This window comes from Lithobates pipiens, unplaced genomic scaffold (genome assembly GCF_037356315.1).
Source record: "Lithobates pipiens isolate NorthernLeopardFrog02 unplaced genomic scaffold, aLitPip1_a1.2 Scaffold_16, whole genome shotgun sequence".
NCBI classification, from domain to species: domain Eukaryota; kingdom Metazoa; phylum Chordata; class Amphibia; order Anura; family Ranidae; genus Lithobates; species Lithobates pipiens.
The window spans coordinates 70,766,688-71,055,045 of NW_027507748.1; the positions used below are offsets into that span (position 1 = coordinate 70,766,688).

Sequence of the window (288,358 nt, forward strand, 5' to 3'; positions counted from 1 at the left end):
TTTTTTTTTTAGCTAAACTTTAGAGTTTAACACAATAATTCAATTTATTTTTAAAACAAATTTTCAATCTTTTAAAATCTGCTGCTTTTATTAAAATAGTTACTGGTGATAATGTTATATATGTTCTGTATCAACACACTATTCCTGTCTCCCATTTGTGCTTCTGCATTGTCACCCTATCACTTGCTCTCCCAATCAGGGCCATCGTTCATATTGATTGGACCCTGGGCAAACATTTTCTTGGGCCTCCTAAATCCATTTATCAACTATTTGCGGGCAGTGTGGGCTCAAGGTTAAAATGCCTTGGGCCCCATAACAATGACTGGGCCCGGGCAGCTGCTCCTTTTGCCCTGTGTTAAAGACAGCCCTGCTCCTAAGGGAGGCAATGGGGTTGATTTACTTAAGGCAAATAAGCTGTACTTTTCAAGTGCAGTTGCGTACAGTAAGGGAATTTGGCCCCTGAGCTTTGTAAATGAGGGGAAGCTCTGCTGACACCCATCTTTCAATCAGGAGCAAGCAAAAATTGTTTTTTTTTTATTTACTTTGCATGTGATTGGGTATTCTTTGCAAAGCAAAGCTTCATCTCATTAACAAAGCTCTGGAGCAAATGCTCTTGCAGATTTCAACTGCGCTTGCAAAGTGCACAGTCTATTTCACTTTAGTAAATCAACTCCAATGAGTGCCTAAGCCAATGCACATTGCACAGGCATTGTCCACTGTTGTCACCATCAGGAAACCTTCCCTGAGAAACGATGTTCAGCGGTTGCTAGAGTGTGTGCGTTTGTTGGCTTGAAGAGGCATGAAGAGGTTGCAACAAGACTGCAGGAGATCAATGCAGCAAAAGTACAAAAGGATAAAATAGTATTACATTTAAAAATGTAAAAATGTGGCAATTGTTTATAATACAGAAACTAAAAATAATATAGATAGGGTAAGTGTCTTCAGTGTGTTTAGTAGCCCTATTCTGTTTTTTTTTTCCAAACAAGATTTAATAAGAAAAATTTTTTCAAACATACAGTACAAAAAGTAAAATATGTCAAGCATATTGTTATACAATCCACATGCTGCGACAAACAGTTGGATAAATGTAACATGTACAAACAGTTAGCCTGCCTACGGGCTATTAGTGCCCAACATCAAGGAAGGCTGCAAGTATCAGTCAAATGATAATGAACTTTAGATAATTGCGTTAAACCAAAACCAGTAAGTAATAAAGAGGGTATTTGAAGGACAGAAGAAAAAAAAAAGAAGAAGGGGAAAATCCACGGGGAGGAGGAAAGGGCGTTCTGAAATAAACATAACATGTATTTGGTTGGGTTAGAAGGGTTGGTTGAGGGAATAAAATGCAAATAGGATACATTTATACAATGGCCAATGAAACACTCCTAACTAGGGTTAAATCTGTAAGGGATGTACGGGGTAGGTGACACTCTAGGTTAATAGATATCAATGTAACAGGAGGGAGAAGATGAGGGGTGGAGGACATGTTTAAGGTAGAGAGAAGATGTGTAGTCTGTGGCGAGATCTCTCCGCGGGGAGAGCGGAAGTTGTTCATATCTTTTTTCCCTTTTAGATGAATGTTGTGTATGGGGCAAACCAATCGCTCGCCCATTCGCTGGTTAGACCTGGGGGTTGACCAGGCTTTTGTATTGATCAGTGATGTGATAGTGAAACCAATGGACCCAAATGGCTGTGAATTTGGATGGGGAATCGTTTTCTTGTTCTGTTCTATGAAAACAACTTTGTTTCCTCAAGTTTGTATCAACTCAGGAAATAGTGTCCTTACACATCCACAGCACAAATAGGCATCAGAAAACCTCTATATAATGGCAACGCTGAATATTAATTGCATTTACTGTAAAAAAATAAACCCTAACATATTAGTTAAGGGAAAATATACTGAAGATGATGTCATAATATGATCTGTATAAGATGAGTAGCCAAGACAAATGACTTCATAGTTCTGCAATGTATTATTTTGTGGTATATTGTGCTGTCCATATTACTAGTGAAATATCCTATTCATTCTCTCTTCTGCTGTGTGGTGTGAACTCACCCCAGGCCACACAGGAAGCACTGTAATCTCAGGCCTCCAAGTTCACTGACTATCTCAGAGGAAAATATCCGTAGAGAGCACCATTCCTGTGTCATTGGGTGTTAACAAAACAATTACAGTGAGGTCAATTTACTACTGCAGAAATAAGAATGGTATTAAGACTTTAATGCACTGTAAAACCCAATTACGCACATGTCTGTTAATGAAAAGCAGAAAAATGTGAAGAATGCTGAAAGTAGAAGCTACGAGACAATGGCTGTCTACTCCTTTTCCAGTTTACTGAATATTACTTCTCTTGTCACAAGTGAATGAGCTCAGCTTCTATGCGAAAATCGCTCCTTTACCTTATTGTGCAGTGCAGAACAGAGTTAATCAGCTTACTGGTATAGCAAGGAAAATTACAAGGAGGATGTAACATGCTGGGCTTCCACAGTATGTGTAGTGAGTACCTAACTTACGATGTCCCATATAGCCATTGATGTTCTTCAAAGAAACATCACTTCACTCATTTAGGAGTAAGCAGCTCCCAGCTGCCACTTGCCATTGTACTATGCAGTTGTGACTTCATAGTAAACCGGGGACAACTCAAAAAGGTGAAGAATCTGATCTGTTCCAGATTCTCATTGCAGTTTCCGAGAGCTGTTCTCCTTGTGTACACTGGTGGGTTCTAGACCATGTTTCTTACATTCCCTGTTCTGTGCACGTCTCCTAGTGCCCAGCGCTCACTCTAGTGCAGTGATTCTCAACCAGGGTTCCGTGGAACCCTAGGGTTCCTCCAGAGGTTGCTAGGGGTTCCTTCAGCATTGGCCAATTTCTGCCTCTCAGATAAGTTCCCACTCACATCATTGATCTTTTTAACTAACTGTAAGGAGGTAATACTTCCCAATGACCACAAGTGGAAGGACCATTCTTCCCACCGACCATCACATCCTTGAGCAGTGGCTGAACCACCTTTTTGATGTTGCCCACAGAGTTCAAGGTTCAGCATCACTTAGCAAAGCCAGCAGCATGACACCATATATCTTTTTAGCTGTCTTTAAGGGTGGCATTCTGAGCAACATTCTTCCTAATGGCCACCAGTATAAGGGGCATTGTTCTATTGACCCTTGATAAATTGTTTTAGGAAGGGTTCTTCGAGACTTGAAAATTATTTTTGGGGTTCCTCTAGGGTTAAAAGGTTGAGAAAGCCTGCCTTATAAGGTCACTACATGCTCTAGCATCCACACATTTCACCCTGCTGGTCAGACATTCATTTTGGCACACTTTCCCAGACAGTGAACAGTCTCTTGCTTGTTTTTGTTGTTTTTATTAGAGGATTAAACTTGGATGAGGAGAAGTGACATGGAATGCCCAGATAATGAATCTTTAGTAATGGAAATAAATGTAGTTTGAATCCAAATCTGACAGTCTCTTCCTCTGCACATCTCCTCCAGCACATTACTTGAGATCAACTGTGTCACTTCACTGTCCAAATCTAGATTTCCTGTCACAGTTAGCACATGGCTAGGCCTCACTCTGAATAAGTCCTAACGTTTTCCTGATAGCTCATCACAGGCATTGGTTTTCAGTCCCTTATGTAGTAGCAACTATTTTGAGGAGAATCCTGCCAACCCTCCTGGCTGCAGCGACCCAATGCTGAAGGAACCCCTAGCAACCTCTGGAGGAACCCCAGGGTTCCACGGAACCCTGGTTGAGAATGGCTGCTATAAGGGAGCCGCTACATACCATTGGGTGGAATTAAAATGTAACTAAATGCAAAACTTTTTTTTTTTTCCGTTTTGGATAAAGGGGAGAGGGATTCGAACACCTGACAGGTTTTTAATGCTGTCTGTGCCCCGTTAGGGAGATTCACCCTCTCTATTTTTTGTCATGTTTACCACATTTATCATCAAAAGTGAAAGTAAAAGAAAATCCCAAATTTTGGGTTGCCGTCAAAACACTAATAGAAGAGAAATCTTCCAATAGGGAGACTTGTTCCGATGACATAAAGGGATTCTCTCACTTCATGTTTTTGCTATGCAACAGGAAGTAAAGGGACACAGATGACAAAACAAAACAGGTGGACCTAATTGAACAGCTGTGTAAAACAAGCCTTATGCCCCGTACACATGATCAGAAATTCCCCCAGCAAAAGTCCAATGTGAGCTTTTGGTCAGAAATGCTAAATGTGTGTATGCTCCATTAGACTTTTGCTGGCGGAATTCCCGCCAGCAAAAGATTGAGAGCAGGTTCTCTATTTTTCGGTCGGAAATAGTTACGATCATCTGTACAAATTCCGACACGCAAAATCCCTACACATGCTCGGAAACAATTCGACGCCTGCTCGGAAGCATTGAACTTAATTTTCTTGGCTCGTCACAGTGTTGTACGTCACCGCATTCTTGACGGTCAAAAGTTCAGAGAACCTTTGTGTGACTGTGTGTATGCAAGGCAAGCTTGAGCGGAATTCCGTCGGAAAAACCATCCAAGTTTTTTCCGACTGAAAATCCGCTCGTGTGTACGGGGCATTTTTTAATTTTTTTTTAGGATAGAGTTGGAGTGTTGAAGAAAGGGATAGGTATTGCTGGATCCCTGAAACTTTTCTGAAAACTTTAAATTTTATATTTAACACTTTAACAATATATTATGTCAATAATTCAATTGATCAATTAAAAATATCCTTCTTAAAGATAATAACTGGCTCCAAGTTTAAACTGGAGGAAATAAAAATCTAACATATCTATCAATTATGCCTTTTTAGAATACATGAACAACATTTAAAACCCCAAAACATAACATAAAATGCCAAAGATGAGTTTTATAAATCTAATAGAGATAAAATTACACAGATTTCCAAACTGCATCAATATTAAAATGAAAATTAATTATAGACATATTATAAATAGATCCCTTACATGGCTTTCTGTAATCATGGTATGGATTGCTCCACACAGGACGTTATACACCTTCTCAGAAATGAGTGGCTTCTGGGAAAATGTGTGAATTCCTGTATCAACCCTTATAAATAGACCCCCTATATCTACTGGAAACATAGTATAATGTAATAGTGGTATGGATTGCTCCGCACATTACAAAACATAACTTTAGTCACACAACTCATTATACAGTAGCCATCTTCCATCACTCAGACTTCAGCAAACATCCTATTTTGAAGACAGCAATAGAGATATCTGTTACACATATAGTGCTAAACCAGCAGGAGCCACTTGCTAATCCGGGTTCTCTGTTCTGCGTCTCGAGCCCAAGAACAACCTCAGCCCCTCTGACCCCCCAGGTTGAATGAAAGTTACTGCAAACACTTATAAGAACACGAGTATAGATACCATTAACTCTGCTGGGAATTAGTACCAGGAAATAGGCACAAGACCATTTTGTGGTAAATTTACTCAATATATTGTTATGAGTTAGAATAAATGGTGATTTAAGCATAAATGAACACACAGAAGGTAGGCTCATACACAGTCAACTAGACAAAATAATCACTAAGCCAAGGTAACTTAAAATAGAGTTCTGTACCACTAGACTGAGCTTAACTCACAAATCAGCAAATTCAGAAATAAACAGTGCAAATAAGCATTAACTGCAATGTGAATAATAATACTATAACTAGTCTTGAGGGCACTCCAGGTGACTGGCTAGGATACTGTGCAATGTCCCCTGAGAGGTACCTCTTAGCTTAAGCAATAAGTGAATGTCTCTGTGTAGTAGTTGTAAAAGGACATTATTTAGTCCTAACTCTTCAGCCGGCTAGCTTTGGGGCCAGTTGTACTGTCGGTGCACATAAGAATAGACACAGTCAAGACTGCAGGTAGCAATATGGCTACTAGATGGCTGTATGGTCAGTTTCCAAAGGGCTCAGTCTTTCTAGCAGCAGATATTAAATCCCCACAGCAGCAGCTTACCAGTCCCAGCGATAATGCAACTCACCGTCCGACTAAACAAAGCGTTTAGTCAACTCTGTGCTCTGCACCCAGGTGACTCTGTCTGTCAGCACATCTGCACTTAGCACTCCAGATCCTGCTTAGGCTGCCATTATGCAGCAGTGAGGGTGCACACTGGGCTGTGATGAACTATATGGCAAAAACGCTGCTTAAACAGCCCAATTCTAAGGAAGATATGTGGCCTCAGCCAGCGCTTCTCCAGCCACGCCCCCTGACATGTTTTCACCCCACCCACCAGAATCTCATTTCCCACATTCCTCTATGGCCAGCATTGAAGTCTACAGAACTCCTTGACTTCCCGGCTCCCCCTGCTGGCCGAAGGCAGACATTGAGATGAAGCAGCATATCAGTTCAATGATAGTGTAAACAGCCGTTGCAGGCTGTCATAACCTGTTCATCATAGCCATGTACCTGGCCACACACACGTTGCTTTACAAGAGTCAAGGCTTACCTGGCCACTGTTAGGAGTATGAGGGACACCAATGCCAGGGGTGTGCAGCTTAGTAAGGACGGAATACCTTGCCTCCAACAAAGTTGAAGAATAATAAATTCAGAGAAAGGATTACCACACTCCAATCTTAAGCAAACATCCTTATTTGAAAATGGCAGCAGAAATAAAACTCTTAAGTGTTTTTATGCTACAACAGCATTTTCTCAAGAGAAGTGCCTCCTGCTTTGATAGATTAAGTTGGGCTGAAAACTGTTCACAAGCTGTTGAAGACAAGCTGTGCCTTTCAAATTTGTGCATGCGTGGCCAGATTTGGAGACTAAGGGACACCATAAAAACTTGTTTTATTCTTGAATATACCCATCATAGTTCTTTCCCAAGACTATAATGTGGTTTAGTGGCCATTTTGGATTCAAATAAATTATTTAAAACAGTCTCACTCAACCTTTCTTACTCAGAGGAACCCTCAAAACAATTTTTCAGGTCTTAGGGAATTCTTGCTAAAAATGTATGTATCTGCAGCACATGGTTCATTAGTATGATCAGTAAGTCATAGATGGTTTTAAAGAAAATAATAAAATTTGAGGAGTACCTAGAGTATTTAACTCACAGACAAATCAACTTACAGCACTTCTCTGCTTTATACAACAATAAAAATAATGTAAATGAAAAAATTATAATAATGGGCACAAGAGAAACACAGAGAATGAAAATTGGGGAAATAAGGGTCCCCTTACACCAGTGGTTAAAGAAAAAGGGCCCCCTTACATTTGTGGTCAGTGGGAAAGCATCCCCTTACATTAATGATCAGTAGTGATTAGCTAAATGGTCAATATTCTCTTTGCCCCAAATTCATCAAAACATTTTCCAAACGTGAACTTTTAATGTGAATGTGAATTGCACTAAAGTCAAAGTGAGGTGTGAATTTTGAGGGCTCCTAGGCAAGCTATTGTCACCAAAATACCATGATAAACTGGATACAGAAGGGGGGGGGGGGGGGTGTCCCTGTGCCAATGCATAAACTAAAAAGAAAAAATAGAGCGCAGTATAGTAGGGGCCGGGGCATGCATTGGAAAATACACATACACTTTGTGATATGGGGATGTTTAGCTCAACGGTTGATTCTTTGTTTAGTGAAGTCCATGTCAGATAGAACTGCACGGCAGCACACTTTTATTAAATTAAGTTAACGCAAAGTTTACATATGTGGATTTCCCACACAGGGGTTATTCTCCAGCAAATACAAATAATGAAGATGCAGAGCCATCTGGCTCTCCTCTCAGTAGCACCACTACTCACTCCGGTCTCCCAGACCACAGGCTCCTCTGGCTCACCTAGCCTATGCTTACAGCGGCTCACTGCACAGGCCCCAGTCCTGGCTTCTGGATCGGTTTCTCCCAGCACCCTGGGATCTCCCACATCTCAGGAACACAGCCCTCTCTGTGGATTCGCTAGTCTCATCAGCTTTCTCAGTCTCTTCAGACCGTGTAGTTGTCATGATTTTCCCTGTCCTATGCACAAGAAAGTTCCACCAATGTAAGGTCTAGTCTCCTGATAACGTTACTCCTTGCGACTGGAGCACACCATGTCTAAATGGCAGCAACTGCCTTGAGCTATGCTCATATCTGGCTTATAATGATCCTGTGCACTCACACTGACTGCAGGCAACAAGCTAAATCTGGACACAGGACTGAAGGTTTCATCCCACCTAAGATGCTCAAGCTCCAGGTACCGATCCAGAACTACCAAATCCAAAGAAAACTTAGACTAGAACTATGGGCAAAACATTTTTTTTCATTTTGGATATAGTAAGGGAGGGTTAGGTTTATTTCTTCATTCCATTGGGGAGAGCTACCATCACTTCCTGTCATATGGCCAAAACAGGAAGTGAGAGGAATTCCCTGCAACTTAATGGAATGTCTTGGGGACCCCCAGGTCATCAGAACTAGCGCCCTCTTTGGAAAATTTTCCCTCTTTTACTTTTCTGGGGACAACCCAAAATGTGGGATTTTCTTTTACTTTCACTTTCAATGATAATGGTAAACAGGACAAATAGGGAGGGTTAATCATCCTAATGTGGACACAGACAACAATAAAAACCTGACAGGTGTTCTAATCCCTCTCCCCTCTAACCAAAAAAAACAACAAAAACAACAAAAAAGTTTTGCCTTTAGTAATACTTTAAGACAAAATTTTCTCTGCTCACAAACCACCTACTGGACCTTCTCAAACTGGATCTTTGAGCATCATGTCTATACCAACTTTCTAAACTCTTATGTGGCAGGACCTTGCACTGCCACACCTTCTGTGACAAGTTCGAACATCTGACAGCCCATGGACAAATGCCCCTATCTATTTGTGGCCAATAGAAAAATCTGCTGCCCTCTCCTCTTAAGGAATCCCTAACAAGTTATGGAGTAACCATAGAGAGAACCTCGTTGGGAAAGCTTACTTTAAAGCCCACCTTCAGTCAAGAATGAATCCATCTCCCACCTCAATCTTACTGAGTCAGGCCCATTTCTAACCTTCTGAAGCAGTGATGTACTCACCATTCACGTCCCTTGCTGGTGCTGTGGAATGGTCATCCAGTGCAGCAGATGTGCTTGCACTGGCCAGCCCCCAGTCCCCTTTTTCTGAGGTCATCCTCTTCTTGCATTTCGAAGGGCCAGTAGGAGAGACCCCCACCTCTTGACGTGACCAACGATTTAAGTGAGTAAAGGGGGCATTTGAGTAATATTTTTTTATGGGAGTGATTACTTAGAGGGATATAAGGGAAGGAGTTGTGTGTCCGTTGGGGCAGACCAGAGAGCATAGCATTAAAATGAACACATTTTTGTCTATGCAGGGCAAAACAATTTAGCTCTCCTGATACTGCAGTTACCATATACTCAAAGCTTACACAAGCCTAAGGACTCTTTTTCTGTTCCCATGGGACAGCTGGTGCTCAAGCATTCAGTTGTCAAGCACCAGAGAAGCAGGGGAGAGTATGTGCTGTTGGCGGAGTTGCCATTAAAGTGAACCTTTTGCTTTGTCCTTCAGGGACAGGAGTCGTACAGGTTGACTTGAATAAAAATATATAATACAGTACATAACTTTCTTGAAGGTTATAACCTGTGCTAGACAACCCACGCCGCATAGACAATTGTACTAAGAGTTATCAGAAAGAATGGAGGAGGAATGCTAGTTTCTGCAGCAAAACTTAATTCATTGTGTCTTTTCAATGGTGCTCAAGTCATGTACGACTCTTCATCTAGCTCCTGAAGAGTATTTTGATGGCTTCAGAGCTTTGTGTTCCAGCCAGCAACACTCCACTGAAATAATCAAATAACCTGGAAAGGAAATGAGCTTCTACCTGTGGAACTGTCACTTTTCGAGAAGCCATAATGCTGCAAGAAAGAAGTTCATGCTTTTCTTTTGTCATATTTAGGATTAATGCATTTTAGAAGTGTGAAGTTTATAGGAGAAATCCAGACAAATGTAAACACTTCCTTTAAATCACAGACCAAGTACATTAAATTTAGAATTGGTTATATCATATCCAGTGCTATCAAATCCAAAAGCACACCTTAATTATAACGCAGCTTAGGATTTCTTAGATGTGATGGACACATTCATTTATTTTTTTATTTTTTTTATTTTCATCTGGTGAACCAGCAGTAAGTCTATTTTTTTTTCAAAAGAATATGCTCTCCAGCAGAATGTATCAGTTACAGAGATGAGACAAACCATTTAACCCTAGCAGGGGTGCGTACAAAGGTCATCTTTCATTTATTTATGTAGAACCTTTAGGCTGCGTTGTTTTTGGGAAACTTTTATGCAGGTTTTTGCCATTTTTTTTTATTAGCCAATAGAGAAAACTATCATCTGCTGCATCATTTGTTGCTAGTTTTTTCAGCTTTTCTATGAGCTTTTATTTATTTTATTTTTTTATTGTTATTATTCACTTATTATTTTTTTTGTTAAGGTAAGGGCTTAGAGTTAAAGTTAGGTTAGGGCTAGGATAAAGTGTTGGGGTTAGCATTAGAGGTTAAGGTTTGGGTTAGGGGTTAATATTTGAATTATTGTCTTCATGTTATTTTTTTTTTTTCTTTCACAATTTTTCATTTGAGCAGAAAAGCGTGCAAAAACGTACGACAAAATGTTCACATGCACACAAAACATGCAAATGTGCTGTTTCCATTCATTTCTATGGAAATAAAAACATGCCCAATTTGAGTTACAAAAAAAGCTCCAGAACTTTTGTGAACTTCAGGCGTTTAGCTTCAGGAGACTTGGAGTGGAGATGTGAACCATCTCCATAGAGAATAATTGATTTTTTTTCCCCTCCAGATTTTTGGAGCTTCTATAACAGCACTGCGATAGTGCAGCAGACAATAAGACACTAACTGGAATGGAGGGGGGGGGACACTAACTGCCACTGACATCTCCAGTGATATTAATACAGTGATCAGTGCTAGATAATATGCACTGTCTCTGTACTAATGACACTGGGTAGGAAAGGGTTACCATCTAGGGCGATCAAAGGGTTAAATGTGTGCCTAATTATGTGTAATGTGTATAATATGTGCGCTTTTACTAAGGATCTAGTTGTTTGTTTTTCTTCCCCCTTATCAGTGAACAGAGCTCTGCCTTGTTTACAATCACACAGCTCTGTTCCATGAATCACTGAGCCGAGTATGACTGAGTTGTCATAGCCATTGGCCATTTGGAAGTCTGAGGCTGGGTTCACACCATCGCCACATGCGGCTCCCAGCAGGGGTCTAGTGCGCTCTGGTTCACCGTTTCAGGTCCAATTTCAGCCCAAATTTGGTTGACTTGAAATGGACCAAAAGATGCACAGGGCTCCTGTGCCAATTCACACTGGAGCCGCAGTGGAGATATGTGAAAAAGGCTCCATAGAGAGCCGGTCAAAATCTCCTGCTATTGTGAATTGGATGCGGAAAAACCCAGCCTGGCGGAAAGAAACTCTCAGTTAAGAATCCCCACATCCTGTTTTGTTGCTAGGACATGAAACTGTTGGTTTTCACTCTGGTAATGCTGGAGAGTCTAATGGTGTTCATGTTATAGCAACATGGTAGAATGTGGACATTGTTAACTGTAAGTTTTTTAGCCATAATGGCCTACTGGTATGGCAAAAAAATAAATAAAAAATAACAATAATGAAGATATTACAAAGCTGCACAATTTCTAATATCTACTGGGGTCCCTTGACTGCGTAGGCTTTTTTCTGGAAAACATAAATTTGGCCTTTAAACCTGAACTCCAGTTTGATTTAAAAATGACCTTTGCAGCAACACGGCTCCTCTGTTCTACAAGGGTTAAATGCTCCCTTTGTCTAGGGGGGACATAACAGTTCCTATAGTTATAGTTCCTCTGACAGTGCTTTCCCCTGCTCTTCTATGCCCCGGGATACGGGGGGGGGGACTCACCATCCTCAAGTACAATGCAGAGCTAATGATGATACTGGAGAGCCTGCGACTGTCGGAGAAGCAAAGAGAAGATGTTTCGCAAGGGTTTCGCTTTCCGGAGTCCGGTGTAAAGTACACCTATTAATACCCTAAGGGCACTTAAAGTATAACTGCATTTTCAGAAAACAGTATACATTTTACTTGTTTCTGCAGCCTATACAAATGATGATGTGCTTGGTTTCTTTTGCTAGTGAATAATCTTTTTTTTCCAAAATTCAGCCTGGACCCTTGCAGTTAAGAAGTTGATACTACCCATGCAGGTAAAAATTTCCCAGTGCATTCTCATGCACGGGAAGCTGCACACATCACATGCAGCCGACCATACAAGTGAATGGACAGTGTTTTTGGCAATGCAGACATGCATGCAAGTACAAGGTTTTGAACATGAGGGTTTTGTGGTTAGAAAACACGTTAAATGGCTTGGAGCTTCACTCTAAGCATCAAGATCCCTTCTCTGCTAATCCACAATTAGTGTGGGTGTCGGCGTCTGGAATACTCATCCAAAAGTCACATTTGTCAGTTTGGTTTGGAGACGCTGCACTACGAGTAGCCTGAGATATGGTAAGAGTGAAGAGCGCCTCAGCCTTGGCTGCTCCAAGGGCCATGGTACTCACACGTTTCATAGTCATGGTCCATGGTGACTAAGCCACGAGGGCAAAATGTGTCACAGGGCATGGCCTGGGAGCCAAGAATATGGCCGCTATTCTCTTACCATAGATTGGGTTACCCGGAGTGCAGTGTCCCTAATTTACCTATACAACATGTCAAACTTGCATGCAGAGGTAAACACCAATGCAAAGAAGCCTCTGCATTTACAAGATTACCCCCATGTACAACTATTCGCTTGTATGTCAGGTTGTACACAGCTGTACCAGTCAGCCGTTTAATATGTGTACCCCGTCATTCAGTACGAAATTCTAAAACTGCAGACAATCAAGGAAGAGCTGGCACTGTCACATTAGTAGTATTAGAACATCCTGATTGGCTACAATTTCTAAACTTCTGAATGGTTACAAGTTATGTCGCATACACACGACCAGACATTCCGTCAGAATAGACTGTGACGGTCTTTTCTATGGAGTTCCGACAGAGTTCCGACCGAACGGACTTGCCTACACACGATCACACCAAAGTCCGTTCGTTTCGAACACGATGAACTTACGACAGGACTAGAAAAGGAAGTTCAATAGCCAGTAGCCAATAGCTGCCCTTGCATCGTATTTGGTCCGTCAGAACAGCATACAGACGAATGGTTTTCCCGATAGGAATTGATTCCGTCGGAAAGATTTAAAACATGTTCTATTTCTAGGTCCGTCAGAATTTTTGAAGAAAAAATTCAGATGACACATGATCAGAATATCCGATGAAATTATTCCGTCTGACCTTTTCTGACGGAAAGTCCGACCGTGTGTACGCGGCATTAGAAGGACAGTGTACAATTACTAAATGGCTGACTGGTGCTGAGTAATTGATGTCACCTGGCTATACATGTGCAATTCCTTGTAAATGGATGAATTTTTGGTTATTCTTAGGTTTGGATGTATCGGAATCTTAGAATAAAAAATAGTAACACATTTCATAATTTTATTTTTCTTTTATTCGTTTTCTAAACGATTCAAATTTTTGGGAACGATTCAAATTCGTATTGGTTGAAAAATGATTGACCGATTCGAATTCCGTGTGAAGAATAGCCACTTCAGCCCCAGAAGAATTTACCTACTTCCTGACCAGGCCATTTTTTGATGCGTCGCTTTAACTGACAATTGTGCGGTCATGCGCCGTTGTACACAAACAAAATGTATGTCTTTTTTTCCCAACAAATAAAGCTTTCTTTTGGTGGTATTTGATCACCTCTTCAGTTTTTATTTTTTTGCGCTATAAACAAAAAAAAGGCCAATTTTGAAGAAAAAAATATATTTTTTACTTTTTGCTATAATAAATATCCAAAAAAGAAACACACACACACAAAAAAAAAAAAATCTTCATCAGTTTAGGACAACATGTATTCTTCTACATATTTTTGGTAAAAAAAATTACAAAAAGCGTATATAGATTGGTTTGTACAAAAGTTATAGCATCTACTACACTCCGGTAAGCCTTCACACAACGGGTGGTGGTTTTATTGTCCTTTTTTCATCTTTTCATTGCAATACTGACGGCATGTGGAATACCTTTTCCTTCTATTGAGTTTTTTTCACTGTTCATCTATGGCAGTGGTTCTCAACCTTACTAGTGCCGTGGCCCCTTGATAAAATTTCCCAAGTTGTGGGGACCCCTAACAGTAAAATTTTTCATAGCGTGGGTTGTCAGCACCCAAGGCAAGACAAGTAATTTGCGCCCCTAACCCATGGACAATTAGTGCTCCTTGAGCCCCTTCCACTCGTACAGTATTAAAACCCCTTATAGTTCATTTAAGTATGTACTACTCTCTTTGTTCTCCCTTATTTCCCTTGTATCTCTCTCTATCATAATTTCTTCTTTTTTTCCCCATCCCTCTCTCTAGCCGGTTTTCTTGTTCTTTCTCTTATTCTTTCTTTGTTATTCCTTCTCTTAGGCCGCGTTCACACGCGGGGACTGTTCGCTCAACTTTGTCCGTCAAACAGTTTCAGCGGACAGTCCGCTCAAAATTAGCATGGACGGACTTGCCCACACACGACGAACGAACAGTCCGCTGAAACCGTGCGCGATGACATGAACGGCACGTACGACGGGACGAAAAATACGACGTCCTATACACTGCAATGCAAACTTCGGCGTGTAAATCCTTTCTGAGCATGCGCGGAACTTAGTTTGACGAACAAGCCTACACACGAGGGGACTGTTCGCTGAAACAGAGTTTCAGCGGACAGTTTTTCGGAATTTCCGAAAAACTTTGTTCAGCAGACTGTCCGCTGAAACTGTCCGCTGAAAGCCCACACACGAGCGGACTGTCCGCCGAAACACTGTTCAGCGGACAAAGTTGAGCGAACAGTCCCCGCGTGTGTACGCGGCCTAACTCCTTGGTGGGGGGTAGGAGGAATGGGATGAGTAGCAGTGCTGGTGGGGAGTTGGGATGAGTGGCAGTGATCCTGAGCGTATGCCTATTTGAGTCCCTACACTCCGGTAATCTTTCACACAACCAGTGATGGTTTTGTCCTTTTTTCATCTTTTCATTTCAACACTGATGGCACGTGGAATACCTTTTCCGGCTATTGAGTTTTTTTCACTGTTTATCTATGGACTGTTGTTTTCACGTTTTATTAACCTCTATATGACAACATATGGACTATGGATATAGATTGTGTGTGATTTTCAAAACACTTTTCACCATTTTTTGGATTATTTATTCTTTTTATTGTTGTGGTTATTTCGCATTATAAATTGAATTTGTAGTAATACAAATTTCTATAAGCGCTGCACATAATTTTACCTTTATATTTACCGTTTGTACCACCACCCCTCCCTTTAGAATGTAAGCTCTACGAGCAGGGCCCTCCTGTACCTTTTGTATTGTACTGTAATTGTGTTGCCCCCCCTATACATTGTAAAGCGCTGCATAAACTGTTGGCGCTATATAAATCGTGAATAATAATAATAATAATAATAATATTTTTATTGACACTCGTTCTAGTGTTGTGCTGGCTGATCTTGGATACACTTTTGGGTGTCAGCGCGATTTACACAATTTTTTATGATTATAGGAAAGGGTTAAAACCTCAATCAGTTTTTTTACTGTCTGTGCTTCATTAGGAATACTTCTCACCTGTCCTAAAGACACAACAGGAAGTGAGAAGAAATCTCTCCAAACAGCAAAAAATTCTCATTTTAGAGAATTGGCACCATTGGAGGATTCTCCCTTACGTTTTGCTCTGGTGACAATCAATAACATTTGGGGTCTCCCCTCACTTTCTATCTTAGTGACAATGGTCTCCAAGACATATAGAGAGAGTGAATCCCCCCAGCAGGGACACAGACAGCAGGAGGCAAGGAAGATGTCCAGGATGTTCCATGGAACTCCAGGGTTCTTCCAGAGGTTAGTAGAGGTTCCTTGAGCTGTGGCTGGTTGATTTACCATTTGATGGTTCCAGGGTCGGCCCGTCCATAGAGGCTGCTGCAACTTGGTGGGACACATGCTGCTGCAACTTGGTGGGACTCATGCTGCTGCAACTTGGTGGGACGCATGCTGCTGCAATTTGGTGGTGACACATGCTGATGCAAATTTGGTGGGACACATGCTGCTGCAACTTGGTGGGACGCATGCTGCTGCAATTTGGTGGTGACACATGCTGCTGCAACTTGGTGGGACGCATGCTGCTGCAATTGATGGTGACACATGCTGCTGCAATTTGGTGGGACACATGCTGCTGCAATTTGGTGGGACGCATGCTGCTGCAATTTGGAGGTGACCCATGCTGCTGCAATTTGGTGGGATGCATGCTGCTGCAATTTGGGATGCATGCTGCTGCAATTTGGTGGGACACATGCTCCTGCAATTGATGGTGACACATGCTGTTGCAATTGATGGTGACACAGGCTGCTGCAATTGGTGGGACACAGGCTGCATTTGGTGGGACACAGGCTGCATGTAAGGATGGATTCTGCTGGGGGTACCTGATGTAAGGATGGACTCCGCTGGGGACACCTGATGGCATCTGATTGTAGGCGACGTGGCTAGTGACATGCTCAGGGCTCCCACTGATTCTGCATCATGGTGAGTTGAATGATTTCATTTTATATTACAATGTTATAATAGAAATAATGTGCTTCAATCATCCTGGCACCATAACAACCATGGTGCCGGGATGGTTGAATTGCTAACACCAGGTGTTTGAAATATCTTTATCTGCTGATTGTTAAACTTTCTAGAATACACATATTTCTATTGTTGTGTAGGATCTGGGCCTGCTATCCCTCCATCCCTCCATCCCTCTCTCCCTCTCCCTCCGTCCCACGTTCATCTCAGACACTAACCACACCACCTTAGAGACACACCCACTATTTCGCTGTAACCATGCACATTTCACCAAGTGGGAGGGGTCAAAAAAGGACGGGTCTGGCGCCCCCCCATCCTAAAACTTCACCAGCCGCCACTGGATGGTTCCTGCATGGTCCTGGAGCCAACGCCACAAGGCAGAGCCAAGAACAATGTTTTTAGTTGTTTGTAGAGTAGCCTATTGACCACCACTGTTGGGGGGGATTCTTTCCCATGACCACCAATGTAAGGGGTATTTTTCCATCAACCCCTAATGAATTGGTTTTGGCATGGGTTCCCCAAGACCTAAACATTGTTTTAAGGGTCCCTCTGGGTTAAGAAAGCTGATCTAGCTCCCCCCAGCCTTACTGTGCCTATATGGGTCCTTGCATTCATTGAGTTTTTGTTCTTTCAATCAAGGAAATTCAGCATCACATGTGGTCGTTACCTAGGGCGGTCTGCTTGCAAATATGGTCTGCCACTTCTCCCCGACTGAACCCCACCCACCACTACTTTTATGTTTGCATAATCCCAAAAGCCCCGCTGACTGCTTACATTGAGGCAAAATATTCTTTAGAAGAACTACAGAGCCCCCACCCTTAAGCCATGATCTACTCAATTTTCACAGAGAAGCACAGAGACCCAGCAATGGCCTCACTGGGTCTAAAATAAGGTAAGTAATAAAAACTAAAAATGTTATTTAGAAATGTCATTAGCATGTTAATGAAGAGGTGAGGGAAAGAAAAATTAAAAGCAGTTTAACTGCTTGCCAACTGAGCTATAGCCAAATGATGGCTACAGCGCGGACAGACAGTTCTGGGAGGGTGTCATATGACATATCCTTAGGACACAGCTGATCACAGATCAGGATAAAGGGCCAATCACAGTGGCCCTTTACCACATGAACAGCTGTGTCCAATCATAGCTGATCATGATGTAAACACAAGCTGGTTATCGGCATTCCATTTCTCACACTGACAGCGTGAGGAGAGCTGATAACTGGCTTGTGTGAAAGGGTTATCTATACTGATTATCAGTGCAGTCCCAACAGTGCCCACCAGTTAGGGTTGCCACATCATCCCTTTGCGATGCGAAAACCCTGCGAATCAACTGTGGGTTCCCGCATCTCATTCGACACGCACAGCAGTTCACACTGCCATATGCAAACTGCTGGGGAGTGTCATTATATGTTAACGACACATTTCAGCCCGCATATCGCACTGCGAACTGACAGTTCGGACATGAATCGGATCGCATATGTGTGAACACACATGCGATCCGATTCTGGTCCGAACAGAAAAAAGGGTCCTGTGCGTGTTTGGACTGAATGCGGTGCGATATCAGCCATACCATCTGTATGGCTGACATCGCACCCGCACAGACATCGCATGTAATGTGAACAGCAGTGCGCTGCGAATTACATGTAATGTCTGGCATCGCACTAGTGTGAACCGGCACTGAATCCAGGACACATATTAATTACTCCAAGTGAGTTTAATTACCACCTTAATCAGCCACAGAACCTGTGTAATTAATGTGTGTCCTGGATTAAAGGGATGAATTGGCAACCCTACCACCAGTGCTGCCAATCAGTGCACACCAGTGCTGTCCACCAGTGCCGCCAATCAGTGCCCGTCAGTACCACCTATCAGTGCCTCCGCGTCAGTACAGCCTCACCAGCGCACATCAATGAAGAAGAAAAATTACCTATTTGCTAAATTTTTTAACTATGAAAAATGATTTTTTTTTTCAAAATGTTTGGTCTTTTTTCCTTTATTTAGCAAAAAATAAAACAAAAAATAAAAACCCCAGTGGTGATTAAATACCACCAAAACAAAGTTCTATTTGTGTGAAAAAAATGATAAAAATGTCATATGGGTACAGTGCTGCACAACCGCGCAATTGTCATTCAAAGAGTGACAGCTCTGAAAGCTGAAAATTGGCCTGGGCAGGAAGGGGGTAAAAGTGGCCAGTAGGCAAGTGGTCAAACTTTACCCCTAAAATAAAGACAAAATACATATGAAAACTATAAGAACTGATTACAACGACTGCTTGTGTAAATAATCATATTGTAATCTTTACTTTAAATATAAAAATGTACAAAAAATCTATTATAGAATCACAAATCAGCTTTGCACTGCAAAAAATAAAAGAAGGTTTGGATCAGCGAGGGTCCTAAACAAAAAATAAAAGGCAATTTTCATTTAAATCTAGCATATCCCAGCTTCCCTACAACTTATCGGCAGCTGTGACAGATTGGGAGAGATTTTCCAGAGCCGATGGGTCACTGAAGGACTCGGCATTGAATTTCTTGTGCATTAATCTCTCATATGTTTAAAAAGGAGTGTGAAAGAGATAAATTACTAACCAAAACTCCACTTATTAGCCAGAAGGATGGCTCTGCTAACTGCCATAATAGGAAAATAAGAGAGGAGCATATGCTGAGCAGAATGAGAAGCCTAAAGATGAACATTAGCCATACTTTCAATCTTGCACGGTTGTACAGGCTCCTCTCCTGTACTGAAATAACTTACTCCAGCTTCACTGCACACTGCAAGCTTTTTACAGTGTGCATTAGAAGCTGCACCATGTCAGATAGAGACTGCCATATTTCATTGCTGGAGACTGTCCAGCATCTTGATGCCCTTTCTTCATGTAGTGCCTTGGGGTTTAGTCAAGTAGCTCCTCGCTAAGACCTTTGTCAGGAATAGCTACTGGAGATAATTTCTAGGGATCCTTTAATTTCTCCCTAAGTTTGGCCTGGTTGTACTTTCCTCTTCTACCCAGGGCTGGACTGGGAATAAAAACCAGCCCTGGAAAAAAAAATTCATACCAGTCCCACAGCATTATTATACCAGCCCAACAGCATAACGTCAGTATTTTCTTGTTCATGAAAGGGAAAACCATACATTTTAAAGCAGATTTGATGAAGAGTGTATTATATATATAGATATGAAATCACATAGGTATATATATATATATATATATATATATATATATATATATATATATATATATATATATATATGCAAATTCCAGTTTAAAAGTGGTAAGTGGTCAATCATCAAGGGGGACCCCAGGAACTCAGAACGTGGGGGGGCACCTTCCGCAGAAAGAATACACTAAGGTAAGGGGGGGTGGGTTACTAATATAAGGGGGAAACCCTTTATATCAGTGCCCCTTACATTATCGTATTCTCTCCCCCCCTTACATCAGTGCCCCCCCCCCCCCCCCTGACTGGCCTGGTGGTGCTGTCATTGACCTTCTCTCAGGTGCACTGTGCAGTCAGTTGGCTCCAACTCTGTGGCTCTGGTTTTATCCTATAGTCTCCTCTCCACAGTCCACACAAGTCTGACTTCTCCCATGACACCCATCCCGGCAGCGCTCCCACTCTTGACTCCTCTCCAGACTCCCTCAGAGACTGCAGACATGATACAGGAGATGGTTAGAGACTGCAGACTTGATGCAAGAGCTTAATGCAGCCTCACCAGTGCCCATCAAATGCAGCTGCACTGTCCCCATCAATGTAGCCTCACTGTGCCCACCAAATGCATCTTTACTCTGCCCACGAATGCAGCCTCGCTGTGCCCACCAATGCAGCCTCACTGTGCCCACCATTACAGCCTCACTGTGCCCATCAATGCAGCCTCACTGTGCCCACCAAATGCAGCTTTACTCTGCCCTTGAATGCAGCTTCACTGTGCCCACCATTGCAGCCTCACTGTGCCCACCATTGCAGCCTCACTCTGCCCACCAAATGCAGCTTTACTGTGCCGTGAATGCAGTCTCACTGTGCCCATGAATGTAGCCTCACTGTGCCCATCATTGCAGCCCCTCCTATGCCCCATGTCCCAGTCTGCAGTCCCTGTCTGTGGGAAGGTGTGTTGTTGATGCTTGGTACAATACCTTGCATGCCAGCAGGATATCCATGCTGGCCAGCAGCAGGCAGAGTCTGTCCTCGTTTTGGACGGGGACGGTGGGTGCTCCTTCCAGAGGATCTGTTTGCTGTGAGATGAAGTGAACCCTGGCCAAGTGCACCTTCAGCCGTCCTCATTTTCCGGCCCCAGTCAGCCTGTCCTCTGGTCCTGGGGAAGTGGAGAGCACTGGGTGGGAGCTGGAGAGAAGGGGGAGCAGAGAGTACTGGTGGGGTTGGAGAACACATGGCTGGGGCAAAGAGCAGTGGGGAGTGGATATCACAGGGGTGGGGAGCGAGAGCGCACGGGGAGGAACTTGAGAGCAACGGGGGGGGGGGGCAAAAAGAACAGGGGTGGAGAGCGCGGTAGGCTGAGAGTACTGGGGGGGCTAAGAGTGTGGGGTGGTGAAGAGCACTGGGAGGGCAGAAAAACAGGGGTGGAGAGCACCGGGGCTGGAGAGTGCCGGGGGGTACAAAGAGTAGGGGGGAGTGGAGAGCAATGAGGGGGAGCTTGAGAGCACCAGTGGGGCCAGAAAGAACAGGGGTAGAAAGCACGGGGGACTGGAGAGCACTATGTGGGGTGGAGAGCACTGGCAGGGTTGGAGAGCATATGGGTGGGGGCAAAATGCAGGGGGAGTGGAGAGTACAGGGTGGGGAGTGGAGAGTGCTGGGGCAGAGCCAAAAATAACTGGGGTGGAGAGCAGGGGGGGGGGGGGGTTGGAGAGCACATGGGTGGGGAAAAATGCAGGGGGGAGTGGAGAGTACAGGGGGTGGGGAGTGGAGAGTGCTGGGGCAGAGCCAAAAAGAACAGGGGTGAAGAGCACGGGGGGGGGGGGGTGGAGAGCACTGGGGGGGCTGGAGAGTGATGGGCTGAGCTTGAGAGCACCAGGGGGCCAGAAAGAAAAGGGGAGGGGAGAACGGGGGGCTGGAGAGCACTGGGGTGGGGGTTGGAGAGTGATGGAGAGAGCTGCAGAGCACTGGGGTGGGGGAGAACAGGGGGGGAGAGAGCAAGGGGGAGTGGAGATCACTGGGAGGGAACAGGGGGGAGAGCACGAGGGGAGTGGAGATTACTGGGGGAGGGAGAACATGGGGGAGAGCACGGGGGAATAGAGAGAACTGGGGGGAGCACTGTGGGGGGAAGAACATGGGGGGAGTGGAGAGCACTGTGGGGGGAAGAACATGGGGGGGCATGGGGGGAGTGGAGAGCACGGGGGGGAAGAGCACGGGGGGAGTGGAGAGCACTGGGGGGGAAGAACATGGGGGGAGAGCACGGGGGGTTTGAGAGCACTGGGGGGATGAACATGGGGGGGAGAGCACGGGGGAGTGGAGAGCACTGGGGGGGAGAACATGGGGGGAGAGCACGGGGAGAGGGGAGAGTGGAGAGCACTGGGGGGAGAGCACGGGGGAGTGGAGAGCACTGGGGGGGGAGAGCACTGGGGGGGGAGAACGGGGGAGAGCATGGGGGGAGTGGAGAGCACTGGGGGGAGTGGAGAGCACTGGGGGGAGAGCACGGGGGAGCGGAGAGCACTGGGGGGGAGAAAGGGGGAGCACAGGGATAGTGGCTAGAGAAGGATGGGGGGAGCTGGAGAGGGGGGGCAGACAGAACAGGGGAGGAGAGAACTGTGGGGGAGGGCAGGAGAGTGTGGTGGGGGAGGAGAGCACTGGGGGGGGTCAGGGAGCACAAGGTGAACAGGGGGGGCAGTAAAATAAGTTGGATAGGAGAATCGGCGGGGGGGCTGCATATAGAGGAGATGAGCCTTCTGTATTCCTCCATACAGCCACTGAATGCGTCATTCTCCTCCTCTCCCTCCTGCAAGCATTCATAGCTGCATGGAGGAATACAGAAGGCTAATTTCCTCTATATGCTACCGCCCCCATGGATTCTTCTATCCAGGCACACAGGGCGGGCTGTACGGACGGGCATCTCATCCTATGGATCACAGCGCTGTCTGGCTCTGTGTTTGGCAGCCGCTCTGTAACACGGTGCTGTCCTTCCAGACCGGCTCGTGTGATAGGCGGAAAAGTCTCTCTACTATCACATGAGCCGGTCTGAGGGGGCAGGACTGTGTTACAGAGTGGCCGCTGAACACAGAGCCAGCCAGCGCTGTGATCCATAGGAGGAGAGAGCAGAGCAATGCAGCCGCTACTAAAAGCGGGCCCAGGGCAGGCGGCCTACCGGGAAATCTTCCGGTATCCCAGGAGGCCAGTCCAGCCCTGCTTCTACCACTAGGTGTCCAGGCACTTGGAGGCATTAGATTGAGAAGGACAACTCAAGGTCAGGTTATGGGTATGTGGGGTATATCAGCCAATGGGCAGGGATTTTGTTGAATCTCTTGGCCTGCTGGGAGAGCCTATATATTCAGGGGAAGGTCAGGTGATCCTGGTGTGTCGTACGCCCCGGCTCCTAGGCTGGAGATTGGGCCTATCCTGGGGGCAACAGGCTGTGTGAGGGCCTATCCAGAAGTAAGAGGGCAGCGCAGGGTTGGGACTGCAGCTTGCAGTCCAACCAGAAGTGATGGTTCTGCCGGCCGGAGAACCTGTCATTGGTCGGAAGTCGAAGGGACGTTTTTGCCATGAAGGGACCAATTGCCTTTACCAAGGACTACAGTAAGTAACTAAAGCAAGTACCGGAACAGTGTTCTCACTGAATGGGCACAGTGGAGAATCTGGAAACTTCAGGCGGTGATGAAGTCAGGGGCCCAACCAGCGGAGTGATGCTTGCAGAGCAGCCTTGTGTGCCAAGCTAGGGACCGAGACGGTCAGCAGGGGTGAAGCTTAAAGGTATCCGAAATGCCAAGCTAGGGACCCAGCAGGGACACGTGGGTGACACTTGAGGTAGATGCCACCGCAAAAGCCTTGAGGAGCTCACGGGATTCAGAGTTAGTGAATTAGAGGGTCCAGTGAGAGACCAGGAGCTCAAGGGGCTGAAGAACTACAAGGAGAAGTTGTAGTACAGGTGAGAGAACTGTTACTTTGAGTTAGGAACTGTTTAAGTACTGTTACCATAGGAGACAGCAATCTTGCACATGCAGAAGTGGCACCTTGCTGGGGCCTTTTCCTATATGACTGTTCTCCTATTGAAGTCTCGGTGTCTGCCATTTGAAATTGCAACTACATTAGGGTTTCCTGGCCATAACTCTCTTTTCCCTACAAAATATTAAAAGGACTGTCAAAGAAATAAAACCTCTTTTACATCCAAGAAGTGTCTGGCGCCCAATTACTTTTACCACCTTTGCACTCACTATGCCTCACAACCTACCACATATCGAAGGATGTCAGTTATCTTTGGCCCTGAAGGTTCTCATTGGACTGGCAGAGGCAAGAGATTCTGCTACTTTCGTAGCCTTACATCCACCCGCTCACTCCTTTTTATTCATTGGATTTCTGTTCTTTCAACCATGGAGGTTCAGCATTACTGTACATGTGAAAGGGTTGCACCATGTTAGATCCAGATTCAGAGAACATTGACTCGCCATAGAACAAGGCAGTACTGACTATAGTATGCCTAGACACTTCAAAGAGATCCACAGGCAATCCAGCCAAGGTCTGTGTTTGTGGGTTATTCAAAACATACTGTCCAACTGTACTAAGGCCGAACGTTTTAAGAAGTTATGTGAACGTAAGATGTTCTGGATTTTCTCCTTAAATACCTTAAGTCCTCATGGTTTCAAGGAGGAGATATAATTATAGAATTAATAGAGTCAGATTCATTTATTTTTATTATTATTATTATTTATTATTATTAATTTCCATATCACATATGTATTTGTTTCTATTTATTATTTCCAGTCAGCCTGTTTATTTATAATTTTTATTAGTTAGTAATCCATTTATTATTCCCCAAATGCCATATACAAAAATCCACAAGTCATCACCAAGATATTTGTATTTGTTTTGTAGAATGTTACCATTGCTTTTTTTCCACCTTGGTTCATTATTTTTTATTTTTACTTATTTTTTCATTATTTTATCCTTTATTTTTTTTCTTTACTTAAAAGGGGAAGCTCTGCTTATTTGACCCTCCCCCTTCCTCTGCTACATTTGCCACTTTTTGAAGGGAAACGGGTACCTGGTTTTGACAGGTACCCACTCCCACTTCTGGATCAGATAGCTGCAGCGGTCTGAACCGGAAGTCCCCCCCCCCCACAGTCTTCGGGGACACATCACAGGTCCCAGAAGACTACGGGACCATTCACAAGGCACAGCATGGCTCAAGCATGCGCAGTAGGAAAGGGGCTGTGAAGTTGCATGATTTCACTCTTTCTGGTTCCCTTACTTGCTATGCCAGAACCTGCACCTGAAGTCCATTAAATAATCGGTTTGGGTGAGGACATTGCTGGATCCCTGGACAGGTAAGTGTCCTTATATTAAAAGTCAGCAGCTACAGTATTTGAAGGGGAGCCTGGAGCTCTTCTTTAATCTGACTTTCATATTTATTGCTTATAGTCCATTATTTTGCCCCCTTGAAGCTCTCCAAAGTTTTTTTGTCCAACCATAGTCACTATTGATCCCAGTGGTCAGTAATAGAGCGACATTCATTTTGTGGGCGTCTGTTGTTATTCCCACTCACTACCGATTTAAATAGGCTTCACTGTCGACCTAACCTTTCCCTTGGCTTGATAAAGGAGTAGTCTGATGGATGCCTCAAAACGCGTAGCTTTCCCCATAGATGTGCTGGTGTAATTACCGAAGGGAGCCTAAGTATACCCAGGTTAGTTGATCCCAGCTGGTGCCAGTTGATACAACCCAGAAGCCACCAATCCCTGGAAATGCTTGCATTTCAGCCCAGCTCTCTCCTCCACCAGCAGCTTTCCCAGAGTAGCTCTGCAGTGTCCAGTTGCTTTTCCTGCCGATCTCTGCAATACATGGTCGCCCCATAGATGACTTCCCTTGGAGATTATGATACACTCATCTTCTTTCTTTTTAATCCTTTCCTTTATTAAAAAATCTACACTTAGATGGTGGCGCTCTCTTGTGTTTGTATTATTATATGTGTATTAGGTTTCTAGGACCTGATCTAGGAGGAGCAGCAACCATCCACCAGCAGTGATTATAATATTGGTTATCCACCTGGATTTTCACCTCTCCTATATTGAAGGGTCCATCAGCGCAGTCGTTTTTATTTGTTACAGCTTCCTGTTTTCAGCACCCTGTTGCCTCCTCCCACCAACCATGATGTGCCCGCATTGCATAAAGAAGCACAGAGACCCAGCGATAATGTCACTGGGTATATCATTATGTAAGTCATAAAAAAGGAAGTGTTTTATTTAATAATTTTCAACTTTAACCACTTGAGCTCTGGAAGATTGTATCCCCTTCATGACCAGGCCATATTTTGCTATTCAACACTGTGCTACTTTAACTGACAATTGCGCGGTCATGCAACTCTGTACCCAAATAAAATGTGTATTATTTTTTTCACACAAATAGAGCTTTTTTTTGGTGGTATTTGACCACCATTGGGTTTTTATTTTTTATTATATCAACGAAAAAAGACTAAAGATTTAGAAAAAACCCCAATATCAACTTTCATCATAAATTTAGGCCAGAATGTATTCTGCTATATGTCTTTGGTAACAAACAAAAAAATCACAATAAGTGTATATTGATTGGTTGAAAGTTGAAGCATCTACAAACTATGGCATAAATACTGAATTTATATATTTTTTTTTTATATTAGTAATGGTGGCGATCGCCAACTTATAGTGGGACTGTGATAGTACAGCAGACAATCTGACGCTAACTGACACTTTGTGGGAATGGACTAACTGCCACTGACATCACCAGTGACTCTAGTACCATGATCATTGACAATACTATACAGCAGGGGTCGGGAACCTATGGCTCGCGAGCCAGATGTGGCTCTTTTGATGGCTATATCTGTCTCTCGCCTCTCAATCCGCAGATCGCGTGGTATGCCGATTGAGCCCATAGGAAAGGCCGCGGCTTCAGCCTAGCTTCAGAGCCGCGGCCAACTTGGTACACCTGGCGGCGGCCTAGGTGAGCGGCGCGCTGATGTCATCATCACTGCCCGCCTCATCTGATCCTGGATCTGCATATTACAGTGGGACCGGGGGAGATGTGCATATTACAGTGGGGGAGATGTGCATATTACAGTGGGGGAGACGTGGATATTACAGTGGGAGAGACGTGGATATTACAGTGGGGGAGACGTGGATATTATAGTGGGGGGAGATTTGGGGATTACAGTGGGAGAGACGTGGATATTACAGTGGGGGTAGATTTGGGGATTACAGTGGGAGAGACGTGGATATTACAGTGGGGGAGATGTGGATATTACAGTGGGGGAGATGACGTGGATATTACAGTGGGGGGAGACGTGGATATTACAGTGGGGGTAGATTTGGGTATTACAGTGGGAGAGACGTGGATATTACAGTGAGGGAGACGTGGATATTACAGTGGGGGATATGATGTGGATATTACAGTGGGGGGAGATGAGGATATTAAAGTGGGGGGAGACGTGGATATTACAGTGGGGGGTACGTGGATATTACAGTGGGGGAGATGACGTGGATATTACAGTGGGGGGAGACGAGGATATTAAAGTGGGGGGAGACATGGATATTACAGTGGGGGGACATGTGGATATTACAGTGGGGGAGATGACGGGGATATAACAGTGGGGGAGATGATGTGGATATTACAGTGGGGGGGTTGTGAATATTACAGTGGGGGAGATGTGGATATTACAGTGGGGGGAGATGTGGATATTACAGTGGGGGAGATGACAACATTACAGTTATAATTAATCAAAGTTAGTCGATTAATCGATTAAAAAAAAGAACATTAAGACCAACCTACGATCACGTTTAACGGATGGAAGTCTCAACGCCTGCATGAAGCTTAACCGCACCACGTATCAACCAGACTACAAAGCCATCAGCAAAACCATGCAGCACCAGAAGTCACATTAACGGTAAGAAGTGCTTTATTCATCATTGGTTAGCAACAGCATAACAACGTTATTAAAAATAATTCAGAGGTCATGTCATGTTCTGCAACTTTGCCGTATTTCTTTGTTCTGTGATTTATCTCTTAAAAGAACACCTGATTGTTTAATTCAGAGACTTATTGTATTTTAAAAGTGTTGGTCTTATATAAAACGCACACATTTACTTGTATTTAGTTTTAAACATATTGTATGGCTCTCATGAAATTACATTTTAAAATATGTGGCGTTCATGGCTCTCTCAGCCAAAAAGGTTCCCTACCCCTGCTATACAGGGTCACTGTACTAATGACACTGGCTGGGAATAGGTTAACATCTAGGGGCAATCAAGGGGTTAATTTTGTGCCTAACAAGTGTCAATGTGTGTACTGTGTGCTGTTTTTTGTTTTTTTTGTCTTTTTGATCAAATTAATTACATATCTACAATGTATTATCTGCTGTATTTTTGATATGCAATATTCTCTTGTACCACCATATTTTTCTAAATAAAAAAGTTTGTAAACGAAAAAAAAAAAAAAAGAATCTGTACTTTATACTTCCGCAAACACAAATAAAATAACCGCAGCTTATCAAATTCGTACATTCACATTAAAAATAAAATTGCATATGTTTTTATTGGCTGATAATCGCAGATGAAAATAATACGTCACTCAATTCCATCTATGTTCCGAGGGTACCATAAACATTAATATTTATTAAACTAATGCCCCATACACACGATCGGAATTTTGGTCGGAGAAAGCTCTGATGGTTTTCCTGACAGAATTCCAATGGGATTTCGCTCAAGCTGTCTTGCATACACACAGTCACACCAAATTGCGACCGTCAAGAACGTGGTGACGTACAACACATACGACGGGACTAGAAAAAGGAAGTTCAATAGCCAGTAGCCAATCCGTCTCGTAGTTGAATCTGAGCATGCAGGAGTTTATGTGTGTCGCAATTGCATGCACACTTATCAGAATTTCCGATTTCCGCAAACTTTTTCAGTCTAAAAAATTGAGAACCTGCTCTCAATCTTTTGCTGGTGGAAATTCGGCCAGCAATATTCTGATGGAGCATACACAAGATCGCATTTCCCGACGAAAAGCTCTCATCGGTCTTTTGCTGGCCGAAATTCCGACCCTGTGTACGTGGCATAAGTCAATAACAGGTGCACCTAGTGTAAAGGAAAAAAAAAGGGGGGGGGGGTTTGGAATCCTCAAATGTGGCCTAAAACAAAAATAGGCAAAAACATCGCCAGACCTTCCTTCCGTGCATATCTGCAGTATCTGCTGCATCAATTAGAATTATGTGTGCTGCTTTTTACTACACATCGATATGTTTCTTTTCCCTCCAGGGAAACAAAATAATGTGATTATTCCCTCTGTATAGAACCCTGTGTTGTTTGTCAACACATGGCTCTAGGCTGTGATTGAACACAGCCAATCAGCAGGGTCGGCCATGAATCATTGGCCCGGATTCAGTTGATGTACTCCCACTATGTCAATTCACAGGGGTGTAGGCGGGCGGGCGCACACCCAAAACCCGGAAACGGGCTGTGCTGTGCTAGTACATCCCTGTGCCTATAACTGCTGGCCCGCTGCAGTATATGTACTGTCCCGGATTGGCAAGTAGTTAAAGAGGAGTTTCCCTTAAAAAAAAAAAATTTATAGTCAGCAGCTACAAATACTGCAGCTGCTGACTTTTAATAATCGGACACTTCCCTGTACCAGGGTCCAGCGATGCGGGGGAACGAAGTCCCGCTTGTCCCCTCTCCTCTCGGCGGTGCCAGCATTGCAACTGTGGGCACCCGGCTGTGGCTTCACAGACGGGCACCCACTGCGCATGCGTGAGTGGCGCCGTGTGCCGTGATTGGCCGTGCAGTCATCTGGGACCTGTCACGTGTCCCAGATGACTGACAGGAGGGAGGGGGCAGAGCTGAGCCCTTCCTGCGCCGAAGGGAGGTGACATCAGGAGCCTAGGCACTGAAGGAGGCCGACTACGAAGGACCCCCTAGCAACAGGCATTTAGAGGTAAGTTACATTTTTTTTTTTTTTTATGTTTTATTTCTTTTTAGGAATTTTAAGCATTTTTTTTTTTTGTGTGTGGAACATCACTTTAACCTCCCTGGCGGTACGATTATTTTGGATTTTAGGTGCTAAAAGCGGTACCATTATTTTGCATGAAAATTTGGCGTTTTATATTGTAGTCCTGCAATTCTTAGGCCTCTTTCACACTGACGTCCCGTTCAGGCCCGCCTGTCAGTTTTTCAGGCGGACCTGAACGGGTGCTCCATAGAGCTCTATGGAGCGTCGGATGTCAGCGGTGACATGTCCGCTGACATCCGACCCGCTCCGATCCGAAAAAGTGTAACGGAGGAAAAAGCTATTTTTCCATCTGTCTGCGGATCGGATCGGGTGACGACGGGCACTGCGGTCCGTCGTCATCCGATCTCCCATAGGGGAGAGCGGCGCTGTGACAGATCCGTCCCTGCGCAGTGTGCAGAGACGTACCTGTCATCTCCCTGCTCAGCGGGGATCGGCGGAGTGATCCCCGCTGAGCAAACGGATATCCACGGGGCGGATCAGAACTGATCCGCCCCGTGTGAAAGGACCCTTAGGAATAACTCTCTTAAATCTGTCCAAACCAGAGTCTAGCAGACATCCCGGGTATAATAAAGTTTGAAAAATGAAATCATAAATTATAATATAATAAATAATTATAAATAATTGTACCAAATAATAATATAAAAATAATAAAAATTATTCAATAATGTAATCAAATCAAAAACACTGAAATTTGCTCAGTTGCAGAATTGTCACTGTCATTACTTTTCAGTATTTGATGACGGATCTCCCCACAAATCGCTATCGCTCAATTCTGCGAGTGATTCCAATTTATTATCGCTGTTTTCTAGCTGGTCTAAAACCACATTTGATGTAAAGGGACAGTTTTGGTTGCTATGGACAATCTCCAGTTTCCAGGCATAAAGAACAGTTTTTATTATATAAAAGTGCATGCAGGACACTGGACAGACCACTAGGGACAACGGGGATGTGAAATATTTACATACAGCAATGTAATCTGTAAGATTACATTATATTGTATGTTTACTGTTTGTTTCACTTTTTGAATTTGGCGTCGATCTCCGTCCCCGTGCGTCGCAACGCTCGCAGGGCACGGAGATCGGCGATGTGATGCATCGAGCGAGACACGGCTCGCTCGTACAGCGGGGAGACAACGCTGGATCCGAGGGAGAAGGTAAGTAAACCTCCTCCTGGATCCAGCGATGCGGTCCCGAGTCTGGCTCGGGGTTACCGCTTTTGGTATGAAAATTCCACCCCGAGCCAGACTCGGGAATAACGTCAGGGGGGTTAAAGTCCAACTCCAGCCAAACTTTATATTTTCTAGTCTGAGCTTCCTACACCAAAGATGGTGGCACCGGGGACTCGAAGACCCGGGTGAACAAAGTGCTGGATTCCTGGACAGGTGAGTCTCTGTTTATTAAAAGTCAACAGCTACAAAAAGATGCTCCTTTTTCAATGCACATACAGTATATTCTTATGGGAATATATTCTGTTGAAATGAGAGGTCTGTTGACAGTCTTTAAGGCGAGGTCTTCAAGAACAAGAACAAGTTCTTTCTCCTTCCTGCTGTCAGAACACGTGGGAAGGTTGTGTCACATTGAGCCTGAGTCGGACGCTTGTTCGCACATCTTGAAATCTGAGCAATTACCGGAGTACAGTAGATAACACTTTAATAACTTATTGAGCTGTGCATCTGTAATATGAAACATTCAACGCTCCTGTACTATTCCCCAATGACATTGTCATATTGGAAAACGCTATCACATTTGTTCCATTTGACACACATCTGATGGCAGAGCTTCACACCAATCTGGACTGCTAATGTCACCGAACGAGAGAAGGGGAAAAGGGTGAAATACTGTAAGTGGCTGGCCGCAGAGAGAATTGCAATCGCCTTCATTTTTTTTATTCCAAGTGCGAAACGCGCGCCCTTCTTTTTGCTGCATCGGAGGATGGTATTGATTTTTGTTTTGCTTTTGATGAAGAGACTTTAAAGCCTCAAAAGTCCTGCTAGGTGGTATAGGAACATCTGTATATTTTTTCACATTAAACCACAAACCTACATTCTAAATGTCAGCCTGCTGCGTCTTCCTATTTCATTATTCGTAGTTTACACTCATATGTTGTCACTGACACAAGAGAGGAAAGCTACAGCCAGCATAAAAATCAGCTGAAGCTTTTCCTATTAGTAAGCCAGTGCTAAGACTATGTAAACCACACTAACCCGAAGCAATCAGATTTCTGTAGCCAGCGCTTGATTGGTTGCGATGAGTTGCTGTACTTTGTCGTATGCCTGAAGAAATTTGCCCAGGAATCGCAGGTTATGTGCACCTGGAACATTTTGTTTAACCCATTACTGCTGTCTACTGCTGACCCTTTAAGTGTTGGTAACGTTGGAGGCGCTACATGGGCTTTCTGATCAATGGCACTCAGAAAGATCACATGATCAGGAGCAAGTCCTACCGGCTTCTATGTGTTACTGTGTGACTGGGGGCTGTCGGTGACAGTGCAGTTACAGTGCTGGAGGCGAGCAACTGAACATGCTCCAAGCACAAATCATAGATGCACATTTGTGGCAGAATGGAATAAAGCCCACCTCTTTACATTTTGTTTAACCCCTTCCCACTTTCCTACTGGCTACCGCCGGCCCCTTAGGAGTTTGTAAAGCTGTAGGCAATACATGGGCTTCCTAATTAGTGGCTGTCACAGTAATCACATGATTGGAAGGCAGTCCTACTGGCTTCTGTGTGACCGGGAACTGTTGGTTACAGTGCAGTCACGGTGCTAGAGGTGAACAATTAAATGTGCTCCCAGATCATGGATGCACATCTCTTACCTCCTCCCATTGCGCCCCTCTCTGTCCTCCTCCCGCTGCGCCCCTCTCTGTCCTCCCGCTGAGCCCCTCTCTGTCCTCTTCCCGCTGTGCCCCTCTCTGTCCTCCTCACGCTCTGCCCATCTCTGTCCTCCTCCCGCTGTGTCCCTCTCTGTCCTTCTCCCGCTGCGCCCCTCTCTGTCCTCCTCTTGCTGGTCCCCTCTCTGTCCTCCTCCCACAGCGTCCCTCTCTGTCCTCTTCCCACTGCGTCCCTCTCCAACCTCCTCCCACGGTGTCCCTCTATGTCCTCCTCCTGCTGTGCCCCTCTCTGTCTTCCTCCCACTGTGTCCCTCTCTGTCCTCCTCCCACTGTGTCCCTCTCTGTCCTCCTCCCGCTGTGTCCCTCTCTGTCCTCCTCCAGCGGTGTCCCTCTCTGTCCTCCTTCTGCGGCATCCCTCTGCAACGTCCTACCACTGCATCTCTCTCTGCTCTCCTCCCACAGTGTGCCTCTCTGCCCTGCTCCCGCAGCGTCCCTCTCTGTCCCGCTCCCGTGGCCTCCCTCTCTGTCCTCCCACGGCGTCCCTTTCTAACCTCCTACAGCAGTGTCCCACTCCAATCTCCTCCCATGGCGTCCCTCTCTGTCCTCCTCGCACCACTTTCTCTGTCCTCCTCCTGCTCTGTCCTCCTCCTGCGGCATCCCTCTGCCTTCTTCCCATGGCGTCCCACTTTCCTTCTCCCACGGTGTCCCTCTGTCTTCCTCCCATGAAGATGACAGGGCAGGCCTTAAAAAGGAAGGGGTGTGGCCTTGACAGGAAGGGGTGGGTCATATTTAAATCAGGGGTGCACAAGTTTAGTCAGGCCAAGGGCAGCACAAAACCTAAATACTGCATATGTGGCTGCATGGAATAAAGCCCACTTCTGTGCATTTTGTTTAACCATTTACCACTGGCTACTGCCAGCCCCCTAATGCCGCGTACACACGATCGGACTATCCGGCGGACCAGAGTCCGCCGGACAATTTGACCGTGTGTGGGCTCCAGCAGACTTTTTCTTCCCAAAAGTCCAGCGGACTTAGAAAAAAGACTTGCTTCAAAATTGTCCGCCGGACTCGGCTTTCTAGCGGACAATCCGCTCGTCTGTGTGCTAGTCCGCCAGACTTTCCAAATGAATGGACTTGCCCACACACAGACTAAAGTCCGTTCATTTTGAACGTGACTTCAGGTACGACGGGACTAGAGAAGGAAGTCAATGTCGCCGTTTTCATCGGCGAGATTGACACCTTGCGAGCCCCGTCGCCTGGTATGGGTTTGAAGGGTAACCCCCTACACCAAAAAAAAATGGTGTGGGGGTCCATACCAGACCCTTATCTGAGCACGGGGTGGGGATGAGCGAGCGCCCCCCCCCCCCCCCCCCGAACCGTACCAGGCTGCATGCCCTCAACATTGGGGGGTGGGTGCTTTGGGGAAGGCACCCCACCCCATAGCACCTTGTCCCCATGTTGATGAAGACAAGGGCCTCTTCCCAACAACCTGGGCGTTGGTTGTCGGGGTCTGCGGGCGGGGGCTTATCGGAATCCAGGAGCCCCTTTAATAAGGGGGCCCCCAGATCCTGGCCCCCCACCCTATGTGAATGAGTATGGGGTACACCGTACCCCTACTCATTCACCTGAGGAAAAAGTGTCAATAAAAAAACACACTAGACAGATTTTTAAAGTAGTTTATTAGGAAGCTCCGGGGGTCTTCTTCCAACTTCGGGGGTCTTCTTCCGACTTCTCTGTGCTTTCCCATTCTTCTCGCCAGGCTCCTCTGTTATCTTCTGCTATTTTGCCGATCTTTTGCTAGCGGAAGAGCCCGGCTTTCTCCTTCGTCGTCGTTAGAAATTGTCTTCTCTCGGCATGGGGGGGGGGGGGGTGGGGAAAGCAGTTCCCTGCCAGGAAAAGACAGTGATTATTGCTAGCAGCTATAGCAGCCACTAGTCATAATCGCAAGATATTCTATCAGGCTAGTTGTACCCAAGTTGATCGATAGATCGGCTTGGTACAATCAGCCTGTCCATTAATGGTTTGAATCTCGGCCCTTTCCTGCTGAACCGGCCGAGATTTGAACAGTGTATGGCTGGCCTTAGTTATGGTTGGACACAACCAAAGACAGTGAGACAAGCTGGCTCGCAGTTTGGTCAGTGGATAAAGGCACTGTAGATGGTTTGTTTCCATGTGGAACAAAGTTAAAGAATATATTCTCTGGAGAATTTTAATTTGCATTTTACTACATATTTTGTTGACAATTGCATGTCTGGTTTTGTTATATCACTTCTAGAACTGATAAGGTTAGGTTAACATGTTAAAGCTTTTATGAGATTTTGGGCTTAGGTGACACTGATGGTGTCTGTAAAAATTGGATCCATGTTTTTACCGGCCCGCCAACCATACACCTTGAAATTTACATGGTGGCCAGAGGGAAGAGATCACATTGCTATGGCAGTGGTGCTTTGCGGTTCAGCAATTTTAACTCAGCGTATCAAGTTTGACAGGTGTCGCCATCTGTCAAACTTGCCTATTAAAGTCAATGGGGCTGTGCCACAACCATGTGCCAAACACAGTATGGTCATTCAATATAAAATCCCCAGTGGGATAGAAAAAAAAATATGTGGTGCTCAAAACAAAAACAATAGGCTGAGACGAAGTCTCAATAGGTTGTCAATAGATTGTCCAGCTATCCCAGTTGTGAAGTATAGTATTGCCACCTGTGTTTCTTGGAAGTCTCCTGAACATACAGTGCCTTGAAAAGGTTAATTTTTCAAATTTTTTCATGTTACAACCAAAAACGTAAATGTATTTTATTGGGATTTTATGTGATAGACCAACACAAAGTGACACATAATTGTGAAGTGGAAGGAAAATGATAAATGGCTTTCAAAATGTTTTACAAATAAATATCTGAAAAAGTGTGGCGTACATTTGTATTCAGCCCTCTTTACTCTGATACCCTTAACTAAAATCTAGTGGAACCAATTGCCTTCAGATGTCACCTAATTAGTAAATAGAGTCCACCTGTGTGTAATTTAATCTCAGCATAAATCTAGCTGTTCTGTGAAGCCCTCAGAGGTTTGTTAGAGAACCTTAGTGAACAAACAGCATCATGAAGGCCAAAGAACACACCAGACAGGTCAGGAATAAAGTTGCGGAGATGTTTAAAGCAGGGTTAAGTTATAAAAAATATCCCAAGCTTTGAACATCCCACGGAGCCCTGTTCAATCCATCATCCGAAAATAATGAGTGTATGGCACAACTTCTGCACCTACCAAGACATGGCCCCACCTAAACTGACAGGTCGGGCAAGGAGAACATTAATCAGAGAAGCAGCCAAGAGGCCCATGCTAACTCTGGAGGAGCTGCAGAGATCTACAGCTCAGGTGGGAGAATCTGTCCACAGGACAACTATTAGCCCTTATAGACACAGTCGGACATTCTGACAACCAAATCCGTTGGATTTTGTCCGACGGATTTTGTCCAACGGATTTTGTCCGAAACTGTTGCATACACACGGTCGTACAAAGTTGTCGTAAAATCCGATTGTACATAACGTGATGACGTTATTTCGTTACGATGGGACTACGTTCAGGCTAGTAGCCAATAGCTTTGGTCTAGGAATTTGATCTGAGCATGCGTGGCACTTTGTTCTTCGGAGTAGGCTACACATGATCGGAGTATGTCCGATCGGAGCATTTTGTAGGAAAATTTTACGGACAAGTTGGAAAACTTGGTCCGTCGGATACTCTGATGGAAACAGTCCGATGGAGACCACACACAGTCAGATAGGACACATTCGGTCGGAATCTCCGACCGTGTGTACAAGGGCTTAGTCGTGTACTCCACAAATCTGCCCTTTATGGAAGAGTGGTAAGTAGAAAGCCATTGTTGAAAGAAAGCCATAAGAAGTCTTGTTTGCAGTTTGCGAGAAGCCATATGGGGGACACAGCAAACATGTGGAAGAAGGTGCTCTCGTCAGATGAGACCAAAATTTTACTTTTTGGCCTAAAAGCAAAACGCTATGTGTGGAGGAAAACTAACACTGCACATCACCCTGAACACACCATCCCCACCGTGAAACATGGTGGTGGCAGCATCAGGTTGTGGGGATTTTTTTCTTCAGGGACAGGAAAGCTGGTCAGAGTTGATTGGAAGATGGATGGAGCCAAATAAAGGGCAATCATAGAAGAAAACCTGTTAGAGTCAGCAAAAGACTTGAGACTGGGGTGGAGGTTCACCTTCCAGCAGGACAACGACCCTAAACATACAGCCAGAGCTACAATGGAATGGTTTAGATCAAAACATATTCATGTGTCCAGACCTGAATCCAATTGAGAATCTGAGGCAAAACATGAAATTTGCTTTTCCAGATGCTCTCCATCCAAACTGACAGAGCTTGAGCTATTTTGCAAAGAAGAATGGGCAAAAACTTCACTCTCTACATGTGCAAAGCTGGTAGAGACATCCCCAACAAGACTTGCATCTGTAATTACAGTGAAAGGTGGTTCTACAAATTATTGACTTGGGTGGGCTGAATACAAATGCATGCCACACTTTTCACATACTGTATTTATCGGCATATAACGTGCACTTTTTTCCCCTTAAAATCAGGGGAAAATCGTGGGTGCATATTATACGCCGATCCCTGCCGATCCCCCGCTGATTGTGAGATATGATATAGATATGTATAGATATCGGCGGCTAGTTTTGCTCACAGTAACTCCCAGTCCCGCCCTATGATGGACATAACACAGGGACTGGGCGTGACTGTGAGCGGAGCTATCCGAGCCTAGCCGAGTACACTCGGCTATGTATGTATATGGGCGGCGCTCAGCTCCACTCACAGTCACACCCAGTCCCGCCATTGAACCTGTGTTATGTCCATCATAGGGTGGGACTGGGCAGGACTACGAGAGGAGCCGGGAAGAGCTGAGATACACAGGACCGGCTCTGTGTATCTCGGCGGCACCATTTTCAAACTGCAGTGACACTGACATGTCGCTGCAGTTAAACTGAGAAGGCTGCAAGGCTACAAAGGACACTGACAATCATGCAGATGGACGCTGTGCAAGGCTGCAGATGGACACTGATAAGGCTGCATTGATGGGCATTTAAATGTAAGATTTTTTTCCTTAAAATTCCCTCTTAAACTTGGGGTGTGTGTTATATGCCGCAACATGTTATACGCCAATAAATATTTATTTGTAAAAAATGTTGAAAACCATTTATCATTTTCCTTCCACTTCACAATGATGTGCCACTTTGTGTTGGTTTATCACATAAAATCCCAATAAATTACATTTACGTCTTTGGTTGTAATGACAAAATGTGTAAAACTTCAATGGGTATAAATACTTTTTCAAAGCACTGTATGTAATCCTGTTATCAACTGCACATTCAAAAGCAATCAATCGAAAATTGCTATTCAGAGAGCAGAAAACTCTGCAGCCCATGTGAAAGCAGACTTTGGAATGTATTTCCAAAAAAAAAATGCTTAGAAATTCACCCACTGAAAGTGCGTTCTGTATGAATGGGGCAAACAACAAATGCTAATACAGACATACCCCACTTTTAAGTACACAATGGGGTTTATTTACTAAAGCTGAAAAGTGCAAAATCAGGCTCACTTCTGCATAGAAACCAATGAGCTTCCAGGTTTTATTAAAAAAAAAAGCTTAATTGAACAAGCTGGGGTTAGAAGCTCTTTTGTTTCTATGCAGAAGTGAGCCTGATTTTGCACTTCCCAGCTTTAGTAAATAAACCCCATTGTGTACTTAAAAGTGGGGTATGCCTATATACTATTTCCTGTGCTGGTCTAATATTTTTCATTGATTTAAAACAGAAAATACTGCTTTTGGCCACTAGGTGGCCAAGAGTATCATGAGAAATAGCACCATCTAGTGGCCAAATGATGTATTTTCCATTTTAAATCAATGCAAAACAGCACAGGAAATACTCTAGCAACATTTACTCTTAATTTTTATTATTATAAAGGATTTTTATAGCACCAACAGTTTGTGCAGTGCTTTACAACATGAGATGGGACAGTACAGTTACAATACAATTCAATACAGGAGGGATCAGATATTCTCACAGAATGAATGTACATGCACTTTCACTGGTATAATTGCTATATGACTGTTATACATATATAATGATTACTTAATTAAAGTGCAATTATTCTTTCTACAGATAGGAATTTGCTTCTCGCGAATCCCTTTGCACCCATATTGTGCCATGCCATCGTCACTTTACATTTCCAGTTAGATGTGCTCTGTTGCACTGAACCAAGATTTTTCTTTTTTTTTCTTTTTCATAATCTGAATATTTGTCTTAGTTCCCAAAACCGCTGCCATTGTCCGGCCTGAACTGAAAGGTGAATCTCATCTTTTGGAGGAAATCTGGTGAAACGAATCTCTTCAGAGCTTTTTAATTAACAATATGAGGAGTCTGAGAACTTGAAAGAGTGACCGTAATCAGCTAATCCACTTGTCTGCTGCAATTTCATTCCCCGGGAAAGTACGGCTCGCTAAATAGGAATCGCTCAAAGAATTTCCTATTCATTTATCATAGTACTTTCCATGCTGATCCATTTCTGGGTGACCTACCTTAAGGTTATATAATCAGCTCTTAAAAATGAAAGACAGATGAAGTCTTCTCAAGACAAATGGTCGGCTTGTGTTTATTCAGCTGCAATAGAAAGCGTTGCAGGATGCCAGGGGCACAGCTTGCCAAGGCACCGAGACCCTTCTAAGTAAACATTTCCCATCAGTACAAACAACTAAGTGACACCTTATCTATCACCTGACAGCTTGTGTTACTCTAGACAGGAAAAACACATTAAATGCACACCAACCGCTGCTACAAATTGGAGAGGACGTAAAAGTGCGTCTCTTCAAATTCTCCCAGCAGCTCGTTCTCACCCACCGTACCATCAGATCTGCCTAGAGGTTTAGGTGGACCTGATCAGAAGCTCCATGTAAGGGTGGCCATACACATACTGTACCTCCCAACGTTTTGTGATGGGAATGAGGGACACCTACTAGCAAACGTATGTAGGCATAGGATACGCCCCCTGCAACACCCCCTTAAAGGGGAAATAACCCCAAAAAGGTTAATTAAATCCACAAGTGCTTTTTTTTACCACTATTATTCATTTATATTGGCTTTTAAAATTTAAAAATGCAGCCATTTAGAATTGGGATGAAAGGTTTTGCAGGAAACACTTTTTGAATGATAAAAAGTGCATTTTATATACAACTATATAGATCAGACCAAAATGAGGGACAAATGAGGAGGAAAGAGGGACAGAGGGACATTGCTCCAAATCAGGGTCAGTCCCTCAAAATCAGGACAGTTGGGAACTACTGTATGCATACACGCTGCGATTTACGTTCAATTTATTTTCTAATCAGTGTCTTCTGATCTATAGTTGGCAACCCATTTGAAGGATATGGCACGTGTGGGGAAGTGGATTCCAATCAATTCATGTGTTTTCATAAAAATGGGCGGTCTAAATAGAAGTTAATGGGAAAGCAACAAAAACTGCAGGTAAACCGCAGATACAATCGCACTGCGCCCAAACCACAGTGCACCGGTCTAAACCCACTCTAAAGCCTTGTACACACGGTCGGAGAAACCGTCGGAATGCGTCTTATCGGACCGTGTCGTTGGATAATCCGACTGTGTGTGGTATGCATCGGACTGATTCCGTCTGAATCTCCGTCGGACCCAATTTTCCAACATGTTGGAAATATTTTCCGACCAACTGGGCTGATCGGACATACTCCGATCATGTGTAGAGAATTTTGATAGGACCAAGTGCCACGCATGCTCAGATCAAATTCCTACATCAAAGCTATTGGCTACTAGTCCCATCGTAACGAAATTACGTCATCACGTTCTGAATGATCGAATTTTTCGACAACTTAGTCCGACCGTGTGTATACAACAGTTTCGGACAAGATGCGACGGGCAAAATCCGATGGACAATTTTCGACGGACAAAATCCGATGGATTTGGTTGGCAGAATGTTCGACCGTGTGTACAGGGGCTAAGGGTCTGCCTTATGGAACTGAATAGATACCCACTTGTTGACCGCCTACCTGGGAAAATACGTCATTACTTTGATGTTTAGGCTCCATTCACACCATGGCATTCTGGATCGTGGGTGGAATGGCCGTGATTCCGAACTGCCACAAATCGCTGGATGCCCCTGCGATCCCCGTTACTTTCAATGGCATCTAAATCTGGAAGTTCTGGAACTTCTTTTGGGCAACAGGCGTCCCGAGATTCTGTTTGTGCAATTTTACTGCTGTTCGTCGGGTGACAATCGTTGCAAAATCACGCTGCCATTTGGGTGCCATTGAAAGTAACGGGGTACGCAAGGGCATCCCAGGAATCGCAGGCAGAATTGGCCACGATCCAGAACGCCATGGTGTGATTGGAGCCTTAATACCGGAGTTATAAAATCAGCTAGATGACATAACCCAGTATAAATTTTTCCCTCAGGCACCGGACATTCTTCCAAAGATGGTCGACGGATTCACCACTGGACCATTTTTAGAAGCGCTGGGAGGTTCCCAAGCTTACCTGGATGATCCGTAGCTCAGAGAACCGGTGCTGGGGGTGGCTGGTCACAGAGATGAGCAAAGAAAAGATGGCCTCTGCTCATCTCTATGATCTAGGAGGACCGGGGCAACGCCATGACATCACTTCCGGTTCCAGCCTCATGTGAACAAGGAAAATTTTTTTTTTAAAGCAAAAGATCCGTTTTTAATTTTATTTATTTATTTTTTTTTTTTATATTTTGCTTTTAAAAGTAGAGGAGAGATTTGGAAAATCTCTCCATAAAGAGGACCTGTCATGCTGTATTTTATTGCAAGGGATGCTTACATTTATTGAAATAGCAATAAAAGTGATAAAAAATTTTTTAAAAAGGGACATTTTTTTTTTAAATGGAAAAAATAAATAAAAAAAATTACAAATGTAATAATGTAATATTACAAAAAAAAGTAATAAAATAAATAATAATACAATATAATAATACAATAATAATACATTTCTAAAGCGTCGCCTATGGAGATTTTTAAGTACCGTAGTTTCGTGCCATTCCACGAGCGTGCACACTTTTAATGCATGACATGTTAGGTATCGAATTACTCGGCATAACATCATCTTTTATATTTTATTAAAAAAAACTGGGTATTTATTGTGTTTTGTTTAACTTCATTAAAGTGTATTTTTTTTCCCCAAAAAAAGTGTTTGAAAAAACACGTCACAAAAAACGCGTGACATACAAAAATTGCAATGACTGACATTTTATTCTCTAAGGCCTCTGCTAAAAAAAAAATATATATATATATATATATATATATATATATATATATATATATATATATATATATTGATCCATCAAACAAAATAAGAAATCTATAGCTGCCCATACACTAGTAAAATTCCATTTGAGAATGTCCAAAGGTTAGTGGGTTCAAACTGACATTTGTTTTCAACCGCAGTGATAAGAAAGTTTGAATGAGCAGGATGGAAAAAAATTCTCAAATAAATCAATGTGCTTTTCATTTGGCAAAATCTATTCACTTCAAAACCAAGCATTAAAAGCCAACGTTTTTATTTTGGTACTCTTGAACAACATTCATTAGGTCATTGTCAAGAATTTTTGTACAAATGTTCATACCAGCATTTATTCGAAAATCTACAAGTGTATGGCCAGATTAAAGAGGTTGTAAATCTCAGACATGAAATATGAACAAAGTATATCCCTCTATAGTGTGTACTTGTCTCAATCCGGAGCGCTAAGTGTCATTTCTGTCTGCTGCCTCATTCCTCTGCTATCAGTATGAGTCACTTCTCATAAGTTTTCCTGACACCAAGAGAAAAAAAGGTGACAGGGGAGGGAGCTCCAGCTGATTAACAGACTCAGCTCTGTTCCTGTATGAAGCGAGGTGTAAGAAAGTAACTCTCCTGTGCTCAGGTGTAAAGCTCAAGGGAAGGAAGTGTGACTAATCCTTATTGTCTTGCTTCCCTCTCAGGACAATGGGTATCCAAATACAATGGTACCTTGGACTATGAGCATAATTCGTTCCAGAAGAATGCTTGTAATCCAAAGCACTTGTATATCAAAGCGAGTTTCCCCATAAGAAGTAATGTAAACTCAGATAATCCATTCCAGTCGCACTGCTAGTGTATGCAGTGTCATATGTAACCAGAGGTGGGGGGTATTGGAGACATTCAAAAACACTCAGAGAGCACTCAGGGCAGCTCAGATGCAGTCGGAGTCTCAGAGACACTCGGGAACGGAGTGTTTCCGAGCGGCTCAGAATGGCTCTGAAATGCTCAGAGTGTCACGAGCAACCCCGCACCTCTGGTCAAATGTGGTACTGCACAACCCTAAGGCTTGAATCCTGCTCGTTTGTCGATGCTCGCAAACCGAGTCAGGATTTTTTTTTAAATAATAGCTTGTATTGCAAAATGCTTGTAAACTGTGTTGCTCGCAATCCAAGGTCGGCCCAGTTCAATTCCATAAAAAAAAATACTAAGAGATAAAAGAAGATGTACATAATACTCACAAACGTATGATGTATACACGCATGTCAAAGTAAATCGAAGACAAGTCGCCTCCAGAACCGCTGGAATATTCTAATGGTGCAAGGGGACCAGATGGCATCTTTAATGGCTTGGCTTGCGCGTTTCGAGGGAGAACCCTCTTCCTCAGAGCCAAAAGACCAAATGACCCATCAAGAATTTATAGATGTATGGATACACAATCTGTACCACCCTCATTGGGTCAATCCCACCCCCATACTGCATTAGGGGCGGGTGTCCTCCCAGGAAACAAACCCAGGTCCCCTACTATGAGCAAATAACAGGAATTCACAATAAGTACCACATAACATACAGTATAATACCTTGCAGTATGTGCTCATGAAATAGAAAATTTGCTAAAATAAAATAAAATAAAGTGAAGTAAAATACAAATACACACATATATACATATGTACATATATATATTTGTGTTTTTTAACCACTTGCCGCCCGCCCTATTACAAATTGACGGCGGCAAAGTGGTTTCATTATCCTAACCTCACGTCATATGACGTGATTAGGATAATGAGCCGCTGCGCGCCCCCGGGGGCGCGCATCGCGGCGATCGTTGTTGCGGGGTGTCAGTCTGACACCCGGCAACTACGATCTCGGTAAAGAGTCTCCGACGGAGACTCTTTACCATGTGATCAGCCGTGTCCAATCACGGCTGATCACAGTGTAAATGGGAAGAGCCGGTGATCGGCTTTCCCTCACTCGCGTCTGTCAGACGCGAGTAGAGGAGAGCCGATCGGCTGCTCCTCTGACAGGGGGGGGTCTGTGCTGATCGATTATCAGCACAGCCCCCCCGAGGATGCCCACACTGGACCACCAGGGACACCACTAGACCACCAGGGAAAAGGTAATAAAAATCCATAATCCTCCCTAGACCACCAGGGTGCCAGTCAGCACAATGGGTGCCAATCAGTGCCCATAATGGATGCCAATCAGTGGCCACAATGGGCATCACTGATTGGCATGCATTATTGTTTGGCACTGATTGGCATCCATTACTATAACACCGATGCCGCCTATGAGTGCCCACCTGTGCCGCCTATGAGTGCCCACCTGTGCCGCCTGAGTGCCCACCTGTGCCGCCTATCCATGCCCACCTGTGCCGCCTATCCATGCCCACCTGTGCCGCCTATCTATGCCCACCTGTGCCGCCTATCTATGCCCACCTGTGCCGCCTATCCATGCCCACCTGTGCCGCCTATCCATGCCCATCCGTGCCGCCCATCCGTGCCAGCTATCAGTGCCAATTTGTGCCACCTATCAGTGTCCGTCCGTGTCGCCCATCCGTGTCGCCCATCCGTGTCGCCCATCCGTGTCGCCCATCCGTGTCGCTCATCCGTGTCGCTCATCAGTGCCGCCTATCAGTGCCACTTCATTGGTGCCACATTGGTGCCCATCAGTGCCACCTTATCAGTGCCCATCAGTGTAGCCCCATCAGTGCCCATCAGTGAAGGAGAAAACGTACTTATTTACAAAGTCTTGAAACTGAAACAAAAAAAAACATTTTTTTTTTCAAAATTTTCGGTATTTTTTTATTTGTAGCGCAAAAAATAAAAACCGTAGAGGTGATCAAATACCACCAAAAGAAAGCTCTATTTGTGGGAAAAAAATGATAAAAATTTCATTTGGGTACAGTGTAGCATGACCGCGCAATTGTCATTCAAAGTGCGACAGCGCTGAAGGCTCAAAATTGGTCTGGGCAGGAAGGTGTTTAAGTGCCCTGTATTGAAGTGGTTAATTAATTTATTTATTTATATGTATTTATATACAGTATATATATTAGGTTATTCACAATGCATCCAAGCCAAAGGTGCCTTCCCACCAATCAGCTCTCAGAGCTCTCCCACTGACTACCAATGTAAGGGGTTCCTTCTCTCACTGACCACCAATGTAAGGGGTTCCTTCTCTCACTAATCACCAATGTAAGGGGTTCCTTCTCTCACTGACCACCAATGTAAGGGGTTCCTTCTCTCACTGACCACCAATGTAAGGGGTTCCTTCTCTCACTGACCACCAATGTAAGGGGTTCCTTCTCCCACTGACCACCAATGTAAGGGGTTCCTTCTCTCACTGACCACCAATGTAAGGGGTTCCTTCTCTCACTAATCACCAATGTAAGGGGTTCCTTCTCTCACTGACCACCAATGTAAGGGGTTCCTTCTCTCACTGACCACCAATGTGAGGGGTTCCTTCTCTCACTGACCACTAATGTAAGGGGCTCCTTCTCTCACTGACCACCAGTGTAAGAGGTTCCTTCTCTCACTGACCACTAATGTAAGGGGCTCCTTCTCTCACTGACCACCAGTGTAAGAGTTTCCTTCTCCCACCAAACACCAATGTAAGGGTTCCTTTTTCCCCTGATCACCAATATAAGGGGTCCATTCTCCCACTGACCACCAATATAATGAGTTTCTTCTCCCACTGACCACAAATATAAGGGGTTCCTTCTCAAACTGACCCTTAATGTAAGAGGTTCCTTCTCCCAATGACCACCAATGTAAGGTGTTCCTTTTACCACTGACCACCAATGTAAGGAGTTCCTTCTCAAACTGACCACTTATGTAAGTGGTTCCTTATCCAACTGACCACCAAACTAAAGAGGTCCTTCTCCACTGACCACAATCAAATGGAGTTCTTCACTGACTACCAATAAAGAGAGCCCTTAACTGAATGCCAATGTAAAGCCCACCATACAATTTCCTTTAGGCCACATTCGTGCTCGTGGGTTTTTTTTGCAGTTTTTATTGGCATGTTTCTGTGTGTCACACGGGGGGGGGGGGGGGGGGGGGGGGGGCATTTAAATTATTGGGCTTCCCTATGTGTGACAAATGTGCCAAAGAAGATCCTACAATCAAATTGTAACATGTATGGTGACTAAAAGACGCATTCTTTTATCTGAGCATCAATGCAAGTGGATCCATCATCCACTGACCACCAGTACAAAGAAGTCCTTCACTGGCCATCAGACCACCAATGTAATGAAACACTACAATTTTCACTGTCTGCTTTTCTTTTCTGGCCACTATTATTATTATTATTATTTTTTTTTCATTATTATTACAGAAAATATTTTTATGTAGAGCAGCCCTGGTCATCAAATACTCTAAATACGTCACATTCCTCATTTTTTCGTTTATTCTTATATTTCAACTTACTGTTTATGCCAATGTACCCCAAGCTGTAGATATAAGTATTAACAGGGGTTGCCTGAGACCCGAAAGTATTTTTAACAGTTTCTCCAGGTTCAAAAGTTGGAAAAAAGTTACTTTAAAGCTGCACTCAGAGGGAAAGTAAAGATCCTCCTTTCCAGTGGGGCTCCCCCTGTACTGCAAGGGTTAAATGCTTGTTTAGGTCTAGGGGGCTGTAAAAAGTCATTTTACATACCCAATACGCTCCCTACATGCTCCAAGGCCAGTCCCCGCAGCCTCTTTTTCCCTATGGTCCTGCAGATCCTCCGACGTCATCAAGCACAATGTAGTGCCCATAGACCTGAACTAGACATGAAGACGCTGAAGGACCGTCTGTGGAGTGAAGGGGAGTAGAGGAGTGCCAACTGGCAGAGGAATGATGAGATGGGTAAGTAAAGGTGCTCTTTTCCATCCACTAGACTTAAGTATTTAACCCTTGCGGTATGGGGGCAGCTCCACTGTAAAGGAGGATTCTGTTCTACTTTTTCTTTGTTTTACTTATTTTTTTTTACTTTGCTTTAATAGGAGATGGACTTTAAGGTGCTTTTTGGGGGCTACAAAAAGCACGTATCCACATAGCCAACCCTCAGCTCCCACAGGCTTCCTCCATGCTGCTAGACCAGTCCCCACAGCCTCTTCTACATTCTGCCGTGGTGGTCACAGGTGCTCAGACATCATTAAGTACAATGCAGGACTATGGATGTGACGACACCAAGGGGTTGATTTACTAAGAGTGCAAAACCCGGTGCAGCTGTGCATGATAGCCAATCAGCTTCTAACTTCAGTTTTTTTTTAATTAAAGAGGAGCTCCAGCTTCCTTCAGAAAAATAAATAAATAAAGTCAGCAACTTCAAATACTGTAGCTGCTGACTTTTAATATTAGGACACTTATCTGTCCACAAATCCAGCGAGGTCTTCACCCGAGCTGATTTTACAATTGGCTCTTGGGTGCTGCCGCCACCATCTCGGCTAAGGAAAACCGACAGTTGAGCCTTGCGGCTTCAAAGCCAGTTCTCTACTGCGCATATGCGAAGGGCACTGCCCTTTCTTAATGGTCTGGCGGTGGGGAAGTAGTTCCCCATGGTGAAGTCAGACGGAAGTGGGAGGGGGTAAAACCAGGTACCTGCTCTCCCCCCACCCCCCCAAAAGGTGTTAAATGTAGCAGCGGAGGGGGCGAAGGCAACAAGTGGAGCTTCCCTTCTTGGGGGAGCTCCACTTTAATCTTTCTCATAAAACAAACAAACTGGAAGCTGATTGGTTTCTATGCAGAGCTACACCAGATTTTGCATTCTCTATTTTTAGTAAATCAACCCCCAAGGGACAGTCTGAAATGCTAGCTGCCAACCAACCGCAGGATTAGGTAAGTAAAACTGCTTGCCCAAGTCCCCTAGACATAAATGAGCATTTGCCCCTTGCAGTGTGGGCACATCTCCCTTACAAGGGAAATATTTTTTTTTGCTTTCCCCGGAGGTACGCTTTAACCACTTCCTGTCCGGCCTATAGCAGAATGATGGCCGGGCGTTGGTTCAGTTATCCCGATTTGGCATCATCATCATCGTCCAGCAGGATAACATGCCGGCACGCGCCCGTGGGGGACGTACAAAGTGGGCATCAGTGGTGCTTTGTGTCAGTCTGCATCTGTAGTAAGGTGCCGCTGACAGATCAGCTGTGATCACAACATGAACCAGGAAGTGCCGGTAAATGACTTTCCTCGATCGGCGGCTCTCCCTTTAGGGGGGGGGGGGGGGGGGTCTGTGCTGATAATCAGCATATTGATTATCAGCACAGCCCCCATAAGAGATGCAGATCAGCTGTCAGTCAGTGTCCATCATTAATGCCAAGCAGTACCCATAAAACTGCCAATCCATTCCCTACACAAGTGCACATAACAGTGCCAATCAGTTCCCATCACAGTGCCAATCGGTGCCCATCAGTAATACATGTCAGTAGCTCATCATCAGTGCTGCCCATCAGTGCTATCTATTAGTGCTCATTACTGGCACCTGTTAGTGCCACCTATCAGTGCCACCTATAAATGTCCATCGGTGCCGTCTATCAGTGCCCATCAGTGATGCATATCAGTGCCCATAAGTGCTGCATATCAGTGTCTATCGGTGCCGTCTATCAGTGCCCATCAGTGCTGCATATCAGGGTCACCTATCGGTGCCCATCAGTGTTGCTGATCAGTGCCCATCAGTTATACATATCAATGCCTCCTCATCAGTGCCCATCAGTGACACCTTATCAGTGCCAGCTCATCAGTGCCCATCAGTGAAGGAGAAAACAAAATGTTATAACAGAAACAAAGAAAATAAACAAAGAAAAGAAGAAAAGAAGAGAACAAAAGAAAACAAAGAAATCCCACCAAAAGAAAGCTCTATTTGTGGGAAGAAAATGATAAAAATGTAGTTTGTGTACAGTGTTGCATGACTGGACAATTGTCATTCAAAGTGTGACAGTGCTGCTCAAAGCTGAAAATTGTCCTGGGCAGGAAGGGATAAAAGTGCCTGGTATTGAAGTGGTTAATGAATCACAGAGCAAATCACACAATGTCACCCCCCAGATCTCTTTCCCCAAACCTCCTGGTGCAATGTCTCTATGACTCCCCCTCCTTGCACCTTCATCAGCATTGCACAATGGAATGATCCCTAAGTGACATTTTTGAAGGATTTCTCAAACTCCTTGTCCCCAGTAAACATCCCAATTTCCAGGACAGGACATGAACCTTCTATAAAATGCTCAGTAGCTGGTGAAGTCAGCTGTTAGTCAGGACAGTTGTGAAACAGCCCAGACTAGAATTAAAGGAAAGCCTGCTGTTCTCTCTCTCTCTCTCTTTTCTGCTCCCAAAACATACACACACTCTTTCCCTGCGAGTGATTATTACAAGAAGGGAGGGAGTGGTGTTCTGAGAGCTCTCCCTTTAAGAGGCAGTGACTCCCATTTAAAATGGCATTCCGGTATAAATTCATTGTTCCTCCTCCCCATCTTCACATCTCTCTCTTCTCTTCTTGCTTCGCATCCACCAGCTGGGAGAGGAGAACTCACAGACACTTGTGTGGAGGACAAGGAAGGAGAGGGCTGTGCTTAGGTGTCAGAAACAAGCCAAGCTTCCATCTAGAGGAGCCAGGAGCAAGCCAGCTCCATCCCCAACAAAAGAGCCAGGAGCAAGCCAGGTCCATCCAGAGGAGCCAGGAGCAAGCCAGATCTATCCCCAACAAAAAGAGCCAGGAGCAAGCCAGCTCCATCCCCAACAAAAAGAGCCAGGAGCAAGCCAGGTCCATCCAGAGGAGCCAGGAGCAAGCCAGATCCATCCCCAACAAGAGAGCCAGGAGCAAGCCAGATCCATCCAGAGGAGCCAGGAGCAAGCCAGCTCCATCCCCAACAAAAAGAGCCAGGAGCAAGCCAGGTCCATCCAGAGGAGCCAGGAGCAAGCCAAGCTTCAGCTGCATCTCAGCAGAAAAAAAAAAAGAGCAAAGTGCCTGAGCTCCAAGGGGTTAAAGCATCCTGCAAGCCAGAAAGAAGCCACAACTGTGCTGCCTCTGCTCTGTCTCTGTCCAGTGGATGGATCAAGGAGCAAGTCACCTTAGCTGCTGCTGCTGCTGCTGCTGTGCAAAGAAACTTTAAACCGGTCTGGGCTTCTGTTGGCATTTTAGTGATTCATCCCAGCCTAGGCATTTTTTCTTTTTTTGCTCAAGGAAAGGGAAAAAAGGGAGGAGGAGTAGGGGGGGACAATGGTGCTGAACCTGCTGGTATTGCTGCTTGCTGAGTTGCACTTTGCTGCTGCTCTTTCCAATAGGACCGCATCCTCCAGCTTGGTGGATCCACCTGCTTCTCCTAAGCATCACCAGGAGCATCAGAGGAGGAGCGGCATCGTGCAGAACATTGACCAGATCTACGCGGCTGGGGGCAAGGTGGGCTACATCCTCTATGCCGACGGCAAGAAGTTCATCCTGGACTTGGAAAGGGACGATCTCCTGCTGTCCCCCCATTTCAGCACCAGGTACCTGGGACGCCTGCATCCTCAGCATCGCTTCCACAAGCACTGCTTCTACAGGGGGACAGTGGACAACAGCCCCCAGTCCTTGGCTGTCTTCAACCTGTGCGGGGGGCTGGATGGTTTCTTTGCGGTCAAGCATGCCCATTATACTATTAAGCCCCTGATCAAGGGCCAGGCTGGTGTGGGGCAGGTGTACAGAGATGCCTCCGAGAGGGTTCTGCATGTCTTCATCAAGGATCGCTTTAGCTTCGAGATGGTACCCAGCAGAGCTAGCTGCGAGACTCATGGCAAGCATGTCCATAGACATGGAGGCAAGGGCATGGTCAGGTGGGGGGGCACTACTAGAGCCAACCAGACCTTTGATGGGGCACTGCCGAAGAACCGAAGAAGGAGGTCCATCTCCAAGTCCAGGTATGTGGAGCTCTTGCTGGTGGCTGATGAGTCCATGTCCAAGAAGTACGGGAAGGACCTCCACCACTACCTGCTGACCTTGGCATCCATCGCTTCCAGGCTCTACAGCCACCCCAGCATTGAGAACCACATTCGATTGGCCGTGGTGAAGGTGGTGATGATCACTGACAAGGACAAGGGACCTGAGGTCAGCAAGAACGCTGCCACCTCCCTGAAGAACTTCTGCAAGTGGCAGCACCAGCACAACCAGCTAGATGATGAGCATGACCAGCACTACGATGCAGCGATCCTCTTCACCAGAGAGGTAAGGCATGGGGGGCACTTTAGAATTTGGCAAGCCTTTGTACTTTAACTTGTTATTGTGGTATTTTTTAAAGCCCAACTCCAACTTATATTGCTTAGTTGGTTCTGGGAGGAGTGGGTAAGAGTTGGAACAGGGGTTCCTTCAGGTATCTAGTGGTTCATTGAGCTGTGGCCGATTGACCTCCTATCTGATGGTGCCTGTTTAAATGTGGGTAGAGCCAGTGAATGGCACCAATGATCGTTTAATATGTCTGTAAGAGTGGCATTTAGACCCCAACTGTGAGGGGGCAACCTGACCACCATTATAAGAAGGGCATGGGGGGAGCAATTAGACCACCACTGTAAGGGGGCATTCTGACCACCACTGTAAAAGCAAGCCATTCTGTATACCAGAGAGGTAAGGCAAGTGGTGCACCAGAGGATGGCAAGCTTTTTGGCTTTAACTGTTATTGTGTTTTTTTTTTTTTTTCTAAAGGACAACTCCAACTTATATTGCTTAGTTGGTTTTGGGTAGAGTGGGGAAGGGTTGGGACAGCCATTCTCAACCAGGGTTCCTCCGGGTGTCTAGTCATTCCTTAACCTGTGGCTGATTGACCTTCTATCTGGTGGTACCTGCCTAGCTTTTGGCAGAGCTAGTGGAATGACACCAATAATCTTTTCGTGTGCCTGTAAGGGTAACATTCAGTCCACCACTGTAAAAGGGGATCCAGACCATCCCTGTAAGAAGGGCATTCTGAACATAATTGTGGAGGGGGGCATTCTTACCACAACTGTAAGAGTGGCATTCTGACCACCACTGTAAGGTTGGCATTCTGGCTACCACTGTAATGGGTCATTCTGACTACCACTTACTGTATGGAGGCCATTCTTAATATTATTGGAGGGGGCATTCTTTCCACAACTGTAAGAGTGGCATTCTGACCACCACTGTAAGGTTGGCATTCTGGCTACCACTGTAATGGGGCATTCTGACTACCACTTACTGTATGGAGGCCATTCTTAATATTATTGGAGGGGGCATTCTTTCCACAACTGTAAGAGTGGAATTCTGACCACCACTGCTAGGGGGCATTCTGACTACCTCTGTAAGGGGGCATCATGACCATGTAAGGAGGACATTCTGACCATTATTTATGGGGGTGGGGGCAATCTGGCCACCACTGTATGGAGGGCATTCTGACCATCAGTGTAAGGGGGCATTCTAACCTACACTATAAGGGGGGGGGGGGGGGGGCATTCTTTCCAATAACAACCAAGTTGCATGGTTCACACTGATCCCAGATATACTGGTTTTAGCAGGGGTTCCCCGTGACCTAAAAAGAATTCCTCCGTGGTAAAGAAAAAAAAAAATATGAGAAAGGCTGGGTTAGAACCTCTGTCAGGTGTTTGTTGCTGTCTTTGATCACACTGGAGGAATGTCCTCTCACTTCTTTTATAGTTGATGGTTATTAGAGAGAATAGTAAATAAGAGGAAATCTATTAACATAAAGACAGACTGCACTGACCAAAAAGTCTTGTTAGCGAGAGAGCAATAAAACACGTTTTCCTAGTAGAGTGTAAAGAGTTAAAACATATTTTAGGATGTTATGGATATCTGTGCCTTCCTGTTCTGGTGGCACCTGTGCGCCTATTTTGTATACTGGTGTCCGTAGGACAAGATGTGAGGGCACATTTCCAAAGTAGGGGGTCACAAACAGCAATTAAAACCCGTCAGAGGTTCTAAACCTCATCCATTCTTCTCAAAACTAAAAAAAGGAAGTTTTGGCTATAGTTGGGCAGTAATGTCTGTTGCTGTTAAGCTGCTTTATTATGCCTTCTAAAAATACAAATAAAGTGGTTAGCCCAATTTGTTGTAGACTGCAATTTTGGCTCTGATCTCCGAGACCAACCAAGGATGTCCGCTGGTAACTTTGTTTGACCCTGGAAATGTCTGCGATATTTGATACTCAACAGTTTCACAATAAAATGCTACTGTTATTATGGAGTGTTACATTCAAATCCCGCCAGGTGTTCCCATTATCTTGGTTTTTAATTCTTGATAAAATGACATTCAGAATCCAGAGTACTAGATGTGGCTCGATGCCAAGGTGTCAGCTGTAGCAGTGTGGTGAGCTGTGCTTAGGTGGAAAAATATCCTGAGAAATTACTTTCTAATATAAGAAAATCAGTGGAGTTGCTGCCTATAGTAACCCGTCTCCATCTTATTAAAAACAAGGGATTTATTGCTTTAGGGACAGATCAAGTTGGCACCAGTTCAAGGATTTTGTAATACCCATTCTCTTCACATGCCCACTCTAAATTATAGGGTAGCCTTGGCCGGTCAAGCAAGGTTTCCTAGGTTTTCAAGTTTATTTATCCTTAATCCAGACATTTATCCTGCAGTACTTTTATTCTCCTGCTAGATGTCCTCAGTCTGATGACCATCATCATTCAACCTATTTCCTTGGAGACCAGGTGCTTCTGGACCTGCCCCAGCCTGTGACTGGACACTGAAAGGAGAAGCAGAACACCAATGAGCTCATGTCTTTGTCACTCTGCTCTCTCCTCCTATCTGCGTAGTTCTTGTAAGCACATTAACCAATTCTCTATTTGTACGGCCTCTTCTTTTTAGTGTTAATTGAGTTGGTGCATAGTTATTAAGAATCTGTATCAGTTGACGGAGTTGAGTGAGAGGTTATCGAGCTACACAGTGAGAACGTTTCTGGCAGTTTGTCAGAAGCCGGATGTAAGGGAGAGTAGTCAGAGCGTTATTACTGGTAGTAGTAACAAGTAACAGGTAGAGAAGCTGCAGCACACTGATTCTCCCACTGAATAGCTGTGCAGGGAGGCACAATAACAATGGGATACCAGTAGTGGTGGTGGTAGTAGTAACAGTAGAAGTACCAGTACAAGAAGTAACAGAAACATTAGTGGTAGTAATGGCTGCACTGGTAGTGATAGTAAAAGTACCAGTTACATCAGCAGTAATAGTGGCTGCAAGAATTACTTACAACATTGGTGCTAGTAGTAGCTGCAGTAGTTGTAATAGTGGAGGTGCCATGAACAGTGTGGGTATTAGTTACTGTAGTTGTAACAGTAGAGGTACTTTTGGGAGGTGTATTTTGGTTGGATTATTTGTGAGAAATGTTTTGTTTGTTTTTGTTGTATAATTATAAATGGAATAAAAATGTTTTGATTGCAAAAAGAGTAGTTGTAACATCGGTGGCAATATTAGCAACAGTCATATAGTAAAGTTACCATGAACTTTGGTGGTAGTAGTAGCTACACTAGTTGTAAGAGTAGTGGTAACATGAACATTGGTGGCAGTAGCTGCAGTAGTATTAATAGTAGAGGTACCATGAACATTGGCAGTAGTAGTAGCTACAGAAGTAATAATAGTAGAGGTATGATGAACGTTGGTGGTAGTAGTAGCTATATTTGTTGTAATAGTAGAGGTAAGATGAACATTGGTGGTAGTAGTAGCAATATTTGTTGTAATAGTATAGGTATAATGAACATTGGTGGTAGTAGTAACTATATTTGTTGTAATAGTAGAGGTACGATGAACATTGGTGGTAGTAGTAGCTATATTTGTTGTAATAGTAGAGGTATGATGAACATTGGTGGTAGTAGTAGCTATATTTGTTGTAATAGTAGAGGTATGATGAACATTGGTGGTAGTAGTAGCTATATTTGTTGTAATAGTAGAGGTATGATGAACATTGGTGGTTGTAGTAGCTATATTTGTTGTAATAGTAGAGGTATGATGAACATTGGTGGTTGTAGTAGCTGCATTTGTTGTAACAGCAGGGGTACGATGAACATTGGTGGTTGTAGTAGCTGCATTTGTTGTAATAGTAGAGGTACGATGAATATTGGTAGTAGTAGCTATATCTGTTGTAATAGTAGAGGTACCCTGAGCATTGGCAGTAGTGGTAGCTGCGGTAGTAGTAATGGCTATGATAGTGTTAGCAGTAGTGGTAGAGTAATAGAGATAATACCTCTACTAGCATTAGTAAATGACCATTGTAACAGACATAGCTGTAATTGCACTAGTACTATTGTCCATAGTGAGGGATTGAAAACGGAGCACTGGTACTATCAGTAGTAGCAGTGTCTGGCAGTAATAATCATTATGCCAGTCTATGATAACTTGAAAATTGAGAGCAGACACGCCACGCACTGACGGCATGCGGGCTCTGGCTCTGAGCTGCACTTTGGAATGCCGTTTGCACAGGCGCTCGTCTTCCAGCTCATGCCCAGCAGGTGTTTTTCAGCCTTGTTTTTCCTCGTCTGGAAACACGCAGCCTTCCCAGCTCAGTTTTCCTAAACATAGTCATTTATTTTATTTTGAAAATACAATCAGAGCGCGGTACACCCTGCACTTACACCGCGGAGACATTCCCTGACACCGTGAGTAATTGGGATAAACAAGAACATTCCTTCCACATGGAGTGCCTGGGGCGGCTGCGTACCTTTTCGCTGAGCATGTGAGGATTCCTGCCATATTATCTTAAATATCCACCTACCCCTCAAAGAAATAAGTGTCAGCTTTCAGCTTGTTATTCTCCCTCCTGTTATGTCACCGAAGAACCACGTGACCTGCTGGAAGAACGCCAATTTCCCCGACCGTAAAGCGCGATCCCGCCTCTCTGTCGGGGACATGTTGTAAATGTCATCAATACCAATATATAAATCCTGTATCATAATAATATTTAAATCTTCAGACTTTTTCTTTGAGGGTCCATCCACATTACAAGGTGGGCGATGAGCGCAGGAAAACGCACGTGCTTTCACCTGCAATGTAATGTGCGATGCGTTGTGAGTCTTTTTTACCTTCATTTACCTTTTGAAATGGACTGTTTTAACTCTTGCGCCTATGCGATTCCTTGTGTTTATACACATTGTGTTTAAAAATAAATAAATAGGGCCTGTTATTTCTTTTTTTTTTTTAATGCAGAGCAACATAGATCAGGGAAACGCATTGGAGTGACGTGCGTCTACTGAAATACATTGCTTTTACCATGGAAATGCGCTGGAACGGGTTGGTCAATGCATGCCAGCACCTCTGGTGTAAATGGGAAGTTACTGTAAGTTTTCCACGCTTATGCTAGGCTCACACTACTGCGTGCCAGGAAGGCAAAATCGCATGCTTTCCCAACACGCAGAACAACACACTGGGGTTGATTTACTAAGGGCAAATAGGCCGTGCACTTTGCAAAGTGCAGTTGCTCCAGAGCTTAGTAAATGAGCAGAAACTCTGCTGACTTCCAGCATCCAATTATGTGCAAGCAAAAATGCATTTTTTTTTAGTTTCCTTGCATGTGATTGGGTACTCTTTGCAAAGTGAAGCTTTTGCCTCATTTACTAAGCTCTGGAGCAATTGCACTTTGCAAAGTGCACAGTCTATTTGCCTTTAGTAAATCAACCCCACTGTCCTTTAGAACAATATTTCTCAACTCCAGTCCTCAAGTACCCTCAACAGATCATGTTTTCAGGATTTCCCTCAGATGAAATGCAGGGGTGGTCCGTCCATTGTGGGCACACCACCCCTTCCTGCTTCCCTATCCATGAGCCAGGCCCCTTTCAGAACGCCAGCTGCATGAATTCTGATAGCAGTGTGTGTGTGGGGGAGGGGGGGGGAGGTTGTTTTTTGAAGCACCTAATTAGAACCAGAGGCTCTAATAGGCTTCAAAATAGGGTGGGCTCAGGGCGCTGAACATTGCATCTAGAGCCCATCCAGTTTTTTTGTAACCGCGAATGAATATTCGCTGTTGCAACACTGATTTTCCTCCAGGCCAATTGGGAAGTGGGTCGAGTACCTGTCACCAGATTGGCTGAAAGGACAGGCGATCCTATTGGACGCCTAGGAGGGGGGGGGAGGAGGCGCATGGCAGAAGCGAGGAGGAGAAGACACAGGAGCCTCTGCCCGATGCCTGATGTCCACCGATGTCCAATTTCCGCCGCTGCCTGATGTGCCCCCGGATGCCCAATACCCACTGCTGCCCGATGTGCCGTTGATGCCCGATCCCTGCCGCTGCCCGATGTGCCTGTTGATGCCCGATCCCCGCCAATCCCTGCCGCTGTCCGATGTTCCTGTTGATGTCCGATCCCCGCCGCTGCCTGATGTGCCTGCCGCTGCCCCATACCCACCAATCCCCGCCGCTGCCCGTTAATGCCCGAGCCCCGCCGCTGCCCAATGTGCCCGCCAATGCCCGATACCCAACCCTTACTGTCAGCTGAAATATTGTCTTCAGTTTTTTTTTATCCTATATTAGGGATGTGCAAATTGCAAACTTTTTGGCCAAAGGTTTGTCGCCATCAATACGGAACAACCTATATTGCAGTGCATGGTCTCTTCCCTGATCAGCTCTCTGAGCCAATAGTTTGAAGGAATGGATAACCTAGCCCCCTCTCTATAAAAGGGTGGGCTCACGGCAGCCATATTGTAAGCATGTGTTGGAGCTGTTATGGTGGCCATACACGCGACGCATTTATTTTCCGATCGATCAAAACAATCTAATTCGCAAGCAATCCAATTGTAAATGACCTTCCTTCCAAACAATACAGACCTGATTTGATCAAATTAAATGGATCGACCACAGCAAAACATTTTCTGTCGTTTTTCATCGATCAGCAGCAATGAGATGCTTTGATCAATCGTATGTTGATCAATCAGGTTATGATTTTGCCTGTTGAAAGCAGAGATGTGATCAATATTTTTATTTTCCCATTTTATTTGCTAACTATCAAAAAAAATCCACTACGTGTGGCATATCGGTTAAATTGGTTGTCGATTAGATCGATTACTGATATCAGAAGAGATCAATCAGAAAAATAATTGATCCTTAATGGAAGAGTATATGGCCAACATTAGGGAAAGCTGACCTTTCCTTGTAGGGGGGGAAACACTGTTTTTCTTAATGTTGGCATTGGTACGTATTCCCCAGGGCAGTGCCCAGCTTCCCATGTCTCTTGTTTAATGATATCGTGCTTGTTAGCCCTACAAATGGACAGAATTGACATTAGAGACCCCTCCCCCATTGACTTCAGATTTTTCTTCTCTGCTTAGCTGGAGTAAGGAGAACGTTCAACCAAATGTGCCAAGCATGTTTTCATCCAGGCCGGGATTCAGGCATTCCTAAGTCATGACATCGCACACTTACACCTGAAGCTATAGCAAAATATTCGCTAATATAGCTCAGCAGCCTGTTCCTGTCTAGCCGGAGAAGAGCTACAGGTACCAGCATTCCCTGCTTTCTAGAGGTATGCCAGGATTTTATTTGGCCCATTTAGATCTATATGTGTGCATGACTGTGCGTTTTTTATTTTTTTTATTTTTTTTAATCTTCAGGCAGGTCCATTTCATGCATTCCTTTGTGCACTCAACGTACATATTTGCCAGCACACCATGGATCTTCAAGTAACTTTCCTCGAAGATCCATGGCGTTACTCGAAGATCCATGATGTTACTCGAAGATCCATAGCGTTACTCGAAGATCCGTGGTGTTACTCGAAGATCCATGGCATTACTCCAAGATCTATGGCGTTACTCGAAGATCCATGGCGTTACTCGAAGATCCATGACGTTACTCGAAGATCCATAGCGTTACTCGAAGATCCATGGTGTTACTCGAAGATCCATGGCATTACTCCAAGATCTATGGCGTTACTCGAAGATCCATGGCGTTACTCGAAGATCCATGATGTTACTCGAAGATCCATGGCGTTACTCGAAGATCCATGGCGTTACTCGAAGATCCATGGTGTTACTCGAAGATCCATGGCGTTACTGGAAGATCCATGGTGTTACTCGAAGATCCATGGCATTACTCCAAGATCTATGGCGTTACTCGAAGATCCATGGTGTTACTCGAAGATCCATGGTGTTACTCGAAGATCCATGGCGTTACTGGAAGATCCATGGTGTTACTCGAAGATCCATGGCGTTACTCGAAGATCCATGGCGTTACTCGAAGATCCATGGCGTTACTCGAAGATCCACAACATGCTGGAAAATATATACATTAATCTTTGAGGTTACCAGTTTCTGGTAGGGCTGTTGCTGTAATGCTCATTTACTTCTCAGCCCATCCTAGGAACGCATGCGATGGGAATTTATTTATTACTGCACCAATGTACGCAGTGCTTTACATACACAAAAGTATTGGGACCCCTGCCTTTACATGCACATGTACTTTAATGGCATCCCAGTCTTATGCCCCATACACATGATCGGATTTTCCGTCAACAAAACCTTGGATTTTTTTTTCCGAAGGATGTTGGCTTAAACTTGTCTTGCATACACACGGTCACACAAATGTTGACCCAAAATTCTGAACGTGAGAGCGCGGTGACGTACAAGACGTGCGACGAGCCGAGAAAAAGGAAGTTCAGTAGCCAGTGCGGCTCCTTCAGCTTGATTACGAGCATGCGTGAACTTTTGTGCGTCGGACTTGTGTACACACAATCAGAAATTCCGACAACAAGTTTTGTTTAGCGGAAAATTTGAGAATCTGCTCTCAAACATTTGTGGTTAGAAATTCCGACAGTAAATGTTCAATGGAGCGTACACACGGTCGGTCTTTCTGACAACAAGCTCACATCTAACATTTGTTGTCGGAAATTCCAATCGTGTGTGTACAGGGCATAAGTCCGTAGGGTTCAGTATTGAGTTGGCCCACCCTTTGCAGCTACAACAGCTTCAACTCTTCTGGGATGGCTGTCCACAAGGTTTAGAAGTGTGTCTATGGGGATGTTTGACCATTCTTCCAGAAGAGCATTTGTGAGGTCAGGCACTAATGTTGGACACGGAGACTTGGCTCGCAGTCTCTGCTCTAATTCATTCCAAAGTTGTTCTATCAGGTTGAGGTCAGGACTCTGTGAAGGCCAGTCAAGTTCCTCCACCCCAAACTTGCTCATCCATGTCTTTAGGGACTTTGCTTTGTGCACTGGTGCTCAGTCATGTTGGAACAAGAAGGGACCATCCGCAAACTGTTCCCACAAAGTTGGGAGCATGAAATTGTTCAAAATGTCTTGGTATGCTGACACCTTAAGAGTTCCCTTCACTGGAACTAAGGGGCCAAGCCAAACCCCTAAAAAACAATCCCACACCATAATCCCCCGTCCACCAAATGATTTGGACCAGTGCGCAAAGCAAGGTCCATAAAGACATAGATGAGCGAGTTTGGGGTGGAGAACTGGTCTACACAGAGTCCTGACTTCAACACGATAGAGCACCTTTAGCATGAATTAGAGTGGAGATTGCGAGCCAGGCCTTCTCATCCAACATCAGTGCCTGACATCAGTGGCTGCCTGCAGTCAAACATTCCCATAGACACACTCCTAAACCTTGTGGACAGCCTTACCCGAAGAGTTGAACCTTTTATAGTTGCAAAGGGTGAGCCAGCTCAATATTGAACCCTACCAACTAAGATTGGGATGCCATTAAAGTTCATGTGTGTGTAAAGGCAGGTGCCCCAATACTTTTAGTAATATCATGTGTATATTGTACATTCACATCACTCCCTGCCCTTAAAGAACTCACAATCTAAGGTCCTAAAGCCCCGTACACACTGGCCAAATATTGGACGGTATCCGACGGTTCAACTGAAACCAGCTGACATTCGGCCCATGTGTACGGCAGCCAGTCCGCCAGAAGGCGGCAGAACGTCCGGCTTCTGTCTAAGGGACATGACCATAAAAGGTGGATCCGCTGGGTAGGTGAGTATCTAAAATGTGGAGTACCCACCGCCCAATAAGTAGTGGTAAAAAAAAAAACACGGGGTGGTTCTAGGATGCTGGTTGTGCTTCCTCCACCCCACTATTGGGCTATTCATTAGTGATGGGACCCATAATGGTGATGGGCCAATAGTAAGGTAAGAGATGCTGGACCAGATACAGAGACTGGGAACCTGATATATATCCAGTGTACAGGGGGTCAGATGAGGGGTGCCTGTACCTGCACACATCCTCCTTATGGAGATGGTTGGGTCTCATACTAGGCGGCTTGGGCATCGGGCATTGGATAAAGCCTAGAGCAGTGATAGTGAACCTTGGCACCTCAGACGTTTTGAAACTACATTTCCCATGATGCTCCACTACACTGCAGAGTGCATGAGCATCATGGGAAATGTAGTTCCAAAACATCTGGGGTGCCAAGGTTTGCCATAACTGGCCTAGAGGCATGGTTAGAAGTTGCCACCTCATCCCTTTAAACCCAAACACATATGAATTACACAGGCTCTGAGGCTAATTTATCGCAGATAAGGCACCAAGTGAGTTTAATTACCACCTTAATCAGCCACAGAACCTGTGTAATTAATATGTGTTTGGTTTGAAAGGGGTGAGGTGGCAACCCTAGACATGGTTACGCTCTGACTTTTAGTAAGTCACTCTTTGCATAAACAGTTGGGCTCAGGAGGGATCTGCAGAAGATATGTTTTTTTTAATTATTATTCTAATTACGTTTGCTTTAAATTGCATCTTATTAAATCAATCTAAACAAGAAATGCAATGAATGACTGAATAAATCAAACCCTGCGATCATTATACAGCATGGCTCCTGGCTTATTTTTGGCAGCCCCGGCGTTTCGCCTGGGGTCACGCTGAGCAGTTTACAACCGAGCTGCACAGGTTGGGTGGAGGAGATTGCAAATGTCAGTTCTGCTACAGAAAGTTTAAACGGGGACCCTGGAGGATTTCTTCAGCTGGCTGCCTCGAATCTTGGACGGCTGCTTTCTATTTGAGAGGGCGCCCAAAGCCTTGAGGAAAGGCGTGGGTAATGTTGCTCCTGTGGTTCGTGGCTAAGACGTGAATTTGAATTTTTGCACCCACAGAGAGGTATTAGAGTTCAGAGAGAAAGTCTTATCATAAGCCGGGGTGGAAACACATTTTTTTTTTTTTTTTTACGTAAGGCAGGCAGGAAGATTTACACATTTTATATAAAGAGACGATCCGTGCCAAAAAAATTCAACCTGCGTGTGCATTCCATATTAAAGGGAGAATTCATAACTGACGGAGGTTATATCTGCTGAATAGGTCATAGCAGGGGGCGCATACAATATTACTTGTTCAGCCTGGGTTTTGGCACAGAGTCTTCTGGTGGCAGGGGTGCTAATCAGAGTGTTCATAAGAAGGGAAGGGCCTCCAGGAATACCAGGAGTTATCCAGGCAGACATACAACAAAGATATAAGATACACATTAACCACTTGCTTACTGGGCACCTAACCCCCCTCCTGCCCAGACCAATTTTCAGCTTTTAGCGCTGTCTCTCTTTCAATGACAATTGCGCGGTCCTACAACGCTGCACCCAAATGACTTTTTTATCATTTTTTTTTTTTACCATAAATAGAGATTTCTTTTGGTGATATTTGATCACCTCTGGGTTGTTTATTTTAGAAAATGTAAAAAGTCTGATTTTTTTTTTTATATAAAACCGTTTTATATTTTGGTAATACATTTTACAAACAGGTAATTTTTCTCCTTTATTGATGTACACTGATGAGGCTACACTGATGGGCACTGATAAGGCTACACTGGTGGGCACTGTTAAGGCGGCACTGATGGGCACTGAAAAGGCGACACTGATGGGCACTGATAAGGCGGCACTGATGGGCACTGATAAGGCAGCACTGATGGGCACTGATAAGGTGACACTGATGGGCACTGATGAGGTGGCACTGGTGAGCATTGATGAGGTGGCACTGGTGGGCACTGATAGGTGGCAATGGTGGGCACTGAGAGGTGGCACTGATGGGTGGCACTGATGGGCAGCAAGGAAGGGCATTGATAGGTGGCACTGAAGAGCACTAATAGCTGGCACTGATGGGTGGCAGTGATGGGCACTGATGGGTGGCAGTGATGGGCACTGATCTGCACTGGTAGGTGACACTGATAGGCAGCACTGCTAGGTTGCACTGATTGGCACCATTGGTGCGCATTGATAGATGGCACTCATGGGCATTGATAGGTGGCACAGATTGCTGGCACTTATGTACTGATGGGCACTGATTTGTGGCACTGTGGGCACTGATTTGTAGCACTGGCGGGTGGCACTGGCAGGTGGTACTGGTGGGCACATATGAGGCGGCTTCACATCTTCCTCTTCGGGACCGATGTCCCTTCAACAGAAGCCGTCAGCATGAGAAGAAAAAAAAAAAAATATTACCGATCTTCTGTTTACATCACGTGATCAGCTGTCATTGGCTGACAGCTGACCACGTAGTAAGGGGCTGGGATCGACCCCTTACTCTGATCTGTGATCACCCGAGTCTCATTGACTTGGGGGATCACAGCACGCACCATGTGCCCTTCATGGGGGGGTGGCGAGCGTGCAAAGGGGAGGACATCTATTGACCGCCTCCTGGCAAAGCAGTTCCGCGCTGTAGCTGTCATTCGACTATAGCGCGGATCTGACACAGCACTGTGGGTGAGCCGTTTTCTCGCAATTTTGTGGAATACAATTCACCTATAGGAAGAAATGAAGATGCTACAGATTGTCAATGAAGATTGATGCACAGAATGTGATCTCTATTATAGCATTAAAGTGTATTTATAGTAATTTTTCATTTTTGAATAGCGTAAGGAAGGGTTTTTGCTGTGTATCATCAGTTCCTTTCACTTCCTGTCCCAGAAACAAAATAGGAAGTAAGAGGAAATCTCCCAAAGGAAGAGGAATTGCCTTCTTAGGCCTCATTTATATTGGCGGCAGGGGGGGGGGGGGGGGGGGCAATAAAAACAGGCATTTGAGCCATGTTTTTACTGCCCACCTAAAAGATAAGAAACAGCCAGAGGAGGCTGTACACATGCCGTCATGCTTTGCTTGAAGCGATATTAAATCCAGCTCACACTGCAGTCACACAAAAAGTTACAGCAACAGTTTTTGTTTCTTTTGGGATAAAGGTGTAAGGGTGTAAGAGGCATACCCTGGGGTGGGTTCTTCTTTGCTACGCCAGGCACTTTATACAGGGTCTCTACACATGGGGTATCTTTGCTTTGTGCCATTTTTATAAATGCCCCTGGACACGGGTGAGGCTGCTGTTGGAGAATAGTCAACCTTATGGAGGAACGCTACTCTTAGCCCCTGTACACACGGTCGGAGATTCTGCCAACCAAATCCGTCGGATTTTGTCCGTCAGATTTAGTCTGACGGATTGTGTCCGAAACTGTTGCATACACACGGTCGGACAAAGTTGTCGAAAAATCCGATCTTTCAGAACGTGATGACGTAATTTCGTTACGATGGGACTACATTCAGGCTAGTAGCCAATAGTTTTGATGTAGGAATTTGATCTGAGCATGCGTGGCACTTGGTCCGATCAAAATTCTCTACACATGATCGGATTACGTCCGACCGGCCCAGTTGGTCGGGAAATATTTCCTACATGTTGGAAAATTGGGTCCGACGGAGATTCGGACGGAATCAGTCAGTGATGTCACTTCCCATTCATTTCACAGCCGTTGTCGGTCGTGTCCTCTGCAGAGCTTCCACCGCTGGAGATTGGGTGGGATCACCTACAGAGAAGGTATGTATACTGATTTTCTCTTTACAAGCCTAGATAGTTTAGTGTTAGAATGTTGGTGGCTATAGATGCAGGGATTTTAGTTTTAGCATGGACTTCCACTTTAACTATAAAGAGGATGGGAACTTCTGTGGCGCAAATCTACTGCCGTTGCTCTGGGTGGCAGGCCACTGGTGCAAGGAGTGCCAACAACATCTCCCTCCTGTTCCACCTATAACAGGTGCACGCTACCGACAGGCTTCTCGTTAAACTTCCGTTACCCTAGGTAACCACTTGTCTTCCCATTACTCCACTCCACACCGATGTCGACATACCCCAGTGTGTTAAGACCCACTCGGTAAACTATGTGTATTTGCATTACACCCCTTTAGTAACTTGAGACCGGCAAGGACAACATTTCAATATTTTACTTAGAAAAGGAAAAAAAGTAACCTTCCAAAGTCTAACATACAAGGACGGGGTTTTTCCTATGTAGGGGTCAGCCCCTAGGATTACTGAACTATATTGCACTGTGTTCCATCTATAATATATACAGCCTGCTATTTCCAGTTTAGCCACAAGATGTCACTGTTGCTGCCGACCCTTCAGAGGAGAGGAAACAGGAAGTGGCAGTGAGAGAGAACTGTGAGGAGTGTGTGGGCAGCTGAGGAATTCCTGTGCGGAGCTGAGGAAAAGTCAAGTCTGCCCTGAGGAGAGGGAGACTTTGTGTGGATAAAGAGTCGCAGTATCCAGCTAAAGATCGGGCACCTCGGGCAGAGAGAGAGAGCTGTGGTGATTTTGGGCCGCATCTGTGTTCATCCATCCGTCCCAGACGGGCAAGCTGCAGCACTAGGAACTGGACTTCACCTGCCTCATGAAGGAGGCCAAGACAAGGGACCCTCCAGCTGTCTAACAAACTGTGAGTGAGCACCGGTGCTGGATTGTGATAGGGAATAGTACAGTCCCTACTGAGATAGTACGTTGTAGAAACGTGTCCCGATAAGCGGGAATCAGGCAGGACATATTAGAAGAGGGTAGCCTGTATCACTGTGCATGTGTTGGCGGGAAAGCCATTTTGTGTACCACATTCCAGTTAGCCTTACTGTAAACTACTGTGAATTGTTAATACTGTTATCCTCCTCCTCCGGCCATTATATCTTACTGTTTAATAAAGCCGGTTTTTGTTTCAGCCTCCTTGTCTGCTGTCCCGTACTTGAAACCTGCATTGCGGTCTCCTATACCTCTGACCGCTACAAGTGGCGCTGCGAGCAGGGTACGGTTACAGAGATGGAGGCGGCTGAAGGCAACGTACCTGATGTTGATGTGAATGCCTTAGGTAATGGTGGAACCCCTACAAGGACCCTCCCTATGGGCATGCTTTTTAACTTGTTGCCAAAATTTGATGGCCAGAACATGTCACTGTCAGACTGGGTGACGAGATTACAGAGCGTTGCTAGAATTTACAATGTCAGCCCAGAGCTACAGGTGGAAATTGCTTTGGCTGCCCTGGAGGGTGAAGCGCGGAAAACTGTTTGCTTACAACCGGAAGCTACGCGCAGTACCTTGAAAGAGATTGTGCGCTTTCTAGAAGAAATATACGGTGAAACAGCTAGTGCGGGCCACCTCCGGGCAAAGTTCTTCTACCGGGTACAGCAGGAAAATGAAGGGGTCTCACAATATGCAACGGCTCTACAGGAAGTACTGGCTGAGATACAGAAAAAAGAGGCAGACGGGATAACCGCCATGGGATCCGCAGACCGGATACTGAGGGAACAATTGATCCTGGGACTCTACAGCTCTCACCTGAGACAAGCCCTACGGGAACGAGTCAGAGTGGACCCTACACTGAATTTTCGGCAAATATTGGCTGAGGCCGTGGAGCGAAGTAAAGAAGAAATTTATGCCTCTGGAGTGATACGGACCCAGACCGCCTCCCTCGGGGTTGCGAAGAATGAAGAGGTCCTGGTTAGAGTGGTGCAGGACCTACAAAGCTCCCTGGGTCTCATGCATGAGAAGTTGACGCAAATAGAGAGACGGATGGATTTGAGCTACCCCCCTGAGGTTGCATATCTGGGGCAACAACAACCTTATCAGACTGCCTCGATGGTTCCTGCACCAGAGCATCCTTACCCACGTATTCCCACCTACCGAGTCCCTCAATATCCTCCAGTGAGCTCGGCCAGTCCAGGCCTACGGGCGCCTCCCGCACACAGACAGAGAGAACAACGCAGAGAGGCTCAGTGCTGGCGGTGTGGAGAAAAAGGACACTTCGCTAGAGAATGCCGGAGGGACCTGCCTAGACGCCCAGAGCCGGCGTTAAACTTCAGGCCCCCGCAGTAATGAGGCACACTGCGGGGGAAGTAGAGTGTCAGGCCACTCAGCACAGCTCCGAACACCTGGTTGCAGGATGTCCCACCATAAGAGCCGAGTTTGAAGGCATTCCAGTCAACTGTTTAGTGGACACCGGATCACAGGTAACGACCATGCCTGAGTCATACTTCAACCGTTACTTTCAAGCACTGGCCAAGCCAGAACAGGGGACATTGATCCGGGTCACAGCAGCTAACCAGCAACAAATCCCTGTCACAGGTGTCGTATGGATGAATGTACGTCTGTGTGGACAGGAAGTTGGAAAAAAAGGTATCCTGCTGGTCCCTGAAACCTTCAAAGAAGATGTACCGGTGATAATGGGCATGAATATCCTGCGAGAGTTGGATCAAATTATGTTCACTAAAAGGGGGCCGGGCTATTGGAAGAATGCCACTCCACACAAACCAACGCAAAAGGCATTTCAACGGTTAATCCGGTTTTGTGGGACACAGAAGAGTGTCCCAGTACATCAGTCTGTAGGAAATATTCGAGTGCCGGGAAGGGCTACCCTTACCCTCCCTCCTGATCGGGAGACTATACTGACTTTGCCCGTGGGAACCTCCCGCAACCTTGAAGGTATGGAGGTGATCATTGAGCCTGCAGGCCTGGGAGAGTTAGGTCAGGATGTCCTAGTGGCCCGGACACTGGCAGTAGTCCAAAATGGACGAGTACCCATAAGAGCTGTAAACGTTGGACAACGGGAAGTCTCTCTGGTGCCAGGAGTGGAACTGGCTCGCGTGTACCTACATCGGGGAGAAGTGCTGAGTCAGGGAGAAGTGACTCTAGCTCCGATAGGCAATTCTGCTTGGACCTTGGCAGTTACTGCAAAGCCTGCAGAGGCACCGACCCCAGAATGGAATGGGACAGTCATCTTGGAACAAATGGAGATAGATGTGAAAGCTCTAAGTCCGGATCATTTACGAGCAGTTGAAACCATGCTGTGGGAGAATCAAGCTGCGTTTGCCCGCAATGCCAATGACTTTGGTTGCACAGATGCTATCACACATGAGATACCGACGGGGGACACTCCCCCAAGCCGAGAGAGATATCGACAGATTCCACCCAAGTTGTATCAAGAGGTGAAGACATTGCTGAAACAGATGATCGATTCAGGAGTGGTTCGGGGTAGTCAAAGTCCCTGGGCAGCCCCAGTGGTGCTTGTCAAGAAGAAGGATGGCACCATTCGATTTTGTGTGGATTACCGGAGATTGAATGCGTGCACAGTGCGGGACTCATATCCTCTGCCTCGCATCGAAGAGTCTCTAACAGCCCTAGGGCGGGCTAAATACTTCTCCACCTTGGATTTAGCAAGTGGATACTGGCAGGTACCGGTGGCTGAACAAGACAAGGAAAAGACAGCATTCATACTTCCCATGGGTCTGTTTGAATTTAATAGGATGCCATTTGGGCTGTCTAATGCCCCAGGAACCTTTCAGAGGCTGATGGAAAAATGTCTGGGAGATCTAAATTTTGAAGCTACCCTGATATACTTGGATGATATTATAGTGTACTCTGCTACTTTTGAAGAACACTTGGCCCGATTAGGACAGGTACTTGAGCGACTGCGGGCCCATGGCCTGAAGATAAAGCCAAAGAAGTGTCATCTCTTCAAGAAGGAGATCGAGTACTTAGGCCATACGGTGTCCAAAGACGGGGTGCTGCCATCCCAAAATAAAGTGGCTGCCATTCAACAATGGCCGGAGCCTAGAACGCTGCGTGAGTTGAAGGCCTTCCTTGGTCTGACTGGTTACTACCGGCGGTTCATCAAAGACTATGCAAAGATAGCGGGCCCTCTGAATGAGATTTTGAGAGGAACTGCTGGGCAATCCAAGAGTCAAAGTGTTCCCTGGGGACAGAAGCAAGAGGAGGCCTTCCTGACCTTGAAAGAGGCTCTGACATCGGCCCCCATCTTGGCTTATGCTGATTTTGACAAACCATTCTTCTTATCTACTGACGGTAGTCTCTACGGACTCGGGGCAGTGTTGTCACAGATGCAGGACGGACACGAAAGAGTGATTGCCTATGCCAGTAGGTCCCTGCGGGATACGGAGCGAAACCCTCATAACTATAGTTCCTTCCGGCTAGAGCTCCTTGCCCTGGTGTGGGCCATGACAGAGAAGTTTGCCGGTTACCTTACAGGGGCTAAAATCTTTGTACGGACTGATAACAATCCCCTGGCCCATCTGGATACTGCTAGACTGGGAGCCCTGGAGCAACGTTGGGCAGCTCGCCTTGCAAAGTATGACTTCTCAATTCGCTATCGCTCTGCTACAGAGGATACCAATGCTGATGGTCTGTCGAGGGTTACTTTTGAAACTCCATTGGGAGAGCTTGATGAACAAAAGGAAGAGGATGAAATTCCAGACTTCCGCAAGTTTACACCTCCAGCAGTCGCAGCACAGACAAGCGGGGAGGCCCGGTCCCTGCCTAAGGCATTAGCAAGAACTAATGAGGAATGGGGGCGAATACAAGATGAAGACATTGGACTGCGACAGATAAAAGGTTGGGTGGCTCGGCAAAGAAAACCAGACAGAGAGGAAAGGGCTGATCTTGATGCTGAGATGAAGTCAATTCTACATCAATGGGACAGACTAGAGGTTCATGGAGCTGTTCTATACCGCAAGTGGCAGCAGCCTGCCGATCTGGAGGCAAGATGGCAGGTTGTCATACCAAGGAGTCTGGCACTAGAGATAGCCAGGGAAGCTCATGAATTTGGAGCTCATTTCGGGCCAGTCAAAACTTACCAGTGGCTGCAGCGTTATGTGTATTGTCCACGACTGGAGGTCGTAGTTGAAGAAGTCTGCCGACAGTGTAGAGTGTGTGAGCTTACTAAAAGCACAGAGCAGAGGGCACCCATACAGCCCATACAGACCAAGGAACCGCTGGAGGTATTGCTGATAGATTATCTCCTCGTGGGACAGTCAGCCAGAGGCCCACAATACTGCCTGGTCATGATTGACCACTTCTCCAAGTTTGCAGTGGTCACTCCAACTCGGGACCAGACGGCTGAGTCTGCAGCTCGGGCCATCTGTCAAGATTTCATCCGGGTCTATGGATGCCCGAAACGGATTCACTCAGATCAAGGAGCATGCTTTCAAGGGAAAGTGATGGAGGAGTTACACCGACTGTATGGCATTGGAAAATCCAGGACAACTCCATATCATCCCCAAGGGAATGGGGCCTGTGAGCGCTTTAATCGGACTCTGCTTCAGATGCTGAGGACCTTAGAGGAGGACAAAAAGACACACTGGCCAGACTATCTGCCTGAATTAGTCTGGGCCTACAATAATCGTGTCCACACTACCACCGGCTATACCCCATACATGCTACTGTTCGGTAGAGCCGGACGAGAAATTGTCGAATTGAATTTGGAACAGCCAGAAGATGTGATAGAGCGATCAACCACCTCATGGGTGAAAGAACACCGCAAGCGACTCCAGACCATCTGCCGGTTAGTAGGCCAGAGATTGCAAGAAAAGACTTATACTGACCGTCCTCCCATCCAAGAGATTCCGTTGCAACCTGGAGACCGGGTGCTGGTTCGAGAGAAACGGCCCAGAGGCAAGTTGAGTGAGCGTTGGGAGGTACAGCCGTACAAAGTGATCAAGAGAGTGTATCCCAATGGTCCAGTTTACGAAGTTCGTGTTGAGAATGGGGAGTCGGCTTCAAGGGTTCTACATAGGAATATGCTACGGCCATGTCGGTCAGAAGATCGGATACCTGCACAGAGGACACCACTCCCTGCCCCTTCCTCAGAATTTGTCATTTCCGATGGGAGTAATATTGAAGACTGGTGGATTGTTCCTGACTCTGCACGTGATGAAGCCCCTGTTATAGAACCAGTACCAGCTCCAAGGGAGGAAGGACAAGTCCTAACAGAAAGACAAGACCTTCGGAGATCTAGTAGGTCTACTGCAGGGGTTCCACCAAACAGGTACAATGCTGATCAGTTTATTTGGTCTAACTGTATGTATTATGAACAATGTTGTGCTGCCGTTAAAGATTGATTTAACCCTTTTCTTCCCCATGGACTATATAGCAAGGCCGAGGACGGCCACCTTTAAGCGGGGAGGCATGTAGGGGTCAGCCCCTAGGATTACTGAACTATATTGCACTGTGTTCCATCTATAATATATACAGCCTGCTATTTCCAGTTTAGCCACAAGATGTCACTGTTGCTGCCGACCCTTCAGAGGAGAGGAAACAGGAAGTGGCAGTGAGAGAGAACTGTGAGGAGTGTGTGGGCAGCTGAGAAATTCCTGTGCGGAGCTGAGGAAAAGTCAAGTCTGCCCTGAGGAGAGGGAGACTTTGTGTGGATAAAGAGTCGCAGTATCCAGCTAAAGATCGGGCACCTCGGGCAGAGAGAGAGAGCTGTGGTGATTTTGGGCCGCATCTGTGTTCATCCATCCGTCCCAGACGGGCAAGCTGCAGCACTAGGAACTGGACTTCACCTGCCTCATGAAGGAGGCCAAGACAAGGGACCCTCCAGCTGTCTAACAAACTGTGAGTGAGCACCGGTGCTGGATTGTGATAGGGAATAGTACAGTCCCTACTGAGATAGTACGTTGTAGAAACGTGTCCCGATAAGCGGGAATCAGGCAGGACATATTAGAAGAGGGTAGCCTGTATCACTGTGCATGTGTTGGCGGGAAAGCCATTTTGTGTACCACATTCCAGTTAGCCTTACTGTAAACTACTGTGAATTGTTAATACTGTTATCCTCCTCCTCCGGCCATTATATCTTACTGTTTAATAAAGCCGGTTTTTGTTTCAGCCTCCTTGTCTGCTGTCCCGTACTTGAAACCTGCATTGCGGTCTCCTATACCTCTGACCGCTACACCTACATCCCTACTCCTAATTACAGACTGTGAGCTGCCCCAGCATACCTGCAAAAGTGAAGTCCAAGCAATTACAGTCCTTCAGAGGCTCTCTCATGTCCTTCAGAGGCATATTTCAGTGCTGGTGTCTTCAGGGCGACCCCAGGTTCAGTTGACTTTATATCCTGACAGTGATAGATAACCTCCTTCTGCTCCTCATGGGTATCATTCTCCGCCTTCCTCCCTTACTGTACTCAAACTCTCTCTTCTGCAAGGAGAAACTTTCTCTTTGGGACTCTCATTAGGGGAAAGTGTCAAAGTCTCTCTGTAGGGGCCACTGTCCATTTTATATCACACAGGACCAGGGGGCCAGACCCAGAGAAGAACCCGCTAAAATGAACAAAGAATCAGGAAAGGCATTAACTCCTACTGTCCCAGCCAGGGCATCACCTATGTAATTTCAACCTGCTAAAATAAAGGTTTTACATAAATAAATAAAAGCTGATCATTTTAAGCACCCCTGTCAGTGTTAAATGGTTTGTCTCATCCCTGTAACTGATACATTTGGAAGAGAGTTTATTCTTCTGGAAAACAACAGACTTGCTGGCTTGATCAACAGATAAAAATAAAAGAAAGAAAGCCAAAAAAAGAAAAAAAAATGCAGCAATCACATCTTGGACAAGGTGGAATTCATCTTTATGACCACAGCCGACCGTATGTTGTAGTAATATGTGGTAAAAAGTATGCTTTCATGCACATTTCCACAATCCACCCATCCGATCTGATTCCAGTGCGGACCAAAAAAGGCACTGCATCATTTTTGTATGGTTGAATTTGCATCGCATGTGATGTGCACAGCCATGCAGTGTGAACCACATGCAATGTCTGGCACCGCACTAGTGTGAACCCAGCATTAAAGTGTTACTAAACCCACAACAGTTTAATCAGTCTGTATATGCAGTAAAGCATGCTTATACTCAATGTGGAACCTAAGAGGTTAATCCTCTGCATTGTGTAAAAAGAATCTCTTCCCTAACCCCCCCCCCCTTCTTCCTCTGTCCCCAAAATATCTCCTGATAGTACAGAGCCTTGGGGGCACTCTGCACATGCTCAGTTTGGGGTGTATTGCTAGAGATTTTTTTTTATAGTTTTGGGAGGGTACATGCGATCAGCACAGGGCCAATCAGCACTGGCCATGCAGAGGATCAGTAGTCACGCAGCCTCATAAGACAGCCAGAGGGGAATGAAAACTTCTCCTACAAGCTTTAACCAGAAACTGATAGAAGTCACAAGACTGATATATATATATATATATATATATATATATATATATATATATGTATATATATATATATACACACTGCTGATGAGAAAAGGTATTTATTTTTTAACACTAAAAATAATTTTATTTCCATGTTCAGTGTACTGTGGGAGACCAGATATAGTGAATGTCGGGTCCTGGCTTTAGTAACATTTTAAAAGGTTGTGGCAGGGGTGTGTCCTATGCAAGAGCAGACTGACCATTCAGCCACTTGGGCACTGCCCGAGGGCCCCAGCCTCAGTAAAACCAGGGACATTATGTAAAAAAATCTGTGTTTTTTTCACATCTGCCTCTGAAATTTCCCTTACCGACATCCTTTTAGTCTAAAAATCCAGAGATTATAGCTGCCCCACCTCTCCAGTACCTTCTCAGCCATTAGAAACGGTATCTGTGTATACTGTGTGTACATGTATGTGTAACCTGTGTGATTGTATACTGTGTGTGTGTTTGTGCATACTGTGTGGCCCCATAATCTCCGATTGCCTGGGGGCCCCATAATCTCCTATTGCCTGGGGGCCCCATAATCTCCTATTGCCCGAGGGCCCCATGAGTTGTCAGTCTACCCCTGGCCCTATGCCTAAATGCTTTTGCCCTACATAGGTGTCCCTCGTTCCCACCTCTAAGCCCTTGTACACACGGTCGGACATTCCGATAACCAAATCCGTCGGATTTTGTCCGACAGATTTTGTCCGAAACTGGTGTTGCATACACACGGTCAGACAAAGTTGTGGGAAAATCCGATCGTTAAGAACGTGATGACGTTATTTCGTTACGACGGGACTACGTTCAGGCTAGTAGCCAATAGCTTTGGTCTAGGAATTTGATCTGAGCATGCGTGACACTTTGTCCGATCGGAATCCTCTACACACAATCGGACAAAGTCCGATCGGATCATGTTGTCGGAAAATTTTATAGCCCAGCTCTCAAACTTGGTCCGTCGGATATTCCTACGGAAACAATCCGATGGAGACCACACACAGTCGGATTATCCGACAACACGGTCCGATCGGACATTTTCCGTTGTAATGTCCGACCATGTGTACAAGCGCAAAGAGTTGTGAGGTATGGTATGGGGGGCATAGCGTGGTTATCACAATCCTGGCTTCAGTCAACTAAGTACAGAAACGTTCCCCATTATATCTCAAATCAATCTAATCTCAACTATTTCAGCACCAAGGGATATAAAAGCTCGTCTCTGCTAAATCATTAGAGTATAATAGTAAGTGCTCTCGAAGTTCCTCTGTAACAACCGCTCTTTGTGCACTGACTGCTGTACTAAGGAGTAGTTTGTATGGCAGTTCAGATTTAATCCCAAGGTTAATTGGCCACCAGTGACCCAGACAAATCCGTTCATGGGCGGCCTTGCAGCCTGACAGCGCTGTCAATTTCCAATGGATTACACGCAACCCTGTCTCTCCTTTTCATGTTAGGCATCGCATGCCAGCCTCAAAGTTTATACATTAATTTCCACATCAGAGGTTTGGAAAAAATATCCCTGGAATGTGTTGTGGAAACCGCTCATCCAGATGGCATGGCATTACTTTCAAAACTGGAAATAGTTCCGTTAGTGGGTTCTCCTTCCTCTCTGCACTTGTGCATTCTTTCTGCCATGTATACAAGCCAATCCATCCTGTTAAGGTGACATTTTACGACCCAAGCTAAATCGCCAAGCTATTTATAGGGTCATGGTGAGACTGCAGATGTCCTTTTCCCCATGATGTTTCAATCTGATTAGAAAACCATTTTTTGTCCTAACGACTATACTTGAGGAGCATGTTTATAGCTAACCCCTTGGACATCTCGTTTATTCCTCCCTTGGCCAGTACTTTCTCAAAGATGAAAGCTCGTGAGAAAAAAAACAACTAGCTCTAATAAACAAGATGCTTAAAAGTAATATACACAATTAAAATCTTGTTTTGGATGCCTAAATATACAATAGACATGTCCAATAAACCTCATCAGGCTAATTCGCAACATATGGTAAGATTGTCCAGTGTACGATAATCCCAAATGAGCACCACTTCCTAAATAAAGCCAAGTATTGGAACCATGAATCAACACGACCAGAATCTTAAAAGACGTCTGTTGGATTGTAAACTTATTGGCTCGTTTTTTTGGGAATGGTATTATTGCTGACTTGCCTGACTTAACCTCCAGTTTCCCAGTCTTCATGAACAATGAATTAGAATACTTAACCTTGAGGACTAAGAGAAATAAAAGGATCTAAAATGGAAACTGAGATTACATATCCTTTCGAAAAATGATCTCAGCAGATTATTATTATTTTTTTTTTTTTTCGTTCAATAAAAACCAGCAGCCTTCGTAAGCTGTCCAACTTTTGCAAATGTGTTTTGCATGTATAAAGAAGGTTGCTAGGCAACTAGACGCCAAATTACCGGCTCTGTGTTTTGATGGGCTCTCGCTGCTGCCTTGCTAAAGTTTGAACCATCCAGATGTCGCTCTGTAATGGCATGTTTATCCGCCGTGGAGCAAAGGCGTGAGGTATATTTTCCGTCCCTGTTTACCAAGCGGAGGACTGCATTGAACTTTTGTGTCTGTGTGCGAAAGAAATAATATTTGCATTTCATCTGTCAGAGAAATACATCTCGCAAGCAGTTGGTAACTGTGGAATTCACTGGAGGTATGTGTTAGCAGAACGCATGAAAATGTAGAGCCATCACACAAATAAGAACTGCTCTGGACTTGTCAAGAACATTACCTGGAGTGACTTTTGTATAAATCTTTATTGTTGCCAAAAAGTTGTTCCTGACTTGTCAGGGAGGGAACATGGAAGCTGGATTTACTGGTCTCTCCTTTTCGAAAATGCTAGCTTATCTAGTTGTCATGCTCATCCAGAGTCACTGGCCCTAAGCACCCCGAGGTGGCAGCCCAACACAGCAGACTGATGTAGTAGGTAACGACACTCCAAAACTTCTCTACTATTCAGTTTGAATGAGCTGGCAAAGCACCAACATTTTGGAAGTGCACCAACCGACAAAGTGGTGCAGGGCATTTTAGATTTGAACAGAATAGTGCAGGGTTAAACCCCTGTGTGTGTGTTTTTTTGTGTCTTATTGGGGAGGTTCCCTATCATTTCCTGACACCACAGAAAGTAAAGGAAATTGTCTCTATAGTAAGGAGATATTATCAATTAGCTCTCTGCAGAATACATGCCCCCATTGAAAAAATTCCCACCAGATTCTAGGCTGGTGCAATCTGTATTCTCCACTGCAAGTGGCGCTGGACCACAGTGGCAATGCATTTGGGAGAGGAAGTCGGAAGGACCTTGGTTCCTCTATGATTTCCTCTGTCACAGGGGGGCGCTATCCAATTGGATGGAAGTGCCCCATGTGACTCTGACGTCTATCTTGGGTCAGACAGAGACCGTTTAGGACTTCAGCCCCCAGGCTTGGTGCAGTTTATGCAAGTGGCTAGCATAGGGATGGTTCCCGTCTGGCAGGGATAGTGCTTAGAGACAGGCAAAGGTTCATGAAGAGTAGGGGCAGTGCAGGGACCACTTCTACCCCTTCTAGGAAACCTTTTTTGAGTGAGCCAGACCACATTCCACTTCTAGTGGCAGATACTGTTGGCATCTTCCATTCTTCAAACCACTGTTCCAGTGCTGTCATAGTTGTAAGTGGCCCAGTCAGGTTTGCTTCCCCACTGACATGGGCGTCCGCAGAATTTTTTCCAGGGGGGGGGGGGCATCATTTTATGGTCTGGTCGTGTGATCTTACCTGTGTCAGTCAACAGTGGCTGCAGGGGAGAAAGAGCTTGGCAATGGCTGATAAAGCCTGATGAGGTGATGTCACCCCTAGATTTCCATGTCACAGTTGTTATTGTTGCTCCCCCCTCTCCCCTGCATACGCTGCTGGATCACACAGGTGAGATAACATGACCAGATTGGAACAGTCTGAAAATAGGTTAGTCCACATAGGTGTTAGGGGTAAGTGGACGGGGGGCAGTTTTTAAGGCTAGCGCAAGCTGGAATTCTACTTTCAATCTACCCTCCCTGTTGGTGGTTTGTGGCAGTGTTAAAGCAGAGCTCCACCCAAAAGGGGAAGCTCCACTTGTTTGCACCCTCCCCCCTTCCACTGCCACATTTGGCACTTTTTGGGGGAGAGAGTGTACCTGGTTTTGCCGTGGCGATCTGAGCCACATGTAAAACCATGCAAAAAAATATGCTGCGAGGGACCATAGCCAGTGAAGGTATAAATAACCATACAATTAGGCAATCAATTACAAAAAAACAAAAAACCTACACCTGCATGGTGCAGCATTGACTTAAGACAGTGGAGATTTTCAAATATGTATAGGCACAATAGCATTTTTATGCTGTTGTTCCCATATAGCTGCTTTTGTGCCCATATTGAAGCTGGTGTGCTTCTATATGGGTGCAACAGCATCTATATAGGCACAATAGCAGTTATATGGGCACAATAGCATAAAGTTGATATTCTGTCCATACTGTATAACTCCTATTGTGGCCATACAAATGCTACTGTCTCCTATGGTGTCCAGTGACAGCAGCGCTCCCAGTGCCGGGACAAGTTTTTCTGGTGACCAGAGCGAAGACGCCAAACTGCGCTTAATGTTGGGCATCTTTAGTTACCCTAAAATACAAAATTCTTCTAAAATATTAACAGCTACATACAGAATGCCCAAAAAGATTTATACTGAGTGAGAGATTTTTAGACATTTGTAACTGACCTTAAAGAATATGTAAGTGATCACATGCTTGGTCAGAAATGAATTCTTGCAGACGCTCACCTCCTTTGCAATCAAAACATGTAGCCTTAAACATGTCCATTACAGATTTGTAATGAGCCTGGGAAGTAGTCCTGGTCTGGGGTCCTATCAGAGTTGCTGGATACTTATAATTAAATAGTAATCTGCAAGCACTGGTGATTACAGACAGACCATGACACAGAACAAGCTGACACTAACCCAGCTTGTTCTACAAATATCATTTAGCACTTCACCTTAATGGCAGCTTCCATGGCTTCAGGAACTTCTTAGCTGGTCTGGGGTGAGCTCTGGTGACTGTTGGGCCGGACAGTGGCTGCTGAGTGAACTTTATCTTCCTGCTCCGCCCACCCTCACTGCTGCTCTGACTGTGATCACTCTGACTTGGACAGCAGACAAACCTGGGAGAATTGTCTTCCTCCTGTCTGGTACGACTGCTACAGTGAAGGAGGCAAGCACAGCCTCAGTTCAGTGTGCGGCCGTATCAGAGTTCAGAACATGGGGCAGTGTGGCAGTTGGGCAAGTTGCTCAAGAACTTCTCCTGAGTGTTATGAGCATAGTGAAGCTCACAATCTGGCACCCCCCCTCCTCCCTGCCGTGCCTGCAAAGACTGCTCATGGAAACCAGTGCCTCTGTGCAGACACCTTGCCGATTCCAGGGGGGGGGCACTTGACCCCCCTTGCCTCTATCTGCGGACGCCCATGCCCACTGACCCTGTATGTTTTGCTGACCAATCTACAGTATATCAGCCTGTGTGTCTTGCTGAACTTTTCTACAATATATTGCCAAACTTGGACTCTGTGTGTTCTCTGTCTACTACACAATGCTGCACCCAGCCCACAAGCTATTCTGATGTCAGTCATAAAATGGTGGATTGCCCTTCACATTTTTGTTCCCGTGACAGTGGTCACTAGGACAGATAAAAAGGGTGAGTCTACAGGGACCAGGTGTTAGAAACCTGACAGCTTGTCAAAGAAAGACACGTCATAGAGGCATGTCACATACCTGGTAGAGGCCGAGCTGATAAGAGGGCTTTCCTTACACCCCCTGTCCAGTTTTTTCCCCGGAGTTAGTAACAGGATAAAACTGGACAAAGAGTGAGTTCTGGCCAAATGAAGCTCAGAGTAATGCGGAAGGACTGAGGGTGCCAGGCTGGAACTCATCCAGGATATCATCACAGGAACTTGTGTATGCAGAAGATAGAACCTTCGTCAGACGAGCAGAGGTTGACCAACAACTGGGTAGCAGAGATGCAGATACAGCAAATAGGAGCAAGGACAGAAGCCAGGCTAAGCACAAGCAGGAAATGGTACCAATCAGCAGATGGCTGATGCAGTCAGATCACAGGCCAGGGGTCAATAACAGAAGGATGGAGATCAGGCAAAGTCAGACTGCAAACTGGCTCAAGTACTGATAAGGCAGAAAACGGGTCTGGTCTCGGGTCACAGTTGCTGACAACCACTCAGCAATCCTTTTGAGCTCTGTCATGCTTTAAATAGGCCATTGGGTGCCAAAGTCCCTTCTAGATATGCACGTTAGTTCACATTAATGCACATGCATACTTGCAAATGTGATTCTGTGTACAGGCCCCCGGACCATTCTATGCGAACATGCAGATCTTCTGGTACAAGGCCCCTCTGCGACACATCTCATTCTAAGATTTTTTCTGTACCTATAAGCTTTACCCCACCATCCTGACACCCACCACTGGTACCTTGGGTTGGCTTCCCCAGAGCATCATGAGCGATCGCTCACTTCTCTGCATGGAGACAGCAATATTCTTCACAAGTGCAATAATGGTCAACTGAAACCTGACCAATGTAAGTCTTTTTTAATTTAATACAGCCTTACATACTATGCCATAGAGCTCTCCCGCTTTCTCCTCTTTTTTTTCCATTTGTTGTCACTGCAGAGCATTTTCTCCCACTGGGAACACCACTCAAACCATACAAAAATCTGAGAGGAGTTCTATCCTGAAAAAATAAATGTTTTGGCTATAGATATGCTTTAAGTGGCTTTGAAGTCTGGGCTTAAAATGGAAACTGTTCAAATGAGCTAGCACGCCAGAGTTGATGAAGTGGTAATTTACAGTATTCACACATCAAGTGTAGCATTAGTATCTAATCCAGGTTGCTTTAGTAATTATGTCGTACTTGATGAGTGAATGAATTACCATTGCTTTAACATTGGATGCCAGCTAAATCATTTGGAAAGTTTCATGTGTGAGGATGGTGCCATCCATCCAATTGCTTAAGCATCAACTAATACACAACAGCATTGCTCTTGTTTAGAGTATAAAGCGGGCTATATGAACGGAGCTTAGGTTTTGCAAAGGTCGAGGGAGGGTTAAAGTGAGATTTGTCTTCTTTTTCCTTTGCTGGGGATAGATGTCACCAAGAGAGAAAGTGAGGGGAAATCCCATTGCTGACAGCTGTCATACTTAGAACATAGAAGAATAGCTGTCTGCACTCAGATCAAATGCCAGGCAAGGAATTTTATTAACAAATACAAGAAATAATACTGAAATTTGATGGCTGAATATATTCTGTTTTGGTTCATATACATGACATGTAGTTTTGGAATTACATAGTTACATAGTTAGTAAGGTTGAATAAAGACACCAGTGCATCCTGAGTGAATGTCTACAATTGTCCCTATTCCTGTACATTGCACACTCACATTGGTCCCTGCCCTCAAGGAGCCCACAATCCAACGTCCCCATTCATATAGAAGGGCCAATTTTGGACCGAAGCCAAATAACCTACCTGCCTGTCTTTGGAGTGTGGGGGGAAACTGGAGTACCCAGAAGAAACCCATGCAAGCACAGGGAGAACATGCAAACTCCAGGCAGGTAGTGTCGTGGTTGGGATTTGAACCAGTGACGCTTCTTACTGCTAGGTGAGAGTGCTACCCACTACACCACTGTGCCGCCCAAATAATAATATAGATAAGCATTATAGGCATGGTTACATTGTTCAGCTGGTCTCTTCTTCCCAAAGTGCATGTATGTGCAGTAGAAATCCAGTGACTATAATAGGGCTCTCTCATGATGCTGAACATGCTTGGGAGATGTCCTCTCTTCACCCTACTCAATTGGCTGTTGGCAGTCCTTTGCTGCAAGGGCTGGTGCTCACATTAGGCCCGAAGAAAGAAGGAGAAACACGGACACAGTCTACATTATTGGGTTAAAAGGGGTTTGCGATAAGAGGGATTTTTGCAGGTTAAATAGGACATAGACATAGGTTAAAAAAAATGTAATAGGAAATCAAGCAATATTTACTTGGTTGGTGGGTCAGGCATGAACAGGAGGGGTTTCAGGGGGTGGTTGGTACAAAGAAAGAAAGAGCTGCTGTTGGTAAAATGTCCCACCCTCCCTTCTTTAAGTTTTGGCAGATGTATTTTGTATTCTGCTGGGGATCGTAATGGGTTTTATTCAGATATGTCATAGCAGCCATCAGATTATATGGTCCTTGAAGGCGGTTATTCTGGGAAAATGGCAATTGGTAGGGACCCGTCTTCCATCTGGTTCCTCTTATTTGTTATTGGTTAAAATTAAACTTCAGGCAATTTATTTTTTTTCAAATACAGAGGGGCTATGCCTGCACTGCACGGGTCAACTGCTTGTTTTGTCTAGTGGTGAGGAGAAAGCATATACTTACCAAACCTTCCATCCTCCAGAAAACAGAGCTCCCCCACAGTACAGCGGTGGACTGCTCCTGGTCTATGGAGCCTGCTCTGGGCATGATGACATCAGGAACTGTCCACTATTCAAGAACGTTGGACTACGGGGGTGCCAGACTTGTTTTGTGCTGGGAGGATTGGAGGATTAGGTAAGTATATCTTTGCTCCCCTCTCCCCTAGAAAAAAAAAAATCAGTTAACCTTTGCATTGCAAGCACAGCCCTACTGCATGGGAGAAAAAAAAAACATTTGCCCAGATTTCAGCTTTAAGTGACAAGGAACTGGGGGCCACTCATGGTTGCACCTGCGGATATTGGGGTTAATGTCTCTGAGTCAGTGTTTTGCAGCTTGATGCCTACCTTTTGGGTTTACACAGGTGCTTTGGGGATCCATTCATCTAGTATTGAATGCTATCCTTTTTATACATTCTGTTAATAAATGATGGCTAACAACGGAAGCCATATGATCCCGCTGCTGTCAGTCAAAAGCTGTGATGCAGGGGGCGGGGTCAGGGACAAGTTCCACTGTCTTTGTCAATGGACGCAACAGCAGGACCCGTGAGCGAGCACACACAGGTGCCCCTATGGAAAGTGGCTTTGCGTGGGGTCACCCCCCAAAGAGGAGGGGCTTGGAGCGAAGACAGGGGACCCCAGAAAAAGAGGATCGGGGCTGCTCTGTGCAAAACCATTGCACAGAGCAGGTAAATATGACATGCTTGTTATTTTAATTTAAAATAAAACAAAGCTTTAGTAACACTTTAAGACAAAACATTCAGGTTCTTACATAACCAGTTTTTGGGAGCGTCTTTTTAACCCCTTCCTGCCACCACCACCTGCTGGCCTTTTAAGAGGTTCTGAAGGCCAGGAGGCAGAGGCAGACATTCCAATCATGTGACTGCTGTGATTGGTCACAAGTATGCTTCAGGGGCTATCCAGTACCCGCTGGTTACTGTGCCGGTTGCATGCAGGGAGTGCACACTCAGCACAGTAATGTGTTTACAATGCAGCCTATCAGTGTTAAAGCCCACCTGCTGCGAGGCCGCATATACAGTATCTCACAAAAGTGAGTACACCCCTCACATTTTTGTAAATATTTTATTATATCTTTTCCTGTGACAAGATGTGACAAGAAAACTTCTTTGCAGTCCACTGTGAAGAAATTTCACTTTGCTACAAAGTAGTGAGTGTGCAGCTTGTATAACAGTGTTATTTGCTGTCCCCTAAGAAATAACTCAACACATAGCCACTAATGCTTCAGTATGTCACAGTACATGTTGGCATTCATGGTTCCCTCAATGAACTGTATCTCCCCAGTGCCAGCAGCACTCGTGCAGCCCCAGGCCATGACACTCCTACCCCCATGCTTGACTGTAGGCAAGACACACTTGTCTTTGTACTCCTCACCTGGTTGCCACCACACACTTGATACCATCTGAACCAAATAAGTTTATCTTGGTCTCATCAAACCACAGGACATGGTTCCAGTAATCCATGTCCTTAGTCTGCTTGTCTTCAGCAAACTGTTTGTGAGCTTTCTTGTGCATCATCTTTAGAAGAGGCTTCCTTCTGGGATGACACACATGCAGACCAATTTGATGCAGTGTACGGCGTATGGTCTGAGCACTGACAGGCTGACCCACCCCTTCAACCTCTGCAGCAATACTGGCAGCACTCATGCATCTATTTCCCAAAGACAACCTCTGGATATGACGCTGAGCACGTTCACTCAACTTCTTTAGTCGACCATGACAAGGCCTGTTCTGAGTGGAATCTGTCCTGGTAAACCACTGTATGGTCTTGACTACCATGCTGCAGCTCAGTCTCAGGGTCTTGGCAATCTTCTTAGCCCTTGTACACACGGTCGGACATTCCGACAACCAAATCCGTCGGATTTTGTCCGACGGATCTTGTCCGAAACTGTTGCATACACACGGTCGGACAAAGTTGTCGGAAAATCCGATCTTTCAGAACGTGAAGACGTAATTTCGTTATGATGGGACTACGTTCAGGCTAGTAGCCAATAGCTTTGATGTAGGAATTTGATCTGAGCATGCTTGGCACTTTGTCCGTCGGAGTAGGCTACACATGGTCGGAGTATGTCCGATCGGAGCAGTTTGTCGGAAAATATTTCCAGCAAGTTGGAAAATTTGGTCCAATGGATATTCCGATGGAAACAGTCCGATGCATACCACACACAGTCGGATCATCCAACAAAACGGTCCGATAGGACACATTCCCATGGATTCTCCGACCGTGTGTACAAGGGCTTATGGCCAAGGCCATCTTTATGTAGAGCAACAATTCTTTTTTTTCAGATCCTCAGAGAGTTCTTTGCCATGAGGTACCATGTTAAACTTCCAATGACCAGTATGAGAGAGTGAGAGCGATGACACCAAATTTAACACACCTGCTCCCCATTCACACCTGAGACCTTGTAACATTAACGAGTCACATGACACCGGGGAAGGAAAATGGCTAATTTGGCCCAATTTGAACATTTTCACTTAGTGGTGTACTCACTTTTGTTACCAGCGGTTTAGACATTAATGGCTGTCTGTTGTGTTATTTTGAGGGGACAGCAAATTGACACTGTTATACAATCTGTACACTCCCTACTTTACATTGTAGCAAAGTGTAATTTCTTTAGTGTTGTCACATGAAAAGGTATAATAAAATATTTACAAAAATGTGAGGGTGTACTCACTTTTGTGAGATACCGTATGTGTACAGCCAGCAGGAAGTGGTTAAGGAGTTAATAAAGTCCTCTTAAAGTATTTTCATAACCTTTTGATTTGCTCACAGTAGATGATCATCTAGGTTACTTACCCATGTTTTCTGATTTGATGGGCTTTAAATAGAACTTCTTGTAACAGACGTGCTGCACTGCTGACACATTCTGTTATCAATTCATCACCATGAGTTACCATGACATTTTCCGAGGTCATGCTAGCTATATGATCCATCTTGACCTGCACATGCCAGTATTCTCCTCCTAACGAAAAATTGATAGAGACAAATAAAATCTTGAATGTTTGGCATGTCCAATGTCACCATAACCTAACCGTAGAAGAATTATACTCTTTTTATCTCACTGATTGCTACATTAAATTAATTGTATTCATTGATTTAATCTAGTTCTTTATTTACTTCCATGTTTTGTATGTATCAAATTTCCTGTGCGATGCACGATTCTCTGATCTTTTCTGTTCACGGTTATGTTCACCTTGGGACACAAAGATAACTGCTGTCATATTACCATATAAAAACCCAGAGTGAAATACTGCCCAGTGGCCAATCTAGTACAAGTGGAACTGTTACTCCTAGTTTTATTTAGTGAAATAAATCAGCATAATGTTGTAACAGAGCATGCAGGAATTAAAGAGATCTTTTATTTAACACCAAATATGAAACAGTCTTTCAGACTGCTCTGGGGTTGTCAAAAAGGTTGACTCGGTCAAGGTCATAACTATAGAAAACTATAGGCATAACAGTCCATACTATGAGGCCTATGGGGATGAGAGGCTTTGATTGGGGTCTGAAAAGAGTTGGTAAAAACTTACCCCAACTTTAATAATTGTATTTTACTTTCCAGCTGTAAAAGCCCCCCTCAAAAAATTACATTCTGTGCATTGATATTCACCAGTGGTCTCCAAACTTTCTGAACAAAGGGCCAGGTTACTATCCTTGAGGCTTTAGTGGGGCCAGACTGTGGTCAGTGGGATTAGAAAATGCCCCATCATTGGTTTTGGTGGAAGGAACAGCCACCAATTCTTGGTATCTGTGGAATGAATGGTGCCCTATTGATGATATTCAAGGTAGGAATAGTGCCCCATCATTGGTGTCTGTGGGTGGAATGGTGCCCCATCATTGGTGTCTGTCGGAGAAATGCTACCCATGATTGATGTCTGTGGGGGGAATGCTACCTCATCATCGGTGTCTGTGGAAGGAACAGTGTCCCATTACTGGTGTCTATGGGAGAAATTGTGGCCCATAAGTGGTGTCAGTGGATGGAACTGTACCAGATAAAGGCAAGCAAAGGGCCACATGTGGCCCGCAGACCGCAGTTTGAAGATCACTGATTTACACAATCAAACCAGTTGAGTTTAAGTGTATAATGTCACTGACATTGCTTTAATGAGAGACTTGCTACCAGGCCTCGTGCCACATGAAAAAGGGAACCTAGAGGAGCAATAAATGTCTGTAGTATCTTCTGTCAAGTGGACTATTAAGTGTGCAATGTAGACAGAGAGGTCGCTACAAGGTCAGTAAGTTGTGGTGGCTACCATCAAAATGTTGCTATAGGATCCTGCACTTGGCATGTAGTTCAAACTTTCATTGCACAACCTGCTAAATGTCCCTCAAACACAAGACCTAGGAGATTGTGTTGAGCCCAGCATCTTGGCATATAGGCTTGCATTTGCTGAGTATTGCCTTGCATTGCATGTGTTACTTTTCGGCCACATCTGGTACATCAATGTTGGGCACATGGGTGGACCTTTGCCTAAGTTACTAGGGTACTAAATGCTCTGCACCTGTATGTATAAACCCATAGGAGTTCAGTGATGAGGAATTTGTATTAACATGACCATTTTGAGGTGAGACCAAATGCTTTGTGATACTGTGGGTGAGGTTTGGTGCTAGGGTTGGATCCAGTCTGTCCTGAGATATATACAGCCCTAACAAAGAGCAGGTTGGTAAGCCATACTCATGGAATAAAAAAGTGGGCGTTTACAAGTGTTTGGCCATCCATTAGCCCTTGTACACACGGTCGGACATTCCGACAACAAAACCCATTGGATTTTGTCCGAAACCGGTGGTGCATACACACGGTCGGACAAAGTTGTCGGAAAATCCGATCGTTCTGAATGTGATGAAGTTTTTTCATTACGACGGGACTACGTTCAGGCTAGTAGCCAATAGCTTTGGTCTAGGAATTTGATCTGAGCTTGCGTGGCACTTTGTCCGATCAGAATTCTCTACAAACGATCGGACAAAGTCTGATCGGATCATGTTGTCGGAAAATTTTATAGCCCAGCTCTAAAACTTTGTCGGTCGGATATTCCAACGGAAACAGTGCGATGGAGCCCACACATGGTCGGATTATCCGACAACGCGGTCCGATCGAGCATTTTCCGTCGGAATGTCCGACCGTGTGTACAAGGGCTTAGCTCTTGTACACAAGGTCGGACATTCCGACAATAAAATCCGTCGGATTTTGTCCGACGGATTTTGTCCGACGGATTTTGTCCGAAACGTAGTTGTCGGAAAATCCAATCGTACGTAACGTGATGACGTTATTTCGTTACGACGGGACTACGTTCAGGCTAGTAGCCAATATCTTTGGTCTAGGAATTTGATCTGAGCATGCGTGCCACTTTGTCCGATCGGAATTCTGTACACACAACCGGACAAAGTCCGATCAGATCATGTTGTCGGAAAGTTTTATAGCCCAGTCCGATGGAGCCCACACACAGTCGGATTATCCGACATCACGGTCCGATCGGACATTTTCTGCCAGAATGTCCGACCGTGTGTACAAGGGCTTAGAGTTGTTATACAATATTGCTCAGTACCTGGATTGCTTTGGAGCAACCTTGCTGCAAACAAAACTGGAGTGGTGTTTTGTTCTATAGGTCGGTGGCCTGATTTTTCTCTAGTGCAGTATAGCAATGCAACCTAGTCACCTCCCTTCCCCTCCAGGTAGTATGAATTATTTTATATAGTTTGCACTGCATACTTTGAACTCCCCTTTAGTAGTAATAATAATAACCACAATAATGGTTAATTTTTTTTTTGGAGATGAACTTTTAACTGAATTAGTCCCTGACCAAGCAGCATGAAATCACATTTTCTCTGTCACAGATGCAGGGAAGAGACGGGTGTCGCAAATTACATCCGAGCCACTCTGATGTTGAAGTCTTTTGTAATTATATCAAAGGTCCCGTTATCATCGAGTTGCAGTATTCCTGAAATTCTCCAGATGATAAAGTTTAAAAAAAAAAAAAAAAACAGAAGCATATGGCGCTGAGTGAATGGATTAATCAAAGCAAGCAAGAGCCACTGGCGGTTCCATACGTATGTTAATCCTGTCACCTGTGATGAGACTGCTATAGATACTTGTCTAATCACCTTATTTCAGCCATGCCGAACCCCAGAAGCAGATTGCTTATAGACAAGCTTCAACATCATGCTTGGTTATAAAACAGGAATTTTGTCAACAATCTGTATTTTTTTTCTCTGTAGAATTCTTGCGTGTTTTTCCTCAGGGAAGTTAAAACATGTCTGTCCACCTGGCATATGTCTCGCTCCTCACATCAAGACTTTATCATCATACACTTTTCTATATTTTTGCACCGAGACACATTTTCTTTAACCCTTTTGTTCAGGTACGAACCTGAGGAGAGGTAATTTGGGTTAAGGCCTGGGGTGGCAACATTTTTGGGGTGTGTACAGTATACGCTTGTACTTACTATAAGGGTGCAGCACCAAGTCTTGATGCAAAAGGCATTTTTTTCTTTAGTTTTAAATATAGTGGAGAGGGATTAGAACAGCTGTTAGGTTCCCAGTACAGGGTTGTCCCCAGTGAGGACACTAGGTCTGTTGATCCGGATGACTACCGGGGATTTCCCTCACTTTCTGTTTTGGTTATTAGACAGGAAGTGAAGGGAAATCTCCCCAATGAAACACAGACCTGACAGGAATTCTAACCCTCCCTTACTAAAAAAGTTTTGCATGTAGTTCTACTTTAAAGCCTAACGCCGGGCAGTTAAAGAGTCATTAAAAATGCCCCTCTCCTCAAAGATATTGACAGTGGCCAGTGGCAGTAGAAAATGGCCCAACGCCAGTGGTAGTAAACTATGCCACATCATTGGTATTAGTGGGAGAAATAGTGCCCCATTAGTGGTAACAGTGAAGGGAGGTATGCCCCATCAGTGGTATTTGTGGGAGGAATGGTGTCCCATCATTGGTGTCAGTAAGAAGGAATAGTACCACATTGTTGGTGTCAATGGGAGGAATAGTGCCCCATCATTGGTATCAATGGCAGAAATAGTGTCCCATCATTGGTGTCAGTGAGAGGAATAGTGACTCATGGTTGGTGTCAGTGGGAGGAATAGTGCCCCATCATAGGTGTCAGTGGTAGAAGTAGGTGTCCATCATTGGTGCCATTCCGAGTAAACTATGCCCCATGATTGGTATTAGTGGGAGGAATAGTGCCCCATTGGTGGTAACAATGAGAGGGGGTATGCCCCGTCATTGTTATTTGTGGGAGCAATAGTGTCCCATCATTTGTGTCAGTGGAAGGAATAGTGCCCCATCATTAATGTCAATGAGAGGAATAGCGTCCCATCATTGGCATCAGTGAGAGGAATAGTACCCGATTGTTGGGATCAGTGGTGGGAAGATTGCCCCATCATTGGTATCAATGGGAGGAATTAACACATCCTTGGTATCTGTAGGAGATATACTGCCCCATCATTGCTATCAATGGGAGAAATAGTGTCCCATCATCGGTGTCAGTAAGAGGAATAGTGACCCATGGTTAGTGTCAGTGGGAGGAATAGTGCTACATCATTGGTATCAATGGGAATAAACTATGCAACATCATTGGGTTTAGTGGGAGGAATAGTGCCGCACTGGTGGTAACAGCGAGAGGAATGATGCTCTATTGTTGCTGCCAGTGTGAGGAATAGTGCCCCAAGGGCCAAATAAAGGAAAGCAAAGGATCGCATTTGGCCTGCGAGCCACAGTTTGGAAATCCCTTTCTAGGTAACAGGCTAGTACAGAGCTCTACTTACATTAATCTATGGTCCCATGGTCCGCCTCCTCATTGCGTGCATCCATACTAAATGTATGCTGAAGCGATGCAAAGAACAACAGGGGGCCATGCTACCAAGCATGTATGTTTGTTAAGCTGCCCATAGATGGGTAACGTTTCAAACAAAAATGATTAAGAAAAGAAGCTTCTAAAAAATTGCTGCAAAAAAATTGCCGCAAACCCCAACAACCTCATGGAATCCACGTGGTTGCGGTACAGTGCTGCAGGCTTTTAGGGATTGAAACAGATGGTGGGGATGTAACACAATGCCTCCTTAGCTCCTGTCAAATTCCCTCTGAAGATTAAAGACCTTGGTCTTCATGGGCTGCATGACGGGAGCTAAGGCAAAGGGTGCCCATAGTCTTGATCTTTTGCCCCAGACGTTGTCCCTCTTTACCATCTCAAAAGGTGGGGAGGCATGGAAAAGGTGAAGTTAAGAAATGTATATTTGCCAAGATTCTTGGTGTCCTTTAAACTGCTTTAAATAAAAATCTACACTTTTAACCCTATTTTCTTGTCCATGCATCTTACTTTTTCCCGGAATCCCTTTACAGTAAAACTTGCAAAGATCCTCATATAAAGTTTTCATATAATCTGTTATAGGTCACGCTGCCGCTACCCTTTAAAAAAATGTTCACTTCTAACAATGTGTCCCATTATGCCTGAAATCCATAACTGTCAAATGTATATGTCAGAAACACACAAAGTGGAGCTGTACTTTAAGTAAAACTCCTGGATAAAGAGAATAAAACATACAGTACATTGTACTGAATTCAACCAATGTTTAAAGTGGAACATCAGGTAGGTTTATTAGGCACCACTTAATCCAATTATGTATTAATTTAAACATAATTATGCTTATTTCCCTAGAACTAAAATAACTATTGACTCCCTTTTGACAATAGTCCTATAATGCACTGCACTACACACGGTCGGAAATTCAGACGGAAAATGTCCGATCGGACCGTGTTGTCGGATAATCCGACCGTGTGTGGGCTCCATCGGACTTTTTCCGTCGGAATGTCTGAGCAACAAAGTTTGAGAGCTGGATATAAAATTTTCCGACATACATGATCCGATCGGACTACGTCCGATCGTTTGTAGAGAGTTCCGATCGGACAAAGTGCCACGCATGCTCAGATCAAATTACGAGACCAAAGCTATCGGCTACTAGCCTGAACGTAGTCCCGTCGTAACTAAATAACGTCATCACGTTCCGAACGATCAGATTTTCCGACAACTTTGTCCGACCGTGTGTATGCAATACCAGTTTCGGACAAAATCGGATTTTGTTGTCGGAATGTCCGACCGTGTGTACAAGGGCTAAGAGAGGAGGATTAGCACTATTGCTGTCTGTAAATACTCTGACAGGGGGAGAGAACAAAGTGTTGGTCACCTGTATGCTGCCTTTGCTTTTTTGTGCGGTCAGTAGGAGGTGTCTTCTTGGCCAAACTGCAATGGTATTTGTAGGTTTGGGGCCTGACTATGGTGCTTGGGAGGGTGTCTGGACCACAAGACGAGTCGAATACAAGAATATTTTCCTAACAATTCATATACTGTACTTCTACTTCCACCTTGCATTTATCTGTTTGCTTGAAGTTCAACTTATATTAAAAATCATAATTATTTTCTTTAGATATTGAGTTTAGGAGATGTTCTATATAATAGCATGCTTATTTAAAGAGCCGGGCAAAATATTGAAGCTCTGCCATCAGATGAAAGAATTATATCAAACAAAAATGTGTTTAGATTTTTTTATTTTGCTTTTTAGATAGATTATTTTACTGTTTTTTATTATTTTGATGCTACTTGTAGGGAAAACATTAGGCAACCTTTTAACTGCCATATTATGATCAATTAAAGCAGAACACAAGCCAAAGGTATAACAATTAATTTCCCAATGAAGACAAAATAAAAAGCAGCTTTTGCCGCAATAGTCAAGTCAAATCCAGAGATTTTCCCCACAGTGCATGTTTCCTGCCACTAGGTGTCCTCAATCTTTCAGGTTGAATGACAGCCAGCATCATTGCCACTGAATTTCAGCTCTCTGCCCCCTGTTTTCTGACAAGCTATATAAATTCTGGACTTTGAATGGAGGTAGAGAAGATAAGATACCAGATAAACGGGTACAACGTATGTAAAATGATTTTGTTTCATCGCTGTATATCACCTTAGTCAGTCACTTCACTGGGAAGATGTAAGGGTTTACAAACACTTTAAATGTAACATTATCAGTTCTTTAATGGGCAATTGTCACTCTGCTTTTTTTGCTAGGCTTTCCTTGAAGAGGGTCCACTTTAACCAGAAATCCACTTAAGCATATTTAGTTTTGTAGATGCTTAGATAGCTATGTTCACATTTTATACTGCAGAAGTGAGCTCAGATAGGAAATGATACCCAAGTATCTATCGTGTGACAAAGGCTATATTTGGCTGATGATGTGTGTAAACCATACAATTCAGGTTGCACTGGGGTAAAGCCAAAATCATCTATCTGGGTGGCTTTGCCACAGGATGTAGCTTTCTGCTGAGACTTTGAGGGTAGAGTTCACAGAAAACCACTTATGACAACACGTAGACGGTGGCTAAAGCATGTGACTGATTTGTCCCTGAATGACCACAGTCACTGTAATTGTTTGTTATGATCACAGCTGTATTCCAGACAGGAATCCTTCGGTTAACTATGGACTGCCATAAGTAGTTCCCCATTCAGCCTATTATTTAGGTATGTCTGGGTGACTGGTTCAGAAGCTCAAATCTCAATGTTTTAACTCTAGGGATTTATTTCAGAAATTCTCAATGTGTTTCTTGTTGATAAATGTCTCCTGAGCTCCCTATCATATGGATAACAGACAAAAAAAAACCTCACGTTTGGCTGATTATCTACTCACCCTTGTCAATCCTACCATAGATGATCGGCTTTTGAGCAGTCTTAGGGAATTTCAGTAACATAAGGGTTGCCTTTGTCAACGCTTGTGCCACATTCAGAAGTTACAAGGGGTGGTGGGCTTGTGGGTAAGTGCAGCATGGTGGTAGAAAACATTTGGAGTCCAAGTGCAGAGTAACAGGACAGGAATATATTTTAAATGAAGTTTGGCAATGTACAACAAGCCCGACGGGAAGGTAACTTGACCGGGCGACGTCACAGATGTAACAGCCATGTGCAGAAGGTCTCAGGTGTGCTGACTGCATCCGTCTCAAGGAGCAGAATGTGGGCTGGCCAAGTGGAGAGGCTTCCAGGAAGGATTCCCTGCACATTCCCTACTCCTCTGGAATGTTTCCCTGACGCTAAGCACTATCCATGACAGAGGAGTGAGCTGCCCCTAATCTAGCCACACACAAAATGAACGCCAATCCCAGGAGCCATGCCAGGGTCTTAAAGTATAACTAAAGGCAAAACGTTTTCTTTCTTTTTATAAAGAGTGGAGAGGGATTAGAACTACTGACAGGTTTATATTGCTGTCTGTGTTCCCATTAGGGTGATGCATTCTCTCTATATGTCCTGTTTACCATTACTATTAAGTAAGAGTAAATCCCAAATTTTGGGTTGTCTCTAGAAAAGTAATAGAGGGGAAATCTTCCAATTAGCATACTAGTTCTAGTGGCCTGGGATTCCCTTAATTTGCAGGGATTTCCTCTCACTTCCTGTTTTGGCTATGGAATGGGAAGTGAAGGGAAAGCTCCCCAGTAGGCTACAATGGAAAAAAGTAACCAACATGGATTATAACCTTCCCTTACTCCCTTACTTTGAGAAGACACTTCCTGACCTAAGATGGCCACCACAGTCACATGGGGCGCCAGCATCCAATTGCATAGCTGTCCCCAATGACGGGAAACCATAGAGGAACTATTCTCTGAACTTCCTATCACTCTGCAATGCTGCTGTGGTTGAGTACCACCTGCAATGGAGAAAATGGACTTTAACTGCTTATAGGATGACGTTTCACCTCAAAGTAGGATTATTGATGTGTTGTAAGGATGGGAATGGATGAGAACCAGTCACTTCTGAACAGTCCAGAAAGTTTATTTAGACCAAAACTTTAATGAAGAGAGGGTTAGGGTTACAGAATATCTCAAAAATTATGCAAGTATCACAGACACCAAATACTGCTTCTAATGCCCCATACACACTATCAGTTTTTCTGCTGAGTTTTTCCATCGGGTTTACCAAAATCATGTAGTACAAGGGCCTGCCTGATTGCATACAATTGGAAACTCTTAAGTTTTGACCTCATATTATATGGTTTTGGTAAATCTGAAGGAAAAACTCAGCAGAAAAACTGATAGTGTGTATGGGGCTTAATCCAACAGAAAGGGCCTTTGAGCCAAGGTTAGTGTTCTATAAATCAGGACAGGCTGAATAGGCATACAGGAAAAAGAACCTTTAGGCTGGAACAGCACCTTGTATTCTTCCAGCTATAATCAATTGCAGCCCTACATTCACTAAACAAGGCCACCAGCCTTCCTGCAGTTTTAATCATCTCCTTGCTCTTTGTAATACTCTTTGGCAGACAAAGTTCCTCTCTGGTGCTCCATTCCAGACTTCACTCCTTATGGGCAAACACTTCCGGCAAGACAATGCATCTTCTGTCCTCCACGTTTCTCTGTTTGAAACTCAAGATGCAGCAAGACCTCATCTTCTGCAATAAGCCAGACTGAATGTAATCTTTATTATCTTTATTGCGAAAACAGGGTAGGGTGAAGCTATTGGGAAAAAAAGATGAAAAATATATACAATCAATGTATGACACATACAAAAACACAGCACATAACTAGGCTGCAGGTGACAATAAATCCATGCTCACCAGCGATGTTGCCTGTAGATGATGTAGGCTTAATCCAGAAACAGGTGCTACAAGAAGGATAGCTGTGTTTTTCTCCCTCGGTTTCTAAGATCAAGTCTGAGCTCCCAAGATGCACAAGTTTCCTTTTCTCAAAATGAGGGATAATGGGAGGTCTTATTAAAGCTAAACAGTCTCTAGCTTCTTTAAAACAGTCAATTTATTCTGGGGCCCCATCTACTGGCCACATTTATTATTGCTGGGAGAACAAACATAATTAACTTCTCTGAGTGCAAACTTTAGACGTCAGGTATGGGCCTACCTTTCTCCAGCCACATGTATCCTCCCCAGGTAGCAGTCCTGGAAGGTCAGGGAACAGCTACACAAATGTCCTGCCCAGTCACAGCCTGGGAGGCAAAAGCAATCGATACACACTCTCCCCAAATGAATTGTAGTGGTTCATTCCTGCTTAGGGCAGGGTGGCTACACTTAGTAAATTATATAAAATTACAGCATGTCTTCAAGGAGTTTAATGGATGGTACTGTGGGCAACACCAAATTTAGACCTGGAGAAGAAAAATGGACTAAAGGGTATAAACGAGAGAGGAAAGGGTTAAGACTTGAGGTTGGGAAGCTGGGGTTCTACCTGACTAGCAACTGAAGATAGCAAGAAGCCTCAAGGGTAGGTCCTGTGAGAATTCAAGGTAATTCAGGTACAGATAGAACTTTTTCCACAGAAATACAGTTTATAATTTTTACTTGCCTACTTTTCAGTAGGTTGCCCTCATCTTTTTTGCCATAGTGGCTCCTCTACTCCCTGCTGTGCCACATTTCATTGCGCTATTTACCTTCAGCTTGGCTGCATCTGTATGTAACTGTAGACAAGGACTAAAAATAATGAATTTATTATCTGCTCCACATACATCACTGTTTGACTCAATCTTCAGGTTCACTTGAAGAAAGAATGGAACCGCCACCAAAAATGAAATGAAATGCCGGTATTCTGTTTTCCTATGGCCTCATACCTTTAAATACCTTTCCCTCTGTGATTCATCAGTGATTACTGTCTACGGTGGTTTCCAAAGAAGTTCATAAACCGAAACTGAGCTGAAAGGAAGCACAAACCACAAACATTACTATTTCCTCCTAAAAAAAAGTCCTTCATTCTGTAAGCAGCTGAGAACATTTGTCTGGTTATAATAATATCCTCACCCAAATTCACCTTTCAGTCTTGCATACTTTTCCTCTTCCCCTATCAGATTATTATTTTAGGTTTAGCTCGGGTCTCTAGTAAGAAATCAAAGGAAGCTTGCCCTAGATTGATCAAACGGATGGAAGAAGATTCTGTTCAGGAATGCTCATCCGGATTTATACTGAAATGAAAATATCTTCTCAAGTTCCATAGCAAACCGACATCAGCTGCTGATGACCCGGGGAAGATGGTATAGCCACCCTCTATATAATTGCTTCTCAAAAAGAAAATCTGGTTACAAGGAAGGGTCAAGCATGGGAATATTCCTTTAGAATTTAGCGAGTTTTATCCATACAGACTTTACCTTTGAAAAAACAGAATTGAGCATTGTAGATGTTGACATCTGTATAACTCAAGGGATCAGTGGCAAAGCAACATTTCAGCTGTGGGCTCTAATGAATCAAATAACCTACTGGCTTTTAGTTTATTGGGACTGCAGATGTGAGATTTTCTAACAATGTTTCCTCTTCAAAACTGTTGACTTTTCTACTGCAGACCCTCCAATCTGACCTGTAAACAGGTGCAGTCTACTTTCTCCAATGCAGGTGGCCCTTAACTTCCAGCAGCATTGCAGAGGAAGTGGAAGTCGAGAGGAACATGGTTCCTCTATGGTTTCCTGGGTCACTAGGGGAGCTAGCCAATTGGATCCTGCCACCCCCATGTGACTCTGACGGCTAACTTGGGTCAGGCAGGATCTATTTAAAGTGATATTAGACTCCGTTTTTGACTTGTACCTACAGGAAAGCCTATAATAAGACTTACCTCTAGATATGGTGAATATCTCCTAATCTTGCACTGTTTAGGAAATATTCACACTGCATTCAGCCAATAACATCAACAGCACATGCACCCTGAAGGTCTGGCGTACTGTGCCGGACCTTCAGAGCTTGTGCTGTAAACAACATCACGGCTCTGGCCACTCATGAACCTGGAAGGAAGACCCAGTGAAGATGGAAGGCCTGTTAGCCCTTGTACATACGATCGGAGATTCCGACTGAATGTGTCCTATTGGAGCATTTTGTCAGATATTCCGACTGTGTGTGGTATGCATCGGACTGTTTCCGTCGGAATATCCGTCGGACCAAATTTTCCAACTTGCCGGAAATATTTTCCGTCAAAATACTCCAATTGGACATACTCCGATCATGTGAAGAAAATTCAGATCGGACAAAGTGCCACGCTTGCTCAGATCAAATTCCTACATCAAAGCTATTGGCTACTAGCCTGAACGTAGTCCCGTCGCAACGAAACAACGTCATCACGTTCTGAACGATCGGATTTTCCGACAACTTCGTTCGACCGTGTGTATACAACAGTTTCGGACAAAATCCGACGTACAAAATCCGACGGATTTGGTTGTTGGAATCTCCGATCGTGTGTACAAGGGCTTAGCAGTGACAGCTCGCCACTTAACGGCTTTGTTTTAAAGTAATTCACACATACTGTGCTAGTATGTGATGTATACTAGCACATTATGACATTGCTTTGCAGGGGATTTTTTTTTTAATCAGCGGTTTACTACTGCTACAAGACCTTCGCTCCCAGGTTTGGAGCGCATTTCGCGCATAGGTAGGTGCTATAATAGTGAGACACGTCTCTGGAGGAATGAGAACAAGATTCACAGCAGACAGCTGTATTATCAGTCCTGGGGAATGGGAGTGTTAAATGTAATATCAAATTTAGAACCACTTACAAACTGAAGCCAAACTCCAGCTCACACTTTATAATTATTTACAGCAGTTTGTGTTCCATTTGGGATAAAGGTTTTGCATGAATAAGTAAAAGCTGATCATTGCAATTACCCCTAGAAGTTTTAAGTGGTTTGTCTCATCCATGTAAACTGATGCATTCTACTGAAGAGTGTGTGCTGTGAAAAAACAACAGACTTGCTGGCTGGATCAATAGATAGAAATTGAAGAAAGAAAGCTTAAAAAAAATGAATGCAGCCATTCTATCTAAGAATTAGTAAGCTGCATCTTCTGGTTCATTTCAGATCTGAATTCAGCCAAAAATTCGGGTTGAAATCACACCTGAAATGGTGAATGGGGACGCACGGGAGCCGGAGTGTGCTGCAATGTGAACCCAGCCTAATAGTGTTTAAGCCTGGGTTCACACCTCCGATGAATGCGGCTCGCAGCAGGGGTCTGGTGCGTTCCTGTTCTCCTTTTCAGGGACGAATCAGGGCTGAATTTTTGCCTGAATTCGGCCCTGAAACGGAGCCAAAGAAATACAGCGTTCCTGCGCAAGCCGCTCCGCTGCCACGACGGAAATATGTGAAGCGACTCCATAAAGAGCCGATCTCAATCTCCTGTCATGCTAATTGGATGCGGTGAAATCTGCATCCAATTTGCATAGGTGTGAACCCAGCCTTAATTTGTTAAAGGTTATATGAGAATATTGTAATTGGGTTTATGTATACTTTAAAATGACAGATGTAACACAAAAAAATATGTATATCGTTTATTAACAGCGTAACAGATACAGAACTTATATCGAGAAAATGCAGTATAATATTGGTTCAAATGTATTTTGATATTGGTTCTCTAGCTGCGACTCAGTGGGGTTGTACTGGATATTTTATAGATAGGCAACTCCTAGCCTCATATTGATCAGTGGTTCCAAATTAATAATAACTATTGCAATAGGGAACAGACACAAAAGATACACTCAGCATCTTTCTGAAATAATTGTTCTGTTTTATTTGATGCAATTGAAGATTTTTATACACATGGTTACATACGTATCACATTTTTATTACATTTCTGCTTTTATGGTGACAAAGGGCGTAACATAGGCAGGCTAATTCTAATCAGGACTCAAAAGAATGCAAGAATGTAATGAAAACATTAGTGCTGTATGCACAGCAATACATAGGCAAACATACAAAATAGAATAGAATAATATACAGAACTTACAAATTTCCATTACAGGGGCTTTGTTGGACCTTTGCTGAGAGACCACTGCCTTCACACAGGGAGCAAGAGTCCTCATCTGCACCATGCTGGCAGGGAACAGGCTTTTTTACCCAGGCTAAGACTTTACACTTGGAATGTATTTAACTTATTTAGAATGCAAATACTGTATGGAGTTAGAAAGAAACACTACACACAAACGCGGAGATAGGCAAAACAAAAAATCCGGACTCTTTATTTTTCTAAATATCACAGACATCCAAGTTGTGTCTAACAAAATGATCAGCAAAGTTCACTGGCAGTTATTATTTCACTGAGCTCCATTCATAATAACAAGGAAATCTGAACTGTAGTTGGCAAGGAAGTGTTTGCACATAGACAGGTGATGTGTGTAATCCCCGGCTTTCTTGCCAGCCTGGCATCCAACAGCTAGCAGATTCCTCCGTGCAAGTGGCTGACAACATGTTGCTCCCCCTCGTCAGTGTACAAATACAACATCTGCCTGACTTCGTTTTTCCCCTTTTTTTTTTCTCTCCCGGCCAGGATTTATGTGGGCACCATTCATGTGATACCCTGGGAATGGCAGACGTGGGGACCGTATGCTCGCCGGAGCGCAGCTGTGCGGTAATTGAAGATGACGGCCTCCATGCAGCTTTCACCGTCGCTCATGAAATTGGTATGTAGTGCTGTTTCTGTTCTCCGGCCAAATCAAACACTTTAAACAGCTGCATTAGTAACCCAAATACCCGTCAATGAAATCCAGGCCTCCATGTTACTGCTGTTAAAGGGAGGATTAACCTATACACCTGGGGTTATTTAGAACACAAATTCATGTCATCGGCTGGATGCGCACAACAGCTTTATGACATGCAGAGAAAAAAGGAGATAGGCTGTTATATATGAATACGCTTTATAGTTAAATGGCTGAAAAATGTGCTACATCATTTAATAAACGAGTTTATGCGAAAGAGATTTCATAACATTTGTGGATGAATGTAAAATCATTGTATTAGGCCTCATGCACACGGGCAGAAAAAATGCTGCTGTTAGAGGCATGTGACTTTCTTTTTTTTTTTGGGGGGACGTTTGCCAAGTTCTGGCAGAAAAATGACAGCATATTTTTATATACCCATGTACATGAGGCCTTATAAAAAACAAAAGACATTTAAAAAGAACCAATCCCAACTGGGCTTGTTTAAAAAAATATTTATACCCAAACAACACACATATATTATATAGTAGCTTACCGGGCTTTAAATGATGATTGCATTTGTTTTATTTTTTCAAGTGTTTTACCTTTATTTTACCAGTAACACTTCCTGTAATAGGGTGACAACAGCCAGTAGCACTTTCAGTCCTAGGCAGACAACAACTAGCAACACTTCCTGTCCTAGGTTGACAACAGCCAGTAACGCTTCCTGTCCTAAGGTGACAACAGCCAGTAACACTTACTGTCCTAGGGTGACTACAGCCATTAACACTTCCTGTCCTAGGGCCACAACTGCCAGTAACACTTCCTATCCTAGGGTGACAACAGCCAGTAACACTTCCTGTCCTAGGGTGACAACAGCCAGTAACACTTCCTGTCCTAGGGTGACAACAGCCAGTAACACTTCCTGTCCTAGGGTGACAGCAGCCAGTAACACTTCCTGTCCTACAGTGACTACAGCCAGTAACACTTCCTGTCCTAGGGCAACAACAGCCAGTAATGCTTCCTGTCCTAGGGTGACAAGTCAACAGCCAGTAACGCTTCCTGTCCTAAGGTGACAACAGCCAGTAACACTTCCTGTCCTAGGGTGACAACAGCCAGTAACACTTCCTGTCCTTAGGGTGACAACAGCCAGTAATGCTTCCTGTCCTAGGGTGACAAGTCAACAGCCAGTAACGCTTCCTGTCCTAAGGTGACAACAGCCAGTAATGCTTCCTGTCCTAGGGAGACAACAGCCAGTAACACTTCCTGTTCTAGGGTGACAGCAGCCAGTAACACTTCCTGTCCTAGGGTGACAACAACCAGTAACACTTCCTGTCCTAGGGGAACAACAGCCAGTAACGCTTCCTGTCCTAGGGGCGACAACAGTCAGTAATACTTCCTATGCTAGGGTGACAACAGCCAGTAACACTTCCTATGCTAGTGTGACAACAGCCAGTAACACTTCCTGTCCTAGGGTGACAACAGCCAGTAACACTTCCTGTCCTAGGGGGACAACAGCCAGTAATGCTTCCTGTCCTAGGGAGACAACAGCGAGTAACGCTTCCTGTTCTAGGGTGACAACAGGCAGTAACGCTTCCTGCCCTAGGGTGACAAGTCAAAAGCCAGTAACGCTTCCTGTACTAGGGTGACAACAGCCAGTAACGCTTCCTGTCCTTGGGTGACAACAGCCAGTAACGCTTCCTGTCCTAAGGCGACAACAGCCAGTAACGTGTCCTAGGGTTACAACTGTAAGTAACCCTTCCTGTCCTAGGGCGACAACAGCCAGTAACGCTTCCTGTCCTAAGGTGACAACAGCCAGTAATGCTTCCTGTCCTAGGGAGACAACAGCCAGTAACACTTCCTGTTCTAGGGTGACAGCAGCCAGTAACACTTCCTGTCCTAGGGTGACAACAACCAGTAACACTTCCTGTCCTAGGGGAACAACAGCCAGTAACGCTTCCTGTCCTAGGGGCAACAACAGTCAGTAACACTTCCTATGCTAGGGTGACAACAGCCAGTAACACTTCCTATGCTAGGGTGACAACAGCCAGTAACACTTCCTGTCCTAGGGTGACAACAGCCAGTAATGCTTCCTGTCCTAGGGTGACAACAGCCAGTAACACTTCCTGTCCTAGGGGGACAACAGCCAGTAACGCTTCCTATGCTAGGGTGACAACAGCCAGTAACACTTCCTGTCCTATGGTGACAACAGCCAGTAATGCTTCCTGTCCTAGGGAGACAACAGCGAGTAACGCTTCCTGTTCTAGGGTGACAACAGGCAGTAACGCTTCCTGTCTTAGGGTGACAAGTCAAAAGCCAGTAACGCTTCCTGTACTAGGGTGACAACAGCCAGTAACGCTTCCTGTCCTTGGGTGACAACAGCCAGTAACGCTTCCTGTCCTAAGGCGACAACAGCCAGTAACGTGTCCTAGGGTTACAACTGTAAGTAACCCTTCCTGTCCTAGGGCGACAACAGCCAGTAACGCTTCCTGTCCTAGGGAGACAACAGCCAGTAACGCTTCCTGTCCTAGGGGCGACAACAGTCAGTAACACTTCCTATGCTAGGGTGACAACAGCCAGTAACACTTCCTATGCTAGGGTGACAACAGCCAGTAACACTTCCTGTCCTAGGGTGACAACAGCCAGTAACACTTCCTGTCCTAGGGGGACAACAGCCAGTAACACTTCCTATGCTAGGGTGACAACAGCCAGTAACACTTCCTATGCTAGGGTGACAACAGCCAGTAACACTTCCTGTCCTAGGGTGACAACAGCCAGTAATGCTTCCTGTCCTAGGGAGACAACAGCGAGTAACGCTTCCTGTTTTAGGGTGACAACAGGCAGTAACGCTTCCTGTCCTAGGGTGACAAGTCAAAAGCCAGTAACGCTTCCTGTACTAGGGTGACAACAGCCAGTAACGCTTCCTGTCCTAGGGTGACAACAGCCAGTAACACTTCCTGTCCTAGGGCGACAACAGCCAGTAACGTGTCCTAGGGTTACAACTGTAAGTAACACTTCCTGTCCTAGGGCGACAACAGCCAGTAACGCTTCCTGTCCTAGGGAGACAACAGCCAGTAACGCTTCCTGTCCTAGGGAGACAACAGCCAGTAACGCTTCCTGTCCTAGGGGCGACAACAGTCAGTAACACTTCCTGTCCTAGGGTGACAACAGCCAGTAATGCATCCTGTCCTAGGGTGACAAGTCAAAAGCCAGTAACACTTCCTGTACTAGGGTGACAACAGCCAGTAACGCTTCCTGTCCTAGGGCGACAACAGCCAGTAACGCGTCCTAGGGTTACAACTGTAAGTAACGCTTCCTGTCCTAGGGCGACAATAGCCAGTGTTGTATTGCAAAAAATGGCCTGGTCATGAAAGGGGGGGGGGGATATTCTAGAGGGCAAGTGATTAAATGATGTACTGTTTACTGTGGAACTGCTTTGAGTTCAGCTTTCAAAGGGTTTTCACCTTTTCAGAAAATAATTAAACACCCTACAGCCAGCCACCTCCCCTTCCCCAGTCTCCGCCGTACCTACCTTCATGGGTGATGAGTTGTCAGTGCCCATGCAGCCGGTATAGCTGTCCAGGAATTTTAAAGCCCCACTATTCTCCCTCTTCATTTCTACAGTTCTTCTGGGATGGACCACAGTGATTCTTTGTTCTACTGCTGACCAATCAGAATCGCTCTGATCCAACCAGGAAGCCCTGCAGATTAGACAGGGAGAAGAGCTGAGATCTGAAATCCCTGGACCGCTACACCAGATGCATGTGCACAGCTCATGGAGGTAAGAACAGCAGGATTGGCGAGGAGGGGAGGGTGTAGCATGTTGGCTCACCTTTTCCTTTTTTTTTGAAAATGTGTACATTCACTTTAACTAGATGGAAACATTTCATCAAGAGAACCTCAACAAACAGTCTTTGACTTTGTTGATCCTTATCATTTCCCAGATTTTTGCTTTGGCCATATCTCTGCTTTATGAGATGTTTATGAGATACAGTCATTAAAATCTACAGCAAGCATGTAAAAACGTGAAAAACATGGAGCATTACTTTCAGGTAGAGGTTATGACAAGTCACTGAAAATATACACTATAGATGAAAGAGTCAATTTTGCTATGTAAGTGGAAAATCCTTTTAAAGGGCACCAACTGCCACATAATAAACACACCAAGCTGCCCCGGGAGGACAACGCATGCATGGGCCGTTGTGTTGTCTGCTACAAATGAACTATTTGTTTTACTGAACTTTGATCGTTTATTAAAACTTTACTTTTCAAAGTGCTCATCATCCAACCGAGAGCAAAAAGTAAAAAAAAAAATGGAAAAAAGAAAATATTATTCTGTGTTCTTGGCAGGAAAAAAACAACACAAAAGGAAACTGATTTTAAAACTGCCAACTTGAAAATGACTTACAAGTATTTGCCAAATCAAAATAAAGTCTGTTTTGGAGTCTCGGTTTAGTAGTTCAAACAGCAGTAGAAGAGAATAATGTCTTGTGAAATTCTTTATTTAGAACACAATAATAGTTTTGCTTCCCAGGTCGTTTGCAACAGTTTATATGAATTTTCTGGTGTTGATTTACAAAAGGAAAATAGACTTTTCACTTTGCAAAGGGCAATTGCACACTGCAAGAGCAGTTGCTCCAGAGCTTAGTACATGAGCAGAAGCTCTGCTGACTTCCATCACCAAAACACATGCAAGCAAAAACGCATTTTGTTTTTCCTTGCACGTGATTGGTTATAATTTGCCAAATGAAGCTGTACCTTATTTACTAAACTCTGGAGCAACTGCACTTGCAGAGGGCAACTGCCCTTTGCAAAGTGCACAGTCTATTTGCCTTTAAAAAAACAACCCAGTGGCGCCGCCCCCCTTATCCAAGCGCCCAACCCTCAATCTACATGCAAGGCGCCTTAATGTTTTTTTTTTGAAGCACGCGATTAGGGCCTGAGGCTTTAATTGGCTTAAAAAAAGGGTGGGCTCAGAGTGCAGAGCTCTGCGCCTTGAGCCCACCCATTTGTGTGACAATAGCAAAGTAATATTCTCTATCGTCTTCCTGATTCTCCTCCTGGCCAATCGGGAAGAGCAGGTCCTGAGACCTGATTGGCCAGGGAGTCTTAGGACTGGCTTCCTATTTGGGTCAGGTCTCAGGGCCCACTTCCTATTCGGCCAGGAGGAGAAGCAACGGCCTGGTGTCATGGCAAGCAGGTGGAGGGGCAGCTCCCAGGAGCCCTACCCTAGTAACAGTGGTGATCAGTGGGCTTAATAAGAGGGGTACAAAGGACAGAGTGACCATAGGGGCTCAGCCTGGTATGGTAGTTCTCTCCACTTGAGAACAAGTGAAAAATCCTAAATCTGGCCAATCATGGTTAGATTTTCATTCAAACATTCATAGAAATATCGTTCATCATTGAGTCAACTAATTTTGATTGAAAGCCCTTAAAATTTCGCCCAGACCAGCTCTCTGAATCGCAGACCTATTCAACAGGTTTCATTGCAATATGTATTGCAGTTAGATTTTTTTTTTGAATGGATACATTTTCTATCCTACTCCTTCAAATGTTCTCATCACTATGGCTGGAAGCAAGCATTGGTTCGACTCCACTAACCATTAGAACATCAAACAAATGTTCCGGAAATAATTTTTTTAATGAAATTCTCTTGGTATAGCGCCAGCCCAAAGCCAACTCCCGAAACATTCAAAAATTCACCCTTGCAATGGTTCTCTCTAGTCTAGGGGTAGGACATTACAATAGACTCCCTCCAGCACTACCACCGGTCCCTACAGCTGTTCTGTAAGCTGTGATCAGCTCCAGCCAAACTCAACCTTCTAAATGTACAATATAGGGTAATATCCCTGCATTGTACATTGATAACACTGTCCATAGACCAGAGATTTGGGCAGAGGAGGAGAGCACTGGTGCCAGCTGGAGCGCACAATCAGATAAGCAATACAACCTGTTCCAACCTGTATACCAAGCAATTAACACATGCAATGTGTTGGGGCCCACTGCAAGGGTGGATTTCTTCAATTTTGTGGAGTTGGGCTTTAAGACACGCCCGAGGCCCCTTTTACACGGGCGGTGTCTGTTTATTCCAAGGCCAGCTATACACAGTTCGAATCTCGGCTGGTTCAGCAAGAACCGGCCGAGAATCAAACCATTAATTGCAGGCTGAATGTACCAAATTGATCGATAAACTTGGGTGCAACCAGCCTGCTGGATTCTCTTGTGATTATCATTAGAGGCTGCTATAGCCGCTAATGATAATCATTGTCTTTTTCTGTGCCGGGTGCAGACAATTGCTTGGCAGGTGGGATTCCCCTGTCAGCACTGTCTGTGTTGATGGGGAAATTGTGCAAATTGTTTTCCTGCAACCTGTGGTTGCAGGACAGAAATTATTTGTGTGTATGGCCTGCCTAAGCAGAGGATCCTAGAGTTATCTCCTGCTAAGTTGGATTGTAACTGCACAAATGTCACACTTGTGACATCCATGGCTCCTCCTAATTTAACTCTTTGAAAAAATCGACCAATGTAATCCCAATAGCTAGGCATATGTAATCGGACTTGTGTCTGTCTATAGCCGTCTACCACCAGTCACTAAAAGAGGATCCAAATGCAAATCTTTTTGTTTGGTCTCATATACCCGAGCATATCCAGGGGTGGGCAGATGTAAGTGACCATAAGGATGTTCCATTTTGATCCACGTAATCATGGGACAATGCCTGTAACATGTAAAAGTCCCCTAAATTGAAATCTCTATAAAGTATATGAAACATGTACTTTTACAAATGCATAGGACTGTGTTTGCTATTTGTCTGCTTTCCTCTCCAGTTGGCAAGCAATCAGTATTGGAAACTGCCACCATTTGCAACTGACACTATGCAACTTATGGGGACGCTCATCTCTCCCAAGCTATCTACACTTTGTAACTGCAAATCTTGACTGGTAAACATTTCTTCTATGCCATGATATTGTCAAAGACATAGATAGCATTAGAGGGGCTGACCAGCACCATGCGTTACATGGTGTTGCTTACTTTTAAATGGCTGGCAATTTCAAGTGCTGATTGCTGGACAACTGGAGAGTGGACAGATATTAAACATGGTGCTATGCATTTATCAAGGTATGTGTATTATATGGCAGTTTAGTGTAATTCTAGGGTTAACTTCCACTTTAGGCTTACTTAACCTTCACCCTAACACTTCACATACCTAATCCTAATCCCTAACATGGCCCCTTGTAGGGTGGATATCAAGCAAACAGCTAAATACACAACTGAAATACATAGACAATAGATGTTTTAGCATCCAAAGTATTTGTAATGGTGTCCATCCAGCCCTGAATTTTTCACGTGTGCCAGAAATTGCAGCCAGGCTGGTGACCTCATTTTACTGCAGTTAAGTAATACAAACCAGTCACCTCCTTGCTCCTAGCCCATGACTGGACAATTAAGGAGCAGCTGCTTCATATATATTTGCAATTGTAGGCAACAGAAACTTTTATTTTAATTTTAATTAAACAGTTTTAAAACAGATTTTTAGTGTTTGAGCTCTGTTTTTAGTGGATTACTTCTCTTACTGGTATCTTCACCTCCTAGTTATAATTTGTTTAAGCTGCTAGCTAAGAATCAGCCTACATTTGCTACAGTAGTTGTTACTTAGCACCATAGCTCAGGACTCTGTAATACACACCTGCCCTGACCAGGAAAGCGTAATTAGACTGCAGGACATCCAGCCTTATCAGTGGGTTAGTTTGTTCCTGCAAAGGATTCAGGCCTGCCTAGCTTTTGTCTGATTGTTCCTTCAATTACTTCTGAAAATGTAATGGACTGTGCTTGTTCTCGCTTTAGCTGTGCTTTTTATCATCCCGTTATATTTGCTGTTGTCAGACATTGCACTGCCTACCTTTCTAGAACCCAGGTCAGCTTGTCTTCTCCTTTTATGACCATCAGTCTGTTCATCTTTCCAGTTTCTGCTCTTTGTTCTGATCATCTGAAGAATACTCTAGCTTCCATTCTGCCTGTTAGTTGTCTGTTGCCACTAGTTATACAGTGGATCCAACAACTCCAAAGCCATTTTTTGGTTTATCCTTGTCTGAAATTTTCAAGGTACCTATTACCTTGTGCCTATGAACATGGCTGCCAAATTGTTTCTGCTTTTTGTCAGGTTCATTTCCACATTCACCGCAACTCTTCCACCACTGCCATCGCAAGTGCACCCAGTACATTTACATAGTTCCATAGTTAGGCTGAAAAAAAATCATCGAGTTCAACCACAAAAAAAAAAAATACAATCCTATATACACAAACCAACACCCACAGTTGAAGGCAACCCCCCAAAGGAGAGCATGCTCCAATTTGCTATAGCAGGGGAAAAAAATCCTTCCTGATCCCCCGAGAGGCAATCAGATTTTCCCTGGATCAACTTTACCTATAAATGTCAGTACCCAGTTATATTGTGTACATTTGTGAAAGAATCCAGGCCTTTTTTAAAGAAATTGACTGAGCTGGCCAGAACCACCTCTGGAGGGAGTCTATTCCACATTTTCACAGCTCTTACTGTGAAGAAGCCTTTAAGTATTTGGAGATTAAATCTTTTTTCTTCTAGACATAAAGAGTGCCCCCTTGCACTCTGTGATGACCTTAAAGTGAATAACTCAACACCAAGTTCACGATATGGACCCCTTATGTATTTATACATGTTGATCATATCCCACCTTAATCTCCTCTTCTCGAGAGAAAATAAATTAAATTCCTCTAATCTTTCCTCATAGCTGAGCTCCTCCATGCCTCTTATTAGTTTGGTTGTCCTTCTCTGCACTTTCTCCAGTTCCCCGATATCCTTTTTGAGAACTGGTGCCCATTGCCTCTACATGGTCAGCAAACGCTTTTGCCCACTGTACCCTGAACAAAGGTAGAGAAGCAGGTCTTGACAGTGAAAGAGAGATCTTTCTGCTGTCATGACCTCCTGGTCCCATATGCCAGCTCCTGTGTCCCACCTCGGCCTTCTCTTTTCCTCTGTCTATTCTTGCATAATGCTAACAACTGTGTCCCCCGTAGCACCTTGTTAGCATTTTTCATATCCTTGCATGACCTTTCAGCAGGTTAATGAGGAGAGACTAGGACAGTAAGTGATGAACAGAATATGCATTAAGTTGTGTGGGGAGGTTGATCTTGGCAGCATTCCATTGTTACACATGTAAGGGAATAATGTATTCACCACACATATTATATTTTTAGCTCTTTTTTTACAATGAAATGTGCGTAAAATGAGGCATTAACCTGTCATACACACTCCCATAACAGTGTCAATGAGGAGACAAAGAAAGTACAGAGGAATCTCCACTCTCAGCATAAAATGACATACAGTCTGACTTTTCCTAAACTTCCCCCATCCATTCCTTCCCCATCCTTCCTGCTGGGCTGCTGGCCTCTGATACGCATTGACTGACATAACCTGAGTCAGTGAGAGCCTGGCAGCCGTCCAGCGGGCCAGCTCCTGAATAGCAAGGGGATAATCTGCTACAACTGGGAAGTCCATGAACAGCCCTGGCCAGAGATAACAGGAGAAATGACTGAATTCAGCAGCGGGAGAGCGCAGAGCGTTGTTTTATTTCTATTGTAGAGTGTGGGGTCCGGAGGATTGGCACTTGAAGCATGTTCCTCAGCCTGTCCTGCCAAAGGCCAAATATATAACACAACATGGCTCTTACAACTTGCAGCCTATCGGCCAACATTTTGGTGCTTGGCACTGTAGCTTTGTGTCTGCGAGGTTACAAAGGGTGAGCTTAGCTGGAAATATATTACAGGGAGCTTGAGACTTCTGTTCTCATGCATTTGTCCTATAGACAACGGGTTCATAATGGAAAGGTGGCCAAAAAAAATAAAAAAATAAAAAAAAAGCAATCTTCGCTCACCATACCACATCTATGTAGATCCCTATTCTCCCTCAGTCCTCAAGGACTGCCTTCTGCAGATCTTTTCTTGAAAGTTCTCCCTCTTTTTGGTTTGATGTAAAGGCCCCTATTAAAAAAGTATTGTTTAATAATGAAGAGTATTAAGGCTTATGCATGAGCACAGAGAGCCGTACGGCATGAAAAATGAGCATTCCTCTGTGCGCAGGAGTGACAGATTTTTATGTATAACATCAATGACAGGCTGCAGCTATACCCTGATAACCACATCCAACCGTTTACATGTGTACAGGAGCTGATGAGATGCCCTGAATGCAAACTTCTACGTCCAGGGGTGCAAATTCATCTCTGTATTCATGTGAATGCTCGGCTGTATGGCTACCAGTGTAGCCGCTCATTGATTTGTACAGGCCTCTGGCAACACCGGTGACTCCCAAACACAGACCGGTCATCTGTGCCTGGATGGATGAGCCCTATAGCAACTTTCATTTTTTATGTATTTTTTATTTTTTATTCACCCTCTTTTTTCAGACACTTTAGGCCCCTTTCACACATGTGGACTGTTAGGGCTCCTTCACACGGACGTGTCCGTGTACGGAGCCCGTTCTACTCAGCAGGGGGATTGCTCCGTCGATCCCCGCTGAGCAGGAAGATGACAGGTCCGTCTCTGTACACTGTGTAGGGACGGACCTGTCAGAGCGCCGCTCTCCCCTACGGGGGATCGGATGAAGACGGACCGTAGAGTGTGTCGTCACCCGATCCGATCCACAGACGGATGGAAAAGTATGTTTTTCCTCCGTCACACTTTTTTGGATTGGAGCGGGTCGGATGTCAGTGGACATGTCACCGCTGACATCCGTCTTCCATAGACCTCTATAGAGTGTCCGTTTAGGTCAACTGACAGGCGGACCTGAACAGATCGTTCGTGTGAAAGAGGTCTTCGTTTTATCAGCTCGGTCAGGTTTTAAAAAAAATAAAAAACAGATCAAGTTTACATCAGTTTTTCATTCATTTGTCATCTGTTTTTACATCAGACTTTTACATCCGCCAGCTAGAGTCCTTAACTACTTCAATACTGGGCACTTTGCCCCCTTCCTGCCTGAGCCCATTTTCAGCTTTCAGCGCTGTTGCTTTTTAAATGACAATTGCAACACTTTACACAAACTAGTCATAGTTTGGAGGGAAGCTTCAAGTAGGCAACAATGTTTTTTTACAAATAATGTGAGCAGATTGCAGTTCTTCTTTAATCAGTTGGGTCTCTGAGCCATTTGTTCATGCAAATACGTACCGTTTGTCTGTTTACATCCATTTTCCGTCTGATCCGTTTTTTTTAATGCAACAAAAATAGAGCTTTGATCCATTCCAAAATAAAATGGATGTTGACAAAAACTGATGTAAATGGACGATGATCCTTTTACATCTGTTTTTCCATAGAGATGCACTGATGTCCATTTTTCATCTGTCAACGGATGGATGAAAAACAGACAAACGTTCTGCATATGATGTGAAAAGGGCCTTAGGGCTGATTTACTAAACCTGGAGAGTGCAAAATCTGGTGCAGCTGTGCATGCTGCCAATCATCTTCTAGCTTCAACCTGTTTAATTCAGCTTTGACAATAAAACTTGAAAGCTGATTGGTTTTTATCCAGAGCTGCAACAGATTTTGTACTCTCAATTTCTAGTAAATCAACCCCTTCCTGTCAACATACACTTACTCCAGCATTGGCTGCACATCTTTACAGCAGATTGTCTTTCTAATAGTGACAATGATGGACCATGTTTGAGCAATGTGTGTTGGCCACTTGTAGTCTGCATCAGCACTATTGAGATACAGCTGTCACCCCATAACCCCATAACAGGAAGGTTATGGACCCTCAACAAGGGACTTCATGGTAGAATCACCAGACATAATTTTGATCAAAGCTGCATATTTAAAAAGATTGAAAACAACTTTTGAATTATGCTACAATCAGGGGTGGATCCGGGAGGGGGGGGGCAATTGGGCAATTGCTACCCCTGAGAAGATAGTGAGTGGGCCGGGTGGCCGGCGGGTGAGTGGGTTAGGCGGTCATTAGGTGGCCGGAAAGTGAGCAGAGCTGGCGAGCAGGTCAGTAAACGGGCTATCGGGTGAGCAGAGTGGGCGGGCAGTCATGACAGTAAGTGGCTGCTGGGTGAACGGGAAGGCAGTACAGTGAGCGGGCGGACAAGGGAGCAGAGAGGTGACATCATCTCTCACTGTCTTCCCTCACATGTGCTGAAAAACTGGGGAGAGAAGCCCGTTTCTCTACTGTCACTGTTGTTGCAGAATAGTGACAAGCTGCATCTGGTGGCAATTAACGTGGCAATTGACAAGTTGCATCTGGTGGCAGGCAATGCTGGCAAATGGCAATCTTCATCTGGTGCCAGGGGATGTGGCAAGTGACAATCTGCATCTAGTGGCAAGTGAGAATCCGCATCTGGTGGCAGGTGACACAGCTAGTGACCAGCTGCATCTGAAGGTAGTTGACGTGGCAAGTGACAATCTGCATCTGGTTGCAAGGAACGTGGCAAGTAACAATCCGCATCTGGTGACAGGTGACAGTGGCAAGTGACACGCTCAGGGCTCCCACTGATTCTGCGTTATGATAAGCTGAACTAATTAAATTACAATGTAATAATAGAAATAATGCTCCAATACCAACAAAATTGCCTGCGAGAACATTATTTTCTGGTAGTGTCCCTCCCGAGACTAGACTCTGGATCCACCCCTGGTTACAATGGAAACAATTATATAAGACATTAGTAAATATGTTTAGATATACCTATATGCTGGTATGATAATCATTCTGTAAACATAACTGTGGGAGTAATGTCTCTCAAACATTCACCATAACCAGCAGCATATAGAGAATTCAACAGATTGTCGGCATCCGGACATGTAGAGATGATATTTCAGAGAATAAACCAGGCAAGACACTTATTTACCAAATAAGGCCCAGGTATAGGAACAGCACAGCTCTCTTTTCTCAGATTAAGGAGGTTATTCACAGCTAGGGAAAGCAACTGAACCCTCATGAAGCCACTGCTGGGCAAAACATGTTGGGTTGAGGGTCACTTTTATTTGCAAAGGACTATTACTTTTCTCATACAGTGAGGCTAAAATATCTGGCGTAGGAGAGTCAAGCTGACCATACACGTAAAAATATCTATTTTTTTTTGTTATTTTGAATAGAGTGGAGAGGGATTAGAACCCCCATCAGGTTTTATTGCTGTCTGTGCACTCGTTTATGAGATTCACCCTCTCTATTTATCCTGTTTTTTAACGTAAAAGTAAAAGAAAACCCCACATTTTGGGTTGTCCCCAGAAAAGTAATAGAAGGGAAATCATCCAATGGGGACATTAGTTCTAGTAACCTGGGGGTCCCCAAGAAATGCCCTTAATTTGAAGGAATTTTCTCTAACTTTCTGTTTGGCTATGGGACAGGAAGTGAAAGGAAATCTCCATAATGGGACACAGATGGCGAAAAAATTTCCTGACAGGGGTATTTGCCTATAGTGACAAGCAAATAGATAGGTCAACGCATTTCACAAAATAGTTTTCTCAGCACCCTTCACATGCTTTCAGGAAAAACAAGCTGGATAGAGAAACATATATTAGATATAACATAAAAACATAGGGTCACTAGCTTGGCACTGCCACCAATCACAGAACGCTTAGGGGTTGATTTACTAAAACTGGAGAGTGCAAAATCTGGGGCAGCTTTGCATAGAAACCAATCAGCTTCCATTTTTTTATATTTTTTTTGCCAAAGCTTTATTGAACAAGCTTAAGTTAGAAGCTGATTGGCTACCATGCACAGCTACACTAGATTTTGACCTCTCCAGTTTTAGTAAATCTTCCCTTTTGTATTTTTTTTTAAATTGATGCAAAACATTTTCTGATTAGACAAGGTAGAGATTGTGCTATTACCACCCACCATCAGAGAAGGCCTTGTGTTCATTAAAAATACAAGGCATTCTGTGAATGGTGGTGTGCCATGCGAAGGACCCCTTGTGGTTACTATGTTGAAAGGAAGATCACTGCTATTACTGTAGTAGTCGATGCAACAATGATCGCTCAGTTATGAGATATGCATACTTACATTGGTTCAAGCTGGAACAATGAAATTATACAATACAAATCATACCTAGAGTTCAGCTTAAAAACCAACAATTAGGGCCCTCAAAGTTTCTCCTTGGCTCCTTTCACATACGGCCATACGATCGGCTCCACCTATCAGTTTTTCAGGCAGACATGATCAGACCCTTCATTCTCCTCTATGGACAGATTGATATAAATAGATTTGTGTCCATTTAACCTCAGCAGAGCGAGCTGTGTCCATGTCCGCTCCGCTTATGCATCTGTCATCCAGTAGATCGGCTCAGCTCAGCAGGGGATCAGCGGAACCGGATCTGTCCCGTGGGATGGGGGTCTTGATTTTCTCTACCCTACCTCAGGGAAAAATGGAAACATTTAATAGTAAGAATTAGGTGAGGTGTAGCAGGAAATGTTTGTTCTCTCTTTTATTTTATTAACCTCCCTGGTAGTTTGTTGTGGCTCGGGGGTTAAATTTCAGTACCATTAGCGGTAACCCCCGAGCCACACTCGGGATTGCATTGCAGGATCCTGGTGCAGTGTACTTACCTTGTCCCCAGGATCCTGCCATGTCCCTCCGCTGTGCCTGCGGACTGTGTACTCCACCGGATGCCTCTGTGTGCTGGGCTTTGTTCCCTGTGAGCGCCGCAACGCATGGGGGCGGAGCCCAACGGCAAATTAAAAAAAATAGAAAATTCATAACACATACAGTACACTGTAATCTTACAGATTACATTACTGTATGAAATCATTTCACATCCCTTTTGTCCCTAGTGCTTTGTGCAATGCCCTGCATGCAGTTTTATAATATATATATATATATATATATATATATATATATATATATATATATATATATATATACTGTTCTTTCTGCCCGGAATCTGGAGATTGTCCATAGCAACGAAAAAGTGTCCCTTTATGTCAAAAGTGGTTTTAGACCAGCTAGAAAGCAGTGATAATAACTTAGAACACTTGCAGAATTGAGCGATATAGTGTATCGTGGGTAAATTAATTTTATTATTATTATATTATTTTTTATAATTATTTATGATATTATAATTTATGACTTTGTGTTTCAAACTTTATCATACACGGGATGTCTACTAGACTCTGGTTTGGACAGATTTAAGTGTGTTATTGCTAAGAATTACAGGCCTACAATATAAAACGCCAAATTTCTATGCAAAAGAATTGTACCACTTTGAGGCGCAAACATCTGGCATAATCGTACCACCAGGTAGGCTACGCAAGCTTTGGGGACGTATCATAGGATATAATAGGCTACTGGGAATATGTTTATTTTATTATGACACGTTTTATATGGACGTGGGTCGACACGTGGGTCGCATGTCCCTGTTCGGTATTAATTCATGAATTTCGTCATGACCTACAAAACTAAAATTAATAATTTATAGGGACATTAGTAGCCACAAAATTTGCTAGTTTCTTACAGCTCTGGTGTGAAGCAGTAGAGTGGATAGCGCTGCTATACTGAGTACTCGCCCCCCTCTGTACCTAGCTAGGTAAGGTTTCATTTTTCCACGATCTAAAAAACGTTTTTTTAAGTCCATTATCCAGCCTTGACAGACCTTCCCGTTTTGGTTGCCATTAAATAGATTCTTTTCGACTCTTATAACTGAAGCATGCCACTGAGCCCTGCATCTGTCAGCTTGACTATCAAATTAAGAAGAAATTCATGCGTGACGGTTTGTATAAAGGATTCACTTAGAGGCTCGGTTACAAGCAGACATTTCCTGTCTTATAAATATGAATCCGCACATAGACATATTTATATTGCCTTTAAAAGATCAAGCATACAACAACCCTTTCAAGACGTCTAGAGCTGTACGCTACCAACGGCAACCTTCCCCAATTCTTGTATAATTGCTCAGTTCTTACATTTATTCAAAGATTAGAACCGAAACGCGATACGGCTTTGATTGCATCCTGTAAGACGCAGGAAGCTTTTAGACACAAGTCTTGGGTTTCCAAATCTATTTATGCTGTGTTGTAGCACCTGTACTTGTTCATTAGAGTTGCTTATTTATTGATAGCAGCATCTGTACTCACTGCTGCAGGAACACATTTACTGTGGAACACACCGACCTAAATTGGCGCTACACGCTGAAAGGTCACCTGACCTTTGTGTGAGGCCATTATAGAAATAAGTAATACTATACTGATGAAGGATACCGCCCTCTGATAACAGTCATGGTTACAGCTGCATTATGTGTGTGAAGGAAAATCTACTTTGCACTGAAAGTTCAATTGGAAGTGCAGTCGCTGTAGATCCGAGGGGGGCATGCAAGGAACATAAAAAACAGCATTTTAGCTTGCACTTGATTGGATGATAAAATCAGCAGAGCTTCCACTCATTTCAGATCTACCCCTTATGCCCCGTACACACAATCAGATTTTCCGTCAACAAAAACCGTGGATTTTTTTCTGAAGGATATTGGCTCAAACTTGTCTTACATACACACGGTCACACAAATGTTGTCGGAAATTCCGAACGTCAAGAACGCGGTAACACGTACGACGAGCCGAGAAAAATTAAGTTCAATAGCCAGTGCGGCTTTTCTGCTTGATTCAGAGAATGTGCAGACTTTTGTGCGACAGACTTGTGTACACACGATCGGAATTTCCGACAACAAGTTTTATTGTCGGGAAATTTGAGAACTTGCTCTCAAACATTTGTTGGCAGAAATTCCACCAACAAATGTTCTATGGAGCATACACATGGTCGGGCTTTCCGACAATAAGCTCACATCGAACATTTATTGTCGGAAAATCCGATCGTGTGTACAGAGCATTACATTTAGAGTGACTGCACTTCCAAGTGCAAAGTGGATTTGCCTTTTGTAAATAACCCCCGATGCTACAAACTGTACTACACACCAGTGAAGATGAGGAGGAGGGAGAGACACAGGAAGCACCAACCTGAGTGTAGTATATTAGATATGATTTATTGGAAAAGCAAGTAATGCACTTACAGGAAATAGCATAAAAACAGGCTCATCTGTAAATGGTGGTGTTTGCAGATGTAGATTGGCATCCAAAATGAGCGCAAAGATGACCTGATCTTGTAATATTTAAATTGCATACATTAATTGAACTGGTAATATCCAATACAACAGTATATAATATACACTCACCGGCCACTTTATTAGGTACACCTGTTCAATTGTTTGGTAACACAAATTGCTAATCAGCCAATCATATGGCAATAAATCAATGCATTTAGGCATCTAGGTGAAGACGACTTGCTGAAGTTCAAAGCGACCATCAGAATAGGGAAGAAAGGGGATTTAAGTGACTTTGAATGTGGCAAGGTTGTCGTTGCCAGACGGGCTGGTCTGAGTATTTCAAAAACTGTCAATCTACTGGGATTTTCACGCACAACCATCTCTAGGAGATCCTCTTTACAGAGGATGGTCCAATAAAGAGAAAACAAATCACAAACCTACGCAAAACCAATTTGTATACTAAAAAAGCCAAACAAATGTATATAACAATCATATACTGTATAATACCACCATTTGTATTTAAATAAAATAATAATGAAAATTATAATGAAAAACGCAAATACAAGTCCCACTTCAATAATGTCCTTTTGGCTTATTCCTTTGTGCTCCACAATTACTTTAATATCATGCATGTGGATCCCTGTGTGAATCCAACACCATTTACACCAGGCTTTCACCGTGTTGTTTGACCTATGGACACAGTAGGTCAAAATGCACCTTCCTCTTTTGGCTGGGTTCACATTTATACAAATTGGATGCAGGTTTTCCTGCATCCAATTGGTATGACAGGAAACTGTCACCGACTCTCAATGGAATTAAAATATGCACTCACAGTATACTGTGCAAAACTCTGGTACACTACAGATAAAACATGAACACTTTCCCCTTTAGAATAAGGCTCAACGATCATGCTCTGGGCTCCCAGGTTCAACAGGATGATGTCATTAGCTCCCCCGCTGACATGTTGTGTCACACCCATCTCACACGTGGGTGTGACGCATTGCAATATTTTAGTGAAAATCACTAAGATTCTTTATATTTTCTGCCTCTTTTCTGATTTATTCATGATTATTTTAGTTAATTACACATAGTGACTGTGACGAAAATCACTTTGGGCCCGGGGGCCCGTGGAACCCAGAATCCCATGGGGAGGTTGAGAAACCCTTGTTTCAGCTCCCCATGCACCTCCTATGTCTAAGTAACCCTGTGATTAGGGGCACAGGTCAACCGAGAACACCTGTACTACAGAACAACTGTACCTGTACTGATCTGTACTAATCGGACTCACTGTACAACCATACTGCAATGTTGTATAACTATATATATATATATATATGCTATGTATGTGTCCTGTGTTAGGTCATTTGGGGTGTGGCTTTATTTCATTGTTCTATTGCGTCTGTCTGCCTTGGGAAGAAACATATTATGGGATGTATATATCTCTGTGGCTTAGCTGTGAGGGGGGAGGGGGGATTTCTCCAGCAGCCCCTCCCAAAGACAGTCTACTGATGAGAAGTTTGAATCCACCTGTGTCATGCTACTGGTGGAGGTAAAGTCTACCCCGCCCGTTTCATTATGAAAAGGAAGGGGGGGGGGGCTTGTCCCCTGAGTGTATCTCTATGTACCTGTGTTCAAATAAACAGTTCATGTCCCAGCTTTGTGACTCAGTTTTGTCTGGTTCTTGGTTACAATATTTGGCTGTAAAATCTGATATCTGAGGATCCAGATTGGAGGAAGCAGTGTACTGACGGAAGCACTCAAGTGGAGTGCGACGGGGATCTGTCACAGTGACGTTATACAAGAATGTTATATACATTTGGCTTTTTCAGTACAAATAGATTTTGCATAGGTTTGTCATTTGTATTGTTAGGGGATAGGAAGAATGATGTAATTTTGGTACAGATCTGTGTGTTTGTGGCGCTGCAATCAGATATTATTTATAGTATGTATTTGGTGGTGTGTGGGATCACATAACATTGCAAGCAGCAGCAGAAGTTGTCATTTGGCCACTTTATATAGGAGATTGCGAAGGTTTTTTTTTCACTTTAATAGTTAACGCCACCCAATATTCTTCAAGATAATCAAAGATGCTGGGCAAAAAATTGTAGCCAAGGAACATCTGCATCCAATCAGATGCAGCCACTGCTTTGGGTATTTTAACAGCCAGCTGTCAGAATGTGATGAGCGCAGTGGGGGATTAATCCATGGCTTTGGATATGGATGGTGGAATCTGTCAGATTTATATTGTTCAGCTCGGGGGGGCTGAACAAAAAAATATATCAGTGTATGGGCAGCCTAAATGCCTTTGTTACAGTGCGCATATGTGCAACATCAATGAAGGAAATAAAGAAAATGTTCTTTCCTAATTTGCAAGTTCTGTGTGCAGAATTCTCAGGTGATATTTTACCTAACAAAGACAAAGTGGGGTTATTATAACACTAGGCGGTCCATGAGGGAAGGTGTGCAGTCATCTCTTTTCTTACCAGGCATACAAGTTGGCCTCCCCATATCTGCAAAGCACAGACTATTCCCCCTACCCGCTATGCTGATACTAGTCGGTATATAATGCATGGGGTAAAGGGTTTAAGAGGGAAAAGAAGCCAGTGATTTGCTTAGCTGTCTAGCTCTAATCCTATGTATTCTTAGAGGATCAACGCTAAACCTTTTTTAAATATAAAACCAAGTAAGAATAAAGACTTGTAGATGAGCCATGAACATCCAAGCTCTTTGTCTTTTTTTCAGCGTGAAGATTTTTTGAAGCTGAACGCCAAACATAGTAAAATGAACACCAGTAAATGCTGTTAGGTAATAAAATAAATAATGCATTTTAAAGTCAACTATAATAAATATCTGCATTTTTATTTGATTTCATGCTCTTGAATTGCCATGTACAGGAGCATTCAGGCAGAGAGAGGGAGGGCCAGCTCTTGGGACCAATCAGGTGCCTTGAACTTATATGGGCTACCAGGAAGCAAGGCTGTTGTTGCTTCTTCCCTGTCCAATCACAAGCTGGGGGTGGAGAGGTGACCTAGTCGTGTTTCCAAAATATGCAGAGAAAAGTCAGGTCAGCTGGATGGACAAAAGTAAAAATCTTTGGCAGGCAGGACAGCTCCCATATGCTGCATATACATGAAGTGTATATTGTGAGTTCAGCTTTAAAGTGGTTGTAAACCCTTACAACACACTTTGACCTACAGGTAATCCTAGATTAAGGCTTACCTGTAGGTCCAAGAAATATCTCCCAAACCAACACGGTTTAGGAGATATTTGCCGAAAGACAGGCACCGCTGTCTACGGCGCATGCGCCGTAGACAGCGGTGCGCAGGCGCACTGAGTGTGCCGCGGTCAACAGTGATATGCCGCGAGTGGCAGCTCCCTTGCGCATGTGCGGGAGTGACGTCATCGCGGCTTCGCCGAATGACAGTGGCGGAGCGGCGAGACCCACCGAGCAGATGGATGCGCCGGACTACAGGGGACAGCGGTGACTTCGCTGGCTCCTGTGTCAGGTAAGTGACACATAATGGACTACTATGCGATGCATAGTAGTCCATTATGCTTTACCTTTGCAGGGAATGACAGAGGAAGTAAACTCATCAAGGTTTACTTCCTCTTTAAAGCTCAACTCTGGGAATTAGAGAAACATCTTCCCTTGCAGTGGGGCCTCCTAAACTGCAAGGGTCAAATGCTCATTATCTCCAGGTATAGGAACAGGCCTTATTATAGAGTATCTCAAAAAAGTGAGTACACCCCTCACATTTTTTTAAATATTTTATTATATCTTTTCATGTGACAACACTGAAGAAATGACACTTTGCTACAATGTAAAGTAGTGAGTGTACAGCTTGTATAACAGTTTAAATTTGCTGTCCCCTCAAAATAACTCAACACACAGCTATTAATGTCTAAACCGCTGGCAATGAAAATTATTACACCCCTAAGTGAAAATGTCCAAATTTTCCCAATTAGCCATTTCCCTCCCCGGTGTCATGTAACTCATTAGTGTTACAAGGTCTCAGGTGTGAATGGGGAGCAGGTGTGTTAAATTTGGTGTTATCACTCTCACTCTCTTGTACTGGTCACTGGAAGTTTAGCATGGCAACTCATGGCAAAGAACACTCTGAGGATCTGACAAAAAGAATTGTTGCTCTACATAAAGATGGCCTAGGCTATAAGAAGTGACATTCAGTATTCCAAGATGGAGCTGCTGCTGCTGCCGCTGCTTCTGCTGCTGCTGCTGCTGCTGCTGCAAGGAGTGGAGTGTGAAAGCCGGGACCATCCATCCACATGTGCTGCTTCCTGTGGCTACCAAGTCAACCCAGCTACCAGACTCAAGTGCTGCACTTAGATTGGCACTCCCTTGCTGACTCTCTTAGCTATTGCCATCCAGACCATACCCAGTGTATCCGTTGTAACAGTTTCCTTGGTATCTTCCACAGAACCATGATAAGCATAATTTATCTGTCCACTCTGTTTGTCTCTTAGCCCTTGTACACACGGTCGGAGAATCCGTCGGAATGTGTCCTATCGGACCGTATTGTCGGATGATCCGACTGTGTGTGAAATGCATCGGACTGATTCCGTCGGTATATCCGTCGGACCCAATTTTCCAACTTGTTGGAAATATTTTCTGACCAACTGGTTCGATCGGACATACTCCGATCATGTGTAGAGAATTTTGATCGGACCAAGTGCCACGCATGCTCAGATCAAATTCTTACATCAAAGCTATTGGCTACTAGCCTGAATGTAGTCCCATCGTAACGAAATTACGTCATCACGTTCTGAATGATCAGACTTTTCGACAACTTAGTCCGACCGTGTGAATGCAACAGTTATGGACAAGATCCGATGGACAGAATCCGACGGATTTGGTTGTCGAAATGTCCGACCGTGTGTACAAGGGCTTAGAGATTGCTTCAGTCTCTTAGAAGTGTGCTGGATTAAATTCTTCAACGGTTCCTAAAGCCATAGGATTTATCCTGAGGATTTGAATCACTTTGTACATTTCCAGTTTGTCTCAGCGCAGGTTGCATCCAATGTGCCATATTCATTTTTTAAACTAACCTTGCTTTGTAAGTGTGGGCCACAAACTACAACTGCAGCCAAGTGTAGTTTAGAGAGGAGGCTTTAAGGGATTGGTCACAGCACTGGTGTTACTAAACCCAGGACCCTACATTCACTATATCTGGTCTCCCACAGCACATAGAACATGGAAATGCAAATCGTTTTAATCATTTTAAAAAAAAGAAACTGCTAAATACCTTTACTCATCAGAAGTATATAGCAGTCAGTGTCTGGTTAAAGCTTATAGGAAGCTTATAGGAAGAGCTTATAGGAAGAGTTTTTATGCTGCACTGAGCTGTCCTATTAGGATTCAGGACCCTTGAAAAACAAATGTATAGGCGCTGCAGCCTTCCTACATAAAAGCTCTGTCTGGTGCTCAGACCTTGAGGCTGCTGACACCTCCAATGTACCAGAGTAAAGAAATGGGATGGTTGGCACTCAGGATGACATCCAAATAGTATTTATTTATTAAATGCATGTACAAAGTTGTACAAAGTTGTAAAACAGCCTACGTGTTTCGGACTTTAGTCCTTAGTCGTGGCGCCATACTATTTTTGATGTCATCCTGAGTTCCTTTATTCAGGACCCCTGACCCTTTGCCTTGATAGCGCTGATTGGCCCTGTGCTTATCACATGCACTCTCCCGAGAAAAGAGAAAAAAAACTCTCCAGCAATACACACCAAACTGAGCATGTGCATCCTGACTCCAGTAACTCTGTCTTATCCAGACATGTTCTGGAGATAGTGGAAGAAGAGGAGGATCTGCGCATACAAGATTAAACAGCCTTCTTTACACAATGCAGAGGAATAACCCCTTAGGTTCCACACTGAGAATAACAAGCATGCTTTACTGCACATTCAGACTATTTTACTGTTGTGGGTTTAAGTAATTCTTTGTATCTCTGCACCCCTGGACATAATGAGCAATTACCCCTTGTATTTGAAAATGTACCCTTTTTGCTGTGTCCAGTGTTGGGCTTTAAATCAGCAAATATCTATACAATTTAACACACTTTAGCTCTAGTCATATGATGGCTATATAAAGAATTAGGATAGTGCCTGGTTCTTTGTAACGGCCATAGAATTGACACCTTTTTTTCCATCTCATAAATAATGCCTTCTGCCATGGTTACAGTGAATTTTTGCTCTTACATCAAACTTGGTTATGAAACTCTGCATATGTTCTCTTCTTCAATGAGGCTTCCTTGACAAGATTTCCGAGAGATATGAATTTAAAATGTTGCAGGTTTGCTAAGATCAGCACTTCCAAACCGCTATCAATTTGTGTACATTGTAGTGCTGTGTTTACAGAGTGTGACAGGTTCTGCACGTCTTGTAGGACATGATGTTTGTGTATGGAGGACGGGTATTGTATATGGTACAGAGACTTGTCAGGCCTCATTATACAGGGGCATCTGGTGCCTATAGCTAATGCTTAAAGTATGTCTTAATATTTTCAAGATAAGCTATCATAGCTTCTAGTTGTTTTTTCGTTGCATGACATTTATACAGTCTAGTTTTACTAAAGGGGTTTCTACTTTGCTTTACATTTATTTATTCACGCGTCTTTGTTTTTAATAGTCAAAAGATAAAAGAATGTCACCCTTACCTAGCCCTCCTTTATTTGTGTTTCTTCTACTGGTGCTCAATTAGCCAATTATGCCAGGAACATTATAGATTATAGTCATCATTGTCATGCAGAGACCTTCTCAACCATTTCCAACGACCTCTCTAGCTAATTGCGTGAAAAACCTGCTGGTAACTAGTCTGTGTATTCTTACAGACCATTAACTAAAGCAGGTATATATGGAACAAACATCCTTTATGCTAAAAAAAGATTTGCAAAATCAAAGTATGCAGTGGTAAATAGGTTTACATAAGGTTTACATTGCCTTCCCCAGCTTGCCTTCTTGCATACTGCATCCTGGTGCCATCTCTCTGGAGCCCGTCTGGCACCAACAACCATGCCACATTCAAAGTTACTTAAATCGCCTTTCTTCACTATTCTGATGCTCGGTTTGAACTTCAGAAAGTTGTCTTCACTATGTCTAGATGCCTAAATGCATTGAGTTTCTGCCATGTGATTGACTGATTAGCAATTTGTGTTACCAAGCAATTAATACAGCTCAGTGGTGGGATTACCAGGGTCACAAAGGTCTCACATTAGTGACTGGTGGCTGGTGTACAGCCACTGTGTGTGGGGGGGGGGGGGGTCCAAGACAGCAGGAAGGGGTCCCGCTGCAGAATATGGCCTCAGTTCACACTGTTGTGACCCCAAAGTTGTGTGACTTGCTTGCCATTTTCTTGCAACTTGTTTGCAACTTCCTTGCGACTTTTGTGATTTAACATTGCAGTCTATGGCACTCAAATTGCACCAAAATTGCAGAAAAGTAAAGGGCACCTTAACCAGGGAGTAAAGAGTCCCCCAGATCACTGGGAAGGGCCCTGGGCTTAGAAGCAAGGGCCCTGCACTCAGAGGGAAGGGCCCAGGACCAATGGAAAGGGCCCATGCGGACAGGGGCACCCTTCATGGTTTCTTGCATCGGGGTCCATGGATATTCCAGTTACATGCCTGATATATAAAGTATATATAGTACAGTGGAACCTTGGATTACGAGCATAATCCGTTCCAGGAGAATGCTTGTAATCCAAAGCACTCGCATACCAAAGCAAGTTTCCCCATAAAAGTCAATGGAAACGAAGATAATTAATTCTGCCTTGACTTCTATTACATGCAGAGGTGGGGGGGGGGGGGGGTGCCTTGCAAATACTCAGGAGAATTTCCGAGGAGTATTTCCGAATGTTTCTGAGTATTTCCGAGTCATTCCGAGTGTCCCCGGCACTCCCGCACCTCTGGCCAAATGTGGTACTGCACCACCCATTAGATTGAATTCTGCTCGTTTTGCGATGCAACACAAAAAAAAAAAAAAGTTGCTCGTCTTTCAAAACGCTCATTAACCGCGTTACTTGTAAACCAAGGTTCCACTGTATATATTATCCAAATGCTGGAGTAATTTATAATGAAGGGAAATGAAGTTATATTTTCAATGCAGATCCTCTGTGCTTCATTTATATTCATGTTTCCTTGTACGATGTGGATATTCGCTTTTACCCACAATTGATAATCCATACAGTAAGTAACCAGTCAACCGGGTCATATCCCGGCTCTGGCTGTTGACGCATTCTTCAGTATTTTTCCCACCTACTGTTTGTGCATATGAAATGAGTACTTTGGACTTGGCTGTGATCACATGAAAAAAAAAAATGTTAACTCAGGAACTCCTCTTCCTCTTTGAAACCGGCCATGTATTTTATTTTCCTTGTAATTTATGTGACTATGCTGAAAAGTGAGCTTCCCTATTAAAAAGCCTTCGTGTTTTCTTCTTTCTTTTAAGATATGCTGCTCTACTTGGGTGCACGGAATATGTGATTGCGGCTAAGTTGAAAACACAAGTTAGATGATCTTAAATCAAAGCCGAATGTGCAGCCAGGATATTAGGAAGCGCTTCAGACACAACACTATCTGAGCAGCGTTTGCTGTGGTTTGGGGCTTTTTTCTTTTTTTCTTTTTTTTTCCTTGGCTTTTGCTGATCTATGTAAACATTTAAGCCCAGCAAACCAGCTACATTATAAAAAAAACAAAAAATAAAATAAAAGTTATTTTGGAATCCAAGAAGACTGATAATATACCAACCTTAATGTCATTCTAGGGTTTGCTGGCACATGCTTCTTTACAAGCTGTGGGGCAGAAACCTTGCCTTAGTCTCGAATTATCATGGCAAAATGATGGGTTACTGTGCGGAGATTGTAACTGCGGCCTATCATTAATTTATATGGAGGTTTTTGTAGAATAAACACACGCAGATTTATTTTACAAGGTATTGCAGAAGAGTGGTCATGATGTATATAGTACACTAACCCAGAGCAACCAATTAGATTTCATTTATCTAGAGCAGTCAGGATGATAAAATGTGATTTCTGATTGGTTATTAAGGGTTGTTGCACTAAAAACATTGCTCTTAAAGCTTACCTATGGTTAACATAAAGACTCAGATTTTTTTTCTTTTATAACAAACATGTTATACTTATCTGCTCTGTACAATAGCATTGCACAGATCAGCCCCAATCCTCCTCTTCTGGGGTCCCCCTCTGGTGCTCCAGGCTCCTTCCCCCCACCAAGTGCCCCCATAGCAAGCTAATTGCTATGGGGGCACTTGTGTGTGCTCACTTCTGAGCCCTGCTGTGTGTGTCCATAAGACATATATAGCAGGGCTTAGGGCTTGGCCTGCCCCCCGCTCCCTCCTCACTGGCTGTGATTGATAGCAACGGGAGCCATTATGTCCCACTGTTTTCTCTGAACCAATGAGAAGAGAGAGAGCCGGGACAGCAGCTGCTCTCATGCAATTCACTGGATTGAGCTCAAGTAAGTATAAGGAGTGGCTGGAGGGGAGAGTGAAGGTTTTTAGCGAAGGTGTTTGCACTGTCATGCATAGAATGCATCAAGGTAAAAACCTCCAGCCTTTACAACTCCAGTAATACCTTGGATTATGAGCAGAATTTGGATTGGTCGAAAAACGATCGACCGGTTCGAATTCTGTGTGAAGAAAAGCTGGTTGTTGGGCCAGGAAGCCGGTCGCCCATATCCTTAACACCCAGTGACTCATCACCTGTCAGCTGACTTCCCCACTGACAGATGCATGTAAAGAAAAGTGCCCCCCCCCCAAAAATCCATAACAGACCTTTATCTGAGATACAGCCCCCACGCCAAAGCAAAGCACCTTGTTTTCATGTTGATGGTGACAACAAGGGCCTTATCCCCACAACCTTGGCCAGTGGTTGTGGGGGTTTGCGGGCAGGGGGCTTATTGGAATCTGAAAGCCCCCTTTGACAAGGGAAGCCCCCAGATCCTCCCCCCATGTGAATGAGTATCTGGTACAGAGTACCCCTACCCATTCACCAAAAAAAATGTCAAAAAGTAAGAAAAACACAGAGACGGTTTTTGACAAATCTTTTATTAAAAAAAAAGTGTCCCTCGATGTAAATCCATTGTCAATCACACTGCCCACCGACCCTAAACAAATTAAATAAAAAGCTCCTGCTGACACAAAGGCTGGCTTCCGTTTGACAGTTCTAATATAGGTAAGGGACGGGGCCACTTGGCTATGTCACCTGCTGAAACTGCCCCTTCTAACATCACAGACCCAGCATGCACCAGTCCATGATGTCAGAAAGGGGGTAGTGCCACCAGGTGACATAGCCAGGTGGCCCCATGGAGTAAATGTAGCAGAAGCAGGGACATCCTTGAGCTACTGGTCCTCAGGAACATCTTACTCTCCAACAAGGAGAAGAGCGGGCAGAACAATTTTGACTTTTCACTCCAAACCTCCTGAAACTAGCAGTCAGTGACAGTAGTGCTTTAGGTGGTCACACCCTGCAAATAGACAACTCTGAGGCTACAAAGCAGAAGTGACTAGGTATATGAAGCCCAGGGCTGTTTTCCATGTTTTCCAAAGGGGACTCAGGCAGAAGGTACATTTCAAGGTTCTTTATAACATAGGAAATGTTCACTTTTAGAAATTGAGTCTTCTTGAAAACTGAAGTTTTTCTTTCCATAGTTTCATTGGTCCAGCTTGGACCAATATAAGTATCCATATGCTTTTACCTGACTGATCCAGGTGGAAGCAGAGGATCGCTGAAAAAGTCACCACAACTACAATGATTGCAGACCAGGTCTATTGCCGTATGGCTGCCTTTTTGGTAACCACAGGGGTTTGCTTGTTCAGTGCTGCCCCATTTAGAGAATCTCTTGTATTTTTTTTAAATAAATAAAAGGAGTTCTTAGATTGGACAAGGTAGTGAGGGATGACGGTGATGTCATAGTCTCTACCTCGTCCAGTCATGGAATGCCTTGTATTTATTAAAAATACACAAGGCTTACTCTTAATTGCAGCAATGCCAAACAAGCCCCTTGTGGTTACTGTGCAGGAGGACAGCCACTCAACACTAGACATGGAAGACCATGGCGATCAATGTTGTAGCAGCTATAAAGTAGATATCCTGGTTCCCTAGATGGGATTGTGAGCCTGTGTCTTTTTGAGTCACTGACCCAGAACAAGCATGCAGCATGTAAGATCAGATTGAAGTTAAAACTCCTGGTCAGTGTCATTCCTGTATAGTCACCGAGCAGGATATGAAGTAAAATCTTTCAAACAGACACACAGCTCCGACTTATAGTCTTACAGAGTGGTTAACCTTTATCTCAAACTAATCTAAGCCCAAAAAATACGAGTTTAAGTCAGGTGTAATGCAAACAGAGTTCCCGTGACACCAGCTATATCACTTTGCTATATTTCATTGTATCAATTAAGGCCAGCCTTAGCTTATATGTTATATCATCCTGTTTTTTTACAAGATAAATATAAATCCTCTGGAGGCAGAGTAACATCCCAAAATTTTCTGTGCCTTCGATTATCCTATTAGAGAAGTATACAGTTTGCCTTGCAAGGTTATTCAGTCGTGACACCATCCAGTTACGGCATACAGCTCCCAGAGAAAGCCCCTGAATCTAATTGCTTGCAATTGGATGAAAACTTATGTCAACATTATTTAGCCATTCCTCTCCAGATTTCCTCCTTTTCCCACTGGGCCATCATAAGTGATATCCCTTCTACCCAACCATCACAAATCTCCAGAACCTCAGATGCTTGACATGCCAGGCTTACTGCTCTATCCGCAGACTCAGGGCTTGTAAGTGATGTCACGGTGAGGTGATGTCAGTCACCAGAATTGCATAAGGATAATAAAACATATTAAAGTCATTTTCGAAGCCTATTGCTTCATGGAGACACGTCAACTAACATGGTGTTTTGAGTGCTCCATTTCCTGAATGTGTTTGTACAGCTAATATGATTTTGTCAGCTGCAGGAATTATTATCCATTTAGTAACACAAATTGATCTGAGGCCTGTCAAAAGACTGACTATTATAAATATTATACCTTATGTTTCCTAACTTATGTAGAAACTTTGTATTTCAGCATAGACAGTCTTTTTAATATAAAGTACAAAGGGAGAACAAAGACCATAGACGTAATGTTGAGCTTTGAGGAATAAAAAACAATAATGCGTCCAAAATCGTGGTCAGCGTCATATGACCCAGGCAAGGTAATATATAACTAGTGGTACATTGTGGTCTCCTTACCGTCCCTTTGACATGCTGATTTTCTTCCTTCTGGTGTTTGTCAGATGATCCTCCTATTGCCACATCACATGGATATATTCTGTTTACAAGGGACGTGTTTTGGGGACTATCCTCTTCCTCAGCCTGAGGGCAGTATGTGCAGGAGAGGAGTGAGAAGGGTATGACGGTGGGTAGTATGTGCAGGAGATGAGTGAGAAAGGTATGATGGTGGGCAGTATGTGCAGAAGAGGAGTGAGAAGGGTATGAGAGTGGGTGGTATGTGCAGGGAGGAGTGAGAAAGGTATGACGGTGGGTAGTACATGCAGGAGAAGAGTAAGAAAGGTATGATGGTGGGCAGTGTGTGCACGAGAGGAATGAAAAGGGTATGACAGTGGGTAGTATGTGCAAAAGGGGAATGAGAAGTGTATGGCGGTGGGTAGTATGTGCAAGAGAGGAGTGAAAAGGGTATGATGGTGGGTATTATATGCAGGGAGGAGGTAGAAGGGTATGATGGTGGGCAGGCAGTATATGCAGGGAGCAGTGAGAAGGGTATAATGGTGGGCAGGCAGTATATGCAGGGAGTAGTGAGAAGGGTATGATGGTAGGCAGCATGTGCAGGGGGTAGTGAGAAGGTTTGACAGTGGGCAGTATGTGAAGAAGAGTGCAGAAGGTAGAGGAGTGAGAAGGGTATGGTAGTGGTTATTACATACAGGAGAAGAGTAAGAAAGATATGATGGTGGGCAGTATGTGCAGGAGAGGAGTGAGAAAGGTATGATGGTGGGCAGGCAGTATATGTAGGGAGTAGTGAGAAGGGGTATGATGGTAGGCAGTATGCGCAGGGAGCAGTGAGAAGGTTATGATGGTAGGCAGTATGTGCAGGGAGTAGTGAGAAGGGTATGACAGTGGGTAGTATGTTAAGAGGAGTGCAGAAGGTATTACTGTAGGCTGTATATGCAGAAGAAGAATGCAGAGGTTATTACAGTGGTCAGTATGTGTGAGAGAAGAGTGTTGAGGGTAAGACAATTGGAATTATATGTGGTACAGAAGAGTGGAGGTTATGACATTGGGTACTATGTGAAGAGGAGCATGGAGGGTATAGCACTGGGCAGTTTGTTTGGGACAGGAGAGCAGAGAATAGTACAGTAGGCAGTATATGTGGGAGGGGAGTGCAGAGGGTATGGCAGTGGACATTATGTGTGGGAGGGGAATGTGGAGGGATTGTTGATGGGCAGTATGTGTGGTAGAAAAGTGCAAAGGATACTACATTGGACACCATATGTGGTAGAGGAGAGTGAGAATATGATGATGGCCCGTATGTGGAGGAGAAAAAGATGAAGGGTATGATAGTGGGTAGTATGTGCGTGAAAGGAGTGAGAAGGATATTACATTGGCCACTATGTGTGATAGAGGGGAGAGGAGAATATGATGATGGGATTTATGTGCAGGAGAGGAGTATGAAGGGTATGACAGTGGGTAGTATATGCGGGAGAAAAGTGCAAACAACTGGGCACTATATGCTGTAGGAGAGGGGAGAGTATGATGGTGGGCATTATTCTTTTGTATATTGTCTGCACTCCACTACAGATGGAATTGTCAGGTGGACTAGGGCTTTAACCCTGTGTATGGTCCAACTACACCAACCTAATGCTTTACATGCAACTTTTTCCCTTTGGTTGGTAGAAAAATAGGTCACCGGATCACTAATATGAAGGTGAGTGCAAAGAGAGGAAGGGCAACTAAGTGATCTTTAATGTATATGGCACAGTTTCACCATATGTTTTCATTATTCTGGCCATATACAGTACATCAATTTTCAAGCACTTTCAGCGAGCTTTAGATCATCAAAATGAACTACTACCAACAGTTATAAGTAGAGATCTAAATGGCTCTGCTAATGGAAACTGTGGAATATTTTTTGTTTATTTTGGAGTTCCTCCTTAAATAAGCCTACTAAACCTACAAGGCAGTGCTTATATTGCAAAGTTCAAACATTTCACAGCATTTTACACATTAAGAAACACAGAAGGGAACTCTGTGTGTGTTTCTTAAATTAAGCTTCTTAAATTCTTAAGTCTGTAAAATGCAATCTATACTCCACTTGATACACACTGTGAAATTTCTAGTTAAGTCGTGTTAATGTTGGCATTCCGTAGAACGGAAAAAAAGAAGGTGACAAGAAGAAATTACATAACTTTTACCGGGGGGAATACATTCAAGGCAATTAGTGCTTTGAGTTGGTTGTTTAATTAAATACTGAGTAGAACACCTGCAATACGTCGATGCTTTGGGATGCAGTTTACTTTTTTTTTTTAATATAGTTTGCTACTTATTTGCTAGTTTAATAGTTTGTGAAAGTAAAAATCACCTTTCTCTGTTGTTCTTTTTATGGCTCCGGTGTCTCCGGTGCAGAAATAAAATGAGAAATATGTCAAAGTATTATATTTTGGAACAAAGTTGATCCTATGAAGGTACCCCCTGATTTTACCCAAAGACTTGAGGCTTAAATAGAATCTGATAGTCTTGAAAATGAATATTAGGGGTATGAAGAGAAACGTGGGGGTTATGCCATAAATTCCCGTGGTACCGTCACAGTTCACTGACTCCATGACTTGGCTAGTCCCAATCCTCTCCCTCTTTCCTTTATAAATAGCAGCCAGGTACATACACACAAATACACTGGGATTTTTGAGTCTTGTGTTGAAACTTAATCAGTCAGAATGTGATATTTCTTAAGAAATGTAATTGAGATGACAGGCGGTGCAATTAAGGGAACACTATTTTTATTTTTTTTGGAAAACCTGTGGTGTGTGAAACACACCCAAAAACTCCATCCGGTGCCAAAAAAGTGCACACACATAAAGAGTGACATAAAACGTGCAACGCGTGTTACACAATCCTCCCTAGGAAGGCTCTTACCCTGATCCCCTGGGGTGTTAGACTCCAGACGGGGACTGAGGTATTACTGGGTCCATCTGGCCGAAACCAGATAGACCCCCTTTCTCTGGAGGGTCTTCTGAAACAGACCCACCCAAGTACTCGGTGGGGCTACCCCAAAGGGAGACCCCATGAGAGAGGGCAAACAAAACCAGAAGGCCATGTACACCAAGACCAAAATCCTCCCGAGACTTTAAGGGTAGGCCCGAGGACCCATACACTACTAATCACACTGTGACAAACGTGTAACAATCAAACAAAAAAATACAAAAAAGTGACAACACAAGGTGTAAATAAATAGAAAGCGGGGAGAAGGAAGTGGGAGATAAGGCGACACTTACTGATGCAGCCTCTCCAATTTACTATTAAAATAATGTACACCCAAACTTTATTCAATTTTAGCATACTAAATCTTTGTGTATCATAATCCAATGACAATTGTTAAGATTTTCACCTTTTTTCATCTTTTTATACAATGGATACAGTGAGTGGCAAGTCATTTTCAGCTGCTCGAACTAAGAGGTGACAATATCTCACTTTGGCATAAATACAAAAGTAGTGCAGTGCTGCACAATATTATGAAAAAGTTTGCATGTATGAGTATCTCACCATATGCAAAATTATTATGTGCAAATGCAACAGTGCAACATATACTTAAAGTGTAAACAACCATGAAATAGTGCAAATAAATAGATTCCTTTTATAACACATATACTAGATAAAGTTCAAAAAGTGCATAAATAAATAAATAAACAGTTCATATATTAAATTGTCCAAGTAAAAATGCTTCCAACATAGATGTCTATGTAAGTGCTCCATGGTGTGATGATGAAGACACACATGTATCCACAAGTGCACTATTTCCACCACCAATATGCACTCCCCACAACAAGAAATAAAATCTGCCTAATATAGTTAAGCCATCACTCAGGGCCTCCTTCCTGCTCCCCACAATAGATAACCCAGCTGCGGTCAGACACGTCTGGGAAAATCGGTCTATACAGGGAAAAGCTTACCACAGAGCTCAAAGATCGTATAATAGTGTAGTATTTTTATTCAACTTAAAAGGCACAATACAATAGAAAAGATGTAAATAAAATAAGCATAAAGTGGCAAAATATACCAAGAAGTCCACCGCTCTGGGAACCAGATGTGGCGGCGTGACGTCAGCTCCTCCCTAATCTTACCTCCGTCATCTTTTGTTGCATCTCAGCACAGTATCCCTTTGCAGTCACTTTGTATCCATATGTATTCCCTCAATGACTCCAATGGTGGATTTCCTAATGATGAAAACAGTAGACCCTGCTTACATAATGTGTGTTTAAAAGACCACCTATAGTCCCCATTGGAAGTCTGGGTGACATGGTGACAAATCATAATAACAACTGAAGACAAAGCCAGAGGGGGAGATTTACTAAAACTGGAGCACACGGAATCTGGTGCAGCTGTGCATGGTAGCCAATCAGATTCTAACTTTATCTTGTTCAATTAAGCCTTGACAATAAAACTTGGAAGCTGATTGGTTACTATGCTCAGCTGCACCAGATTCTGCATGTACCAGTTTTAGTAAGTCTCTCCCAGAGTGTTGTTAACCTTTACCAGGAAATGTCTGTCTGCACATGGACCTTCATGGCAGGACTAATGGGTATGCTGGGTATTTAAAATTGACAATTTAGAGGATAGTGTGCATGCGGCGGGGCTGGCACTGGCTGCAAAACCTTGGCACCACAGATGTATTGGAACTACATTTCCCATGATGCTCGTACACTGTGCAATGTAGTTGAGCATCATGGGAAATGTAGTTCCAAAACATCTGGGGCGCCAAGGTTTGCCATCACTGTCCTAAACGGTACAGTTAAGGCCCCTTTCACACAGGCGCCTGTGCAGTGAATTTCCACTTGCTCAGCGGGGGTTGGTTCACTGATCGCCGCTGAGCCTCTGCCTCGCTGTGCAGAGTGGACACGGACACAGTCCCGCTCTCCTCTATGGGAAAATCAAATGGAAACAGACCGCCTGTCCGTTTCCATCCGATCCTCCAGACAGATGGAAAATAGGATCACCAGCTATGTTTTTTAAGGGCAGGATCGGATCGAATAGCGTTGGATGTCAACAGACAAGTATTCGATGAAATCCCGCTCTATTGGGGAGACTGCAAGGTCCGATCAGGTCCACCTGAAAAACTGACAGGTGGACCTGATCGGACAGCCTGTGTGAAAGGGCCCTTAGAAGATATTCATTTTACCTACAAGTAAGCTTTATTATAAGCTGGTGGAATGGAGTTTACTGCCACTTTTAGTGACCGCAGACACTGAAGTGTGCAGTCATCCAGCTTTGTCATTTTAAATTGTTGTGAATTCAACACGATTTGTGGATTAACAGATGTAGAGAATATTTTAGGTGCCTTCATAATCAAATCAGGACAGTCCTTTAGTAATAAATCAGGACTTCTCATTTCCCAGTACCACACACAAAATAGCTATCGTTATGATATTTAGTATTAATAGAATGTGTTAGTGACAGTTCCAACTATGATAACACAAAATGCAGTCTGCCACCAAAATAAAACTGCCACCATAGCCCTGATCTGAAACATTTTCTTGGTGATCACACGTACCAACTAACTGATTACCATTAGTTCAGAGCCAGGTCCTAGCTCTGTCTTTGCCGTTGGGGTATCCGAGACATACAAGAAGCCACTCTGTCCTATTATAACTAAGATATGACTTTTGGGTGGACTGACTTTTTAAACAAAAATATGGTCGTTTGTGCCTCCATCGTTATTTACAAAAGATGTAAAGAGATAAATAGCAGATAGATATTTTGATGGATACATTCTCAACATACATAGAATAGGCAGAAAAAATGTTTGCATGTATACAGTATGAATCTTCTAAGCAGTCTTTCCACTGTCTGTATGGAAAAGTCTGCAGATGACGACCTAACCACAGCATTTATACCATTCCTTGTAATACATTCCATCCATATGTTTTCTCCATTTGCAGGACATCTCCTTGGGCTGTCCCATGATGATTCTAAATTCTGCGAGGAGAACTTTGGCACCCTCGAAGATAAACGTCTGATGTCATCCGTACTGACGAGCATCGATGCCTCCAAACCATGGTCAAAGTGCACCTCGGCCACCATCACTGATTTCTTGGACGACGGCCATGGTAAGTAACTAAAAGTGAGCAGACTGTCAAGAATATTCCATCGTTTTCATAAGTGACAGTTTATGAAGTCAGAGGGCAATTTATTGCTATGCAAGCCTGCTTTATTAAAGCCACTTCCTCTGTTAGCTGTAAATGTTAAGTGCCTTGGGTTATGCACATTATAAATCATTTCAATGGGAGATAGGATGTTCTTCCCAAATTTCAAGAAACTTTAGATATTTCTAGAGAATTTTTAAAGTGTGCTCTGATTTAGCTGAATGCAGTAATAACCATTACTGCGTTAAAAAACTAGGAGCTGCTGTGAACGCCAAGGGGGGCATTTATAATTTTTATTTTATTTTTTATTAAAAAAGATTTATATAGTGCCAACAGTTTGCGCAGTGCTTTACAACATGAGGGCAGACAGTACATTTACATTATAAATCAATACAGGAGGGATCAGAGGGCCCTGCTCGTTAGAGCTTACAATATAGAAATAGTCTGTTCTCTTGTACATACTGCAATTAAAATCTTAAAGCCAAAAACTTTATTTTCTAGTAAACGCTTACAGGGGTTCCAAACTTTCTCTACTCTGCCTAAAATAAAATAAAAATCCTGGACATAGAGTGAATGAAAAAGTCAGTGCTGTGGTAAAATTGACAGGTTGCTAGAAACAATAATGTAAATATGTGTTTGCAACAACAGAAAAATGATAAATCAAATAAATGTGAATCAATTCTGAATCCACAGTGTATATAAATAATGCATTCAGTTAAAAAAAAAATACTACAATTGCAACTAAATAAGTATAGAAATATGCTGAAAATAATAAATGTGAACATGTTCAAAATAACACGGGGTCTCCAGCTTGGGGTCTGATGCGTTTCTGTTCATCGATCCTGGTTCGATTTAAGGCCAAATTTTTGCCTGAATTTGCACCTGAATGGGACCCAAAAATGCACAAGACTCGACCCTTTTGGAAACCGCACCCTGGCCGACCCGGACTTTGTGAAAAGGCTCCATCAAGAGCTGGTCACATTCACATGTCATGCAAATTGGATGCAGAGAAAACTGTATCCAATTCACACATATGGAGTCCACATCCAAGTGCTGAAAAAAGCAAGTAGTATATCTACCACCTAATCCGATCCTTAATAGATCTTCCAGTGTATGGCTGCACTCTACCAACTAGTGAATGCAGACTCACCAGAATCAAAAGCTGTAACATGTGCAGAAACAACAGCCTGATTGCCCAGGATGGATCACTCCCTCCTTACTATCCTTACTATCCAAGCCAACGTCTTCCACAAGTAAAACACCTCTGTTTTTATCTCATTCCATCAGATTGAACATTAGCAGTTTAGGTTTCTCTTTTCCTCAATATTTAACATGAAAGAGTGTATGTAACCTTCAGGAGCCACTTAAAGTGGTTGTAAACCCTTACAAACCACTTTGACCTACAAGTAAGCCTAGATTAAGGCTTACCTGTAGGTCGAAAGAAATATCTCCTAAACCTACACGGTTTAGGAGATGTTTGCTGAAAGACAGGCACCGCTGTCTACGGCACATGCACCGTAGACAGCGGTGCGCAGGCGCACTGAGGGCGCCTCAGTTAACGGCGATATGCCGCAAGTGGCGGCTCCCGTGCGCATTGCGGCTCCGAATGACAGCGCCGGAGCAGCGAGACCCACCAAGAAGGGCTCCGGACTACAGGGGACGGTGGTGACTTCGCTGGCTCCTGTGTCAGGTAAGTGACACATAATGGACTACTATGTGATGCATAGTAGTCCATTATGCTTTACCTTTGCAGGGAATCAAAGAGGAAGTAAACCCATCAGGGTTTACTTCCTCTTTAAAGCCCACTGCACCCTGAAAATGTCTTTAAAGTGCATCTCAACCCCAAAAGAAAAAATAAATATTGCATTAAAGCTTTCTGATCTTTAGATGTGGTGGCTGCATTTGTTTTGGCTGGCTCATAGTACCTGTGGATGAGCCAAGGTTAACATCCTAGGTTGTTCTCCTGATTTAGAATACAAATAGGTCTTCCTTGAGTCATCTTCATTTGATGGGGAGGGGATTTAGCCATTTAAAAAAAAAAGGCAGATTGGAAGGCCTTTATGTCAGCTTACAGGAAAAGAGACAAGAGCTGATTTTTTGGGGGAAATTTTTGGGTATTTTGGGTATTTTTTATTTTATTTTTTGGGGTATTTTCTGTACTTGATGAAAATGTTCTTAGCCTGAAAAAGTCTAACTAAGCCACCACATCCAAGGACTTGTAAAGCTACATTTTTTGTTCTTGGGTTTTCGGATCCTTTAATTTAATCCCTTAATTTGCATTTAATTGAAATGATACATTTGGCCAATATATCCCAATTTTTGCCAAAAATCTCTCTATTTCACTGTTCCCAAGGCTTAACTATTGGAGGCAAATATTTGTGTTTCAAGCAAAGGGCAGCCGGTTTCCTGAAAGACATTTTGTGGTTATGTAATGTGGCCAGTTTAGATGTAAACAGTCTCTCATAAGACGTAGACTCTAATCATTAGACAAATCTTTTAGTACATGATGTTTTCAGTTTATATGGAGGAACATATGAGTCAAAATGGTATCCCAGAGAAACACACTGTGCAAAAATTATAGAAACACTTCAGTGATTTACACTTGGGTAAAATAAACATTTTTAAAGCTCCCCATCACCTTCAAGGGCTTTACATCAAAAATTCACATTAACTGTGATAGAGACATGCTGGCATTTTTATCAAACAGTATTTATGTATGAACATGCTGTTCACTGACGGAAGTGTTTTTAATTTGATGAGGCATAAATTGGGTTGGTGGGTGGTCATTCAGCCTTGCTTGTAACATATATTGGAAGGAATTATGAGCAGAAAATGTAATACTGTGTAGTGATTACCATTAGATTACATTCTTATAGGGATTCTCACGCACATGATATGCTGTGGTAGGATGTACTTGGCTCTGACTGAGAAGCTGAACAGTACACTCCAATCAGAATTAAAAATTAAATTGGAATTCCAGGCAAACATCTAAATCTATAGTTGAATCATATTTTTTTATAATTCTTTTTCTTTTTTTTTGTGCAGTCACACAGACATTTAAAAATAACCAGGTTAGCATTGCGGTTTCCAATAGTCTGAATCATATTTTTACAGTTTTAGCTGCAGACTGATCTTCAACAGAACTACAAATAATTTGGAATGTAAAACAGTACAAATATGATTCAACTTTATATTTAGCGGTTTGCTTGTGCAGCACTGGGACAATCACCAAGCACCATTTACATGAGAGTAAGGGATATAAGTCACATTATCCTTCATACTTGGATGATTCCCCATACCTAAGTATGATTCCCCATAACCAGATGATCCACCATTCCAGGATAATATTCCTGGATGATCCACCATTACTTGATGATCCGTTATACCCAGATGATTTACCATTCCCATATGATCCACCATTCCTGGTTGATACTCCATACCTAGATGGTCCTCCATGATCATCCGAGCTGGCACTGTGCAGTTGGGAAAGACATCATTAAACCATAACTGCTGTTTTGCCCTACATAGGCAAAGCACAAGTTTTCTTTAAAGTATAAGGGCTTAGCTATTAAGCAGTGAGAATCTGAAGCCGTAGTCAAAGTCACCTACTGGTTATTTTCTAATCACAAAGCTCTCTCTATTAAAAAAGTAGACAGAACTCTGGGGGGCTTGAGTGGCTCCATACTGCAACACACATGGCTGTAAAAAGTGGACAAAAAATGGGTAGTGGTGCTGCTAAATAGTATGAGATTTAATACATTAGTCCATCAATAAGTCTGCTAGACTCTGGTTTGGACAGATTTAAGTGAGTAATCCCTAAGAATTACAGGACTACAATATAAAACACCAAATTTTCATGAAAAATAATTGTACCACTTTTAGCACCTAAAATCCGAAATAATCATACCGCCAGGGAGGTTAAAGGGATGAGGTGGCATTGCTTCTCCTTCTCCTCCAAGCTGAACAGGAAGTGGGTCCTGACTGAGACCCGATTGGCCCGGGAGTCCTAAGACTCCCTGTTCAATCGTGTTTCAGGAACTGCTTCCTGATTGGCCGGGAGGAGAATCAGGAAGACAATAGCGAATATTAATTCGCTATTGTCACACAAGTGGGTGGGCTCAAGGCACACTTCTCTGTACCCAAAGCCCACCCTTTTTTGTAGCCAATTAGAGCCTCAGGCTCTAATCACATGCTTAAAAAAAAAAAACATTGAAATCCATGTGTTTGGTGCCCTGCATGTAGATTAGGGGGCCAGACGCATGGATAAGGGGGCCGCACCCATGTGCCCCCTATGGATGGACCGCCACATGCTATGGGTAAACTTGCTCATCCTATATGAATTTTGAATACACCATTCTACTCCAAACATATCTCTGATGAAGGGATCAAATCCTGAAACACGTCAGGTTCAAGTGCAAAACGTGTTGTTTCATATACAAGATACATGAAACTTTAGCTGTTCAATTTTAATGAATTGTACATGGGCTATCCATTATGGAATTTTAATACGTTCAATAAAATGTATATTTTGTAACTAATTATACTGTTATAGAGGTTGCCTTAAAAAAGTCTCACTTACCTGGTCTTCAGCTCGCTCGCCTGCCCAACCAACGATCGATAAGCACTTACCCCATCCAGATCATGGCTGTGGTTACCCCCCTCCATTTCCCCCCTGTCCCAGTGGTCGCTGCTTCTCCTCCCGGCCAATCGGGTCTTTGCCCCAGCTTCTTGATTGGCCGGGAGGAGAAACAGGAAGACATTATCGAATATTAATTTGCTAATGTCTTACAACTGGGTGAGACCAGGGCGCAGTGCTCTGCGCCCCAAGACCACCCTTTTTTGAAGCCAATAAGAGCCTCAGGCTCTAATCATGTGCTTAAAAAAATATATATATTAAAATCCATGCATCCGGCTCCCTGTATGTAGATTAGGGGCTGGGCACATGGATTGGGGGGGGCGGTGCACCTGCGCCCCTTATGGAGGGGCTGCCACTGGTTTCTATAGATACTGGGATGTTGGTAACATATCTAAGTCTTCTAGGGTGATTTTCTAGTCTTTTATATGCACTGCAGTAGCATTAATCTGCTCTTTATGCAGCTTTGCCCTCTCCAAGTCTGAGCTCTGCTGTGAAAGGAATTGCAAGAGGCAGATATTAAATAAAATTCAGCATTCATTAACAAATACATTTAATGACGTATTAATAAGTACAGAGCTGCATTTGTTTTTGCCTTTAATATCTGCCTGCAGTCCAGATTTCAGACAGGTTCACTTTATGAAGAATTATTAGATTCATTATTCACGAAAAATTATGTGCTCTCTTAGATTTTTATGCACTTTTATATATTTTTATTTTTTATTTTTTGCCTAATGTTATGAAGATTTAAGCATCACTTGTTATAATCAGGTAACTTACATGAGACGAAAAAAAAAAAATGATAACAAGCATATTGGAGCATTAGCAATCTGCAGCGATTCCTTGTTAGCTCAAGCTGTGCACAAAGCTCAGTTTTATGCTGGGAGAATTGAACCCATTTTCTCCACATTTCAAATTCAATTGCAATTGACTGTACTTATAGCCATTGTGAATGAAGAAGACAAAGAATCATGTCATTCGGAAGAATTCAATGGGACATTCACCATAGAGACCCTCCATGGAAACAATAGTCCCTTAGAGAGTTACCAAGAATGGGGCTGAGAGGTGAGGGGAATCAAACAAACTAGCAGTACAGTAGCCGGTTGATGACTGTCCGTGTGGCTTTAACTCCGAGAAATACATAACAAAGGTGTCATTTCTTGTACTTTTGTTTTACAAACTAGTTTTAACAATGTATAAGACGAAGAAAGGATTATTGTGTGCAAAAGCAAAGCGATAAAACTCAGATGCTTGCTTTTGTTCCTTGTGAAAAAAAAATAAAGAAGACTCGGACACCGACATCAAACACTGTACCTTCTCATCTCCATGACAACACAGGAGAATAAAAATGTTTTATTATCAATCAAAATGTGCCTAAGGTACATAAGTATATATATTTTTTCGATTATTATTATTAAAGTAAAATTCCAGGCTAAATCTAGCTACTGTAGTATTAAAAATGCTCCCTCCAGTGGGCGGCCGGTGCTCCATTTTTTGGGTGGAATGGCAAACACCCCACCCTCCCCGCCAGGTCTGCACCTAACCCATCCAGGTCAAGGCTTCCCCGGTTTCTCCTCCCGGTCAATCCAGTCTTAAGACCCGCTTCCTGTCCTGATTGGCTAGAAGTCACAAGTCAATAGGGAATATCGATTCGCTAATATCACAAGTAGGTGGGCTCGTGGGCGCAGAGCCCAACCCTTTTGAAGCATATTAGAGCCTCAGACTCTAATCATGTTCTTCCAAAAGAAAACTTGTAGAAATCTATGCGTCTGGCACCCCGCATGGTTATTAGGGGGTGGCCCATGGAGATTAGGGGGGAGCGCCCCTGATACAAACAAACCCAAGGATAAACCGAGGAAAAAACCAAGCTTTACTTAGCACCAGCCCACAGACAACCAAATAACCTGTCTAAGCCCTTGTACACACAGTCGAAGATTCCGACAACCAAATCCGTCGGAGTAATTCTGACAGATTAATTCCGGAAGAGGTCCGGAAGCGATGTTGCATACACACGGTCGGACTAAGTTGTCGGAAAATCCGATTGTACATAACGCGATGACGTTATTTTGTTACGACGGGACTACGTTCAGGCTAGTAGCCAATAGCTTTGGTCTAGGAATTTGATCTGAGCATGCGTGGCACTTTGTCCCTCGGAGTAGGCTACACATGATCGGAGTATGTCCGATAGGAGCATTGTGTCAGAAAATTTTACCGGCAAGTTGGAAAACTTGGTCCATCGGGTATTCCGATGGAAACAATCCGATGCAGACCACACACAGTCGGAATATCCGACAAAATGGTCCGATAGGACACATTCTATTGGAATTTCCGACCGTGTGTACAAGGGCTAACAGTATGTGTTAAAAACAGGGGTTTAGTCTGCACACATTTGCAAATGCATGCGCAAGCCACAGAGCCTCGCCAAGGCACCCCAGTATCTGTGGTACCTAACACTAACTTATAAGTGTCCCCAAAGTGGAGGCACATGCCGCCGCTACTCTCTTCCTTCTCCTAATGCAGCGTACACATGATCGGAATTCTTATCGGAAGAAGCACTGATGGTTTTCCCGACGGAATTCCGACGGAATTTCGCTCAAGCTGTCTTGCCTACACACGGTCACACCAAATTCCGATAGTTTAGAACGCGGTGACGTACGACACGTACGATGGAACTGGAAAAAGGAAGTTCAATAGTCAGTAGCCAATAGCTTCTGTCTCGTAGTTTAATCTGAGCATGCGTGATTTTTTGGAGTGTCGGAATTGCATACACGCGATCGGAAAGTTTTTCCGTCTGGAAAATTGAACACATGCTATCAATTTTTGGCTGGTGGAAATTCGGACAGCTAAATTCCGATGGAGCATACACAAGGTCGCATTTTCCTATGAAGAGCTCTCATCTTTCTTTGTCTTAGTCTTTTTCTGGCCGGAATTCCGACCGTGTGTACGCAGCATTACACCTATTCTGATTTACCTTTGTAATCAAGATGTATATACTTACCTATTTTCAGGCTGCTCTGGTCCAGTCCCTTGATCCAACACCCCTCTGTCAGCAGCAGCTGCAAGGAAGATGAGGGAGTGCCAACAATGGATGGGCCATGGGTGCCTATGGGGAGACATCACCTACTTCCAGGAATTCGAGCCATTGTCGAGCACTCTCTCCATTCCCATGTAGCCACCAATGGTTGACACAGGGAAAATCACATGGCCTGGACCAGACTGGCAGGAAAATAGGTAAGTATATACATTTTTCCTACAGGTTAGTCACCATAGGTGTTAGGAGGGGGAGGGAGCTTTATTAAAATTAGTTACATTTAGCTTGAATTCCACTTTTACCTAAAGCAGAACTAAATTTACAGATACTTTACTTAGGTCTAATGGTCTCCCACACTTATGAGGTTCCTCTCTGATGCGACATCTTCTCCCCTGAAATCAAAGGATGAGGACCACACTCCTTTCAATGTTGGACCTTGGTAATAGATGGGTGCTTGTGGTGACTGTAGAAGTTGGCGTTGTGTAAATCACAGTAAAATGAAGAGACATTACCAGCACTCCAAACATGCAAACAAATACACTTGTTATATTAGTCAAATAAGCCACTGTTTTGGGGCTGTTGCAGGGTTCCTAATCATAATCAAGGCGACATAGTGACTGATCAAGGACTACAACAAAATGGCACCCATCTGCATACTGCCTTGGCATATAGTGAGCTCCTATTAGTAAAGAATGGCTTTGACTCTTCGTCTATGATTAAGCCTCTACTGGGAGAAACATTTTAATGGGGTTTCTCCAAGGGGTAGGAGACTAAGACGAAGCCATCTTTTACTAAGAGGAGGTTACTGTATACAGAGGCAGTGTGAAGATGGGTGCCATTTTATGGTAGCCCTCAATGTGTCTGACAAACCAGCATTTAACCCAACCAGTACCTTTAAACATTGTGGCCAGTTAGCCAGGATAAAATTTTGGGCCATCTCAGCAGTGTCAGTTTTTTTGGTTTATGGTCTACTAAAATATTGACCCTTGTCACTCTCCAGTCTCCTGGATAATGTCCCTGTATTGTAGGTGATCCACCCACAGGCTGGAATTTCAGGTGGAGGAGGAGATCAGAGCTGTACAGAGCGAGCAAGTGATAGAACCTCTTGTGACACATCCTAGACATAAGGAGCAATTCATTCAGCTTTAACTTAAAGGGAAACTTTGCTTTGCCAAACTTTAATTCCTGCCCACAAACAGGACATCCTTAATTACCCTTTCCTTCTCCTTAATTCTGTTTTGGCCCCAAGAAAAGAAGCAAAATATGAGCTCCAAGAAATGATTGTAGTTTAGACAGGACTGAGGACTTTATCTGCTCTAATTGGCTCTGCCACATTGGAGGAATAAGTCACATACATACCCAACATAGCCAAAGAGGTTGATGGGATACCGAAGGGAAGTTGGTATGCTCCAGGGTAGTGACACATGGACTGTGTATGGAAAACTATTTTTCTTACATTTCAGATAAGGTACAGAAGAGTGAAGGCTAAACTCCAGGCAAATCAAAAAAGATCTACATATAAGAGGCTTGTGTATTGTTAGTTAATTCTTGACACCCTTGATGTCCTTTGTCTATTTTGTTCCCTCATGTGCCATAGTCCAACGTGAAATAACTCCTGCACTGTGCCTCTGTGTAGTAATTTCCTGTAATAAAGGTTGGTCACTCCAGCTCTCTCTCTGTGCAGGGTAACTGGTCTTGTCTCCGCCCCCTCCAGTAGCTTTACAGCAGGCTGCCTGTATTGGGTGGGGCCTGCTGGGTCCCTCCTACAGCTCACTCTGCAAAGGCTCTTTGCAGGGGAGTGATGATGTCCAGGGCTGCTGATAAGGCAGTACAGCCAGCCCTCCTGTACTGGGCCCGGGCCACATCAGTTTTAAAGGGGGGCGTGAGCACCTGCTGAGGAGGGCTGACTGTACTGTCTTATTGCAGACACTGATCTTCTCCTGCCTCCCTCTGGAGCACTGCCAGCTTCTCCTCCTCTCCCTCCAGCTGCACTTAAGGGTTCTAGTACCCGCGCCCCTCCATCTGTTATCTGGGCCCCACTGTGTGCCCCTTTTCCCCGCTGCAGTGGCGGATTCCCTCTTCTCCCACCAGCAGGTGCTGTGGGTACACAGTTGGATGTTTCAGCGATGGAGAGCGGGGGTCTGGTGCTTACTATGCTTCTGTTTGTGAATGAACAGGAAGTCTCAGAGTGCTTCCTATTCATTCATCTGTGCAGCTGAAGCTGTAGAGAAAGGAACTCTAATATATATAGAAATATATGTATGTAATATATACATATATATATTTCCACAGCCACTTTCAGCCGAAGTGGGCTGTCAGGTAGGCTGTATGGGGCACCCTGATTTCTAACAGCAGCCCTGATGATGTCACTGCTACTTTAGCAGGTAATGCACACAAAATACGCTGCATTCAAATACATAATGCCTACAACATTTTTACAGCTTTGTATGCTGCTGTATACTACGTTATCAGCCCATGAACACAGCTACGCAAAGCTCCATAATCTGAAACTGGATTCAACTGCATAAAAAAAAATAGAAAAATCTGCATCCACAGTCCTACGTATGGATCGCATTTAACGTTGTGTGCATGTGCTCGAAGATAAATACACTGACAAAACATTACTCTTATGTAATATTTTTTATGGGATTTATAACCAGCCTGTAATTAGTTAGGCATTATTATTCTGATGTAAGAAGTGTCGGTTACTATAAGAAATATGGTATCAAATACTGGAGACGGTATAAACGTTTAGCAGGAACCTGAAAGAAAATTGCCAGTTACATGGAGAAAATAGGACTATAAGGAATGTAATACAAAAGAAACATAATACTTTAAGGCAAGCATTGTTACATTGGAAGTAAGTATGAAATCTGTCAATATAATTGTACTTGCAGAAACAGAACGAGTCCACAAAATAACTTAAAGAAACGTTCCGGAAAGTATGAAATGAAAGTGCTGTGGGGTTAAGTGTGATACTGTAATTCACACGTCTGTGGCGTCAGTTGCTGGATCAAGAGCTGTCAAAACTCGTCTCTCACCGCCGTGCACCCGTCGCCTCAGTGATTGCTGCGTTTTGACAGCTCTTGGTTTGGTGACGGACGCTGCGCAGGTGAGTGTAAATTGCAGTATAACACTTGCCTCCCACAACACTTTCATTTCATACTTCGTGAAGTTCTGCTTTATTAGAAAATGCTAAAAATGTATGTTTGTCTATATGATAATGAGACAAGGCCACCTAGAAGGTCAGAATAATAAATAGTGAATGTTGTGTGAAAAACAGAATGGGATGATTGCTCCACCAAGATTAGTCTACACTCAGAGACATAGGAAATAAGAGGCAGTGGGGGTTTAGGAACCAGGGTCACAAAGGTCAAAGCCATCTCTGGCTATATGGGCTTCCTTTATGCATACTTTTTTGGACTCCTTACTTAATTTGATGTCCTGTAGCTGCTTTTGGTCCAGTGACATTGTTACAAGTACATTATATTGCCAAAGGTATTGGGAAGCCTGCCTTTACACGCACATGAAGTTTAATGGCACCCCAGTCATAGTCTGTAGGCTTTTAATATTGAGTTGGCCCACCCTTTGCAGTTATAACAGCTTCAGCTCTTCTGGGAAAGCTGTCCACAAGGTTTAGGAATGTGTCTATGGGAATGTTTGACCATTCTTCCAGAAGCGCATTTGTAAGATCAGGCACTGATGTTGGACGACAAGGTCTAGCTTGCAGTCTCTGCTCTAATTCATCCCAAAGGTAATAATTATTAATCTGGTTAAGGTGCAGGCCAGTCAATTTCCACCACTCCAAACTTGCTTTGTGCATTGAACCAGTGCTTTGTGCACTGGTTCAAATCATTTGGTGGGGGGGGGGGGATTATGGTGTGGGGTTGTTTTTCTTGCCTTGGCCATTAGTTCCAGAGAAGAGATCTCTTAAGGTGTCAGCATACCAAGACATTTTGGACAATTTCTTGCTCTCAACTTTGTGGGAACAGTTTGGGGATGACCGCTTCCTGGTCCAACATGACTCCGTACCAGTGCACAAAGCAAGGTCCATAAAGACATGGATGAGCGAGTTTGGGGTGGAGGACCCACACAGAGTCCTGACCTCAATGGCGGAATGCAGGCTTTGGCTTGCAGTAAATAGTGTTGGTACTTTTTATCAGAGAAGGGTTTACCATGCGATAGGTATGCTACTGGATTTTCCTTAAGAGACACGTAACGGTTTAATAGTTTGGTGAACCATCTTCCAAAAATCTCTGCTTTTTTGGGCAGTCCCAAAAAATGTGCCGTAAGGTGCCTTCTGACTCCTGGCAGTGCTGCATGGATTTGAAACCTGTGGGGATATACAGTATAGAACCACTGATGTTCTGTACCATCTGGTGAGAAGCTTTGTATCCTCCCTGGTACTGGCCCGCTATAGAAACCTTTTGTGCAAAAGAGATCAATCCTATCCTTTTGTGATTGAGAAAAAATAACATACAATTCCCTTTCCCAAAGCTGTAAGAAGTTCCTTTGGTACCCCTAGTTCTATTAATGAGGTGTATTATAGTGATAGGGTATACCTTACTGGAATCCTGTCAAGACAAATTTGCTCAAATGAGAATGAAATTCTCACTGTTTTATATCCCTTTAGTAGGTTGTGAAGGTTTGTTCCCATTTGGGCACAGAGCAGGAAGTCCAGCGTGTCTGAAAAGTTATATCATAGTTCTGGGTTCGTCATGAGATGATTATTAGCGCAAAAAATGCAGCAACCGGAAGGTCCCCTGTTGGATAAGGGCATTCCTTGAGTATTCCTTCCTATGTGGGAAGTCTGTCACTCCCAGATTCATGGGACTAGGGGAGGATGAGAAAAAGGTAAACCTGATAACCGACCTAGTGATTTGCAGAGTAGTCCCTATAAGTGGATGTTGTTTGATGGATGCTGGGACTGATCGTTTTCGGGGTTATATAAAAGAGAGGTTTGAGGGGGCTCATAGGGCTTCCACTCAAGTATCTGTTCAATGTCATGTGCAGGCACTTGTGTCTATTACTGATGGCAGCCAAAAACATTTCTAGATGGCCTTTAGTTTCAGGAAATTCAGAATGAACATAAACTTTTCTATAGTTTAATGGTTTAGATTTCTGAAGCTGGGAGAGTGGCTGGAGAGTGGAGATGAATTGATCTCCCAATTCAGGCACCTCAAATGATTTGATGTCTGTGTCAAGTTTTGTGAAGATTGTATTTACTACAGGTAATTATATATCCCCAACAATTTCTGAAGCTCTTCACATGCTGTACATTCACAACAAGAAGCATGAAGCATGCATGAGTGAAAGAACACATCCTCGACAACTCTTTAGACAAGCATGTTCCTCTCTGCAGGCCACTGGTTGATGCAGACTTTGGCCTCATGCACACAGGCATAAGCAAATATGCTAGAATTTTTTTCTGCCCATGTGTATGAGGCCTATAGCTTTGCAGTGCTGATCAATTACTAGATTACTGTTCCAGAAGCAGGTATGAGATAGTAATCAAGTAACTGAGGGGCAGACTACAGAGCAAAAGTCTACATCATCTAGTGTCTATCACCCTGCCTTGAACATATCCTTGGTTATGAGTAAGCACAATGTAGTTGTGTGAAACGCGTCAACCCCTTTCCCTCGGCTGTTGCACTTGTGGTGTGTGTCATGTACTTTCGCATATCTTCTCAATTATTTCAATAAAAGGACTTTTGCTACGTCGGTGTGCTGCCATTTTCCTTCTATCCAGTTTACACACGGCAGGCGAACCAAGGTGTGGAGTCCCACCTACCTAACCTTACTTGGATTGGCTCACCAGGAGCAGCAGCTTTTCCTGCTGTTCACTTCTGTTTGAAAAGGGCGCCCAGGGGAAGTGTTCTTTATTTTTTGCAATAATTAAAGTGTTACTAAACTCACAACAATAAAATCAGTGTGTATATGCAGTAAAGCATGCTTGTCATACTCACTGTGGAACCTAAGGGGTTAATCCTTCTCATTGTGTAAAAAGGCTGTTTGGTCTTGTCTTCTTTGATCCCCCCCTGCTTCCACAGTCCCCAATCCATCGCCTAATAAGACAGCGCATTTGGAGGCACTCTGCACATGCTCAGTTTGGCGTTTATTTGCTAGAGACTTTTTCTTGGGAGGGTGCATGTGATCGGCACAGGACCAATCACTGTCCAGACAGAGGGTCAGGGGTCATGCAGCCTCATAGGACAGTCAGAATAGAATGAAAATTCCTCCTACAAGCTTTAACCAGACACTGATAGAAGTCACAAGACTACTATATATTGCTGATGAGAAAATGTATTTAGCAGTTCGTATTTAGCAGTTCATATTTACTAAAACTATTGCATTTCCAGGTTCTGTGTACTATGGGAGACCAGATCAGGACTGTCTTTAACCTCCCTGGCGGTATGATTAGTTCTGGTTTTAGGTGCTGAAAGCGGTACAATTATTTTGCATGGAAATTTGGCGTCTTATATTGTAGTCCTGTAATTCTTAGGAATAACTCTCTTAAATATGTTCAAACCAGAGTCTAGCAGACATCCCGGGTATGATAAAGTTTATAATATAATAAAGAATAATAAAAAAATATTCAATAATGTAATCAAATCCTAAAACACTGAAAAAGGGACAGTTTTTGGTTGCTATGGACAATCTCCAAATTCCAGGCAAAAAAAACTGTATTTATAATATAAAAGTGCATGCAGAGCACTGCACAGACCACTAGGGACAAAGGGGGTGTGCAATTTTGTAATACAGCACTGTAATCTGTAAGATTACAGTGCTGTGTGTGTTTTGTGTACTTTTAATTTTTTTAAATTGCCGCTGTTCTCCACTCCCGCGCGTCGTAACGTTGCAGGGAACAGAGCTCGGCGGCACTCGGGACTGTGAATCGAGAGGAGGACGGCTCAATCACACAGCGCGGAGGACATCGCTGGATCCAGGGGACAAGGTAAGTAAGTCTCACTGTGTCCTCCCCTGCATCCAGCGAAGTGATCCCAAGTCTGGCTCGGGGTTACCACTCCTATCAGTAAATTACTAACCCAAGCCAGTCTCGGAAATACCGCTAGGGGGTATAATATTGATTGGACCATAGGCAAACATTTTCTTGGGCTCTCCTGAATCCATTTATCAACTATTTTCTGGCAGTGGGGGCTCAAGGGGCAGCTCCTTTGGGCCCCACAACAATCACTGGACCCGGGGCAGCTGCCCTTTTGCCCTGAGTTACAGACGGCCCAGACCAGATATAGTGAATGCAGGGTCCTGGGTTTAGTAACACTTTAAAAAGATAATGAAAACTGTTGGAACTATATAAATCCTGTATAATAATACTACTAATAATAATGTATTCCCCTTTACTGGCTGTTGCGAAGAGCTAACAAAAGAGCAGTTGCAGTTACAGGGATGAACAAGGATATGTACACATTTCCTAAGTAAGAAAAAATATTTCCAACAATGTTAATGCAGTGTTTTGAGTCAGCAATTAATGCTCTTTATTATTAATTAACATAATTATTGTGACTTCAATACTCCTTTAAGGCAAACAGAACAGCTGCATTTAATTACAAAAGCAGCTGATTATGGAACCTGTGTGGAGTGTCTTATCTGCATTATGAAGATTGTAAATTATTGCTGGTAATATCTAATAAAAAAACAGTCTTATTTCTAGGTTCAATCTTGCACATTTGAAATGTGATAAGAATATTGGTTGACCTCAGCTCTGGCGAGTCAACTTCATGCGTTAGCATTTTATGCCCCCTAGAGCTATGAGGGTCTTTATGAGCTATTTTATAAACAGGAAGCAGTGCTGATCATAAATGTGGACACCATGTCCAAGAAGTTCTCAGCGATTGTTTATTAGGCTGTTTGTGTTTCATTGTTGCTTGACCAGCCCAGTGTTGAGGTCAGTGAGCGCATTCTTCACATGTTAGGCCATAATCAATCTGCTGACTAAATTTCAGCTTGTTATTATTATCTTGGAAATGTGTATACTTGCTTTTCTTTTGAAGAAAATATTAGAATATATGGCATGTATTAATTTGGAGACCACAGAAAATAACCATTTAGTGTACAAACCAGAAGGCAGTGTGCGTCTCCGTTGTTACATATGAGAGACACTACTGTAGCATCTAAGACTTCTTCATTACATGTAAAGGATACTACTATAGCATCCTACACTTTGGTCAAGACCAGGTATTTAGACATGGTACTGCTCCATGCATGCCTGAATGATGACTCTGAATGAATGACTTGTATAGTGCTGCAAATGCGAACTGAATCGCCTCAAGGCGCTTGATCCAACCTGCGTTGATCCTTCTTAAAGAGGGAGTCCACTGGAAAAAAATGTATTAAAAGCCAGCAGCTATAAATACTACAGCTGCTGACTTTTAATAAATGGACCTGTCCCAGGGTCCAGTGATGTTGGCAGCCGAGACCGATCGATCGCTCGGCTCAGCCGCCATTCTCGGTGAGGGAATCAGGAAGTGAAGCGTTGCGGCTTCACTTCCCAGTTCCCTACTGTGCATGCACGAGACGCGCAGCGCAATGAGAATGTTCCGTGCTGTCTCTGGGACCCATGTGTGTCCCAGCAGACAGCGCGGCGGGACAGGAAGAAGCATAGACTCCCCCCATGAAATGTGCCAACTGTGACACAGGAGGGGGGGAGGGTTCCGATGAGTGGAAGTTCCACTTTAGGGTGGAACACCGCTTTAAAAGAGGTGGGTCTTGAGTTTTTTCCTGAAGGCCCGGTGGTTTCCTTCCAAGCGGATGTTCATGGGTAGAGCGTTCCATATCCGTTGTCCTTGGACTGCGAATCTTCGTTCTCCCCTTGATTTGTACCGGGACTTGAGGATGAGGAGGAGGTTTTGGTTGGTTGATCGGAGGTTCCAATTGGGGGTGTAGTGTTTTATTTTTTTGCATAAGTATTGAGGAGTGTTTCCTTGTGTGCATTTGTGGGTCAGGCAAAGTGTCTTGTAATCTGATTCTTTACGGTTAGCCAGTGTAGAATCCTCAGGGAGGGGGAGATGGATTCCCAGTGTTTTTTTCCTGTGACTAGTCTTGCTGCTGTGTTTTGGACGACTTGTAGACATGCAATCTGGGATTTAGGTAGTCCTATGTAGAGGGAGTTTGCGTAGTCGAGTCGAGAGTTGATGATTGCTCCTACTACTATTGCTTTCTCCTCTTCTGGAATGAAGGGGACGAGTCTACGTATCAGGCGTAGAAGATGGTAAGATCCGCTGACTACTGATCCTATTTGTGCATCCATTGACATATCTGAATCGAAGATGACTCAGAGACTTTTGGCTTTTGTGCTTAGGGGGATGGTCTGTCCAAGGATGGTGGGTGGAGTCCATGGGGTCGTAGATTTAGTATTTCGGTTTGCATACTCTCTTGTGACCAAGAGGCCCACGTTGTGCCATTTGCTTATTTTAGTAAAAATGTATATTAGAATACACTTTCCGAGGCAGCATACAACATACTTTTTGTGCATAAGTACTTTTCAACTATATAAGAAAATGTAGAAATGGTTTCATGTTTTCTGAGCAGTAAAGAGCCTTCTGGCCTCTCTCCAAACCCTACCTCACCCCCTTCCCACCCCACAGTTGTGATCCTTAAAGTGATTGTAAACAATCGCTGTGTAAAACAGCTTAAAATTTAAACCAAAGGCAAAACATTTGTGTATAGATATAAAAAAAATGTATAAATACCTTTTTTCCCTTTTTATAAGTGATCACATTTCCGCTGTTCTCAGCTGCGTAAGAGCTGGGGGGAGGAGAAGCAGCAGCACACTGATCTTCCCAGTGGAAGGCTGTGCGGGGGGGGGGGGGTATCAGGGCAAGTCTGATCATTGGAGGAGAGCAGACTGAGTTCCCAGCATAGCTAGAGAACTGACCACAGTGTGTTCTCCTGCTTGGTGTGGTCAGTTTTTCTTAGGAAAAGCAGAGGGACTGGCAGGATCACCCGGGATTTCACACAAAGGAAGCAATACAAATAGAACAGCATACTTTTTCATAAAAGTACATGATAGAGCAGGCACATTATTATTATTATACAGGATTTATATAGCACCAAGAGTTTACACTGCACTTTACAATAGAAAATGGAGACAATACAGTTATAATACAATAAAACACAAGAGGATTAAGAGGGTGTGGAAGGTGGTACAAAAGGTTGTAACTGTGGGGAATGAGCTGATGGAAGTGGTAAAGGCATGATAGGTAGTAGAGGCATGATAGGCTTCCCTGAAGAGGTGAGTTTTCAGGGATTGCTTGAAGGCAGCTAGAGTAGGAGATAGCTGGATAGGTTGAGGTAGAGAGTTCCAGAAGATGGGTGAGGCTCTGGAGAAATCCCGCAGACGAGCATGGGAGGAGGAGACAAGGGAGCTTGAGATTAGGAGGTCTTAAGGGGAGTGGAGAGGACAGTTTGGGTGATATTTGGAGATAAGATTGTTGATGTAGCTCGGGGCAGAGTTGTGAATTGCTTTTTATGTTGTGGTTAGGCTTTTAAATTGAATTCACTGGGAGCCAGTGTAGTGATTGGTGAAAGGGGTGGCATATCAGGAATATGAAATTTTGGGGTAGCAAACACTTTAATTTAGTCACTAACTTCCAAAGTTGACCAAAACAAAAAAGCAATACAAAGAAAAAGTTATCACAGCTTGTAAATATTGAGGCTTGGTGCCACTGCTTGGAACCCTGCTGCCCTAGTGCCCTAGCCCCTGGCCCATGTGTACAATAGTAGAAATTGCCCTGGTGAAGAGTAGTGGAAATCTTGTTAAAAAATAGCTAGACAGCTGTTAGTCTCACTGCCTTTCTAAAAAGTACAACCTTTTTTTAAGGAAAAAAAGCAAACCATCTAAGAAACAACACTGGTAAACAAGTGGGATGGACAGTCCTAAGCATGAAGCACAGGTCCATGCTTTGCAGGAGTTGCGCGGATAAGACATCTGTGTATCCAGTGCCTGAAATTTATACGATCATGTGACTAATGGCATACCTCCCACCTTTTTGAGATGGGAACGAGGGGCACCTATTAGCAAAAGTATGTAGGCATAGGACATAGTTACATAGTTAGTAAGGTTGAATAAAGACACCAGTCCGTCCAGTTCAACCTGAGTGAGTGTCTACAATTGTCCCTATCCCTGTACATTGCACACTCACATCAGTCCCGGCCCACAATCCAAGGTCCCCATTCATATACCAGGGCCAATTTTTGGACAGAAGCCAATTAACCTACATGCATGTCTTTGGAGTGCCATGACATGCCCCTTAAAGGAGAATTATTAAAAATAATGATTAAAGTGTTTTTTTTTACCACTACTATTCCCTTATATTGGCTTATGACATTTACACATTTACAAATGCAGCAATTTAGAAATTGAACGAAGAATTAGCACTAGGAAACACTTTTTGAAAGATAAAAAGTGTTTATTATATACAACTATATAGATCAGACCAAAAATAGGAACACACGAGGAGGAAAGAGGGACAGAGGGACATTGTTCCAAATCAGGGACAGATGGGAGTTATGTAATCGCAAGTCCATCTAGTAGCTATTATCTAATATTCAATTAGCCTTAATGTAAACTACTTTGACCAGCAACCTTTTTTTTATTTATTTAGGAAGTACATGTTCATATTAAAGAACATAATGTAGCTTTTTTTCTCATAAAATAAACCAGATCTGGTTTATACTTGCCGTGTTAAGTAACATGTAAGTGACAGATAGAACGTGCATCCTTATCTCCTGCACATGTGGAGCAGTTCCAGTTTCATTCCATTAATATTCTGAATGTAATCCAACTGCTGTTTTGTTCTTCGCTTCTTGTCCATGTGCCGTATTTGGATGTCACGGCTGATACTCCCGGCATGAACTGGTTTCCTCATCACAGCTGTGTTTTTACAACTGGGCTCACCATCCCCCCTCTGAATGTATACTCCCTTCCCGGTTCCATATCTCTCTTCTATAATGGATAGGCTTTTTGTATCTTCTGTTTGTTGAAGTGACCTACAAACATTCAGCTTGCTGTTATTCAGACACGCATGTATTTGAAATTCCATATTTAAGTGCTAGGTTTACATCAAGATATTAACCACTTATGGACCACGCGCCATCATTATACGAAGGTACTTTGACGTAGAATCATGGGGTTATGGCAGTAGATAGCTGCCATAAACCCCGGTATTTTCTTCAACGGCGGGCGGTCCTCTTTCAGGTAAAAGATCACTTTTACCAGCAACGGGAGAGTTGCCCCCCCCCCCCCCCCGCCCGCCGTGCTCCGATTGTCTCCGCCGCTCACCGGAGCCACCAGTAGTGGCAGAGATGATCCCAACCTATACCCTCAGTAGCATGGAGCTGAGTGAGAGAAAGATGTCTCCCACTCGGCTCCATAACATTGGATGATGGAAGCAACGCCGAACGTCACTTCCACCCAATGGTCTTAAAGGGGAAATGTAATTTTTAAAAAAAACTTTTTTTTTTAATTTCATTTAAGTGTAAATGTAAGATCTGAGGTCTTTTTGACCCCAGATCTCACATTAAATAGGTCCTGTCATGCATTTTTTTTATTACAAGGGATGTTTACATTTCTTGTAATAGGAATAAAAGTTACCCAATTTTTAATTTTTTTTTAAAAGGACAGTGTAAAAATAAAAAGTAAAAAATATAAGAAGAAAAAAAACATTTTTTAAAGAGTACTGTCCCGCCGAGCTTGCACGCAGAATCAAACGCATATGTAACACATATGCATGTGGAAACAGTGTTCAAACCACACATGTGAGGAATCGCCGTGATCGTTAGAGCGGGAGCAATAATTCTAGCCCTAGACCTCCTCTGTAACTCAAAACTGGTAACTCGTAGAAAATTTTAAACATCGCCTATGGAGGTTTTTTAAGGGTTAAAGTTTGTCACCATTCCATGAGCGGCCGCCATTTTGAAGCATGACATGTTGGGCATCTACTTGGTGTGACATTATCTTTCACAATATAAAAAAAAAAAAATGTGCTAACTTTACTGTTTTCTTCTTTTTGAATTAAAAAAAGTGTATTTTTTTCAACAAAAATTATATACTCCAATATGTGTTGCAGCAGGACCTAATTTTTTTGGTGTTGTGTTACTGTCCATTCCTTTTGAATGGGCTGCCTTGCGCAGTCTGCTGCAAGGCAACTTAAGCCTAGGTTCGCATTGGTTCAATTTGGAAAGCAATTTGACATGTCAAATCGCATGCCAAATCGGCGGCTATTGCCGGCAATAGTACCTTCAGAATTGGTGCGATGCCGACTTTGCGGCGCTGCACTGATTCCCAAAAGTATTTTCTGTACTATTTTTGGAGACTTCCGAGGGCGATTTGTATAGCATGAACCCGCACCGATGTCGGTCAAAACGCCCCCAAAGTCATACTACATTGCTGGGTTGAAATTGTGCGAGTTCAGCTGAACTTGCACGATTTCTAACCCACAGCAATGTGAGCCTGGTCTTATGCAAATCCCTATCCTGTGACATATTTTGTTCCGGTGTGAATGGGCGCAGAGGATCTCTTCATTTCACTGGCTAAGACCCCTTTCACACCGAGGGCGTTTTGCAGGCTCTATAGCGTTAGAAATAGCGCCTGCAATCCGCCCTAAAACTGCTGCACCATTGTCTCCAGTGTGAAAGCCCTCAGGCTTTCACACTGGAGCATTGCGCTGGCAGGACATCAGGAAAAGTCCTGCCAGCAGCTTCTTTGGAGAGGTGTATACCGCTCCTCCACCGCTGCTCCCCTTTGAAATCAATGGGGCAGCGCAGCTATACCGCCGGGAAAACACAGCGATTGCGGTGTATTGCGGGTGGTTTGAACCCTTTCTCGGCAGGTAGCGGGGGATAAAAGCATCCCGCTAGCGTCCGAAATGCGCACCAAATCCGACGGTAAAACGCCACTAAAAATAGCGGTGTTTTACCGCCGATGCTATGGGCGCAGCAGTATGAAAGCCGTCTAGGTTCACCTGTAGGTAATATGTGAGACTAAGGGGGTTATTTACGAAAGGCAAATCCACTTTGCACTACAAGTGCACTTGTAAGTGCAGGCCCTCTAAATCTAAGGGGTAGATCTAAAATGAGGGAAGCTCTGCTGATTTTATCATCCAATCATGTGCAATCTAAAATGCTGTTTTTTATTTTCCTTGCATATCCCCCTCGGATCTACAGCGACTGCACTTCCAAGTGCAAAGTGGATTTGCCTTTAGTAAATAACCCCTTATATGTCTCTTGAGTCACCTTTGAGAAATAGGTTTGAAGGAAAAACGCTTTTAATTGTCTAGGAGATTCTCCATTGCTAGCCTCTTCAAATTGAACTTAGATAAAGAAATGTTCTTTATTCAAGAGAACAAAGTATATGTATGCCATTATTATATCATGAGACAAGTCTTTGTTAAGTCAAGTTGCATTAGATCTCTGGCACAGCTAAATTATTCTGATAAAGAAATACAAAGCATATTTCTTTATCAGTCTTAATAACATTAACCAAGAACCATGGCAGTAAAAGTTTTGAAGTTCAGTTGCCAAGCTTAGCTTTGAGTTCTCTTGCTTCTTGAAGTTTGTTTGAGGACACATGCCTAATAAACTTCGAAAATATCCGAACTTTTGTTTGTTAGATCAGGCTTGAGTCATTTATTTTTCAGGCTTTGTAAAAGATAATTAATTTACGTGCAGATTTAAACAGTAGGCTTCTGATCACTGCACAACCTCTACAATTTTGCACAACCTTGTTGACTCTTTTTTTTTTTAACGGTGCATGTAGTCCAGGGGTCAACATGTTGATTGCAATCCACCCATCAATTCGGCCATATTATGGGTAGATTGCAACCCTTCTGTGTTTGCCTACATGGGCATTGCAGAGCTGAGTGAACTTTTAGGCTCCTCCTTGGCTCTGATGTGTTATATGACCCAGCTAAGAGGAGACCTACAGTAGGAGGACTTCCCTGTGCCTGTTGTCTTTGCATTTAAGGTGTGGTGAGTGAATTGTACAGAGGGAGGAGGTAATTTGTAATTTGGGTGTTTTTATCTTAAGAGGGTAAAAGTGTGTGTGTGTGTGTGGGGGGGGGGGGGTTTGTTAGCTACTCCTGACCGCTTCACTGTGTGTTACCTACTACTGACCCCTGCACTGTGCGTTACTTACTCCTGACCTCTAAACTTTTCATTTCATTCTACTGACCCCTGCACTCTCTTGACCTCTGAACGTTGCATTATATTTTACTAACCCTTGCACTCTGAATTACCTCGAAACTCTGTGTTACTTACTCCTGCCCTGCACTCTGTGTTGGATAGCACTGACTTCCGAACTCTCTTTTACTTACTCCTAACCTCTGCTCTCTCCATTGTATACTACTGGCCTCCGAACTCTTGTAACCTTCCTTACTTTTTAATGGTGCCTTACTGGGTTAACTCCTTAAAAAATAAAAAGTACTCAGCACCCTGGAGTTGTTTGATCTCATCTATGTTGTTCTATGTTGCTCACGTCGATCTCCACCTCTTCAAGGTTGCCCTCCCCTGATGTAGTCATTTTTGCAAATGAGTTGCCTACGGTAAAGGCGATTTAGATTTGTCAAATTAATAAAAGCATTCAAATATATTTTTGTATCTCTAATCTATTCATTCATTTAAATAGTCTGCATGCTCTACGGTGCTTTATAATTGTGTTTCCTTTGAAAGTACCATGCTTAATTAGGGAAATTGCCATTTATCAAATACAATTTTTGTGTCTTTGTAGGTTGGCAAATTGCTTAATCCATTACGGAAGCACTGGGGGTGAAGAGAAAAAAAAATGACAACCAGTTATATAATGAATAGAGACAGTTTCATTAAAATTTATTCTAGAGCCCAAGTCATTGGGAAAGCTTGAAAAATATTTTACACTTTAAGTAAAAGTAGACTTTTTCTGCAGACACCTCCATGTTGTAGAACCGTTATGTTTACCAGCTGTTGTTTTTTCTATACTATAATAGTCACTATACTAGAGGACAACTTGAGATCCTAGGGGGACCTGCACAGAGGGGTTCATTGGAAGGGCCTCTAGATGTGTTTCACATTTAAAATAGATCTAAACCATATAACTAAAATTTCACATACGCTTTAACATTTTAAAGTAGAACTCAAAGCTAAAAAACATCCTAGGATGTAGAGACATTTAAAAAGTAGGAACATGACCATAAAACGGCCACCCCCCTACTTAAAAAAAAGCTTCACACATTAATAAAGCACATTGATGTGTTTTACAAATGTACATTGCATTCCACTACCATAAAATGCCTCAATAAAAATGAACGAGAGTGTTAAAAAAAAAAAAAAAAGCTGTTAGAAGAGTCTTGCCATTTGAACTGTAAAAGTCACATGCCCCGCTCTCCACCAATCAGAGAGCTCTCTCCACAGCAGACAGAACTCCATGAACTATAGCAGTGGTCATCATTCCTGTCCTCAGGGCCCACTAACAGGCCAGGTTTTATGTATTACCTTGGGGAGATGAAGACTAGAACACTGCAATCACTGAGCAGCAAATGAGATCACCTGTGATACATTTCAGTTATCTTTCAAACCTGGCCTGTTAGTGGGCCCTGGGGACAGGGTTGATGACCACTTAACTATAGGATGCTCCCATAGCTCCCAACTGTCCCTGATTTTGAGGGACTGTCCCTGATCTGGGGCAATGTCCATCTGTCCCTCTTTCCTCCTCATTTTTGTTTGATCTATAAAGTTGTATATAAAATGCATTTGTTATCTTTCAAAAAGTGTTTCCCAGCGCTAAACCTTTCATCCAAATTCTAACTGGCTGCATTTGTAAATTTTAAAAGCCAATATAAAGGAATAGTAGTGGTAAAAAAAAAAGCCTCTGTGCATTTAATTAACCTTTTTTTTTGGTTACTTCTCTTTTAAGGAGGTGTGGAAGGAGGCGTGTTCTATGTCTACATACGTTTGGTAGTAGGTGTCCCTCATTCCCATCTCAAAATGTTGGGAGGTATGTGCTCCACATCCGCGTCATGCATTTTATGAAAGGTCTGTACAATGCAGGCTACAGTGTGCATAGTCCTGTGGAGTGTAACAGAGTAGATAGCTATATTCTACTCTCGGTTATAAATCAGCCCTTTGCTCCTCTGCCAAAAAAACAGTTTCTCTAAACATTTTTTTATGGTGTGCGCTGCCTGCAGTATATGGAAGGTGCTGAGAATGGAACCAGGTGGCAGTATAATATAACTCTGGTGTGAATATGAAGGAGTTTATTCACCAGTGACACCCAGTGGCCAAAGAATGGCAAAGTTGGCTGTAGAAGCGGTGCTGGTGAAGAAGACAGTATCTGTGATGTAATGAAGATGGGGAGTACAGAGCTGTCAGGAACAGAGGAGGGCTAACTAAAAGGTAGTTCTGCCAAAATGTACGAGGGTGCTGTGCATCCTTGCACATTATGGTAGCAGCTGGTCCCATTCTCCTAAGGCTTCATGCACAGTAGCCTACACTGGCAGCTCCTAAACTTGAGTTTAGTAGCTTAGTTTTTTTTTTTCAAAGCTCCTCAACTCTATTCCATAAAAGCCTATCGGGTAGATTTACTAAAGTCCAATAGACTGCGCACTTTGCCAAGTGCACTTGTTCTCTGCAATTCCGCTGCAGTTGCGCCAGACCTTAGTAAATGAGCAGAAGCTTTGCTGACTGCCATCATCCAATCATGTGCAAGTAAAAATGCATTTTTTTAAATTTTCCTTGCACGTGATTGGGTATTCTTTGCAAAGTGAAGCTTTACCTCATTTACTAAGTTCTGGAGCAACTGTACTTGCAGAAGGCAAATCCACTTTGCACTACAAGTGCAAACTACAAGTGCAAAGTGCACTTGAAATTGCACTGAAAGTGCACTTGGAAGTGCAGTCGCTCTAAATCTAATGGGTAGATCTGACATGAGTGCAAGCTCTGCTGATTTTATTATCCAATCATGTGCAAGCTAAAATGCTGTTTTTATTTTTCTTGCATTTCCCCTTCGGATCTACAGTGACTGCAATTTCAAGTGCAATTTGCACTTGTAGTGCACAGTGGATTTTCCTTTAGTAAATAACTCCCATGGTGTCAATGTACACAAAGGAGCTGATTTACTAAAGGAAAAAAGACTGTGCGCCTTGCAAAGTGCAGTTGCACACTGCAAGAGCAGTTTATGTGGAGCTTAGTAAATGAGCAGAAGTTCTGCTGATTTCCATCATCCAATCATGTGCAAGTAAAAATGCAGTTTTTTTTTTTACATTTTCCTTGCATGTGATTGGGTATTCTTTACAAAGTGAAGCTTTAACAAATGCACTTGCAGAGTGTAACTGCACTTTGCAAAATGCACAGTCCATTTGCCTTTAATAAATCAGCCCCTCAGGCTTTTAGCAGAGTTTAGCAGCTGCCGCGTTTGAGGTGACCTTCAACCTCCATCTCCTGAATGTGGAAGAATTGTGCTCAGGATAAGAACGATTTGACCACCGGTCGTGGGAAAACGCAAAAAATGGCAAAATCGCTGACAAACTGTGGCAGAAACAGCCTGCGATTTTGTGTTTTCCTGCTGTGAGTGTAGGCTAGTGTACAGGAAGCCTGAGTCCCACAGTTTCTCTTTTTTTAAATTTCAAATGTTTTAATTGAGAAAGAATACCTGGTGATCCAGACTTGAAAGTTTTTGTTCAGACACTGAGGAGGTTATTTAGGAAAGGCAAATCCACTTTGCACTACAAGTGCAAACTACATGTGCAAAGTGCACTTGAAATTGCACTGAAAATGCACTAGGAAGTGCACTCGCTGTAGATCTGAGGAGGACATGCAAGGAAAATAAAAAACAGCATTTTAGTTTGCACATGATCTTTGAGCTTCCCCTCATTTCAGATCTACCCCTCAGATTTACAGCGACTGCGCTTCCTAGTGCACTTTCAGCACAATTTCAAGTGCACTTTGCACTTGTAGTTTGCACTTGTATTTTGCACTTGTAGTGCAAAGTGGATTTGCCTTTCTTAAAGAACCCCCTATCTATTATAGGATGGCAGATGTTTCCCAGTCGTGGCTTTCCTATGTAACTGTCCTCTGGTGGCATAGCCATGTTGTAGTTCTGGTTTTGTGATATTGGGGCTGATTTTCCAAAGGCAAATAGACTGTGCATTCTGGATGTGCAGCTGCTCCAGAGTTTAGTAAATGAGGTAAAGGTTCACTTTGCAAAGAATACCCAATCACGTGCAAGGGAAATTAAAAGATAGCATTTGTGCTTGCACATGATCGGTTGATGGAAGTCAACAGAGCTTCTGCTAATTTTCTAAGCTCTGGAGCAACTGTACTTGCAAAGTGCATGGTCTCTTTGCCTTTAGTAAATCAACCCCATTGTGTAAATAACCTTAAATGAGATAACTGTTCTTATTAATGAAAGAAAAAAAAGAGAGATGGGTCCAATTATTATACAGGAATATGCCACCTCTTTGCTCGTGCAGCTGTGCCTAGTGTTCAATCTGACCCGTATTCTTGGTCATTAAAGTGATTGTAAAGTCTCAAGGTTTTTCACCTTAACGCATTCAATGCATTAACGTGAAAAACCTTCTTTGCTGCAGCTACCCCCAGAGCCCTCATTATTCTTACTTGAGCCTGATCCGATCCAGTGATGTGCATTAGCCCAGTGGTTCTAGCCAATGTCTTTGTGCTTATTGGACAGCTTGATGGCATCATTGGCTCCCGCTGCTGTCAATCAAATCCATTGACACGGGGGGGGGCGGAGCCGAGTCCCACTGTCTGTGTCAATGACCGCAGTAGTGGGACTCGGGAGCGCGCTCCGCAAGGGTGTTCCCGAGGGAAAGCAGCTTTCTGTGGGGGGCACCCAATAAAGATTAGGGGCCTGGAGCACCGACGGGGCACTTCAGAAGAAGAGGATTGGGGCTGCTCTGTGCTAAACCCTTGCACAGAGCAGTTAAGTATAGATATGTTTGTTATTTTTAATAAAAAAGGGAACCTTTACAAGCACTTTAAAGTGATTGTAAAGTCTCAGTTTTCTTTTTTTATAAATAACAAACATGTTATGCTTACCTTCTCTGTGCAAGGGTTTTGCACAGAGCAGCCCAGATCCTCCTCTTCTCAGGTCCCACTTCGCCATTCCTGGCCCCTCCTTCCTGTTGAGTGCCCCCACAGCAAGCAGCTTGCTATGGGGGCACCTGAACTGAACTGCAGCTCCGTGTGTCCATTTAGACACAGAGTCACTGCCCGGCCCCTGACCCCTCTCGCTCCTCATTGGCTCACTGACTTTGATTGATAACTGCGGGAGCCAGTGATGCCTACTGTATGTCTCAACCAGTCAGAAAAGAGAGTCCTGGGCAGTCGAGTCTCTCGTGCAACATTGCTGGATAGAGTTGGGCCAAGGTAAGTGTCAGGGGGGCTGAGGAGTGCTGCTGCACACAGAAGGCTTTCTAACCTTAAAAAAAAACACTTTAATTTGGCAAAGTATGGTGATAGGGCGGCAAGGCCATTGCCTAATTTTCCAGGCCAAATATGTCCCTCTTTGTATCCCAGAAGTTTGGTAGATATGTATGATCTTCCCTCCCAGGTGAGTGTTATATGTCATCTTAGGTAGACAGTAAACCTGACCATACGCAAAAAAAGAAAAATAGTTTATTCACTATAAAACAGTGCAGGGGTCCTTTAAAGCTGGGCTTCATTGAAGTAACATGATTTATTGACGGAGCTAAGGTTTCCCCCTTGAAAGGGTTCTGCTTGCCAGTGTAACTGTGAACATACCGATTGATAAAGGCACTTGGAAGAAATGCTGAATTCTTAAACAGAGTCAGAGGCTAGATGAGGTCAGAGCAATTCTGTTTTGGAAATTACAGCACTCTGTTTTCTTGTCGGCCTTTTATACTCCACCAAACAGTCTGTTTTAATGTTCCGGTTTACACACTAGCATTTCTCCATAATACCGGCTACTCACTTGGAAAGTAGGGTCTGCTTTACAATGCCAGCGGCGGGCACAAGGGCACAAGTGTTATAGTCCCAGTGGACCCTAGCCAAATGGCATTCTTTAAGAGTCATCAGAGCTTTTCTGAATTCCACGGGGGAGTTTGTTATTGTACTTTTTTTTTTTTTTTTTTTTGCACAGTTTAAAATTGCTGACAGTCATGAAACCCCACTTTAAAAAAAAAGAAGACTTTTCTACAGCCAAGGATATGGAAAGCATTAAGACAGGCATATTCCCATAGCAGGATTTTAATACTGAATGTTGTATATGACTATACTAAGTCTTCTTATTGATTTCAATCTTTTGGCAAAGGGATCGCACTCTGATTTCTTGTTCTCAATAAAAATACATATATTGCTTAAAGTTCCCCTGGCATCTATTACTAGTGCTTTAAATGCAGCATTATCTTTTGGCCAGGACCATTTCCTTTTTTTTTTACAGCTAAAGAAAAGACTTTCCTGTTTTGTAGAGCCACTGAACTTCACATTGTGTTTTTGTGGGTCTATAGCAGCGATGGTGAACCTTGGCACCCCAGATGTTTTGGAACTACATTTCCCATTATGCTCAACTACACTGCAGAGTGCATGAGTATCATGGGAAATGTATTTCCAAAACATCAGGGGTGCCAAGGTTAACCATCACTGGTCTATAAGATGTATATAGGCTGACCCCATGACAAAAGCCACGTACATCCGTGGTGTCTGTAATGGAGAAAAAAACTCTGAGTGGTTTAAAATTGAATCTCACAATTCCTAGTTTGTGATTTGCAGTATTAAGAAAGAGTAGGAGTCATAGGGGGATATTTACTAAAGGAAAATCCACTTTGCACTGCTTGTAGATCCGAGGGGGACATGCAAGGAAAATAAAAAACAGCATTTTAGCTTGCACATGATTGGATGATAAAATCAGCAGAGCTTCCACTCATTTCAGATCTACCCCCTTAGATTTAGAGCGCCTGCACTTCCAAGTGCACTTGCAGTGCAAAGTGGATTTGCCTTTCGTAAATAAACCCCATAGTGGAGGTGATGGGACTCCTTATCAAAACCAGAGGGGCCTTCTGTCCACTGTAGAGCTAGGGTGATAGGGGGATATGCCTATTCCCCTGGCCATAACAAATATAATATGTTGCCCATGAGTAGAGATACTTCATGCACACATTAAGGCTTAGAGAATTTACCTGATTTCAATTCATGGGCAGTTTCACAAAGTATCCTCAAAATACAGAGAATGCAAACTTTCCCCAAACCCCATCGAAGTCTATGGGGGGCAAATCTTCATATTAGTTGCTTTTGTACGGCTAAAAATTAACTATTATCAAAAAATAGACATAGGGAGTTGAGCACTGCCATAAGGGTCATGCACTAATAGGCATGGGTCATAATATGGGCAATGGGGTCCCTTATCAAAACCAGAGGGGGGCTTCTGCCCAAGGCAGGACTATGTAGGGGGCCAGGGGTGCATTTGCTCCTGGTCCAGTACTGATAATATATATTGGACTGATGGCCCTGGAGATTCATCATAATACAAACATTAGGGATAAGTGCATTCAGTTTCAATTTGTGGGCCCGCTTCTCGAAATGCCCTCAAAATTCTGGAAAAAAAGCACCTGTGCTCTACGTTCAGTTTCTGCAGCCCTACCATATCCTCCTTTCTTTAGAACCAAGTCTTTACCATGAAAGCCCTGTCTCTCCAATTTTAATCTCAACAGCTTTTCCACCACTGAAAAGGAGTATTAACTCCACAGCATGGATATAAAGTTCCCAAACTACTATATATATATATATATATATATATATATATATACCGTATATACTCGAGTATAAGCCGAGATTTTCAGCCTCTTTTTTGAGGCTGAAAGTGCCCCCCTCGGCTTATACTCGAGTCACCGCTGTCTGACTGCCCGAACAGCGTGTCGAGCAGACAGACAGCGGCCATTCTACCTTTCAAAAGCCGCGCCTCCGCCTCCGCCTCCGCCTGTGATAGGCGGAACACTCAATTTCCCAGCAGTCAGTGTTCCGCCTATCACGGACATCGGCTCACGGATGAGCCGATGTCCGTGATAGGCGGAACACTGACTGCTGGGAAATTGAGTGTTCCGCCTATCACAGGCGGAGGCGGAGGCGCGGCTTTTGAACAGGGGAATGGCCGCCAGGGCGCCGACGAAGAGCGGCGATCCTGGCATGGGACGACACGGAGGCTCGGGACGGGACGACACGGAGGCTCGGGACGGGACGACACGGAGGCTCGGGACGGGACGACACGGAGGCTCGGGACGGGACGACACGGAGGCTCGGGACGGGACCGGACGGAGGCTCGGGGCACAGGTAGGCTGGACACACAAGGCTGCACGGACACACACACACACACACACACACACACACACACACACACACACACACACACACACACAGGGATGGATGGATGGACACACACACACACACAGGGATGGATGGATGGATGGACACACACACACACACACAGGGATGGATGGATGGATGGACACACACACACACACACACACACAGGGATGGATGGATGGATGGACGCACACACACACACACAGGGATGGATGGATGGACACACACACAGAGATGGATGGATGGATGGACACACACACAGGGATGGATGGATGGACACACACACAGGGATGGACGGACACACAGGGATGGACGGACACAGAGGGATGGACGGACACACACAGGGATGGACAGGCATATCTCACCCTCGGCTTATACACGAGTCAATAGGTTTCCCAGTTTTTTGGGGGTAAATTGGGGGCCTCGGCTTATACTCGGGTCGGCCTATACTCGAGTATATACGGTATATATATATATATTTATATATATATATATATATATAGTTCATCTTTTATCTGAATGACTTTTGCGATTCTTTTATTGCTTGCATAAGTCATAGTGCAGGCAAACAGCTCTTGGTCCCTTGTTCTTCTGGGCCCCATAGTAGTCTCATCATTTGCTTTAGTTACTTGTAATCCCATAGGGGTTGATTTACTAAAGGCAAATAGACTGTCCACTTTGCAAGTCTGCGGCCCTCTGCAAGAGTAGTTGCTCCAGCGCTTAGTAAATGAGCAGAAGCTCTGCTGACTTCCATCATCCAATCATGTGCAAGCAAAAATGCTGTATTTAAATTTTCTTTGCACGTGATTGGGTACTCTTTGCTAAGTGAAGCTTTACCTCATTTACTAAGCTCTGGAGCAACTGCGCTTTGCAAAGTGCACAGTCTATTTCCCTTTAGTAAATCAACCCAATAGCTCTATCTATATTCTACTTTGATTATTAATAATCTAAGTACCTCCCAACAAAGTAAACATTTTCTGGGTAAAACAGAAAGACTGACCTTTTTCTAAATATGCAATTTTTCTGGTTATTATACTGATGCATTGGCTTTAAGTCAGTGGCCTGGAGTATGCAGATCCAAAAGAGTAACTTCAGAGCTCCTGATATATGCTTGTTCTATGTATACTGTTCAGCATATACACTCACCAGCCACTTTATTAGGTACACCATGCTAGTACTGGGTCGGACCCCCTTTTGCCTTCAGAAGTGCCTTAATTCTTTGTGGCGTAGATTCAACAAGGTGTTGGAAACATTCCTCAGAGATTTTGGTCCATATTGACATGATACCATCACACAGTTGCTGCAGATTTGTCGGCTGGACATCCATGACGCCAATCTCCCACCACACCCCAAAGGTGCTCTATTGTATTGAGATGTGGTGACTGTGGAGGCCATTGGAGTAAAGTGACCTCATTGTCATGTCCAAGAAACCAGTGATGAGATGATTTGAACTTTGTGACATGGTGCATTATCTTGCTGGAAGGAACCATCAGAAAATGGTTACACTGTAGTCATAAATGGATAGACGTGGTCAGCAACAATACTCAACCATGTCATTTAAACAATGCTTAATTTGTACTAAGGGCCCAAAGTGTGCCAAGAGATTATCCCCCACACCATTACACCACCACACCACCAGCCTGAACCGTTGATACAAGGCAGGATGTATCCATGCTTCATGTTGTTTACATCAAATTCTGACCTTACCATCTGAATATCGCAGTTGAAATAGTCATCAGACCAGGCAACGTTTTCCCAATCTTCTATCGTCCAGTTTTGAGCCTGTGTGAATTATAGCCTCAGTTTCCCGTTCTTAGCTGACAGGAGTGGCACCCGATGCGATCTTCTACTGCTGTAGCCCATCTGCTTCAAGGTTGTATATATTGCATGTTCAGAGATGGTATTCTGCATACCTTGGTTGTAACGAGTGATTATTTGAGTTACTGTTGCCTTTCTATCATCTGTAACAAGTCTGCCCATTCTGTGTTGCCAAAGTTTTTCCTTTACATACAAATTAAGGGCCCACTTACATGTGAGTGATGCAACAAAAAAACCTTGCCAGCGCACCAGGCCACACATCTATGTTGTGGTGTGGCGCATTGAAAAAAAGGGTCAGATGCCTATTTTGGTTTGTTAAGGTAAACTGCCTTCATGCAGTGCGGGTCAACTTTACTAAATGATAAAACATTAGGGTTGATTTACTAAAGGCTATTACATTGTGCACGGTAAAAGTTGTACTCCTTTTCCCATAGCTTAGTGAATGTGGGGAAGCTCTGCTGATTTTCATCATCTAATCATGTGCAAGCAAAAATGCTGTTTTTTTTTATTTTCCTTGCACCTGAGTATTCTTTGCAAAATGAAGCTTTGCCACTTTCATTAATCTCTGGGGAAAATGAGTGCAAGTGCACAGTCTATTTGTGTTTAGTAAATCAACCCTATTACATTAATGCATAAGTGTTACTGCACATAGTCTAAATAGGCCCTAAGGAAAACAAGGCCGTATAAGGCCAGACATAAGTGTGTGTCCTCTTGTCTAACCTTGTTATGATCTGTATTGCAGGAAACTGTCTGCTAGATCAACCGAGAAATCAGATTCTGGGACCAGAGGAGCTTCCCGGACAGAGTTATGATGCTGTTCGTCAATGCAAACTTGCCTTTGGGCCGACATATACCGTGTGTCCTGGAATGGATGTCTGCTCACGTCTATGGTGTGCGGTGGTTCGTCAAGGTCAGATGGTGTGTTTAACCAAGAAGCTGCCTGCGGTAGAGGGAACACCTTGTGGAAAAGGGAGAATATGTCTGAATGGGAAGTGCGTTGATAAAACCAAAAAGAAGTTCTACTCGGTATGTATTCTTTTCTCTTATTTAGGCCTCACGCAAACTGGCCATTTGCCCAGCTCTTCTGAATGCTCTTTTCTCCTGACAGGAGAAGAGCCACATAAAAAATGTGCCTAAAACCACGATTTGCAAAAGAGTTTAGGTACGCGTACGTGCTTCAAGTGTTTGGGAGTTCATTTACTGGATTGGCCAGAATATTAATTTATTCCGGCCATTGAAATGAATGACCGCTCAAGCACAAAATATGCCTAGCGTTTAGACATGTTTAGGCACATCAGGTGCTTTTTCTGGTGAAATGCCCCTCTCCCAAATACCCAAGTAATGTTAAGGGTTTTTTTTCCCTTTAAATTCTGCTGCTTCCTGTGCATAGATGCATAGGGGTTGATTTACTAAAACTGGTGCAAAATCTGGTGCAGCTGTGCATGCTAGCTTCTAACTTCAGCTTGTTTGAATAAGTTTTGACAAAAAAAAACTGGAATCTGAATCTGGGGCTTAGAAATCCTCTCGCCATCCAAGCGTCTTCTCCATAGCTGACAGGACACGCTATGCGGATGCTGATTGGTCGGTGCCGCCCATGTGACTGCACTGACCAATTAGAATGCTCCAAAATGTCCCTCCTAATGAGGGACGTTTTGGACATTCAGCTCAGGGGATTTCTAAGCCCCGGGCTCCTGGCGAGGATATACCCGGCCTTAGAACTGGAGATATCCATGGTCCAGGTCAGCGGGACCTGGGACAGGTGAGGGGGGACCTGTGTAAGTTCATCATACAGAGTTTTCTGTAAAGGTGAACTTACCCTTTGAAAATGGTTTGCACTGTGGCAAGAATCTCTATGATCTATAATCTATTGTATGATTGATTCACTCAGATGTACTCCTCCTAGGTTTATTGCCAGCAGGTTTGTAGCTCTCAAAAAGCACAACTTTACATTTGTCAATATTAAACATTCCAATCAAACTGCATCCAGGTCAGATTGTAATTTGGAAACAAACATCTTATAATTTTTTCCAATTTTCTGAAGGTGGAGAAATGAGAGCTATAAACATATACATATATGTATTCCAACTGTGGTTAGTTGATGGCCTAGAGCAGTGGTCTCCAAACTGTGGCCGGGGGGCCGGATGTGACCCTTTGCTTGCCTTTCTCTGGCCTTCAGGGTACTATACCACTAACTGACACCAATGACATGGCACCATTCCCTCTACTGACCCCATCAATGGGGCACTATTGCTGCCATTAAAACCAATGATGGGGCACTGATGCCAGGGCATTTTCTACTCTCACTGGCCACAATCCAGCCCCCCATGAAGCCTGAAGGACATTAACCGGCCCCTTACTTAGAAAGTTCGGAAACCCCTTGCCTAGAGTGCTACTGTAAATGGAAAATCCAGTTGGTTATTATAGGTACCAACAACTTCTTTTTTTATGCATTGGGCCTGGAAATACCACATTTTTAGCAATCTACAATTCTGTTGGCTTGAAGGTTCTAGTTTTATCAATCTTTTGTAATGCAGATTTCCAGTCATGGAAACTGGGGGTCCTGGGGACCATGGGGCCAGTGTTCTCGCACATGTGGAGGAGGAGTGCAATTTGCTTATCGTCACTGTAATGATCCTGCCCCAAGAAACAGCGGAAGATACTGCACAGGGAAGCGTGCAATCAACCGGTCGTGCAATGTTAATTCTTGTCCATCTAATGGTAAGCTATAGCCATTATTATGTCTTCTGTTTATGGAGGGGTTACCAAACAGAATTGCAGGTTGTTTAAACAAGATTTTTTTTTTTACTGTTTTAATAAGTGCAGAAATGAATATGTTAGCATTACAATTCATTTAAAGAATAACATCAGGCACATAAAATAACCATCTAGTTCTCTTCCTTCAAAGGTCACGAAGTCAAGTTTTGTTAGTTCAGCTATTGTTATTTGGAAAAAATGTATTGCGCTGTCTAAATATGTGAATCAACCGTCAAATATAATGAATGATAATCATTTAAACAATAAAGTCCATGGTGATAAAGTGCAAAAGTCCTTAAAACAAGTGCAACAACCAGTACTTGAATAGATCAGAAAAAATTGTCTCCTTGCCAGATCCAAAGACCTATCAAGGTCTATTCTCGCATTTGTGAGCTCTAATACCCCTCAGGTGCAGATCAGCTTGATTTATCCAGCCTCCCAGGAGGGGATCGTTGGTGAAAATGAGCCAAAGATGTATCCACAGGATATCCTCAGAAGCCGATTCAATCAGTGATCATAGGAAAAAAGGGAAACTTACTGCCCAAATTAAAAATGGCCATTTATTAAGAAACTACTTACAACAAGACTGTAATCACATGCATTAGAAACAAAAATCGTCCTAGCACCCTCACAAGCGTATTGATGTTGCCGATATTTCCAGCTCAGCCGACATACATTTCGGGGGGCAGGAAATAGTGGTGACTTCAGCTCATGACAGTGCTAGGACGATTTTTGTTTCTAATGCCTGTGATTACAGTCTTGTAAGTAATTTTTTAATAAATGCCTGTTTTTAATTTGAACAATGTGCAATGAGTTTCCCTTTTTTTCTATGATCACTAATTGAATCGGCTTCTCAGGATATCCTGTGGCTACATCTTTGGCTCATTTTCGCCAACGATCCCCTGCTGGGAGGCTGGATAAGCCAAGCTGGTCTGCACCTAATGTGAGGGGAAATAGAGCTCACAGATGAGAGTACAGACCTTGATCAGTCTTTGGATCTGGTAAGGAGACAATTTTGCCTGATCTATTCAAGCACTGGATGTTGCACTTATTTTAAGGACTTTTGCACTTTATCACTATGGACTTAAGGAAAGCGGTACGTTACCGCTGTTATAGCGCTGTTTTTTCGGCCGATAGCGGGGTGCTTTTAACCACCGCTAACAGCAGAGGAAAGGGGTAAAAGCACACAAAAAGAACTGCTGCCGAAGTGCTTTGCAGGTGCTTCAGCAGTGGTGCCCATTGATTTCAATGGCAGGGGCGGTTTAGGATCGGTGTATAAACCGCTCCCGCACTGCCCTAAAGATGCTGCTTGCAGGACTTTTTTCCCATGGGAGGCTCTTTACCAAGATCGGTGTAGCGGTGTGTCAGACTGACACACCGCACCACTGATCTCCGCGATGCTCGCCCCCACGGGTGTGCTGTTATCCTGTGGGACGTCATATGACCCCCAGTCAGGATAACTGAACCACCGCCCGGCCATTATTCTTCACAGGCGGGAAGTGGTTAAGGCCTAAGTGCAGCCTAAATAAACACAAAAAAAATCAGCACAAGGGCTATAACTTACAGTCAGTACAATGTGTTCCTTTTGCCGATGCCTCTTTTATTAGGTGAAATCTGTCAATGACAACATTAGCACAAGGGATACATTCTACAAACTTTAAGTTATGTTTTTATTTAGGCAGCATTACAGTAAAAAAAGAGCTTAGACTGTAATACTCACCTTCTCTTCACATGCACCACAATAATTCCTTAAAATGAGATGTACTGAGATTTACAGGATAAATGATTCCCAGCATAATTTCAACCCAGAGGATCGAGGACATCCTGTGAGTGCAGGCTGTCATGGCATTGGCCCCTATGTGGTTATCAACCTAACATTACAATGATGCAGAGAGCAGTGCAGAAAACATTTATTCCAGGCATAACAGAGTGCCCTAATGAACAATAGAAATAAGAGTGGGGCATATACCTTCTAGTAGTATTTTTATTAAAATAACCAATAAAACAAAGTGTCACACACTATTCAAAACACAGTAAAGGCATACCCCACTTTTAAGTACACAATGGGGTTTATTTACTAAAGCTGGAAAGTGCAAAATAAGGCTCACTTTTGCATAGAAACCAATGAACTTCTAACCCCAGCTTGTTCAGTTAAGCTTTGGTAATAAAACCTGGAAGCTCATTGGTTTCTATGCAGAAGTGAGCCTGATTTTGCACTTTACAGCTTTAGTAAATAAACCCCATTGTGTACTTAAAGTGGGGTATGCCTGTATTACACATGCAATTGATGCATTTCATTGAATAATACTTTATTAGAGACCCCTTCTGTTCTTTCTCCTGTTCATGGGGGTACTCTGCAATGCCGAGAGTATATGCTTCCTTGGATAAGAGTGGCTTCTGAATATTCCACCGCTGCCATTAATGAGGTTTGCTTTGTGACGGATGCTCTGTACTTTTTAAGTATTGAAGGACAAGTGCATACTGACCCTACCATTCCCTTATAGTTTGGTTATCTCATTCCAATGTGTACTGAAAAGGAGCTGGAAAAGAGAATTGTGTTGCAGGGCTCAGAAATTACGTTGTTCGAAAGCAAAACACACAGAGGCAGGAGAGGGGAGAGGGGAGCATTGATAAAGCCAGAAATCGGCTTCAAGTAGGGCTGGATTTCTTGAAATCATCACAAACTTTGGCACCCAGCTACTAGAATCGCCTCCTTTAGATAGAGCATATCAGTAATACAGTACACCCTACCCGTTATGATTAAAGGGAACTAAAATAAAAAAGCCCTCACTTTAACCATTGGGTGGCTGAGTAAAGCCTTCTTAAAAAAGAAGGTATTCACATGAAAATCTCAAATAAAAGCACCACTCAACAGAAGTACCAGTTCCTCTTTTGCAGATACCAGGTGCCAATCCCAGGAGCCCCCCCCCCCCCCCTCCACATACTTGCTACAAACAAAGAGCATTGCACTTAAATAATTGTCTATGGAAGCTCCTGTCTAACATGTTTCACCCATATGGGCTTAATCATGCTTTATGAGAAGTCAACTTAGGCAGGGTTATGTTGCTCCTGTATTGAAAAAAGGACATGTCACTGATATCATCGGAGTTTGACCCTCTTTATGTGTAGGGGTTATTCACATGTCTCATTCTATCCCAACAATAATATAATGAGGATTAGTCCTCATTTTAGGACAGTAGGTGAACCCATGAAAGTCATTGCCTTACACCCTAAAAGCCAGATGCACATCCAGAACCACCAATTCCAAACTGCCTACAGTTGCTTTAGACTATTTGGCCATGTATAACAATAATGTTAATAATGGAAATAATAAAGTGGGTTTAGGACAGCGATACAAAGTCTAAAAAGTTTAGAGGATCTAGGTTTAATGTACTTAAAGTATGATTAAGGGGAAAACGTATCAAGTGCAGAGGTATTAGAACGCTTGTCAGTTTTTATTGCTGTCTGTGCCCCCATTAAGGAGATTCACGCTCTCTGTTTGTCATTTTTACCATTATCATTGAAAGTGAAAGTAAAGGAAAGGGTTGTCCCCAGAAACGTAGTCGAGGGGAAATCTTCCAATAGGGACACTAGTTCTGGTGACCTGGGGGTCCCCAAGGAATTCTTTTTTGGCTATGGGAAAGAAAGAGAAATCTCAGCCATGGGACACAGGTGGCGGAAAAAAAAAATCTGACGGGGGTTATACCCTTCCTTTACTCTATCCAAGTGCCTATGGTTCTACTTTAATGAGAATTCCAGCTTGCCTAAATCCTTGAAACTCCTGAAGATGCTATCACGCAACTTCATGCATATGAGATCATTGAATGTTAGCATTGAAAAGCCTTGTATTGTGTTTGGGAACTTTGCATATATTGGTTTTAACAGCATATTTAGCTTTTGTCGAGAAGAAATAACCTTCATCTGTTCTAATCAGGTTGTTGACTACTGCCTGGTTTACCATTACAAAAGAGTGTCAGGACTCATTAATGAATGATATGAATAAATGTACATTTACAGTATGCACTCTTTTTTTTCTATAAATTGGGATGTACCGAGTGAGACGGAAAGATTAAAAATACACAATCTAATATCACAGCGGTGAGAGCAGGGCCCTGCTGGGAACATCTCAACAATAATAGAGAATGTTGTACAATCCCATTAGTGTCTAGGTTGGTTTTACAAGGATGCACAATTCAGCTATCAGATAATATGATGTTTCATCACACCTGAATGATTCATTTTACTGAAAATAATCATTTGCAAACTAAAGAGAATAAACAGATTAATAAGGGGAAAAACCATAAAAAATGAAAGCATTCAGCAAAATGTTTAAAGTGAACCTGTCACCTCTAGATGGTAATGGTGTAAAGAACAGGATAGGGGCTCTTTATGTGACTATATGTTTTTGGGGGCCTTCCTTACACCCTGAGACAGCCTAACAGTTCATGGAGGAAAGCGTCAAAACTGAGGTGTGCAGAATACATTTTATTCATAAGACATGCATATAAAAACAGCCAATGCTCTTTTTTGGGGGGTACAAAAAAGTCCCTTTTCATCAGACAATCAAAAAAATGGAACAAAAGACTTTGCGAGTGTATCATAATTTATTTCTAGCTCTGTATATGTTTTCTTGCTAAAACTTACGCAAGCCATAAATGCAATTTATGTTCCATCAATACAGTCAGTGTTGATGGGGGAATTCCTCCTGCAGCACTATTGTATTTTACTGGTGGGGAGACTACCCTGCCAGCAAAACAATGATTATTGCTGGTGTCTATAGCCGCTGGCAGTCATCGCATGCAAAAAAATCTGACAGGCTAACCGATAGATCTACTTTAGTACAATTATATGTGTATCAGCCTAAACTGAGGAAAAAAATCGTTTTTTTATATATTTTTTGGGGATATTTATTATAGCAAAAAGTAAAAAAAAATTGTTTTTTTCAAAATTGTTGCTATTTTTTTGTTTATAGCGCAAAAAATAAAAACTGCAGAGGTGACCAAATAACACCAAAAAAAAGCTCTATTTGTGGGGGAAAAAGGACGTCAATTTTGTTTGAGAGCCATGTCGCACGACTGCGCAATTGTCAGTTAAATTGATGCAGTGCCAAATCGCTAAAAACGCTCTGGTCTTTGGCCAGCCAAATGGTCCAGGGCTTAAGTAGTTAAGCAATTTTGTTTTTTTGTACAATTCTCCTTTAAGCGGGCATGGTCATGGGTGTGTCCTATGCCTGCACACTTTTGCTGATAGGTGTCCCTGATTTCCATCTCAAAAAGTTGGGAGGTATGCAAATGTAATTGTAACAAACTAATTTTTATTTGCTAAATTAGCTTCCAGCTGAGAAAAATCTTAACTCTGATCATGCACTAATAAAAGTTAATCCGGAAGTAAAATGGTCTTTACCATGAAGGTTTGTTCATTCCTGTAAATTAAATATGTAATGGATTATATCCAATGATGTATTATTGAAAGGTATCTGTAACGGATCCTAGCCCACACTCTGCTGAGTGCTTCCGTCAGTAATGCCACTTTCTCCAGTCTGACCATCAGAGAGATATATTACAATAGCTGCATTGAATACAAGTCTAGCCAAAAATAGCTTGTAGAATTTTGAATGATTTATTGGGCAGAATATAGCCTTTTTATACACTTTTAACACAAGGGGTTAGATAACGAGGTAGGGCTGGCTCATGGATGCTCCCCCTCCCCTCTAGCAACAATTTAAAAGACAATTACGGTATATAATTAACATGTTAATTAACACAGCACTTAAGGCAGCCTAGGTGACCAGACAGTCCTTCTCCAGAGGTCAATGTGATCACCTCTTTCAATGATCATGTATTGTTCAGAATTAACAACCAAGAATAGTCTTTGGGCAAATCCAAGAAAACCTTCTCACAATAGCAGAGTTAATTAACACAAACAACAATGGGTGAATTACTCTTAGATGTTGTGGCAAGCCAGATTAGACTCATTTACATTATAGAAGACAACAGACAGGTGGCTGGAGTTGATGACATCAGCATCTCCTCGCAGTATGTGTCACGACAGTATGAATCAGTCACGATTTCTAATATGGCAGATACAGGGTCGTCCCCAGAGTCTGTGTGTCTTGGGGGACATGGACCCGAATCAAAAGTAACATCACCTCAAGGGTTCCCAGGCATACAGGTCACATAGAGCACCGTTCCCCCAAATGCCAGGGCCCATAATCAGTTGGCAAGAGGCTAACATTCAGTCCCCTCCAAAAGCCCCTGTCCTGAGTGAGTCCGTCACAGTTTCCACTCCTCAATTGTCAGAACAGTGGATGTAGAATGGAAAAAAGGTCAAAGCAAACAAAGTTTTATCCTCTTGATAATAATGATGGCGCGATAATAAACGGAAATTTTCAGTTTTACATTAGCAACCTGGTAAGCCGTATCAGAGATAAGAGTTTTCTTATGTAAATGATTTCCTGGAGGGCTCCCTAAAGGGGATTCCTACTCCTACTAGTCTGTTCTACACAGTGACTGGTGGTGGGCTCAGTAGAAGTGCAGTACGGGCCACTGGGATGTAGATTTGGTGTGGTGATAGGAGCATAGAGGAAGAGACATAAAAGTTCCGGCATTCAAGCGAGGACACAAGGAGCTCATCTAGAGAGATTAAGTGCAAGTATGTCAAATGAAGGTATGTGCAGGCCTGCTTTAGTATAATTAGCTCAAATTAATAGGCTTCCAGCCAAGAGGGTCAGCATGAAACAAGAAGAGTAATGCAACTTGTTTACAATGTCCACATGACATTTCGTTTAAAGTTTTAAATTATCTTGTGTAACTCTGGGGAAATTTACAGTCATGCGGTGTGACTTCTGAGTAATTTAGCAGCTTTTTTTTTTTTACCAACCACAGCTTAATTGCATTGTTCTTTGACTGCTTTATTCAGCGAAGAGCCCTTAATTCTTAAGTGCTAATTCTTGCAGGGAAACGCTACTGGTTTAAGGTCAATGTTATTTTATTTTATATTTATAAGTTTTAGGCGTCATGTACACAGCCCCAGCCGCACAGTGTACAGAGCGTTTGGAGCACGTCAATGCGAATTTGGGTGCTTTACTCAAACCCCAGAGTACTACTGCACACAGCCCACCCCCCCCCCTATGTTTTGGGGACCCCAAAGCACTTTCTCCATGTTGTGGCCTATTATGGTAAGGGGGGGGGGGGGCGCTCGGATAAGGATTTGATACAGATTTTGCGGGAGCCCATGGGGTTCTATTTAAAATCCATACCAGATCCGGGCCTGGTATGCCCCCTGGGGGGGACCACGCTCCTTTCTCCCGAAAAAACGGTTGTTTTAAAAACGTTTTGTTGTGCATGAGGGGCAGGACGCAGATCCCCATACACTTTTTATGGCAATAACATGCATATAAGCCTTTTCTATGTTCATGTCCAATAGACTTTAACCTCCCTGGCGGTAAGATTATTTCGGATTTTAGGTGCTAAAAGCGGTACAATTATTTTGCATGATAATTTGGCGTTTTATATTGTAGTCCTGTAATTCTTAGCAATAACTCACTTAAATCTGTCCAAACCAGAGTCTAGCAGACATCCCGGGTATGATAAAGTTTGAAAAATGAAATCATAAATTATAATATAATAAATAATTATAAATAATTGTACCAAATAATAATATAACAATAATAAAAATTATTCAATAATGTAATCAAATCAAAAACACTGAAATTTCCTCAGTTGCAGAATTGTCACTGTCATAGCTTTTGAATATTTGATGAAGGATCTCCCCACAAATCGCTATCGCTCAATTCTGCAAGTGATTACAATTTATTATCGCTGTTTTCTAGCTGGTCTAAAACCATTTTTGATGTAAAGGGACCGTTTTGGTTGCTATGGACAATCTCCAGTTTCCAGGCATAACAAACTGTTTTTATTATATAAAACTGCATGCAGGACACTGGGCAGACCACTAGGGACAAAGGGGAGGTGAAATAATTACATATAGCAATGTAATCTGTAAGATTACATTATACTGTATGTATACTGTGTGTTTCACTTTTTGAATTTGGCGCGGTTCTCCGTCCCCGTGTGTCGCAACTCTCGCAGGGCACGGAGATCGGCTCCGTGATAAATCGAGCGAGACACGGCTCGCTCGTACAGCAGGGGGACATCACTGGATCCGAGGGAGAAGGTAAGTAAACATCCTCCTGGATCCAGCGATGCGGTCCCGAGTCTGGCTCGGGGTTACCGATTTTGGTATAAAAATTCCACCCCGAACCAGACTCGGGAATACCGTCAGGGGGGTTAATAGGGTTTGCATGTTCGTTAGAACTTTTTGCATGTTCGCATGTGCTGGTCCGAACGGGGGAGGGTGTTTGGCCCATCCCTACTTTTACCCATAGGTCAGCCTATAATAAGGCTTACCTGTAGGTAGTGTAAATCTCTCCTAAACATGAAATCACTGGTGCATGTACTCTGAAAAAATTACCAACCGTGCCTTTTCTTCAGAACCCAGTGCCATGAACGGGGGCTCCAGTCACAGAGGCGGAGCCTGTGAACTTGGAAGCCAAACGGATGAGTCATAAGAAGGCCAATGAGAGCTGCAGAGCCATGTGTGTCTGTGCAAATCCAGGAAGTGTACAGGCAGGAGCTTTAGCTGCCCACAGTTAAAACGGGCAGCCAGACTTATTGAAAGGAGATTTCTGCAGTATATTTGGCAAATACAGAATCACAGTCTATATAAAATAATATGTAAAGTGGTTGGAGGGAAGCTTCAGAATGACAAAGATGTTTTTATTACAAATGATGTGAGCAGACTGCAGTTCCTCTTTAATACTAAGTCAAATTAATATAAAAAATAAATAACATTTAGTAATAATTGCAGAGCTGTATAGATTTGTGTCTATTGATATGAGTTCAGCTTTAGGTATAAATAAGTTCTCTTATAAGTTTAGAATATAGTATGCAACAGAGTGGAAAATCCTGTGAAACTGACATTTTCCCTTCTTTTCCTTGTGAAGCTAAATCATTCCGGCAGCAGCAGTGTGAAGCCAGGAACGGTTATCAGACCGATGCTAAAGGTGTGAAGACGTATGTTGAGTGGGTTCCTAAGTACGCAGGAATACAGCCGGGAGATGTCTGCAAACTTATATGTCAAGCCAAAGGAACTGGATATTATGTTGTCTTTTCCCAAAAGGTAGAATTTTAAATGTATTCTTTTTTTAATATTCAGAAAAGTTATGAAACCTGACTCTGACTGAAAATAGTTGATCTAATATTCCTACATTTATAAAGTAAGAAAAATGACATCTATCATGTCTTTGTTGCTGCAGTCAGCACTACCAGTTATGTCTAAAGCCTCGTACACACGATTGGATATTCTGAGGGGAATTGTGCGATGACAGGCTGTTGGCGTAAAATCCGACCTTTAGTATGCTCCATTGGACAATTGTTGGCCAACTTTCTGAGGACAAATGTTTGATGGCAGGTTTATACATTTTCCGTGGACAAATGTCTGTTGTCGGATTTTCTGAATGTGTGTACACAAGTCAGTCGGACAAAAGTCCAAAGTACAATCATGCATGCTCGGAAGCAAGGACGAGCCAGAAGCAGTCGGTCTTGTAAACTAGCGTTCATAATGGAGAATTAACATTCGTGACGTGCCAAATTATGAAATCTCCAAAAGCAGCACACAATTCTCTTCTTCTTAATGGGATAATAATGAAGCTGCTTTGCTGGTGATACTGATGGCGTTATGGCATACACATTTTCAAAGGCTTTTTTTTTCTAGTGATATCAAGAATAATTTTATTATGCTTGTTATTTATTTATTTATTTGCTGCAAATTACCACAACACCATTATCCCATAGTTTTTAAGATCAAAGATACAACTATGTTGGTGTTCCTTGTTAATTCTACATTGTATTTATTTTAAATGTTACTGCCTACTCCCAAACTGTCATTTGAAGTAAAAAACATAGCCAAGTATTATTCTTCACAATTTTTTTATTGGGCATTAAAAAAAGAAAACAAATAAAATTAGACATGCTATCTGCCAATAGAACTTAACGAAAAAGTGCATTCTATGCATCCAAAAATATAGAAAGTATAACCAATCAAATCATTATTATTCAACCAAAAAATAAAATAAAAGCCTCATGCATGTGTCCTGCTTCTTAACATGGGGGGGTCACCAATGCCAAGAGTTGGTGAAAGCAGGGGTCCGTCATCTGGAGATCATTTCCGAAAAATCATCCAGATTATTCTCCTGGAGCTCCCACAGCAAAGGCATATGACATAATTGGTCACGATTAATAAAGCAACCAATTTTTGGTGCAAGAAATCCTCCTCCTCCTGTTCCTGGACTGGACTTCGGTCAAAGCAATAACTCCAAGGCCAATAATAAATAACACATTATCTCCTCCAATTCCGAAACAAGTCTGGTTGACGAACGGAGGTTCAGAAACAAACTGAAAAGCTCTAAATGAAAAGCGTGAAATAAAAAGCACGAGTCAACACTCACCAAACTTCTACTAACATGAAATTAGCAGAAGGAGCCCAAAGGGTGGCGCTAAAGAGCTGAAAAACAACATAGTACGTTACTTCCCTTTGGAAAAGTTAGAGGTTTTGTCTGCGGAAAATCCGATCGTGTGTACATGGCTTTAGAATTATAGGTGATAGTGCAATGTTGAACAACCCTAAAAGAGCTGAGCAGTCAAATTTCAGTCCTGTGCAGTCAGTTCAAAAGATTCATTCTGATTGGCTACACCTTGCATCTGACCCTTTTAGCTAACAGCCAGGAAAAAGACAACAAAGACCTTTTAAAGCATGTACCGATTTAGACAATAGGTAACATAAAATTCTTCCTAAGCCTAATTCCTTGTACACACGGTCATGGACATTTCGACCACAAAATCCGTCTGATTTTTTCCGATAGATTTTTTCCTAATCTGGTGTAGAATACACACGGTCGGGCAAAGTTGTCAGAAAACCCAATCAGTCAGAACATGATGACGTTCGTTCGTTACGACTGGACTACTTTGAGGCTAGTAGCCAATAGCTTTGTTCTCGTAAGTTGATCTGATCATGCGTGGCGCTTTGTCCGATCGGAATTCTCTACAAACGATTGGAAAAATTCCGGTTGGATTTTTTTGTCAGAAAATTTGAGATCCTGCTCTCAAATTTTTTCCGTCTGAATTTCTGATGAAAAAAGTCCGATAGAGCCCACACACGATCGGATTTTCCGACAATATATATATCTGATCGGATCTTTTCCATTGGAATTTCCAACCGTGTGTACAAGGCATAAAATTACAATTGGATAAATTCCTGAATAAAGATACTGTTATTTATTTTAATGACATATGTATTTTTATTTGTGGTCGGGGGAATTATTATTATTATTATTATACAGGATTTATATAACGCCAACAGTTTGCACAGCACTTTACAACATGAGGGAAGACAGTACAATTACAATACAATTAAATACAGGAGGAATCAGAGGGCCCTGCTCATTAGAGCTTATAATCTAGAAGGGAGGGTCAAGTGAAACAAAGGGTAGTAGCTGTGGGGGATGAGCTGATGGACAAAATGAAAATCCAGTTGTTGGGTGAGGGTAGGATAGGCTTCTCTGAAGAGGAGTGGAATCTTCAGTAGTGGACAGCTCTCATTCTATAATGATAACTTTGTGTTTTGTCCCATAGGTGACCGATGGCACTGAATGTAGGCCCTATAGCCATTCTGTCTGTGTTAAAGGGAAATGTATACGTACGGGATGTGACGGAATTATAGGGTCCAAGCTGCAGTTTGACAAATGTGGAGTATGTGGAGGAGACAATTCCAGCTGTACTAAAGTAATGGGCACCTTTACAACGAAGAGGTATGGAACTTCGGTGCAATGCAGTAAATCCAATATAATTGCAATTATTCTTTTTTTAGTTCACTGTAGTATAAGATCAGGTATTAACAGAAGGATCAATTCCAGTGGTCAGTCCATTAGCTTGTCTACAAAGTTCCAGATCCAGATGTGAGATAACATAATTGAGCATGGTGTGATAATTCCATTATCTCGTAGGGCCCATTACCACTATGCATTGTGGTCATATTAAATGTGCTAACAGCAATGCCCGGTGTGTTGCATGCAGTGCTGGTGCATTATTCATCTGCTTTGGGGTCATAAGTTGAATTATTGATATCCCGTCTCAGTGCACACCTTGCCTTGCACTGCAGTAATGTGCAGTAAAACACAGTTGTCATAAATTGCATAAATGTGGCCTTAAAGTGATTCTAAAGTCTTAAAGCTTTTCACCCTAATGCAGTGATGGCAAACCTTGGCACCCCAGATGTTTTGGAACTACATTACCCATGATGCTCAACTACACTGCAGGGTGCATGAGCATCATGGAAAATGTAGTCCCAAAACATCTTTGTTGCCTAGGTTTGCAATCACTGCCCTAATGCATTCTATTTTCTTACCTGAACCCATCTAATCCAGCGATGTGCTCAAGAGCAGTGGCACCTGCCGCTGTCTCTCTCCTCATTGGGCAGATTGATAGCAACAGGAGCAATTGGCTTTCAGTCAAACCGGGTTGACGCGGAACGGGCAGGGCTGAGTCTCACTGTCTGCGCCAATGGATGCAGCAGTGAAACTCGTGAGCGAGCCAACATGGGTGCCCCCCAGAAAAAGCGTCTCTCCTTGGAGGCACCAGACGAAGAGGAGGGGCCTGGAGCACCGACGGAGGGACCCCAGAAAAAGAGGATCGGGGGCTGCTTTGTGCAAAACCGCTGCACAGAGCAGGTAAGTATAGACACGTCTGTTATTTTTATAAGAAAAAAAAAACTTATTAACCACCTTAAAGTGAGGTACACACTATAACAAAATCAGGCGAGCGATCGTCTCATTTTCCTTGTTATTTCACAGCAAATTGAAAGCGATGAACGAAAATTCATACGAAAACTCTCGTACCACAAAGGCTTTTTTTTCATTTATTGTTTCTGATCATGCTCAGTCTTTCTTTTCTGATTTATCTTGTATGAAAGCGGTACACATTAGACGAAAACCGTGTGTTCTGTTCCCGTATGAGAAAAATGTTGGAGTTTGTCCCTTAGGGAATTTTCGTACAAAAAAATCATAATCGGCTGTCTAAAGTTGTGTACACATTATACGAAAATCGTATGAAAATTCTTTGGACCAAGATGTTCACCCGATTTTCTTATACTGTATAAAAGCCTTAAGAACATTGGGAGCTTGCTTTCTTTCTTTTTAAAAGGAGGCTTATGATAACCCCCCCTCCCCCTCCCCCACTGTTCCCAGTGTTGTTTTGATGAACACTAGCTAAAGGGTTTAAAAAGTGGTGTTAAATGCAGAAATGTAAATGAAAGCACAGACTATATGGTTATCTGCTTCATCCGCCATATTGGAGTGATTGCTATACTTCTGTAGCAGGATAATGTATTGGACTTTGGAAGTTTGGAGTTTCTTCTCCACCATGTCCATTCTCCTCTTTTCTCTATCAAGTTGAAATATGTATTGCACACCTTTAATTTTAGAGTGGGGGAGGTTTGGCACCCCTGTTTTCTGCTTTTTGGGGCTCTGTTTGATTCTCCCCCACATGTCCTGATGATAACAGTTTTACCAGACAGGAAGCAAGAGGAACTATGCAACATAATATGCAAGACATAAATAGAAAAATAAATCTGACAGGGTCCTGGTATTCCCTTTCTCTACTCAAATAAAAAATCTGTATGCCTCCTTGTTTTGCTGGTGGAGTTCCCCTTATTCCCTGTCTGCCAAATTGACAGCAAGTGAGGGAAGCCCCAGAAAAAAAACCCCACAGGAGTTCTAAGACTTTCTCACTCACTTCAAAATTACAATTTTTGCTTTGATATACACTTTATAGTGAACATATACAGTATCTCATAAAAAGTGAGTACACATGTTTGTAAATATTTTATTATATCTTTTCATGTGACAACACTGAAGAAATGACACTGCTACAATGTAAAGTAGTGAGTGTACAGCTTGTATAACAGTGTAAACTTGCTGTCCCCTCAAAATTACTAAAACACACAGCCATTAATGTTTAAACCACTGGCAACAAAAGTGAGTACACCCCTAAGTGAAAATTTCCAAATTGGGCCCAATTAGCCATCTTCCCTCCCCAGTGTCATGTGACTTGTTAGTGTTACAAGGTTTCAGGTGTGAATGGGGAGCGGGTGTGTTAAATTTGGTGTTATCACTCTCACTCTCTGAAAGTTTGCTGAAGACAAGCAGACTAAGGGCATGGATTACTGGAACCATGTCCTGTGGTCTGATGAGACCAAGATAAACCTTTTTGGTTCAGAAGGTGTCAATCATGAGAGGCGGCAACCAGGTGAGGAGTAAAAAGACAATCTTTCTTGCCTACAGTCAAGCATGGTGGTGGGAATGTCATGGTCTGAGGCTGCATGAGTGCTGCCGGCACTGGAGAGGTACAGTTAATTGAGGTAACCATGAATGCCAACATGTACTGTGACACATTGAAGTAGAGCACGATCCCCTCACTTTTGTAGACTGGGCCGCAGTTCAGTATTACAACATGATAAAGACCCAAAACACATCTCCAAGATGACCACTGCCTTGCTAAAGAAGCTGAGGGTAAAGGTGATGGACTGTCTCCAGTCCTAAACCCTATTGAGCATCTGTGGGGCATCCTCAAACCGAAGGTCTAACATCCACCAGCTCTGTGATGTTGTCATGGAGGAGTGGAAGAGGACTCCAGTGGGAACCTGCGAAGCTCTGGTGAACTCCATGCCCAAGAGGGTTAAGGCAGTACTGGAAAATAATGGTGGCCACACAAAATATTGACACTTTGATTCCAATTTTGACTTTTTCACTTAGTAGTGTACTCACTTTTGTTGCCAGTGGTTTAGACATTAACCTCCCTGGCGGTACGATTATTTCGGATTTTAGGTGCTAAAAGCGGTACCATTATTTTGCATGAAAATTTGGCGTTTTATATTGTAGTCCTGCAATTCTTAGGAATAACTCACTTAAATCTGTCCAAACCAGAGTCTAGCAGACATCCCGGGTATGATAAAGTTTGAAAAATGAAATCATAAATTATAATATAATAAATAACTATAAATAATTGTACCAAATAATAATATAACAATAATAAAAATTATTCAATAATGTAATCAAATCAAAAACACTGAAATTTGCTCAGTTGCAGAATTGTCACTGTCAATACTTTTCAGTATTTGATGACGGATCTCCCCACAAATTGCTATCTCTCAATTCTGCGAGTGATTCTAATTTATTATCGCTGTTTTCTAGCTGGTCTAAAATCATTTTTGATGTACAGTGACAGTTTTGGTTGCTATGGACAATCTCCAGTTTCCAGGCATAAAGAACAGTTTTTATTATATAAAAGTGCATGCAGGACACTGGGCAGACCACTAGGGACAACGGGGATGTGAAATATTTACATACAGCAATGTAATCTGTAAGATTACATTATACTGTATGTTTACTGTTTGTTTCACTTTTTGAATTTGGCGCCGATCTCCGTGCCCGTGCGTCGCAATGCTCGCAGGGCACGGAGATCGGCGGTGTGATGCATCGAGCGAGACACGGCTTGCTCGTACAGCGGGGAGACAACGCTGGATCCGAGGGAGAAGGTAAGTAAACCTCCTCCTGGATCCAGCGACGCTGTCCCGAGTCTGACTCGGGGATACCGCTTTTGGTATGAAAAATCCACCCCGAGTCAGACTCGGGAATACCGTCAGGGGGGTTAATGGCTGGTTGTTGAGTTATTTTGAAGAGACAGCAAATTTACACTGTTATACAAGCTGTACACTCACTACTTTACATTGTAGAAAAGTGTAATTTCTTCAGTGTTGTCACATGAAAAGATATAATAATATATTTACAAAATGTGAGGGGTGTACTCACTTTTGTGAGATACTATATAGTGTCCAAACCTTTCTCAATAACATATTTACACATTCTAAACAAGCATTAAAACCACTTTAAAACAAGCCAGCATCTGTAATTATAGGCATTGTGGAGAAATTCATCTTCAAAACTCACAAAAGAGGCAGTAAAATGCAACTTTTTACCCTTGGCCTGCCATCCTTCTAATGTAAACTGCGGGCATTTCTAAAGCTGGCCATGCACAGTTTGATTCCTTCATCCATCCCGTTAGGACATTGTATTCTGACACTGGTTCCTACTGTTGTCAGAATACAATGATCAGCGGCTGCTGATTGGCTTCAAGCACTCTTCAATAAACATTTTCCAACATGTTCTTGCAACAGAAATCAATTAAAGGATTGACTTCTGTCGAGCGACCGAATCAGCGTATGGCCAGCTTAAGTTTTTATAGACCACTTTAGAGTTGCGATCTTTAAAAATCTTTTAAGGATGGTTACATCACAGTACATGCTGCTAGCGAGGTCACTGATGGCTTGTTTTAAAGTTCTTTTACTGCTTGTTAAAAATATGAAAATAGTTTAAGGCTCAGTTCACATATGAGCCACATACGGCTCACAGCATGGGTCCAGTGTGTGCTGGTTCACAGCTACAGGTCCGATTTCAGCCCGAATTTGGACCTGAAACGGACCAAAGGACGCACATCGTTTTTCTGCAAAATGTGATGCGAAGATATGTGAACCAACTTCATAAAGAGCCGGTCAAAATCTCCTGCTATTGCGGAGATCCCATATCCAATTTGCAATGGTGTGAACCTAGCTTAAAGAATAATTCCAGGCATTCAACATGTTATATATGAGTAAAAATTAGTGTAGCGCTAGTGAATCAATTAGTGTAAAACTCTAAAGCTATGTTTAGAAGGATGGTAATAAAACCAATACTATAAGACACACATGTGAAATAATGTGCAAAGGTGAATAAAAAGTAATAATATAGAACGAAAATAGGTGAAATTGATAATTCACTAAATATATGGAAGCAATATATAAATGCACACAAATCTTAATGGGTATCAGTAACTAAATATAAATCCCAGCGAACAGTCCACATGTATTAGGTGGTGGAAAGTATCAATGTTGGTCTTCCCAGCAATAGAATAAACGACCACACAATTCAACACGGAACAACGGCTTGTCTGGAGTAATATTGATTAAAGAGAATTGAATACTCTTACCGGAAGGATTGGACACATCTGTCATATGACATGGGGTCAAAAGCACTTGAAATCCTGGGTGGTGTCAATCAGGTATTGTGCATTGTTAGCAGGTCCCCGTTGATCACTGTATTATCTCTGGATTTCACGATTCACTGGAACTCCAAATGGCTGGATCGTGCATCTCGAAGCTCCACAGGGTCCCAACATTCACATTGGAATGGCATCCAAGGTATGGTAGATCAGTAATTATGTTTTTCAGAGCTCTTAATCACAACAAACCTGGGAAAGTATCCACCCAACTTCTTTCTCACATGTTTCTTCTGAATGATCTTCCAGAAGTAACATGTGAGAAAGAAGTTGGGTGGATACTTTCCCAGGTTTGTTGTGATGAAGAGCTCTGAAAAACATAATTACTGACCTACCATACCTTGGATGCCATTCCAATGTGAATGTTCGGACCCTGTGGAGCTTCGAGACGCACAATCCAGCCATTTGGAGTTCCAGTGAATCGTGAAATCCAGAGATAATACAGTGATCGACGGGGACCTGCCAACAACGCACAATACCTGATTGACACCACCCAGGATTTCAAGCGCTTTTGACCCCATGTCATATGACAGATGTGTCCAATCCTTCCAATAAGAGTATTCAATTATCTTTAATTGATATTACTCCAGACAAGCCGTTGTTCCGGGTTGAATTGTGTGGTCGTTTATTCTATTGCTGGGAAGACCAACATTGATACTTTCCACCACCTAATACATGTGGACTGTTCGCTGGGATTTATATTTCAGTTGCTGATACCCATTAAGATTTGTGTGCATTTATATATTGCTTCCATATATTTAGTGAATTATCAATTTCACCTATTTTCACCTATTTTCGTTCTATATACTTTTTATTCACCTTTGCACATTATTTCACATGTTATAGTATTGGTTTTATTACCATCCTTCTGAACATAACTTTAGAGTTTTACACTAATTTATTCACTAGCGCTACACTAATTTTTACTAATTTTCACTAAACTTTGTTTGTTTGGGTGTTAGCTGCTGACCTTTAACCTTTGGCTTCATCGCAGTGTTTTCCCCCCCTTTTTCCTTTTTCCTTAACATGATATATATAATTACATTGGTCCAGCTTGAACCAATGTACCTATTTATACAGTATATCATACCTGGTCAATACAGCTGGAAATCACTGTATTAGAACTGCTACTCCTGTGATGTCCACTTCCTTCTGGATCACTGGAATAGCAGTGTCTAATACAGTGATTGATACTGTATAAATAGCTACAGTACATTGGTTCAAGCTGAACCAATGTAACTATATATAACATGTCAATGGCTGTATTTATTTATTAATGTTCCAAGTCTGGGCACTGGTGCATTATAATGCACCATTATAATGCACCATGATAATGCTTTGTAATCACACTTGTTTGACCATTGACGAAACCTAAACCGACAGCGCATATCAAAAAAGCCATTTACATTTAAAGGGGCTGTAAAGGTTCCTGTTTTTTTCACCTTCATGCAGGTGAAAAAACATCTGATGATTATCCCCCCCACCCCCCCCCCCCCAGCTCCCTGTTTTACTTGCCTGAGCCCTGGAAAGTCCCACGTCGCACACGCACTGGATCTTTGCCCCTGGTTCTTGGCTCTTAATTGGATAGATTTATAGCAGCGCAGCTATTGGCTCACGCTGCTGTCAATCAAATCCAATGACGCGGGGACGGGGCCAAGTCCTGCACTCAGCAGCTATGGCGGTCAAATGCAGGACTCGGTAACCCCCTTGAGAGAGCACTTCCCAGAAGGGGTTATCTGAGGTGGGAGGAGCTGGGAGAGTCGCCGGGGGACCCCAGAAAACGCCATTCGGGGGCCACTCTGTGTAAAACAAGCTGCACAGTGGAGGTAAGTATGACATGTTTGTTATTTAAAAAAAATAAAATTCGAACCTATAATATCACTTTAAGAGATAATTTACATCTGTTGCAAGAGACAATTAGGCTTGAAACAATAGGAATCTAAGGCTGCTTTCACACTGGGGCGGTATTCAGGCGTTACAGCGCTAAAAATAGCGCCTGTGTAGCGCCTGAAAAAAACCGGCCCCTTTCCCTCCGGCTTTCACACTGGAGCGATGCACTGGCAGGACGGTGAAAAAAGTCCTGCTAGCCGCATCTTTGGAGCGGTGAAGGAGCGGTGTATTCACCGCTCCTATACCGCTCCTACCCATTGAAATCAATGGAACACCGCGGCAATACCGCCGGCAAAGCGCCGCTGCAGCGGCGCTTTGCGGGCGGGTTTAACCCTTTTTCGGCCGCTAGCGGGGGTTAAAACCACCCCGCTAGCGCCCGCAGACCGCCACTAAAACGACGGTAAAGCGACGCTAAAAATAGCGGCACTTTACCGCCGACGCCGCTCCCGCTGCAGTGTGAAAGCAGCCTAAGGAGAAGACTTGATCTATACATGTATGGCATAATTATACATTATAGAAGTTCTAATGACACTTGAGGACCCAGAAGATGATATACATAGGTGGAAAAGCTTTAGGAATAGTAGATGCCTTTAGTTTTTGTCATTTGGTATGGTACCAATTGACGCAGCGGAGAGTTCTTTCCGTCACATTGCTCCTTATCTGTAAAAGCTTGATTCTAATCTAATATGTTTCGCCTGTCAAGCTCACTTTAAGTCGTCAGTGCAGTGAGGCTAAACAGATGATATTAAAATGAACTGAGTAAGATACTTTTTAATGCAGACTATAGAGGAGCCTCCTTACCCTGCCAATATCTCCCTTCACTCAGCTATGAAAGACGCTGAATCTGCTGTTGCTGCCGTTCTCTGTGCTCTAATGGAAGACTGAATGCTGCTAATGTAAAAATAAAATCTGAAAGCCAATGAGAAGTGAATTCCTTAGCCTGCAAATTGGCCTTTACTGCATGCACTACTAACACTGCTCGCTTGTTTAAATAACTCCAGCACTTAATCCATTCTATTTAAACAGCTATTTCTAAAGAACTTTACTGAGAACAGAGCTTGTCACAGCTCTGCTTACCAGTTACAAGTCTTCTGATGTTCATAGAGAAACACATACTGCCTAAAAGAGTACAGTCTTCTATCAGCATAGAGTGCAAGCTCACCTTTTACAAGAGCTGCTGCCTAAAATATTTCATATGTTTTATTCATTCTCAGAACAAAATGTAATTAAAGTGATTGTAAAGGTTCATTTTTTTTTTTACTTTTTTAAATAAAAAACATGTTTATACTTACCTGCTCTGTGCAAAGGTTTTGCACAGAGTGGTCCCGATCCTCTTCTTCGGGTGTGCCCCGGCGGCGCTCCTGGCTCCTCCTCTTTATTAGCCCTCAAAGAGAGCCAGTTTCCATGGGGGCACCAGAGTCCTGCTGCTGCATCCATTGACACAGACAGCAGGACTCGGCCCTGCCCCCGTGTCTATGGATTTGATTGACAACAGAGGGGGCCAATGGCTCCTGATGCTATGAATCTAACCAATGAGGAAGGAGACAGTGGCTGGAGTGGCTACGGCACTGAAATGGACCGGCTCAAGTGAGAAAAAGGGAGGGCTCTGGGAGCAGCTGTAGCACAGAAGGTTTTTCATCTTAATGCATGGATGCATTAGGGTGAAACACCTGGAGACTTTACAAGCCCTTTAAAGTGTTACTAAACCCCACAACAGTAAAATCAGTCTGTATATGCAGGAAAGCATGCTTGTTATACTCCCCACTGTGTACCTAAGAGGTAAATCCTCTGCATTGTATAAAAAGGCTGTTTGATCCTGTCTTCTCTGTTCCTCTCCATCTTCCACTGTCCCCAAACCATCTCCTGATAGAACAGAGGCTAAGGGACAAGCTACTCATGCTCAGTTTGGTGTGTATTGCTAAAAAGTTTTTTTTTTCTTGGGAGGATACATGTGATCAGCACAGGACCAATCAGCACTGTCCAGACAGAGGGTCAGGGGACCTGCAGCCAGGGCCAGTGCTACCACTAGGCGAACTATGCAGCAGCCTAGGGCACAGCCATGGCTGTTGGTTTGTACTGTTTGTTATTTAGTGTTTTTCTTTTTTGGATATCTGGGTCTTCGGGGTCATGCAGACAGGTTGTCCCACTTTCCCTGTTGGCTCTGGTGCCGGGAGCTTGGTATGCCATGCCCTGCCCTCTTTCAAGATGGCGTTGGCGGTCATTGGTTTTGCTGCAAAAAAGTTACCTGTATTTAAAAGAAAGGTAAATAATCAATATCCGATTCTTTGAAACGGAGGTGGGTAGGAAAGAAATTACAGAAAGTGGGTAGAGAGGGTGAAGGCTCACTTTAACTGTTACTTTGGCATTACATACGTTTTATCACCTAGGAGGCTACAACACGACAGAACACACATAGCTTGTCAATTATTGATACGAAGCAGAAACATTCCACCTTCCTAAGAAATGTTGTGCAATTAAAGTAAATTATAAACTTTCGATCTTTTCAGATAAATTTAACAAAGCGATCTTATTTATATTAATGTCTCAGTAGAATTTTACAAGCTGTTTAAGAACTTCTGTCGATATCAAGCTTCAGTGCACAATAAAATACATCCATTATTACCATTTTAAAAGCCATAAAGACTATTGATGTACTAGACAAAGTTTCCTGTAAGAGTAACAGATTCTGCATTAGGGGACAGCTTTCATGTAGACTATTTTGAGAAAAAAACATGAGTTGGTGGAAATGTAATTAGAGATATTGGACTCTATTGAAATAGGGAATTGCTATTTATAGGGCACGATGCCGAAAAAACAATTCTTGCTTCAAAGATTTGGCTCCTGGTTTTTGGCGGACAGAAGTGTTTTATTTCCAGCCTAGGAGCCCAGGAGCTTCAGCTCTGAGTGCTGTGTCCAACATAACAACTTCTGTATCATCAAATGTTGGGCAGCTTCCCTGTGTCACTGTGAAGAGCAATTTTAAGGGGACTTACATATCTCTTAATATCATAAAACTGGAAGTAAGGAAACATTTAAAGGGTAAGCCTAACACTCATTACAGGTTGGGATGTTTTCAGTGTTACCAGTCCTTGATATAATATGTATCTCTTGAATTCCTATCAGTCTAATCTGATCTTTGCCAAGGTCCATTTTTGTCATCAGATGTTTGTGTGATGAGCTTATACCCCCAAATCCCTTATAGCTGCCTGCATCCCCCCAAATTCCACAATATAAATTGCTGCTTTGTAATTTGTTTACTTTTTTTTTTTTACTATTTTTGTCTAGCCACACTCCGTTGCTGCCATTCTTGCCAAAAGTGAGAATTTTTTGTCCCTACTCCCTCAACCTCCTGGGACTTCTCATCATATATCCCAAGAGCCTTGAGGAGTAGGAACTCATAGCAGCCAGTAGGTGGAGCTGGAATGCATCATCAGAGCCCGACTGAACCCAGCTGGCTTCTGGTGGTTAAATAGGACCAAGATGGTGGTGCGAGACCCAGACCACTGCTCCTGATCAGAGAATTACAGCAGGATAACTCCGGATCCATTGGGCGGGTGAGTATCTAAATTGAAGACATGACCATTGAAGATTAGGTAAAAAAATAAAAAATCAGAGGAGCAAGTGAAGTTCCTTTTTAGGCATTACATCTAGGTCTAAAACGAAAAATCAACCAGCGCTAAACACAATAAGATAAGTGAAAAAGTGAAAAATGCAGCTAGAATACTATAGGTCAAAATACCAAATCCCACATTACAAAGTAAAAGAGTAACAGTACAGCGCAAATATATGATATAAATAATTAAATAATTCAACAACACAAAGTACATAAAACACAAAAGTCCATAGGTGAGAGAAAAAAGATGCAGTAATCAGGAAGAGTCCGCTTGTGCAGTGTGTCTTCAATCAATATAGCAAGTGACGATGTGATCCCTTCACCATTGAGCAAGTTGGACTCTCACCTCAAATAATGGACCCCTGATATATCAGACAGGTCAGAAAACGCATGTTCCTATCAAGGGTAGATCATAAAATTTCAGCAGATAAGACGGGAGTGCTCCAAGACAAAATCCTTCTCCATGTCATCAGATCAATATGATTCCATGCATAAACATAAAGAACAAACAAAATCTAGTGCTCTCCGTTGGTACGAATTTATTAAAAAGCAAATAGAAAAAAGTTACACTCACATTTAGAAGCACTGATCTCCAGTGCCGAGTGCTGAGCATAAAAACGAATGTAGCCCAAAATCCATGCGCGGATCAGTGTGTTAGCTTGCGGATGACGTCACGGCTCAGGTCACGTAGTCTGTACGCGTTGCGTCCCAAAAGTAGGCGGGACTTCATCAGCTGATGGATTTTGGGCTACATTCGTTTTTATGCTCAGCACTCGGCACTGGAGATCAGTGCTTCTAAATGTGAGTGTAACTTTTTTCTATTTGCTTTTTAATAAATTCGTACCAACGGAGAGCACTAGATTTTGTTTATTCTTTATGTTTATGCATGGAATCATATTGATCTGATGACATGGAGAAGGATTTTGTCTTGGAGTACTCCCGTCTTATCTGCTGAAATTTTATGATCTACCCTTGATGGGAACATGCGTTTTCTGACCTGTCTGATATATCAGGGGTCCATTATTTGAGGTGAGAGTCCAACTTTCTCAATGGTGAAGGGATCACATTGTCACTTGCTATATTGATTGAAGACACACTGCACAAGCGGACTCTTCCTGATTACTGCATTACATCTAGGTCGCCTTCAAATCCCCAATTAGAGATTGGGTCGTGAATGAGAAACAACAGACTAATAAGGTCATTTCTCATATCTTTTCTCCTGTCTGCCTGTTTTTTTTGCTAGAGGTACTGCCCCTCCTTCCCCCCGTCTAAGTGCTGCTGTCCAGGTAATCAAGTCACATTACTTAGGTAAGCCATAGATGGACTAATCATAGATGAGACTAATCATTGTATGCATTAAGGACCAAACAAGTGTGCCATCCCATTACATTTACTTTCGAAACAAAAGAATAACACAAATGTTACGGCAGATTAAATTAGGGCAAGGCACTGGTTAAATCCAGTTAACTTATTTATGTAGTTAAAGTGACTTTGTCAAGCTAAAATAAAAGTCTTTAATGAAGGGCCCTGCAAAAGAAAGCAATTATTCTGGGCCCCGTTTCTTCCATTAATTCTATCGCAGAAGCCTCCGTCAAACTCTTCAGTATTCAACTCCTCTGGAAGTGTCAGATGTCTGTATTCCCCACCATGTGCCGTGGTTCTTTCCTTCAAACTATACTTCATTGTTGGGTTCTGTACTGACATATGGGGGGGCTAGAGGAAGAAGCCACAGCATGTGATGGGGAACTTAGGCATCTTTAAATGCTGAAGAGTCTGACAGAGGCTGCAGTGCTTGAGCTGATGGAAGGTAGGAGACATGAGCTGAGGCGTGAGTATAATAGCTCTAATAAAGCAATGAGCTGACACCTCTTACGTCAAGCTAGCAATCTGATGTGTACCTACTACACTGCTGGTTTGGTCAATGTGGTCATTATGCACTGTATAATTACATTGCCAGATAGGACATCATCAAGCTTTTTAGTCTACAGGGCTTCTTCTTCTCTTGATGGTTTCATCGTATTATAATAATAAATCTCAGGCAGATTGTGATGTGATTCCCACTAAGATGGTGCTTCACAAGACAAGAGGCAGAGGAGTTTCAGGGCTAATCAAGGGTAGTTACGGTAGACCAGGCAGGGAGACGATTGTCTTGCGTATCACCTAGAAATGTTGGCAGATCTTCCATATGTTTTGTGCTTAAATTAACATAAAAGGAGTTTCTGGACGACATGCAGCTTCTGTTGAAAACCTTTCTACGCTTAATTGGTAATCTGTTCAAATTATGTCTGAAGAGGCCTGATTCATTGCTATCCTTGTCATCAGATGTAATTTCTGGCACTCCACTATTTATCTATTAGTTATGTGATTTCCCAATAGAAGAGCCCTCTCTGTATGTGTTTGGAGATATGATTATTCTGGTTTTCTTTCTGCATCTTTGTCTGCAGCGATAATTTCCAGAAAAGTGGGTGTTCCTTTGCCGCCAGTCATAAACAATGCCAGAGTGATTATTAAAATGTTATCATATTTACTCTATGAAGTGTTTGTTCAAAGAGGAAATGAGCTATTATCCTCAGTGGATTGGCATAATTCGGTCTATAAATAAAATGCACTGTCATGGAATCATAAAGGGATTGTGGTGTATAAAAGCCAGTTTATAGAAAAGTCCCTGTGACCTAGACAATGTGATGGTAGACATTTTTATCAAACAGTAGTGATAATTGGAGCAAGAACGATTAAGTGGTTTCTGCTCTAGGTATTTGGGTGTTCATAAAGAAAAACTCAATTTTGTTAAGAAAAAAATCTCTTTTAACCACTACAATACCCGCCATTTTTACCCCTGTCCGGGCCAATTTTCAGCTTTTAGCACTGTCACACTTTGAATGACAATTACACGGTCATGCAACACTGTACCCAAATTATATTTTCCTATATTTTTGCGGCAAATAGCACTTTTTTTTGGTGAAATTTAGTCACTACTAAGTTTTTTTTATATTTTGCTAAACAAAAAAATACTAAACATTAAAAAAAAAAAAGTTTCTGTTATAAAATGTTGCAAATAATTAATTTTTCTTCTTCACTGATGTGCACTGATGAAGCTGCACTGGTGGGGACTGATAGGCTGCGCTGATGGGCTGCATTGATGGGCACTGATGAGGCTGCACAGTTGGGCACCGATGAGGCTCCACTGATGGGCACTGATGAGGTGGCTCTGATATCTTGCACTGATGAGGCTGCACTGATGGGAAGCACTGACAGGCGGAACTGATATGCTACACTGATGTGCACTGATGGACACTGATATGCTGCACTGATGGGGCTGCACTGATCACCAGGGCCTGATCATCAGTGCCCTGACTATAAGAGTAAATGTTCTCTGTAACTGGAAAGCCGATTATCAGCTTTCCTTTCCTCTGAGGCTCAGACACTGACAGCATTAAGGAAAGAAAATGCCAATAATCAGCACTTGTTTACATGTGATCAGCTGTGATTGAACACAGCTGATCGCGTGGTAAAGAGATCACGTCATTGGCTCTTTACCCTGAATGGTGTTGTGCTATGTCCAAAGGACACAACTCACCACCGGTCGTTGTGAGCGAGCACACCTGGCACGATGTGAAGGATGTCATATGATGTCTGGACAGGATGGTAAAGCCCCCACTCAGCCGTCAATCTGCTATAGCCTGGGTGGGAAGATGTTAAGTCACCTATTACATTAAAGATACCCTGTCACCAGACCAATTATATCAAACTCAATCTTCCCTATAAGAGTATATGTGTATCTACCATAATTTAGGCATGTTGTTATTCTGTAAAAGCCTTCCTTATATAGACATCCAAAACTCCTGAGACCTCTGCTGGGCACCCCCCATCTTGGATATGATGGTAGCAGCTTCAATAGACTGACGGGTGACTTTCAAGAGATGCTATATAGCATTCCCCTTCATTCCTCCACGCTACAGAAAAAGGTTATTTAGGTGAGGGGAATGATAAAGGAGCTGGACCATCACAGAGAGTAAAGAAGAGGAGAAAGCTTTAACATGCAAGGAGGATGGGGGCTTTGCTTGGAAAATGGCTTTTTTGAACTAGCCAATTCTGCTAGCAAGTTCACACATTTGGGAAAAAAATAGGTAAGCACAAATCCTTTTTATATACATTAGGTAGGATAGGTATGAGAAATATATTTAGGAATAGTTAGTCTTAAGCTTTAAGTCATGATGATACAGTCTCATCATCGTGAGTACAACCCTCACATTTTTGTAAATATTTTATTATATCTTTTCATGTGACAACACTGAAGAAATTACACTTTGCTACAAGTATATGTGGCAGCAACCAGGTGAGGAATACAAGTGTGTCTTGCAGTCAACTATGGTGGTGGAAGTGTCGTGGTTTGGGGCTGCATGAGTGTTGCCACTGGGGAGCTACAGTTCATTGAGGGAACCATGAATGCCAACATGTACTGTGACATACTGAAGCAGAGCATGATCCCCTCCCTTCGGAGACTGGGCCGCAGGGCAGAATTCCAACATGATAACGACCTCAAACACATCTGTAAGGCGACCACTGCCTTGCTAAAGAAGCTGAGGGTAAAGGTGATGGGCTGGCCAAGCATGTCTCCAGACCTAAACCCTATTGAGCATCTGTGGGGCATCCTCAAATGGAAGGTGGAGGAGCGCAAGGTCTCTAACATCCACCAGCTCTGTGATGTCATCATGGAGGAGTGGAAGAGGACTCCAGTGGCAACCTGTGAAGCTCTGGTGAACTCCTTGCCCGAGAGGGTTAAGGCAGTGTTGGAAAATAATGGTGGCCACACAAAATATTGACACTTTGGGCACAATTGGGTCATTTCCACTTTGTAGGTGTACTCACTTTTGTTGCCAGCTGTTTAGACATTAATGGCTGTGTGTTGAGTTATTTTGAGGGGACAGCAAATTTACACTGTTATACAAGCTGTACACTCACTACTTTACATTGTAGCAAAGTGTAATTTCTTTAGTGTTGTCACATGAAAAGATATAATAAAATATTTACAAAAATGTCAGGGGTGTACTCACTTTTGTGAGATACTGTACATTAAAGGGAATGTGTACAGGCACAAATTATTCAAGATTAATTACTGTGTACTGTCAAGAAGTAGGCAAAAGTTTTACTTTATTGTATCTCCTGATTCCAAAAGCCCCTCTTTTTAAAACCGTAGCTAGCCTTTCAAGTAGCTTCCTTCTTAATAATTAAGTTTTTCTTTGATCACAGCTGATGACAGTCCACATGCACATCTCTCTGTACATAAGATCTAATAGAGGCAGCATTTGGCTAGCAGCAGATCGGGGGATTTTGGGGTCACAAAAGAGTCTTGTGGGCTGCCTCTACACAGCACACATCAGCAATATCAGGCTCTTGGATGCGGGATACCAAAGAAACAATGTCTAAAAAAGAAAAGAAACTGACATCCAACATTAGACTGGAGTGGATCAATAATTCAGAACTGCCCCTTCTGACAAAATTCAAAGACCTCCACTAAAAGCATTCTTTTTGTGCCAAAAGCTTTTCATAAGTTAAATCAGCTCCTCGTTAAGATCGAAGGATCAAACGAAGAGTGCTATATGCTAAAAGCATTCACGTGAACTGTGCTGTAAACTCAGCTCAATGCGACCCAGCTCAGTGCGACCCAGCTCAGTGCGACCCAGCTCAGTGCGACCCAGCTCAGTGCGGGCAGAGGAGGGAGCGACGTTCCACAAGAGAAAGCAGCTCATCCCCTACAGGATAAAATCAGCAATATTGTCTAGTTATGTTGAAGTGAGCTAAGCAGCGGCATTCTCCGCAGGAAGTTAATGTTGGCAGGGAATTGGAAATGAAATCATAGAATCATATTTGTCGAGTATAAAGAGTCCAAGGGAGATGATGTGATTATTTTCTACGCTTGATATGCTGCATGATTACCCTTTTTGTGGTGGCACAAATTAAATATATTTATGTGCTTATTTATATGGATAATGCAGCATTTGTTGTAGGTAGGGCTATGGAGAGGGTTGTACAGTAACTAGCGAAATGCAGTTTTTATAGAGGACGATGAGAAGCAGAAAAAAGACAGCTGTCAACAGAAAGCAAGTCAGAACTCTGGTAGAAGATATTAGGAAAAGGGAAGGGAAAAGCAAATTATTATTTATACAAGGTCATAAACTTCATTATGACCAAAATTAGATCGTTCACTCAATCAGGGCGTTGTGGCTGTAACCATAAGCATATATAGAAAAAAAGAGAGGACATTAGCCTGCTAAGAGCAGGCCAACAGAACTCTGACCTAATACATAGCCCATAACTGGATTCAATTAGATGAGAATTAAAAGATCTAGCACAAAAAGATCACCTCTGCCCTCTGTTTACTGAAGCTGGAGAGTGCAAAATCGGCTGCAACTCTGCATAGTAACCAATCATCTTCCAGGTTTTATTGCCAAAGCTTAATTGAACAAGCTGAAGTTAGAAGCTGTTTGGCAGCTCTGCACAGCTGTATAAGGTTGTGAGTGCTCCAGTTTTAGTAAATCAACCCCAATGCCTTTTAATGTGCCCCCTCACCCTTCTCTTCCCATCTATAAAATCCAGCAGCCAGCAAAACAAAATGTAAAGCTGGCCATATACATAAAAAAATCTCGTTCAGCTCAGAGAAATATATAAATTGCCCCTTTTAGCTATGCTAAACAGTGCAGATGGACGAATCTTCTGCCAGCTATTCTATCCTGAATATCCTGAATCCGCCACCTGCAGCTGTCAGAATACCTGAACAGTGACTGCACCTGATTGGCTCCTGTCACTGTTCAGTGTACTTTTTTTTTCTACCTGGATCCTTTGATTTCTCAAAGATTCATGGGCCAGCTGGTGTTGGGCCAGCTACAAATACTGTAGGTGCTGAGTTTTAATAAAAAGACACTTATCAGCTCAGCAGGGGTGTAGGGGCGCCGCCCCCCTAATCCATGTGCCCAGTCCCTATTCTACATGCAGGGCACCAGACGCATGGATTCTAATGTTTTTTTTGTTTTTTTTTTTAGAAGCACATTATTAGAGCCTGAGGCTCTAATTAGCTTAAAAAAAAGGGTGGGCTGCACTGCCCCCTGAGCCCACCCAGTTGTGTGACAATAGCAAATTAATATTTGCTATTGTCTTCCTGGTTCTCCTCCCAGCCGATCAGGAAGCGGATCCTGAGACTCGTCACCAGCTGAGAGGAGAAGCGTTCCTATTGGCCACTGAGGAGGAGGGAGGAGACACAGGGAAAGTTGACTGACTGGGGGGCTATAAAAGCAGGTGGATTGCCACCCCCCTAAAAATATACCACTAGTCGCCACTGTAGCTCAAGGATTCAGTGCTGTCATAACACAGGCTGGCTTTTCGCCTGTCTTCGGGTCATAATGACTGTGGAAAGTCGGCTTTTCGCTGGGTATGCGCTCTGTGAATGATCCCGCAGCAGGTTTCTGGTGGTGAGGGGGACGCCTAGGAGAGTTAAGCAGAAGTGGGAGTCGATACCTGTCAAAACTAGGCACCCACTCCCAGAATTAAAGAAAAATAAAAGGAGGGGGGAGGAGGACAATCAGCAGAACATCCAGTAGCAAATGAAGTTCCAATGAAAATTTTAGCCAATTAACAACAAAACCACCATCCATTTACCAGCAACACAATGTAACCCATGATGGTGCTCAGCCCCCTTGTTCTATAGTATCTATGCCTTAACAGCATCAGGGCACATAAGAAGAATAAAGAATTTCTCAGTCAGCTTGTGCAGAAAGAAGACATAGACAGCATGGGGGATATGAGCGACACCATGAGTTGCCTGGTGTTGCTGTTATATGACCTGCCATTTCCAGTGCTGATTGCTAGACAACTGAAATGCAGACAGATGTTTTTTATTAAAGTACATTCATTATATGAACCTATCTAGTATCTGGGTGGACCTTGCTTCGGCAGGTCTTCAGAGAATAACATCTGCCCTTGCAGAGAGTCCTTATCCACTTCAATGGCTTGTATTCCCTGGTGGGTATAGCAATGGGGGTATATTTCCTGCAATAGACTTGACGTGTTCTCCCCGGCTGCTGTCTCTGCAGCTAGGGTAATAGTAAAAGAGGGTAATAGTTGAGGGCGGGGGGTGCTAAAAGCGTGGCTCAACTGCGCCCAAACTGTTGTTGTGGATGAGCCCTTACTGAATGCAGTGAAGCTGTGCTGACTTCTATCATCCAAACATGCGCAAGCAGAAATCCCAAAAAATTATTTCACACCACATTCAGCTAAGCTACAGGAAATTTTCCATCATATTGAATATGTTCTATTCCTTTAGTAAACCAGCTCCAATGTTTCAAAAATAGTAATGTACCTTAATAAAATTATGTTAAGCTGATGACATGTATATACTTACAAGAAAATCTCTAAAAATCCTAGAGTTTACCCTTGGTTTCAGAGCACCGGGCACTATATAATCCAAAGGCAAGCTCATAATTATCTCTTCTCTTATTTTACAGCAAAGGCTACACGGATATTGTAAAGATCCCAGAGGGAGCTACCCACATCAAAGTGAAACAATACAAGGCCAAAGATCAGACCAAGTTTACAGCTTACATGGCATTAAAAAAGAAGACAGGAGAGTATATCATCAATGGGAAATACATGATCTCTACTTCTGAGACCATCATGGAAACGAATGGTTTTGCCATGAACTATAGTGGTTGGAGCCACGCCGAGGATTCCTTCCATAGTATGGGCCATTCAGCCACCAAGGAGGTGCTCATCGTACAGATTCTAGCCACTGATGTCAGTAAACCGATAGATGTACGTTACAGCTTCTTTGTACCAGCCAAACAAAGTACCACCACAAACACCATAAACAATAACGTTGTTCCCCAGAGTAACCAACCACAGTGGGTGACTGGCCCATGGCTATCCTGCTCTAGAACATGTGACACGGGCTGGCACACCAGAACTGTCCAGTGCCAAGATGGACAAGGAAAGCTGGCCAAAGGGTGTCTACTTTCTCAAAGACCATCGGCATTTAAGCAATGCTTACTCAAGAAGTGTTAACCAAAGGATAAACTTTGTCTTCAATGACACAGTTCTAACTACTGTGTATAAGTAGATCTAGCAAGACAGATGTTAAGGTTTAGTTAAGGTTTTGTATGAGCTGTCCCGAAACAATGTAAGGGCTCTATGGAATACGGGCCTCAAAGGGAGATATCCTTTAAAACAATATACTCGGGCTGTCCACCAAACCTTGAAAGACAGCGTAGAACATCACGTGGAACCTCAGCAAGTAGGTGATGGTATGGAAACAGGTTTTGTTCAAGTCACATCGACATCACCTACCTCTAGAGAAGAAAGCCTTCAAGAACATCTGCTAACTTATACTTTTGGATGGCATGTAGGTTATATTTGTGGTGTTTTGTAAATAAGTGTCAATTGGTGTGTCACTTTACATGTCACTTGCTTCTTCTGTTAAGCAGAGTGATTGACCAAAGTAGATCTGTAGCTGTGTTAACTATTGCCATTTGTTTCAGGAAACAGCTGCAGGTTTTTACTGGAAAAAAAAACAGAGCTTGCTGCTCCTCATTAGCCCGATGTTTTTGTTTTTACCCTTCTGGTTTTTTGAGTTTTTGCCAACCAGCTTGTGTTATCTTTAGACATTTGTTTACAAATTGTAACAGCCAATCGTAATGAAAGGTACAGGCATCGGTTTTAGTTTAGAAAAAAAATAAATGTAAAGGGCATCGACGTTTTAATTTCCAAAACAGAAACAAGTGTTAGGCAATATGGCATTCTCTCTGTCTGGACACATTATTTTTTTATTATTTCAAAAGGTTATTTTTCTGTGTAAATATGGCTAGAGGAAAGAAAAAAAGAAAAAAAATACTTTGAGAGCTCAGGTGCTCAAGGTAGTGTATATAACTTGTAGAGGTAATCGTATATACCTTTATCAAAAGACAGTCCTATATTGTTATAGGTTATTGTATTATGAACAGGGCTTGCTGGTCACAGTCAACAGCTGCCTGATTCAATATAAAAAGGCTGTACAATCAATAGAAACAAAGTCTCCATGAAAACAAAGCAGTTTCCACGTGTAATATATTTCTTCATGTACTGAGCTTAAAACTAATATAAGGTGCTATCAGCTACTTGGAGACATATATTGTCAGTGAATAAATATCCTTTTTTTTTTATTTAATAGATAAAGAGTGATGTGCAAAGGGCAATCAACAACAGAAACAGTTTAGCAATTGATCTGCTTTATACTGATTCAATCTGGTTGCTAAACTGTGCACATCAATGACCATTGTATTGCCTTATTTAATTAAAATGTATTTATGGGTAAAATCAAAAATGACATACCGTATATAATGTAGTCTGTCAGTAGCATCAATACAACAGTTATTCATTTTCTGAGTATCCCGGTAATGCGTTTTTTATTACACATTGCTCCTGTCAGTGGATCTGGGTTTTTTTTTGTTTTTTTTCTCTTCTTGTAACAGATCAAGATATCCAGCAAAAGTGGCAGTTCCATTTGGGATGGTCCCCGGCCTTCTCTATGACCCCCGTAGGCTGAAAGTGATGCCATGACGTCCGGCTCTGGCAGAAATAAACACTGAAGTTTTTTTTACTGGAAAGCCTGAGGTTGATTTTTTTTTTTTATCTCAGGCTTTCCAGCATAGAGGAGAGATGTGAGGACCTATAGAACCCAGATCTCTCCGTAAAGAGGACCTGTCAGGTGCTATTCCTATTACAAAGGGTGTTTACATTCCCTGTAAGCCCTTGTACACACGGTCGGACATTCTGACAACCAAATCCATTGGATTTTGTCCGACGGATTTTGTTCGAAACTGTTGCATACACACGGTCGGACAAAGTTGTCAGAAAATCTGATTGTACATAACGTGATGACATTATTTTGTTACGACGGGACTACGTTCAGGCTAGTAGCCAATAGCTTTGGTCTAGGAGTTTGATCTGAGCATGCATGGCACTTTGTCCGTCGGAGTAGGCTACACATGATCGGAGTATGTCCGATCGGAGCATTGTGTCGGAAAATTTTACGGACAAGTTGGAAAACTTGGTCTGTCGGATACTCAGACGGAAACAGTCCGATGGAGACCACACACAGTCGGATTATCCGACAAAACAGTCTGATAGGACACATTCCGTCGAAATCTCCGACCATGTGTACAAGGGCTAATAAGAATAAAAGTGATCAAATAATAAAAAAAGGCATTCAAATCACACATGTGAGGTATCGCTGTGATCATCGCTGTGATCATCAGAACAAGAGCTATATTTCTTGTGCTATACCTCCTCTGTAACTCTAAACTAATAACCTGTAAAAAATTTGAAAGCATTACCTATGAAGATTTTTAAGTACTGTAGTTTAGTGCCATTCCACAAGTAAGCGCGATTTTAAAGCGCGACATGTTTGGCAGCCATTTACTCGGCATCATCTTTTACGTTATACAAAAAATTGGGGTTTTACATGTAGGAGAGAAATGCCGGAATTGGCTTGGGTGGCAAGTGGTTAATTAAAGCAGAATTAAACCTACTGAATCAACATTTTCAAAAAACAATTATATTCCCTGCATGCCAGGCATGCTAACTGTCACATTTGCTTATGTTTTCAACCAAACTGTCAAACCATCAAATGGCTGCTGACATAACTGATCACATTTGCAGTATCATGGCAGTTGCAGTTCAGATAGAAGATAAGATGTCAGCTTCCTTGACTGAAAAGGATAGGAGGGTGTAGTTCTGCTTTAAAGCCCATCTGAAAGCACATGTTCATCTAAGACTGCTACTATATGGCCCATGCTGTGACAACACTGCTGTGCGATTTCACTGCATAGCAGGGTGTGGTCACCCTGTTACAGGAAGTGTAAACCTACCAGATCTACCGGCAGGACCAACAGACAAAGCAACTATGTTAGAGAGGGATGGGGAACAAAATCTGCTTTGTTAAAGCTAGTGACAGACTGCATTATATCATTTTTATTTTGCCCATAGTTCCACTTTAAGCCCAACATTGTAAAATGGCACTGGTGTACAATGCACCACAGCAACCAATTCGATTTCAGCAGTTTAGTGTGGTCAAAAGAACCACTGATTGCTCTGGTGCATTGACTGCTCCATATTACTGAAGGCCAGTGCCTATTCGAAAAAAGAATGTCCTATCAATATAAATAGCTGTATTCCAATTTGAATGTATTACTGTTAGTGTATTATTTGTCCTGATAACACTAAAAGCAAATTAAGAAACAACAGGGTAACTATTGGAGCCACTTTTACATTGGTGTTTGTTGACTTCAGACAGCCATTCAGTGAAATGTGAAAAAAGTATTTCATCCGAATCTGCCTGTATGTGATGGGTAAAATTATTTCTTTCGTAAAGCAACCTCATGGTCTTCACAAAAAAACTACCAGTATAATTCTGAATGCAGTCCTGTCAAAAATAATGACAATTTATTCTGCTGTCATTCAACAAGATGAGAACATTGGTCATGCCAGAATAGTATTTAAGTTGCAAGTAAAAGTGACGTATATGTCAGAATCTGGTTTGTTGAAGTTTCATGGGCCAGTAAGCCTAAAATTTAAGTCACATGGTAAAAAAAAAAAAAGATACTAATAACAATTACTAGTAAGTTAAAGTTACTATACTCATAGTATTAGGCAAGGCTAAATTAACTTAACTTTTTGCTGTTTTCTGCCTTGCTAACTGTAAAATAAAGTCACTCGTATATTAAATTTCCAGACTATAAAATAAAAAAAATGTGGGACATTTAGGCTGGTGATGTGATCTCTGCAAAAGGCTTTTATTGGAGTGATGTTAGGGCAAAAGCCACTACTTTAACAATTTTTAGAAATGTCCTGGGATATTTTATGTTGTGAGATGCCATTCAATAAATATCCATTGGCATACTGAGGACATCTGGCACTTGACTGCAATAGCTAAAAATGTTTTAAATAAATCACTCCATCTGAAATATGATATATTTATATAATTAAAAGTGACTTTGTGTTACAGTATAGTTTAAATTAAAAGTCACATTAGAGTAAAGTGACAGTGTCTAAATAAAGCCCAGCCCAACCACTTTATACTTACCTCTCTAGCATTTTTCCACTGCTTATTCCTTTATCACAGCCATCACCAAAACACCCGGTGTCAGCTTATGTTTGAGCTCGAAGAAGTGGTGATGCCTTCCCCTCTGTCATGTGACAGTTCTTAGGCCTAGCGACTAGCTGCTAGACCTAGGCACTGCATCCTGGGTGAAGACCACATGGTTCCCCATACCTGAAAGCAGAGGTATTTTACCATGGTGGCCACAGAGGGAATGGTGCCTTTGGGAGATGGGAATAAAGTGGTTAGAAGGTGGACTTTACAAGTGGCTGTCACTTTCTCCCATCTGGGAAAGGATTCAAGACTGAACAGGTCACATAAGGGCCAAGAGCATTCAAGGTGACATGAATGACTCCCCCTGCCTATTACATTTTGAACACACTTACTGACATTTATTACAACATACCCTATAAATGTTTTCAGTGAGACACAAGCTTTTTGTGTTATCCAGGGGGACTCTGCTCCCAACAGTCAATAACCACCTTTATTCATTCCCAACTGATTTAAGGTTTCATAAACCAAGTAGCATCAGGCCTCAGGGAGTTATGGTGCAGTGCAACAGGTATCCAATGGAGGATCAAAACTCCACATCCACCTGATACCCAGCTCTGCCCTGTCCACCAGACTATATCCCAGATTGTCTCCAATGATTTCTCCCATTCTAGTGTGTAATCGTAACACACTGTTATAATTTTAGTTTACTGGCTCAGTGAAATAATAAAAGCACATGGTGGAGCACAAAATGCAGTAATCCATAGCAATTGTCTTTCATTCTTGGTTAAAAACACAATGAGTTGAACTGTAAAAATAGCTGAGAACAAGAAATTCCTAAGCTTGATCTAATTTTCTTAACTTCTGATAACTCCTGTCATTTTTTTTGGACTTTGAATAAAGTAGGGAAGGGTTAGTTTAAGCTGGGTATACACTAGTAACAAATAGTTCAACATTTTTAATTGTAAGAATGTTGTAACAATGTTGGTTGCTTTTTCTAATCATTAGTGGGGTCAAACATTTGTTTTCAACCACAGTGATGAATTTTTTTTCTCAGATGTACAAATTTCTAATAGTGTATGTGGGGTTTTTTTTTTTCGGTAAAGTCCATTCATTCCAAAATCAAGTGTTAAAAGCAAACTAAATCTTGAATTACTTTCTAATGACGCTTGATTGTACTGATAATTTTAATACAAATTTACGTTCAAAATTCTAGTAGTGTATACCCAACTTAAAGTCTAATTAGACTTCACTTCATCTCAAGTTGATACTTTGTTATACCCCAAAACATTGGGTGTCATGCGTTAAAACCTCAAAGAAGACTACAACCCTTCTCTATTCAGATTTAACCTCACTTTTTGTCCCACATTAAATCTAGAACAGAAGATAATGTTCTATCCCTTCTGGATGCTATCTAAAGAAAAAAAAGCTAAATTATCCTGATATCCTGACACATCTTCCTATTAATTGTTTGGATCCACTGTATAAATCTAAAACTATAAGTACATTTTTAAGTTATTTTTTCTTTTCTGACTGCTCATCTAATGAAGTGCAGTTAGGTCGCTATGGATTACTGCACCTGCTCCGGCATGAGCTCTTTGAACTGCCTTATTAAATAAGTGTAAATGTCAGATTCACATTGGCTGAACGATAGAAAACAGCAGCTTCCTTATTATCATTAGCAAATTCAGTTCTGTAAACTAAAATACCTCCCTGATCTAAACTGTATTGATTATGCACTAAGCAGCATTAACAATCCTGGAGCAAAACTGATACTCTCTTCATGAAAACACTGAAAAAAATCAATACAGGGGATTGGTGATGGGATGTGAAGACTCTATACAGTGTCCTGCACCGTATAATGTGTCCGAGCCACAAGGACATTGTTCAGTGACTCGGAGGGATAAAGTTACCAAAGTCTTATAAAAAGACAGAACATTAATTAATGTGCAGATAAGGCTTAACAATTCATATACCAAGCAATATCTGTGTGATAATAGCATTACAAAAAGTAAATAAGTGGACAAATATCTACATAGAGTATAATAAAGGAGGTCTACAAAGAAAAACCTAGGCTTAATTAATTTCTCTAGGTGGAAGTTAAACTCTTTCCGCTTACAGAGAGGGCCTGTGTAGTGTTTATAGCCCTAAGCTCCTTAATTTATAGTAACGTTGGGGGGCTTGGAGAAATCTGAGCCCTTATATAATTGTTTTTAAAAGAGACGTTGCCAAAAGGTACCTAGACAGTTGTAGGCAGTACTTCCTTTTAACTCTACAAAGAGGGTATGTATAGTGTTTACAGCCCTCCGCTTTTTAAAGTATACAGGAATGTTGAGGGCTTTGAGAAATCCAAGCTCTTAAATACGATTAGCCTTGTAAAATAGGCTTGTTATTAAAGGAGGTGCTGCCACATATACCTAGGCAGTCATAGGCAGTGCTTACATTTAGCACTGTTGATTTCAGATACGGGCTCAGACTTTTTGCAGCCTACAGTTCCTGTAAATTAGTAGCCCAAGGGCTGTAAATGGTAAAGAAAATCTCCTTTTGGAAGAGAGTAGAGGGAATTTATTTTCTAAGTAATATTTTCTGTGATTTCTTTTGGTATACACATTGGAATCACTTCATATAAGAGTCTTCAGTTTAAACAAATCATTCTCCTCTGCTTACCATGCTACTGGTTTGGTTTGAAAGCTCCAAATTTACTTGTCACCTGTACTGCCACCTACAGACATAGTATGGTATCACAGTGCAAGTATTCCTAGTGACTGTAAAGTCCAATAGCTGTTCCAAGTTACTTGCAAATTAGCCACAGTAACCATTTAGAATCATCTTTCTCTTCTGTGACTGTGTTAAACTAATAAAAGGATCAGCTATCATGGGATACCACTTTGCATATCTTTACTACTGTTTTATTGCAAGTCTACCAATCAAATGTAATGAAAAGATTGATAATGCTTCCACTGTGGTCAGAGGGAACATGTGTGTTATTACATGCAAAAAAAGTTGAAGGCAAATGAGAATTGATTTGTTTAAGTTGCCTGACCTCTTTATTACTAGATGTGTTTGTGTCAGAAACACATACTTTCTCTGCCTAAGCAATGTTTTGCCACTAGTAAAGCACCACCTAAAGCTCAACTGAACTTTACATTTGTATCAGCTAATACACATTCAAGGTGCATCAAATCAAAAGGTGAGCAAAGCTATACAGTTTATTTTTTTAGAAAGCAACCACAGCTTGAGTAGAAAGCTGGCCCCCTGCCAGCATTCTGCAGAAATTACCCCTTGTCATTTCTATGGAAGTAATGGCAATCAGTAAAGCTCATCCTCCCTGCTAACTGAATAGGTCTAGTTGTGAGTCGGTTGAGTGCATGTTGGAACTCTGCTAAAGGCCCTGACCATTTTATGAAAACAGACTGTAAGACCTCACACACCTTTTATTTTGATGCACCTGGAATTATTTATTAGTGGATTGATACAAGAAGCTCATTTGGACTTTAAGCTGGCCATAGACACCAGAGAGCAGATGGACATGGAAGTACAACCTGCCCATCTCACAATGTCTTCTGACACAACATCAGCTAAAAACAGAAATTCGACAGTTACACCAATGTTCCTATTAGGCTAATGGAAGGAGGCACCACTAAGCATATTGTCCCAGCACTGGCTTATCTCGATTAAAACAGTAGCAGTGAGATGTTATATAACCTATCTGACAGCTTCTTCCCTCGAGATCTGTCAGGTCTGATTATCTACAGCTATACCACAAACACAAGATCACCAACTAATCTAGCCAAAAAGAGCCAGATCTAGTGATCATTTTACGCATTTGGGTATTTGTACATTTGTATTTGGAAAGAGAATTATGCCTGTGCTTTACTTTGTTTTCCTCCTTTAATTATAGATACAGCACTGAATAAAAAAAAAAAAAGCAAAATAATTTATTGTTTGTACAACTGGTATGTGAAACTACATATGTAATGATTTTTATTTATTTTTGTATTTAAAGAAAAAAAAATACCTATTGTACAATTTGTTCTGTATTTAACGTTACTCTTTGTCATTTTTATTTTTTGTCTTATTTATGCTTCTTGTGTGTTGTTAGTACACTTTGTACGTTTACAAAATGTGCGGCGCTGGTTGCTTTTTTATGTTTTAAAGAAAGCTTTCAATATAAATGTATATACCTAATACTGTACATAATATAAATATATTCTCTTAATAGAACTATATTCTAACACCAGCTTGTATTGCCGTTCGAAAAAGTGAAAAACTTGCTTCTTTTTTTTATTTTTTTTTAATGAATGACAGGCAATGGTCTTCACACACTGCTGAACAAAATGTACTTCTGTAATCTCATGAATTCAGGTCAAACTAAATTCACTTGACATGAACTACGCATTCTTAGGACAGTACTGTTCAATGATAGTATTTTTCATTTAATTCCTTAATATTTTTTAAATGCTATTGGCAACCTAATAACCTTAAATAATATATTACCTTTATATAGAAGGGCTACCAATAACATTCTTATATACATTTTTTTTTTAACAATCCCTATATGTTTAAAAACTTTAAACCTGAATGCCAAGCAAAGATCTTAATACGCTGTTGTATTGCATAATGCATAAAGGGAACTCTCTTGGCTGCCAAAGTCCATCCATTTACAAGATTTACACAGCCCTCTCTTGCAGGGGAAAAGACCTGAATTATCTGCTGCAGATTTGTAGCAATTACAGGTCTTGTCCCTCACCCATCCTCTGATTGGACAGTGAAGGAGGATCAGCAGACTGATAGGCTCCCTCCTTTCATCAGTATGCTTCTTATTAGCACATGAGCGCTGCAACACAACTGACTGCTGTTAATTCCATTGAGCTCTGCTGTGCAGTGTGTTGCAAGAAGCTGACACCAAGTCAGTACTTACACTGCTTGCATCTAAATATATACAGTTATGTACTAATTTTTATTAGCGGTGACATTTGGCTCTCTAGGTGCATATTTTGTGTTTCAGGTTTAGGTCTTCATAGCTGTGCAGAAAGCTCTGCTTTAGCTACTATTATCACTTGTCTAAGTTCTCTATTCATATGATGAATTCGCTAGAGGAAAAAGGTCACAGAAATACTGTGACACCTGTTCTCTAATGTATTATTTATAGGAAAATATACAGAACTCAATCCTGGCCTATTGCAGGTATCTAGTGGGTGCTGCCAGCGACACCCTACAAAGCTCCACATAATGGTTGAGGTTTTTACCAGCCCTACCCAAAACATACATTTTCATTTTATGTTTTGGTTATTTTCTAAAAGTTTGGGATACATAAAGATAACTTACAAAGTTGAATAGATGATGAAAAAAGAAAAACATGTCAAACTGATAGATAGATAGATCCAGAGTTATAAAAAAACATGTCAAACTGATAGTTAGATCCAGAGTTATAGACAGCTGATGTGGTGTGCAAACCTTGACTTCTCTGGCCTATATCCCTGGATCTGCTGATTTTTTCGACATGCAGTCTTCTCTATCATATCCATCATGTTTTTTTAATATGCTCAGGTTGAATTGTACTTATCATTTACTGTTTTATATAACCAAAATCTTTATATAACTGGGAAATTAAACACTAACTCCTGAACACTTTAAAAATCTGAGAATAAAAGAAAAAGAGAGAAAACCAAAGGCTCGGTTCACACTGCCACGACTTGGGATCCGACTTGTGAGACCCTCAAGTCGCAAAACGTGAAATCCCATGTTAGTCAGTCAATAAGAATGGTCTTAATTAGCACTAATTTGCTACAACTTTAGAAAATGTTCCTGTACTACTTCAAGGTGACTTCAATCAGACTTTTGCCTCAAAGTAGTACTGAAATCACCAGGAAGTCTCCCGGGAAAGTCTCATTGTAAGTGGCGTTACTTTCAGGTCACGGCAGCGCAGACTGAGCCTAAAGGTTTTTTTTTAACTCAGTCCTCCAGCGTATTCTTCCCAGTGACCCTGGTGTGGCAATCTTTTTCAGGAAATTCCAAACCTGTCCTAGCTTAATTGTGTTTCAACAGGTATGGAGCTATAATATCAGCCTTCCTGAGCTTGGAAAATACTTTTTTCATGAGTAACCCATTGCTCTGTGCTTCTTGCTGTGGCAGTTACATTGCCAGATGTTTTGGCATTTAGTCATGTGATGTCTACTGAATTGCAGGATTAGCTATTCTGAATGTAGATCTTCCTCTTTTGCAGCGATCGCATAACCAGATGTCTAGGCCTTTTGTCACATGAGCAGCATATTGTAAGGCAGAACAGAGTAGCATTAAGACTATCAATGACGTTGTTATTCATGACTTGATGGGGGGTGGTTCAGGGTTTTCTTGGGGTTGCAAGTATCTGCTGCCATGAAAGACAGAATTCAAACAACAGTTTTGGGTAGGCATACCATTTAAAAATTTACCATCATAAAAATAAATTAGTATATATAACGTTGTAAATTATATTTTACATTGACAATTAATTTTGGAATATTTTAGTAACTTTATACAGTATTACTCTATTATTATCATTTAAATAATAGAACAATTTTGTTTTTCAATTAAAAGTAACTAAACATCAAGAAAACCAATAAATAAATGCATTAATCGCTTCTACAACTCCAGGGCCCTTTTAAAGTGTCAAACTTTTTCCCAACTCAAAGAGCACTTAATGTAAAACAACTAGTATGACCTTTGAGTAATTAATAGTTTATAAGGGTTCTATTTGTAGCTTGATTTAATACTCTTGTCTACTTTGACTGTAATAAAATAATTTTATTGGCATTGTTACTTTTCACCTTGGATATGATTACATAGAAAGCAGAATATTGTGAATGCCTTGCTCTTACGATATGCTATCATATTGCATATTTTAAATTGATTTAAAATGAAGATGCTCTATTCTGCAGTAGAGCTACTTCAGAATCCAAAATGCATATGCTTGTCTTTGTACTTTTGTAACATCAAGGTGAAACGCACCCAGGAAAGTTCCTGTCTTGTATTACTCTATTCTAGTTAAAGGGGTTTCCCATGATGAACAAAAATAGTTACCCTGCTGGAAACCTTTTCACTCAGCATCATAGAGGTCCCCTCTCCTTCCCTAGTCTTATTATGCTTTTTTAATAGCGCAGTGTGCTCAGGAATCCCATGACAGCCAATTAAAAAACAGAATTCAGGCTTTGCCCTCCCTGTGCTAATGTGCAGTGCATGAAAATAAGTGTAAGTCTAATAAATAGAACAGGTCTCATGTTTAACATCTTCAGCACCTGCATTGTAAAAAGAAGTAGGCACATGCATTTTTGGTCAGTTTATTTTGTAGATAATGCATGCTAAAGAATTGAAGATGAACTCCATGCCAACGACTAAACATGCAGTTGAAATGCATACAAGGGAGCTTACCTATTGAAGGATTTCTATTTCTGCCCTACCAATCCTGAGATATACACAGCTCTGTCGCACAGCATAGCCATTCTGTGAAAAAAATAAAAATCTGCAGCTACAAAAACTGTAGCTACTGACTTTTAAAAAACAGCCACTCACCTGTCCCACGATCCAGTGGTGTATTGACCCAAGCTGGTTTTACCTTGTCTTCTTTCTCCGACGCCAGCATCTTAACTATGGGCACCCGACTGTGACAGCTTGCGGCTTCACTGAAGTCCGCTCTCTGCTGATGTCAAGGACATCAGTCCAGGCACCGCATCATCCCGACAATGGAAGTCTGGATCCTCCAGGTGCCTGGACTGACACCCCGCTCAGCCCCTCAGCGAGCCGATGAGAGCCTGAGATGGCCGCTCCCCGCCCCCCGCCCCTTCACAGCTCAGCGCTCCAGTGAGAGAGGAGGGAGAAGAGCAGGGAATTGTGACTCACAGTGTACAGCTCTCTGCTGAGGGAACTGTCCGAACCGAGCGATCGGTGGTGTTTGATCACCCGGTTCTCAGTGCAGAGGCGCCGGGGGACAGATGCAGCATCGGACCAATGATGTATCCACCTAGGAAAGTATGATGGAGGAAAAAAAATGTAACCTTTGCTTCTCTTTTAAGTAACTTAGGTTTTTTCCCTCTCTCTGCCTGTGACTGGACAGTGAAAGGAGAAGCAGCAGACTGTTGAGCTTTTTCTATAATTTAGCTCTTTACTCCAGTGGCATGCTTCTTGAACTGCAGTGCAATTAAAATTCAAATGCATTACAAAATAATTTACCGATACAGTAAAACGTATGTAATGCCTTAACCGTTTTTTCTTAGTTTCGTGTAAAATGTGAAAGGATTAGAGCAGTTCTCAGGATTACAGCTACCCATGACTCTTTTAGAAAAATGTCCCCTCACTTCCTGTTTTGGAGACATGTTTTTACCAGAAGACAACAATAAAAAGTTTATAAATGTTCTAGAATTCCCCAACTTAATTTTAAAAATACATTTTCACTTTTGTCTGTGTTGCTGATAGAGAGATTTACTTTACTTCCTGTCCTGGGGACAACCTTTTTACCACATGGGAAGTGAAGAAATCTCTCCAACAGATCCTCCAACGGCAGTAAAACATGGCAGGAATTCAAAAGCCTTCCCTACTCTATTCAAAAAAAAAAAAAAAGTTCTGGATATAGATAGCCAAATGCTGAGCTACATTAATTTGCATATTTTATATCTGCTTGGAGTTCAGCTTTAAACATATGGGAACTAAAAAAAAAACATAATAATAAACATATAAAAAAAACACATAAAATGAGGTTGAATAATATATTAACAAAAAATATGTTTGAAGCCCTTCCCCATTCTGTCCAACACTCTGTTCTGGCTGGGGTGACCGTTTCATCAATGCCTTGTTTGATGAAACAACAAGAACAGCAAAAGCTAAATCAAATTGAGAAAAATAACGGATGTAAAACTTTATTTATAACAGAGAATCACATGATAAGTTGTAATCAATATGTGCACTAAATATTATTTTTCTATTGCTTGACTTTTGCCTTAATAGCTAATTTTACACTCGACTTGATGTGTACCATTTGCAACCCCTATTGCTCTATTGTATAAGATAAAGTACTATAAAACATAAGCAAGCACTATCGTATTGGCATAAAATAAGGCCCAGAATATATATTTTAGTATGGCTATAAATGTGTTCTCCCGATAAGAAAATTATATTTGTAGTTGAGCAAATGAACTATGATATACCTTTACTATCCATATAGTATGACAATTATAAACAGAACTGACACTTATATTGTTATATAAGTCAAAAGCAATTTATAGAGTTTCAGCATTGATATATTTTTTATTGAAACAGCATACATCCATCATGCATTGCACTATCTTACATCTTTCACTTAGAGTTTTATGTATGTATGCACAAATAGTCTTGTGTGTATGTATATATATATATATATATATATATATATATATATATATATATATATATATATTATTATGCAGTTGCAATATGCTAGTATAAGGTAACACTATGATTTGTAGAGGTATTTTTGTATTGGAGACAATCTGTTGCATCTGCTCTTTATAAAGGATTGAAGAGGCCATAACTCCAATACCGTTTTGGCAGAGCAGTACTTATATTTGCACTCTTTAAGGATTGAGTTTGAGTGGGCATGAGTATGTAATAATGAGGCAATACTGATATTTGGATTTTGTAAGGGTGGATCTTGATTGTGTGGGTGGAGTTTGAGTAATAATGGGGCAGTGCTGATATTTGGAATCCGTAAATGTGGAGCTTAATAAAGTGTGTGTGGTTTATGTAATAGAGATAATACTGTTTGCGCTCTGTAAGGATGGGTCTAGATTGAGTAGACATGGGAAAAGTGCGGCCAAAAATAGACCCAATTGTAAATAATAAGATGATATGGATGTAGCACAATGGATGTGCATGATGGCTAGAGAGAGGTAAACTAATTAGATGACCCCAATTGAAGAATCTTGCCATGTTAAAAATACCTAATCCTGCATTGAGATAATACATGGTCTACTGAATGTGAACATGCAAATTTGAGCCAAACATGAATTGATCGAAAAGGAAATCTAATGTGGGCATTGATAATTACATATAATATTATATTTTATATTCTCGCTGGGTCAATCAGACTCCCAGACAACTTAAACTAATATGTTTGGAGCTTTTTTCTTTTTCTTGTTTTTTAAATCAGGAACGTTTTATTGACACACCAGCAATTGTACAATGGAATGTGTTGCATTTCAGAATTCTTTTCACATTCAGTTTACATTACATTGAATTTTGTTTCTACGTTCGATCATTATTTCTGTTATGTTTAGCCAGATTTGGACTCGAGTATTTTTGTAAAGGTCAGGTGTATCAAAAATATGGGTTTAATGCATAAATTAAGTATATTTTGAGTTTCAAAGCATAGTTTTGAAAGGACACGACAAATTAATTTTATAATAGAACAGAAAATGATTTACGATTTACTTTAACATTTTAACATTACAGTAGGAGAGACTGTGACATGTGAAAAGCTTAAATGCTTAATTTTACTAAATAGAAACTATTTTTTAAATATTAATAAAAAGTTTTTTTAAGGAGAAGTATGGGAATAGAAAAAACAAACCTACTTGTCCACCTCCATGCTGCAGCATCAGTCTGGACCACAAAAGAGCAAAAGTAAGTGCATTCCTGTGACCCAGAAGAGTAATATGGCAAAAAAGCTTTGGCCATACTTCTTTTTAAATAGCAATTCCCACCTCCAAAATATCAAAGCATCATGTATGCATATACACAGCAAATTATATTTAAAGTGATACTACCATCTCAGTTTTTTGGGGGTAAAAAATTACAAACATGTTATACTTACCCGCGACAGTGGTTTTGCAAAGAGCAGTCCAGATCTTCCTCTTCTCAGGTCCCTGTCTGGCGCTGCTGGCCCCTCTCTCCTGCCCAGTGCCCCCACAGAAAGCAGCTTGCTGTGGGGGCAACCAAGCCAAGCTGCTGCTCTGTGTCTCCATTCAGAAGTTGGGTTACTAACTTTGATTTGGCTCACTAACTTTGATTGACAGCAGTGGGAGCCAGTGTCTCTGCCAATCAGGAGGGAGAGTCCCAGACAGCTAAGATAGAATGCATTAAGAACCTTTAGAACCACTTTAAGCAAATTATGTTTTTATATATGATTAAAAGAAATCCACAAACATTGCCCTGTGCAGATGGGAATTCAGTTAAAATTGTTGGCTTAACAGTCACTAGACCCAAAAATAAAATAGTTTTATGTAGATGATGGCTGGTTAAACCACCCACTGACATGTTATATTTCTTGTAAATTAGAGGCAAGATGTCAGCACTAGAAATCCCAGTTCTGCACAGCTGGCACAGCTTACTCTTCCTTTTGCATAATTAATTTATTCTCCATTATATTGACTGTACATAGCATTAGGAGTAAAACTTTGGGCATTGGGGAAGGTGAATAAGGATATAAAACCCTTCATATATTTTCCTAAAGGTTGTAGTAAGCAGATCTAACCATTATTCTGGTTCAGGATTGGCAAGGCTGTGTTGGTACTCACAGCAGGCAGCTATTAAAGGCAACTAAAGTGTTGGCATTAAGTCATGTGACCAAGAAACTGAGCTCTGTAGGATCTGATTATTACACCTGATACATCTGACCTGAAGTCAGAGCTCTAAAAGGTCAATTCCACCCAAACGAATTTTTCCTATTCTGAGTTGTTTATAGCAATCACATTAAAATATTATGACTCTAAGGGATACTAGTTGTGACTTATGATTATCCAAATTTACAGTATTGTCCGGCTATCACACATATTGCAAAACCAAATGGTAGAGTCATGTATTCCTATTCTATATAAAGTAGAACAAATAATTGGAAATTTAGCAGTGAGAATATAAGACCTGTATTATATCCTTGTGGGATGAAATTAAAATAAAAGCCATATTGGGCCATCTCAACCCTGAAGTCACTTAGAAGCATGAAGGATATTAAAACTTGGTTTTGAGTGGAGTTGACCCTTTATTTTGTCACCTGATTATTTTTAATACTACTAAAGCTAGTTTAATGAGGATATATGCAATTACGGCATGGAGATCGTTCATCAACGATATATTTGCTTTACCCAATGCTCTGCATTTAGACCAGGGTTCTCAAACTGGCGGGCCTCCAGCTGTTGCAGAACTACAAATCCCATCATGCCTCTGTCTATGGAAATCATGCTTGTAACTGTCAGCCTTGCAATGCCTCATGGGAATTGTAGTCCTGCAACAGCTGGCGGGCCACCAGCTTGAGACCCCTGATTTAGACTAATACGATAATTTTTGATTGGTTGCAAAGGGTCATACAAACCATATTTTATTAAATATGGACACGTAAGACTATTTCAGTCATGTATGGCAAGTTGAATCTGCCACAAAATATTTAAGAGGAAAATCCTCTTTAAAAAAACTCCTAATAGCTGTTGTAAATTGTATTATTTTTCTGTAGAACGATGAACACTTAGTTCTGCCAGTGCCCCCGTGTTATGGAGCTACTTTTCTTTGATAGAGAAACACATTGATCCAAAGTAATTATTTTATGTGATCGCTGTCCTATCAGAAAGTGTGAGTTGCCTACTTAACAATAATCTGTTAGATTTGCATAGAAAAGAGCCTGTAGATAGAAGTTTGTACCATTACCTCAAGGCTTCTTTCATTTCAGGCATCCCCACTGTGAACCTGGTGGGCAGGGTAATGCAAATCTAACATTAAGGCGGATTAAGTAATACATTATGCACATTTTCAGTGATATGCAAAGATTAAACTATTTTTTTTTTATCTGAATGAGGTTGTTCTTTATTAACTTGATAATAGTAAAAAAAAAAGGGTAAATAAAAAAAAAAATGATATACCGTTGTTCTCTTTTCAGTGATGTAAACATATTTATATAATATGTTTGTATATGTTATTATAATCCTGTGTAAGTTCTCCATCTTGAATGTAAAAGGTGAGGTACTTATTTGACAGCTTGGCCTGGGTTATCAGGCTGAGATCAAGAATATTAAATCTCAACTGCACTAATGACCCTTAAAAGGTAGACCTATCAATGCACCCTCTCGTTATTTTGTATTTTATATATGTTGTAGTTTGCACCTCATTAATCCAAAAAACTGTAGGATGACAGTACTGTATCAGCAATGTAACAACATTAATGTCAAGGTTTCTGGAAGTACACAGAAATGTTACTCATGTTTCATTTAAAATGTATAATCTTGAATTTTTAATTTTGGTTGTTGTTTTGGTGACGCAAATAAATAAAGATGTACTTATTATTTTAAATTATATAATGCGTTATTTTTTTATTTTTTTTTTGTTTTGTGTTTTTTGTTTTTGTGATGGTGAGTTTTGTAACTCCAATGAGCTGAACGAATGAATCATTGTATGTAGAACAGGTATGTCAAATCTGCAGTATATTGTATATATTCTTCTTTTGCTTCCTTGTCAACCACAAATAGTTTTAGAACTCTACTAGAATCTAAGATCCTACTAGTTATTCAAGAGACCCTATTGCCAGCAGTGTTAATTTTGGCGGCAAATTTTGATTTCGTTTTAGTCTAATGCCCTGTACACAAGGTCGGAAATTCAGACGGAAAAGGTCCGATTGGATTATATTGTCGGAAAAAACGATCGTGTGTGGGCTTTATCAGACTTTTTCCGTTGGAAATCCCGACGGAAAAAATTTGAGAGCAGGATCTCAAATTTTCAGACGAAAAAATTCGGTCTGACTTTTTCCAATCGTTTGTAGAGAATTCTGATCGAACAAAGTGCCACGCATGCTCAGATCAAATTACGAGACCAAAGCTATTGGCTACTAGCCGCAACATAGTCCCGTCGGAACGAACAAATGTCATCATGTTCCGAACTATTGGATTTTCCGACAACTTTGTCTGACCGTGTGTATGCAACACCAGTTTCGGACAAAATCCGGCAGAAAAAATCAGACAGATTTTGTGGTCGGAATGTCCGACCATGTGTACGGGGGCTTAGTCTTAGGACTAAAATGGGATTTTGCGCAAACCAATCAATAAACGCTTATTACATTTTTTTTATCAAAAATATGTAGAAGAATATGTATTGGCCTAAAGTGAGGTAAAAAAAAATTTTTATATATATTTTTGGGGCATATTTATTATAGCAAAATGTAAAAAATAATGCCTTTTTTTAAATTGTTGCTCTTTTTTTGTTTATAGCGCAAAAAATAAAAACCACAGGGGTGATCAAATCCCACCAAAAGAAAATTCTATTTGTGGGAAAAAAAGGACGTCAATTTTGTTTGGGAGCCACGTCACACAACTGCTCAATTGTCAGTTAAAGCGACGCAGTGACGAAACGCAAAAAGTGCTCTGGTCTTTGGCCAGCAAAATGGTCCCGGGCTTAAGTGTTTAAGCATTTCTCTACAATTTACAAACTCATTATATACTACTGCTGGAGTGAAAAATCGAATATACTGTTGGTATTAATGTTTATGTTTGAACATACACTACAAACACAGATTTAGTCATTATATAACGTCTTTATTTAAGTAAAACCATTTCGTCAAGAATATTGCTGTTTTGACAAAAGGTTAATGTAAAAATACCAACCCTCCCTCCCCCAAAATAAGAACTCTTTGTGTTACTGTCATGCCAACAGTAAAGCATCCTGAGACCATTCATGTATGTGGTTGGTTGCTTCTCAGCCAAGGGAGTGGTGGGCCCACTCACAATTTTGCCCTAGAACACAGCCATGAATAAATGGTGCAAAAACATCCTCAGGCTCTGAAAACAACTTCCCCTAATCATCTAAGAACAGTTTGGTGATGAACAACAAGGCCTTTTCCAGCATGATGGAGCTCTTTACCAAAAGGCAAAAGTGATTTGGGGAAGTGAGAACAAAAAATAGAAATTTTGGGTCCATGGCCGTTGAGAACTTGTGGTGGACCAGTGGTCATGGTCAATCTGACCTCAAGAGGCTGGTGAGTGAACCAAAAATAAAAACACAAATTCTGACAAGCTGCTAGCATTGATTAGGCAAGAATAGGCAGTGCCACTGCCAGTGACGGTGCCAGACCAGTCAGGAATCAGGATGTGGTGCAGAAGTTGATTGACAAAGACAACATACCAGGCCAGGCCCAGGGCGAATTGCAGCAGAGGTCTTGAAAAAGAGGGGTTAACTCAAGTCAACATTGCAAATATTGACTCTTTGCATACACTTAATATAATTGTCAATAAAAGCATTAAATGCTTTACCAGTACAATGATCTGACGCAAATGTCAGATCATGTATACCAGATACATCTGACACAAAAAGATTAAAAACACTGAAGCAATACTGGCAGACATTGTCAAAATTAATATTGGTGTCATTTTGGCCATAGCTGTACATGTACATGGCAAAGTACAGCACACACAGACAGCAGCACACTACACAGGCACTGTTACTGCCAGTCTGGCACAGGGACAGCATAATAAACCAATACTTGAGGGTAATGTTTATTTCTACAATAAGAATACGTTTACTGTAATTTTTTTAGTTTAACAGTTCTAATTCTCAGATACATTCAAAGAAAAAGTGTACAGTCTACAACAGTGGCGGCTGGTGCTTAAAATTTTTTGTGGGGGCACAAACAAACTGAAAAATACTGAACCTCCCCATTAATTGCAGCCTCACTGTGCCCATCATATGCAGCCACTCTGCCCATCATATGCAGCCACTTTTGCCCATCATATGCAGCCATTTTTACCCATCATATGCAGCCAATGTGCCCATCAAACGCAGCCACTGTGCCCATCATATGCAGCCACTTGTGCCCATCATATGCAGGAAACAGGTCTGCCTCCTGATTGGCGGGGAGGAAGGTTAGTGTGAAAATAGCGAAAAAGAATTTGCTATAGTCACACAATTGGGTAGGATCAGGGAGCATTCTCTGCAACCTGTGCACACCATTTTGAAGCCTATTAGAGCTCTAATCAGGTGCTTCAAAAAGTACCACCCCCTGCCATCCCGTCATAGGGATCCATGCATCCAGCGTTCTGAAAGGGGCCAGGCGCATGGATGGGGGGGCGGCACCCATCTGCCCACAGTGCACAGGCCGCCACTGGTCAACAATAATGCCATTAGTGTGTGGATTTACTGGATTATAACAGTCACCACTTTTTATCAACTCCTCTAACTCTTTCAGCATTTGCAATGACAATAATAGAGGTAAATATCACACTAAAAGACTACTGGGGCAGGATCCCGGCAAAAGCTAAGAGTCAAAGGCTGCCCTTTTTGACCGTCCGTTACTGATTTCTTTTTCTTTTTCATTAGTGTGATATTACCTATATATTCAAATGTGTCAATGCTCAGAGTACAAGACAAGTTGATAAAAAAAGGTGGTTGTTGTTATTGTTCCACATACTAATGGCATTTGTAGCCTGAGCCTCAGTCTGTGCATTTTTCTCATGAATTTAATTGACAATTAAAACTGATAACTTTTGATTCTTCCTATCGCAATAAGCACAACCCACAAGTATTAGGTATGCTTCTTATGTTAGGAATAGAAATACCTGGAACGAATAATAAAATGCTTCTATTTGTTTTGATTAACTTTAAGGAAAGAACTTTGTGCCAACATGACCCTTGCTCTATTCCGCCAGCCTCTAGAGAGGTCACCTGTAACACTGAATACCCTCTCTGCAAAGGCTTGAGAGGCTAGCATAGCCAGCAGGTCTAATGCAAAAGGTTTTAACTGGGGATAAAAAGTGTCACTCTTTGACAGCCAAAAATCTGTTGCGGTGTCCTCACTGATGGCAACTTGGTGCAAAAGCTCTTCCTTATATTTTCTGATCTGCTGTGCTATGCTGTTTGGGGAGATCCTCTGCTTGGGTTTCTGTGGCATTTAGAAAGAAACTGAAAGACTGGCGGCTTAGATGTGGATGCCGGTGGTGGTGCTTCTTCCACTTCCTGCGATAGTTCTTACAACCACATCATCTTCTTCAGACAATTCCCCATGTTGTGTGTGTGGAAATGTGGATTTACTTGCGGCATACTCCTCTGACTTTTTAAGCAGTTCCTGGATATTCTCATTTGCCACATCAACAAGGGTTTCACAAACGATAGGGTTGGCAAAACAAGCAGCTGCTGCAAGTGGAGAGAACATTTCGCCTGATGGCTGATGGCTGAGCAGATCAAAGAGGGCAGGAACATGGACATGGTGTCACTCTGGGGGGTTTTAATGTGTTCTGCAAAAGCCAGCAGTAGGTTAATGCAATGATGTGAGCTTTGACCATTCACTAGGGAGCAAGCTGTCCCATGCCATGCTATTTACAATTTGGCAGACTGCTTCTTTCAGTTTGAGCAGTCTTGCAATCATGTTGAATGTACTTGACCAATGCATGAGGCAGTCATTTAAAAGAATAAGGCCATAATGCTCCAATAGCTTCTGTGTTTCAATTGAAGATTTGCAGGAAAGGTTTACTATTGATCTTGCTTTATCCAGTATTATTTTGACACTTGCCTCCTTATGCACCATGTGGACCACAAGTTGCAAAGTATACACCACACATGGTGTCCAGTCCATGTCGCTCTGTTGGTACCTAACAAGTTAATCACACAGCCAAATAAGCATAATGTGTAGAAAAGGTTTCTGTTCCATTCTATTATTTTACCATGTAACATCTTATGAGAATATTTTACAGTACACAAGACTACAAATAATGTGGAAAAATAACAAATGTGCAACCGTAGAGTAGAGCAGATAGTGCCCCCATATCAATCATCTCATATCCATGTGATAATTGACTGGTGTCAACCATGTCATCATGTAAAAGAATAATAAAAACGGCTGACCGCAGATCATCAATTTCGGTCTCAGCCTCAGAGTCACTTTGCGTCATGGGGGAGTCTTCCTAAATCTGGGCGGTTCCTCTGCTGCTGCTGTGTTTTTTTTAAATGCTGCCATCATATTGCTCCCGTTGTCTGTTATCACTGTAAGGATCTTCTTCTTTGGTATGTCCCACTCTTGCAAGCATTTGTCCACACATGATTTGATTGACTTTGCAGTGTGTGGGTGAGCTACTTGTTCAAGGGCCATCAATATGTCCTCAGGTTTATGTTGTTTAACACAAAAGTAGCATGTACTTATGGCAAAGAATGAAGCTGAGAGTCCTTTTTTGGTCCACAAAACAGTGAAAATAAATACCCCTCGAGCAGCAGCCCCTCTCTTTTAGAATTTTTGTTTTTCATCTTCATACTGTTTGTCAATCAGATTGCTTATTTTTAGTTTTCTTTGGAACAGTCAGCTTCCTATCTACTGTCACCATCATGCTAACAAAGTCCTCATCTTTCTATCATTCTGACTGGTAATCCAGTGCGCTCAATCCATCTTGCTATGGCCTCCTCCCTGGCATGTTGTTCCTTAAGCCTTGTACACATGATCGGATTTTCGGCAGACAAAGCGTCAGACTTTTGTCTGAAGGGAGTGTGGCGGGAACTTGTCTTGCATACAAACGGTACACAATTGTCAGCCAACAAACATGAACATAGTGATATAGTGACGTACTAGACATACTACGGGCCAATAAAGAGGAAGTTCAATTGTCAGGCGCCACCCTTTGGGCTCCTTCTGCTAATTTTGTGTTAGTAGAAGTTTGGTGAGTGTTGATTCGCGCTTTTCATTTCACGCTTTTCATTTTGTTTCTGAACGGCCATTCGTCAACCAGCCATGTTGCGTAATTGGAGACGAGAATGTGCTATTATTGGCATGGAGTTATTGCTTTGACCCAAGTCCAGTCCAGGAAAAGGAGGAGGTGGAGGATTTCTTGGACCAAAAATTAGTTGCTTAATCGTGACCAATTATGTCATGCCTTTGCTGTAGGAGCTCCAGGAGAATAATACGGATGATTTTCACAATTATCTCCAGATGACGGACCCCTGCTTTCACCAACTCTTGGCATTGTTGACCCCCTCTATTAGGAAGCAAGACACATGCATGTGTTATATTATATATATTTTTGGATGCATAGAATGCACTTTTTGGTTCTATTGGCAGATAGCTAGCTCTTTTTTTTTGTTTTATTTTTTTAATGCACAAAAAAAAAATGTGTAGAATAATACTTGGCTATGTGCTTTACTTCAAATTACAGTTTGGGGGTAGGCCAGTACATTTTCAAAAATACAATGTAAAATTAACAAGGGTCACCAACATAGTTGTATCTTTGAGATTAAAAACTACAGGATAATAGTGTTGTGGTAACTTGGGCAAAGAAATTTTTTTTTTCACATACCTTTGCCATAACTCCATCAGTATCAATCAACAGCAGAGCAGCTTCATTATTATCCCGTTAAAGAAGAAAAGAATTGTGCGCTGCATTTCGCCAATTTATAATTTGCCCCTTTCACAAATGTTAAATCTCCATTACAAACACTAGTTTGCACGACCGATCGCTTCAGGCTCAGCCTTGCTTCCGAGCATGCGTTTTTGTACTTTGGACTTTTTTGTGATGGACTTGCGTACACATGATAAGAAAATCTGCCGAAAATGTACTAGCTTGCTAATCAAAGTTGGACAACAGTTGTCTGATGGAGCGTACTAACGGTCGGATTTTAGGCAAACAGTCTGTCATCACACAATTCCCTGCCGAAAATCCGATTGTGTGTACGAGGCTTAAGCCCTTGTACACACGGTCGGGCATTCCGATGGACAATGTCCGATAGGACCGTGTTGTCGGATAATCCAACAGTGTGTGGGCTCCATCGGACTGTTTCCGTCGGAGTATCCGATGGGCCAAGTTTTCCAGCTGGGCTATAAAATTTTCCGACAACATGATCTGATCGGACTTTGTCCGATCATGTGTAGAGAATTCCGATCTGACCACGCATGCTCAGATCAAATTCCTAGACCAAAGCTATTGGCTACTATCCTGAACATAATCCTGTCCTAACGAAATAACGTCATCACGTTAAGTACGATCGGATTTTCTGACAACTTTGTCCGACTGTGTGTATGCAACAGTTTCGGACAAAATCAGTCGGACAAAATCCGACGGATTTGGTTGTCGGAATGTCCGACCGTGTGTACAAGGGGTAAGAGTAAATTTTTTATTTTGAAGCAACTAAAAGAGCAGTGCAAAAAGTTTTCTGTGGTTGTGCACTGCCACTGGCTTGACTTGCCACTGGCTTGGCCCATCATTCAAGGTTTTCTGTATCTGTGGGGTTGAATTAGGGGGGAAAATTTAAGTTATTCTGAATTCACATTCTCTCTCACCCCACACAGTCAGCTCCAAGTTGTCTCTCCACATGTATAGCCCTTCCTAGGGCCGGCCTTAGGCCTTTAGGTGCCTGTGCTGTGCCAAAATTGACAGTGTCCAAGCCCCTCTCAGTGACCACTGACCACATCCTAATACATATATTTTGGTGAGCAGGGCAGGACTTAGGATGGTGGGGGCCCCTGGGCTTGAGTCACTTTCGGGCCCTACCTTCTATACATTACCATATTTATCGACACATAACACGCGCCGGCGTATAACACGCACCCCCAAGTTTAGGAGGGAAGTTTAAGGAAAAAAACGTTTTAAATGCCCATCAATGCAGCCTGATCAGTGTCCATCTGCAGCCTTGCCCATCATTTTAGCCTTGTCCAGCGTCATTGCAGCCTTGTCAGTGTCATTTGTAGCCTTGCTCCAGTGTCACTTGCAGCCTTGTCATTGTAGTCTTGAAGTTTAAAAATGGTGCCGCCAAGATACAGAGTCCTGTGTATCTCGGTGGCTCTCGGTGGCTCTCGGGGGCTCTCGGGCCCAAGAGTAGCCGAGTGTACTTGGCTCGGCTCACAGTCACGCCCAGCCCCTGTGTTATGTCCATCATAGGGCGGGACTGAGCGTGACTGTGAGCAGAGCGGAGCCGAGTACACTCGGCTATGTATCTCGGTGGGGCCCCCTATTGGGCGGGGCCCATGGGCTTGAGCCCAGTCAAGCCCAATGGTAAGTCCAGCCCTGTTGGTGAGATAATTAAATTCGGGGAAAGCAACAGTTGATAGATATTATGAAATCAAATCACTCACTCCCATTAAAATTCAGTGTGAAACATAAATGTGTAGCACTCATAAAAGTAAGGCCATGCATATATACATGAAAAATGAAGTGAAAACCATACGTGTAAATGTAGAACAGTGTCCAAAAAAATGTGACAAAGTCACCCACTCCCGTGGGTGCTGTGACTATATATAACAATAATTAAAATTTGTGGAAAAAGTTCATAGGAGTCTCCCTTCCTGAACTCTGGTGCAGACAGAAGTGTATCACTTGAATCCCAAGATACTATGGGCAAACGATAGGATACGCTTACCAGAGGTTGATGAACACATGTATCATATGGCAGTGGGTCAAATGCACTTGTGGTTCTCCTGTTGGTAACACCTGAAGCATGTAGAAAGGCGGATCCTAATCCCCCAACCAGGAAGGCACACCAAAGACCATAGGAACCTGGAAAAACAGCCAGAGGTATATCGCCTCAAACTTGTTCAGAAGTTCATTGACTCAGTGAGTAAAGTGCACAACATAAACAGACAAACAAACAGCTTTTACTTCAGAATAACAAAAGGTATAAAATCAGAAAAAAAAGTTTGTAAAAAAAATCCCTGTAATGCCAATGTACATAAGACTGTTCCCAAAAAGTGGAATTAAGTGTTGCTGTACTTACCTATGTATGAATTTCAGGATGAGTTGTCCGCAAATGACGTTTCAAGTTTGTTGTATTTTTACTACCAGCAAATGTCACTCCACATGGTTTGCAAAAAAAGTCTTGTTGTCCTTAACATCAAATGTAAAATACATCCATAAATCTTCTCTTCTCTTTCTACCAGTGACAGTCACAGGAGCCGACATTTCCGGTATAGTTTGGAGTCGTGGACGGATGGTGGGGAGGAACTGGAAGCCTGTATGCTACAGTGCAGTGTGCACAGTGCTCTCTGGATGACGGTGGTCTGTAAAATTTGGAAATAAATGCAGCACACACAGTGCTGGTGCCTGGATGGTGGTCTGAGGGATGGCCTATTATCAACAGTACAAAAGAGGCCTGGATGCCACTGCCAGTGGTGAGATGCCTGCACAGTTGCACTTGCACTGTTGCATAGTGTGCTCTGGACGGATGGTGGTCCTCTGAGGGGAGGGGAGGTCTCAGGCCTGTTGGACCACAATTATTGCACTGCAAAGTACTGCACTGCACTCACATGGTCTGCTCTGCCTCTGGGCGCCTGGCGTGGCATCAGGAGGAGTCAAAACTCAGGAGTTGGGACTCGGAAGGCACACAGTGCCACTCTCACTCACACTCTCTGGCACTCTTGGAGTGGTCACAGTGCCATGTTGCTTGCTTGGTGCTTATTGCGGAAGTAAACCCGATAGGAATAGGTAATTGCCCCCACCCCCAAAAGAAAAATACCAAAAGTATTAGGGGGGGGGGACATCAGCAGAATTTCTCATTTAGTTCCACTTGAAGATACAATCAAAACATAAGAGCATAAGTTATTGGTCGCTTTTCTATTGCCAAGTAATATCGTAATTTCATATCGCAGTGTTGCCAATCAATACAAAATGATTGATCATTTTCCACCATGGCCGATCGACTCGGTTTGATTCAATCTGATCTAAATCAAGTCTAAATCAATTGGAAAAGGAAGTAATGGATATTCTATTGTTTGCCGATTTTGATTGCCTTGTTCGACTCACCCATCAATCGGATAATAATATGGAAGCATGCATGGCAACCATTAAGCATATTCTGTGCTTCCATTCATGCTTTTTATGTTAACAGTCACACTAGTAGTGGACCTGCATTGTCCCAAATATGCTTTCAACCCTTTTCCTTGCAAACCGTATTCTGAGTTCTAATCTGTTGTGGGTTGATAGCGTTTCAGGCTAACAGTGCGTGCAAAAACATAAATGGAACCCGTTACCTATAGATTATTTTATATCTGAATTTGTGTGTTTTCCTGTAGCTTTCCTCACAGTGTGAATCTTACATTATGTAAAGGATTTTTTTTTTCCTCCGAGCTGGTAAAGCACGCAGACCTACATTACAACCGAGCAGCTGTTTGCAAGTAGCAGATGCACAGGGAGCGATACAAAGGCACAAACACAGTTCCGTGTGTGTTCCATTTACCAGCTAGGCGGTAATCATCATGCATTATGGCTGCCGCTTACTGCTGATGTTTTGTTCTTCACGCAGACACAAGTGAATGAGGCCATGAGGTAAGGAAGAAGGCCCTGAGGAACCGGCCTCAGTCGCTTTCTATGTCTCTACCCCCAGGCAGATGTCACTACATCAATTTGTACCACAGCACTATGCAAGAGGCGGATTACAGCAGATAATGCTATTATTTGAAAAAAAAAAAAACATAAAAAAGAACTATTTTCAGCTTTGAGTTATTTGTAATCTGAAAGCCTGTTTCTATCCAATTTTTTTTTTTTTTTAAATTTCAATAGATTTTTATTAACTTTTGTAAAGGTACAAAAGAACGAAAGAATGGGAAAAGCACTGATGCCTTCTGTTAAGCATTTGAGCATACAACGGTGAATTGTTTATATGAATATATTGACAAGACGTGAGTCATATTGTAACTTTAACAGTGAATTCAGTGCTTACAGCAAGGGTGTTGGCCGCCCCTCCCCCCAGACACCCCCTTTCTGAGTCTCGGGCTGTGAGGTTTCACGGCTAACCCCACTTTAATTTTATGGTGCATTATGAAGTACCACCGTAAATAGAGGCCCGGAATAAAAGGAAAAAAGCAATAGAGGCAGGGGTTAAAGTGGTTGTAAGCCGATTACAACCACTTTAACCTACAGGTAAGCCTAGATTAAGGCTTACCTGTAGGTGCAACAAATATCTCCCAAACCTAAAAGGTTTAGGAGATATTTGCAGAAATATCAGCACTGATGTCTACGCCGCATGCACCGTAGACATCGGAACGCAGGTGCACTGTGCTTGCCATTTCTAACAGCGACATGCCATTAGTGGCGGCACCAGTGTGCATGCTCGGGAGTGACATCATTGCTGCTCCGGCCAGTCACAGTGCCAGAGCAGCGATACCCTGAAGACATGCCGAGTCAATATGTCAGCGACGGAGGAGGTGAACAAGGGTCTGTTCGGGGGCTTCGATCTCAGGTAAGTAATTCATAATGAGCTAATATGCTATGCATACTAGCTCATTATGCCTTTGTCCTGCAGGGTGTTTTTTTTTTGTTTTGTTTTTTAAGAGAGGGTTTACGTCCTCTTTAAAGGGGCTTGGGACAGGGTCATGAGCATCTGAGGGATGCTGCAGGATAGGTTGGTAGCAGGCTGTATGGGGCATGGTTTGAGCTGAGTGGAGAAAATGGGGAAATTGGTCAGTAGACCGGAAGGGGAGGGCAGTCAGAGCAGCAGAGTGGAGCAAGTTCCAACCCTCCCGCCCTGCATGTTGTGGGTTTTTTGCCAGTTAGGGAATTCGGGGGATGGTTTAGCCAGATATGGCGATTGGCAGTGTGCAAGGTCCTTTTTAGGTTCATATGGGCACAAAAAGTTTGGTGTAGGGACCCGTCTGAGGTATGGCTCCCAGTTGGTGGATGTGTACCTGCTAGTTGTCTCCGAGTTGATGGTTTTTGCGGCTGGAGGCTTGTGAAGTGACAAGCAGGTACTGTCCTGGGTTTTATGCCTATTAGGACCCTGTGGCTCTTTCTGTTTAATAAGCTGTCTGGTCTGTTTTTTCACATTTTTGATCTGTTCATTATTGGTTATTTATATTTTGTTTAATATTTTGTTTAATAAAAAGGCTGCTATGGCCAATTTAACTCCAACTGTGTGTGGTGTGGTCACTACGGGAAGGGTGGGGTTTTTGGTATAGCAGTTAGTAAAACGTATTTAATACCCTAGTCATGTGCACATTTGGATCAGGGTATCAATTAAAAGAAATTGAACATGTTAAAACGAGAACAACCTAAAAAAAGAGAAAAAGTTCATTGTGGATACACGAACAGATGGCGACAATCTGAAAGTAACTTATAATGGTTATGTGGAAGAAAGTGGTAGCTATATATCACGTACCTGAGTAGAGTCAGGTATCTATTAATGGTTATGTGGATTTAGAGCTACTTTACCAGTATTCCCATATATTAGATGATTTCTGAAAGTTGCCATTGGCTGAGGCAAACATTATTTCATATGTAACGTGAGTTTGGATGGTTTGAATGACTTTGCCCACTGTTGGGGGTTTGTGATCTTTGGAAAAACTTCCTTAACAGATTGCCCATGTGAAAGGGGCTTTACTGAACACAAGATAAAAAGTTCATGTATGCCACTTACACTCTCTTACACATTTCAGCCCAAACAGGGCCTCAATCATAGCTGCACATAGATGCAGGGCAGTTGTGGCACAGTCCACATTACTTGAATGGGTGGCGTTTGGTGGGTGATACTGTGTGGCCCCATCAAGTATAACACTCATCCAGCTGCCCTTGCAGCCTACAGGGGACTGCCTATTTTTACCACCCCACCTCCCTCCTTCTTCCCTCCTGCCCCAAGTGGAAACTTAGCCTTATGGCTTTGTAGTGCTGATCTTCCTATCAGTACCTCAGCACCCCTTCCAACATGGCAGACATTTATATGGCAACTGAGAACATTATCCACTGGAAACGAAGACATAAGAGGGCAGGAAGTGTTACAGCATCCCATCTAGGGTTGCCACCTTTCTTCAAGCCAAACCCGAACACTTTTGCAACACAGGAATTTTTTTAAATTTATTTTTTTGCTGTAAACACTATAGGATTATAAAAGACCTGGGATACATTTGGGTGCCCCAAAGAGAGTAGTAATGTAACGCACAGAGTGCGCCTTGGCACACAGTGGCTGTGGCCAAATCACTCAGCCACAGCCTGGTCTGAATAATGTGTCCGGGTTTCAGGTGGACTGAAACCCGAACACATGATTCAAAACCCGAACTGTCCGGGTGAATCCTGGACAGGTGGCAACCCTAATCCCATCTAGAGAGCTATCTATATACTGTACATACAGTGTGTGTCACTCTGGTGCTTTGTCCCTCATACATCTTTCTTTTGATTATGAGAAAGTTCAGCTGACCAACTCTATTACTGTGTACACATTGTAAGCACATACAGGGGGTTATTTACTAAAAGCAAAACCACTTTACACTACAAGTGCACTGTAGGTACAGTCGCTTTAGATCTGAGGGGTAGATCGAAAATGAGGGGAAGCTCTGCTGATTTTATCATCCAATCCTATACAAGCAAACATGTATTTTTTTATTTCCCTTGCATGTCCCCCACAGATCTACAGTGACTGCCCTTCCAAGTGCACTTGCAGTGCACTTGCATTGCAAAGTGGATTTGCCTTTAGTAAATAAACCCCACAGTATACTTCGCACTGGATCACATCAAAAGCCATGTTTCTCTCTCTGCAATGCCATCAGATAATCCTGAAAGCATATGCTGCTGGCTGCTGTTCTGCAAACATGATGGAATTGTTCTTTGATGCGTGATACGAGAAGTGCAAAACCGCAGTGATAAATCATTGACACAGAACTAAGCAGAAAAGTAACTGTAACATAAAAGTAAAGGAGAATCTCTGGATTAAATATATAGTATATATACAGTATGTACATATATATAGATATATATACAGTATCTCATAAAAGTGAGTACACCCCTCACATTTTTGTAAATAATTGATTATATCTTTTCATGTGACAACACTGAAGAAATGACACTTTGCTACAATGTAAAGTAGTGAGTGTACAGCTTGTATAACAGTGTGAATTTGCTGTCCCCTCAAAATAACTCAACACACAGCCATTAATGGCTAAACCGCTGGCAACAAAAGTGAGTACACCCCTAAGTGAAAATGTCCAAATGGTCCCAATTAGCCATTTTCCCTCCCCGATGTCATGTGTCTCGTTAGTGTTACAAGGTCTCAGGTGTGAATGGGGAGCAGGTGTGGTAAATTTGGTGTTATCGCTCTCACTCTCTCATACTGGTCACTGGAAGCTCAACATGGCACCTCATGGCAAAAAACTCTCTTTGGATCTCAGGATCTGAAAAAAGAACAGTTGCTCTACATAAAGATGCCCGAGGCTATAAGTAGATTGCCAAGAATCTGAGCTGCAGCAAGACCATATAGGACAGGTTCCACTCAGAACAGGCCTCGCCATGGTCGACCAAAGAAGTTGAATGCACTTGCTCAGCGTCATATCCAGAGGTTGTGTTTGGGAAATAGATGTATGACTGCTGTCAGCATTGCTGCAGAGGTTGAAGGGGTGGGGGGTCAGCATGTCAGTGTTCAGACCATATGCCGCATACTGCATCAAATTGGTCTGCATGGCTTTCTTCCCAGAAGGAAGCCTCTTCTAAAGATGATGCACAAGAAAGCCTGCAAACAGTTTGCTGTAGACAAGCAGACTAAGGACATGGATTACTGGAACCATGTCCTGTAGTCTGATGAGACCAAGATAAACATATTTGGTTCAGATGGTGTCAAGCGTGTGTGGCGGCAACCAGGTGAGCAGTACAAAGACAAGTGTGTCTTGCCTACAGTCAAGCATGGTGGTGGTGAGTGTCATGGTCTGGGGCTGCATGAGTGCTGACGGCACTGGGGAGCTACAGTTCATTGGGGGAACCATGAATGACAACATGTACGGTGACATACTGAAGCAGAGCATGATCCCCTCCCTTCAGAGACTGGGCCACAGGGCAGTATTCCAACATGATAACGACCCCAAACACATACCCAAGATGACCACTACCTTGCTAAAGAAGCCAAGGGTAAAGGTGATGGACTGAACAGGCATGTCTCTGAGCCTAAACCCTATTGCACATCTGTGGGGCATCATCAAACAGAAGGTGGAGAAGCGCAAGGTCTCTAACATCCACCAGCTCCATGATGTTGCTATGAGTGGAAGAGGATTCCCGTGGCAACTTGTGAAGCTCTGGTGAACTCCATGCCCAAGAGGGTTAAGACAGTGCTGGAAAATAATGGTGGCCACACAAAGTATTGACACTTTGGCCTCAATTTGGACATTTTCACTTAGGGGTGTATTCACTTTTGTTGCCAGCAGTTTAGATATTAATGGCTATGTGTTGAGTTATTTTGAAGGGTCAGCAAATGTACACTGTTATGCAAGCTGTACACTCACTACTTTGCGTTGTAGCAAAGTGTAATTTCTTCAGTGTTGTCACATGAAAAGATATAATAAAATATTTACAAAAATGTGAGGGGTGTACTCACTTTTGTGAGATACTTTATATATATATATATATATATATATATATATATATATATATATATATATATATATATATACACACACACACATACACACTATATTGTCAAAAGAATTGGGACATGTGTTTCACTTACATATACAATACATGCAAACATACTGCATTTGTCAGCAACCAATTAAATTTAAAGGTCCGCTGCAAAATGTCAGTAGGAGGATTTTGAATGTTTGGATCTGATGGGTGACTATGTGATCATAAAGACAGCCTTGTTTGAAACTCACTAAAAACATTGGCACAATCATCTTTAACCACTTGCTGCCCACCCACAGTACTTTTACTGTGAGCGGGCTGCCATTAAAGGCTTATTGACATACAGTATTGGTACTTTACTGAGCACATGCGTACTGGCACACCCCCTGGGTGCATAACAGCGTGATCCTGTGACCACTGTCTGGTTTGGCCCACAGCTATTACATGGTACCTGGTCCAATCACAGCACCCTGTACCACTGTACCATGTGATTATCTTTACACAATTACAAATCACAATAGTAAGCAAGTTGTCATGAATGAAAGCCATTGATAACAACTAAAACGATTGCTTGTAACAATGATCATCACTGTTATAAGCAATAATAGTGTAAAAAGAAGAAAAAATAAATAATCCTTGATTCCCCCCCCCCCTCCCATCCCGGGGGGGCACTATGGACAATGAACTGCTCTGATGAGAGTATATAAAAAAAAATTCAATAAAAAAAAGGAAAACAATGTTAAAAATAGAAAAAAATGCACTAGTGACAGTATGAAAAAAAAAAATTGAAAATCTTTTTTATTTCATTTTGTTATTTTCCAAAAAAGTTGTGTTGAAGAAAGTACAACTTCAAAAACCGGCCCTGTCTCTTACTAAGTAAATACCTTGGACTGTCGACTTTCCGAAAAGGGGCTATTTGTGGGATAATTGCACTGCCCTGGCATTTTAGGGCCTCAAGAAATGAAATAGGCCTTCAGTACATCAGGATTGATCGATTTTTAAACATATACCATAGATTGTGCACTCTATAACTTTCACACACACTAAATGATATACACTGATTTGGATTATTTTTTACCAAAAAAATGTAGCAGACTACATTTTGGCCTAAATTTATGAAGAAACGAATCAAAACGTATCTTATTTTCAAAATTTTCTGTATTTTTTCCCTTATATAGCAAAAATAAAATATAAAAAAAAACTGTGGTGATTAAATACCACCAAAAGAAAACTCTATGTATGTGAAAAAAATGATAAAAATTAAAATTTGCGTACAGTGTTGCATTACCAAGCAATTGCCAATTAAATTAGTACAATGTGAAATAGCAAAGAATGACCTGGTCAGGTCATGTAAAACCTTTTGGACGTCAAGTGGTTAAAGTGCAATTCCACTTTTGCTGATAAAAAAAAAATCCCCGCTGGGTGATCCATCCCATTTACAAGGATTTTAACAAGTGTTGTAGCAGATTTCTGCTTTTTCTGCGCTGAAGAAATAGCGGTTTGTTTCTCCATGTCCTTTACGGATGGATAATGGAAGAAAATGTCTGGTTTAATATAACCACCTGGTGCACTCTCAGTGTTCTGATGAGGAAAGCTGCAGTGCTTGTATCCCTTTACAAGTATTTAACCTGTTGGAGGTATCTCACCAAAACTTACATTTCTGGTGCAGAGGATGCCTATAATTTGACTTGTATTTTAGTGCAGACTTCTAGAAAATGAACTGACCCAATCACACAGGCAGAAAATTGCATTTCTGGGGTCATTCTGTAATTTTACAGTTACAATTACAGCGGTTGCAGATTGAAAAGAAAAGTTAATGCTTTATAACATGAAATACAATATGGCTGTCAATCAGTTGTATATAGTATATATGTATATATATATATATATATATATATATATATATATATATATATATATATGAATACAGTAACAGTACTATATATGTTTCAGGCCATACATTTCTTCAGGCATTAAAGGCAATATTCCTCATGAAGACACTAATAGAGATATAATATGAGTTTACAGACCACAGAAACACTACCCTTGAAGGAGGAATAAAACTACTGGGTCTTCCTGTGATTCCCAAAGACCTTGCATTTATCTGGCTGCTGATGGGAGACAGCTCCAGGAAGGAGAGACACCCTGTATAGGGAAACTTAATCTTTCCCTTCTCAGCAGGTACCTCTCCCTATCACTGGCCCTACAATCTCCCTACCCAGTGGGGCTCTGTCCCTGTTCTGCTTGGCTGTCCCAAATGAGGCAGATTTTACCTTTAAGCACTTCTGTGTCAAGATGGTTTCTCACATTTTGTGGGATTTTGGGATCCATAGAGATGCTGTCTTCCCCAAGATGGCTGCCTGGAGCCCATAACAAAGGACAAATTAGTCCTCAATGGTCTTCTGTCAGCCTGAAAGTAAGGCACAGTGCCACCTTCAGGTCGACTGATATACTGCATCCTAACACCTGTGGAAGAAGAGCTTATACATGTTCCAAGACCAGACATCTTGAAATATGTTACAGCTTACACAAAGTAAAATAGAGGAATCTCCTTATTTTCATAAAAAGTATGATTTATGTTCCTGGTTAGTCCTGTTCAACTTTGACCATACATAGCTCCTCTTTCTCCATATCTGAATGTTAGAGGTAAGGAGACCTGATAAACAGTGTTTTTTTTTTTTTTTTATCTCAGAATAAGTTGTCATTGCACTGGGTTGCATTGATGTTTAAAAGAATTCCTTTCTAGCTGGCTGTTGGTTTTAGTCAGCTGTTCTTACTCATTAAGTAGGCAAATTGAAAGGCCTGTTAATATTTTAGCAAACTTTAAGTGCTAATGCATGTAAGTCAAACACGATACACTTTAAAATCTCCAGCAAACACCATAAAGCTGACACATATTCACAGTTAGTGTTTATTTCATACATCTCAAAGGTGTGATCAAAGTCGTTGATTTATAAAGTACAAAAAGTTACTGCACAGAGGAAAATAATGCAAACATAAACAATGAATAAAGCAATCTTGGCATTCGTTAGCCAAGTGCTTGAATAAAACGTGACCCAGGTAGGGCCAAATATTAAAAGAAAATCAACGCCTACAACATTTCATGAATAAACAAAAATACATCATTTTTTAGAATAATAAAAAAACAAAAATACATATTTTTTTATAATAATTCTCGGCTGCAGGTGTAATACAAGAAATTATATTAATGTATCCTAATAACATTTAATTTTACATCGCACAATTAACAAACAACATAAAAGCAACGATTTTATCCAATGAAGTAGGCCACTGACAATGCCCAGCAAAAGTTACAATCTGCTGGTCACCTGTACAAACCAACAGCCATTGTAAACCAACTCGGTGGCTACACACCACACTAACAAATGTGAAACCTTGTCACAATGTGGGAGTTCTTTCTTCTTCAGTCTCCATGAAACCCAAGCATAGCTTATGTGACAGTTGTATATGACAACCCATCACCCAAACATAACTTTACAAATTAGTTAAATTCTTTTTTGCCACCATCAAGGAACCACCACAGCATTTGGGGCTGAACATTCAATTATTTTTTTCCAGTGTTAACGTAGAAGCAGCACGTTAGAGCTTGTGCCGGAGTAAGTAGCACCGCTAAACACCAGTGCAAGAATGTTGTTCAGTCATTTGCTGTCCAGCCATTGTGTAAAGTGAATAGTTCTGAATACTCCAGCTTGGGCCAGGTTTATGAAAGGGCATTTGAGTTACCCGAAGTTAAGGCATGTGTGCCTAGAACAGGGTTAAGTAGAGAAGGGAGTGTGGAGACCTTTGAGGTTTAAAAGAGTTTGTGGGACACCCCACAGGTGGGGCTAATCAGAAGATGGTGTTTAAGTTCTGGTGGTTGTTGGGTGGGTATCCATGGGGGACCTCACATGGGACGGGGAGTAAAAGTCTGTTCCAGCTAAACCCATGGTTTACTAGCATGAGAGGTACAACATTCTAATATTCTGGCCAAACGGGTGGATTCTGACAGGATCTGGGGAGTATATCCCACCAATGTGTTTGGATAAATTGAGGACTTTGAGCCTTACATTCAACTGGGCCAAAAAAAGCATACAAAAAAAATAAACATAGGTGTCTGAGATAATGTGGAGGAAAGCCAATGGGAAAAGGCTGGTAGAGGTAGGTCAATCTTAAAAAGATTAAGTATACTGTCCAAACTAAGTGAAAGTGCCTTAGTGCCATTTAGTTAGGTTGCTTTTGAAGGCTTGCAGTTGATGTCAAACAGTTTTCAGAAGTCTGTGGAGATGTTGGAATCCTAATATGGAATAGTGAACATTTAAAGATAAAATTAGCCGGAGTCTTTGTACAGTATGGTTTGACAAGAGAACTTCTAGAGTCTGGCTGTAATGACTGTGGGCAGCTGAAGCTGCTGCTTGTTCACTTAGTGGATTTAGCACAGACACACAGAGGCACACCTCAAGCTCGGCAGCTCTCATTGGCCACTTATGAGTCATTCCCCCTCCATTCTTAGCAAACTCTCACAAGAGTGAGAGAACTGTGCATGAGGTCATAAGCCTAGGCTTTTTACCAGATAAGAAACAGGAAGTGGGCTGTATAAGGTATTTTCTGGCAGAAAAAAAAAGTTTTACTGTCCAAAGTTAAAACAAGGGCAGAGGATTTAATAGATGGAAAGATTATAGTTGATTGTAGCATTACCCCTATTGGAGCCACTGATTTTAACTGGTTCTTCCCAATCACCCAAGCAACAGTCCATTCACTCTGGCTCCAATAAACAGTCCAGGAATTGTCTTTTTATAATTTATTGCTGACAGAACTTGTAACAGGGATACTCCAGAATTGCTGGATTGTAACAGGAGGACAGACTTCATTAGGCTAGACTTCTTTGAGAAGTCCTTAGGCCAGGGACTAATTGGAATGGCCAGCACTGAGACCCTGTAAAAGCTGTCTCAATAAGAGCTACCACTGGTGATTTTCACCCCAAAAATAAAACAGTACACCAGGATCATGAGCTTGGGTCAATAATCGTGATGTCATAGGACGGATGAACACTTTCAAGTTTCCACTGGACATCTCTATGTCACAGGACAACTAAACGGTACCTAGCTTCTGGACACTCTTCAGTGAGGGAGAGGTTAATACTCACAATGCACAGGACAGCTACACACTTTCCAGCTTCTGCCAGGCACTCTTCAGTGAGTTTTACAGGCCAGATCCTTAGGTAAAGCCAACTAATTAGCACCAAAGATACTTAGGAATGGGCCCCCCAACTCTGCTATAGCTGTTGTCTCAATGAATATTAGCAAACTCCAGCAGAACTGCTTCAAAGGGGCATCAGCAAACTCCAGCAGGACAAGAACTTAGCTGTTCCACACCTCAAACCATTCATGTTAGCCTAGCCACCTACCCTACTTTGCACATCTCCCCAAGAATTAGTTGAAGCACAATAAATATTCAAGCTGCCCATTTGACTCTCCCCAGCCTCTATGTTGTAGAAGCATCCAAAAGGCAGGGGGAAATCTAAATCTGTTACCTGTGAGATCCAGAACAGCCCAAAGATTACAGTGGAGCAACATTTTCCAATGGCTAAGTGATTAGCAAGTCTGCCTGGCAGCACTAGGGTTATCGGTTTAAATCCCAACCATGGGAATACCTGTCTGTCTGTTTTCTCCCTAACTTTTTATTGTTTGGTTTTGGAGAGCTCATAAAAGGGTTAAAGTGGATGTAAACCCTCACATATACCCAGTGAAGTGAACAGCCTATACACACAGATGAAACAAATCTCCCTACATACGTTTTACATGTATATCTGCAGTCTTCAGCTTTATATACTGTCCAGAGCAGGTGGACTGAAGGGGAGCCACCCCTTCTCAAAGACACAGGAGCACACCGAACACCCAGCACAATTGAGTTTGTTTGTATCTGTTGTTAGCCTTCCAAGCTTCTTACTGCGATAGCCAGCTATAGGTGTGAGCAGGTGGTGTCTTTTTGTATCACTGTTGTTTTTTTTGGTCAGGCATCTCACTGACACCTGTGTTGCCATTGTGCTGGGTGTTCGGCGTGCTCCTGTGTCTCTGAGAAGGGGTGGCTCCCCTTCAGTCCACCTGCTCTCGCCTATCCATCAGAATGCATGTGCCTCCACTGTGGGAACACTTATAAGTTAGTGTTAGGTACCACAGATACTAGGGTGCCTTGACGGGGCTCTGTGGCTTGCGCATGCATTTGCAGATGTGTGCAGACTAAACCCCTGTTTTTAACTAATACTGTTAGACAGGTTATTTGGTAGTCTGTGGGCTGGTGATAAGTAAGCCCTTGTACACACGGTCAGAAATTCTGACAACCAAATCCGTTGGATTTTGTCCAACGGATTTTGTCCGAAACTGTTGCATACACATGGTCGGACAAAGTTGTCGAAAATCCGATCGTTCAGAACGTGAGGACGTTATTTCATTACGACGGGATTACGTTCAGGCTAGTAGCCAATAACTTTGGTCTAGGAATTTGATCTGAGCACGTGTGGCACTTTGTCCAATCATGTGTAGAGAATTCCGATCGGACAAAGTCCGATCGGATCATGTTGTTGGAAAATTTTATAGCCCAGCTGGAAAACTTGGTCCGTCGGATACTCCGACGGAAACAGTCCGATGGAGCCCACACACTGTCGGATTATCCGACAACACGGTCCTATCGGACATTGTCCATCGGAATGTCCGACCGTGTGTACAAGGGCTAAGGCTTGGTTTTTTCCTCGGTTTATCCTTGAGTTTGTTTGTATCTGTTGTTAGCCTTCCAAGCTTCTTGCTGTGATATAGCCAGCTATAGGTGTGAGTAGGTGGCGTCTTTTTGTATCAATATGTATATAAGCCAATAAAGAGTGATCGGTGTGAGCTATTGCTGTGTATTATATATTACAGCTGTATGGAAAGTGTAATTCAGATGTCATTCACACTGGATAATGTATTTGGAAGACCACTGTACCTGTAGGGGCACATTTATATCATGACAGCTTCTACTGTAGCTGACAGCATTACTGTAATTCTATTTTCCTGTTATAAATTTAAATATCCTAATTTAAAAACTTTCAAGGCTAAACCACTGGTGCCATATTTACAGGAGAATGATGTTTCAGCAGACTGGCACCCAAATCACCCCTTGCCTATATAATATATTTTGGTCTACATTTATGAAGAAATAATTTATTTAATAGAACATAAGGGCAACATTTTTTGTCTTTTTACCTTTATAAAAAAAAATCCATCAATAGAAAACTCCATCTGTCTCAAAACATTATATATAATTAATTTGGGTACACTATTGTATGGTCCAGTAATGTTCAAGCCATCACAGCACTGAAATCTGAAAAATGACTTGGTAATGGTTGGTTGGTACAGGTCGGTACTTATATTTTGCTTTCACTAGTTCCTCCATTCCCACATGATTAACATGCTAATTACATTTTAAAATAACACCTGTTTTCATTTCATACCTTATTTTGGACTCAATGATATCATGCTGGTGGGAGGGGCCACCAGGGTGCTGTACACAGCTGCCTGAAAACATCACACCACCCTGCCTCAGTGCTCCCAGATGTAAGCAATGGGCTGGCTCATTGAAGGAGTTAAGCCAATGTCAAAATACCTTGATGGGTCTTAGTCTGGAGGTGTGGGCATTCCGAGGCAGATAGCATTTGCATGCAGAACTTCCTAGGTAATGCCCACATAGGCTGTTGAGCATTCATGACTCAAAACTCCCATCAGCAGAATACAATGATCAGTGTTGCCGGCACTACCCATTGGCTCTGATTGTTCAGGGAAAACCCAACAGGCTAGTTGTACACAAGTCAAACAGTAGATCAACTTCTGTGCAACCATCTAGCCCACACTTGGATTGAAATTCAACTGGTCGCTGGTGAACCAGCCAAATTTTGATCCATGTATGGCTGGCCTAAAGGTAAGGCTGAAGATCAGTTTATAGGGATAGAGATACCAACCAATATGTTTGGTTTGCTGGACTGAAATGATCAGGATGGTGTGGCGTATTTTAAAATAAATGAATAAATAAATGGAAAGAGGGAAATAGCAGAGAAAAAGTCCACGTGGAAAATAACACTGCTCTTCCAATCTAATCCAGAACAAAGAAGGAATAAGTCCATGTGCTCAGCTCCGTTCTGTCCCAGTGCTCACTGTATATTCATACTAGTTTATTTTCACAGCTGTGCTGTTACTGACAACACAGTGCACTATGGGAAGGAGTTTATGAATACACTCGTCCTAGAGGACAGCACGTAATTTGTGATCCCCCACAGAAACAATGGCAATCATATCTCACAGGACTCAACGTCAACCTCAATCCAATTATCCCTCACCTCCAGCAATATAAAGACTGTAAGGGAATGACTGAGATATTTATCATCATATTTATCAGTCAGTCAAGCCAATTGGGCGCCTTATTTGTTATTACTATTCCTAATCTAATCCTATTACTTCTGCCATGGCTCATTATTCTGGATGAGGTCGAGAGCCATAAAATTCACCTTCTACACAACAGAAATAAAATAATGCATGAACTAAAAGGATTTCTCAACTGAAGCTTTAGCTTTGAGTGGTCGATATTAATGCCCATTCACATGAACCACAAAGTCACCTAGACACGGAATTGTCCAGCTTTACCAGTGCATGATTATCCCTATTCACCTTTATAGTGAACACAGGTTGTAATGCTTGAATGATGAGATCAGCTCTGCAGCAAACTTCAATAGTCAATAGATGTGTAGTGTTGTGAAGATTGTATGCTTATCCTCTATGAAGACACTCCACGAAGATCCACTATGAAGGCTCTTTATGAAGACCCCCTATAAAGACCCTTCCAATTAAGATTCCCCTATAAAGAGCCATTATAAAGTTTCACTATAATGACCTCCACGAAGAACTACTATGAAGACTCCACTGTGAAAAACCTACTATGAAGACCCACCATATAGACGTATTTATGAAGACACATTACAAGGTCCCACAATCAGGATCTTTTATGAAAACCCTCTATGAAGAGTGAAGTGAAGGGAATTCTTAAGGTGTCAGCATACCCAGACATTTTGGACAATTTTATGCTCCCAACTTTGTGGGAACGGTTTGGGATGGCCCCTTCCTGTTCCAACATGACTGTGCACCAGTGCACATAGTAAGGTCCATAAAGACATGGATAAGCGAGTTTGGGGTGGAGGAACTTGACTGGCCTTCACAGAGCCGTACTGTGTTGGAGGGGCTTTTACTATGGGAAGGCATGGATTCTTGCCCCTGATTTGCAGGAACACAGGATACATGCCTCTCTTACTGCCAGAACAGCAATATGACTTGTTTACTGCCGTTCTGCCTGTGTACTGAACGATAGGTGGGTGCCAGCAGACATCGAGTCTGTGGTTCTGGCTGATTGGCTCCCACTGTGCATAATCACAGTGGAAGCGAGCCACTGGCAGCGTTTATTTGTGCCTGCTAACCGGAAGTGCGGGATACCGTATATATACTCATGATCCTGTGCATAGCTTCTGACCTGTAGCAGTAAAACTGCTATAGGGTGGTTGGGATATATACTGGAATATTAATAAATATATTTTTTCATATGAGTAATGGCGGCATTCAGCGATTTATAATGGGACTGTGATATTGGCTGGCACCCACTGATCGGTTGCTGCTGTGACTCATCACAGCAGAAGCAGCATGCAAGCCCCCTAGGTGGAAGTGTAGAATGATATATATATAGGTATATACGATATACATGATTCTGCACAGAGTGGCCGCCATGTAGCAGTAAATCTGCTATAGGGCGGTTGTTAAGTGATTAAAGTGATACTAAAGTCTCAGTTTTTTTATTTAAAAATAACAAACATGTCATAGTTACCTGCTCTGTGCAGTGGTTTTGCACAGAGCAGCCCAGATCCTCCTCTTCTCGGGTCCCTCGACGGCGCTCCTGGCCCCTCCCTCCTGCCAAGTATCCAAGCTGAGCCGCAGCTCTGTGTGTCCATTCAGACTTGGTTTGGTGGTTCAGCCGTCACCCCTCTTTCTCTCCTCATTAGCTATCTGACTTTGATTGACAGCAGCAGACGCCAATGGCGCCATGCTGCTGTCTCAGGCAATCTTAGGGGGGCTGCTGCACACAGAAGGTTTTTCATCTTAATGCATAGAATGCATGCTTTACAACCACTTTAAAAAAGTTAAACTTTAACAATAAGCTAACTTGTCTTTACCTATTTCATATATTTTGGTACAGGGCAGTCCACACATCCTTGTGTTCCAATAAATGTTTAAAAAAGCCAATTTTAAACCACTAAAAAGCAAAATTGTGGAAGCAATTTAAACTCAGAATGAACAAGTCAATCATCCACAGGGCTTTAAATCTATTGCCAACAAATGAGAAGATAAAGAAATTGAAAACCAACCCAAGTATTGGTAGGTACTTGAAGTTGGGCAAATTAACTTCTAAAGATTTCAAAACACACTTTTACTGAAATTCCCATTGGCTAGTGAACTCTGCTTAAAACAAACTATAATGGGTACCCTCACAATTCAATTTTTGATACTGAAAATGTAATATCAAGAAATTCTTGGAACCATCAAGAACAGGTTGATAATGGGAGAGCTATTTATAGAGGGCCATTTAATAACCACTTGAAACTCCATCAGAAACAAACAAGGTGGGAGATGAAATGCCTTCGGGACTACGGTTTATTAACTGATCTTTGACCACAACTTGTACGCATTGAAAATATATCAATAATAAATTAGCTAATATAATTGCAATCTTTTTATGAATTCAGTTATGCATGTTGAGTTTTCAGTGTGCTTGGGACACGTCAAAAACATAATAACATAAAATAGTTTTTTTTTTTTTTTTATTTGTGTGAAAGGTGATGTGAAATCTAATACAGAAATCTAATTTTATGTAAAACTGGACCATCATACACAATGGTTTTACAAACAATGTACAATGAGACCACTATATGTTATATTGTATGATGTATAGAATATGTAAATTTGCAGACGTATTGTTTTTCCTTAAAATTACATCCCCCCAAAGCCTGGTTTTAATAAATCGATATGTCATTTTTTTGTGCATGTGATATAAACAACATACAGTATATACTTTTATATATTTATGTAAATCAACGCTAGTGCAATGCACAGTGATTTTATGTAAAACTGGACCATCATACACAATGGTTTTACAAACAATGTACAATGAGACCACTATATGTTATATTGTAATGATACTTCAGCATGGTGGTTTAAACCCCAACTCTAAGCAGATATTAAAATTAACCATCCAGTGCACCCCCCAATACACACACACACTGCAAGGGTTAAATGTTTGTTAATTCTTGCAGTATAGGAATAATCAGTACTATTTACTAGGACTGCAACTGACGATTATTTTCATAATCGATTAGTTGGCCGATTATTGTTTTTCGATTAATCGGATAATAACCTTAAAAAAAGCGTCTTGTATAATTGTATAATTTAGTTAATATGTAAAGTTAAAAAAATAAAAAATAAATATATATATATATATATATATATATATATATATATATATATATTCTTAAATAACCAACTATATGGTTCGGGAGCAATATTGCTAATCCACTCTGAGAAAAAGCACACTAGGTCTGAAGGGATCAGTCCGTCGGACATTCCGATCATGTGTGGGATAATCCGATTGTTTTCCTTAAAAAAAATCAGACGGACCTAGAAATAGAACATATTTCAAATCTGTCCGACGGACTCAATTCCTATCAGGAAAACAATTTGTCTGTATGCTAGTCCAACGGACCAAATACGATGCAAGGGCAGCTATTGGCTACTGGCTATTGAACTTCCTTTTTTAGTCCCGTCTTATGTCATCACGTTCAAAACAAATGGACTTTCGAACTGACGTATGCCCTGTACTTTCTGATGGAAAATGTGCGATTGGATCTTGTTGTCGGAAAATCCGATCTTGTGTGGGCTCCATCTGACTTTTTCTGTCCGAATTTACAACACACAAAGTTTAAGAGCTGGATCTAAAATTCTCCAACAACAAAATCCGATCATTTAAATTCTGATTGTGTGTAGGCAATTTTGACGGACAAAGTGCCACACATGGTCAGAATAATTACGAGACGAAAGCTATTGGCTACTGGCTCGTTTATAGTCCTGTTGTATGGGTTTTAAGTCACCGCGTTCAGAATGATCGGATTTTCCGACAACTTTGTGCGACCGTGTGTATGCTAGACAAGGTTGGGCCAAAATCTGTCAGAAAAGATTTTGTAATCGGAAAGTCCGACCGTGTGTACAGGGCATTAGTCCATTCGTGTGTGGGCAAGTCAGTTAGTTTTGAAAGTCCATCGGGAAGACCGTCGGACCTAGTCTGCCGGAAAGTCCAGTCGTGTGTACGCGGTATTGGGAGGTTTGAAATAACATCAGACTCGGGGATAAAAATTTGTTTAAAGAAAAAACATGAAAGACTGTTTTGCGGATTTTCAGACAGAACTGTAATATATTATGCATGGCAGACTCCCTTATCATAGACAGGTGGCTTGATAAAAGCTCCCTGTGCCTGCTGCCACTTATGCTGCCCATACAAAAACAATGTCTTCCCTCAAAAAAAATAAAAAAATTTTTTAAGAACATTTGTTCGATTTTATAATTGTGAGTGGGGTTAAATCGACATTCGTTTTTGACCACAGTGACAGGAAAATTGGAAGGAGCAGAATAGAAAACTTCTTGGTAAAGGGAATTTTCAGACAGTGTATGTGGTTTTCGTTCATAAATGACACTCATTAAAAACGGAAAAAAGCAAAAAAAAAGAAAATGAAATTTTCAAATGACATTCTTTCATTTAGCAAATGTACAAAGACTATTCCGATGAATATTCACACCTGTGCAGTTTGCTTTTGATCTGTTTCTGTAGTGTTTTTTGCTGTGCGTTTTTGCACACACAATTTTGCTGTAATTTGCATTTTGTATTTTTTATGCTTTTTTTGGCCAATTTCTTGTTGGGCAGATTAAAAAATGCAAATTGGGGCAAAAATGCAATACATGCTTTTCTGCAGCTTCTCCATTGAAGTCTGTTGAACCAAACAAGCAAAAAAAAAGCACAGTTTTGCGTTGAAGCTGAAGAAAAAGCATAGCCGTGAACGTGTGCCAATGGAAACCTTGTTAAATGAACTGTAGTGCGTTTCTGCAAAAAACAACAAAAAACGCGTAGGTGTGAACAAGGCCCAAGAAGTTTAGTTGCAGCGGCAGCATGCTTTTTTTTTTGTATCATCTGTCATAATGGGGTTAAAAAAAACTAAAATTAGAAATTAGCCTTTTATAGTACAAAAAGTGTGTATATATATATATATATATATATTAATAATTATACCCAGAAGTAGGATATATATAGGCATTATAACTAGGAGTCAGACATGAAGGTATATGAAGGAAGGAAGGGAGATATAAATCTTTTATACTAAAATAGTACTAAAAGCTGAGGCTTTTTTTTTCATGGATATATTCATTTTAAATATAATGCACAATACTGGTAAAAGTTTACTTTGTAATGTAATTGTAATGCCTAATGTTACCTCCAGTCTATCAGCTTCCACCTTCTCTGGGTTCAGATGCTGATATTCCCTGCACAGAGTCCTTAAAGTGATTTTTTTTAAAAATAACAAACATGTTATACTTACATGCTCTGTGTAATCGTTTTGCACAGAGCAGCCCCTATCCTCCTCTTCTTGGGTCCCCCCACCGGCGCTTCTGGCTCCTCCTGCTTTCAGAGTGCCCCTATAGCCAGCTGCAAAGTATAGTATAGAGTGCCTCTATAGCAAAGTAAAAAAAACTGCCTTTAGAACAACTCACTTCCTACCCAGGGACTACATGTCCCATGAGGCATTGCTCCTCACACATTCACAAGTTCTCAGGCACTTACTAACATGTATGGATAATGTAATGAGCTGTATGTATGCTGCACTGTATTTCCTGATATGTAATTAAATAATTAATTCTGTATGCAGTCCAACTAATTGGCTGACAACTATTGACAACTATTTTCATAATCGATTAATCGATTTGTTGTTTTGGCCCTACTATTTACCTTATTCCTCACTCCCACAGGCTTCCTCAGTACTAGGAGTGGTCCCAAAGTGGAGCTGCTCCTGCTGTCATATTGTGAAGATATCAAATCAAAGAGCAGAAAGAAGCTCTGGCTGTTGGTCATAACAATAAATAAGGTAAGTAACTGTGCTTATTCCAATTCCTAAACACAGCAAGAATTTAGACCCTTTGCATTGTGGGAAGGGGGGTCCCACTGCATGGTCATTTTTTTTTTAACTACTGAGTACTTTTGCTGCAGCCTTTATTAAGCGGCCCTGTGCCAGTGGCATGCTGAAGATCCAAAACACTAACCTCACAGAGAGCACAGTGGTCTAGATCAGTGTTCTCAAACTTATTGAGACCAGGGCCAGGACCCTCCGTGCCCCAACAGTAAAAAGTTTATGCTTGCACAAAAAACTATGGGAATACAAAATATATATTGAAATACTGGAAAGCTCTGGATGGGGATGATTGTCACTGTTGGAGAATGAAGGTTTTAGTAGAACCCTAGGGATGTTCCCAGCCCCATGTCATTTGTTGCAGCAAATTTGGTGGCCATATAGGTGATGTAGGTGATGAGGTTTCTGGAGAAAGCTCTGAGCAACTTTGGGGGCTGGGTTCTCTAGAGGGGGTTATCCCTGGGAGGTTGGGGTGTTGCATGTCCAATGTGGAAGACTGTAGGGTCACTCTGGGGGCTGCAGGCTTTGCAGCAATCTAGGGGGCTTTGCGGGAGGCTGAAAAGCACTACATGTGTGTGTGTGTGGGGGGAGGGGGGGTGGGCTAAATGCTTTAGAGGGTGAGGAACACTGTGGGCCACTGTCAGTGGCAGGGAGGCACTATGGGACCTGGGCGACACTGTGAGAGGTTAGGGGATCTGCGACTAGTTGGAGGTTCAGAAGGAAGAAGGCCGCAGCTCAGCAGTGGGCAATGGGCTGTTGGTTGAGAACCCTCGGTCTAGATCTTCATTCATCCAGATTGCCTTCTGCACAGTGCTCCAGGGAACAAGGCTGCACAGGTAGTGTAAAGCCTCGTACATACTATCATATTTTCGATGGGAATTGTGTGATGACAGGCTGTTGGTGGAAAATCTGACCATTTGTACGGTCCATTGGACAATTGTTGTCAGATTTTCAGTGGAAAAATGTTTGATGGCAGGCTTTAAAATGTCTGTTGTCGGATTTTCCGAGTGTGTGGACAAAAGTCCAAAGTACAAACACGCATTCTCAGAAGCAAGGACGAGCCAGAAGCAGTCGGACTTGTAAACTAGCGTTCGTAATGGAGAATTAACATTTGTGACGTGGCAAATTATGAAATCTCAAAATGCAGCGCACAATTCTCTTCTTCTTTAATGGGATAATAATGAAGCTGCTTTGCTGGTGATACTGATGGAGTTATTGCAAACAAATTTGCAAAGGTTGTTTTTTTCTAGTGATATCAAGAATAATATTATTATACTTGTTATTTATTTATTTATTTATTTATTTATTTATTTACAACTATGTTGGTGTCCCTTGTTAATTTTACATTGCATTTTTTAAAATGTAATGCCTCGTTTCCACTGAGCGGATCGGTTCGGGTTGGTACAGTTTGGAAGGGTTAGAATGGTCCGGCCTATTCAGGTGAGTGTTTCCACTGCAAATCGGACCACCAGGGGCCATATGGGGTTTAGAAAAAAAGCCTAGCGTGGCATCACACTGATTGGCAGACGTTTTTCTGTCCGCCAATCAGTGGAATGTATCCTAGCTCCGCCCTAACCGTACCATACCCTTTTCTATGGCCCCACACCTGAATAGTGCAGTATGGTTCGTTTTATGGGCCGCTTTCATAATGGAAATACTCAAAATAGCATACCGTACCGAATCATACCGAACTGATCCGCTCAGTGGAAACGAGGCATAACTGCCTACTCCCAAACTGTCATTTGAAGTAAAACATAGCCAAGTATTATTCTCCACAATTGTTTTTATTGTGCATTAAAAAAAAAAAAAAAAAAAAATTAGACATGCTATCTGCCAATAGAACTTAACCAAAAAATGCATCCAAAAATATAGAAAATATACCAAATCAAATTATTATTCAACCAAATAAATAATGTCAAAGCAATAACTCCAAGACCAATAATACATTATCTCCTCCGATTTCGCCACATGTCTGGTTGGCGAACGGCCGTCAAAAGTGCAAAATGAAAAGCGCTAAATGAAAATGAGGAAAACCAAAAAATGTATTCTATGCATCCAAAAACATAGAAAATATATAAAATCAAATCAGTATTCAACCAAAAAATAAAATAAAAGCCTCATGCATGTGTCCAGCTTCTTAATATAGGGTGTCAACAATGCGAAGAGTTGGTGAAAGCAGGGGTCCATCAGCAGGAGATAACTCCGAAAATCATCTGGATTATTCTCCTGGAGCTCGCACAGAAAAGGCATATGACATAATTGGTCAAGATTAATAAAGCAGCCAATTTTTGGTCGAAGAAATCCCCCTCCGCCTGTTCATGGACTGGACTTGGGTCAAAGCAATAACTCCAATGCCAATAATAAATAACACGTTATCTCCTCCGATTCTGCAACATGGCTGGTTGATGAACAGCCGTTCAGAAACAAACTGAAAAGCGCAAAATGAAAAGCACAAATCAGCACTCACCAAACTTCTACTAACACGAAATATGCAGAAGGAGCCCAAAGGGTCACACTAAAGAGCTGAAAAACCACGTAGTACATCACTACGTTCATGTTTGTTGGCTGACAATTCCTTTTCCGTTTGTATGCAAGACAAGTTCCTGGCCAACTCCTTTTGGACAAAAGTCAGAGGTTTTGTCTGTGGAAAATCCAATTGTGTATGAGGCTTAAGTTTTGGTAATTGGGAAAAAGGGGCGTGTGAGACTGCTGGAGACCCAGACCATTGCACTCCATGTCTTGAACCAAGCTTACTTCTAATGTGGGGGTTATAAGAAATGTGTCAGCTCTCTGCCTGGCCCTACAATACAATATTAAAAAAACATTTTTTTTACAGACCTGCAAAGTTGGAAGAATGAGGCTGGCACAGTGTTCAGCACTCTTTACTCATTAGTATGGGGTTTATGAGACTTTATTGTTACAACACATTCACTAAAATTTAAAAAAGTTGGAATCATATTATACTGCTCGGACACATGGCTTGAAGAATGCAACTTTAATGATATATTTCTAAGCCCTTGTACACACGGTCGGACCGTGTTGTCGGATAATCCGGCTGTGTGTGGGCTCCATCAGACTGTTTCCATCGGAGTATCCGACCGACAAAGTTTTAGAGCTGGGCTATAAAACTTTCCGACAACATGATCAGATCGGACTTTGTCCGATTGTGTGTAGAGAATTCCTATCGGACAAAGTCCCACGCATGCTCAGATCAAATTCCTAGACCAAAGCTATTGGCTACTAGCCTGAACGTAGTCCTGTCCTAACGAAATAACGTCATCACGTTACGTACGATCAGATTTTCCGACAACTTTGTCCGACCGTGTGTATGCAACACCAGTTTCGGACAAAATCCGTCGGACAAAATCCGACGGATTTTGTTGTCTGAATGTCCGACCATGTGTACAAGGGCCAACGGACTTGTTTATATCAACAATAGTCTGAAATGAATAAAAACCACAATTAGGTGCAATAGAAAGACCTTTGCTGAGCACCACAATCTCACCACAACACCATTAATTCAACCAAAGACATATTTACCACAGACTATTTCTTCATGTTCCTGCAGGTACCTGGTTCCTTGACCAGTGTTTCTTACTCCTGCCTTTGGACTTGTTTGAGTACACAATAGCAGAACTTTTAAAAGGTTTCTGAGGCTGTTTAATTTATGCCCTCACTGCAACTGGTAGATGACTCAAAAAAAATCTGCCTCCATTGTGAGTAGAGATCCTAATCTCAACTGTTCTGTTTTTGTAAGGAAACAGAGAAATCAACCTTCAGATGGGATATTAGTTCCAAATTAATATTTTATTGCCACCATACCTTTACATGCATATGCTCTGATATGATAGTTATCAGGGAGCCCAATTTATAGGACTCCTTATTAAAAGCAACATGTGCTCATGTCACATCACTTCATCTTATCTACATACACATGCCATACCTAAGGCAAATCACCACCCAACATATCACCCTCTTACATATTGCCAATAGACCTAAGGTCTTCACCAAGTCCTCAAGAAGTTGTTTATCACACAAGCTGAAGTGGTCATTTTAACTATTTATATAAAATGGAGGATGTCCACATATTAACTATGATCATACTTATAGAATGTTATAAAATAATATATTATTATCTACTATTAGCAACCAATACTCTAATGTACTTATCCATGTAATTGATATGTAAATCAACCCCTGCTACAATTAGGATATAGCATGGAATGGACAAGTAGTGACCATATATTTACCTTACACAATTGCATCCAACCATTCCAAGGTTTCTGCCGATGCTTAGGAATCCATAGCTCCAAACTGTCCCTGATTTGGAGGGACTGTCCATGATTAGGAGCAATGTCCCTCTGTCCCTCTTCCCTGCCTCATGTGTCCCTCATTTTGGTCTGATCTATATAGTTGTATATAAAATGCACTTTTTATCTTTCAAAAAGTGTTTCCCAGTGCTAAACCTGTCATCTAAATTCTAAATGTCTGCACTTGTAAATTTTAAAAGCCAATATAAAGGAATAGTAGTGATAAAAAACAAACAAAAAACTTCTAGATTAACCTTTTTTCTGGTTAATTCTCTTTTAAGGGGGTGTGGCAGGGGGTGTGTCCTATGTCTACATACATTTTCTAGTAGGTGTCCCTCATTACCATCTCAAAATGTTGGGAGGTATGAGAACTTTTTTATTGTTTCTTCAAAATAGACCTAGGATTCCATTTGTGATAAAATTCTCTACATTTCCATTCATGAACCTCATGACATTGACAATCCCTTGGAGCCTACTGGAACGTAACCCTTTTAACCTCCATAATCTCAGGTTCCTGTTTTGGTTTTAATTCTTGTAAGTTGTCATTCATTTTCTGATACTTCGCTAGGTCATGAAAGGGCTCTGACTGTATCCTTGGGAATATAGCTTTTGCTGTTATTTTGACAGTTTATATTGCTCATGTGATAAAAGTCAATACAGAAATTTAAGGGAATAGTCAGGTACAATATTGCTCTATTCCACAACAAATTTAGTAGAAAAAATGATCATGAATTGTTTAATGCATAGTCCATACCTCCCAGCATTTTGAGACGGGAATGAGAGACACCCGCTAGCAAATGTATGCAGGCACAGGACACGCCCCCTGCCACACACCCCCAAAAAAAGGTTAATTATATCCTCGAGGTTTTTTTTTTTTTTTACCACTACTATTCTACTACTACACCATACTTCCTCCATTAGCTCATCCCCCACAGCTATTACCTTTTGTATCAATTGCCCCTTCCTTTTTAGATTGTAAGCTCTAACGAGCAGGGCCCTCTGATTCCTCTTGTACCAAATTGTAATGTAAATGTAATGTCTGCCCTCATGTTGTAAAGCGCTGAGCAAACTGTTGGCGCTATATAAAAACTGTATAATAATAATAATATTCCTTTATATTGGCTTTTAAAATTTACAAATATATCAATTTAAATTGGATGAAAGGTTTAGATCTGGAAAACACTTTTTGAAAGATAAAAAGTGCATTGTATATACAACTATATAGATCAGACCAAAATGAGGGACAAATGAGAAGGAAAGAGGGACAGAGGGACATTTCTCCAAATTAGGAACAGTCCCTCAAAATCAGGGACAGTTGGGAGCTATGTATAGTCTACATGGCCACATACTTTTTAAAGCTAGTCAGATCCTACCAGATTCTGGCTTCATCATCTGACATACATCCTGCAATTCTAGAAATGTTCTATTTAATTCTTGAAAATAATTTTCTTCCAAAGTCTGTCTGAAAAGCTGTAACAGCAGAGCAATACTCTGTGTTTAACTTGTTCCCACACCACCATCAGGCTGTTCACTCATGCTGGTAAATCACAGTTATGAAGGACCAGGCTCAGTTAATCCACATCAAGCGTGCAATGCTGTAATCAAACAAACTTTGATAAACTAATCCTATAGAAATGCATAAAAATATTCATACCAAGCGTCTGCAAAAGCCATTTTACAATTAACTCCAAAGAAACCACTGTAAAGATATCTCTGCAATTCATTTCAACGGTGAGAGCATGAGAGACATTGTATACAGAACAAACAAATGGCCACTGCCCTCACCTATAACTGGCCTTTGCAGCAAGGAGCACATGCCCTCTGGCTATCCATTATAATGCATGTTCTTCCACTGTAGAGGCTCTCAAAATGTAGTTAGGACTACAAATAATATTGGGTGCCATGAAGTGGCTTTGTAGCTCATGCATGTATTTGCAAATGTGTGCAAACTAAACCCTTTTTTTAACGCATGCTATTAGCCCTTGTACACACGGTCGGAGATTCCGACAACCAAATTCCGGAAGAGGTCCAGAAGTGATGTTGCATACACACGGTTGGACTAAATTGTCGGAAAATCCGATTGTACATAACGTGATGACGTTATTTCGTTACGACGGGACTACGCTCAGGCTAGTAGCCAATAGCTTTGGTCTAGGAATTTGATCTGAGCACGCGTGGCACTTTGTCCATCGGAGTAGGCTACACATGATCGGAGTATGTCCGATAGGAGCATTTTGTCGGAAAATTTTACCGGCAAGTTGGAAAACTTGGTCCGTCGGATATTCCGACGGAAACAGTCCGATTGAAGACCACACACAGTCGGAATATCCGACAAAACGGTCCGATAGGACACATTCCGTCGGAATCTCCGACTGTGTGTACAAGGGCTTAGACAGGAGAATTTGGTTGGTTAGCAGGCTGGTCGGTAAGTTGAGCCGGGAATTTCTTTGGTTTTGTTTTGCATGCATTCCCATGTGCTCCTTGCTGCAAAGGCCAGTCATAGGTGAGGGCAGTGGCCATTTGTTTGTACTGTTGAAATATTGGTGAGGGGATGTACTGGACACCTTTGCTGCCATGATGTGACAGTTGATATAAAAAGTCCACACACCCCTGTTAAAATATCAGGTTTCTGTGATGTAAAATAATGAGACAAAGATAAATCATTTCAGAACTTTTTCCACCTTTTAATGTGACCTATAAACTGTACCTATAAACTCAGTTAAACAACAAACTGGAATCTTTTAGGTGGAGGGAAGTAAAAATAAAAAGATAAAATAATATGGTTGCATAAGTGTGCACACCATTAAGCTAATACTTTGAAGTACCTTTTGATTTTATTACAGCACTCAGTCTTTATATAGGTATGACTCTATCAGCATGGCACATCTTGACTCGGCAATATTTACCAACCGTACTTTGCAAAACACTCCAAATCTGTCAGATTGCGAGGGCATCTCCTGTGCACAGCCACCTTCAGATCACCCCACATATTTGCAATCAGATTCATATCTGGGCTCTGGCTGAGCTACTCCAAAACTTTAATCTTCTTCTGGTGATTCCTTTGTTGATTTGGATGTATACTTTTGGTTGTTATGCTAAAAGATGAAGTTCCTCTTCATGTTCAGCTTTCCAGCAGAAGCCAATATTGTCTGGTATTTTGAACAGTTCATAATTCTCTCTACCTTGAATAAGGCCCATATTCCAGCTGGAGAAAAACAGCCCCAAAGCATGATTTGCCAGCACCATACCTCCCTGTGGGTATAGTGTTCGTTTGGTGATGTACAGTGTTGTTTTTGTGCCAAACGTATCTTTTGGAATTATGGACAAAAAATTCACCCTTGGTTTCATCAGACATGCTTTTGGGAGACTTCAGATGTGTTTTTGCAAAATTTAGCCTGGTTTGGATGTTTTTCTTGGTAACAAAAGGCTTCCATCTTGCCACTCTACCCCATAGCCCAGGCATCTGAAAAATACGGGGGATTGTTGTCACATGTACTACACAGCCAGTACTTGCCAGATTTTTCCTGCAGCTTCTTTAACCACTTAAGGACCACCGCATGTAAATCTACGTTGGCACAATGGCACCGGCAGGCACAAGCACGTACTGGTACGTGCTTGTCTTCCAGCGGGTGGGGGGTCGGATCGGACCCCCTCCCGCTGGCTGCGGCGGTCCGTTTCGCTTCAGGAGCGTTCCGGGATGAGGAGATGTCCGTTGGTTTCTGGCCATCCCCTCTCGATCGCTTCTGGCGAATGAGAAGCTTTCCCTGCCTGTGTAATGTAAACACAGGCAGGGAGGAAGTGATGTCACTCTCCTCGGGGTGGTCTTTTTGACCGGACTGCGAGGAGAACACATAGTAAGTGCACCAATCACTACACTGATATGTAGGTACACATAGGCACACAAATCACCCCCCGATCGCCCCCCGATCCCCCCGTCACAGTGTCACTGATTGCAGTGATCATTTATTTACTGATTACTGCATTTAGTGTCAGTTGTGACAGTAAAAAGTGTCAGGGCAGTTAGTGTTAGGTCCAGGGTAGCCCCCTACCCCCCTAATAAAGGTTTAACCCCCTGATTGCCCCTAGAGTTAACCCTTTCACCCCCTTTTGCCAGTGTCACTAAGCAATTGTTTTTCTGATCGCTGCATTAGTGTCACTGGTGCTGCTAGGTAGCTAGTTATTTTTTTGGGTTCACCGCCAGGTTTTTATAGCATTAGGTACCATCATATACTACCCAATAAAGGTTTTAACCCCCTGATTGCCCCTGGAGTTAACCCTTTCACCAGCGATCACCGTATAAGTGTCACTGGTGATGCTGGATAGCCAGTTAGTTATTTAGTTATTTAGGTTCCCCGTTAGGTTTTTATATAGTGCCAGGGACCCCATATACTACCTAATAAAGATTTTAACCCCCTGATTGCCCCTAGTTAACCCTTTCACCAGTGATCACCGTATAAGTGTTACGGGTGACTCTGGTTAGTTAGTTTGCTTTTTATAGCATCAGGGCACCCACCATTTATTACCCAATAAAGGTTTAACCCCCTGATCACCCGGTGGGTGATATCAATTAGGTTTTAGGGTCAGGGTCTGCGTCGCCCCAGGCAGCGCTAGGTTAGTGCCAGCACCTCTAACACCCACACGCAAAGCATACACCTCCCGTAGTGGTATAGAATCTGAACAGATCAATATCTGACTGATCAGATCTATACTAGCGTCCCCAGCAGTTTAGGGTTCCAAAAAAACGCATTGTTAGCGGGATCAGCCCAGATACCTGCTAGCACCTGCGTTTTGCCCCTCCGCCCAGCCCACCCAAGTGCAGTATCGATCGATCACTGTCACTTACAAAACACTAAACACATAACTGCAGCATTTGCAGAGTCAGGCCTTATCCCTGCGATCGCTAACAGTTTTTTTTGGTAGCGTTTTATATTTAAATCCTGAAGGCGGTGCTTGGTTTTCGGGGTCCTGTACGCGGCTAGGCTCCCAAAAAGTCCCCCACATGTGGTATCCCTGTACTCAGGAGAAGCAGCAGAATTTATTTTGGGGTGTAATTTCACTTATGCTCATAGCATGTGTGAGCAATATATCATTTAGTGACAACTTTGTGCAAAAAAAAAAAAACGTTTGTAATATTCCTGCAACTAGTGTAGTCACTCAGAGGCAGGGGAGAGAAGGAGGAGACTTCACTCACAGACAGGGATGGATGGTAAGCTCACTCACCCCTTGGCAGTCAGCACCTCTCATCCAGCTGTATCTGAGGCTTCTGGACTTCAAATTTCCAGCCCCCACTCTTCTTTTCTGAGGCACAGCGCCGGGGATTGGAGTGTGGGCAGACATGGGGGGTTGGGGTGGGAAGAAGAGGTGTAGATCGAGCCCTCTCTACTCTCCCATCTGTGTGTGTGTTGGGGGGGTTGTTAGTGTTGGCTTTGGTCAGCATGAAAGAGAATGTAACAGACACTCTCATCTTAGATAACTGCAGCCAGCAACCCTGCTGAAAAACCATACTCCAGTCTAAATAATGTGTCCAGGTTTCAGGCAGTCTGAAACCCGGACACATGATATCAAACCCGAACTGTCCGGTGAATCCTGGACAGGTGGCAACCCTACTGCAGATGGACATTGATCAGGCTGCATTGAGGGCAATGGTGAGGCTGCAGATGGGCACTGACCCTTATTTTGCTTCAACGTTCCTTATTTAAAATGTAAGTTTTTTCCTGAAACTTCCCTCTTAAAATGAATGTGTGTGTTATACGCCGATAAATACGGTAAGTGCTAACATATTTAATATTTCATATTTCATGTGTATATATATATATATATATATATATATATATATATATATATATATATATATGTATATACTGTGTGTGTGTGTGTATATATAAAAATTTAAGAATTAAAATGAAAGAATAATATATTTTCTGTTAAAGTTATTTTTCTAGATATTGTCAGTAAATTCGGCGAGCGTCTGGTCACCGTGGACAATTTCCATTTGTAGCGGTGACAGCTCTTTGCAGGCTTTAGAGTCTCACCTCACTGCTGTGACTGTGATTCTGCTCTGCGGTTCTCTGTAATAACTGAATGGACCTCTCCCCCCCCCCGAGTCCCCATGTTTTCTTCTTCTCTGTATGACAGACATTGACAGACTGTCAGAGACACGAGACGCATGCTGATCAGTAAGAAGTAGCATTGCAGTTCTGGCATTTCATTGTAGATGTATTCCAAGCTGTTCATTATGCAAAGGTAGACTGGGTCTTCCTTTGAGCCGAGGCTCGGTGAAATACGGGGTTATAAAGTGTACCTGTCATTCACACACAATCAAGCCATTTCATTGGCAGAACCATCCCGGAGGTTAACGCAGACTTTTGGTGAGCTCCAGCGACGCAGCAGGCAGTAAAATGAGAAAGTAGGATCCCCAGCTGAGGTATTAGTTCTCAAACACCAAGGAACTGCAGGGAATGTACAGGAGGAGGATATACAGTCAAAAGCATGATTGAATTGGTTTTTATAAAGGAAACTTCTCCAGGGTTTCTAATGGTAGAGCTGTTTACTGCATATAATTAAACCCCAGGCAGATAATAAAGAATTACATTTTAAGTCAGTTATGTACTAATTGAAAAAATACATTAAGGGCCAATTCACTTTGTTGTATAGTGCCAATATGTGGGAAAATGCACATTTCAATTACTGCAAGGCACAGCAAGCCACGTTCCACAGTGTGTGACTCGGGGTAGGGCCATGGACACTTATGCCGCGTACACAGAATCACATTTTCAGACAGCAAATGTTGGATGTGAGCTTGTTGGCGAAAGTCCAACCGTGTGTATGCTCCATCAAACATTTGTTGTCGGACTTTCGGCCAACAAATGTTGGCTAGCAGGTTCTCAAATTTTCCGCCAACAAATTTTTGTTGTTGGACTTTCCGATCGTGTGTACACAAGCCCGCCTCAAAAAAGTCAACGCATGCTCGGAGTCAAGTACGAGCCGGAAGCGATCGGTCTTGTAAAACTAGCGTTCGTAATGGAGATATCATGTACGTATTGTACATCACTACATTCGTAACTGTTGGCCAACATTTGTGTGACCGTGCGTATGCAAGACAAGTTGGAGCCAACATCCTTCGAACAAAAATCCACAGTTTTGATGTGGGAAAGTCCGATCGTGTGTACGGGGCATAACCCTTTCTGGAATTAAAACCCAGACACTTTGGGGGTTATTTACAAAAGGCAACTCCACTTTGCACTGCAAGTGCACGTGGAAGTGCAGTCACTCTAAATCGTATGCCCCATACACACAGTCTGAAAATTCAGATGGAAAAAGTCAGATCGGATTATGTTGTTGGAAAATCTGATCGTGTGTGGGCTCTATCAGACTTTTTCTGTCGGAATTTCAGAAAAAATTTGGAGACGAAAGCTATTGGCTACTGGCCTCTACATAGTCACGTCGTATGTGTGTAATATCACCTCGTTCTGAACGATCGGATTTCCCGACAACTTTGTGCGACCGCGTGTATGCAAGACAAGTTTCGGCCAAAATTAGTCGGAAGAAATCCGATGGATTTTGTGGTCGGAATGTCTGACCGTGTGTATGGGGCATAAGGGGTAGATCTGAAATGAGTGGAAGCTCTGCTGATGCTATCCAATTATGTGCAAGCTAAAACGCTGTTTTTTTTATTTTCCTTGCATGTCCCCCTCAGATCTACAGCGACTTTTCTTCCAAGTGCACTTGCCGTGCAAAGTGGATTTTCCTTTAGAAAATAACCACCTATGTCATTGTTTTTAGATTTTTTTATTACATGAATAGAATAGGCCTCATCTTTATTTAACCACCTAAAGACTGGGCACTTTCACTCCCTGCCCAGAGCAATTTTCAGCTTTCACCGCTTTAAATGCTAATTACTCAAGCATGAAACACTATACCCAAATTAATTGTTTATAATTTTTTAGACAAATAAAGCTTTTATTTGGTGGTATTTAACTGCTTGCCAACCGCCTCATGCAGATATACTGCGGCAGAATGGCACATACAGCCAAACTAACATACCTGTACGTTGCCCTTTAAGAGGCGGCCTGCGGGCACACTAATGTAAACAAGCATATCCCCTCCCTCCCACCGTTAGAATCACTCCCCAGGACACACTTAACTGCCCCCTAGTGGTTAATCCCTTTACTGCCAGTGTCATTTACACATGAATCAGTGCATTTGCATAGCACTGATTGCTGTATAAATGACAATGGTCCCAAAGATGTGCCAAAAATGTCCGATGTGTCCACCATAATGGCGCAGTCACAATAAAAAATCAGTGATCGCTGGTATTACTAGTAAAAAAAAAAAATTATTAATAAAAATGCCATAAACTATCTCCTATTTTGTAAATGCTATAACTTTTGCGCAAAAACAATCTATAAACGCTTATTGCGTTTTTTTTTTTTTTACCAAAAATATATAGAAGAATACATATCGGCCTAAACTGAGGAAAAACATTTTTTTTTATATATTTTTGGGGGATATTTATTATAGTAAATGTGAAAAATAATGCGTTTTTTTCAGAATTGTCGCTCTTTTTTTGTTTATAGCGCAAAAAATAAAAACCTTATGGGTGATCAAATGCCACCAAAAGAAAGCTCTATTTGTGGAAAAAAAAGGATGTCAATTTTGTTTGGGAGCCACGTCGCACGACCGCATTATTGTCAGTTAAAGCGACGCAGTGCCAAATCGCAAAAAGTGCTCTGGTCTTTGGCCAGAAAAATGGTCCAGGGCTTAAGTGGTCAATCACCACTTACTTTTTAATTTTTTTTCTATATGAATGAGAAAATACCAAAAAAAAAAAAAAAAATAAACACATTTTTCTTTGCTTCTTTTATAAAATTTTGCCAATATTTAATCTTTCTTCATAAATTTAGGATTTCTTAACAATTACCCAAATCAGTGTATATTATTTAGTCTGCGTGAAAGTTACAGAGTCTACAAACTATGGGATACACAGTGCCTTGAAAAATGATTCACACCCCTTGAAGTTTCCCACTTTTTGTCATGTTACAACCAAAAACGTAAATGTATTTTATTGGGATTTTATGTGATAGACCAACACAAAGTGGAACATAATTATAAAGCGGGAGGAAAATAATAAATGGTTTTCAAAATTTTAAAAATATCTGAAAAGTGTGGTGTGCGTTTGTATTCAGCCCGCTTTACTCTGATACCCCTAACTAAAATCTAGTGGAACCAATTGTCTTCAGAAATCACGTACAGTAATTAGTAGAGTCCACCTGTGTGTAATGTAATCTCAGTATAAATACAGCTGTTTTTTAAAGCTCTCAGGGGTTTGTTAGAGAACCTTAGTGAACAAACAGCATTATGAAGGCCAAGGAACACACCAGACAGGTCAGGCAAAAAGTTGTGAAAAAGTTTAAAGCAGGGTTAGGTTATGAAAAAATAAGTTTTGAACATCTGCTGGAGCACTGTTCAATCCATCATCCAAAAAGGGAAAGAGTATGGCACAACTGCAAACGAAGATATGGCCGTCCAGCAGTGGTGGCTGGTGCTCCAAATTTTTTTTGGGGGGGGGGGGCGCAAACAAACTGAAAGATTCTGGAAAATACGTTAAAAAAAAAACATTAATTGTAGCCTCACTGTGCCTATCAAATTCAGCCACTTTGCCCATCAAATGCAGCCACTGTGCCATCAATTACAGCCACTGTTCCCATCAAATGCAGCCACTGTGCCCATCAAATGCAGCCTCTGTGTCCAGCAAATGCAGCCACTGTGCCCATTATATGCAGCCACTGTGCCCATCAAATGCAGTCATTGTGCCCACCAAATAAAGCCACTGTGCCCATCATGTGCAGCCACTGTGCCCACCAAATATAGCGACTGTGCCCATCATATGCAGCTAGGCACGTCCCCCGGCTGTCACTTTAACCAACCCTCCCGCGGCCAGTCCGGCACCACTTACCACTCATGGTCCTCCCCTGGAGTGACGGGGTTCTGTTCCTCTTCTTCTGCAGTGGCAGGAAGCAGCGTCTCCTGTGTCTGCTCGGCTCCTCAAGCTTCCTCCTCTTGTCTCCACGTAATGCTTTGGCCAATCGGGAGACAGGTCTAACTGACCTGCCTCCTGATTGGCAGGGAGGAACGTTAATGTGAAAATAGCGAAAATGTATTTGCTATGTCACACAACAGGGTGGGATCGGGACGCAGTGCTCTGTGCCCCGAGCCCACCCTATATTGAAGCCTAGATGAGCCTCTGGCTCTAATTAGGTGCTTCAAAATACACACCCCCCGCCTATCCCCACCATAGTATTTTATGTGTCTGGCATCCTGAAATGGGCTGGGCACATGAATAGGGAGGGCAGCGCGCATGCGCCCACAATGCACAGGCTGCTACTGCCATCCAGCTAAACTGACAAGCCATGCAAGGAGAGCATTAATCAGAGAAGCAGCCAAGAGGACCATGGTAACTCTGGAGGAACTGCAGAGATCCACAGTTTAGATGGGAGAATCTGTCCACAGGACAACTATTAGTTGTGTAATCCACAAATCTGGCTTTTATGGAAGAGTGCCAAGAAGAAAGCCATTGCAGAAAGAAAGCCATAAGAAGTCCCATTTGCAGTTTGCGAGAAGCCATGTGGGGGACACAGCAAACATGTGGAAGAAGGTGCTCTGGTCAAAGGAGACCAAAATGTTACTTTTTGGCCTAATAGCAAAATGCTATGTGTGGCAGAAAACTAACACTGCACATCACACTGAACACACCATCCCTACCGTGAAACATGGTGGTGGCAGCATCATGTTGTAGGGATTATTTTCTTCAGCAGAGACAGGGAAGCTGGTCTGAGATGATGTGAAGATGGATGGAGCCAAATACATGGCAATCTAATGCCGTGTACACAGGGCTGGACTTTTCGACAGCAAAGATCCGACGGAACAAATCCGTCAGACAATTCGACCGTGTGTGGGCTTCATCAAACTTTTGCTTTAGAACATGTTTCAAATCTTTCCGACGGACTCGAGTCTGGTTGAAAAATCAGTTCGTCTGTATGCTAGTCCGATGGACGAAAACCGATGCTAGGGCAGCTATTGGCTACCAGTGATGTAAGTAACTGAGTTAAAATAAACGGAGTTACATAACACAGTTACTTTAGAGGGTAACGAGTAATCTAACTGATTACTCTTCCCCTCATGGTAACTCAGTTCCCATTACTTGGGTGGCATTACCTCAATTGCATCTACCGCTTGGGAGGCCCCGCCATGGCCGCAATGCCTAGCTGTTCATTCCGCCGTGGGGAAGGGGGCTTTTGCCCTCTGAGTTGAGAAGAGGCTGAGACTCAGAGAGACCGTCTGGACCGCCCCATCCCGCCCGCCTATCCAGAGAGATAATGTAGGGAGGCAGGGCGGACACTGAAAAATGAAGTCAGCTGAACAGCTGACACCAATCGAGTGAAGGGAAGGGTCTTTCTCTCTCCCCATGAGGAAAGGCATCCCTGGAGGCATTCAAGTAAATGACTGATGATTCGAATTGCAGTGCAATCGATCCATCCCAAGTCCTCCACCACCTCTGCTTCTTACTGATCCAATCCCTACCCATCCACCATCACTTCTACAACAGAGGTGATGGGGAGGATAGGGTAGGGATGAGATCAGTGGTGGTGGGGGATGGGATCGGTAAGAGGCAAAGGTGGTGGTGGTGGGAGAGGATGGCACCACCACTGCTGCCACCCCCCCAAGTACCACTTTGGCTTCCACCCCCCCAAGTACACCACCGCTGCCACCCCCAAACTACTACCGCTACCACCACCCCAAGTACAGCACCACCAGTGCCACTCCCTCAAGTACCACCGCTACCACCCCCCCCAAGTACACCACCACCACTACCACCCCCCCAAGTACCACCGCTGCCACCCCCTCAAGTAACACCGCTGCCACCCCTCAAGAACCATCGCTGCCACCTCCTCAACATTTGTGTTCAAATAAATACCAAATGTTCTAAAATACTGTATATAGTGTTTTTATTCTTCAATCAGTTAATTTAAACATCTTTGATATTAAAGATGTTAACGAATTGCATTATAGAATATTTAAAAAAGTCACAGTTACTTTGCTGAGTAACTAATTATTTTTCCAATGTAGTAATTTAATTACTAATGCAATTACTTTTTGGGAGAAGTAATTTGAAACTTAACTAATTACTTTTTTAAAGCAAGATGACCAACACTGTTGGCTACTGGCTATGAACTTCCTTATTCTACTCTGGTCGTACGTCATCACGGTCAAATCCGTCGGACTTTGGTGTGATTGTGTGTAGACAAGTCCGGTTTGACGGAAGTCCGTTGAAAAGTCCGGTCGTGTGTACACGGCATTATAAGAAAACCTGTTAGAGTCTGCAAAAGACTTGAGACTGGGGTGGAGGTTCACCTTCCAGCAGCACAATGACCCTAAACATACAGCCAGAGCTACACTAGAATGGTTTTGATCAAAGCATATTCATGTGTTAGAATGACCCAGTCAAAGCCAAGACCTAAAACCAATTGAGAATCTGTGCCAAGACTTGAAAATTGGTGTTCACAGATGCTCTCCATTCAATCTCACAGAGCTTGAGCTATTTTGCAAAGAAGATTTCACAAAAATGTCACTCTCTAGAGTCTCTCCGAGACTTGCATACACATGGTTGGACAAAGTTGTTGGAAAATCTGATCGTTCAGAACGAGGTGATGTTTGTTGCATACGATGGGACTATGTAGAGGCTACTAGCCAATAGCTTTGGTCTCGTAATTTAATCTGAGCATGCATGGCACTTTGTCCATTGGAATTCTCTACAAACGATCGGAAAAAGTCAGATCGGATTTTGTTGTCGAAAAATTTTAGATCCAGCTCTCAAATTTTTTCCATCTGGATTTCCGACAGAAAAAGTCCGATAGAGCCCACACGCGATCGGATTTTCCGACAACATAATCCGATGTGTACAGGGCATTACAGCTGTAATTTCAGTGAAAGGAGGTTCTACAATGTATTGACTCAGGGGGGCTGAATACAAATGCATGCCACACTTTTCACATATTTATTTGTAAAATATTTTGAAAACCATTTATCATTTTCCCTCTACTTCACAATTATATGCCACTTTGTGTTGGTCTATCACATAAAATCCCAATAAAATACATTTATGTTTTTGGTTGACATGACAAAATGTGGAACATTTGAAGGGGTGTGAATACTTTTTCAAGGCACTGTATGTCTGAAAATTGATCGATCCTTATTGTATGTACTGACGACCTATCTAACTTCTCAAAAGTTCAAAATTGCCAAGACAAAACCCCCAAACGAACCCATTTTAGAAAGTAGACAGTCCAAGGTATTTAGTGAGAGGAATGGAATGTTTTTGAAGTTGCAATTTTTTCTCACAATTTTTTCAAAATTTAAGAAAATAAAATGTTTAAAGTAGAAGTCCACCCTAACACAAAAATCCCTGCATCTACAGACATCCATGATGTAACACTAACCTATCTAACCCTGTAAAGAAGAAATCAGTATACATATTTTTTCTGAAGTCGATTCAACCCGGCCCCACGCTGAGCTGTCAGCTGCAGTTTTGCTGTGGAGGAGGGTGCAGAGGACGCAGCCGACAACGGAAACCCCATAGTAAGTCTATGGGTGACGTCACTTCCCATTAATTTTACAGCCGTTGTCAGCTGTGTCCTCTGCAGAGCTTCTGCTGCTGGAGACCGGGCTGGATTGGCTTCAAAAAAGGTATGTATAGGGATTTCTTCTTTACAGGGCTAGATAGGTTAGAGTTAAAGGGATTGTAAAGGGAATAAAAAAAAAAAAATAACAACATGTAATACTTATCTCCACTGTGCAGCTCGTTTTGCACAGAGTGGCACCGACCTGGTCTTCTGGGGTCCCTCAGCAGCTGTCTTGGCTTCCCCCGCAAGTATTTCTTATGTTCATGCGAGCTCTCTCGCATGGTGAGAAGTGCTTGCGGGTGCGCTCCCGTGATACAGCCGGCGGCTATAGCCGCTCACTGTATCACTCGGCCCCTCCCCTGGTGCGCCACATCATTGGATGTGATTGACAGCAGCGAGAGTCAATGGCTGTGCTGCTTTCAATCCTTCAACTCTAGCCAGTCAACGGCCAGGCTGAGCTGCGAAGAGAATGTCGGAGGCGAGCGCGGGACTTTCGAGGGGTCAGGTAAGTAAAACGGGGGGCTGGGGGGGCCAGCACTGTCAGATGTTTTTTCTCCTTAATGCATAGAATGCATTAAGGTTAAAAAATGTTTACCTTTACAACCCATTTAAATCAAGGATGTCTGTAGATGCAGGGATTTTAGTGTTGGGCTGGAGTTTTACTTTAAACTTTTTTGTTTTCAATTTTTTTTACATACTGTGACTGAAGCAGTGCAGTATTACTATAGTGACACTGTACTACTCTGGGGAGGAGTTGGTCAGGATTTTGACTATGATTGCTTATAATAGTGATGATCGATGTTATAAGCAATCATTTTCATGAATGGCATCCATTCATGTGCTATTATGTACAATTGTGATAGCTGTGAACGCCCACATTTATCACATGGTACTTTTTCACTGTGATTAGCCCTGTCTGTACCATCTGATCACAGTAGCCAATTACAGATCACAATAGTACACAATGAATGGCTATGAATGAAATCCATGCATTGTGTGCATTTGACTTGTGGGTTACAGGGCCGACCCTAGGGTCACAGACGCCTGGGTGCAGAAATATTTCTGGCGCCCCCACATGGGTGTGGTCATCTTACCAACGCCTCCCCTATACAAATGTTACTATGGCAATGACCCAAACACAGAGATGCTCCCCTAAGAAGTCTTCATTACCCTAGGATCCTCCCATGATCTTTTAACAATAAAGAAAATACAGGAAGAGCGCACACTAATGAGACCTGGAGGGGAGTCTCTCATAATACAGGAGATGGTCAGAGACTGCAAACATATTAAAGGAGATGGTCAGAGAATGCAGACATACTACAGGAGACAGTCAGAGACTGCAGATATAATACAAGAGACTGTCAGAGACCGCAGACATATTACAGGAGATGGTCAGAGACTGCAGACATGATATAAGAGATAGTCAGAGACTGCAGACATAGTACAGGAGATGGTCAGAGTCTACAGACTTGATACAAGAGATGGTCAGAGACTGCAGACATGATAAAAGATACGGTCAGAGTCTGCAGACATAGTACAGGAGATGGTCAGAGACTGCAGATATAATACAGGGGATGGTCAGAGACTGCAGATATAATACAGGGGATGGTCAGAGACTAGGGATATAAAACAGGAGACGATCAGAGACTGCAGACATATTACGGGAGATGGTCAGAGACTGCAGACATGTTACATGAGATAGTCAGAGACGGCAGATATAATACAGGAGACGGTCAGAGACTGCAGACATAGTACAGGAGATGGTCAGAGACTGCAGATATAATACAGGAGATGGTCAGAGACTGCAGACATACTACAGGAGATGGTCAGAGACTGCAGATATAATATAGAAGATGGCCAGAGAGTGCAGACATAGTACAGGAGATGGTCAGAGACTGCAGATATAATACAGGAGATTGTCAGAGACTGCAGACATACTACAGGAGATGGTCAGAGACTGCAGATATAATATAGAAGATGGCCAGAGAGTGCAGACATATTACAGGAGATGGTCAGAGACTGGAGATATAATACAGAAGACAATTAGAGATTGCAGACATAGTACAGGAGATGGTCAGAGACTGTGGATATAATACAGGAGATTGTTAGAGACTGCAGACATATTACAGGAGACAGTCATAGAGTGCAGACATATTACAGGAGATGGTCATAGACTGGATATATAATACAGGAGACAGTCAGAGACTGCAGACATAGTACAGGAGATGGTCAGAGACTACAGACATACTACAGGAGATGGTCAGAGACTGCAGTTCCTATGGACGTTAGAAGATAATGGCTGATCGGCCCTCTCACCTGACCCAGCGATACAGCAACAACGGTTCCTCTGATCAGGAGTCAGCTCACTCTGAATTGCCCGTGTTGACTCCGCTGGGTTCTGGCAATGACTCCATTCCTTTTTCCACCAGGGATGGCGCTAGGCTGTGTGGCTTTCCCTGTGGTGGTGAAGGGCAGCAAGGTTCTCTCTGATGGTGTTCCCTCAGCACTGTCCTCTCCCTCTGGAGTCCTGGGTGCACTTCTCTGAAAGCTTTCCCGGGCTCCTGGCTCTCTCTCTCCCATTCAGCTGAGCATGCTGTGTGGGCTGCAGTTTCCGTGTTACAGTGGGGCTGCCAGTCCTCGGGACTACATGTCCCACAATCCTCTTTTCTGCTCCATTTTTTATTCTATTTCTTCCCTGGCCGATATGAAGGCAGGGAAGAAACATAGTGGAAGGCTGTGCTGTCAAGTGCCGCTCACTAGTACAGCAGCACACGCGAGAAGAGAAGAGGGCAGGGGAAAGAAGAGCCTGCAGCTGCAGTGGCGTCACTCGGGTTGCTGTCACCTGGTGCGGTAAAACATGGTGTCACCCCCCCTCCACCAACTATAGTCACCCCTCAGTACAGACCCCCCTCCACTAACTAAGTGTAGACCCCCTCCCCCCCTCGCCAGGATACAGGATAACAGGAACACAGGATACACAGGAGGCTGAACCTGAGCACTGGCTAAGCCTTGTTGGCACCAACATCTGTCAGAAGTGCACCAGAATGCTCGATGGCTCGTGCATATGTATTAGGCAAAGCCCAATTCTTGTGAGCATGAAAAGGAACCTGTTAAAGCCTGTGCACAAAAAGCCTTTCCTAACACCAGTCTGGCGCTATCTCACTCTCTATGATACACTCTACTCTGGTTATCTCTAGGGCCGCGTACACACGCGCGGACTGTTGGCCCAACCTTGTCCGCTGAACAGTGTTTGGGCGGACAGTCCGCTCGTGTGTGGGGCTTCAGCGGACAGTTTCAGCGGACAGTTGGACGAACAAGGTCTTACGGAAATTCCGAAAAACTGTCCGCTGAAACAAGGTTTCAGCGGACTGTTCGCTCGTGTGTAGGCTTGTTCGGCCAACTAAGTCTCACGCATGCTCAGAAAGGATTTTCACGCCGAAAGCTATAATGCAGTGTATAGGACGTCGTATTTTTCGTCCTGTCGTACGTGCCGTTCACGTCATCGCGCACGGTTTCAGCAAACTGTTCGTCCGTCGTGTGTGGCCATGTCCGTCCATGCTAAGTTTGAGCGGACTGTTCGCTCAAACTGTTGGACGGACAAAGTTGGGCCAACAGTCCGCGCGTGTGTACGCGGCCTAGCACTTACCTAGGCACCTACACTGCCTTCCCTCTCTACAGGATTCCCAGCTCTAACTATGGTGACATCTAGTGGCTAATTTGGGGAATTACACTGGGCTCTTCTGTGCTTCTACCCTACTTTACCACTTCTACCCTACTTTAACTTAGCACACCGCTATATAATATAAACAGAATAATACTTTGTGAACAGTTGTATCTGTGCCTTTAGAGGCTAAAGAGTTTTTTTTTTGTTTGGTTTAGACTGGAACATATTTTTTTTTTCTTAATACAACAGCTTGCATACTAAAATGATGATTTTCTGGAATAAAACAGCTAGCAATCAATAAACTGCAATAAGCAGGCTTGAAGATGGCATTTACAAAAAGCCGCAGAGAATCAAATAATTTAATTCTGTAGGGATTTATTGAATCAGTTAATTCAACCTTACAACCTGGTAACTGAGGTCATCCGCAGGGCTTGTTGAGCAACACAAACAAAACATTGTCCTGCATGATAAACTAAGTTTACAGTTCGAAAGTTTAATGATGTATGCTGATGGAATACAAGAAACAGACACAGCATTGATTTAAAGGACGCTATACTGTGTTTCAGTGAGCACAAATTTTGAGTTCTTACCTATAGTTTATCTGAATAAAGCTTTTGCTGTTCCATATTTGCTTTCATTAACAAATTATATAAAACATTATAACCTCATAAAATGAATCCTAGGGAAGCGGAAGGGAGAATGGGATAGACTGCAAATGGAATTAAAATTGTTTGCTTATCTCTCTTCCTGTAAATATGGACATGAGAAGGAAGGTTGTTAAGCAGACATTGATGTAAAAGGAGGCTAGTCCCTCGTCCAGGAGATTCATAACACACCTTCAGTCTGATACAAGCATATTCATACATTTTTAATTAAATCTGAATTCTAGAAAGATACAATATAAAAAAAACACACATTGCATTTACAAAATAATTACAAATCATTGTATATGCAATTAGTGTATGTAGTGCTACTCCCATAGGCCTCAAAAGAATTCTGTCCAGGTCTTCCCAACTTCAGTCCCCCAGCCAGGCACACAACAGGGGCATTTACTCTTTCCCTAAAAAGCTGTCTAGGGGAAGTTCATTTTTGTTATTTTTATTTTTGGAGAACTTGGATAGGGATGAGGGTAATGGTGGGATACTCCAGGATTGAGAACTATACATAATGAGGACTTAATCTTCCTTTCTTGCTTAAGTAGTAGTAGAACTAGTAGAGCAAAGTCTCTTCTCTTTAGTGGAAAATATCTGGACAGAGCTCTTCAGGACCACCAGCCAGTGTTTCCTTTATTAGACCCACAGCTAAATACAACTAGGCACCAGAGGGGTAGCTAGAGCACAAGGTACCCAATATCCAGTAATGTCTGTAGTCACCAGGCCCAAGGACAGATGGATGCCATCTTTCAATCTTCCAAGTGATACCAAACAGAGATATGGCAGACAGCTCCCCTCAGTCTTTGTCTAAGTGTCTGGGTCTCTGCTTTCCTCCCTCATGTCGCCCACCTGAGGCCTCCTCATGGCAACTTGTGCCTCAGAGGGCCCCTCTCAGGCTGAACTCCTCCACTTTCGGACAAGACCTAGAACTCAGTGTGTTCACTGAATAATTAGAGTCTCCCAACTCCCTTCAGAGCCTTCCTCTCTGGAAAGGCCAGGGCTGCATAAATGGCTCATGCCACCTGCGTAGCTTCACACCTACTATCCAGAAACATCTCAAGTCTCCTGGATATAGAGGAAACTATAGGCCAGACTGGCAGCAGCTGAACACGCTGAGCAACCTAACTAGTAGATTTCAGTTTCACTGATTACAGTGAGCAGAATATGCTTTTGCCTACAGTGTGGCAACTAAATTAGCCTATCAAAAATGTAACTTAACAGCTATCTAACTACCCTAGCACCTGCCTAGGAGGGTACTACATGTAAATACCTGAGTTTGTCTTGAAGTCAGCATTTTGTCATTCCCCTATACAACAGGGCACAGGCCTGCACTAGACATGGGCGCCATCAATAAATTTGTTTCGTTCCGTTCCGTTCCGGTTCGTGTTAGAATTAATTCGTACTTCGCATTTCGTGTCCGAAATTCAATTTCAATTCGTACAAAATACGAATTGTCGTTAGGTTCGTTACCTTGTACGAACGTTCTTTACGATGAATTTAAAGGAAAAAATATTTACCTCAATATGACAATATGTCCAAATTTCGTTACTACGGAAACAACATGTGACTTGAACAATCAGAGGTTTTCTTCTGCTGCTGAGGCCTACAGGGCAGGCCCGATCATGTGACTTCCCTTTGTGGGTTAGTTAGTGTAGTGGAGCAGATCACACGATTATTTGTCTGTGCATCTGAGCGAATATCTTTGCAATCCTTAGTTTTTCATTGTTCATTTTAGTTTATATCTGTTGTAGTTTGCAAGTGTATCATCTCTTAGTGTTTAGTTTCTGGTTTTATTCGTTTTTTGGTTGGTTTTGAGAGATCTTTTTTTTTGCATTTCTTGTTTCATTTAGTTAATATTTTGTTATTTTCTGCTTGTATAATATTTTTTTTGTACATTTGGTGATTTTGGTGTTAGTTTGCTGCAATCAAAATCGTATTTTTTTTTTGTCTACATTTTTCTAACTTTTAAAGGAAAAATGAGCAGCAAACAAGGCCAAAAAAGCAGTAAGAGTGCTGCTGGGAGAGGGAGAGCTATGAGCTGTGTACATGAGCAGCAGGTGGGACTTCTGTCTCTGTGCCCTCTGAGCTCAGCTCACCTCCCATAAAGCTGAGGCGACTGGGAGTGAAGACTGCTGGTGGTAAAGAGCCTGGCAAACAGCAGACATTTGCATGTCGCCAGCTGTTCCAGGATTTACCTCCTAGAAGCAGCAGCACAATTCATAGCAAAAGTGGCGCTACCACCTCTGCCACTGCTGCTGGTAACATGCTGCCCATTGGTACCTTTTATGGAAGAGGGCAGTCCAAAGGGGTACCCAGTGCACATACATTTGTTCAGCCAAAGCTGGAGATCCTGGCCATGCAGCAGGAAACATGTCAGGAGGCTGAGGCTGATGATGTCACCACCACCATTGCTGCCAGTGCCATCACCATCAGCACTACAGGGAGCTTGGCAGTGATCAGCAAGGAGACAGAGTTTACTGCTTCTAATGATCACTGTTCCCTTGGCAATGTGAAAGAGGTGGAAGCTGATCCGAAATCCGAAATTCGTAAACAAAAGTTCGTATTGCGTACAGAATTCGGACGCATGGCAATTCGTATTTCGGATCCTTCCGAACTTACGAATTTTGGGAAATTTGAGATTCGTACGAAACGAATCGCACATGTCTAGCCTGCACCCAGTAAGGCTCTTCTGCATTTCGTAGTGCTGTTAGTCCAACATGCTTACAGGTTATGAGAGCAGAGTGATGACTCATGGGAGGGCTGTTATTTCGTTGTTGTTTAATCAGCAGGCTAAATATGTATCCTAAGCCAAATAGGAATTTGAGGACTTCAGTGTAGGCCTAAAATGTGGTTATGTTGGCTAACCACAGAAATACAAAAAGGAGCACCAGACCAAAAACATATGAAAGTGCCCAAGATCATTTTATTTGTTAGCAAATATTTGGTTGTTGGTCATAACAACAGCCAAAGCGATTCAGGGCAACACTACTCCCCCGTTCAACACAGGACAACCCTTGGATTGCTTTGCCAGAGCTTTTGAGCTTGTTTGAAGTTTTCCTTTGACTGCATGCACAAGTTTGAAAGTTCACTGTGCTTTTTTAAATACATTGGGGTTTATTTACTAAAACTTTAGAGTGCAAAATCTGGTGCAGCTGTGCATGGTAGCCAATCAGCTTCTAACTTCAGCTTGTTAAATTAATCTTTGACAATAAAACCTGGAAGCTGATTGGTTTCTATGCAGAGCTGCACCAGATTTTGCACTCTCCAGTTTCCAGTTTTAGTTAAACAACCTCATTGTTCTGTGGTTACGATATCTGGCAGGGTTATCTGAATCACAAGATTGGTTGAGCAGCACAAAGCTTTTGGTAGGCAAGACAGTTCACATATATATATATATATATATATATATATATATATATATATATATATATATATATATATATATATATATATATATCTATATATATATATATATTAATATATATATTCAGTATCTCACAAAAGTGAGTACGCCCCTCACATTTTTGTAAATATTTTATTATATCTATTCATGTGACGACACTGAAGAAATTACACTTTGTTACAATGTAAAGTAGTGAGTGTACAGCTTGTATAACAGTGTGGATTTTCTGTCCCCTCAAAATAACTCAACACACAGCCATTAATGTTTAAACTGCTGGCAACAAAGTGTAATTTCTTCAGTGCTGTTACACGAAAAGATATAATAAAATATTTACAAAAATGTGAGGGGTGTACTCACTTTTGTGATATACTTTATTTTTCAATTGTGTATTAAAGTAGAAGTCCAATTATACCACCCAAGCTTAAACCTGCTACCACCCCCATTCAAAGCCTATACTAACTACACTGTAAAGGGAAGATGCCTATACTTACCTGTTCTGAAGGCGCCCTAGTCTTGTCTAGTGATCTCCCCAGTGGCCACCTTCAATGAAGAAGAGAGATTGCTGACAATGGCTGCAATGCCTATTCTGTGGCATCACCTTTAGGCTTCCTATGGTGTATCTGTTATCTAGATGCTGACCGCCGGATGTCAAATGACGGCCAGGCGGCGCACCTATTGTGGCTGGAGGCCGTCATATGACGGCCTCCCGTTTAAACAGGGAATACGCGCAATCGTGCGCACGCATCCCTGTTTCTTCGGTGGGGCCCCCGGTGATGAAGTCACGGCCGATCACAGATGGTCACACCCCAACGTTGCACGGCTCATGCGCGCGATCGTGAGCACGCTGCGTGTGCACGTCGTTGGCGGCGTGTTCCCCGGGAACACTGCTCGTCACCGATGCTGGTAAACAGCCATTGGCCGGCTGTTTACCCACGTGATCGGCTGTGATCCTTTCACAGCCGATCACTAAAATGTAAACAAACCGCGGTAACGAGATGTTACCGGGTTCTCCTCCTCACACACCGATCGTGTGTGAGGAGGAGATTGCGGTAACATCTCGTTACCGCCTACAGTGTACACCAATCATACTAATTGCCCCCCCCCAATAAAGAGGACCTGTCACCACCCCTCATAGTACCTGTCAATCACAGTCCATCAGAGTACCTGTCACAGTCCATCAGTGTATTTGAGTACCTGTCACAGCCCATCAGAGTACCCGAGTACCTGTCACAGCCCATCAGAGTACCCGAGTACCTGTCACAGCCCATCAGAGTACCCAAGTACCTGTCACAGCCCATCAGAGTACCCGAGTACCTGTCCCAGCCCATCAGAGTACCCGAGTACCTGTCACAGCCCATCAGAGTACCCGAGTACCTGTCCCAGCCCATCAGAGTACCCGAGTACCTGTCCCAGCCCATCTGAGTACCCGAGTACCTGTCCCAGCCCATCTGAGTACCCGAGTACCTGTCACAGTTCATCTGAGTACCTGTCCCGGCCCATCAGAGTACCCGAGTACCTGTCCTGGCCCATCAGAGTACCCAAGTACCTGTCACGGCCCATCAGAGTACCCAAGTACCTGTCACGGCCCATCAGAGTACCCAAGTACCTGTCACGGTCCATCAGGGTACCCAAGTACCTGTCATGGTCCATCAGGGTACCCGAGTACCTGTCACGGTCCATCAGGGTACCCGAGTACCTGTCACGGTCCATCAGGGTACCCGAGTACCTGTCACGGTCCATCAGGGTACCTGAGTACCTGCCATGGTCCATCAGGGTACCCGAGTACCTGTCACAGTCCATCAGGGTACCCGAGTACCTGTCACAGTCCATTAGAGTACCGAGTACCTGTCACAGTCCATCAGGGTACCCGAGTATCTGTCACGGTCCATCAGAGTACCCGAGTACCTGTCACAGCCCATCAAAGTACTCGAGTACCTGTCACGGTTCATCCGAGTACCCGAGTAGCTGTCACAGCCCATCTGAGTACCCGAGTACCTGTCACAGCCCATCTGAGTACCCGAGTACCTGTCACAGCCCATCTGAGTACCCGAGTACCTGTCACAGTCCATCTGAGTACCCGAGTACCTGTCACAGTCCATCAGAGTACCCGAGTACCTGTCACAGTTCATCTTAGTACCCAAGTACCTGTCACAGTCCATATGAGTACCTGTCACCGCCCTTCAGAGTACCCAAATACCAGTCACCAGGCCATCAGAGTACCCGAGTACCTGTCACCAGGCCATCAGAGTACCCAAGTACCTATCTCCAGCCCATCAGAGTACCCGAGTACCTATTTGCAGCCCATGTCTCATAGAATATACGTTGGGGTGTTTGCTTTCCAAAATGGGGTCATTTTGTGGGTAATTTCACTCTCCAGGTGGTCCAGGACCTTCAAAAGTGTGATAGGTAGAAATGAAATGAGACATGTCATTTATGCTCCTAGAACGCCTGAACGTACTACTTCAATGTTCGGCCTCTCTATGTGGCCAGGCTGTGTAAAAGTCCTACACCTGTGGTATCGCCATACTCGGGAGGAGTAGCAGAATGTATTTTGGGGTGTAATTTTTGCTATATACATGCTATGTGTTAGAAATTTGTGTAAAAAAAAATGCGTTTTAATTTTTTTCAACATATTCCAAAAACTTCTGGAAAAAAATTAACCATTCAAAAGACTCATTATGCCTCACAGATTATACGTTGGGGTGTTTGCTTTCCAAAATGGGGTAATTTTATGGGAAATTTCATTGTCCTGGTACTCCAGGGCCTTCAAAAGTGTAATAGGTGGTTGAGAAATGAGATGCGCCATTTTTGCTCGTAGAACGTCTGAAGGTACTACATCAATGTTGGTGCTCTGTATGTAGCCAGGCTGTGTAAAAGTCTCACACATGTGGTATCGCCGTACTCGGGAAGAGTAGCAGAATGTATTTTGGGGTTTAATTTGTTGTATGCATATGCTGTGTGTGAGAAATAACCTGATAATATGACAATTTTGTAAAAAAAAATAATAATAAAAAAAAATCTTCATTTTGCAAAGAATTGTGGGAAAAAATGACAACTTAAAAAAACTCACCATGCTACTTACTTAATACCTTGGAATGTCTACTTTGTAAAAAGGGTCATTTGGGGGGTATTTGTACTTTCCTGACTTGTTAGTGTCTCAAGAAATGAGATACACCTGATGTACTGAAGGCCTGATCAGAAGTGATCAATTTTCAGTGATTGGCACCATAGATTGTAGACTCTATAACTTTCACAAAGACCAAATAATATATACTAATGTGTGTTATTTTTACCAAAGATAGGTAGCAGTATAAGTTTTGGCCAAAATTTATGAAGAAAAATTACTAATTAGCAAAAATTTATGACAGAAACAAAGAAAAAGGCATTATTTTCACAAAATTTACGTTTTATTTTATTTATAGCACAAAAAATAAAAAACCCACTAGTGATTAAATACCACTAAAATAAAGCTCTATTTGTGTGGAAAAAAGGACGCAAGTTTCATATGGATACAGTGTTGGATGACTGAGTAATTGTCATTCAAACTGTGAGAGCGCTAAAAGCTGAAAATTGGTCTGGTCAGGAAGGGGGTGTAACCAGGGGCGGACTGACCATTGTGCCACTCGGGCACTGCCACTAGGGGGCCCCACCAGGGTTGCTAGCCTCAGTAAAACCAGGGACAATATGTAAAAATCTGTGTTTTTTTTACATCTGTCTCTGAAATGTCCCTTACTGACATCCTTTTGGTCCAAAAATACTTAGATTATAGCTACCCCACCTCTCCAGTACCTACCTGTCTGATTGCCTGGGGGCCCCATAATCTCCTATTGCCCGGGGGCCCCACGAGTTGTCAGTCCACCCCTGGGTGTAACTGCACTGTATTGAGGTGGTTATTGACTGTCTGTCTTCTACACTGAAGCCAGTGCTAAGAACCAATCATGTGACTGGACTGGAGTGTCTTCAGAGTAGCTATATAAATATAGACATCTTTCTTTACATTGTAGTTAGTTTAGGGTTTAGAATAGGAGTGGGAGCAGGTTTAAATGGGTTGTAAACCCTCAGGGCTTTTCACCTTAATGCATGTCCTCCAATGGGACGCATGAGAAGAGAAAGAGCCAGGAGTGCCGCTGAGGGACCCCAGAAGAGGAGGATCAGTGCCACTCTGTGCAAAACCAACTGGATGGAGGATATAACTATGACATGTTTGTTTAAAAAAAAAAAAGCTAAAAAAAAACCTTTAGATATCCTACAAGCTTAGATAGAATTTGAAAAGTGCGGTTGGAGCAATTTTTTCATCGCCTATGCCGTCTACCAAAACCAGTGCTGTAGGTCTTTGATTTCTTTGCAATCTTTGCAGAAAAAATGGATTTGAAAGTTCAATTACTCTATCAAATTTCCACAGGTATGGACATGCAAGAGACCTGGTTTGGACAATGGTTCCCACCAAGTTGGCCAAGGTCTCGCTTCACTTCTTCTCCAGATAGGATATGCACATGCATGTATTTTGACAGAGACTCTGCCTTATCATGTCACTGAGAATCCTGCCTAGAGTCTCGCCTTTACTGTAGTATTTACATTTTCTGGCCCTCCCCTAGAATTAAGAATGTCCACACACAAAATGTTCTTCAAAGCTTTACCGTAGAATGTTCTTCTTGGCACAACAACCTTACATCTTCCTCCTTCACAATAGTCACAGTGTGGAGCACTTCAGTGCCATAAACACAGAACAATAAAGTCCAGTCTTCTTCCTCAGTAAACTCTCATGAGCCCCTCAGCAGTGGGTTCTCACATAAGGTGTCTCTAGGTCAGGCCCGGAAATCCTCTCAACCCCAAGCTACAGACCTGCAGGATGAAGGTCAGTGATAGCTTATTTCTGGTCCCCCTTATTAGTCCCTCTACTTGGATCCTCATCTCACATTTTGTCAGTCCTGTCCCTTAGGACCAGGGTTGCTAACCGTCATTAATTTTACTGACAGTTTGTAAAAATCAAGGATTTTTACAGCTGCCAGTAAATGTCTGTTAGAGAAATCCTTTTAATTCAGGCAGGTTAGTGTTGGCTCAGCAAGTATAAGAAAGAAACCCTTAACAGCTTGATGCAGCACCAGCAGCCACTTATCTAGGCAGAATTTTGAGTCAGTTGAGATTATTTTAAAATAGAAGCAGGGTGGAGCCAGAGGTGGAAGGAGAAGGCAGCCACATTTGCCCGTTCTGCTCCTCGAGTTTCAGCTTCAGAGTGGTCTCAACTGTGCTCCACCTGCCGCCTCTCTGAATAGATACAGTCATGGTCAAAAATATTGGCACCCCTGCATTTCTGTGAGATAATGCACCACTTTGCCCACAAAATTGTTGTAATTACAAATGTTTAAGCATTCTCGTGTTTATTTCTTCTTTTTGTATAGGTATGACACACAAAAGTGTAGAAACAAACAGACAAATCTGACACATTCCATGCAAAACTCCAAATATGGACTGGACAAAGTATTTGGCACCTTCTCAAAATTGTAAGAAATAATTGCATTCCAAGTTTTTCAATGCTTCTGTAATTTGTAATTAAACTCACCCGTATCAATTCACAGGTTCTGATAATATAGAAATCACACTGGCAACTAGTTAAAATGGTGCAAAATTGACTCAATTGTTCTGTTGTGTGTCTCTGTGTGCCATCTGGAGAGGAGAAAGAGCAGCAAAGAATTGTCTGAGTATTTGAGAACACAAATTGTGAAAAAGCATGGACAATCTCAAAGTTACAAGTCCATCTCCAGAGATCTTAATGTTCCTGTGTCCACTCTGTGCAACTTGTCAAGAAGTTTACAGCCCATGACACTGTAGCTAATCTCCCTGGACGTGGACGAGACAAAGAGTTTGTCAAAACTTACCTGAGGTAGCCGAAATCCTTTTGGGAGAATGTGGTGTGGACAGACAAAACAAAATCACAGTTTTTGGTAAAGCCCATCAATTCTAGATAGAGTAGTACAGAACATTTTAGATCCCCTTCCAGACCCTCGTTCTTCCACAAACTTGTGGGCTATTTTAAATGTGGTAGATGTCATGTCTGCCAATGTAATAGCCACAAAACTAAAATGATTGTAGAGTTCAGCTCTAGTATCATGAATAGGACATATACAGTTAAACCATTTGTTACATGTACTACCACGCATGTGGTATAACTTCTTCAATTCCCGTGCGGGTTACAATATGTGGGCCGAACCACCAGGGCCCTTAACGTTGGACTTAACAAATACAAATACATTAGCCAAATTATCAAGGGATTCAAGAATGACAGTGTCTCTTGCCACTATGATTTAGTTCACAACTCAGAGACCCATGTGGTACCCTTTTTGTAAGAATAGACCATTTTTTTCACACTGGAGAGGTAGCCTTTAGGCCTTATGAGAGCTCTCCAGGATGGAAACAAAATGGATTTATATTTTGAAAAGTTATATTCCACACGATTTTAATGTGGATTGGAACATTAATTATTTTGTAAATAATTCATAGACCTACTTTATTTCTCAAATCTAAATATCAAAATTAATTTTAAATGTATTTATTTATTTGTGAATAACTTAGTCTACACTTGATGTAAGTTAATATTAATAATGGCATCACTGGCTACGCCCTGTTTTCTTTATTTTTTTAATGTTTTTGTTTACATTTATTTGTATTAGACAACACACACTGTGCTCTTAGCTATTTTTTACTCCCAGGGACACCATGGCCGCTGTGATCCTCTTCTGGAAGTGGGATGTTTCAGTTATATATAAGTTCCTTCATTGGTTGCTCTAGATGGGAGCGTGAGCTTCCTCCCTATTGTGGAATATTGTGCTCTTATGTGATGCAGAGTCCTGGTTTAATTGTCATTTCCTGTTTTTTAAACCAACCATGTAGTTCTGCTGTTCACTCAAAATAAAGCTTGGTTTGTGCAAGCCCGCGTGTGATGGCTGGATGTGTTTTGTATTTATTGCAGTGACAGGAAGTGTTTCCTATGCCCTGGAAGAAGTCCAATCATGACATGAAAACCGGTCAGGCAAGGAAACACTAACTTATTTCACCTTTTTTTTTACTTTTTGAAGATTTTCTGGCTTTTATGCTTGCTGCAGCTGTTTTATATCTTATGCACTTACAATGTTTATGTGCATTTACTTTTTAATAAGTACCAAAAAGTGTGACCTCCCTGTTGTCAAACCATTTCAATGCACAGATGTTGTGGCTCGCCTCCACTCTGACATCAAAGTTTCCTCTGCCGATTTTCTTTAGGCTTTTCTCACTATCAAGGTTACAGTTGGAAGGACTGTTCCAGTGTAATAACACACATCAAAGTCACACAGTATGCCAGGTATGTCTGTCCTTACTCATACCTTGAACCCCCATGGATGTAGCTTGCCACGCATATATTGCTTGATGCTGCTAAATTTCCCTCTAAAAGGAATCATCATTTCATCTACAGAGTTGTGTTCTTCCTGTTCCACATGCAGCCATTTATTCTTGAACGCATCAAGCCATGGTCTACGTTTCCAATGTTTTATATATATATATATATATATATATATATATATATATATATATATATATGTCAGACACTGTCAAATTGTTTACAAAATGTAATTTTTAATTTTAAGACACATATTCCAATCAATTAACACAATCCACAGAGGCAACACAATACTGTCAGGCTAGCCTATTGTGCTTAATGTTTATTATGCGATTAGCACCTATAGCCCCTCCATATAACAGAAGATTATCACCTGTCCCTCATGTAGCAAGCAGATATTTAGGCAATGTCCAGAAAACACAACAGGACAAGTTAAGTATATACATACAGTATCTCACTATAGTGAGTACACCCCTCTCATTTTTGTAAATATTTTATTATATCTTTTCATGTGGCAACACTGAAGAAATGACACTTTGCTACAATGCAAAGTAGTGAGTATACAGCTTGTATAACAGTGTACATTTGCTGTCCCCTCAAAATAACTCAACACACAGCCATTAATGTCTAAACTGCTGGCAACAAAAGTGAGTACACCCCTAAGTGAAAATGTCCACATTGGGCCCAAAGTGTCAATATTTTGTGTGGCCACCATCATTTTCCAGCACTGCCTTAACCCTCTTGGGCATAAAGTTGACCAGAGCTTCACAGGTTGCCACTGGAGTTCTCTTCCACTCCTCAATGATGACATCACAGAGCTGGTGGGTGTTAGAGACCTTGCGCTCTTCCACCTTCCGTTTGAGGATGCCCCGCAGATGCTCAATAGGGTTTAGGTCTGGAGACATGCTTGGCCAGTCCATCACCTTTACTGTACCCTCAGCTTCTTTAGCAAGGCAGCAGTCATCTTAGAGGTGTGTTTGGGGTCGTTATCATGTTGGAATACTTCCCTGCGGCCCCGTTTCTGAAGGGAGGGGATCATGCTCTGCTTCAGTATGTCACAGTACATGTTGGCATTCATGATTCCCTCAATGAACTGTAGCTCATTGAGGGGAGTACTGAGTATTGAGGAGTACTGAGGCAGTACTCATTCAGCCACAGACCATGACACTCCCACCACCATGCTTGACTGTAGGCAAGACACACTTGCCTTTGTACTCCTCACCTGGTTGCCACCACACACGATTGGCACCATCTGAACCAAATAAGTTTATCTTGGTCTCATCAGACCACTGGTCATGGTTTCAGTAATCCATGTCCTTAGTCTGCTTGTCTTAAGCAAACTGTTTGCAGGCTTTCTTGTGCATCATCTTTAGAAGAGGCTTCTTTCTGGGACGACAGCCAAGAAGACCAATTCGATGCAGTGTGCGGTGTATGGTCTGAGCACTGACAGGCTGACCCCCCACCCCTTCAACCTCTGCAGCAATGCTGGCAGCACTCAAAGGTCTATTTCCCAAAGAAAACCTCTGGATATGACGCTGAGCGTGTGCACTCAACTTCTTTAGTCGACCATAACGAGGCCTATTCTAAGTTGAAACTGTCCTGTTAAACCACTGTATTGTCTTGGCCACCATGCTGCAAATCAGTTTCAGGGTCTTGGCAATCTTCTTATAACCTAGGCCATCTTTATATAGAGCAACAATTCTTTTTTTCAGATCCTTAGAGAGTTCTTTTCCATGAGGTGCCATGTTGAACTTTCAGTGACCAGTATGAGAGAGTGAGAGTGATAGCACCAAATTTAACACACCTGCTCCCCATTCACACCCGAGATCTTGTAACACCAACAAGTCACATGATACCGGGGAGGGAAAATGGCTAATTGTCCCCAATGTGGACATTTTCACTAAAGCCGCGTACACACGGGGTGGACTGTCTGGCCAACTTAGTCCGTCAGACAATCCGACGGACAGTCCGTCATACTCTCGGATGAACGGACTTGACCACACACACCACTTTTTGAGCGGACTAATACGGCGTACTAAGTCCGCCATACTATCTGCCCTACTTTTGAAATGAACGGACTCGCCCACACACGCGGAGGAAAGTCCGCTCATTTCGAGCGCGTCTCCAGGTAGGCGGGGCCCGCGAAGGAGAAGTCGCTGACCCCGCCGCCTGGAATGGACTTAAAGGGGAACCCCAACGCCGAAAAAAATCGGCGTGAGGTCCCCCCCAAGTCCACAACAGACCCTTGTCCGAGCACGCTACCCGGCCGGCCAGGAAAGGGGGGCGAGCGAGCGCCCCCCCCCCCTCCTGAGCCGTACCAGGCCGCGTGCCCTCAACATGGGGGGGTGCCTTGGGGAAGGGGGGGCCGCGCGGCCCCCCCACCCCAAAGCACCTTGTCCCCATGTTGATGAGGACAAGGGCCTCTTCCCGACAATCCTGGCCGTTGGTTGTCGGGGTCTGCGGGCGGGGGGCTTATCGGAATCCGGGAGCCCCCTTTAATAAGGGGGCCCCCGGATACCGGCCCCCCACCCTATGTGAATGAGTATGGGGTACAATGTACCCCTACCCATTCACCTGTAAAATAAAAGTACAAAAAAAAACACAACACACGAGATAAAATACTTTATTGCACAGCTCCGGGGGTCTTCCATCTTCGGGGGTCTTCTCGCCGGACTCCTCCGCTATCTTCTTGTAGCTCTTTTACTAGCGGAGGAGTCCGGCTTTCTTCCTCGCCGCCGCCCTCTTCTCCCGACTTCGGGGGTCTTGTCCCCCTCTTCGGTTCTTCTGCCGGGCCACCGCGCCTTCTTATAGCTCTTTTACAGGCGGTGGCCCGGTCTTCTGTCGCCGCCGCCGCCTTCCGTTCTTCTTCTTCTTCTTCTTCTCCAGGAGATGTTGCCTCGACGATCTCTCCGGCCGGAATGCCAGGGACGCACTGCGCGGCCACTTATATAGGGACAAGGGGTGGTGTCACATGGCTTTATGTCACATGGGTTGGTCACATGGGTTGATGTCCCATGGGGACTATGACATCGTAAGGGGGCGGGGTCACCATGTGACACCAACCCATGTGACATAAAGCCATGTGACACCGCCCCTTGTCCCTATATAAGTGGCCGCGCAGTGCGTCCCTGGCATTCCGGCCGGAGAGATCGTCGAGGCAACATCTCCTGGAGAAGAAGAAGAAGAAGAAGAAGAAGAACGGAAGGCGGCGGCGATGGCAGCGATAGAAGACCGGGCCACCGCCTGTAAAAGAGCTATAAGAAGGCGTGGTGGCCCGGCAGAAGAACCGAAGAGGGGGACAAGACCCCCGAAGTCGGGAGAAGAGGCCGGTGGCGAGGAAGAAAGCCGTACTCCTCCGCTAGTAAAAGAGCTACAAGAAGATAGCGGAGGAGTCCGGCGAGAAGACCCCCGAAGACGGAAGACCCCCGGAGCTGTGCAATAAAGTATTTTATCTCGTGTGTTGTGTTTTTTTTTGTACTTTTATTTTACAGGTGAATGGGTAGGGGTACATTGTACCCCATACTCATTCACATAGGGTGGGGGCCGGTATCCGGGGGCCCCCTTATTAAAGGGGGCTCCCGGATTCCGATAAGCCCCCCGCCCGCAGACCTCGACAACCAACGGCCAGGGTTGTCGGGAAGAGGCCCTTGTCCTCATCAACATGGGGAAAAGGTGCTTTGGGGTGGGGGGCCACGCGCCCCCCCCTTCCCCAAGGCACCCCCCCATGTTGAGGGCACGCGGCCTGGTACGGCTCAGGAGGGGGGGCGCTCGCTCGCCCCCCTTTCCTGGCCGGCCGGGTAGCATGCTCGGACAAGGGTCTGTTGTGGACTTGGGGGTACCCCCACTCCGATTTTTTTCGGCGTTGGGGGTCCCCTTTAAGTCCATACCAGGCGGCGGGGCCAGCGACGTCTCCTTCGCGGGCCCCGCCTACCTGGATACCCGCTCGAAATGAGCGGACTTTTCTCCGGGCGGGAAAAGTCCGCTCATTTCAAAAGTACGGCGGACTGGCACACACGCGGGCGGATTGTCCGCCGAAATGCGAGTCCGACGGACAGTATTATGGAAATTCCGAAATACTTAGTCCGCCAGACTGCACGCTGAAAAAGTCAGCTGAAGCCCACACACGAGTGGACTATCCGCTGAAATGTGTTTCGGCGGACTAAGTAGGCCAGACAGTCCGCCCGTGTGTACGCGGCTTTAGGGGTGTACTACGCTTTTGTTGCCAGCGGTTTAGACATTAATAGTGTGTTGAGTGTGTTGACTACTTTACTTTATAGCAAAGTGTTATTTTCTTTAGTGTTGTCACATGAAAAGATATAATAAAATATTTACAAAAATGTGAGGGGTTTACTCACTTTTGTGAGATACTGTACAATGCATTAAAAGATAAATAATGTATTACTTAATTTAAACTTGAATTTTTTCAAGTAATAACCATTACATTTTTCTCTAATCTCACGCTGGTATTGTGAATGATCAAAAACAGTATTTCTTTGGCTTTTTTTTAACCACATGGAACAGGTGAAGACTGCAAGGTGCACAGGAAAATTCTGCTACTCCTCTAACCCAAAGTTGTAGAATTCCAACACAGACATAACAAGCTCAAAATCTAATATTATCAATACATTCTACAGTACCTTGATATATGCATGACCTAGACGTGTTATTAATCACAGAAAAAATATTTCAGGCAGTTTACTTACTTTAATCTTCTATTATCAAGCCCAGTTGTGTGCCTCAAGGTAAGTTTGCAGGTTGACTGACTTCATATCCAAGTAAACAGGCCTATTTACACATTTTACCATCCAATATCAGTGCTAGGCTGAACAATAGGTCCTGCTAATTATGTAAATTTGGTCTTTAGGCGAAAAAAAAAAATGCTGGGTAATTTTAGTAGAGTTCAATGTGATGTTGTAATATTACAACAGAGGGACTCACAGGATTATTTATAATTTTTGGGTACTACAGGGCTGCCATGATGGTTCAATCCCAGTGCGGGAGAAACGGCTGGAGAGACGTGGACTGCCAGTACTATACCCTTTTGGATGCCTTATCAGCAGATATATCCTAAGCAAATTTGACCTTCCATAATTAGAGGGTCCACCATGTGGGTAAGAGTACATCTTGACTAAACGTTGATGACGTCACTTGGTGGAGGATATCACCGGATACCACTTGTTTTGAACCGTATCACTCATTATTGATCGGATTGGATCATTCAGATCACCTGTTGGACTATGTTCACTTTTTAATACACATTAGCGCAACTTTTTCTTTTTCTTCAACTATTTATTGTGTTATATTTCACACTTCATTGTTGCTGCTTTATTTTATTTCATTCAATTGATTTTCATTTACTACACAAGCGCAGTATTGTTTTTTGTTTTTTTTAACAAATGGGGCACTATTCCTCCCAATCACCATCACTCTCTCTGGTACAGATCAGGGGTGACCTATTCCCGTGCTCCTTTCTCCTCGCCCACAATTGATAAATAAAGGGCACTCACTCCACCCACTAACAACAGTGGGAGAGTGTTATCCCTAAAAGGCAGTGCACCCCACACCTGCCAACAGGTGACTTCAGGGTTACAATTTTAGCTATTTAATCATGGCAATAAGACCTTGCAGGTTGCTCCTAATGCACATGACTGGGGGAGTCATTAATTAAAGCGGTATTACACTCAAAACAAAAAATGTAATATATCGTAGCTTACCAGTCATTAGATGTGGCTGCTTTAATTTTCTTTTTTTAGACTTTTTTTCCTCTGCTCTCACCTAATGAAACACCTCCTGTATTAGAGTGTTCCCACTCTGGATAAAGGAGCACAGGAGGCATAGCAGACAGCAGCCTTGTTAGCCTTGAGGGATGGGTGTGTTAGATGGACTAGCAGATATAGATTTATTAGCAAATTAAAGCCAAACTCCAGCTCACACTGCAATTACACAAGCAGTTAAAGCAACTGTTTTTTCTTTTGTGATAAAGGTTTTACATTTTACATGAATAAATAAAAGCTGATCATTGTAGGCATCCTTGTTTTACCACTCTTATCTGCTACATTTGCAGGAGAGCTTGTTCTTTTGAAAAACAACAGATTTACTGGCCAGATCGCCAGGTGAAAATAAAAGAAAGAAAGACTAAAAAAAGAAAATGAATTCAGCCATCAAATCTAAGAACTGCTAAGCTGCAATACAAGAAATGTTCGCTTTTGGGTTTAATACCTCTTTAACTGGTTCCCAACTGGCTCAGGTCTATTTCCAGGGGCAGAATTGCACCCCTGTGCGAAATCCCATATGGGGCTTCCTTTAAGAGCCGCAGGCAAGCCACTGCATGGCGGGGGACCCAATGCGTGTGGCCACACACGATTGTGTGCACGAGCGCCAGCACACAAATCCCTGTGCTGTCAGAGGATAGGAGACATGTCTTTTGTTCCTAGTAAGTAGGAACAGCGAAATATGTCTCCTCTCCAATTCAGTCCTATACCCATACAGTTAGAACACACTGAGGGAACACACATTTAACCCCTTGATTGCCCCCTAGTGTTAACCCCTTGCCTGCCAGTGACATTTACACAGTAATCAGTGCATTTTTATAGCTCTGATCGCTGTATAAATGCCAATGGTCCCAAAAAATGTGTCAAAAGTGTCTGTTCTATCCATTGCAATGTCGCAATGTCACAATACCACTAAAAATTGCAGATCACCACCATTACTAGTAAAAAAATAAAAAATAAAAATGCCATAAATCTTTCCCATAGTTTGTAGACGCTATAACTTTTGGCAAACCAATCAATATATGCTTATTGCGATTTTCTTTTTCCCAAAAATATGTATAATATATATTGGCTTAAACTGATGAAGAAATTTGTTTTTTAAAAACATTT

General features: G+C 42.7%; 1 protein-coding gene across 1 annotated transcript; it reads left to right on the top strand.

Moving 5' to 3' along the window:
- The first annotated feature begins 49,403 nt into the window (after positions 1-49,403).
- On the top strand, positions 49,404-219,145 carry ADAMTS5 (ADAM metallopeptidase with thrombospondin type 1 motif 5). Its single transcript, XM_077480030.1, has 8 exons — positions 49,404-51,175; positions 98,893-99,025; positions 134,268-134,435; positions 168,021-168,304; positions 169,813-169,996; positions 179,037-179,212; positions 181,723-181,898; positions 201,238-219,145. Exons 1-8 carry the CDS (start codon positions 50,195-50,197, stop codon positions 201,791-201,793), a joined length of 2,658 nt encoding a protein of 885 aa, XP_077336156.1. The 5' UTR covers positions 49,404-50,194; the 3' UTR covers positions 201,794-219,145.
- The last annotated feature ends 69,213 nt before the right edge of the window (positions 219,146-288,358 follow it).

What these genes read in the sequence shown, in the direction of transcription:
- ADAMTS5 (XM_077480030.1), top strand. Translation starts at nt 50,195, where the DNA reads ATGGTGCTGAACCTGCTGGTATTGCTGCTTGCTGAGTTGCACTTTGCT. An exon ending in CACCGTCGCTCATGAAATTG is followed by an intron (nt 99,026 to 134,267) that starts GTATGTAGTGCT and finishes CTCCATTTGCAG; the next exon opens with GACATCTCCTTGGGCTGTCC. An exon ending in TAATTCTTGTCCATCTAATG is followed by an intron (nt 169,997 to 179,036) that starts GTAAGCTATAGC and finishes TTCCTTGTGAAG; the next exon opens with CTAAATCATTCCGGCAGCAG.